The sequence below is a fragment of the Polypterus senegalus genome, chromosome 13 (assembly GCF_016835505.1).
Source record: "Polypterus senegalus isolate Bchr_013 chromosome 13, ASM1683550v1, whole genome shotgun sequence".
Classification (NCBI taxonomy): Eukaryota; Metazoa; Chordata; class Cladistia; order Polypteriformes; family Polypteridae; genus Polypterus; species Polypterus senegalus.
This window is the reverse complement of record NC_053166.1, coordinates 42,498,923-42,787,280: the sequence shown is the minus strand read 5'-3', so window position 1 is coordinate 42,787,280 and position 288,358 is coordinate 42,498,923. Positions and strand designations below refer to the sequence as shown.

General features: G+C 38.7%; 2 protein-coding genes, 1 long non-coding RNA gene and 1 other non-coding gene across 6 annotated transcripts; 2 read left to right on the top strand and 2 right to left on the bottom strand.

Annotated features, from left to right (window-relative positions):
* The first annotated feature begins 21,426 nt into the window (after positions 1–21,426).
* On the top strand, positions 21,427–102,554 carry acsl6 (acyl-CoA synthetase long chain family member 6). The gene is made up of 19 exons (XM_039775359.1): positions 21,427–21,541; positions 27,022–27,086; positions 31,848–31,949; positions 35,593–35,692; positions 37,968–38,146; positions 41,885–41,917; positions 42,190–42,241; positions 47,695–47,768; positions 49,945–50,022; positions 58,437–58,571; positions 58,742–58,876; positions 63,023–63,118; positions 66,868–66,940; positions 82,402–82,490; positions 83,055–83,171; positions 85,227–85,370; positions 86,517–86,618; positions 91,580–91,651; positions 102,325–102,554. The coding sequence occupies exons 1-19, from the start codon at positions 21,505–21,507 to the stop codon at positions 102,463–102,465; spliced, it is 1,824 nt and encodes a 607-aa protein (XP_039631293.1). The 5' UTR covers positions 21,427–21,504; the 3' UTR covers positions 102,466–102,554.
* Positions 102,555–129,479: 26,925 nt separating this feature from the next.
* LOC120543433 lies at positions 129,480–129,670 on the bottom strand. The gene has a single exon (XR_005636334.1). It is a non-coding gene; the product is annotated as a U2 spliceosomal RNA (small nuclear RNA).
* A 745-nt stretch (positions 129,671–130,415) lies between these two features.
* fnip1 (folliculin interacting protein 1) lies at positions 130,416–287,823 on the top strand. Of its 3 annotated transcripts, none has more exons than XM_039775618.1 (18): positions 130,416–130,586; positions 201,361–201,493; positions 210,269–210,406; positions 211,214–211,314; positions 213,559–213,633; positions 217,119–217,210; positions 222,289–222,372; positions 223,691–223,762; positions 224,931–225,066; positions 228,971–229,166; positions 241,658–241,743; positions 256,529–256,675; positions 257,684–257,853; positions 261,467–262,736; positions 269,550–269,718; positions 275,166–275,363; positions 276,965–277,080; positions 285,505–287,823. In XM_039775618.1, the coding sequence occupies exons 1-18, from the start codon at positions 130,498–130,500 to the stop codon at positions 285,581–285,583; spliced, it is 3,351 nt and encodes a 1,116-aa protein (XP_039631552.1). In that variant the 5' UTR covers positions 130,416–130,497; the 3' UTR covers positions 285,584–287,823. The 3 variants fall into 3 exon arrangements, with proteins under 3 accessions (XP_039631552.1, XP_039631554.1, XP_039631553.1); XM_039775619.1 differs by lacking the exon at positions 130,416–130,586 and adding an exon at positions 190,384–191,071; XM_039775620.1 differs by lacking the exon at positions 222,289–222,372.
* Positions 245,084–253,323, bottom strand: LOC120542901. Its single transcript, XR_005636251.1, has 3 exons — positions 252,311–253,323; positions 245,498–245,604; positions 245,084–245,179 (listed from the first exon to the last, which is right to left on the bottom strand). It is a non-coding gene; the product is annotated as an uncharacterized LOC120542901 (long non-coding RNA).
* Positions 287,824–288,358: the final 535 nt, after the last annotated feature.

Genomic DNA, 288,358 nt, shown 5'->3' with positions numbered 1-288,358 from the left:
AGCCTTCTGTGAAAAGACAATGGGAAAAGCACGGGGGGAAATATAAGAATTTCAGCGAATACCAAGTGGAGGCAAAGGAAAAACATACTATTTGTTCAAATAAACCGTGGTATAATCAACAAAAGGAAGTTGATCGAGTGACATAGCGTGTTGGAGAAACTCGAAAGCTCACGTTCACAAAGTGCCGGAAATCAAAAAGAAGTCACATATCAAAGTCGCCGTGAAAAGCCGAGTTGTAGCCCACTGTCTGAGTGTCATATGAAAGTTTATTAGGGTACAGAGAAAAAAAGGCACACAGTGGGGAAAAAGCACAAAATGTCAGCTTCAATCTCGACATTTAATCACGTAGTTTATTTTGTCATTAAAGTAGAACATCATAAACTTCATCTTAAAATCGTTTAATTAACCAGTTTCTCAAATCACATCGTAATTAAAGTATAGCACGTTAAATGCTTTGTTTTGTATTTGATCTTCTCTGTGCTCTATGTGTGTGAATCACTACTTGCTTCTTAAACCGGCTCTCTTCCTCCAACTGGACACAGAGTCCATTACATTCGTGATATTACAGCTCTCTGAATAACTAAAATACTGAGATGTATACGTGATGTCATTTTCATGATGATAGGAGTTAAAGCATGTTATTAAACATGTGTTTCACTTCGATGAAATAATTTATTGCAGCAGTACAATCGGGGCGGCTCTAGGCTTGTGGTGGCACTGGGCAGAGGAAGAATCGGTGGCTCCTTCGCCCGCCAATGTCAGTGAGGTAGCTTATGCACGGTGTATGGCCACATCCGTTGCAGACACTGCATAGCCACCTCGTGCTCATGACACAAGCATTTGACTTTTGCCGAAATTTGTCGCTGCGTTTTTAGCTGTGTTGTTCTTTTCTCTTTCTGTTTTATATTCAATATATATTGGCGTAGCTGTCACTGCAGTCAGTGCTTTTCTTTCCCCAAGTAACCGATCACCACACAATCAGCTCTGTAACAGACGTTAAGCCATCTGTAAGCTTAGCGCCGATTCTTCAACACGTTTAAGGAACACTGAAATATCTTCGTAGTATATGTTTAATTATTCTATCCTTAACGACACTCCCAGTGAAGAATATAGATTATTTAAATGAAGTTAAAGTTTTATCTGTATAGTTTAATAAACATATTTTGCTGCATTTCACCTTTAAAATGATATCGTCATCATATGTAAATACGCACTTTATAAAGTGGCTCAGGTTGTACGATATTATAACTGTAGCGCAAGTTTACAGTGGGGTGATTGTACTTATAAGTATTTAAAGCATTTAAAGTTCTTGGGATGAAACTGTTTCTGAACAGCGAGGTCCGTACAGGAAAGGCTTTGAAACGTTTTGCAGTGGCTGAGACAGCGTGTCCATGAAACTGTATACCAATAATTCTCTTTCCAAACAGCCGCTGCTGTGATTCACACTCAGATACAGTGATATAAATACTCCGAGTGGTGCAGTGAGAGTAATATGGAAGAAGATGATCCGCTGTGGCAACTCCTAACGGGAGCAGCTGAAAGAAGAAGAAGAAGAAGGAGAAGTGAGAGTAACAACACTAAAGCAGTTATGGTATTTGGAATACTATGGCTGTTCCCTGGACCATTACTGTATATTGTTACAAGTTAATTACAATCAGATGCGTTACACTAATAAACAATATGCGGTTAGTTTCAGTGTATTTATAAAGCCGCATCAGGAAAATAATGAGTAACCATACAGGAACAGTACCATTGCTTTGACGCTGGGTGCCGCCAGTCTGCAAAACCGAGCGGAGAACTTGCGTACGACGAGGCATGAGGTACCGTGGAAAAGTGCGTGGCTTTACGCCAAGTGTAGGTTTTATACATCGCGATTTGAATGTGGAAAAGTTCTTACGCAACATTTCTGTGCGTACGCACCGTTTATACATGAAGCCCCAGGACTTAATGAAGACCTTGACCATAACTTTGTATGCCATCTACTGTGTATTAAAGATAACTGGAGTGAATTATTTCTTGGCCTGACTTTTCCTAAATGCTTCACCAGTTTTAGACCTTTTTGTGTACATATCCTCATCTTAGTTGTTTGTGTGAATTCTTTAAGTCTTCATCTGGGAATGAATAAGAGAATCCAAAATGCCACTAGTGTTAACTAGAAAAAGCGCAGTTATGGCTGCCCTAATACAGGAGGAATTCCATTGTAATGAAATTCATAGCGATTCGCCATCTCTAATGCCAGTGGCACTAGGACAGCTCCATAGCTGCTCTGCTGTATCTGGTAAACGTAAAACTAAGGGCAAAGCAATCGGCAGGATCAGACTTACCACGTAACGTGATTGTTGCACAAGGTTTACAACATTTAATTCTGGGCTTTGACCTGCTCTCCTCACACTCTCCTGATCTGCCCTAGCAGTGATTCCAAGCTGCTGGTGTTCTCCTATCCTGAAGATGGAAGCTAAGGTCGGACAATTTCCTCCATGTCATGAATCGTACCTCGTGTGCTTGAGTACTGAAGTAACAGCTGCTATTTTTAATGAAGTCTTGGAACTGTACCTGCCTTCTCGCTACAGTAATACAGTACCTGTATTTTCCTTGGAAACCTGGACTTGCCTTCCTGTCTGTCTTGCAACTAACTCTGTTACTCAAGCTTGACAATACCTGTATAAAAAAACAGTGCTTCTAAAACTGAAAAAAATATTTTATTTGGAAATGAGACAATAGGTACGAATACAAAATTGTTGACAGCGTTGAAGACAAACAAATGCATTCACATGTATACCACCACAGCTACTGGATGCCACACATTTGAAAAGTGCCTCTGTCAGCTATGATATATCTTCTGTTATTTTAACTATTGCATCACTATATGACATAAAAACAAATGTCAGAGTTTAGATAAGCATTGCAGTCTATGGATATACAACGTGGTAAAACGACGTGGCTATTTTATTATGCCGTGTTTGCATTTTCAGTTAAACAGTAATATTAAATTTCATTAGTTACTCATTTAGACGTGCAGTCAGAAGTTGAATGTTATGAAGCCTTGTTGTGATTTTACTGGTGCTCTGAAGCAGATTTGTTGATTTGGTGTTTTGAGTCCTGAAATCTGCATCTCCTTTGGATCTTTGTTATCAGCTCTCTTACCAACAGTCCTTTTGACAAAGTGTGACACACTGTTTACTTTAAATGCATACTTTGCAGTTCATATTTTCATAAAAATAGCCTCTATGTCTTTTCAAACTCACTTTGACTCCTACGCTATCGTTGTAACACTGAATAATAGAGAGCACACGCAGCACGTGCAGTAACATATTGTTCGTGTTTACCATTCGTCTATAGATGGCATCAAATGCCAATGTGTAATCTGATGCTACAGAAAGGTTCTTCCCTTGCATCAGGTTAAGTTTTATTTTTAAAACGTGCAATATGCTCTCTGCACACAACATATATTTATATGTTTAATAGAGTTTTTTTAGGGGACTTTTCGACTGTAGACAGTTCATCGTAAACAGAAACTTACTCTCTGTTTGACCAGAGTAATGAGAGCACCTCTGATTTTTGCATTTCAAAGTCACCGGCCCCACCTTGACCATGTCCTTCATGAGGTGCTGGTTTAGTTTATAAAAATGACATTCAGTGAGCCGTCTAGTTGTTCCCACCCAGTTTTAAGCAAACTTTTTTTGTGGTTGTCTCCAGACATATATATTATATGCCTGACTACAGTGAGATTATAGCAATGCAGCCCTCCTTAAATTTTGAATTTATTAGCTTGAGATTTGTCATGGAACATCAGATTTCATGATACTATCATTTCAGGAATCAACAGTCTGAGACATTGCTCATGCCAAATTATTCATGATAAATGGATTCAAACGACATTTAACTGACTCCTATTAGGTCTTCAATCTAATTTAGTGTCACTTTTGGGCTTTTCATTACATTTTGCTTCACTATGGTGAAACTTTCTTCTGTTGTCAGTGGTTGGCCAGACCTTTTGTCATATTCAAGACATATCCTACCACAACAGATTTCTGCTGCCAATCTCTTGAGTTTAGAATAAGAAGGAGATTGGTCCTGGTACACATTGACTAGGCAAGAATGAATCTCTGAAGGTGTGATGTCCTTTAGCATGAGAAATTCATTGATGTAATGTTACTTGATTTTGTTAAGTTGGTTCTGAAACAAGAAAAAATACAGTTTACCATAAACCACAAATTCTAGAAACGTGTTAGACTAGCACACACACTTTCTTTGTTGTCATGTTGGCTTGCTTGACTCAGACCTTCAAATATGTCAAATATGTGGCCAAGACATATCTTATATAACACAAAACATTTCTCAGCAAATTATTTGTTCCTGAAACTAAGAATAGGAGACTTGGTTCTTCTGTATCTTTTCCTTAACTAGCATGCAATGAATTTTGTTTGATTCCTATTAGCATGAGAATATTCTCTATGTAAAGTTACTTGATTTCCTGAAGCTTGGCGAAACTCAGGACTTGGACCAGGTTTACATTAGTGCCCAACACTTGCTGGATTCGTCCTGCTCTATACTGGCTGCATGCCTAATGAGCTGTATGCACTGCACCTCACATGAGATAAGAAAAGAGGTAATCATGTGAAAAAATGGCGGATAAGACAGTTCCGAGTAACATTGTTGATCTGACAAAGAATCAGACCTTTTGGCCAGGTACATAGCCTCCAGCAGCTACTATGCTATTGGATGCACAATGTAGGTTCTTATTGCTCACAACTGTTCTTACACTCGTATTATGAAGCATGATGAGTTTCAAACCATGATCCCATAGCATTAATGAAATACTGTCAATATGTTTAAATCGTTTCAAGAACTGCAAATGAAAGTGACTGGAACATACAAGCTTATCAGAATTAAGGATATGAAGTGTAAATATGGTGCCTTGTAGTATTCTACAATCGTTATAAGCATTGTCAGCACATGTTTACTTTCTAAAAGTAGGCTATTGACATCTGCAGGCTTTACACCAGGTTCTCTGTAAAAATGAAAAACTGCAATGTATGTTTAAACCTGCCTTTCTCGTGAACGGATGAAACTTATTCTCAGTCTATCCTATTTAATCCAGAAGGACTATGAGTGTTTGAAGTAGGTACATGTAGTTTGTACCTTTCATTCATATGCAGTGTATAAATCAGTGTAAGATTCGAGCTCCATTTTCTAGACCTCAGGAGAGCAAGTGTCCAATTGATATTATTATATAAGTGCACAAAGGCCTTCTCCCAAACAAACAAAAAACAAACTAATCCTACCCCGAGTAGCTACTTCTGACCGCTCGTCTCTGACCTGGACGGCTTTAAGTCCAGCTGCCCCCCGACACTTTCAATCCAGAAGCAATTGGTGTTCTGGCAGGTATCATTGCCTTGTTGCTACACTCAAAAGAAGCTGTTAGACAGTACTTCCATCAAGCACACCTTGTCTCCTGCAGCCTACACTGCCAGATCACAGGATAAAACTCATGTCCATATCTGTTATTTTGATATTTAAAAGGCTCAGGCTCTGTATTGCAAAAAGGCATCCTCCACAATCAAATCATAACGATATGATCTGGAAAATAAATAATTCCTCTTCTTAGAGTTTTGGTATTGCCGTTCCATAGCTATGCTACTAGATCTCTTATATGATCGAATTGCTAACAACTGTTTGAAGACTACTTGCTCATGGCCAACTGTTTATTCTCACTGGAACTTTTATGAGCTAATGGTTTAGAAGATCAGAGTCCTCTGATTCCTGAAAGCTCTAGTGGGTAATGGCTCAGAGGCATTTGTCAGTAATAACTCCTTAAAGATCCTGCTGCTTCATTCAAAGGAAGGGCTCAACTAGTCAACATTTGGGATATAGACCTGAAAACACTCCTTCCCACTTAAATCATCTCATATAATAAGGATATGCAAGATGTTAAAGAATTGAAGAAGAGTTATACTTCTCAATGCTGTAAATGAGGTAAGTAGCCATTGTCTAGAGCATGCAGGAAAAGAACATGCATCATGCACACATTGACAAAAAATACCTGGCAGCAGTGTTTCAGCTTGCCACAAGAGCCTTGCTCGTAAACACTGAGAGACTTTACTTGCAAGATGGTCATGAATTAAGTGTGACCATCCTTGTTTCTGAAAGTACTTACCGAATTGTCAGTAACCTTTAACATTTGACAACTCCTGTACTCAACCTAAAGACTTTGTTCCAATTGAACTTTGAAGCTGTTTAGAATGCTCGTCTAAAATTAATGGACATTCATTCAATCTAGAAAATCATAACTACACTCAGATCGCTCTTCAGATTATCAATTGCTCGTGCCACTTGCTATTTATCTGAGAACCAACGTTACTCAACACAAATTTTGTAGAAAAGTTGTATTATTTATATCTAAAATGGGCATACATAAGCACTTCTAGTCAGCCATCGAGTAAAAAACAATGCAAAAACCAAAACCTCCAATCTGAAGCTAGATTTTCACTTGCCTCAAGACATTTCAGCTCTTTAAGACTCTATCATCTCTTTCTTGCAAGACACTCTGAATGTGTTCTCCAAACACACAGTCCATACAGCTTATTTCCTGATAACAATGCTTATGTTAACCAGAATCATGTCCGTCCTTTAAGTTAAAGCTCTACTAATGAAGAAAAATCTTTATTGTCAGCACAAGAACTTATCTAGTCCTGGCCGCAAAGGTACCCTAACTTGTGACCAAATATCAAACAGAGCATTAAATATAATCGCAGGCTTTAAGCAAGCAAGAGTGCCTTCTGTTCTTCTCGAGGCTCTGATCTGTGTCATGTTGTGCATGCGTATCTTTCCGGGAACAGTAATTACATATACCCAATCCTATAAAATTCCTATGATACAGTATATTCATGACTTATAAATGTTTTAATACCATATTCTAATAATGTGCTTTAAAGCAGATGCTAGTCTAACCTTTTGATTATAATAAAAGGAGCTAACTGAATTCTTGACATGGCATTGCTAAATCTGAACTTTTGCTAATTCATTGCCAATTGACCATGTTTACTCTGTTATGTTATTAACTGATGATTTAAGTAGACCAGCTATGTATTTTACTGAACAGAACCAATAATCAAGATTATGCATTAGAACTGAAGTCATTCTGAATGTTCATAAGGTAAGAGTTATTAATGATAATCTTTTAGTCAACAAAGCACTTATCCTGAAAATAGAAAAGAAGGTTTGAACCCTCAATAATTTTAAACTAACATGAATTTAAATAATCTCGCTCTTCTCAGAAAGTCAACTTGATAGCCTGACTTAAGGGATCAACCTTCTGGTTTCATCCTTAGTTTCACAAGTAGCGGTCAAGAGTTGTATGACACTGAAGGAGTGCAGTTGTGCACAGCAACATTCGAGAGGAGGAAGCAGCAATGCCATCTACGCACACCCACCTGGATGGACAAACCAATTCCACTCCTTTTAAGTTCCCCAGCAAGAGTGACAAATTTTCTGAATACCTCAAGACTTGTAATAAATGTGAGATTTAAGCTTCTTCTAATGTTCTTGCTTTTGTCTAAGAGGTGTCAACTTATCCTGAGTTGGTGGCTAGCAGGTTCATTTAACATGCTTGCTAAATGTCCAGTTTTTCCGTGTTTACTTCTTCTATTTTACGACTTCTAGTGAAGAATCAGGACTACTTTAATTACAAGTTTTCTAATGGCAAATAAATGAGATACAACACAATTGAAGTCTAGCTCAAACTGGTCCATCAGTCAATGTCTGAAAAAGTGAAGTCAGTAAGTGGATCTTTAGTCACTCAAAAATTCTCTAGAAAAAAAAAATAAGAGTATTAAAATAGTAGAATAGACAGCAAAGGTTTAACAACATCAGTCCTAAAAATGGTCTCTTCTAGTTTGATGTAAGCTGATGATACATAATCTTTTAAGCATGCTAAGGTCTTGCACAAGGCTATGCTGGAACATTTATACTCTGAATCATTCACAGTGTTTAGCACACAGAAATGAATGATCATTAAATGATGATTTTCCTGATCTCTAAACTTTGCTAACCATCATTCAGAATACAAGTCCTTAACATTTTCCAATTTCATGTCTTCAAACAAAACAAGAAAATATAAGGAAAAAGCTCAAACTGGAATAAGGTGAATGTGTTGGTTAAAATCGTAAGAGTCAATCTTTAGAAATGATCAGACTATCACTCAATATATAGTAATGCAGGTGATTATACAGGGCTAGCTCAGTAGTCTGTACATCTTGTTTTTACTACATATACATTGTTGCCCATTATACAGTAAGAAAAGAAGTAAATCGAGTACAAGATTTAAAAACAAGTTATTATAATAAAGAATAAAGATAATTAACAAAAATGAACACTTAAATTTCAGTAAGTAAAACCTTCAATATGGCCATCATGAATAAAGACTGACAACTCAAATACATACATGACTTTAAATATAATGTACTCATGTAAAAGTTTACATTCAGAATAAGTAAGTCATTTAAAATGAATTAATGACATGACAGACTTCAAGGTATCGTAACCAGTCAGTCCTATCTGGTGCTCAGTACATTGTGAACTAGTTGATGACATAAACATTGTGAAAAGCACTCCAGGCCTCAGAAGACACCCAAACAGCTTGCGTCACCTGCCTATATACCCTAGTGCCATGACAAATTTCAACGAGTTATGTGCAATCCCCATGCATTCTTTAAATTACAATTATATACACTTATATACCTACAGATTCTTTCAAGGAATAAATTAAATATCTTTAAATACTTCCAATAGTTTATCTTAGTAAAAAAAGGATAAAACTCACGATGGGCAAGGCAGTTCACAACCAATAAATCCACTTAGTTATCTACAAAATACAAAACGACAAACATTCCAAGCAGCAAACAACACGCAATGCAGACACACTGTGTCCACATAATCTGAAAATAAAAATAAGCTAAATATTTCAGTCCCAAATTTATTTAACAAAAAATAATATTAGTCTTCAGTAGAAAAATAACTACAAATATTTTAAACTTAGACTGGAGTATTGGAGTGAGCCCTGTTGCTATAACTTCTAACCTATAATTTGAAGTAACTTCGAACATTTATATATTGCAGGTTTACAGTAAGCCATTAATATATTTGATCTTACTTGTACATTAAATCCATACTCTGGCACGGACAGCACTGTCGTACTTGTTTGTGAGCCATTTTCAACCACTTTACCATCTGCTATCTGATTATCCCAGATGAATACCCATCACACTTACCACCTTTTGCACAGATCTTCTTCTCATTTCCTTTTTACAACCCACAGATTTCAGTCCAGGTTTCCTGCTATCTCTCTGCCATCTCATCCCAGATGAATACCCATCACCTTAAACTTAACCTGTCAAAGTCAGATATCTTGTACTTGCCTTCTGATTCTGCTTCCTCAGATTTCTTGCTAATCATTCATCTTGAAGATGTTATCCTACCTCCATTAGTCATGGTATGGAGTGTGAACGCTGGCCCGGACACACACAGACGGACAACATGTTTTCAACCCACACACTGTTTATTTACAATATATACAATATAAAAGTCCAGTGCACACTCACACGACCCCAGTGCCTCTGCACCGATTTCCCCAAAGTCCAGGGCCCACAGTCCTTGTGCCTTCCTGGCCGCCTCCCGTCCTCTCTCTCCAGCTCAGTCCTGCTGCCTCCCGACATCCACCGCTGACTGGAGGGAGGCGGCCCCTTTTATGGGGAGCCGGATGGGCTCCAGCTGCTTCCCGGCACTTAACGGTGGCACACCCCTGTGTGGCGGAAGTGCTCGTGCGCACCGGAAGCCGCCCGTGTCTCCCCGGTCGTCTCCCGCACTTCCTGGTGTGGCGGAAGTGCCGATCCCAGAATAAACAGGCACTGGGCGCCGCTGGCGGTGGCCACGGTCCCTACAGGGCTGGGCTTCCAAGCCCTGTACCCGAGGCCCCTGTCAACCAGGACGGACGCCCACTGCTCTGGAGGAGGCACACGCCTCCTCTGGTCCTCTAAGGCGTCCCGGCCGGGCTCCATCCCCGGCCGATTGCCACACGGGATGAACCGGCATCGGGCCGCCTGGCGGTGGCCACGGCCCCTACAGGGTAGGGCTTCATGCCCTCGATCCCTGGCTCCCAACAGAACCAGGACGGACGCCCCCTCGGTCTGGAGGTGCCCTAGCGAGGACACGTGGGTCCGAACGGCACAACCCGAAAGGGCAGCACGCCCCGTGAGGGTCCTCATTGCCCCCAGGGTCCAACACAGCACCCTGGGACATCCGCTCGCACCCTCCGCGCAAACGTGCCCCCATAGCCTGCGCCACTCTCGCCCCCGCTGTTCCCCGCAGTTGGGACACTATTGGCCTCCCGGCGTGGAGCCCCAGCGAGCGCTCGCTTTCAGGAGGGCAGGTCCCTGACGACGCGCCTCAGCACTGCCGGGCTTCGGGCCTGTGGAAAAGGGAAAAGAGGGCCAGAAGCACGCCAGGACACTCACCCGAGTGCCCTGCCGGTCTCCGACCGCAGTGCTCCTGCCCCTCCGACAGCCCCTGACTTGCCTGCCGAAGTCCTCCGTCGCAGGTTCCATGCCCGCCGCTGTTGTCCGCTGCACCGCCTCGCAGGCAGCTCGCCCAGCCGCCAGGGATCTCCTCTGCCCACACAGAGGACGGCCTTCTCCAGACGCGCGCACCCAGCGCCGCCCTCTCCATCGGAGGAACCGGCATTCACCCTCGGTTCCTCCTTCTTCTTGGACGCCCGGACGGTCTGGGTCTGAGCACAGCAAAGCTCAAATCCAGCCCCTGTCTGCGCCCAGGCAGAGCGACAGGAGACAGCTGCGGGCTTGAAGCGCAGGGCGCTAGGACCCAGGGCACTCAGCAGCCCCGATCCTACCAGCTCCTGCGTGTTCGATCTCCCAGCCTCGCTAGCCGCCTGCACCGCGCCCGCTGTTGGGAAGTCGCCACTGGAGCCGGTCGTCCTGTAAACAGTCACAGCCATGTTCGCGAACCCCCACTTGCTTTACGGAACGGCAACACTCACCACTCCCGCTGTGTTCTGCCGGCTCCGGTTCCAGCGCCGCCGTCCTCCGCCCACGCGGCGCTCTCCGACGCCGACCGCCTTCCCATCAGCTGCTCACACTGAGCGCTAGAACACATAGCAAATCTGAGCGGCGATCCGGGCGGCGAGGGATTCCCGACTCACGCCGAGCGCTGGTGGAAAAGAGAGACAGACGCCAGTGGGCTTACCTGTCATCAGCTCCACTCGACGCCTGCCTCCTGTGGGCCACCCTCTGACCCAATCGGGTCTCGTTTGGCACAGATTGAGCTCCTAGGTCCCGCTCCATCCAATCCTCGGCGGGCACACCAGAACACCAGCCACCCTGCACCTGAGGCGGGAAAATGAAGAGTATTAGAAATGTCTGCTGTGGCAGAATGAGAGCAGCGAAATAACGGGTTTAACAACAATCATCTTCAAATTAAGAAACTGGAGTGAAACTTTCTGGAGTTTGAGCCCCTGACTTAAGGCTGATGTATACTATACTTCTTTCTCAAGCCTATCCTATAGGTTTGCACATAGGCTATGCTGTCGAAAGCAGTTTATACATCTGAATCTAGTTGCCAGTGTTTGTAGCACACAAGAAATGAGAGTGATCCATTAAAATGCATGCAGTTTTTGCCCTCCAGGATCTCTACTCCTCTTGCTACACCTTTTCTTCTGCAGGAGAACATATTTGTCCTTACATTTTTCCACTTTTTCTTTCATTTGTCAAGTTCCAAACCAGAAGACGAATGGAAACATCATGTATCAGGAAATAATTAGCTATCAAACTGGCCAATAAGAGTTGTAGGGATGTGTGTTGGGTTTGTGTTAATGTGACATGTAGTCATATTTTTGCGAAGGTACGTGTCAGACTATCACATAAGTATGCGATAGGCTATGCAGGTGATGGTATACCTATGGCGCTGGCTCAGTGCAGGTTGCTGGTCATCTGTTGGTTTACTTCATATATCATTTTGGTTGGCTGCCATTTAAGTAGAAAAGAAGTAAATCAGAGGACTAAGATTTAAAAAACAAGTTTATTAAAAAAGAATGTAAAGGAAGTCAATTAACAGGAGAAACTGAACACTAAATTAGAAAGTGGCAGTAAGGAAAACCTGCAGCCACTATGGCCCATCAGAATCAAAGACTGACAACTCCGAAATACATACTATACTTTTAATGTTATATAATGTACTCATAATAAAAGTATATAACAATACAGTAATAAAAAGTGAAGTTACATTACAAAATAGGTTTTAAATTAATGAACATGACGACTCAAGGACTAAACGGAAACCAGTCAGTCCTACTACTGGTGCTCAGTCACAAGTGTTGTGAGTTGATGACATAAACATGGTGAAAAGCAGCACAGGCCTCAGAAGACACCCACAAACCAGGCCTTGACTGTCACTCGCCTGCCTAGTGATATACCTCATAACCTGTAGCCTGACCCCAAATACAACAGGCAGGCTATGTGCTACACATGCCCCAAAAATGGGGCAATATCATTTAAATTTTAAAATTATATACACCTTGAATATACCAAATACAGATAAATCCCTTTCAAGGGAGATGATAAAAATTAAATTATCTGGCTTAAGAATACAAGGCCAAAAAATAGTTTATACGAATGAAGAATTTATTTAAAAAAAAAAAAAAAAAAAGAAGAATAAAACTGGCAAAGCAAAGGAAATGCAAGGCAAAAGGTTGGCTAAAAAGAACCCAAGATAGGCTGCAGCGATTCCTTGAGCCGCAGCAGCTCCGTTCCGCAGCCTTCTTCGCTGCCGCCGTCGCGCTGCCGACAGCCCGTGGCCCGGCGTGCTCCTGCCACGGACGCGGATCCGGTTCGTCCCTCCCTGTAGGAATAGAGGTAAGGCCGACCCCGAAGGGCCGATGATTGCAGGGCAGGGCACTTACCTCCCGGATCCCGTCTTGCCGAGGCCCCCGCCTCGGTGTGGCCTTCTGTGCTGCCACGCCGGCCTGGCTGTCCGTCTCGACAGCGCGACTGGAGCCCGCTGCGCTCCGGCGATGTCGGGTTCTCCTCCGCACCCGGGGAAAGCCATTCTGCTGTCCGGCGGCGGTTTCTGGGCCGAAATGCTCCCGCGGGGTCGTGCAGGGGCCGTCCCGCGGCCAGTGTGTGGGGTCCGCTGCTGCGCCGGGCCGTTCACAGAAATATTTTGTTTAACTGCAGGTCCCCGCCTTGCACCAGGCGGAGCATCCTGCCGACTACGCCACTGTAGCTGCGTCGGGAGCGCGCTCTCCGACGCCGCTGAGCCGAGAACCGTGCCCCGCGCTGTTGCGCTTTGCTATGCCGGGTCAGCAAGAGTAAAAAAAACGCAGGTTCCGACCCAAATGGACGGGCCGGGATCCGCACGACTACGCCACTGTGAACGCTGGCCCAGACACACACAGACGGACAACATGTTTTCAACCCACACACTGTTTATTTACAATATATACAATATAAAAGTCCAGTGCACACTCACACGACCCCAGTGCCTCTGCACCGATTTCCCCAAAGTCCAGGGCCCACAGTCCTTGTGCCTTCCTGGCCGCCTCCCGTCCTCTCTCCAGCTCAGTCCTGCTGCCTCCGACATCCACCGCTGACTGGAGGGAGGCGGCCCCTTTTATGGGGAGCCGGATGGGCTCCAGCTGCTTCCCGGCACTTAACGGTGGCCACACCCCTGTGTGGCGGAAGTGCCGGTTGCGCACCGGAAGCCGCCCGTGTCTCCCGGTCGTCCCCCGGCACTTCCTGGTGTGGCGGAAGTGCCGGGATCCCAGAATAAACAGGCACTGGGGCGCCGCCTGGCGGTGGCCACGGGTCCCTACAGGGCTGGGCTTCCAAGCCCTGTACCCGAGGCCCCTGTCTAACCAGGACGGACGCCCCACTGCGTTCTGGAGGAGGCACACGCCTCCTCCGTCCTCTAAGCCCCGCCGGGCTCCATCCCGGCCGAGGGCCACACGGGATGAACCGGCATCGGGGCGCCGCCTGGCGGTGGCCACGGGCCCCTACAGGGTAGGGCTTCCATGCCCTCGACCCGTGGCTCCCAACAGAACCAGGACGGACGCCCCCTCGCGGTCTGGAGGAGGCACAAGGGACCACAGGAGTCTTGGTGTGACTCTGGACTCCTCAGTTTCATTCATTGAATATATTTCTCCAGTCACCCAATCATGTCATTTCTTTGTTCATTATATTCAGTGATTCCGACCCTTCCTTACTAATTAGGCCAAGCAACTCCTTGTTCAATTGCTGGTTCTCTCTCACCAGGACTATTGCTACTTTCTCCAGGTGAGGCTTTCTTCAGCTGCTATCTAACCTCTCCAGCAGCTTGACTGAGGTTCTGTATTTCTCGTTTCACTCCTTCTCCTCTGTTTTGGTCTCTCCATGGGCTTCCTTTTGCCTGCAAGGATGCCCTTCAGAGCTCTTGTCTTGATCTATGTTCCTCTCAATGTTCCTCCTCCTCAGTGTCTCCAGTCTTTGATCTCTCCATACATCCATTCAAGAAGTGCCCTTTCTCATCCTGTCTGCCAGACATGTCAAGACTGAACAATGCTTCTTGATGTTTGATCCAAAGCAGTGGAATGATCTCTCTTTGGCTATTTGAACTGCTCCCAATTTACACTTTTTTAGGCGTCTTTTGACAACCCACCTTTTCATTACATATTTTGGGACTGCTTAGTGTCTCTTCCTCAGGATGGTTGCTTTTGTACTGAAAAAGGGTGTAGGATGCTGATTTTTGTCTTATTCTAGTTGCAGGTTTAATTATGTAGTAGTGTTACTCCCACTTGCTTAAGATTTTTATCCTATTAACTGCTGCTTTTGATTCTTGCACCTTCTAATCAGTCTTGAATGTACTACAACTTGCTTTGTAAATCTCCTTGTTAAATAAATAATAAAGATAATAAGCATGTGTGAGGCCAGACAGGACCAAGCTGATTCCTAAGCTATCCGAAAACACCAAAGGAGTTTCTTGTTTTCTGTCTGCATTAGAAGAGTTCAAGTCATTTACAGTTATACAGACAATATTACATTTAGTGACTTGGGCTTCAGAACATCATTAGAAATGAATGAGAATACCTTTAAGATGAAAGGTAGGGAAGTGTTTCGTCACTCAAAGCATCATGAAAATCTGAAACAAATGATCTGGTCTTGTAATTAAAGAAAAAGAGGTGTTAACATTTGAGAAGTATTTGGATGAGGTACTGGGAAAGGCCAGCTTATAAGCTAACAAAATGAGTCTGATAGACTGCATGGTATCTTTTAATTTGTTAAACATCGTAGATTCTGATATTCAAGAATAAGGGTAATGGTTGCAATTCATTTAAAATGCATTCTTCATCTAGGCTGTGAGAGCACAATTGAAAGATTTAACCAAATGTCAGAAAATATTGCTTCTCACAAATACCTAGAGACAAATGGTGCTATTTACCTAAGAATGTGATTGAAATGACTACCCCGGGGATCTTCAAATGTCCACACAATGTCGTTTTGAACACACGCCGTGAATAGAAATTGATGGGCCATATCGGGCTGAATAGTCTGTTCGCCTTAAGACCTTGTCTTCTGCACAAGATCATTAGGAATCCTTCGTCTAAGCACAACAAATGACACAACTTAGCCTTTTATGAAGAGATGCCTGCAATAAAACCCTTCAGCCATTGCAGTCCTTATCTGGCAAACAGCTAAAAATGTTTACTTAAACATTGAATAGGCAAAAATTACAAGTGCAGAGCAGAGCAAACAGCTCACGTAAAGGTTAACAACGTATTAAATGTAGAAGGAAATGGATTTTATGGTCAAAGTCTCAGTTACTGATAACCTGTTAAAACGCAAATAACATGGCTCACAAAACAGAGCAGACTGTAAAAATCATTACTGCAAATTGCTTTTTATCAACTATATATGGCACAGTATTGATCCATAGCTTTTTAAAGCTAATGGATTGTTTTCAGTTTTCATCTAAGTCATCTTGTGACTATCGTAAGGGATAATTACATATTATACAGAAATAATATGTATTTGTTATTATATTTTGCAAAGTGACTAACTACAGTGTGCTTGTAATAAGGTGTCATATTTGCTGATGCTAAGTGCTTCTTAGTTGTCCAGTGCATGTGTGGAATTTGAACCTTCTGTCTTTATCCTTGCGTGTTTGTCCCGGGTGTTCTACTTTATAGGGTCATTAATGTCACGTCACAAGTACTAAGTACAGTGAAATTCTTACTTGAATCTGCTAATGTAACATGTCACACATCCCCACCCTCCACACCATGATCACTGAGTAGAACTACCTTACCTCAAAGCTTATGTTGTCCTTAGCCACTGTGAAGCTATCCAGGCTAGATTCACTGGGGGCTCTGAACGCTGATATAAATGAGTGTGCTCTTGCCATGGGCTGACGTCCTGTCCAGAGTTAATACTCGACTGGCGCCACAGTATCATGGCAAAACTGGGTTCACAAAATGGATGAATGGATCTGTGGATAGTGTCTGTATGGTCCCTTGTTGTATCATAGAGTCAGAAACATGGTGAGAAGGGCGTGCAAGATCTCCAAAGTGTTCCTTATAGCAGGAAATGGTCTTCACTATCCAGCTCAGATAAGGCTCACCTCAAGTCAGTCAGCCCCCAACTGTTACCTACAGGCTGTGGCCTGTGCAGGCTTACAAGTGGATGTTATGTGATGCTTCATGGATTTTTTTTTCTCATTTTCTCCTAGCTTTTCCATTACTTTGTTAAACCCTATTTTATGGAGAATACGATTAGACATTTTATTCTTTTGTTCTAAGTGTACTTTTGATTTTGTGTTTTTATTTTTGCCTTTTCTATTAACATTTAGTTTTTTACAGGCACTGGTATTATTAATGAACTATTTAATAGTTTCCATAGCAAAATTCTGGTAATAAGTGACCCGTTACTTCCTTATAAGAAGGGATAGAAGTTCACCATTTCTGTCTGACCTCTAAGTGAGATTGTGGATATTAAACTTAAAAACAATCTACTTTATTTAGTGAGTGGCTTCTGATCTTCTGGGGTGTGTTTTCGGCTACAGTTTTTGGTTTCAAGTTGAGCTTCAAACTCCGACTTAGTCTCATCTTCTTATCTCTAAAAACTTTAGCTGCTGTTACCATCATAGCAGTACAGTTGGAATTTGGATTCAAAAGTCGTGTCTATTATTAATCAGAAAAACGGAGCAAATTCACAAACATGTCTACAGGAGAGAGGGTAACTGGACTCCCCTCAAAATGAGAATCTTTGTAAATTTGTCTTTTCGGAGGCCTGTCCTTTACAATTTTGTATGCAATTGTTAAAACATTTGTGTCCAATATGACAATGATTTTAGCCTGTATTAACTTCTGTGTGTGAATATTATTTTGAAGGCAAATTTTCTATACTTTAGGCTTCATTAAAAAGAGAAAGTTGGCAATTAACAATGAGAATATAGTTAGATAGTTGCAGATGGCCAGTGACGAACTGTGTTGAGGCTGCTCTGCCTGTGAGCTCAGCCCACCTAAAAACCCCTCTAACATTGTCACAACAAATGCATCATTAAATGATGGTATAGAAGAAGATCATATGCATTAAGACAGGGGTGGAAAATGGGAGACAAAGCAGTTGAATGGAGAGATGAGAGGATGAATACTTTTTTGTGGAGACTGAATCCATTCTAGAGGTTCCTGTACATAAGTTAAAGCTTCAGATAGGAGCAGTGTAAGTTTTAGAGCCAAAGGGATAATCATATAACTGTCAGTGGGTTGCTCATTAAATGCACATCATCAGTGCCAGGCCAATCCAATGAAATTTAATCAATTTACTCAGCAATGTTGTTCTAGAATTTAAACAGTCAAAAGTAATGAAGCTGATTGCTAGTGGCAGCAAGCCAGAGTCTCTGTGTAGGACCAAAAATAACACTGAGCAATGGAGTTCAGAGGTGGATGATACACAGAAGTACGCCAGCAGAACATCTGAAAACTGGAAGACATTTCTCTGCGAGTGTGACACAGTTGTGCTTCCTTTCATGAAAAAGCAGCATAACACAGGAGCATCGTAAAGTTTTAGGCGTATTGTCATTGAACACTGATAAACGCATCAATATTACACCCAGAGGACTGAATCTTAACTCAGTTAAATTAAAGTTCTTGAATGTTCTTATGTGCATTTGTTTGCGTAAAGACTTCCCATTGACACACTTGTGTCATATGAATTTGTAGGCCTACAAACATCTCATTGTCTCTTTATTGGCATTCCTAACATCATAGAAGATTCAAGCTGGTAGCAGAATAAATATGTTTGCAATGTTAATTTCTTAAAAATTAATGTTGCAATAAAGAAAAAAACACTCATCCATTCATTTATTTCGTGGACCTGGTTTTCTGGGTCAGAATCATGGGAAGCCAGAGCGTGTTAGCAGCCTAAGGTATCATATGAAAATAGGATCTTAAGGGAGTCCGATAGATTACAAACTTACATACACATTCATACTGGCTATACTGGACCAATATATAATATTCTATGGGCCACAGAGGGAAGCTTGGATCTAGTAATGTACTGTGTCTGTAAGAAATAGCCAAGGTTTAGTTGAGAAAATGACAAAAAGATGGAGATGAAAACAATGTCTGAAAAAGTTACTAAGTGAAAAACCAAAAGATCAACCCAAACAAAGTGTCAAAGCCTAAACATTAATAACAGATCATAGTAGAGAGGTATGCTGTAGGTAGTGTTTAACTGGGAAGACAGCACACCAAATAACCTTTCACATGATTCTCCACAAACTGACAACAACAATAACCCTGTGCCATTACGATATATAGCGCTTGGAGATGACATCTCTAATAGCATTTTGATGAGTGTTAGTTTAATTTCATTTAAGGGTGAATTTGAATTAATAGATAACAAAATAGAAGTAACCTTCAGAAAATGTCCTTCCCCAAAGTTTTAGGAATGTGTTCACTGGTAATGCTGCATTCCATTTGAATTAAGAAGTTGGAATTTCCAAGCTCCAGTTTTGAAGTTTCCACTGGAACGCCCCCACAAGTCAGAATTCCTACTTAGAAAGTCAGGATAGCCTCACCAACCCTGACCTCAAAAATCCAAGATGGCTGACTGCACATGAACAGAAGTGAAGGCTATTGTATTATACTGTTTATTAGCAATTCTGTCTATTTGTGTCTCACTAAATCAGTTGTACACACAGTATTGTCCAACATCTATCTGTGGACACGTTGCTATGGTGTTCTGTATGCACAAAATACAATGTAATGCATTGTTATCAACTGATCCAGTAGTTGTCTGTATTGCAAAAGAGCAAGCACAACGGGCTTTCCTTGAGGCATCTGTATTGGTTTTCTGAATGTTTTACCTGAATGCGTCGACTCAGGTGTGACATCATTCCCAGCTTCAACATCCGACTCCCAAAGTAAATGGAATGCAGCATAAGCACATTTGTTAAGTGCTTCCGGGGAGGGGGAGAGTGGGATAATGTAGTTGTGAAGGGGCATTTTAGATCTATGAGCCACGTCCATAAAGAAAACCTGGAGTGGGAGTGACAGGTAAAATTTATGAGCCTCTGTGATAGGGAGTAGAGCACATCTTCCCCCAGCAGGAAGCACAGAAGGGAAAACAGCATAAATCGAGGCTTAAAGAGGCATGCTGTCTCTATGTGTATCTGCTTTTCCATCTGTCCAGACACCATTTTCTGTAAGAAGCTATGCTGGTGAAAAGACCAAATCAGTATCCTAAGACAAAGAGCCTTCTGGTAGTAAGCATATTAGATGTGAAATGAACTGCTTATTATCAAGGTGGTGTTGATATTATTTTGTCACACTCATTTTACTTTACTTATATTTATTTAAAAAGTGTACACTTTTTCTCGTGCCTGTTCTGGTACATCTACTTAATGAATTTACAGATTGTAATAAATGGAGCAGGAGACAGCAAAGAGGTTTGGGGTTCTCCAGCCCTGTATATTGTCTGGATTCCACTGCAGACAAAATAACAAAAAACAGGTCAGGTTAACAAACATAAACCTTCATAAGCCAACCACCCATTTTATAAGGGAGGACGAAGTGGAGGAATGCTGGGAAGGACCGTGAGGGAGGACGGAAGGATACGTCAGGGCAAGATGGCGGAGGAAGGGCGGAAGTGCCGTACTGCGGTCAACCGTCAGCTATGGCGGAGGGAGGTCTTTTTTCCTATGAGGAAGCAGAGGGAGAATGTTAGTACCCCGGCATTCCCTGCCGGCAAACACGTTCCCAGAGCCTTCTACGTGCGTGACAAGATGTAGAAGAAAGGAGGGAGTATTGAACTACAATAGCAGTCAACCCTGACAGTGATCAGGCTGGTAAGAATAAACATTCTACATTTACATAGTAAAGAGTCTAAAAGGGAAGGTAGGGTTACCCTGGACCCCGCCATGACAAAACACATCACAACGAGACAAATGTGAAGTGACTCAGGCTGCTTGGGAAATACACAAAACAGCATCGAAATGCAGATGTAAAGAAAGCACAAAATGGCGCTGTGACTGTCACATAAAACTAAAGAACTTACTTTAAAACAAAGCAGGTTAAAAAAATGCAAAACATGCATGAATCCAATATTAAAAAAAAATAATATTGCTCTCCTGGATTTTGAGATTTTCTACCATTCTTCTCTGGAAGGAACCCCTTTACACAGGATCATGCTTTTGAATTGAAGGTCCACTTTTCCTCCTCATTCATTGGTCTAAAGTCCCGTCTTCAATTCAAAGGCATTATCCTTTGTGAAGTTGCTTCCAGTTTGTGGATTTCTTTCATGTTCCAGAGTTATTTATTTAACAATATTTTACAAAAAATGCATGTGCTTTGCATGTTGTGAGCATACGACTGTATGAGGTGATGTGTGAATTATACGACATGAGTAACGTTAGATGAGTTTGGTATTGCTTGCTGTTTCCCAGCATTGGTCACCACTGGGTTTCATTCTCTCAGAAACTTTATATATCCATTTGCCACAAAAACATGAAATTAAAATTTTTCTCAGCCATTACTACAAACTACATGGGGTAGGTAAACATATGAAAAATATCATCTTTGGCTGGAGTTTGCCTTTAAAATGCATCTGTCTTATGTGATGTTGGTATGATGTGCAAAGTGCCATGGTATTTTTAGTAGCTAATTGTATATGGTATAATGCAGTGCTAGAGTAAGATTTTAGTGTTCAGCCAGCCATGGAGTACAATGAGCCCCCTGATTAATATTTCTCACATCGACTCATAGTGCTTTACGAAATTACAATGTAGACTCTGTGGCTTAGTTAACAAATTTCTAAAGTATTTTACTGTAAACCAAAAGGTCAGAGTTCAGTTTTCACCATAAACATTTTTTCTTTCTGTGTGCAGAACTCGGGAGGTGCCCACAGGTCAGTGCTGGGGGACAACCCAGAGCTCCTTACCCATTACTATGATGATGCAAGAACCATGTATGAAGTTTTCAAAAGGGGGCTACTGATCACTGGTAAGTATTGTGAGCTTTTGGGAAGTGGGCACATAGAACCAATGGGGCACCTCAATTAACTAAATGTTAACACCCAAGTGTTAAAAAGGAAGGGTTATGTTTGTGAGTACATCAGGTTTAACTTGACACCTTTGCTCAATTAGGCTCTTAATAACAACACCCAGGTTTACTTGCTGCTCCAGATTTTCTTGTGTTTGTTTTATTAGTTAGTATAAATTAGAAATTGGAAAATGATTTTTCTTTAAGTATACACTAATGAATGAGGATTCATTTCAACATTCGAACACCATATACCTCATCTTGATAGAAGCTGCTATGCAGTAAACATTGTGCTGTGTTCATATTCTAACTGAAACCTAGCAGGTCTTCTTGTCTCCCTTTCCGTTTGTCACTTTCACTGATATTACATCGAGACACCATTCACATAAGAACAGTGTCCATTATGTGGGCTATACAATGCGTGTCTGCTGTTTGTGGTCATTTGGGCCTCGTATCCTATGGCGTAGCAGTAGATTGTGAAGATTGTGCAAATCACAAGGGCTTATGAGCTTGGGGCCCCCACTTAGAACCCTTCAAATTAAAAAAAAATGAATAGCTTAAATCACTTGCATAGTTCATTGCGTTAATAATTCACAGTTTCAGTGGCATGTTTGCACCATCACCAGGCAAGTATAATCCAATCCATGACGATATTACGTATTTGGCAGGCCTACAATTTACAAAAATTTAGACTTCAGGTGTTCGGAGGCTCAGAGTCTAATCGGAGACACAACACGCTTAGTCCACCTTACAGAGAAGTGCACATTCAGAAAATTTGGCAACCTTTGGGGTGCCATAGTGGACGTGAAAGGAACAAGTTTTGAAGGACATCATATGAATAATGTAAATATATGTTCTATTATATAAAAAAATCTTGGGTCAAGACATGATCATCTCGGAGAGACACTTTGAAGCCCCGTGAGACTACTTGCACGTCACGCCCTACTTACAATTTCTCGGAGACACTTTAACGTCTCGCGAGACAAGGAAGTGAAACAAATGGACAGCTGCTGTGCAGGCTTTTAAATGATCGGCCCACAGCACGACATGCAGATCACGCAGCTCGGTAGCAGCAGCTACTATACAGGCTTTTAAATGGTCGTCGTGCAAGCGAAGCGAGTAGGTGTCAAAGCCCCTTAGTTATTATCATAAATAATTATTACTTTTGTACTTTGACTTGATGTCAACAGTTTTTGTAGTTTGAACTTGTAAACCAGGGGTCCCCAACTCTGGTCCTGGAGGGCCCCAGTGGCTGCAGGTTTTCATTCTAACCCTTTTCTTAATTAGTGACCTGTTTTTGCTCCTAATTAGCTTCTACTGAATTCATTTTAATTGACTTGCTCTTGAAGACTCAGACCCTTGAATTGTTTCTTTTTCCTTAATTAGCAACCAAACAATAATGAGATATAAAATGAACCAAAACATGACCAGCAAACTGTGACCATCATACAATATCTGAAAATAAAGAAAAATGAAGGTCTCAGGAATGTTGATCTGCTCAGCTCCATAAATCATTTGAACAAGAAAAGGGTCAGAATGAAAACCTGCAGCCACTGGGGCCCCCCAGGATCAGAGTTGGGGACTCCAGTCTTAATTAGTGACATGTTTTTGCTGCCAATTAACTTCTTTTGAATTCATTTTAAGGGACTTGTTTTTTTTAAGATTTGTTCTCCTGAATTTCTTCAGCATTCCTCTGAATTTCTTAATTTCTTACCTTAAATGGCACCCAAACAGAAATGAAATGTGAATTGAGTCAACTAACAGAAGACCAGCTAAGTCAGGGCCTCAAAATCCAACCTATTTCACTCCAACCAGTTGCTTATTTAGGCTCAGAGTCTTGTTGTTAATTAAACTCGTTCTTTAATTCCATGGCTTGTTGTTGCTCTCATTGTGCAATAGCAGACATTTCTGAAATTGTTGATTTTCTTTTTTCTAAGAGCTCTGTTCAAATGCTTTGGGGATCTGAGCAAATCAGAATTCCTGAGACCTTCATCTTTTTTATATGTTAAGATATTGTTTGATGGTCTCAGTTTGCTGGTCATGTTTTGGCTCATTTTTGTATCTCATTATTGTTTGACTGCTAATTAAGGAAAAAGAAACAATTAAGGGGTCTGAGTCTTCAAGAACAAGTCAATTAAAATTAATTCAAAACAAGTTAATTAGAAGCAAAAACGGGTCACTAATTAAGAAAAGGGTTTAGAATGAAAACCTGCAGCCACTGGTGCCCTCCAGGACCGGAGTTGGAGACCCATGTCGTAAATGGTAAATCATAGCAATTCTGTTGTTAAGTTATGGTCCCTGTTAGTTTACATTCTCCGAATATTTGAACAATTTGACGCTTTTTATACTCTTGCCAAATGACGCCATGTTGGCCAGTAGCAGCGGATCCGGCAAACATTATAAGAGTTGTGCTGCTAAATGTCAGGCACACCTGCAACAGGAATTGAAAAACGCTAAGCTTACCAAGATTTCTATCCTTCTCAAAACTGAGCTAGGGCCAGCGGTGGTAACTGAGAATGCTGAGCTGGTGAATCGTCGCAACGGTCGCAGGCAGATTATGCAGACAGTGCAGTGAGTGAGATGGTTGCAACTACCGAGCTTGGAAGTAGAGATACAACGGCTGCAGATCAGGTTCTAGCTGCTGAAACCGTTAAAAATGGAGAAACTATTGAAGACAAACGAGCAATATACAGTATATGACCAAGAACTTTCCTACTGACAAAGCAAATTTTTTTGGAACCATTAACACCTCACTTTATGATGTCCATTTTCGCGGAACTTGTGTAAAACAGGTTGATGGTGTAGTAGTATCTTGTCAGCCGGGGTTACCGTTTTAATTTGTTACAAATCAAAATGGCTTCATTTTATAGCACATGACAGTTTCTACTGTCTAGCTTACCTTACCTTTTAATCATCTTCCTTCACAAAGTTGTCTTGGAAAATCAAGTGGGTCCACATCTTACATATATTTATGTACTACTACTACTACCCACACCTCCCATATTCCATTCCTACAACTTAATTTATTTTTGCTAACTTACAGCAGCTGTAATTTAAAAGGTTATTAGAAATTCCATTTAGAGGGCCGCTTTGTTTGTCACTAGTGTGATAGTGCTGTGGTCGGGGTCACCACTGCCCAGCCGGCCCCTGGAACCTAGAAATTAGTAACAGTTATGCTAGACAGGAGGAGCCCACCTCAGGGCACTGCACAGGGGCCTTCAGCAAGCTAGCTACGCCACTGCTCATATCATTCTGATATCTTCAAATCCAAGGCTTAAATTCTATCTCAAGAAAGGCTGAACACCCGTCATAAGTAGAGGAATTTAAGCAATTTGAGTTCTTGCTCACAGTTTACAGAAACAGAGATTATATGAATGAAAAATTAATTGTTGCATCTTTGGCTCTACTCTCAAGGTTTTCTAGATAATAGCATTAAAGTGAAAGCTCAGTGCCTTTAACTTACTGAGCCAACTCATTCTTAGGTATAAGGCACATGTTTTGGGGACAGCTGGAACATTTAGAAGAAAGTGGGCCAAAATGTGGTGTGGCCAACACTCCTCTGGGTGAGCAGCTCAACATTCTGAGAAGAACAGAGGAGCCATTTGAAATGACATAGCCCACTGAGCACCATGGAAAATGTCTTTCAGCGGGACAGGAAGTGCATATGAATTCCATAAGGGAAACTAAAGTACTTTCTGTACAAAAAGTAAACTCTTGTCTTCCTTATTCAGCCCAGTACCACCATAACTGGCCAGGGGAATAAAAGTACAGAAAGCAGATTACTTGTTCTACTTTACTCCTCTTTTCAAGTTAACATCAGTCAGAGTGTGAGGATAACCTGACCATGTCCATATTCTGAAACAGGTAAGACAACTGAAAGGTTTTTATTACAGTGCCTATAAAAACAATATTCATTCCCTAGAAACTTTTCTCATTTTATTATTATAAAATTTAACTTGGCTTTTTTGACATTGATCAACAGAAAAATGTCAAAGTGAAAAACAGATGTGTGTAAAGTGTTCTACATTAATTAGAAATATAAAAAAATAATTGCTCACATAAGTATTCAGCTTCTTTAAAATGACACCCCAGAATCATCACTGGTTCAATGGAGATCACTTCTCTCGGGGCTTTCAGTTGATTATACCATAAATGTGCCTTATCTTGAAGATCCACCTTACGGTGAGTCAGTAAGTGGTCCTAACCTACACAAGGAAGACAAAAGAACAGTCCAAGCAACTCAGTGAAAAGGTGATGAAAACAAGAAAATATTCAAGTGACTGAATATCCCATGTAGTCCACTTAAATAAATCATTAAGAAATGAAAGAGTGTGGCACAGCTGGCATTCTGCCTGGAGCAGGCTGTCCACAAAACCTGAGTGATGCTACAAGAAGATGACGAGTCAGGGAGGCCGCCAAGAGACGTAGCAGAACTCTGAAGGAGTTACAAGCTACACTGGAAGAGATCGACAAGGCTGTGAAGATAACACTCGAGTGCTTCACCAGTCACAGCTTTATGGGAGCATGGCAAAGAGAAAGCCCCTGCCTAAAAAACACAGAGAGAGTTTGCTAGGAAATACTTGGGAGACTCTGAAATGGCAGAAGGTTCTATTATCTGATTAGATTAGAGCTTTTTGGCTATCGTGTTAAACATCTGTTTGGCCTAAGACAACACAACCTCCCCACTGTGAAGCATGGTGGTGGCAGAATCAGGACGTAGGCATGCTTTTCTGCAGCAGGTATTGGAAGGCTTGTGAGGGTAAAATGAATGTAGCTAAATACAGTGAAATCATGGAGGAGGCAAGACAACAACACCAAGCACAAAGCCAAAGCTATCCCAAGAAAAAATATGAATTTATGGGAGTCAGAGTCCAGATCTCAATCCAACTGAGACTTTGTACCTGGACTTGAAGATAGCTGTTCACTTACAATCTCCGTGCGGCCTGAAAGGGCTTGACCAGTCTTACAAATCTGAATGCAGGAAAATGGCAGTGAGCAGATGTTCAAAGCTGACAGAGACTTGGGCTCATGGTCTCAAGGCTGTCATGGCTGCCAAAAGGTGCTTCGACTGAATACTTACTTGAAGGGGCTGAATACTTACATGATCAATTATGTGCTGTTTTATTATTTGCAATTCATTTAGAGCACTTTGAACTGTTCTGTTTTCACTCTGACATTAATGTGTCTTTTTTTTCTGTTGATCAGTTTCAAAAAAGCCAAATTAAATCCACTATTGACCAATAATAAAATGTGGAAACTTCCAAGACCGTGGACACTTTTTATAGGCACTTTGCCTATGTAGATACGTCCATGGGGACCATGCAAACTACACGCAGGTTTCACTTCAACTCCTAAATGAGCAGTAGATCTCAGCTTGAAGTAGCTTCAATGTTTTGTGCAATTCTGGAAATGCAACTCACTTTGTGTTATTTTTGGTGCAGGTGATGGTCCGTGTTTGGGGTGGAGAAAGCCAGCCCAGCCATATGAGTGGCTCTCATATAAAGAGGTGACTGTGTCTATGAATACGGTGTTCAGTATTTTACTATTATGCTTTCAGTTTTCTCTGGTTTCACTATTTCTGAGATTTACAGCATGTATAATATTGGCAGATACTGGCAGTGTGTTTTCATCACAGTTTTGGAAGGCCACACAGGTTGCAGGTTTTCTTACTATACAATTTCCTATCTGGAAGATCATTTAAAATGGAATATGTCATTTAATTTGAAGTGTGTCTTATTTTTGTACTCTTAATTATAATTTACCTTTGTGTCATTCTACCACATCAGAATTCCTATTCTAGAAACCCACTCTAATGTTCACACTTTTGTATCTTTCTGTATGTTTTAGTTCAGTGTGCTGTAGTGCCGTAATGGTTTGCACATCTGTGGCACAGCTCCAGAAGACTTGGCCTACACCCAGGACCAGTCACTCACCATCTGTGTGGAGTCTGCATGTCTTCCCATATCAGCATGGGTTTATTTTTTTGGTACTCCAATTAACTCCAAATCCCAGTGACACACAGATTAGGTAAATTTACAACTCTAAATTGGCCTGGAATAAGTGAATGGGATAGTCTCTATGAAAGTGCTCTGCAATAGACTGGCACTCTACCCACTGATGGTTCCTGCTGCAATAGACCCCATTCTGTTCTGAAAATTGTATTAGAAACGTCCAGTTTATGGATGAATAAAATTTTAAATTCAACATCTACCTTATTATAAACCCCTCAAGTGCATATAGTATCATATTAGTTCTATCGCCGCTCTTGGTTTTTTAATTGACATCTCTTTATTACATGGCAGTCACTTCAGGAAAAAGAGAACCAATTGACAGCTCACAGCTTTAACATACAAGTCTACTAAAGAAGGAATACAATAATCCTAAGTAAAGTCATTTTAAGCTATGATACTGTTGCAGACAATATTCAGCAAATAAAGAAGAGTCTGGAGTCATCATTTACAAATGAAATTCAAAATGGAGGTCATTTATTACACCTGGGCAGTCAAGCCTTGCCTTGTGAGCAGCAAGGCTTTCCACAACAAGACTGACTAAAACTAACAGAGCTGTGTTAGGTTAATTTACATCGGAGCTTGAAGTGAAGCCAAGTTACTGGTGCTGCTCTTTTTATAGCGAAAAAGGGGCAGTCGATCAAAAAGTTTGGGGAATATCCACCTATTAAATTTAGTGATTCAGTCGTATGCTAAGAAAAGGTGCCCGTACTCCATGTTGAAATTGGAAGAGGTGCCGGCACTGCGTACTGGTGAGTACTGGCCCACTTCAAGCACTGATTTACATAACATATGGAAATATATTCTAATTCATTCCAGTCAGCACACTGATAAATGGTACATTCTAGTAACATTCCTTATGCCATGAAGTAATGTTTAATGTCCCAAATTAGTTAAATACATTAAAAGTCTGAAGTAAATATCTGGTTCATAGAAATACGACTTGTAACCTGATGTTAGAGAAAAAATATAAAGTTACATGTTATATATGATCTCATTTTCTAATATAAATGTGCTGCTTCAAACCAAGTCAGGATGTCCTAGCCTAACTGGGAGGCAGTTTCAAGTTCACTTTCCCTAACAGAGACAATAAGATTTTTTTTCATGATTACACATTTACAAATCTTAAATTGTTTCTGCAATTTGGGATGGATTGTATTTTTATGGTTTATTTTTGTATAGCTCTCTTCACTGACTGTAGGCCAGAGCAATGCGACAAGTTCTCAGGGAAATAGACAGGTATAATTTTCACAAATTTCTAAATACAGAATTAGCGAAAAAGACAATTTATTAAAACACACAGAAAACAAAGTAGAGCGTGAATAACAAATGGAAACCAGCAACATCTGTCCAATAATTAATTGTTGAATTTTGGCCAATTGACAGAGAAGGGGAGAAAAACAAAAACTCTGGTCAACAGCACTCCTGGAGGTCCATGGTCATTTGTAAGACAAAGTCAGACACAGTCACAGTCCTAGAGACTTTGGCCAACAAGTCGCCCACCCACTCATGGCCTTGCTACAGTAGTCTGTGCTGGCTGACTCCAGAATGTTTCCATCCAATGATTCCAATGCTCCCAGCATCTGAGATGACTTTTCCATATGCAGTAGAGAAGCTTGGCAGTATAGCAGTGTGGCCAAGTGCCACATCAAGATACAGTAAGTGACACAGATTAGAATAGAGTTAGTGACAGTTTATATTGCTTATATTTTGTAGAAATGACTAACAAAGATGCAGAATGCACAGCTGATCAGCAGCTCTAGGCAGGGTATGCTGGATTAAAGCGGTAAGTCATCCTGGATTTAGAAGTTGAGACTGAAGGAGTGTCTCTTATATTAACAGGCAGACCATTCCACAGTTTCAGGGCCCTTAACTAAAAGCTTGACCTCCCAATATTATGACATTAATCCTTGAATGAAACTTATGTTTAATTGTCATATTATAAAACTTCTTCTGTAATGCATATATTAAGAACAAATAAAGGTAATAAAATGTAAAATACTGTTAGTGTTTTATAAAGCTGTTCTCATATAATTAGTCATCAGCGCTCTACATCTGTTGTTTAATTTGAGGAGGTATACATATGCAGAGATTGGTGCTTTGACTCGAGTCTTTTTTTTTTTTTGCAACCCCATTTTGCAGCATTTTAATTTTTTGCTGACCTTATTTTTGTATCTTGGGTGTTGGTTTTCTTTTTTCGTGCCAGACATTTCTTGATGATACTTTAATTTTTTTGTTTCTTATACATCTCTGGAATTTGATACCATTTTAGTAAGAGATGCTAGACCTGTTAAATATAGAAGATGGAGATCAAGTACAAGGAGTATTTTCCAAATGGAGAACTGAACTCAGAAGGAGGCTTATTCCTATTAGATGAGCAATTCCTTAGCCCAAAAGCAAACCTGACAAAATGGAGATAAGGCATTTAATTAAATAACATATTCCATAAAAGCAAATTGATAAAAATATCTGTGTTTATCTTTTTTTTTTGTTTTGTTTTGTTTAAGGAGTATGAATAAAAAAGTATAGCTTTTATGTTGGGACACCTGAAAATGCTAAGTATATCTATGGATGATAAACTCAAATCCTTTGCACTTCCCAAGGGTTCATTTAACAAAGGGTTAGGTAGAGCCCATAAAACATCAACCCCATGCCACAAGGGGTACTTAAATCTTGTCCCGGTGGGCTGCAGTGGCTGCAGATTTTTCTTCCAACCCAATTGATTCATTAAATCCCAATTACTGCTGCAGAAGCAATTATTACTCAGTCTTCTTGTGCTTCATTTCAGTTGATTTGCTTGTTAAAATTCACAATCCTTAATTGATTTCAACAGCTGCTTTCATCGTTTTTAATTGCTTATAGTTTTCTTAACCAAAGACAGATGTGTATCACAAAGGAACCAGCTGTCTAACCTCACTTGGTCCCACTTTTCACCCTTGCATGGTCTGTAATGAATTTAGATTTTGGCTTCCTGAGATTCTGTTTCTTTCTTTTCTGGCCAGTTTTGACTTCCAGTGCTCCAATATAGCCTGTAGGTTTATACTTGTTTTTATTCTGACGGTGATGTCACCACAGCATCATCTTGGACTATTATTTGTCAGGGGCTGTTGCTATTTTGCAATTCTGATAGCTGCAGCCATAATGTGTATGGTGCCGATGTGCATTACTGGTTGGGTGGAGTAATGGCGCCTGACATCAGCATGTAACCCGTATTTAAGATGGTGTTACACATATTAAAGTCACCTCTTTGAATCAAAATATAAAGTAAAAGTTGTTATTTTTTCACTCTTTCTAGTGTCAGAGGACTCAGGCTTTGCTTTATCATCTCTAAGTTTGCATTTTGGCTTAGTCACACTTTTGTTAATTGTCATGAGTGTTCTGTTTTTTTTTTTGCATGGCCCACATGGTCCCTTCATCTCCCAGTCCTTCCTTTTATAAACCCTCTGGCATGGCATGCTCTTACTTTATAGGGTGTCCATAACATGTTCATTATGACATATCTGTTTTCATGAAATATCTGGGAAAATATTAGAAAGATGGAGAATCACTAATCTGCTGTGGGTTTACAAAACATTTATGTGATATTCTCTGAAATAAAAAATCTACACTATAAAAATGAGTTGACGTGACAGAATAAAAATGCTAAGAAGCCAGAAAAATTAAATAAGTTCTGTCATCAGCAAGGATTGTCTTCTAAATAGGCAAATGGGTTGTAACAAAACCCTTCAGCGACTGTGGTCCTTCAGGACTGAACTTGAGCATCATTATCATACAACACGTAGGTTAATGCACACTAGACCTTTCTGACCTTTTGAGCAACCTTTAGTTTGTTGAGCATAAATTGTACATTTTAGCCATGTTCATTTTGCAGCAGATAGTATGTTATATTTTTTTTTATACAATTTTTGCTTGCCTTGAAATGAAATATATTGATAAGTGTTTCTATTGGCTCTTAAGATGCAGCTCATAGCAACAAATAATAAGTTATGAAGAAAGGGATGGGCAGTTTAGAATTTGAATCATGCTCAATGAGTAAACCATCCTTATTGGAAAAATAATAGATGGCTTTGTTCTGATGGCTTCAATGATTCTCCTTTCTTAGTCACAATCTGATCTGTTGTGTTTCATACAGTTTGATTTCACAGGATTTTCAATTTTGTATATTGATTTGTAAAGAGTGTGAAAGGTGCTGTAAATATTCCAGTATGACAAAACATTCTTTTAAAGCTCTACTTATGTTTTGTATTCTGTGTTATCAGGTCATAGATAAGGCAGAGTGTCTAGGATCAGGGTTGATCTTCCAGGGATCCAAGCCATGTCCGAACCAGTTCATTGGGGTCTTTGCTCAAAACAGGCCTGAGGTAAGGTACAGCAGCTGCTTAAGAATATTGTGATGATGCTTTAATTTATTTATAATAGAAATGCAGGTGGTGTTCACCCAACAGTTGTTCTGAAACTTTTTGACAAATATTACCGATTCAGTAGCTGTGTGATGGCAATGAATGATTTTTACTAATTCCTTCTAAACTTTTGGAATTTTAACAGAGTAAAAATTACACTTAAGTACAACCCCAATTCCAAAAAAATTGGATGCTTTGTAAAATGTAAATAAAAAAAAAGAATGCAATGATTTGTAAATCTCGTAAACCCATATTTTATTCACAATAGAACATAAAAAACATATCAAATGTTTAAACTGGGGCGGCACGGTGGCACAGTGGTAGCGCTGCTACCTCGCAGTTAGGAGACCTGAGTTCACTTCCCGGTTCCTCCCTGCGTGGAGTTTGCATGTTCTCCCTGTGTCTGCATGGGTTTCCTCCGGGCGCTCCGGTTGCCTCCCACAGTCCAAAGACATGCCGGTTAGGTGGATTAGCGATTCTAAATTGGCCCTAGTGTGTGCTTGGTGTGTTTGTGTGTGCCCTGCAGTGGGTTGGCACCCTGCCCAGGATTGGTTCCTGCCTTGTGCCCTGTGTTGGCTGGGTTTGGCTCCAGCAGACCCCCGTGACCCTGTGTTTGGATTCAGCGGGTTGGATAATGGATGGATGGATGGATGGATGGATGTTTAAACTGAGAAAATCCCCTTTTCTTTTAACAACTGTCTGAAACGGAGAAGACCAGTTGCTGGACTTTTGGGATAGGAGTGTTTTCCCATTCTTGACTGATATAAGATTCTAGCTGCTCAACAGTCCTGGGTCGTCTTTGTCGTATTTTTCATTTCATGATGGGCCAAATGTTTTCAATGACTTAAATGTCTGGACTGCAGGCTGGCCATCTCAGCACAGGGACTTGTCTAATATGAAGCCATTCTGTTGTAATAGATGCAGTATACAGTTTAGCATTGTCTTGTTGAAATACGCAAGGCCTTCCCTGAAAAAGATGTTGTCTGGGTGGGAGCATATGTTGCTCTAAAACCTGAATATACCTTACAGCATTGATGATGCCTTTCCAGATGTGCAAGGTGCCAATTCCATGGGCACTAATGTACCCACATGTCATCAGAGATGCAGGCTTTTGAACTGAGTGGTGATAACAAGCTGAATGGTCCCTCTCCTCTTAGTCCGGAAGATGTGGTGTCCTTGTTTTTCAAAGAGAACTTCAAATTTTGATTTGTCTGACCACAGAATAGTTTTCCACTTTGCCTAAGTTAATTTTAAATGAGCTTGGCCTAGAGAAGATGGTGGCTTTTCTGGATCATGATAGAGCTCTAACCTGCATTTGTAAATGGCACGGCCAACTGTGTTCACACACAATGATTTCTGGAAGTGCTCCTGAGCCCATGCAATGATTTCCATGACAGAATCAGACCTGTTTTTAATGCAGTGCTGCCAGAGGGCCCGAAGATCACAGCCATCCAATGCTGATTTTTGGCCTTGTCCCTTGCACACACAGATTTCTCCAGATTCTCTGAATCTTTTGATGATATGATGTAGATGATGAAATATTCAAAGTCTTTGCAATTTTAAATTGAGGTGCATTATTCTAAAATTGTTCCACAGTTTGTAGATACAGTTTTTTTGCAGATTGGTGAACCTCTGCTTATCTTTACTTCTGAGAGACTCTGCCTCTCTAAGATGCTCTTTTTATACCCAGTCATGTTACTGTTACATGTTATTGCCAGTTAACCTAATTAACTGCAAAATGTTCCTCCAGTTGTTTCTTTTTTATTACCACTTACTTTTCCAGCCTTTTTATGCCCTGTCCCAACTTTTTTAGACGTGTTACTGCCATCAAATTCAAAATAAGCTAATATTTTTAATAAAAGGTCTCACTTTCAACATTTGATATGTTTTCTGTGTTCTATTGTGAATAAAATATTGGTTTATGAGATCGGGCAAATTATTATTATTTTATTTGCATTTTACATAGAGTCCCAACATTTTTGGAATTGGGGTTATAAATAAAATACAGTATCTAATCTTTTCAGAGGAACTTCACTTTCAGTAGAAGTTAACCATTTGCTGTCACTAACAGAAGACAAATACAGTCATTGATAAGTTTCTCCATTCTTTATCTTACTGCAGTAATAAAGGTGCTCATTTGCTGAAACTTCTATAAATTGATGACTGCATTGTGGGTGAAATCATAAAATGATCACAGGATACTTCATCAAGCCTGCAAAGTCCTAGAAGAGGCAGCTTTCTAGAGGACAACTCACAATGGTTGGGAACAAGTCAGAAGGAAAAGAGAGCTTAATACAAATATGGTGCATGTATCATATAGCCTAGTAAAGGCTAAATTGTTCAATAACATTAAACCAACAGAAGGTTGCCGATGAGATGAATATGCCAGTGCAAAAAGTATGAATTTCACTTGTGGCATAATACATTTGTTTCACCTTTTTTTTTTATTTTTTTTTTGAGAAGCAAAACTCATAGTTTCACTGAAAGTGCTTAACTTGTGCCAGATCTGACTGGAACTCCGCTCTGGTGCCTCTGATATTGAGCCCTCTGCCCTCTGGGATCTCCAAATGCATCTTAGAACCTACATAAAGGATGAAATCTACTGTACATTTAACAACAGAGGTAGTCGTCTGAGTTAGAGAAGATTGCTTTTGTTATCCAGTTGGATCACTTGAATGCTTATGCTAAGGAAAACATTTGAGGACCAAGCATCAGTCCCAAATGAGAGATTGGTGGTGGTGGTGGTGGTACCAAGGAGTAAAAGCGATCACATTTACAATATAGCGAACACTAAGCCAACAGACTGTTTCCCTGCCTAGAGCAGTTTCTGTATTACACCTACTGCTGTTGGGACAAGCTCCAGCCCCACCCGAAAAAAGTGTCTCTGACTAAGCAGGTTTGAGAATGATAGGATTTGAAAGCAAAATAGAAAATCTTGGATTGAATTCATGCATAACACTCATCAGAATGCAAGTGCTTCGATATCCACCTATAAACACTGAATGCTGAGTTTATGGAGCAAAATACTCAGAAAGTGGTTATTATATTATGGAGATATGACACTTGAGCTCCGTGTTTTTCTCCCTGGCAATATTTAGATAGATAGATAGATAGATAGATAGATTTATTCTGGTGCAGAGCATGGAAAATAGAGGCCTAGCTAAAAAGCAGATACCTGCAAGCACTTTGGAAGTGCTTCTCTACTGCTAAATCTCTTGGCCTGGATTATGTGGTTTACAGATTTGTGGAATTTGAGTACAAATGGTGTGAACTCTAACCCCAGATGAGCAATGCAAGGCAAGACTGGTCACGTGAATGTACAGGTTGGAAGAGCAAAAGGCAGATGAGAGCACATAGAGCTGTGGAAAATTGAGGGGGCATTGAAGGGTGGCTATAGAATAACCCTTAAGAAGCAATATTCCTTGTTTTCCACCCAAAACCTCATTGCAGTGAGTTTCACGTTTCACAAATATGAAATCTCACACAAAGCAAATTTCACAGGCAATTTTACAAAATTCTATATCAAAAAAGAATGATGTTTTCCTCATTACTAGTTAATAGTAATAACCACCATCTTACTTTTTTTTTTTTTTTTTTTTTGCAGTGGATAATTGCAGAGTTAGCTTGCTATACCTATTCCATGGTGGTTGTCCCACTTTATGACACTCTGGGACCAGGAGCCACTCGCCACATTATTAACACAGGTAAGAGACCCTCCACACAGTTCACTGGATTCCATCTCGAAAATTGTGAGAATTTAATGAAGTTCAGATGTCATAGAACTCATCTCATTCATTAAAGGCCTGAAAACACAGTATTAATATGTTTTAAAATTGTAAATGATGGACAAATGTCATTTGTAACTTAGTTTAAATAATAGATTTATAGCAGATCACATGTTTTTTATTTTTATTAGATAAAGGATATGGCTTTATGAAATAATCATGTGACCGTCATACATTAAAGGTGATTTATACAGTAATGGAAAAAAGGTTTCATGTCTTCCATCGTTCAATTTTCCAAAGCTGCTTTTCCTGAGCAGGGTTACGGGGAAGATGGAGCCTATCCCAGCAGGCACTGGGCACAAGGCAGGAAAAATCTCTGGACAGGGCGGCTGACCATCACTGGGTGGACCCACTCAACAGGGAGTGCTTCAGCTCACCAAACACCCAACACAAACAGGCTCGTACACATATAGCAAAGTAGAAAGTTTTTATTGTGGGAAAGTCTTCTTGGGCAAGTGTTTCCCACCACAGCCACAATACAAAGCACACAGACACTCAATATACAGCTTTCTTCAATATTTTGTCTTCCTTCTGTTTCTCTCTCAGCCTTCTCCGCTCCTCCTCACAAGCTTTGTCCACCTCCTCCCAACTCTGGCTCCTGGAACTGATGCAGAAAACTCCTTTTCTCTGCCACCCGGAAGTACTTCCAATGTTTTGTACATGTGGTCTGAAAGCACTTCCGTATGAGGAGGAAGCCCCATGAAATAGGGCTTCCCAGTCCCTGAAGCATCCCTGGCAGCACCCATGAAACCCAACAGAGCTGAGCCGACAAACTCCATGTCCCATGATTCCCTGTTGGACTTCGTGGTTGTTCTACAACCCAGGGGGGCTGACATCTAATGTTCTTAGGGAGATAATGTCCTGTGCATGCTGTCTCCCCTGTCCTTTCCGAATGAGTCCTCAGTGTTAGTGTGTCAGAGAAAGGCCGTGCAGCATTGTTTATAATGCCACTCTCTGTTTTGTTAATTCTCTCCGCTACAAACTTGAGGGAGTTCAGGGTACATCTCACTGCTGAGCTTGACCATTTAATTAGCTTGTTGAAGCGATGCCACTTCCCATCACTGCTTAGCAAAGAAAATCTCACTGGCCATTACAGAGTTATAGAAAGCATGAACGATGTCACTATGCAGATCAAAGGAATGCAGTCTCTGAAGTAAGATGAGCCTGCTTTCACTTTTCATATGTATTTCCTCCATGTTACAAGACCAGTGCAACTTGTCATTGATGTGGACCCCCAAGTACTTGTAGGAGTGGACCACCCTTACATCCACTTCTTGAATAGTGACTGGACATACAGGTTCTTTGGTGTGATGAAAGTCAATAACCAGTTCCTTGATTTTGCTGATGTTAAAATGCAAACAATTCTCTTTCCATAAGAAACACATTTTTCCACCCAATTCCTATATTCTGTCTCATCCCCCTTATCAATACACCCCATAAGTGCAGAATCTTGTGAAAATTTCTGCAAATGACATGACCTGCTGCTATGTTTAAAGTCTAAGGTGTACAGAGTGAAGAGAAAAGGAGACAGGACTGTTCTGTGTGGTGCTCCTGTGTTGCTCACATCTGTATCAGGAACACAGTCCTTGAGTCTCACAAACTGTGGTCTGCCTGACAGATAGTCCATTATCCAGGTCACCATAGGCTCATCCATTTACATATCTTGGAGATTAGCCCTTAACAGAGATGGCTGGATGGTACTGTAGGCACTGGAGAAATAAAAAAAAAACATAGTACTCAAATTGCTGCCAGCTTCATCCAGATGAGAATAAGCCTGCAGTAGGTCTAGTCAATCAACCACCTTCATGGTGTGAGATGTAAGTGCCACTGGTCTGTAGTCATTATGTGAAGAAGCACCTGACTAATTTAGAACAGGAACAATGCAGGATATTTTCCACAGCAGTGACACTTTCTGAAGCCTTAGGGACAGACTGATCAGGTGACAGAGGACACCACAAAGTAGGCCAGCACAGACCTTAAGACCTCGAGGACTGACTCCATCTGGTCCTGCGGTTTCTTCTGTGTGTAGCTTCCTCAGTTGTCTCCTTAATTGGTCTTCAGTTATGGACAGACCACACTGATGATCATGGTAGGAGTTGCTGATGTATAAAACATACTTAAAAAAACACTTTTGTAAAGTTATTACTGTGAGCTGAGCTCGTATCTTCATTACTTTCTCTGCTTCTTTTCTTAGCTGAGATTTCCACAGTTATATGTGACAGACCAGAAAAGGCAATGGCTCTCTTACAGAATGTGGAGAAACAAGAGACACCGGGGCTTAAAACAATCATTTTAATGGATCCATTTGATGTGTCACTGGTGGAGAGAGGCAACAAATGTGGGGTGCAAGTCCAAGCCCTTAGAGACATTGAGGTAGTATAAACTTTGTTTTTTGTTATTTTAACAAACTATGGTGTGTGACGAAGTCATGCTTTGATGTATAAAATGCTTCAAAAGTTAACAACTGGAGTATTGTGTGCAGTTTTGGCCTCTGTTTTGGAAAAAGACACAGTCATCCTTGAGAAATTCCAGTGAAGATCCACTGGACTGATTCCAGAACTGCAGGGAATGAGCTATGAGGAAAGTTTAAAAGAGTTCAACTTTTTGAGTTTAAGCAAAAAGAAATTAAGAGGTGACAGGTTAGAAGTGTTTAAAATTATGAAAGAAGTTAACAGGGTGGATAGCTGTATTCTGTATTCAGCTTTTCAACAACATCTGAAGACAAGTAGAAGCTAGTTCATGAGAAAGTTTGTGAAGTATTTTCTTACATGGAGGAAAACAAATAGAAAATGTACGTCTCAGCCTAATAAGGTTGAGTAAACGCTGTGCAGAATATTTGTCAAAGTATATGTTGTTCTTCTGCCATTACATTAGGTGTGTGGACTAACAGTTAAAACATGGGTTTACCATTCAGCCCTTATGCACTCTGTATTTTATTCATCTTTTTCATGAATTTGCCTTTTTTTTTATTTCATCATCAATAGGGCAATGGCGCAGAAATTAAGACCAGATGTCCTGTCTGATACCAACCTCGTTTAGTTCAATGTTACATAAAAGAATTGACAGCCTTATAGTAACTCTGGTTTAAAGGATGTACATTGACAAACTTGTACTGATGACAAAAAGTGAAACAAAGCTAAAAGAATAGATACTGTAAAGCTAGTTTGGAATGTAAAGATCTTGGGGTAAATACAAAAAAACAGAAAAGCGATGATTGAACATGAAGGTGTTATCTTGAGTATTGTGGGCATTTCTGGTCACCACTGTACAAGAAAGACATAGCAGCCCTTGAAACTCTACAAAGAGAGCAACCAAGTGCACAAGTGACTTAAAGGAAAGTCCTACTCTGAAAGGCTCAGAGAGTTAACACTAGAATTCCCAAAAGCTTGCAAAAATTTTCTTTCTCTGTGAAAAACCTACTATCCCCAAACACACGTGAGGAAAATTGTATTTCCTTATCAGTTCAACAATTGCCCACTGATAACCGCCTTTGTTTTGCAAGTGTGTCGATTAGCGGCGCTCAGCCGGCACTCGCCAATTCCCCATTCAGCCAGCCGTTTGCCCCTTCTGTCCCTTACACTATCTGCTCATCACCACCAGGTCAAGTCTCTGTTTATTACAACCAGCTCGAATCCTCTGAATAACAGCTCAAGTCTGCTTCAAAGATTTTATATAGCAAAGACTTGTAAGGAGTTATATAAGTAATGAAATATTGTTATTTGAAATACATACATTTCATGTCTGCTCTATGTTTACAACGATCTGTGTAAATGTACGACAAAACAAGAAATGTTAGGTCTTGTAGTCACAAAGCAAATGTATGTGTTTATTATATCAAGTATAACCGCTTGAATGTGAATTTTCATTTTTGACAATCGCGCTTCAGTGACGTCATTTAGCACACAGACCTAAATTGCCATTTAGCATTAATTTTTGCAACTAAGAAACCTACAGAGGCTGTTACTCAAAAAAATTATTTATTATATCCAACATGACTGCTTGAATGTGAAACACACACATACATGAAAACGTCTTTGGATTCATATGTCTCTTTTATGTCTCTTTTGTTCATTTTGTGATTCCTTTGTTTAAATTAATATTATCATTTAGTTTCTGTGTGTCTATGAATCTTTTACTATGTGCCATGTGTTTTGTGGTTGGTCCCGCAAGAAGCGGGCCACCTGCCCATCACCATCAGGGGACTTCCTTCAGCCTTATTAAGGCTTAGGAGAGCCCACAGTCCCATGTGGTTCATTGAATGAATTGTTGTTGAGTTTTGATTGCAATTATTCCGTGCTTTTGTGAACTTGTTAGATTTCCAAACTTATGTTCTGTTTTTGACTTTGTATTCTGGACATCCTATATTGTTTGCCTTGGAATGTCTCCCATTTCAGGCAGAACTTGCTGTGCTTTTGGTGCTCTTCAGAGCACCACTGTTTTCAGAGCAATAAATCTTTTACTTATAATTATCTGTCATTTTCTCTTTCATTGCTAGCCAGAGCTTGATGGTTCTCCCTTCTAGTGAATATTTTGAGTAATTTTTCATAATTATTGTGCTGTGGAATCCAGCACAATGGCTGTCTGTGAGTGGTTGTGTGCTATATGGAATGAAATGTGGCTGTTGAAAGTGGAATGCAAGGCAAAGGTGTCAAGAATGTAGATGAGAATAACCAGGTGGATGTGAAGGGAGATGAAGATAGGTGGGAAATTAAGAGGAGGATTTGGTATGGAGGTAATACAGTAGGTGTTATTCTGAGGAGATTCTGACCAAGGAGCGAAAAAGTAGAGAATAGTTGGGTGAAGAGATGCACCAGGATGAAGGGGAAGAGGATGAGGCCCAGAAGGAAGCTAAAGATGATGTAGTTAATGGTAGTATTGAATTTTATGAAAAGAGTGTCAAGTACCATAGAGAAGAGGGGGAATGGATTTGAGGGGTAACCAGCTAATCTAGCTAAACCTGGATAAATAGCCATTAGACCAGTAATGATGATTTCTGAATCCAGTTTTTACATTATGCAAAATATAATCTCTTTACAGACTTAGAGCTGGGGTATCCACTGTGCCGCTCTTTCGGAGCTAAAATATATGCAGGAAAATATACTACTGTAGTATTAAAGCCTCTTAAGATTAAAATATGAAGTTAAAGGATTTACGATCCAGCTGTTGTTATTTTTTATTTATAGTGAACACTTGATAGTTTTGGAAATATATTAAATAATGCAGTGATTAGACAAACAATGATTCTAAAATTATACTTTTCATCAAGAACAATGTCAATATTCATTCTAAAATGCCCACATTGCCATATTTATGCAATGTGTCAATTATTATTCAAAAAGCCTGTTTTGTAATCAAAATATAACATTCATTAGGAATAAAGAAAACCCTTTTATCCACTTTCCAACATTCTTAACTCAGGCTTGTGTTTGATGAAGTCTATAATGGCAGAGTCCAATGCAATGCAGGAGTGGATCAGTCTTGTTGAGAAAATGTAACTATAATATAGTTTGCAGCAGGGGTATGTGGTATGTTCAACAAGTTTAAAAGATTGTTTTCCAGACATATTACTACATTATCAAAAGTCAGTCCATTAATTACATAATTGAACATTCAGATAGATACAGTATGCCTCATTTCAGGCAGCCTGACCCCAAACTCCATAGTCAGGCTTCACCCTGCACAGAATTTTAACTTGGAACAGGGTCTAAAAGTTAAAAATACAGCAAATGTCCCAAAATATACGCAAGTGGCTTCTCAAGTTTGAAATCTGTTCCTGATCTTCTCAGCCACTTTGGAAAACAGTAAAGCTAACATTACATTAAATCGCTTCTGCTGGGACTATAATCTAGGAGGTTATTAAAAAAGAAAACGTTAGTGCCATTAGGACCTGAGTCCTGTTCATGCTGTAAAATCTCTGTCCACAACTGAAAAGTAAAAGTAAAACTAGTGTAACGTCCAATGTATGATTCTTATGGTTACTTTAATTGAATCCTGACCCAATGATTCCCCTCTGACTCCAATGTTCCCTCTTACGAGAACTCCTGTGCTTATTACTTCTGTTTGACCAGCAAAATTATGAGCTTAAGTTCTTTCTTTTCTTTCATCCTCCAGGCTTTGGGAAGAATACACCGCCGAATGCCTGTGGTATGTCATGTCTGATTTTAACTTATTAAGATTCATTACCAATCCATCTAATTGGGTAAACAACACTAAGCAGACCTGGTTTAGGATTCTGACGACAGTTGATAATTGATAATTTAATTTTTGATGACAGGCCACATTAACAGGCTACTCTACCTAATAAAATTCACGGTCTCAAACTTAAAGGGACTGGTAATTGTCAGGAAAAATACAGTTCAATTCAATTTCATATTTAAGAAAAAAATCTTAATAAGTGATTGTTTCTCTTACTGTAGCCTCCTCGACCAGATGACTTATCGATTGTGTGCTTTACCAGTGGAACGACAGGTAAGTGTCACAATTATCGATCATTTTCTAGAAGCTTATACACTATTATTAGTTATATTTCACAGCTTATGTCATTTGTTCTCTAAATGCTGAATCCTTGACAGCCTTGGAGCAATTTCAGCGATGGCAGAGCATTGTTTCAGTCACTGATTTATTATGTTAAGGTTTGGCTTGGGCTCTGCCCATTGCAACAATCTTCACCTGCATTTTATTTTGGGCCTATTCAATTGGCATTTGTTGACAGAGAATATTGGTACAGACAAGAGAAATCTGTGGTTTACTAATACACTCAAATTTCTATGAGGAAACAACCAAAGGACATGATCAGACAGGGTCATAAGATGATATTGATGTTGCTTTTTAAAGCGTTTTTGATAAGGTACCACATGAAAGGTTAGTGATAAAATTAAAAGAGGTGTGAATTCCAGGCATGATTTCTAGATGGGTACAAAACTGGCCCAAACATGGAGAGTAAAGTGTTATGATGAGAGGAACTTTTTAGAATTAGGTGATGTTAAAGATGTTGTCCCTCAGGGATCAGACCTGGTACACTAATACAGAATAAAAATATACAAAAATATCCCTGAAGGAAGAGTAACTGAATACAGTTCCATAAGTTTTTGGACATTGACACAATTTTCATAGTTTTGGCTCCATCAAAATGGATTTGAAATAAAGCAATGAAGATGTGATTGAACTGTAGACTTTTAGCTTTAATTTAAGGAGTTTAACAAAAATATTGTATGAACCATGTTGAAATGACAGACATTTTTATACATGGTCCCCTTATTTTCAGAGGCTCAAAAGTATTTGGACATTTGACTGACAAGCTTTTCCATAGCCAGGTGCAAGTAGTTCCCTCATTATTTCATTTACTATTAAGCTGGTAAAATATCAGTAACTCATTTCAAGTGTGGAATTTGCATTTGGAAGTTGTAACTGTGAACTCTCAATATGAGGTCCAAAGAGCTGTCCATGCAAATAAAAACAGTCCATCATTAGGCTGAAAATCAAACCCATCAGAGAGACAGCAGAAACATGAAGAGTGGTCAAATAAACCATTTGGTACATTCTCAAAAAGAAGGAACACACTGATGAGCTCAGCAGCTCCAGAAGGCCTGGACATTCATGGAAGACAACTGTGCTGGATGACTGCAGAATTCTTTCCATAGTGAAGAAAAACCTTCACAACATTTAGTCAAACCAAGAACACTCTCCAGGAGGTAGATCTATCATTGTCAAAGTCTACAATCAAGAGAAGACTTTATGAAAGTAAATATAGAGGGCTTATCTGAAGGTGCAAAACACTGGTAAACTTCAAGCATATGAAGAACAGAAAACATTTTTTAAAAGCCTGGCCAGATCTAGAACAATTTTCTTTGGACAAAGAAAACTAAAATCAATATATACCAGAATGCTGGAAAGAGAAGAGTATGGAGAAGAGAAGAAATGTCTCATGATCCGATGAATACCACATCATCTGTGAAACATGAAGGAGACAGTGTTATGGCATGGGCATTCCTGACTGCCAATGGAAGTTGGTCATTGGTGTTTATTGATGATATGACTGTTGGTAGAAGTAGTTGTATGAATTCAGAAGTGTACAGGGCTATACTATCTTCTGAGATTCCGCTAAATGCTGCAAAATTGATAGAACAACGCTTCACAGTACAGATGGACAATGAGCCAAAACATACTGCAAAGGCAAACTAAGTGCTTTTCTAGGCAAAGTAGTAGAAAAATTATTCAAAGGCCAAGTCAATCAACTGACCTCTATCCAATTGGATATGTATTTCACTTGCTGAAGTCAAAACTGATGGCAGAAAGTCCAACCAACAAGAAGCAACTGAAGACAGCTGCAGTAAAGACCTGGCAAAGTATCACTAGAGTGAAACCCAGCACTTGTAGATGGCCATGGGTTCTAGAGGCAGCCATTGACTGTGAAGGATTTTCAACCAAATATTGAAAATGATCATTTTATTTATGATTATGTTGGCTTGTTCAAATACTCTTGATCCCCTAAAAATAGAGGGATCTTGTAAAAAAATGGCTGTCATTCCTAAACAGCTCTTATAATATTTTTTGTAAACCCCTTAAATTAAGCTGAAAGTCTACACTTCAATAGCACAATGATCGCTTTATGTCAAATTTATTCTGGCGGTGTATAGAGCCAAAGTTATGAAAATTGTCACTGTCCAAATGTTTAGAAACCTGGCTTTATGAGTAAATGAATAAATACATAGATAGATAGACACTTTATTAATCCCAAGGGGAAATTACATACATACATAAATGTAAATTATCTGGATAGAGATGTAAATAATAAATTGGGTGAATTTGCAGTTGATGCTAAACTTGGTGGGATAGCAGATAATGTAGCGTCAAACTAAATTGGTAAAGGCACCTGGATAGAAAACAAGCTTAGGCAGATTTATGGCTGAAGAAATTCAATGTAAGTAAATGTAAAATATTACCTGTAGGAAGTAAAAATGTTAGATCTAGTTAGAGTGGGATGTCTTAAACTTGAAAGTACTCCTTATGAGAAGAACCTAGGAGTATGTAGCACAATGTGTAGAGCACAAGACAATGGAGGTTATGCTTAAGCTTGGTAACATGATGGCAAGCCCTCTCCTGAAGTACTGCACTCAGTTTTGGTGTCCTGACAAAGAAGAACAACTAGGCTGATTCTGGGACTGTAAGTACAGTATAAGTTATGGGAAAATATTGAAGAAGCTGAACCTTTTCAGTCTAAGTAAATACAGATTAAGAAGAAGCATGACTGGTGTTTAAAACTATGGAAGTGACTAATACAGCGAATTCCCATTTTTCAATAAGAATAGGGTAAATTTTGCACACATGTTAGAATTTCTTTTCACACAGAGGTACTGAAACACATGGAATAAGTTTCCAAATAGTGTGGTAGAGATAGTAGTGCTTTAAGGACATTCAAAATTGCACTTGATGTTATTTTGGAGACATTAGGAGCCTAGGATTGGTAAACTTTGTAGGGCTGAATTCTCAGCAGAATTGTTCTTGAGGTGGTAGTCACATGAAATGTGGGGTAAGTGAAATGAAAAAGGGAGTGTAATGTTGGCTTTTTTATTGACTTTACATCTAATTTCTCAGTAAGAATCTTGCATCAGTTTCCTTTTGTACTTCCTTAGTCCCTTCCGTCACGTGACTGCCACCTGATTCAATGCCGTACAGAGAGTTAGGCACCAGGAGAAGAGGCCAGAAGTGAATTGTTAGCAAATGGAACGACTAGGGCTGAAGTTCTAGCCAAACCTTAGAGGTTATGCTGCCAATTTTGAAACACTACTATCGTGAGCGTGATTTTTAAATACTTACTTTATTTGATTGGATTGGTTTATTTTGTTCAAGACTCACTTTTCAGTGCAAAGTGGAGTCACAAGTTCACCAACAAGATGCAAAGTGCCACATATACTGTATCTTTAGTTAATAACAAAATATAGCGTATTGGGAAATATTAAAAAAAAAAAGCTTGAAGAAACATGCATTCAGGATAGTATAAAATAGTTAAGAGGAAAAAAATATCACTCTTCATCCACTTTTAGTTGTAACAAGTGCATAAAATCATGCACATAGCCATGGAATCTCTATTGGGTCATACTAAAGAGCTCAGTGACATTAAACGTGGCACTGTTATAGAATGTCACCTTTAAAAGTCAAAGTCAGTATGTGAAATTTCTGCCATATGTGATCTGCCCTTTTCAACTGTAAGAGCTATTATTGCGAACTGGAATGTCTCTGAGCAAAAAAAAAAAACAAAAAAAAACTCAGCTATGAAATGTTAGATCACACAAACTCTCAGAGTGGTGCTGCTGAGCACTGAAGCACATAAAAATCACCTCTCCTTTATTGCATTACTCACAAAAGGGATCCTAACTGCCTCTAGAAGCCACATCAGCACAAGGACTGTGCACCAGAAGCATCCTGAAATGGATTTTCATGTTAATGCAGCTGCACACAAGCATAAGACCACTTTGTGAAATACCAAGCATCAGGGTGGAGAGGTGTAAAACAGACTGCCATTGGACACTGGAGCAGTAGAAACAGGTTCTCTGGAATGATGAATCATGTTTCTCTAATTGGCAGGTTGATGGATGAGTCTGGGTTTGGTGAATGCCAGGAGAATCCTACCTTCTAGACTGCTTTGTGTCTGTATAAATTGTGGTGGACCAGGGCTAATGGTCTGGGCTGTTTTTCAGGGTTTGATCTCAGGCTCGTGGTTCCAGTAAAGGGTACTGTTAATGCTGCAGCATACAAAGACATTTTAGACAACTGTGCACTTCCAACTTTGTTGCAACAGTCTGGGGAAAGGCCCTTTTCTTTTCTAGCATGACTGTGTCCCTGGGCGCAAAGTCACTTCCATAAAGACATGAAGGAATTTGAGTGGCCTGCACAGAGCCCTGACCTAAACCCTATTGAACACCTTTGGAATGAATTGGAATGCCAATCCTCTAACATCAGTACCTGAACTCACAAACACTCCTTTGGCTGAATGATCACACATCCCCACAAACACACTCTAAGATCTTGTGGTAAGCCTTCACAGGAGACTAGAGGGAGGCTCTTCTAGACTCAAAGCAGTGTTCAGCTCCACATCAGTGGTTTTGGAATGGGATGTCCAACAACACTAACATGGGTGTGATGGTCAGGTGTCCACAAACGTTTAGCTATACTATATACAATTCCACCTGGGGGGGGTAAACGTTAACACTATACAAGATTATAGACTGTTTTACCTGTCTTACACTCTCCACCGTGCATTTTTTAACTTGCACTGCTTTTTTTTTTATTGCTCTTTAATTATTGTTTTTTATCAGTATGCTGCTGCTGGAGTATGTGAATTCCCCTTGGGGATTAATAAAGTATCTATCTATCTATCTATCTATCTATCTATCTATCTATCTATCTATCTATCTATCTATCTATCTAGTATCCTCCATATTTTTCCATGTAGATAATTATGCAGTTATTAGTGATGTGTGCAGTGAATAGTTCGTATTATACTGTATATAAGTTTTGCTTGTGATGGATAGAAACCTTGAAACAGGTCATCGGCCTCATTCTGGCTCCTGTACTGAATCCTGGTATTTGTGGGAAAGCAAGATTAGCTTTCTTTTTTGTGCAGACTGTTGTCACTCTGTGAGTAATCCTTGGTTTATTTCAGTGTTGTTTTTTTTTGACAAATCGTGTCATTATTTGTATAATGTTCAATATGTATATAGTTAAATTGGACAAAATAAACATATCAGATCCAGAATATAGTAGTGAAATAACAAAATGATCTGAATTCCCAAGAAATAGTAAAATGTCTGCATGTCTCTGGTAGAACCAGTTATTATTAATTCTTAAAAGCAGTGTTATATTATATGAGTTCCCAGTAACTATGTGGAAAACACTAATGTGTGTATTGTCTGTTTTTCCAGGAAACCCCAAGGGTGTTATGCTTACTCATGGGAATGTTGTGGCAGATTTTTCTGGCTTCCTTAAAGTGACAGAGGTAGGTAGAGAGTACTGTCATTCTTTTATTCATTAACAATACGCATGTTGCTGCGTGTTTTAGTCATGTCTCGTCTTTCCTCGGGGGTAACCATTTAGCAGTTTCAGCTACACCATGAATCATAAATTAATCTTTTCATAGACTATCTCAGATTTGCCTTATTCTGTAAAAAGGTTTAAAATACTGGTTTCATAAAATGAGTGTCTAAAATTGACTACATACAAAAAGGTATAATCAGATCAATTTGAAAGGAATACTGCAATGTAAAGAAATGAAAATAAATCTATTAAACTTCATTGATAATGAGCATCACTTTTCTGTATTTATGGTTTTTTTTTATTAAATCCAAAGTTGAAAGCATAGTGAGGTTTGTGATATTATAGGTATGGAATGTTTTGACGAAACTCTGACTCATATGATGAAAAGCAAAAGTGACCTAGAAGGTCTTGATCTGCAATGGAAGTCACAAGGGCTGCTGGCTTGAATCCCAAACCTTGTTCATTGTGCTAACCTGTCTTTCCTTTCCTTTTTTTTTTCACAAATTAAAATTTTATTTCCATAGAATCCAAGAAGGGTGGAACCACAATATCCAATTTCCTGGCCAAAGTGCAATTGCAGTGTTCCACTTTCTACTGAGGCCCACCAAGTACCCCACCCATAGACTGGCTAGACCCCTTACTGTGGCCAGGTGGGACATGCTGTGGTGACCAGTCTCCAACAGTAGTATTACTTTACTGTTTCATACTTCACTCAGTGGTGAAAGAGGTTGACTGCTGACATTTTGTTCGGCCACCAAACCCACTTCATCATCTTTAAAACACCTAATACTGCCCTGCCATACCGCCGACTATAGTTTAGTGTTTACTTTGCAAAGTAGTTTGTAATGAGTGGGATCATTTCTTCATCAAGAAGGAGTTCTTTCAGTCTCTGGAAAAAGATATGCAAACACAAGACACTAAATTGGCCGTAGTGTGTTTGGTGTGTTGGTGTTTGTGTGTTCACCTTGCAATGGCCTGGCACCCTGTCCAGGGTTTCTTCTTGCCTAACAGTCTATGCTAGCTGGGAGAGGCTCCAAACACCCCCCATGATCCTGGTCTGGATTAAGCGAGTTAGAAAATGACACAACATGACACACAATCTCAGGCTCACAATCTAGGTAGGAAAAGCAATGAATTTAAATTTTAATAAATGCAATCCACACTTCTAATCTTTACAAATACCCATTCAACATCAAAAACATTCATTGATTCATTATGAACAGAAACCGCTACTTCCTGCAGCTATGGCAGTCCTCGTAAATTGAAAATATGTCTAATAAATAAATTATGTAGCTAGAAAATAATCTCATTACCTGTCATTTCATATTCAACTGTAGAAAGTTGGTAAATTTTAATATACAGCTAACAGTATGAGCTCATTAGCTGAATGTGACACGCCGATTGAGTTGCGTTGTAGCGATTTGCATTTTTGTTTTTCTGCTTTCAACATCAAAAACAAAAGCTGCTGTTTTCTCCCACCACTTGTGAGTATCAAAGAAAACAGTACAGATGATATGATACGTTTACGCAGTCTAAAATAGACGCTTCATTTTTTTCCATTAAAAAAACCTGACATTTAAAAAAACTTTTTTTTAGTGTAAAGTTAACATGCAATATACTTTAAAAAGCACAATTTTCACTACATTTTAGATCACTCTGAAAAAAAGCATTTCTGTAGAAAAATAAACATTCATGCAGAATGCATATTTGGAGGTACAGACACACAAAATGAGCCAAAAAGTGTGAGCTTGGTGCCTCTCAGAAGTGCTGATAAAGTGAGTTGCAAAAAGATGAGAGAAGCCACACAGGAAGATTTTGAGCTCAGTTCTGTACTTGGTCTGCATGCAATTTCTCATTGCATCTGACAGACAATAGGAAATGTTTAAAAGATTTTTTTTATTTAGAAGCCTAGAAAAATGAATAAGAGGTAAGCGCTGTAAATTACATTAGTGGTGGTTTGTGCATAGATCAGGCAGAAAAAATTATTCTGAGGAACGAGTACGTGGAGTCAATGAAATCAAACCAACCCTTTTACTTTGACTTACCTGTAAATTATTGCATGTACTCCTTTCTCTTGTTTTTTTTTTTCACACAGTTCTGTCTTTGTTTCTTTACTTTATTTCCATGGTCGGCTTCAGAAAGTCATCTTTCCCAGACAGGATGATGTGCTTCTCTCCTTCCTCCCTCTTGCCCATATGTTTGAAAGAGTTATCCAGGTAAGTCGAGAGCTGGGTCAAGTGTGACGTGCCTTGTTTCAATCGATATATATGATTTTACTACCTTAATATTGTATTAAGTACCTTAATCCAACACCTTTCATGCTGTAGAAAGTGAATAAGGACAAGACGTAATAGAGAGATCTTTATCCTAAATATGGCAGGAACAGAGCTACACATATAGACATCAAGAGACAGTTCTAAAGAGCAGTGCTTGAGGTGGGCAGAAACGGTCAGCAATGTTGTTCAAAAATGTGAAAATAAACATTCCCTCACCGTTCATATTACGACTTTACTTTCTAACCCCTAAAAGTATGTTGAGTGCTGGTCCTGCGCCTTGTAGTTTTAACATATGCAGTTCCTTTTATCTTGTGTTTGTCAAATTTTGTGGATGATCTGTAAGAAGAAAAATTGATGAGCTTTGATAACATGGAGCCCTGTGACATTTATTTTGGTCAATTGAATACAGTACATGGGAGGGGTTAATTGTTAACTTTGTAAAACAGTTCAGTGTGTCTGTAGAAGTGCACTGTGACCTTCTGCACACAGAAACAGGAATTCATGCTTTAAAAATAGAGGGAGTACAACAGAGGACTCAGAACGCAGCCCTGTGGAGTCCCTTTGTTGAGTAAGAGATGATGAATTGAGGCTACTTATTTGAACTAACTGGGGTGTGCTTGACAGAAAGTTAAAAATCTTGCTTTCCAATGAAGTGCTCAGATGCATGTCCTTGACTGTGTTGATGAGCTTACAGGGGTTTATTGTGTTAAATGCAGAACTATAGTCTATAAATAGCACTTGCACACAATTTCCTCTCTTGTTGTACAGGTGGTCTAGTACTTGTATGTAGGATTGATGAACAGCGTCTGGTGATGCCACCTCTGTGTGTAATCAAGTTTTTGTCCAAACTCTTCATGTTAAGTTCCTATGTAGTTGAATGAGCCACCCACATTCAATTTGGAATTTTAACTTCCTCCGCGTGTGTAAGAAGCATTTCAAGACTCCCTTGTTTGGTGTCTGATTCCCAGTTCTGTCTAACTAATGTTAGATATTAGGTTTTTGTGACCTAGGGATTGTAGTTTGTTCTGTGCTCTTCACTTGAGGTGATTAATTTGGTAACCTGCACAGTATCACTTGTCTCTAGACTGTCCCCCAGTGTTTACTTGATTATGTTGGCCTCTTTTGTAAGTCGCTTTGGATTAAAGCATCTGCTAAGCAAATAAATGTAAATGTCTATAGTGCACAGTACATGATTTCAGTGGCAGTATAGGACCTCCTTATTCCGTGGAGTTGTTGTATGTGCAAGCAGCTTTAACATGGGTGAAAGAATTACACAAGAATTGCACAACACTTTTTTAACAGAACTCCAGCCAAGCATCAATCCCCAGCAATTCATTGGTGCTAGATTATATTAGGAGTATTGCTGAACTTATAGATGAATTGAACAAAATCTACACTTTTTAAATAGACTTTAAGCTCTCATTGTTTGGAAATGTTTCAATCTGCAGTGTAATCTCATGACTGATTAGCAATACACTTACTGCATACAGACAACACAATATGCCTTGTGGGACTGAATGAATAACAAACCAATCATTTTAATTATACCTGAAAATGCATAATGTGATCTGAGTAGTTTCAGTAGCATTTCCCCAGTGGTGTTATGACTTTTTAACAAAAACCATGGTTACCAAAGTTCAAATTAAGATTCCCAAGCACATGATTAATTTATATGACCTGGGGTGCAACTGTTAGATATAATAAACATAGTTTTTAATTTTTATACTATAAAATGATATACCTTCTAGACTATAATACTCATTCTTGGATAACTTTGGCAAATTTTTGGTGCCAGTAGTTAGCCCTAATACATCACAGCTCCAAAGTTCCAGCTGCAGTCACTGTATGAAATTTATATTCTTATTCCCGAGTCCACATGGGTTCCCCCAGTATTGGTTTCCTCCCATTTTGCATAGTTGTGCTTGCTGGGTTAAGTGCAAACTCAAGGTGGCCCAGTGTGCCTTGAAACAGACTGCTGTTCAGTCCAGGGCTTGTGCACATAATACTGGTGGTATGGTAAAAGAGATCGATCACATCCTTGTGGGCAGACGCTGAAGGTTCTTGCAAAACTGCACGGTCTTCAGAAGTGCCCAGTTTGTGAATTCTGACCAAAGACTTGTTGTTGCTACTCTGAAGATGCAGCTTAGGTCCAGTAGGCAACCGCCTACTAGGAATATGAGGCTGGGCCTGGCCAGACTCCAAATAAGGCTGTTTCTAGCAAGTTTGCACGCAGTTTGTGTGAGGAACTTACAGACTTGGATGCTACTCCTGATCCTAATGTGATCTGGGAGACCTTCTGTGACAAGACCCTGAAGGTTGCTAAGGGTTGTGTTGGTGTTACCAATTTTCCTAGAAGGGGCTGTTTCATATCACAGGGTACAATGGATATCATCGAGAGGGTGCATGATGGAAACTCTGGTCCGTACCGAGAACTGAGAAGGATGGCTCAGAGTGCATTCACGGCAGATAAGGAGGCGTTTGTTAGAAGAATCTGTGAGCAAGTGACACATCATCTGTGGTCTAGTGACCCACGTCCTACTTACAGAGGAATTGAAGTTCTGAATCTGTTCCTCAGAGTCGCAGTCAGGGCGGCTGAAGGAACGGTCCTTACAGATGATACTACGGTTGTGACCCACTGGGCTGGCTCCTTTTTTTTTTATATTGTATTATAATTTTATTGATTTTATTGTAATCATTCCATACAGATAGATCAATTTTTACAAAAAATAGGATCAAAAACAAATCAACCCAACCCCCACCCCTGGGAAAGAGAGCATGGCCAATGGAGTAAAACTTAAAGCTGGTCAAAAAACATAAATTGATGAGTTTAATAGGCGGATAAAAAAAAAAGAAGATAATCTATTTCCTTAGTGCTTTAAGAGCTTATTCTAAAATATTATTGATTAGATCCTGGCAGGTTTTGAAAAAGTTCTGCACAGATTCTCTAATTGAGCATTTAATTTTTTCCAATTTCAAATAATACAAAACATCAGTTACCCACTGACTTAAAAGAGGAGAATTAGGATTCTTCCAGTTTAGCAAAATAAGTCTGCGTGCCAACAGTGTAGTGAATACAATCACAGTTTGTTTGTCCTTCTCCACTTTAAGCCCATCTGGGAGAACACCAAACACAGCTGTTAATGGGTGAGGAGGGATTGTGACACCAAGGCTGTCTGAAAGACACTTAAAAAGTTTTGTCCAGAATGGCGTTGGTGCAGGCCCAAAACATGTGATCAGTGAGGCTGGGACTTGATTGCAGCTTTCACAGGTTGGATCTTGACCTGGGAACATTTTGGACAGTTTTAAGTGAGACCGATGTGCTTGATATATAATTTTGAATTGAATAATTGTATGCTTTGCACATATGGAGCTTGCGTGAATTCTTTGCATTGCTACCTTCCACTCCTTTTCTGATATGTTGAGTGATAGATCTTTTTCATTGTCCTCTTGGATCTTTGAAAGGGAGGGACTGTAAAATAATTTTATATATTGCAGAAATACTGTCTGAGTCTCCAAACTCAGCAATATTTTTTCCGTAATGGAGGAAGATGCGAGATAAAGGAAATCAGGCAGGTTCTGTTTGACAAAATTTCTAATTTGATAGTTAAAGAAATGTGTTGCTGGAAAGTTAAATTTGGAATGTAATTGTTCAAATGATGCAAAGATGTTGTCTATGTACAGATCTCTAAGTAATTTATTAAAAATTGTATATGTTTGCGAGGTTTGAAAAAGATGGTTCTCATGCAGAGGTGCCACAGATTAAAGATTCTTCATCTTAAAATGCTTCCTACATTGGTTCAATATTCTGAGTGAGTTAAGCACAATTGGTCTGTTAGTATATTGTTGATAACTTGCATTTATTGGGGCACAAAGCAGGTCATATAAAGAAGTACTGCAGGATTTTATTTCTATTGCGGACCAGGCCTGTGTATGTTCATCTATTTGTGTCCAGGTTTTTATAGCTTGTATGTTTTCTGCCCAGTAATAAAACTGAAAGTTAGGTAGAGCCATGCCACCTTCTGCCTTTGGTCTTTGTAGGGTCGCTCTTTGAATACATGGATGTTTTGAGTTCCAAATAAATGAGGTTATGGTTGAATCTAATTGCTTAAAAAATTATTTATTGATGTATATTGAAACATTTTGAAATAAAAAGAGAAGCTTAGGAAGGACATTCATCTTAACAACGTTAATTCTTCCAGCAAAAATGAAATGAAGGGTTGACCATCTGTGTAAGTCTTGCTTAATTTTTTCCATACAGATGGTGAAATTTTGTTGATAAAGAGCTTTATATTTACTTTTGATATTTACCCCTAGGTATTTAAACTGATATGCAATGATAAATGGGAAGGTGTCCAATCTGATATTGTATGCTTGTGATTTCACTGGAAAGAGCACACTTTTATTCTAAGAGATCTTTTGAAATTCTGTAAGCTCTGTTAAGACTGCAGAAACAGTATTTTGTGGGTCTGATATATACAGTACCTTATCATCTGCATATAGAGAAATTTTCTATTCAAGTCCTTCTCTGATAATCCCCTTTATCTGATAAGCATTTCGACAGTGAACTGCCAGTGGTTCAACGGCGATTGCAAATAGCACTGGTGACAAGGGGCATCCTTGTCTGGTACCACGTTCTAATTTGAAGTAGTCTGAACAAATGCTGTTAATACAAACTGAAGCTTCTGGATTGGTATACAGTAGATTGATCCATGCACAGAGGTTCGGGTCAAACCCAAATTAGGTGAAGGTAGCTCCATTCAACCATGTTAAATGCTTTTTCTGCATCCAACGATAATAATATCTCTGGGGTGTTTGACTTTGCTGGTGAATATATTACATTAAACAGGCGTTGAAGATTGGAAGCTAATCCGGCCTTTATATAAATCCAGTTTGATCTTTTGGTATTACCGAAGGCAGCACTTTCTCCATCCTTCTAGCTAGGACTTTGGAGAGTATCTTATACCATCATTATTCAGAAGTGAAATTGGTCTTTATGATGCACATTGTAATAAGTCCTTATTTTTGGGCTGGCTACATTGAGCAGCTGTTTAAAGTTGATCTCCAGCAAGGATGCTGAATATCTCTGGGTCTACGGTTCTTGAGGCTAATCCTCCAATTAGCTGTAAACCACCCAATCACACTTAGATTGCACAGATGGTGGGTAGGGAAGACTGTGGGGATCAATGGCAGATGTGACTCTTCATTGGCAGATTTCTAAAAGTATTGCTTGCTCTGAATTCTGGTTACTGTTCATTTGTTCTGATGGGAGGGCCAGGATATTTTGACAACTCCTTGGGTCTCTGTGACCCTGACCTGCATAAGCAAATTAGAAAATGGATGGATGAAAGAAAAGAAAGAGTCTAACATAGCATTACTGGATTCAGGAGATGAAGGAGTCTTTTGACCAGTAGGCCAGGGTTACTACACAAAAGGAGTGACTAGTCCTTATTTTCTCATAAAATGACACCACTCAGCATCTGCTGTGTTTTGTGTAACAAAAAATGAAACCTGCACTTGTAACCACACACTCAGCAACCAAGTAAAAGGAAGTTACAAATACCATTCTCTCAGTTTGTGTCCTTATTAATTAAATAGATTGATTTTATGCACGCTGGCAGCACGGTGGCGCTGTTGCCTCGCAGTTAGGAGACCTGAGTTCGCTTCCCGGGTCCTCCCTTCGTGGAGCTTGCATGTTCTCCCCGTGTCTGCATGGGTTTCCTCCCACAGTCCAAAGACATGCAGGTTAGGTGAATTGGTGACCCTAAATTGTCCCTGCTGTGGGCTGGTGCCCTGCCTGGGGTTTGTTTCCTGCCTTGTGCCCTGTGTTGGCTGGGATAGGCTCCAGCAGACCCCCGTGACCCTGTAGTTGGGATATAGTGGGTTGGATAATGGATGGATGGATTTTATACACTTCCCCTGGATGTTCTAAAATGTATTAAGGTGCAGAATAGTTTTAGCAATTTTGAAAAGAATGTGGCACAGTAATTATTCTGGCTGGCTCACTGAAACATCTTTGTGCAGTGACACACATATGGATATTTGTCATCATTTTCAATGAGCTACCCAGCTTACGTGAATCTCGGAGCCTTGAATATAAATAAACGTGCACATTCTTGGCTCCAGGGCTTTTTCTGCCAAGGAGTTTTTAATTACGGAAACTCTACTACTCCTACTTAATTACCTTTTAGTTAGTGGGGGTGGAGGTGTGGGTGATGGTTTTATTTTGTTTTTGCTTCTTGTTTTTAATAGATGCCCTTGACAATAGGAATGATGGTATGGAGTTTAATGCTGCTGTCTTATAACATTTGGACCCCATTTAATTTCGACTGGTGGGCCTCATGTGTACAACTTGTTTAATTTCCCTGAGCTCACGCAGAGTTTTCTCCATGGTGTCTACTTACAGCTCTGTTCATTCTTGACTTTGACTTGTCACCATTTGAAAGCTTTTGCCCAGAAATGTGTTTATTGCTTGTGTTTGGTCATTGCTTTCCCAAAAGTCTTCAGTTCAGAATAATACTGCACTGGATGAATGATTTAAAAAGAAACAACACATGAATGTCTGTGGCAGGATTACAGAGTTCCATGGACCAGTGGTGTCTATCCATGTGCAGTTTGTACGTTTTCTATGTGTATTTTTTCATCATCCAAAGTTTTGAAGATATTATTGATTGACAATTCCAAACTTTTCCTTGTATGTGAATGATTATGCCCTGCAATAGACTGAATCCCTTGGTATATTTTGTTTCTGCCACCAGGTAATGCCGCCAGGCTGTGCCTGTCATGACCCTTATTTGGAATAAACAGGTTTAAGAATGGCAGCTCCATTTCTGTACAAATGTCACTCGACACTCTGATAGATGATATTATTTTTCCTTACTGATACCTGGAGTGGGATGATTAGTTGTACCCAGTGGAGCTTTAAGGAGGCATCGCATGACAAGATTTTAAGGGGCATCATTTTCTCATTTTAGTTGGCAATCCAAAGAAGCCAAATTGACCCCTACCCCTTGCTCTGGAAATGTGACTTTATAGAAATGTTTGACACAGACATATCACCAGTAAATGATGAATTTCAAAGCTGAGACATGTCATCTATCATAATTAACGATGATGTGCTCAGAATGAAATGTTGGGCGGAGTTCTAATTATAAAAGCAGCATTTTGTTGTTAGAAAATGTTCACTTATATCCAAAGGCGCACACAAAAAAAAAAAAAAACAGGTTTAGGACACTCCTGGTTCGTTAATGCTTCACTTCAAAATCTCATCTTCTAATCAAAAAATTAAAATTTACTGCAGATGTCTCAGATAGTTGTTACATAAGGCAAAACCAACTTATACAACGAACTTTATGGATATGCATTGGGCAGCACGGTGGTGCACTAGTGCCTTGCAGTAAGCTGACCAGGGTTCACATCCTGGGTCCTCCCTGTATGGAGTTTGCATGTTCTTCCTGTGTCTATGTGAGTTTCTTTCGGGTGCTCCGGTTTGCTCCCATAGTCCAAAGACATGCAGGTTAGGTGGACTGGACTTAACTGGCCCTGATGGTGTGCGCTTGAATTGTGTTCACATTATTTGTTGTCCTGGCGTCCTGGCGCCCTGTCCAACAATATTGTTCCTGTCTTGCTCCCTATGCTTGCTGAGATAGGCTCCAGCCCCCTGCAACCCTCTTCAGGATTAAGTAGGCTGATAAATTGGAATAGTATGAATATTCATTTGTGTTTCTGTTTCCAGTGTTAAGTAGTTGATTATGTCCTTGGACAGCTGTACTGTATGACAATATATTGCTAGACTGTTTTATTTGTTATGGCATTATTTGTCTGATATTTTATTACCACTGATTCTGATAGATTGATACATTGTATGAGGCAATGTGTTTCTCTTGCTGCCTCACATAAGACTTACTTGAGGCTATCAACTTTCATGGCTGCCCACAGCTGATCTTCCATGGCTCCTTCCTTATAGCTTCAATAATCATTATTTTGCTGCATCCCCTACCTGTACATTAATGCTACCAGCTTTACCTTACACCACTCACTTGGGGCCAGAAGTAACACTGTTTGCACTAGTTTTCTGCAACGTAGTCAGCCAATCTGAACCAGGATCTTTCCTGAGACTCACCAGCAGCCACATACCCTGGCCAAAGGATTTAAGCAGCAGAGTGAGGCTCGTAAGTTCTGCTCTTTAAGTGCTTGATTATTTTCCTGTCTTACTCACTCATGCATTAACAAACACACACACACACACCTTCTCCATAGATCCCTCAGGGTATCTCCAACCCTTCTGACAATGTTTCTCTTCCAGGTCTGCCTGGCCCTACCAGAAGTTTTATGCCTCTTCTCTGTCTTACTTCTAGTCTGTAGTTTACTTACATGGAGGAAGGGTTGGCTTCTTTCAAGGAGACATCAGGCTTCTACCGGATGACATGAAAACACTACGTCCTACAGTCTTTCCAGTGGTTCCCCGCTTGCTGAACAGAATGTATGACAAGGTGAGTCTGTGAAGCAAGTAGGAAAACAGTCCTCATAAACATCATTTTCTGTCAGAAAAATAAAATCTGTGATTCGCCTCCCCTAGTACCTGATTAAATGGTCAGTTTGCAGCAGGCTCATCAGTAAAAGGGACATTTCATAAATCTTCTGACTCCTTTTTGTCTCACAGGTCTTCAGTATGGCAAACACTCCATGGAAGCGATGGCTTTTGGAATTTGCAGCAAAAAGAAAAGAAGAAGAAGTCAAAAATGGCATTGTCAGATGCAACAGCCTGTGGGATAAACTCTTCTTTAATAAAATTCAGGTGAGTTTTGTAATTTTTGCAAGGTGAGGGGCCAATTAAATCAACACAGCAGCTACAGTACAGATTTCATTTTGATATTTTATTCCCTCAAATCCAGACTGAATTATTAAAATCACCCTTTAAAGCACAGCGTGAAAGAACAATCTTCCTGATGACTTTTTTTGTGATTCTGATATTATTTGGATCTATCTATCTATCTATCTATTTATTGTCACAAGAATGAGACGTACTCAGATAAAGGTTTGGGGCAGCCACCCGTATAATCTGGTTTCCTGGCTGCAAAATCATTTTGTTGAAATACAGAGCACTGAAGTGCATACAACCGAGTCCAGAACAAGACTGAGGGAAAAGGGCAGGCTTTTAAAGGGGAAGACAGGAAGTGAGGTCATAAGGATCGGGCATGTGTTCATTGCTCATTGGATCAGGCCCGGACGTGACATCAGGGGGGCCGGAGCTGGTAAGGTCTGTTTCCATTGGTTCGGTCCCGGAAGTGATATCAAGAGAGCCAGGTGGAGTCTCCCAGGAATGGTCTACAGGGAAGTGAGAAAAAGAGTCAGTGCGCTCTGCCACATCCCGGCATGCCTCCGAACTGCTTTCATTTAAGCCCTTTAGCTGCCTCCCATGCGCACGTGTGTGACACTCTCTTCATTTCATTGTTTCATGTGGTAACATACAGATTTAAAATAAAATTGCTATTCTGTATTATCATGGTATTCCCCTCTACTTATCCTTTACTTATTTTTTTCAGGGATAAGTGAACTCACCAGCTTTGTTTCCTGGTTAGTCTAGTCATGCACCTTAAGATTAACAATCACAGACGTAGATATACACATACACACAGACCCTTACCCACGAACATACCGTATGAATGATGTATACACAGCCCGTTATTCCTTAGCACTTTAACCCACACAAGTACCGTATGAATAACACATGCACAGTCCATCATTCCCTAGTACTTCAAGAGACTTGCTTATCAACAACATAACAACATACGATGTCTTAGATATATCTCAGACCTAAATATTACCTTTGGTCTCCATGAATATATTCAGACATACAATGGCTACAGGCCATTTATCAACCAATGATGTCTTATTTTAACACACTGTTCACTACTGGATGAGCTCTACTCCTCAGCTGATAAACCTTGCATTTCGGATCATATGGCACTTCCTTACTGCTCCAGGTGCTCTAAGTGTTTACCTTATTACTTCAGTTACTCTAAATATAAAGACGAAGTATAGAAAGTTAATAGCAACTTGTTTTTTTATTAAAGAACAACAATACCAGTAGGGGAAAGCATAAAAGAAAATGTAAATAGCAAAGTCTGGATATATATAGTCTTTAGAATTAGCTTACGAAAAGAAGTATCAAAGATGAATGTCCTTGGGCAGTTTGTGATCTAGCAATCAATATTGTTCATGAGAGGCTTTAGCTGATGATCAAATGAAAATGGTTGCACATATGTTGCCCTCTCATGACTTCACTCCTTCCCTCTCTTGACATCGCTCCCAGAAAAGGCATATTTAAAAATTCCATGTGGGATTCCAGAACATATGATGTTACATACATTTGATTGGTTGGCTGTCTATATGATAAATGACATCTCTTACAGTCTTTAATCTTTTAAGTATGTCCGAATTCCTTCCTTTCCCAAGCTGTAATCCAATTTGACAATTCCTTGTCCTCATAGTGCCCATCTGATCACAGGTTATAAAGTAATTGATACAGCCTGAGGCATCATCCTGGTATTCTACTTGTTTGCACAGATGTTTTAAAAGTGAGGTACACTTCAGAAAGAGATGATCTGATGATAATTACCGACTTGTAAAATTAAGTTAACCTTTGTTTATGTGGGCAAATAAATAAAATATAAAATTTAAATACCACATGGGGCGGCACGGTGGCGCAGTGGTAGCGCTGCTGCCTCTATGTAAGGACACTTGGGTTCGCTTCCCGGGTCCTCCCTGCGTGGAGTTTGCATGTTCTCCTCGTCTCTGCATGGGTTTCCTCCGGGTGCTCCGGTTTCTTCTCACAGTCCAAAAACATGTAGGTTAGCTGCATTGGCGATCCTAAACTGTCCCTAGTGTGTGCTTGGTGTGTGGGTGTGTGTGTGTCCTGGTTGGCGCCCTGCCCGGGATTTGTTCCTGCCTTGCGCCCTGTGTTGACTTGGATTGGCTCCAGCAGACCCCCGTGACCCTGTGTTAGGATATAGCGGGTTGAATAATGGATGGACGGATGGATGCCACTACATATTTTCTTCTCTGTATTAGGCAGGTATGAGTATCTGTAGAAGCCCAATGATGGTACAGTAGAGCCAGACCTGGTGAGCCCTAAAGCGGCAGCACATCTGCAAGGCATGGTCAGGTGTGCAGTGACTAAAGTTTCTTGATCTTTATGAGGGATGAGGGTGTGACTAAACTAATATCCATGGTCAAAAAAATAAATAGGTAAAACATAGTCATGCTGGAAATGACAGGTAAGGTGTTATGCTTGAGTAGGATTAACAATTAAGTTTTTTTGTAGAGCACTGCAGAGATTTCTGAAATGGATAAAGAATAGTCAGACTACTAGCACAAAAACATAGCAGGGCTAAACAATCTTTCAACAAAACCAAAACATTCGCCAGAAATCAAAGTTTTAATTCCAAAACAAACATTCAAAGCCAGTAGTTCTTCATTTGTAGTATTTGTACTTGATTTTTAATTTCCACCAAAAAGGTTTACTGTAGGTCTTAATGTTCATGAGTGAGCCACCATCTTTTATAGCGGGGTTGTGACCACATCACAATCTAAATGCTATCAGCAGACATGGCTAGCAATGGGACTCATTGTCTTAATCATCTTGGTGGGTCCAATGTGAATCCATGGGCAAAATGCCGGCTACAGTAGTACTGGTGTGGCAATAATGTAACAAAATTAAGAATAAGCTATTTAAAAAAAAAATGAAAAACAGAAGTAAATAACATCTAAAATTAAATTAAATAATTCTAAAAGAAATCTTTCATGTTATTCACATAAGTGGATTACAATACTGTCTTCAAAATGTTAGTATTTGCCAGAAATGCCAGGGGAAGGCCTGTGCTGAGTTGAGAAATGGGATCAAAGCAAACATAACCCTGAGTGCTCACCACACACTGCTGTGTCACACATTGTGGTGCTGTAGGTGTTCTGTTTCAGACAGGGTTGTTGTCCTGGCTTAAGTTTATTTTTTGTTTATTTATATTATTATTATTTTATTTATATTGTGATTTTCTTTGATATTACACTCACCAAGCAAATTATTAGGCCTGGTAAGATGCCTATCCATTTGAGTTTGGGACTAGGCTGCCAGAGCTGAGGTCTATTTAGGAACTTCAGACGTGTAAAGAAGGCATTTCTAATTTTTTGTGTGGATTTTTGTAGGCCTGTCCACAAATTTTGAGCTTAGTATTTGGTAGGAATCATAACAATATGTTTTCATTTAAAGTGCAGCCAGCACAAAAGCATCCTCCCAAAAATGTTTGGAATAACTGTAATTACTTTTTGAAGTACTTTGTTTTATTTCTTACTAGTGCTGCTGTCTCACAGGTTGTTTGAATGCTGATGGTGTTAATTTGTGTATGGAGTTTGCACTTTCTCTCTGTGTGCTCTCATAATCAAAGACATGCATGTTAGTTTAAACAGTAACTCTGCATGAGATGGCTTAGGGCAGTGTGGGTGTGTACGTGTCTGGGTCATGTGATGGGCTGTTTCTCTATTTGGATTGTTCTCTATCCTGTTTCCAGTATTGTATGGATATGTTTAGGATGTTATGACATTAATGTGGAATAAATGAGTTCAGAAAATAGATTGATGACTAAATTATTGCATCCTTTCACAGAAGGCTCAGTTACGCTTAGCTTCAGTTCCCCAAAAAACTCACCAAATCATCAGATATTGCTCAGATTACATTTTAAATTAATGTCTTTGTCCAAGGCTGTATGCTGCTATTTCCTTCTACAACTCAATTCTCGTAGAAAAATAAATTTTGATAATATAAATAAGCAGTCCCTTTAATGGTATTTTTTTCAACAAAGTGGGGACTACCAATCGAAGCCTCCGCCGTACACCTGTGTGGAGGTCATTTTAATGATGCAGACATTCACAAGTATTGTCTTTGCAGGCAAGTCTTGGTGGACGTGTCCGAATGATTGTTACAGGAGCAGCTCCAGCTTCACCTACTGTCTTGGGCTTCTTGAGAGCAGCATTGGGATGTCAGGTAAAATCACGCTTAAAATATTCGGCGGGAAATTTTTAATGTTATTTCAGCAGATATGATATCTTTTCTGGGCATTACCTTGTTTTATGGATTTTACAGTTACTTTCTCTTGATGTAAAAAATGGAACAGTGACTTTTCTGGAACAGATATCTACCATGTATGCTTAAACAGGTTAAGAAAATGGGAAGGCAGATGATTTTAATGAGTATACAGGAGACTGAGTGTACCCCAGTATATGTTATAATGACTTGATAAAAAAGAAAATGCCATCTAGGGGGAATTTTACAACACACATCTTTACTAAGGTTTCCTGGTTCAACAGTCATAAGCTTGTAAAGCTGACTTAGGTTGGAAATTTGTCTCTGGGTCTCTCATACATCCAGCATGGCCTCTCAGCTACAGTTCTCAGGAAAAGACTTTCTCACTAAGCAAATTTCTGGAAATTTCTAGCAGCTCCTTATCTTACTTTTATAACCCATGATTTTCTCTAAAGGATATATTACATCTGTCCTTGGGCAAAGTCCAGTGATGAATCCCTCCAGGTAGCAGACTGAAGTTTCTTTTGTGGTCCAGGAGCTTCCTGTTGTAAGAAATAATCAAACAGAAACAAAAAATAAGAGTTGGGGAAGCTTCTCCATATAATGTCCTGGCAGATGAGAAGTAAAAAAAAACTAATTCAGTTAGTGTTTATATCAAATACATCACACAAAAACAGTACAGTAGATTGTTCTTTATATATCATGGTGGCAGGAAGGAAGAATGGCTTTTAGATGGAAGAGAAAGTTACATCACTCGCGGGAGCTGGAAGTGATGTCATCAGTGCAGGACCAGATGTGACATCACTGGCGGGAGCTGGAAGTGATGTCATCAGTGCAGGAATGGATGTTACTGGGAATGGACTGGAGTGGAATACAAGGTGTATTCTTCTGCTGGTCTGTAGGAAGAGGAAGAAAGGGATTAGTACTCTGTTCCAACCCCCCGTCTCTTGATTCTTCACTTAAAATCGGACCCTTTGGCTGCTCCCTAAGTGCACGAGTGTGACACTGTCTTTATAGGTGATTTCTTCAAAAGCCATTGACCTTCAAAGATAGAGCCTCTCAAAGTTTCAGGTCTGAGTTTCTGAAAACAGAGAGGAGAGAGACATTTCTTTCGGCACAAGTGGCGTTTCAGTACCCTATCCTGTCACCCAAGGTTGTAAGCCTTACTCCTTGTGATTGTCACATACAATACAAAGTTTTTGGTTCCTTTCAACAGAAAAAAATGGACTTGGGCAGGATGCCATTTTCAAAATAGTTTTGTACATATTTGCATTTTTGGGGCTCTATTTAATGGAATCATTATAATCCACTGACACACACAAATACATGCACTCCCTTGTCCTTGAAGAAAAAGAGTTAGAGGTTTTAAATAGCCAATTAAAATCTGAATACACTTCTATGAGTGTTATAGACTTTTAGCAGGTTTTAAGAGGGTCCGATATTGTTAACTCCAACTGTATACCCTGCACATACAGGGTTTGGAGTGGTGAGGTCAGAATAGTCATGAAGATGATAAAGGATGGGGAATGGCATTGAGAAGGGGAAACCTTCAAAGGCAGCTGGAGTGCGGGCTTTTCTACCAACACTACTGGGTAGATGCTGGTCACTGGGAATTGCTGCACCAGTAATAGGGCAATCATTTTTGTTAGGAAGGAAAGCAACACATAGGGAGAAACTGGGTAAAAGCAATGGGAAGCTGGTGTGTCCAACTTAAGAGAAAAGATGTCAGACACGTTTAAAGATATTATGTGTGGAGATCAAAGAGGACTATCAAACCAGCACAAAAATGACAAAACATATTACACTATCAATACTCTAATTCCCTCTGTTTCTCTTTTGAATTTATTGGCTTGACATTATTTATCAATTTTGCACACTGAGGACTTCATTTCAACATTCAGATCATATTTCTTGCTGTATTTGTTTGCCAATCACCCATAAACAACTGAACCAATTTTCACAAAATTTTGTCTGTAGGTTTCCATTGGTCCTATTCAGAACATAGACTTTATTTCATTTCAAAAGTTTCATCAGGAATTCGAGTTGTAATGGGTGGGTAACCAAAAATTGTGCATTATACGAAAATGGCTGAGACAAAGAATGTTTTCTTATATAATAAAGCTGAACCAACTTAAAAAACAAGCTACATGGTGTTTAAAAAAATTAATCAGGAAGGGTGGTTGGAATGAGGGGGGAAGCAAAAAGTGGATCATTTTGAAAATGGCTACGTCAGACTTTTTATACAAAATAAAATCTTGACATTCAGGCCTTTCAAACGTTCCATCAAGAAATGAGGCTGTAATAGGGAGACGCCATGGTAATGAATCTGGCATATTGTTTGGATTTTTCCCTGCTTACAAAGAAGTCTAAATTCCACACCAGTTCATTATACTTAGCATACCCACTGTGCCTGGCAAGAGGTTCCTTGCAGCATATTTTGAGCTGCTGTCTGAAAGCCTTGGGACAGGGGAACTAGAGATGGCACCATGACCAGGTGGTGAAGGCAGTAGCTGACACCATCTGCACCAGAATTCAACAAAGCAAACATCAGCACTCAATAAAGGCATAACATTGCCTTTGTTAAGGCAGGAGAAAAACCTCAGGTGGAGATCAGGATCTCAAGTGGGCTGCTAACCTCGGTGTGTGACTGGCAGATGAAGGCTGACCTAGAGAAGCATTGCAAGGATGACACTCAGGCCAGATTTGGTCTTCACATCTTACTGCTCTAAGAAAGCCATTATGAGTCCCTTGGGAGTCCCAAGAGCATAAGAAGGCCAAATGTCTCAAACTGGAAGAGGAATGCCTCTGCTGCGTTGTCCGAGTGAGGGTGTCTGATGATCTAAGACCCAAAACACCCTATGATCCTGTGTTCATCATTGATGAGGTATCCATGTTACACCATCTAATATTCGAGTGTTATGATGGGAGCGCAACATAAAAATCACATATCACTTTAAAATGGCTCAAAAAATTTGGCCTTTCTTACGATATTGCTCATGCAATTTAAAATATAGGCTTCTTGAAGTTTAAAGAATATAATTAGGAGTTGTAATAGGACAGCCAACACCACAGAAACCACATATTACTCCATAAGGGGATGTTCATGAGCTTTTGGAAGTATGTTACAGTTAACCCAACTAAACATACACAGTTTATGGAGTTTAAAAACTTCCGACAATAATATGGCTTCAATAGCAGTAACAACACAAAAATGATAGCTTTGCACGTCTTACATGCCATTTCAAGGATCTGATTATTCAGCCAGCCATCTGGTTTATTAATGTGGAATTAACATCTTTTCATGAAACCGCAGTGAACCAGGAAATACAAAGAATTAGTGTTCATGTTTCCAGCCCAGCAAGGAGTTACCACTACCATTTTGCACTAAAAGAACAAATAAAGTAACTCCTAAGAGCAGTGTTGATAGAGAGGTGGTGTAGATAATGAATGGGCACTGGCATTTCTGCCAGCCATGACAAAATGGTCAAAATTTAAAAAACATGAATATTTCCTTTCTGACTTTAACTCATTGTCTAACTATACCAGAGCAATGTTAATTTCTGGGTACTTCTACTAATCGGTTATAAATCTATTATTATTAATATAAAACCATGATTAACTCTGTTAACCCTTTATGAATACATTTTGGTTTGCATTTGAAAATGTCATGTTTTAAACAAAAAACAGACACAAACTTTCTTTCTTTTCAGATATATGAGGGCTATGGGCAGACAGAGTGTACCGCTGGAAGCACCTTCACCACACCTGGTGACTGGACCGCAAGTAAGAATTCCTTTCACTTTAAGATAAAGCCCAGTTTGACTTCTGCACAGTCCTGCACAGCTCTTTAACAGCTTCAATGATCTGAGTTTCATTTTTGGTTCTTGCTCTGTCTTTGTGGAGTTTGCACATTCTCCCTGTGTCTATGTGAGTTTTCTCCCAAAGGCATCCTTATTCCATCCTTATTACAATGCATTGTAAATCCATTAAGGGAAAAAATTTGAAAGAATTTGACTCCCATATTACAAGTATAATGTAGATGACAGAGAGAGCTTTCAAGTTGTCTCCATATCCAAAAAGAACTAAAGGAGGCCAGATCCTATGAAGACATTTTATTAAAGGAATGTTACTTACAATGGAAGACTCAAAGAGATAAAACAATAAACAATACTTACCCCTTAGGATCTACTTGTATAATTATAAGCCTTAAGTACCATGTGGGGAGACTGATTTAGTTACCCATCTTATCAACGCAGCTCTGAGTTCTCACCTTCTTCAACGCTGCTGGGTTAGCCCATATCAACAATCCTCCAAGCTCAACCATACTGGTAGGACGATGCTCCCCAAATTACATCCAGAATGATCCTGTGAACTACTTCTGGAGTTCTAGACAAATCAAAAATGCTGAAGTGAGCCTGCACTTCAGGGCTAAGAGCACCATAGACATGACATGAGTTATCCCCAGTAGCCCAGGCACAGTTTGATGGAGCTGCATGAAGACCTCCATCATCATGGGGGGCTATTACCATTTTAAATGGAGCTTCCAATTGTCAAACAATATTTATTTTAAGCCTCAATATGTACTCATGTTCTCACAGTAGCACCCCTTGCTGGCAGAGTTGCTACTTTTTATCTTTTCAAAATTAATTTCTAGGTGTTAACTATAAACTGTGTTTATAAATTTTATAGAATTATTATAAATGAAATACTGTTGCCCTATTCAAGACTGGTTGTTTCTTGTGTTCAGTGCTGTTTGAATAGGATGTGCAACCCCCATAACCCTTAATTACTTTAAGTAGTGTTGAGAATGTTATCCATCCATTAATTTTCTAACCCGCTGAATCCGAACACAGGGTCACGGGGGTCTGCTGGAGCCAATCCCAGCCAACACAGGGCACAAGGCAGGAACCAATCCTGGGTAGGGTGCCAACCCACCACAGGACACACACACAAACACACCCACACACCAAGCACACACTTGGGCCAATTTAGAATTGCCAATCCACCTAACCAGCATGTCTTTGGACTGTAGGAGGAAACCGGAGCGCCCGGAGGAAACTGAGAATGTTATGTTATATAAATACTTTATACAATTATATAGTTTTTTTTTTTTTTTTGCCCTCTGGCAAACAAGCATAGTTTAGTGATCCCCGTGACTTATTGTAAAGAGGCAATCCTATTATGAATGGATTCAGACATCTGTTAAGACAGTCCCTGCAAGCATACATGATGTGGTTGTTGACACCATCTACAGAAGTGTGAGGAACACTTGTGCCCTGGATGATTTGAAGGATCACTGCTTCTAGTAAATAAGTATGACTAGGAAATCTGCAACATCTGTTTTACAGAAGTGGACGTGAAGAATCCTAAAATCTGGTAAATCATCTTATTACTACAGTCAGTGCCATTTATTCTATAAATGATGTGCTTATTTCATGTGGAGTCTTTCCCAAAGAAGTACTGTATGGCCAAAATGTACTGAACACTTGACAATCACACCTATATGAGCTTTTTGGATGTCCAATTCCAAAACCATGGGCATTCGTATTAAAATCCCCTTTGCAGCTACAAAAGTCTCCACTCTTCAAGCAAGGTTTCCCACAAGATTCTGGTGTGTGTTTGTGAAAATGTGTGCACATTCAACCAAAAGAACATTGGAGAGTTCAGAAACTGATGATGGATGAGAAGATCTGGATCACAATCGGCATTCCAGTTCAGCAGAAAAGTTTCTATAGGATTGAGGTCAGGGCTCTGTGCAGGCCACTGGAGTTTCTCCATGTCCTTATGGACCATGCTTTGTGCACAGGGGCACAGACATGCTGGAACAGAACAGGGCCTTCTCCCAAACCGCTGCCACAAAGCTGTAAGTGTACAATTGTCTAAAATGTCTTTGTATTCTGTAGCATTAACAATACCCTTTACTGGAACCAAAGGGCCAAGCGCAAACGCTGAAAAACAGTCCAGACCATTATCCCTCCTCCACCACACTGTGCAGTTCAGAAGGTAGTGTTCTCCTGGTATCTATCAGATTCTTCCATCATACTGCCAGCTAGTGAAGTGGGACTTATCAACTCGGAGGACACATTTTCACTGCTCCAGGGTCCAGTGGCGGCGTGCTTTACAACACTCCAGCTGATGCTTATTTTGTGCATAGTGATCTTGTGTGCAGCTGCTCAGCCATGGAATCCCATTTTATGAAGCTCCCAGCCCACAGTTCTTGTGCAGATGTTACTTCCAGCATCAGTGTGGAACTCTGTTTTGAGAGGTGATTTTTCACACGCTATGTGCTCCTGCACTTGGCAATCACGCTGAGTTTGCGTGGTCTACTACTTCGTGGCTGAGCTGTTGTTGCTCCAGACACTTTCACTTCACAATAACAGCTCTTACTGCTGACTGAAGCATACCGACTTGTGGCAAAGGTGGCATCCTATGACAGTGCCACATTTAAAGTCACTGAGCTCTTCAGTACCAGTGCTAATGTCTGTCAATGGAGATAGCTTGGCTATGTGTTTGATTTTATGCGCCAGTTAACAATGGGTGCAGCTGAAACACTTGAACTCAGTAATTTGGAGGGGTGTCCACAGTTCATGTATTTAAAGTATGAAATACTCAACTATTCTAGTCTAGAATGACAATTATACACATTGATTTATATTGTCACTTATTTCAGAATGTAAAATAGATGTGACATGGAGTATAGAGTATAATGGCTGCTGGTCTCAGTTGGGCTCTTTTGTTGCTCGCTAAGCATTCATGTGTGACGATGTAATTCACAAAGCCAAAACATTTACTTAAAATCAAAGTCAAAATGGCCAGGATGAGAAAATCAAAAGAATAAAATTAGGTATGAGCCTTTGAACTCTTTTTAAAATGTTTCAATACTAGGAGCAGGCTGTATTGCAGGGCCATTTTTATACTTGGGGAATGATAAGTTATGTGACCAGCAAAGGGCAGAGCAACCGTAAATGAAATGCGATGGGCTTACAAAACTTCACAATATTGCGATGCGGTGTTCAAGAACGCACAAAATGGTAATGCAGGTAATAACTGAAAATGGTGTTGTACAAAAATTCAAAATGAAAATAACAACTAAATGGTTAGAGGATCAAGACAATCTATAATCCAGGATATCATGAGTTCATTTACTTATGTCAACTGTCAATTCCCCCAAACAAAACTAGTTGCATGGTGCTTAACACACTTAGGGAATGAAATAATATGATTGTCACAGTGCTGTCTGCTTTGTCAAAGTTGGAGTTCAACAGATGACAATGTCTTCTACTGTAATGTGATCCTGGTGGGCAAATTACAGGGGACAAGCCAAGACTCTATACACTAGATAGATAGATACATAGATAGATACTTTATTAATCCTAAGGGGAAATTCACAAAGGCTATTTATTATTTGTCATATCAAAACCATTGGCTGATAGTATTTAATGCTTCCAAATACCCTTTCTTGACAATTGGAACCAGGCAGTGGAACCCTTTCCAGGCTTAAGCTCAGGTTGAAGAACCGCTCAAACTGTAACACTTTTGGCTGATACCGTCAAACCCTACAGCTTTGCTCAGGCAGACACTCTTTGCTAATCGCCCAGAGTGGCAAAGTGAAAGTCAGATTGGTGCGGGTGGCTCCTTGAAGCAGTAGAAGTGGTCTGATGTTGTATCGTGGAGAGAAATAAAATATAGAGAGCTGTAGAAGAACTGTTGCATCACAGAATGTCTGAAGGTATGGACAGGTGATTTCTGTCAAACCTGTCAACAAAAAATAAAATAAAAAGATTAAATATAGAGGCTCACAGTACCAATTTATAGCACACACGGTATAAATAACCTAAATGAAGACAAGCGCTTATAAATTAGGCACTAGAATGAAAATGAAACGGTAGAGTGCAATGCCAGTTTGCATTGACCATAGTAGTAGAGAATATTACTAATGTGCCAAGTTTAAATACCATGGCTTGGGCACATTACCTGCTTTGCGAGGGAGCATCAGTTATGGCACTATTGCTATGTGGTGTGATTTCCCCAAGAGTGATCCATTTTGCGGAATCCTCATTGTTGAGGACCTGAGTGGCTGGACCAGGCCAAGGGGATGCCCACATAACACCTGGATGCAGCAGATGGACGGTCATTTCAGTGGGTGGGACTGGAATGCGTGTCTGCCTGGGGGTTTGCCAACCAAAATCTTGAGCTGTTTCATTGTGTGGTGGGTGCGGCAACGTGCTGTACCAGTGCATGCTCCCAACGTGATCTGACGTCATACGCTTGGTGTCCCAAAGAACACAAATCCTAATAAGTTCCTAAAAATACCTGCTAGAAGGAGGTATGCCACCAAACCCTGATTAGATATAAGGGCAATACAGAATCTTTATAAGAATAAACAGTTTATTTTTACAAAAAGGCACTGAAACAAAAGCAAGCTCCATAGAGCAGAAAAGGTAAATTGGAGTTGCCTAAAACAAAAGGCAATCTGTGTTAACACGATCCCAGTACAAGAATCTAGAAACAAAGTCAAAAACACAAAGCACAAAGTCAAGAAGCCAGAAATTCATAAAAGCAAAGAAAAACAAAGAAATAAACGTACCTCAGTAAACTCAGTAAACCACGAACTGTGAAAGACCCTCCTAGGTGGAGGACAGTTTCTGGCGGTGATTGGCAGGTGACCCCGCCTCTTCGAGGCCCACCTACAAAACACATGGAGCATAACACAGGCACCTTGAAGACAAGATCAAAACCAAAGAAAAATGGACATAATCAACATAAGCAACTTGAACACTATAAGCATATTGAACAAAAATAGACATGAAATTCGACTTTGAACTCTAGCCGGGGGGGAACCCGGGCTGAAACTTAATGCAGAGATGTTATTAATCAAGAGGTGGGAGATGGTGGGAGACAAAACACTAGTATACCAAATGATTGCTTACTCTTGCAGTGCATGTCTCTTTAATAACCACAGAATAAAATTATCACATAAACAAGATGTACTCAGAGCCACAACCAAACGTATTGGCAAACGAGTCTTTGTGTGCAGCCCACTGTATCGATGACACTCTGCGCGCTATGCACCTTGCTGTTTACCAATACCACATCCTGCCTTCAGATAGCAGTAGTTAGTCTCACTGCACATAAACACAGCTTTTCAGATTACCCAGGTGTACTGTATGAGAGAAGGCATGAAAACACCATGACTCATATTTCTTGACCTTTTTGTAATATTGTATTTATTTACATTTTTAAGTTAATTGTTGTTTTTTCTGCATGTACCTGGAGGAATTCTTTCATTGTTAGTATTAGTTTCATTATTGCAGCTGGCATGGCTCATAGAGTGGGACTTTCTACTGATGAGAAGGAGGCAATTCATGGAACTTTGTCAATATTATCTTCTTGCCAAGACTCACATGTTTCATTTCCATAGCAGACCACCCTGTCATAGGAAGCCTTATTGACAGAAAAGGCTGGGAGGCCAGTCAAAACTAAAGCTAAGGCCACTCAAAAGCAAAAGGAGAACCTGGTATCCTAAGGACAGAGTCAGAGAATCAGTGGGCAGAGATGGAGAAGACTGGTGGTCTGAAAGCTAGCCTTGCTTTTTGGCTTATCAGATCATCGTTCTCCAAGTAAGAACATGGTTTATGGGTCAATTTTAAGGTAAACATTAAGGAAAGTAAGATCACCATTGTCTCCAGTTCTCTCACCTCTGTGTCTGGAAATGGGAGATGTCCCTCCATTTGTAATTATTTTCTTAGTAGACGCTTCGATCCCAAGTGACTTACAAAAGAGGTCAACATCATCGAGTAAACATCAGTGTAGGAAACTGTTATAGGACAAGGTTACAAAATTGACCGCGACAAGTGAAGAACTCTAAACCAAATGGAGCAACACAAGGTACTAAGAACCTGGCATCAGAGCCAGTATCAATTCAAAAGATATTCACAGAATAAGAGAGTCTTCAGGCACTTTTTAAACACAGTGATAAAGTCAGCAATTCAGATGGAGGTAGACACCAAATTCCACCAGCTAGGAGCTACACATGAAAAGCCACTTAGAGGAGGTATCACTAGACGCCACTCACTAACAGACCTAAATTGGCAAGAAGGCACACGAGATCTCATGAGTGCCTCCATTTATATACAGTAGGTGCTTACCCACTGACTAATCTCTGTAAGAAAGCATCAAGGATTTGACTATAATGTGTGTTGCAACAGGGAACCAGTAGAGTGACCAGAAAAGAGAAGCAACATACACCTCAGCCAGGCCAACAATAAATAATTAAAAAAAAAAATTAACCCAAAGTAAGTTAAAAAAGAGTGCCTTGCTAACTTTTAATAGTTTCAGCACAGGTCATAAAGTGCTGTGGCCTTGCTTATATTTAAACATGGATTCTGACAGAGCAACTGACTGTCAAACAATGACATTTGTGTAGTAAATGGAACTGTTGATTCAAGCCCATGAATTTGTGAAGATAATTTTTTAAAGTTCCTTTATGCTTTTATATTTTTCCCTGAGGAATCCACGTTGGGCATCGCTACAGGTTAAAGCTGAATCCCTTCCCAGTCAGCTACTTGCTAATTCATCTATGAATGTTTATCACAGTTTTAATGATTTCTTCATTATTAGAGGAATTCTTACTTACAGGAATAGCTCAGAAAAGGACAAGAAAGATTTTGTAAGAGTCTCGTTCATCTTAATGCCATAGTCAGATGGTAATGGAAAACCCTTTTTTTAACATAAACCAGCAGCACCCTCTACTGCCAGTTTCTGGTACTAAGCAATGGCAGGCTGGGACAGTTCAGTATCCATACAAGCAGTTTCTCCAAGTGTGTAGCTGTCTTCTTCATAAACTTGCAGCCAGTAATGTGTGAGATCCAAGTCCTGGTCCTATCTGTGGTTTTGTAAACATTTTTTCGTTAATAATTTTAAAGATGAATGGGAAACAAACAAATGACAAAAGTCACAAACAAGAGAAAAAAGGAAAGTCACCAAAATGCCGGAGCCCCTCCACCACTACACTTCACTCAGAGATGGCTGAGAAAGGAAACAGAGAAACAAAGGTGGTGCTGTGCTAAAAAGACCACTCCGCACACCCCAATTCAAGCAAAATGAACAGATCTCAAAGAGAGGAATAACTTCTTCAAAAGATATCATTGTTGAAGACAACAGATTAAATAAAGCAAGCAGCTAAAACAATCTACCAGAATCTGTATATTGTAGGAAGAACATGGAGACATGGATGCAAGCGTTGGGTCCCCTCCATAGTGCACCTGGCTGTTTATAACTTTGAGGGAAAAAAAGGGTTCACGTAAAAGCAAACAAAATTCATTGAGATGCTGAGTTATTTAGCCATTTCCTTCTCTTTTCTACCTCTGGCCATTCAAGTGATGGCCGCTATCATCATGGAGCTGTCACAGCATGGTGACATATGTAGGTGTCCTCTGGACTGTGGGGAAAAATCAGAGGAAGTTAGCAGCAGCGCCCTCTCTTTCCCTGGGGTGAAATCGCACAGCTTCACAGACACTTCAGGGTGTGTGTGATAATATTTATGTATAACTGATCTTCTGTCTGCCTGGCTTGTCTGTTTTAGAGAATCATGAAACGCCGGCCAATCCCTATTTCCACTACACTTTGCACTTATTTCTGGAGTAGTGTAACTCTGAATACAGGCTAATAAAATTTTATATTTTCTATGTATAAATATCTATCTGGAAAAAAGTGAAAACTGAGAGAACCTGACTTAAAGTTGCCATTTTCACTGGTTCATGCTTTTTAACCTTGATATCTCCAGAATACATGATATCAACATGATTTTACTTCAGAAGGATTAGAAATGATTGTGTAACAAAATGGTGCTTTTGTTGATCCCAATAATTATTGAGAATTTTAAAATATTTAAGCGTGTTTTACATTTTCTGCTCAACGGGCGTGTTTACATACGCATCAATAAGCCATTCTTTTCACAGAGGCCTGGTTTCTAAAATGCCATGTAAACACTTATAGCGAATAAAGAAATTGAGTTATTGGCCTCCGAGGAACTTTACTAACAAAGGTAGATTTCTCCACGAATAAGCTGATTAGGTGGTGATATAAACCCTTAACTGAGTTACTGTAACCCCAGGATTTTGTAGTCTGTGCGTGTCCATTACATTCTGTCACCCTGCACAAATATAGTATTTGCTTCACATACGGTTTCAGTGGCCACGGGTAGAAGTGTCCACATAATAAATTTCCAGAGGCAAATTCCTTCTCCTGGCTGAAGTAATCAGTCTCAGTATTTCAGAAACTGATAAATTTAAGTCGATGAACTTGTAGCAGTGCTACTTGAATTGAAACTGCAACTCCCAGCAGTCCCTGCAAGGCTCTGATTGGTCCATTGCTGAAGGTGCAGGGGCTTTTGGGGTCAAAGGAGGTCAGCGCGGCTTTTAAAAAGGGGCCGGTGACAAAAAGAAAGGGGAAAAAAATTTGTGTGTTACAAGTTCCTGTCTGTCTGCCTTCTGTTGGGTTACCTGTACTTATTCGTTTTGTCCTGGATTTTTTCGTGTGTCTGGATTGTCTGCCGGCTGCCTGTGTACACGAGGACTGTAAGTGGATTCATGGCCATCCTATGTAGAAAGGAGCGCTGCTGAACAGTCCACCCGTCTTCACCATTTCAGAAACTACCAGTAGGACTATCTTTACATTCCCATTCAACATGCAGATCTCTGGTCTACATATTCCCATCATTACATTTCATCTGTTGCCATTTTCATGGATTTTACTGTGTGTGTTTGGTTTCTGCTTTGTGTATTTAATGTATCATTATTTTTATTCATTGCATTTGTGTTCATTGCATTCTTTATTTGCTATTTTTTTCCTTTTTTTTGGTCTGTTTGTGAGTGCATGAAGGTTGGGCCAAGGCTGGCTGTGTCCCTGGAATCTCCACCATAAAAATAAATAAATCACCGTTTTCTCAACGGTGTGAATCTTAGCGGCACTGGACCACTACAAACTGAACATACAGTGCTAAACTCAGCAACACGATCTCAAGAGCAGTAAGGTAACATGTTCAAAGTAATGTGCATTATGTAGTCTGATTTGTAAAGTAACATAACGCAATACATATCTTATTGAATTAAAATTACCAGCATTATTATTATTGCAGCAGTACTGGCTGTAAAGTAAGAAGCCCACACATGGGTCCTTTGCAGAGCTCAGTCGCACAGCCAAGCAGAAAGGAACCTATAAATAAAGCAATAAATTGACTTAACACATTTATAAAACACAATAAAATTACCACAGGCATCACTCTTTTTTTCAAATTCATGTTGGCCGATGATAATGTTTAACTGTTTTGGGTTTTTTTTGCACAGTTTAAACAACATAGCATTTTGGTAAAAGAGAACTCCAGGAGATTACTTGTGCGTGTGAATGTGGATATTTAAGGTGCCATCTGTTGGAATGACAAATGCAATGCATTTTATTACAACATGCATTACAGAATACATTCTAATAGATGGTGCACGGCAAAAGTTACCACTGAGGTCTACGTTGATTGCTTACATTTCAACCTATCTTAGATGACTAGCACAACTAGTTAATAGATAAAAAGGAGCAAAGTGAAAAATTCAGAATTAGAAAGGACTGTGAAGAGCGGGGAATAGTAACGTCCAAATGAACAGAAGAGAGAAGGAAATGGAGGACCACAAAGAGGGCAGGATCAGAATATATGAAATAGGAATCCGGGGACCATTAATTACACATTGAACTGGGGCAAAACTCTTTAAACACTGTTTTGTGAGAGTTATGCAAATTGTATAAACAATTTTTGTTATTAGAAAAATGCTTGACTGCATTTCAGTTTGAATCCCCGTTCAAGGGTAAGGAAGGTACCAAATCTAAATCCCATTTTAATGAGACAGAAAGAGGTTTCTTGCCTGTATCACAAAGGCCAGCGTACAGCAAAGAAACATGTTTAGACTGAAAACTGAATTGAAAAAACGAAAAGAATGAGATCAAATTGGGTAGGATAAAGAGATGCCACATATTCTGAATGCAGACCTGAGCTGTAAGTAAAAGAACAAAGAAGAGAATGACACTACAAATGAAGAACAAAGGTTACCTGCCTTTTTAGATTGGAAAACCTCCATAATGGTTGTCTTGTCCTGCACAGTGTATTAATTATGTCTCCTGCAAATACTCATTTAAAGCCAGTAAACATGCTGCCATTGTATTATGTAGTGAATATGAGTAAAATCATTAGCCTGGATTTTGCTACTCCTCTTTCTATTAGTGGGCAGCATGGTGTCTCAGGATGTGGTGCCGCCACTACATGAATCCAAAACGCTAGATTAGGATCTCACATCTGGTCATTGGCAGTGTAATATTTGCACATTCCCCCATAACCGTTTTTTCTCCAGGTATCCTGGAACCTCCTATGTCCCTAAAACATGTTGTTTAGGTTAAATGGCAGCTATAAATTGCCCCTAACTGAGATTGGGTGTGTCACTCACTGGGCCTTGTGATGTCCAGGAACATTTCTGCTTTGTGCCCACTGCTACCACAAGTGGATGTGATCCCCCTATGATCATGAATAAGCAAGTTCAAAAAGTTGTGCTTGATTGCGTCATTTTCATTAGTTGGTAATAACAGCATAAGCAGTCGGCCAAATCATGATCATCTCAAAAGCCACAATATTAGATAATTTCATATTTGTGGTTTTAATTTCACAATTGTGGTTTTTATTAACACTTGGTTCATCTTTTCCTGCACTCTTTGTTGTTTTAACAGTGTTTTTGCTGACATATGCCATGCACTAATTGACGATTTTACTAGAACCTCTCTTTAAATATAAAACAGATCTGTTTCATTTTCTTTGTCCATTTCACAATATGTCTGCCTCGGGAACTGAAACCTATGCAAGCAGCAGCATTAAGTGGAAGGCACACAAGTGTGGGAATTCTCTTTTTAGCTCATGGCGTAAAAGGGGCTGCTTCTGAGGGCCTTTGTAATCCAGATGTCTCAGGTTTGTGACTGACCGGCAGTAATTACTATGGTGGAAATGATCAGACTGGGACAGACTGTGGTGTGATTCCATGATAACATGATTTGCGTTATGGAGCATGGACACTTGAACATTGACAGTTTGGAGTCGTCACAGAGCCTAACCTGTATCTTCACTGTGTAGCTTTAATTTAGCTATGTGGGAGTGTCAAGGTATGCTTAATTAAGAGTTCTATAAGCCCCCATATTGGAATAAGAGGATCAGAAACTGAACGAAGATAACTGTCAAGCACAAGTTCAAATATCTGTGAATGAGTTCCTCTCTTGTTCAACAGATTAATATTTGCCCAAATACTCGTATATGCTGTATTCACTATCTGGCTACTTTATTAGGTACACCTTGCTAGTACCAGGCTGGACCCCCTTTTTGCCTTAAGAAATGCTGTAATTCTTCGTTTGCTTAGATTCAACAAGGTGCTGGAAACATTCCTCAGGAACTTTGGTCCATATTGACAGGATAGCTTCAGGCAGTTGCTGCAGATTTGTCAGCTGCACATCCATGATGCGAATCTCCCAGTACACCACATCCCAAAGGTGCTCTATTGGATTGAGATCTGGTGACTGTGGAGGCCATTTGAGTACAGTGAACTCGTCGTCATGTTCAGGAAACCAGTTTGAGATGATTTCAGCTTTGTGACAAAGGGTGTTATCCTGCTTGGAAGTAGCCATCAGAAGATGGGTACATTTCATTCATAAAGGGATCGACATGGTCAGCAAAAATACTCGGGTAGGCTGTGGCATTTAAACAATGCTCAAATGGTGCTAACAGGCCCAAAGTGTGCCAAGAAAATATCCCCCACACCATTATATCACCACCAGCAGACTAAATCGTTGATACAAGGCAGGATGGATCCGGATCCATGCTTTCATGTTTTTTATGCCAAATTCTGATCCTACCATCCAAATGTTGCAGCAGAGATTGAAACTCATCAGACTAGGCAACATTTTTCTAATCTTCTATTGTCCAATTTTGGTGAGCCCGTGCAAACTGTAGCGTCAGTTGCCTGTTTGACTTGTTGTGTGTTCAGAGATGCTCTTCTGCATACCTCTGTTGTAACAAGTTGTTATTTGTTTGTCCTTCTATCAGCTCAAACCAGTCTGGCCATTCTCCTCTGATCTCTGGCATCAACAAGACATTTTTGCTCAGAGAACTGCTGCTCACTGGATATTTTCCCTTTTTTAGACTACTCTCTGTAAACCCTAGAGATGAGTGTGCGTGAAAATATCAATAGATCAGCAGTTTCTGAAATACTCAGACCAGCAAGTCTGGTACCAACAACCATGCCACATTCAAAGTCACTATCATATTTCTTCCCCTCTCTGATGCTCGGTTTGAACTTCAGCAGGTCAGGTGACAATGTCTACATGTTTAAATGCATTGAGTTGCTGCCATGTTATTGACTGATTAAATTTTTAAGTTAGCAAGCAGTTGAATAGGTGTACCAAATAAAGTGGCCAGTGAGTGTTTATATATATATATATATATATATATATATAAAACACTCAAAAAATATCTAAAATTAAGACACAGAATTTCATTTGAAGGTATGACTCTTTTAAAAAGCAGCCATCACAGTGTTGCCCTGGTGTAGAGGAACACTCCACTCACTGCCACCCTGTGTGTCCAAGCTGATGTCACATTACGTGACTTCTAGTTGCTGGGTTTTTGTCACACTTGCCAACAGCAGTTGCTGATATCTTTGATGGATTATATCAGTTTCCACACTGGGCACGTTAAGAGGCAGTGTGTTGACCTTCCACCACAGTCGTGCTCAGCTATTTTTGTGACAGGCAATAGAGTGCTGACAGACATAGCCAGTGCTAAACAAACAGTTAACAAGTGTGATGAGTTCTGCCGCAGTCCCCACCTTTTTGTTTCTTCTTTCAAATCTGCGAAGGTACTTATAACATGAGACATCAGACAGACAAGCTTCTGTTCTGTTTCTGGGATCAAAAACACCCAAGTTCCTTACTGTTTGTCACCACATTCTATGCATTGTACTTCCAGATGAGCATTCATTGGTTGTCAGTTCTCATGCACATACAGCCCACCCCAACAACTAAAGACAATATCAAAATTGTTTGTTTTTATCGGGGGGACTTGTGGTCTAGTTGGAGTGAGTTGCTGAGTATGCAACTTGATTCATGGGAACATTTTGCTGACTGTCTGTGATTCGTTAAGATTATGTACATGAAGACTACAAATGAAAATTACTGACATGACCTTAAGTAGTAAATTTCTTATTTACCGCCAGAGGGTATATATATATATGGATTCCTATGCCACTTGAGCACACTAAAGCACAACAACATAACTTTGATGGCTGCTCACATTTAAAACATCATTATCTACTATATAAGCATAATAATGGAGCTCAATAATTTTTTGTCTTTGCAAAGCTTAATACGATACTTAACATATTTATTCAGTTTAAGCAGTGATAGACTCCTCGGTTCAACCTCCCATATGATGCAGGAATGAAGAGAACACTTCAGTGCTGTTTTATGAGACTCAAATCCCACGATCTTGTTCCAGGGCTCTCCCTCCTAACTTATTTCAAGCTAAGAAACTGCATAGTAGTATCGCTGAAGAAATGGATGATGTTGTGTTCACAATGTGTCAAGTTCTTGGAATGAAGATTTAGCTAAATTCATACTTTGTTATCAGAGTGGACAAGGTGGTAAAGACTACGAAACTGAAACATCATGTATGTCCTAAACATCATGGGTGCTATGAAATGGGAGGAAAATGTATAAAAAAAAAGTGTTGTCATCTCTACATGGTGTAACCGAATTATATGCACACATCCTTTGTAAATGTAAACTGAAGTGGATAAAAAAGTAAAAATGTGCCTTTGTCCACAATATTATGAAGGGCACTGAGTATGTTGACATACAAGACAGGATGCCAACAGACAAATATATAATATGGAGAGGCAAGCTGTTTACTTGCCATTTAGAGTCCTGATTTATCTCGGCACAGATAAACAGTTTTACGATATCCAGTCTTTAAAAGTGATGTCCAATGTTGTGTGGAGTTGTTGTTTTGTTGCTGGTGCGGGTTCAAGTAGAGGAGACTTCCTATGGAGTGCACTATTTCTATTTGCTTCATTACCCTATATTTATGACGTGCAGTGCTTCAGTTAAGCCCCTTTCTGTGTCATCTGTAAGTCTTTCTGGCATAAGAGTTTAGATACTGGAGTTCCCTTCTTGAAGTGATGGATGCTTCTTAGCCCATTGCCCATGGCTTGGGTTGACAGAAAGATGATCAATTTCTGATCCATAAAGAGAAAGAGGTTGTCAGTTCTCTGCTTCTCAAATAATGGATGGCTCATCGACTTTCAGTTTCAGAGGTTTTCAGTCATTTTGGAGAGTCCCCCCTCCCAGAGGGAATCCCCCCGTGAGTTTGATGAGAGTGTGCAGAGAATATCCCAAAGAATAATTTTAATTAGTTTTAAGAGAATGTATAATTTCTCCTGACTGGATTAAAGTCACTTCAATTTACAAAATCAGTGTGACCTCATAGGCGAGTTCTTCTGTCCATCAGAGGTGTCATCAAAGTCATTCCTTGAATTACAGCTCTTTGTTTTTGTTTGAGTCCATTTTGTGCCTTCGGACTCAAGAGGTCTCCAGAGGGGCCTCTGGAGAGATGTCATTGCAACTCTGATATACAACTCCGATGAAGTCCATGCAGATCCTTGTACAAGTTGGAGTTTAGTCACTTAGTTTTGAATGTAAGTAGTAAGGCCCAGCTGAATGCCTACATTACTGCTAGACCTGCTTTCTTAACAGGCCTGGCAGAATGGGCAATGCTCACCTTGTCCCCTAACTCCTACCACTCAGGTCAACACCATACAAGACACTGAGGTCATCTTGTAGCACCCTCAGGGCCAAACAATTGTACACTGGAAGTGGGTTTGGAAAACGAATGTGAATGATATTAGTTAGTACACACTAGCTATCAAAAGTTAACCTTTTTTAAAACACAATATCTAATCACAACACCTATGTCTTTAGATGAAAATGAATGACTATTTTCAAATACAAGAGGCTTTATGGTTCAATGTGATCTGCAATGAAAATAAAGGTCATTGTTAATATTCTTTAAATCAGAAAACATCACACTGTGATCTCTTGTAAAAAATTTGGAAATTAATGCTTGCTGCTTTGTCATGGTCTGACAGGAGTATTATTTTGTCTGACCGTAGGTCATGTTGGAGCTCCACTGCCATGCAATTACATCAAGTTGGTGGATGTGGAAGACATGAATTACTTTGCTTCCAAAGGAGAGGGTGAGGTAAGAATCAAAGAGAATCTTCTGAGTGGAGAAAAGGCTGTCAATGGATGGCGTAGAGCTGCAGAGGCTCATGGGAGGCTTAAATAAAAATGACTTTGAGTCAGGCCAGGTGAGAGTCAAATTCACTTTGCCTGTGTGAGTCATTTATGAGAGTAAAGATACTCTTAAATACCGCAGGAACTGCCAGGCCTTGTCTTTGCAGTGGTCATAGTGGAGCTCAGTGGATGGTTGACCCAGAAAAATAGAATTCCAAAGCTAGATGTTTATTTTTCTTTCCTGTATAATTTGGGTGTTTCAGGAATCTAACTAGTGTTACAAAATCAATAAATATAGATAGGATAGGTAAATATTAAATTGTTGATGCTTAAAGTTGAAAAGAATGAGATTAAGGAGCATTGATACTTTTTTTTTGCTATCGATTAGCCAAAATACCACTGAGATGCAAAGTTTATCAATGTATAAAATTTAACATTTTATGTGCCTTGCATTGGCTATTGCCTTCTGGGTAAGCAATATGAGTGCTCTAAAGCCTCAGATTTTGTTTTTCTCCTTTCCAACTTTTAGATTTGCATCAAAGGGCCAAATGTATTCAAGGGCTACCTCAAAGACGCAGCGAGAACAGCCGAAGCGTTAGATGAAGATGGATGGCTGCATACTGGAGATGTGGGAATGTGGTTGTCCGTAAGTGATTAAGTATTATGTGTAGTTCTGATCGACCCCTTTTTGAAAAAAAAAAAAAGATTCCACTACATGAATGCTAACCAACGACTTCCCTAGACTCTTGGGATTGCTTTATTTTTGCTTTGAATGTACAAGGAAACTGTGGTGGGCTGGTGCCCTGCCCGGAGTTTGTTTCCTGCCTTGCACCCTGTGTTGGCTGGGATTAGCTGCAGCAGACCCCCGTGACCCTGTAGTTAGGATATAGTGGGTTGGATAATGGATGGATGTACAAGGAAAGCCAAATCTTCACAAATGTATTAAGTACTTTTATCCTGGAGACATTTTCAACATTTTTTTTTTATTTTTTTGTTAAGCCACCATGCTGTTCTGTTTTTGCGGCGGGGGCAAGTGTGTGAGGCTTTCATTGCTATAGTGCATTGCATGAATGCCAGAGAAAGAGTCCTGGAAGTTACGCTGCACCACCACGACAGTTTATATGTCTGCAACAGGTGTTTACTCTTACATCTTAGTCTGTGAATTGTTAGTGTTGTGTACTTATTTTGTGTGGTTCTGGCTTCAGACTTTAGCATTTCCTTTTTGACTTCGATTTCCCTTCTCCATTCCAGTTTAGACAATTGGTTATTTTGAACTAGTGGTACTAATTTTCTTTCGTATGTTGGATTACAATCCATCTCCTTATCCTTCTTTGTTAATACTTTTGTGTCAGGGAAGTATTGGCTTAAAAATATAGGTGAGCTCAGGGCCGTTCAAAGCCCATATAGGAACCCTTGGTGGGGCTGTGTCCCCCACAGTGTTTTGGAGCACAAGCCATTTGAGTTACCGAAATGGCACCCTTGGTGTCCGTAGAGCGTTTTCAGCATTATCAGACTTCGAGGACTGGGCTGGGAGACTCCCGTGGTGTCTAAAGTATACATGACATGACTCGCCAAAACTCCATCCCTCCATGTCCATAGCACTGCCAGGGATGTTGGATGGGTATTTTGGAGCACACAGCACTTGAGTTACATAAATGATACTCCTCGGTGTTCAGAGTGCACACACCTTAACTTTTATAAACGCTGTCACTTGAGTGATGGTGCTCTAGGCGGTTGTCTATGGCACCTAATGGATTGATCCGCTTTGGTTGGGGTTTCCACCTGAACTAGTAGCTCTTTGATTTGGCAATTTAATTTTTTTTTTCTTCTCTGCCTTTTATTCTGGGGCAGAACAATAAACAGTAAATCACACACCCAGGGACTCTGATTGAACTTATGAGAAATGGCATTCAGTCCAGAATCAGCACTTCATAGAGCACTAACCCACCACATGGTGCCCATGCACACATGGCCACAATCACTAAAGTGACTCAGTGGACTAAACTGAGTTGTCTGAACCCAGAGTACTCCGAGAAAAACCTACATGGACACATGTGCAAGTTTTACACAAACCGTGACCAGGCCAGGATTAAAACTCAGTCTCCAGGAGCTGTGAGGTAACTGTGCTCACTTCACCATTCGTTTTATTGCAAATTAAATGGAGGGTAAAGAGTAGACCATTATGAAATACTCCTAGGTGGTGGATGGATAAACCAGGATGCTGAGGAAACAGAGTGTTGTGTGTTCTTATTGAATGACTGGCATCAGGGCTTCAGTTTTACATTTTGTCCAGAAAGAAATTGATCTCAGTAGCATTGCATTCTCTAACATAGCACTGGACGATGTTATTCAGTATGAGGGAAGACAGAAAGGTGACCGTGTGACAATAATGCTGTAGGCCTCTCTCACTCAAGTACTGACCACAACCTGCCTGCTTAGCCTTTGAGATGTGACAAAATCAGTCAGTCAATGTTTATTTTACATAATGCATTTTACTTAGTGCACCAGTACAAAGTGTTTTGTAAGGCATACCAGAATTTAGTTGAAAAATAACACAAAATTTGCAACTTCAGTTAGTGATGAACGAAGAAAGATAATATCCAGAAGGAAGTTATGAGATTTATGAAGGAATGTCATGACTCTATTTAATTTAACATTTATGCTTTTATAATAATGTGTTCTTTCTTCCCTTTACCATCAGAATGGGACTTTAAAAATAATTGATCGGAAGAAGCACATCTTTAAACTTGCTCAAGGAGAATATATTTCCCCAGAGAAGATCGAAAACATCTATATTCGAAGTGAGCCAGTGGCCCAGCTCTATGTCCATGGGGACAGTTTGCAGGTATGTCTCTGTCAGAATGTTGTTCATAAGTTAAAATATATCTAGTGACGAAAGCATCACATGAGGTATAAATGCATGAAAGTCACAAATAATTCTTATTGAATTTGAAGTGCAGTTTTATATGATCCTGTGTTATATACACCATTTTTACAGATATTATAGAAATCTTAGTTTATAGCAGGGCTCCTCAGTTTCATCTTGGTGGGCCACAATGGTTGAAGGTTTTCACTTTAAACCAGTTTCTTAATTAGAACCCTTTTTTCATTTAGTTTTAGTTAAGTTGCTTGTTACTATTCAGAACCCTTAATTGCCTATTTTAGTTTTAAACAGCTGTATTGAAGTTTTAACAGTTGCCCGTTTTCTTAACCAGCCGTCAGTCAATAATGAGGCGCAAGCAGCAAAGGGACCACCAGCTCTCCAGCTAACATGATACCATTTAAACCTGTGTACATGCATTATGAAGTGTCTGTGTTAATACAATGTTTTAAAGTAAATTAGAGGGAAGGGAAAGACCAAAAGGTACAAATCTGTTCTGCGCCACAAAAAATCTAGAACATGATAAAGATTTGTCTTGGAAGAATGAAAGCACTAACAAGCTATATGATTAAATATCAAGTTTCATTGTCTGCTAGGGCTGACTTCTAATTACAAAAAACTGGTTGGAACAAAAACCTGCAGCCACTGTAACCCTCTAGGACTGTGACTGAGGACCCCTGCTTTAGAGTCTTTTTTTGGCCTGTCCGGATTGTCGAGTATAAGCACTGCTACTACTGGACTAGCCCATTCTGATTTTTTTTTTAACAGATTCAATCATTTTCTAACTCAAAGTCAAGCCAGTTCAGATTTGACTTTTAATCTGTTCTGCCTGTTTGTAAACCTTAGGTAAGAACATTAAATAGAAGTGGCATTGAAGATTAAGTAGCATGTTAAAGATGATGGCTCAAATCGTCTTGATTGAATGTGAAGGGAATAACATGAGCCTTTTTTCAGAGTTAAGATGACAAAAGAAAAAAACTTACTGTATGTGCATATAAATTAAAAATTGTAGTTGTGCTGTTTCTATAACTTTTTGTTTGCAATACAACATTTTTTTAATAGAGGTACTGTTTTTATGTGATGATCTGGAGCTTTCCATTTTCTTTGCAGTCCTGTTTAGTTGGCATTGTAGTACCTGATCCTGAGATGATGCCATCATGGGCCAGCAAAAGGGGTTTTGAAGGGCATTTTGGAGACCTTTGCCAAGACAAGGTATCTCTTGAATTCGTACTTTCTTGTACATATAATAATAATCATAATCATAATACACTTTATTTATATATAACGCATTTCCCATTCTCAGAAATATGGGGTGTTTTTATTAAGACTTGGCTGCATACATGGCGACTTAATGTTTGAGCTAATGAAGTTGCTATTCAGAATCAATAGAGATTAATTGTTGCCAATCAAGTACACTCTGCAGGAAGGTATTTTTAAATATTATTAAGTTTAATGACAACTTAAACTTAAATACATTTAACATGGAGCATTTGTAAAGAGAGGGATTCAATGTGAGATGCAGGGAGAGATGTAATATACAAGGAACTAACTGGGAGCCCCGTAATGTAGGAGGTTTTGCTGTTGTTTAGTTTTTCATAGTTACAGTGCATCCGGAAAGTATTCACAGCGCATCACTTTTTCCACATTTTGTTATTTTGTTGTTTTTTTTTGTATCAGTATACTGCTGCTGGATTATGTGAATTTCCCCTTGGGATTAATAAAGTATCTATCTATCTATCTTTCTATCTATCTATGTTACAGCCTTATTCCAAAATGGATTAAATTCATTTTTTTCCTCAGAATTCTACACACAATACCCCATAATGACAACGTGAAAAAAGTTTACTTGAGGTTTTTGCAAATTTATTAAAAATAAAAAACTGAGAAATCACATGTCCATAAGTATTCACAGACTTTGCTCAATACTTTGTCGATGCACCATTGGCAGCAATTACAGCCTCAAGTCTTTTTGAATATGATGCCACAAGCTTGGCACACCTTATCCTTGGCCAGTTTCGCCCATTCCTCTTTGCAGCACCTCTCAAGCTCCATCAGGTTGGATGGGAAGCGTCGGTGCACAGCCATTTTAAGATCTGTCCAGAGATGTTCGATCGGATTCAAGTCTGGGTTCTGGCTGGGCCACTCAAGGACATTCACAGAGTTGTCCTGAAGCCTCTCCTTTGATATCTTGGCTGTGTGCTTAGGGTCGTTGTCCTGCTGAAAGATGAACCGTCGCCCCAGTTTGAGGTCAAGAGCGCTCTGGCGCAGGTTTTCACCCAGGATGTCTCTGTAAATTGCTGCAGTCATCTTTCCCTTTATCCTGACTAGTCTCCCAGTTCCTGTCGCTGAAAGACATCCCCACAGCATGATGCTGCCACCACCATGCTTCACTGTAGGGATGGTATTGGCCTGGTGATGAGCGGTGCCTGGTTTCCTCCAAACATGACGCCTGGCATTCACACCAAAGAGTTCAATCTTTTTCTCATCAGACCAGAGAATTTTGTTTCTCATGGTCTGAGAGTCCTTCAGGTACCTTTTGGCAAACTCCAGGCTGGCTGCCATTTGTCCTTTTACTAAGGAGTGGCTTCTGTCTGGCCGCTCTACCACACAGGCTTGATTGGTGGATTGTTGCAGAACCTTCTGGAAGGTTCTCGTCTCTCCACGGTGGACCTCTGGAGCTCTGACAGAGTGACCATCGGGTTCTTGGTCACCTCCCTGACTATAAGGCCCTTCTCCCACAATTGCTCAGTTTAGATGGCCGGCCAGCTCTAGGAAGAGTCCTGGTGGTTTCAAATTTCTTCCACTTACGGATGATGGAGGCCACTGTGCTCATTGGGACCTTCAAAGCAGCAGAAATTTTTCTGTAACCTTCCCTAGATTTGTGCCTCGAGACAATCCTGTCTTGGAGGTCTACAGACAATTCCTTTGACTTCATGCTTGGTTTGTGCTCTGACATGAACTGTCAACTGTGGGACCTTATATAGGCAAGTGTGTGCCTTTCCAAATCATGTCCAATCAACTGAATTTACCGCAAGTGGACTCCAATTAAGCTGCAGAGACATCTCAAGGATGATCAGGGGAAACAGGATGCACCTGAGCTCAATTTTGAGCTTCATGGCAAAGGCTGTGAATACTTATGTACATGTGATTTCTCAGTTTTTTTATTTTTAATAAATTTGCAAAAATCTCAAGTAAACTTTTTTCACGTTGTCATTATGGGGTGTTGTTTGTAGAATTCTGAGGAAAAAAAATAATTTAATCCCTTTTGGAATAAGGCTATAACATAACAAAATGTGGAAAAAGTGATGCGCTGTGAATACTTTCCAGATGCACTGTGATTATGCCACTAAACAGCAAACAGGAAATGTTCATTACACTTACCATATAACAATAAACGTCTCCAGGAGACTTCATCTGAACCCAAGACCGCTCACTGTCTGTGTTGGGTTGGCACCTTCTCTCAGCATCTGCTCAGATTTTTGTTTAGCTGCTTCATTTTCCTCTCAATGGCATGCAAGTTAGGTTGACTGGCCCAGTATATTCGCCTGACACAAGTCAAGTGATTGTGCACGGCACTGTAATGTCCCATCCAATGTTGTTCCTGCCTTGTGCACAATGCCACCCACAAACCAAGACTTGACTCAAGCAGATGAAGTTAACTGATGGATGCCTGAATGGATGTATCATACACTGACCACTGAAAATGGATTAAAAATAATACACATAAAGATAATAACCATTGCACGGTCTGAAGAAAGAAAGTGCACTTTCATCAAGGATATAGAGCCTTAGATGGAAGCAGGGCAATAGTAAACTAGAAAAGAAGTTAGTAAATATTTCATCACCAAGAGAACTGTAAATACTTCTAATGTGATTTCTGGCCTGAATATTAAAAGTAGTACCTTGAGAACCTTCAAACACTGATTTAAAATTATTTAAAACATGTATGACTTAATTTCAAACTCTTGCATGAATGAAATTGAATGATTATTGTATAACATTTATTTTTTAATGCATACTCAGGAAAACACTATTTACAATTTATGCTGAACATACAGTACTTAACTCATACCTAAACAAGTAAAAATCAGAATAGAGTTGTGACCACTAGGGGGTGCCTCAGGGCTCCAAACACCAGACAGGTTAAAATAAAGTCAGTTTTTTTATGTAATGATACCGCAACAGGCTTCTTAGTTAGTCCAACACAGTACAATATATGATAAGTACTCCACTTCTGTCCCCTTCGACTCCTTAGTGAGCGTCTTCCACTTTGTCATGACTCTGACTCCCACAGTGAGATGAGACGTGTCTTTTTATGTTGGACCCAGGAATATTTCAGGTAGCAAGGCACAGAAGCTGCACACATTAGGGAGGTTTTCTCCTAACATTGCCCTCTGGCAGCACCCAAGGACCCCAAGACGGGCTGCCCTTTTGAACCACAAGTCCCAGCTGGTGTCCAAACTGGGACTAAGCCTGAAGAACACAGCCACCTATTATACTGGGGGCTGAACTGTTGTTGATACAGTGCCTTCCACAGTCCATCCATTATCCTTTCATGCCGAAATCCATCCTGGCTGGGTTGCGCTTCCATCCAAGTTGCCCTTCTATTATGGCTCCCTGGCCAAGCAAGAAATCACCCCTCCATGCCACTCATCATTTAGCTGGTTTGGCTGCATTTCCTTGCTTGATCAAGGGTGTTGTCATTTCCCAGTTTCTCTGAAATGTTGCATACACATGGTTTCAAATTTGCAATAAATATATGCATGTTCCTCCATCAAGTTTTCTTTTATAAATCCTGACATTTGCGTGGGACATTGCATACACAAATTCTGAACTTCTTTGTGTACATAAGCAAGCTTTATAAATGATGCTCAGGACAAAAAAATCACAGTGAAAAACTGGAACGAAAAGATTGAAAGCCAGAATATTACACATAACTGAGCCAAAAAGAGAGATGTAAATCATAGTCAAGGTCAGAAAAGGCTTTGAAATCAAATAGCCTTTCAATGTGCCAGCAAACGGAACTCAGAGTCTTTTTAGCTGAATCCAAACTTGGACCTGGTTATGTCAGGTGCCAAGTGCTTCCAGTTGACCCCACCTGACCATGGCATAGCAAAAGTCAACAAGAAAATCCCAAAATGGCAGCACCCAAAAAAAAAAAACTAGATGGAGAACAGCGAGAACTGATTGAAACAAAATATAAATGTGTTCATTGGTTTCCTGGGCCTCAGAACTGTCCAAATCAAGGTGTATATCATTTTCAGAGCCCCAGGAACCATTTAGAAAAATTAAGAAATCTGTCAGCATGCACAACTCCATACAGTAGGCAGCATAATGAAAAAATGTCTAGGGAAATGCCAAGAAACCTGGAGTTCTTGTTATGAGAAAAAAGAAAAATGTGCCAGGCAACTCTGGGTCCCCGTTTCAGAGAATTCAGTGATGATCTCTGGGTACTTGTTTAAAGGAGTGAATGGAGTAATGGTTAAGGCTTTGGGCCCCAAATCCTGAGGCTGTTTGTTCAAGTTCTGCTACTGATGCTGTGTGACCCTGAGTCAAGTCACTTCACCTGTCTGAGCTCCAATTGGAAAAGCAAAAGAAATGTAACCAATCATATCTCAAATGTTGAACCTCACTTTGGATAAAGGCTAAAGGCAGGGTGCAAAGGAGAGACAAATGTGTACTTGATATGTTAAATGTAGCCAGTAGGGGGTGGTCTAAGCTAAGCAGTCTTAATGTTTTAAATCAGCAAGGGAGAAACTGTTCTGGTCCTTTAATCATATTTGGGGATCTGCACTGCTACTCAGCCTGCTGAAAGGCCGCCATGGATATTGTTAAGATAACTCTGACCCTAGGAGTAAACCCGTGAACCCAGGTGAGAGAAGTTGCTTCCTGGCAGATAGAAATATGACTTGTGGACGTTAAAAACGGTTTAAGGAGGATGTGAGTGTAAAGGAAGGAAGGGAAGGGGGTCTACGCCAGGTTAATTGTGGGTACTGTTGGGTTCATCCATGCTTTCTTTGTCTTTTGTTTGCTTATACTCCCTCTATAACCTTTCTTTTCTTTTTCTTTTTTTTTTACAAACACTTCATGATCTGTAATGTCAGGTTTGTTTTTGTTTTTAAAGTTTTTAACATTACTATCTTTAAGTTTTGTTGGTTTATCTTTTGTTACAGGGTGTTAAAAAAGCAATAATGGAAGATTTGGTGCGCTTAGGGAAACAGAATGGACTTCATTCGTTTGAACAGGTAAGAGAGAATTGTCCCGTGACTTTTGCATGCATTCATCAGTCCAGCGCAGGCTCTGAACCAACAAAGAATGGTTGTACATAGATAAAATGGTTGTGCATCCAATGAACAATTAAACTCCAAATGTAACTTCTCATCAACACAATTTTTCCACTACTTTCAACCTAGAGACTTTGTTAAATGGAACCTGATCAATATTCCTCACCTGCCACCTATTTCTATTCCCGAAGAAATATTGATCAGTCCTGAAGACTCAGATAGCATCTCTAGAATTTATAAACACATTTTAAAGTCCCTTCCTTTCAAAAAATTCCAGGGTAAAATGGGGAAAGAATCTTTCATTTAATATTTCAGAAAAGGACTGGACAGAATACACTCGAGCTCTATATTTCCAAAGCACTATATTATTCAACTTAAAATCTTCTTTCGAGCACATTTATCTCAATTAAAATGATCCAAAATGTATCCAGGCCAAGATTCAATCCGTGAGTGTTGCAATCAAGTTCCAGCCTCACCGGGCCACATGTTTTGTGCATGCACCAAATTAACATCATTCTGGACCAAAATCTTGAAATGCCGATCAGAGAGCTTCGGGGTCCCAATCCCTCCTAACCCATCAACAACTGTGTTTCATGGACTCTCCAATGGGCTTAAAGTGCAGAAGGACAAACAAACTGTAATTGCTTATACCTCACTACTAGCACAAAGACTTATCTTGCTCAGCTGGAAGAATTCTAGCCCACCTCTTTTAAGTCAGTCGGTAACTGATGTTATATACTATTTGAAATTGGAAAAAATCAAATTCTCACTCAGAGGAGAATTTTAAAATATGACAGGATGTAATCAATAACAGTTTAGAATAAGCTTCTGTATCAGGGAAAAGGATATTCTTCCTTCCTCTCTGCTTCAAAGGTTTGCTTTGTCGGCGGGCTCTCCTCTTTTCCTTTCTTTTAGGTGGGGGTTCAATTTAATTTTATAGATTGCTATTTGCTATTAATTAAAATCAATAAAAAAAAATAATGGAAGGTTTGGTGTGCTTAGGGAATCCGAAAGGGCTTCATTCATTTGAACAGGTAACTGTCTAGTGACTTTTGCATTCATTCATCAGTCCAGCTCAGGCTCTGAAACAACAAAGAATGGGATACCAGCCTGGTTTAGGGACCATTTGCGCATTCTGGGTTTATTTAAAATCACCAGTCCTCGTACACTCTTAAATATAACAGATCTTAACTGGCTTTTTATGGTTCTTTATTGGTCTGTGTGGTACCTCGTAGAACTATCGCTTGATAAAGCACCATTCCGTTCTGGGAAGGGTTCACTACATATAAAGTTAGCACTCTGTGCTTTATAAAACCTTTCAGAATGAAGAAAGACAAATTGAAATCTTTTATGGATCGTAGACTACCTGGCAGGACACTAGCAAATTAAGAAAAGCTGGATTAGCTTGTGTTATTGTAGGCAGCAAGAGTCACATTAAAATCATGACTTATTGTCATTTCACAAATCTTCTACCATCTATTCATTGTTATTTACTTTATGGAGTCAGATCTAAATAACCAAAGGTTCTCTCTGGGCCCTTCATGTGGATGGGTCTTTCAGGAATTAAATTTGGTTCCCCTATGACATCACTCTGAAGCAATGCTATGACATCTTTATTTTTAAGAGTGTAGTTTGCATTTTTTTGGCACGTGGGTAGAGTCTGAACTTCTTAAAGAAAGTCCACACAGACAATGCCTGTGCCAGGGACATGAAATTAGAAAATTAGATTAACTGTCCAAGCTCACCTACTCTGTTAATAAGTAGATAAAGATCTGGATTGGAAACTAGCACCAGTGTCTTTCATGTTTAATTTAGTGGAGCCTCTGAGCTCTCAATGCTTCACTTAAAAAACAATAATCTGAATGCATGGCATTTTGACGCAGCGGACAGAGTTGTCATTTCACAGAATATGAAGTACGTTTAGATTCTCAGCTGGAATACCTGATGTGTATGACATGTTCTCACAATGCTGATGTGGTGTTCTGCATGGACTTGGTATTTCCTATATGCTGTTAGTTTCATTCTCAGTTGATCCATTGTGGCAGGATGTTAGTGTGTCCATGAGGGTGAACTACGACAGACTAGCCTCCTGATTAGTGTTGTTTTCTCACTTGAATCCACTGATGCTGAAACAGGCTCCATTTCTATGTAACCAGATATTGTAGAAAATGGGATAGAAAATGAGAAGGCTGGGTAATTTTAATGTAATTTATAGTATCTATTAGTCTGCTGATATTTAATGCCTTACACACTATCATCAATAATATTAAGTGTTGTGTAGTATTTAAAGAAATAACCGTAAATGTACAGTAGGTAGGATAGCTAAACCCGGTCTTTACACTATTGTATTAATGATTTATTAGTGGCAACTAATGAAATATTTACAGTATTTGGATATAAAGATATTGACGTGAGCATCAGTAGGCTTTGTGCTCCAAGAACCAAGTTACCTGAACTATTCTATAACATTTCAGTAATTATTTACTGCTCTGATGCTGATCTTTCTGATAATAAAATAGGTCATTACGATAGCAACTGACAAGAAGAATTTGTAATCAATTGCAGATTTAAACTATTTGAGGGTTCCTCTAGAGTGCCTCTTTCTCTTGCATGATTTGGCTCAAAAATTAATCGGCACATCATCATCTCTTAATAGGCTTAAGTTTTGTTTAAGCTGTTTTAGCTCTAGACCGTCCTCTAGAAACTGTGACACACAGGTGCACACACACACACACACACACACACACACACACACACAGACTCATACCCATCATCGAGATATCAATGTTTTTGGTATCAGGGGACCCGTCGAAAACAGATATTGAAATTTTTTACGCATCTAAAGCTTTCACTTCTTCTCCATAGACAACAGGTTATATTGGGGGAGTGCGTAAAGCAAAAATCATACAAAAGCGCCAACACCAACACCATAATTCGTTCCGTTATGGTTTGGAGTTATCAGGAAGAAAGATAAATCTGAAGGTGACTTGAAGACCTGGCCCATCAGCATATAAAGCATCTCAAAAAATGTGTAAGAAATCATAATAATAGTTGGGTTGAAAAATATATGGACAAATGCAGAAAGATGCTTGAAATAACTTTAATTTGAAACTTGAAGACAAAACCCTTTAACATCTTTTACATATGATTTAAATTATAAAACATGCCACAAAAAAGAGTCCTAGCAGGATGACATATGCCTGCAAGCTGCTCTCCTTCCTATGTCTCTTCTTTAAAATCTGTATTTTTAGGACCTTCCTACTTTTCCTCTCTGGAAATGTTCTCTAATCAATCTCACTTTTCCCAAATTGTTAATGGAATAAATTAATGGGTCTTCTGGCCCTAACATTGCCAATGCTGGTTTATGGTGCAGTTAATCTCCTATGACCCTCATCACTGCTCTTCTCTTCCATGGAGTTCACTGTTTGGGTTGCAGACATCTTCTGAGTATGATAGATAGATAGATAGATGCTTTATTAATCCTAAGAGGAAATTCACATAATCCAGCAGCAGTATACTGATATATAAAAAAAAAAAAAACAATATTAAATTAAAGAGTAATAAAAATGCATGTAAAAACAGACAATAACTTTGAAAAATTTTAGCATTTACTCCCCCGGGTGGAATTGAAGAGTCAAATAGTGTGGGGGAGGAACGATCTCCTCAGTCTGTCAGTGGAGCAAGACAGTGACACAAGTCTGTCGCTGAAGTTGCTCCTCTGCCTGGAGATGATCCTGTTCAGTGGATGCAGTGGATTCTTCATGATTGACAGAAGTTTGCTTAGTGCCCATCGCTCTGCCACAGATGTTAAATTGTCCAGCTTTATTCCTACAATAGAGCCTGCCTTCTTAACAAGTTTGTCCAGGCGTGAGACGTCCTTCATCTTTATGCTGCCTCCCCAGCACACCACCACGTAGAAGAGGGCACTCGCCACAACTGTCTGGTAGAACATCTGCAGCATCTTATTGCAGATGTTGAAGGACGCCAACCTTCTAAGGAAGTATAGTCGGCTCTGACCTTTCTTACACAGAGCATCAGTATTGACAGTCCAGTCCAGTTTGTCATCCAGCTGCACTCCCAGGTATTTATAGGTCTGTACCCTCTGCACACAGTCACCTCTGATGATCACGGGGTCCATGAGGGGCCTGGGCCTCCTAAAATCCACCACCAGTTCCTTGGTCTTGATGGCGTTCAGGTGTAAGTGGTTTGAGTCAAACCATTTAACAAAGTCTTTAATTAGCTTCCTGTACTCCTCCTCCTGTCCAGTCATTATCAGCTTATGTATTTTCCACTGCAGTTTTTCAGGGCTGTCATAAATAAAGGAGGTGGACACTGAAGTGGGGGACCTGTTCCAATTTTCACTGCTTCTTTTTACGTTCTATTTGTTGACAGTTTGGAATTTATTGTTGAGTGTGTATTTCTGTGAACCCTGCATCTTTTCTTAACAAACATCAAATAAAACTTTTTTGTCAATAAAAAATATAGATATATGTCTTTAAGAAAATATATAGGCCCAGGAAACAAAATGGAAAAACCACAGGTCTAGATGGCTGTCCCGAGTTATTTTTATGAAAGTTATTAAATTAGGAATGTGTTAATGCAGCTTCAGGAAGCCAAAAAAGGCAATATTAAACTAAAAATTCTTCTACAGACCTGTTTAAGTACCTTAATAATTACTTTAGGATTCTGGTGTAGGTCAATGCTAAAGGAATGTAGAGAGTGGTCCCTTTCATAATATAACAAGGTCAGACTAGGTTTAAAGGTGAATACACGTTGTCCAGTCTTCGATGGCAACTCAATGTGGTATATTGGTACTGAGTCCTCCATAATGTTTCAGACAAAGACACATTTTTTCATGATTTACCCTTTGTTCTACTGTTTAAAATTACAAATCAAATAATTCACACGTGATTAAAGTGCACATTGCAGACTTTTATTTAAGGTTTTTTGCACACTATTTATCACACTGTGTAGAAATGACAACAGTTTTTCTACCTTGTCCACCCATTTCAGGGCGCCATAATGTTTGGGACAATTGGTATCACAGGTTTCTGTGATTCTTTCGGTGTGTATCATTACTTCATTAGTGCAAGCATAAGATACCCAAGCTTGCTACTACATTTTGAAGTCAATGGTTGCCATTGTTCAACATGAGGACAAGAGCTGTGCAAAGAAAGTCGAAGAAGCCATTATGAGGTGGAAAAACAAGAATAAAAACCAATAGAGACATCAATAAAACCTTAAGATGACCAAAATCAACCGTAATAGCATTAAGAAGAAAGAACACACTGGTGGGGCTCAGTAAAAGGACAGGTAGGCTAAGGAAGACCTCCACAGCTGATGACAGAAGAATCCTCACTAAGGTAAAGGAAAAGCCCCCGACACCTGTCTGACAGATCAGAAACAGTCTTCAGAAGGCAGATGTGTGTGTGTTAGAGATGACTATCCACAGAAGACGTCATGAACAGAAATGCAGAAGCCACATTGCAATATACAAACCACTAGTTAGTCACAAAAACAAGATGGCCAGATTACAATTTATGAAAAAGGACTTTAAATAGCCTGCAGAATTCTGGAAAAAGCTTTTGTGGATAGACGAGACAAAGAAGAACCCGCATCAGAGTGATAGCAAGAGCAAAGTGTGGAGATGAAAAGGAACTGCCCAAAATCCAATGCATACTGCGTCATCTGTTAAACGTGGTACTGGGGGTGTTATGGCTCGGGATGTATGGCTGCCACAGGTCCTGGCTCACTTCTCTTCATTGATGATGGAACTGCTGATGGCAGTGGCACAATGAATTCTAAGGTGTATAGAAACATCCAATCTGCTCAAATTCCAGTAAATGCATCAAGTCATTGGTTGGCACTTCATCCTACAACAAGATAATGAGCCGAAACATACTGCTAAGGCAACAAATGGCGCTTTTCCACTGCATAGTACGGCACAGCACAGTTCAGTACAGCTCACCTTGGTTCGGCTCAGTTCGGCTCGGTTTGCGTTTCGACTGCAGTTTAGTACCGCTTTAGAGTGGGAGGGATTATTCACGTGTCGTTATAGTTACGCCGCCTCTACTGCCGTGACATCATCGTAAACGCGCCACAAGCGACCTCCTGAAAAACTTTTCATTCGCGCCGCCCATCCAGCTCTCGCTGGATCCACTCGGCTACCAACGAGGAACGCCTGTACTTCCTCAATAGACCACGAAACAGCCATTTTGGTTAAAACAAAATGGTGCGTCCAACCTTCGCTGGCTGTGCTAAAATCTAGCGGTCTGTTGTGTCTCGTGTCGCAAGTTCAGTGACGCAGTAATGACGATTTTCCCCGGCCAATCAGTGACCAGCAGAGTTTACACGTCACGTTTTGGTAACGGTTCGGCACGCTTGGAACCTCGGCTGAGGTGGTACTAAAAAAAGGACCAGGTACCAGGTACTGTTCCCAGTGGAAAACCCCCCAAAAGTGAGCTGAACTGAACCGTGTCATGCCGTACTATGCAGTGGAAAAGCGCCAAAAGGAGTCTGTGAAAGCTAAAACATGGAACATCCTTGAATGGCCAAGCAACTCACATGATTTAAATCTACCTAAGCAGGCCTTCTGTATGCTGAAGAAAAAAGGTAAGGGATCAAGCCCCCAAAACAAGCAGGAGCTGAAGATGGTGGCATTAGAGGTTTGGTAGTGCGTCACCAGAGAAGATCCTCTGCACCTGGAGATGTCCATGAATCACAGACTTAGCAGTCATTGAATTTAAAGGATATGCAACAAAGTACTAAGTGTGACTCCCTTAATATACCAGCCATTGTGATGTCCCAAAACATTACAGTGCTCTGAAATGGGGGGGATCATGCAGAAAAAGTGTCATTTCTAATGAAAACACCCTTGTATTAAAGTCTTCAGTGTGCACTTTAATCACAAGTGAATTGCTCAATTTATAATTTTAAACTGTGGAGTAAAAGTGTAAATCAAGGAAAAATGTGTCTTTGTCCCAAATATTATGGGGGGCACTGTATATATACCAACAGCAATGGTTCTGAAGTACAGCTCTGGAGACTCTCTGTGGCTGCAGGTATTTCTTCCAACCAACGTCTGCCTTTAGTTGAAATCCTAGCCTAACTAACTAAGCTGCTTTTCACAATTTATTTGTTTTGGGGTCAATGTAGAAATAATAAAAACTTGGGTACATTTTTGTTAGAATATATCAAGCATTTAAGCGTGTTACAATGTACTACTTTAGTATTTTGTGTTAGTTTTTAACCTTTGCTTTAAGATGTTGATCATCTTCATGGTTTTGATTCTTCTTTTCCAGGTGTTCTGTTTTTTAATCCATTCTTTACTAATGATAATGCTGAAGCAGTTGCATTGTCATTTAGCCAGGTTTCTTCTCTGCTCACTGTTAATTGTTATTATTAGGATACCATTAAGGGTGTAAACTACACAGGAAAAAGATACATTAATAGCAAAACAAGAAAAGAGGGTTAATTATTTAAAGCCAGAGCATAATCCAAATATTTCTTAAATGTCTTTTCAATATAAAAACTGCTGTGCTTTTATGAATGCAGAGTAAGAGTAGAGAGAAAACAAAAGACCAGCTAATTAGATAAGACCAATTAGAAATGACAGGACTCACTAATTGTGACAATGGTCAGAACAAAAACCAGGGCTGTACTTGAGAACCACTGGCCCAGGCCTGAATTAACTATTTATCTATCCATCCATTTTTGAAACCCACCTTTCCAGAGCAGGTTCACAGGAGAGTTGGAGTCCATCCCAGTAAGCATCAGACACAAGGCAGAGACAATCCCTAGAGGGAGCCAGGCCAGCGCATAGTAAACCCACTCACACACAATCACACACCAGGGCCAATTTGGCAAAACCAACACACCTGACCTGCATGTCTTTCAAATGGAGCACATGAAGAAAACCCATGCAGACACAGGGAGAACATGCAAACATCACGCAGGGTGCATCCGGGACTTGGATTAACCATTAAACAAAATAAGAACATGCTTAGGGCACCAAGGGAAGGTGGGCACAACAAACATGCCCTTAATGTTTTCACTGACACACCTTGGTCTAACTTTTTGTAATTCCTTATTTTTGTAAGTCCTTATCTGCCATGTTTGACTTTAATCTGCATTGTTAAAAAAAAAATTCTTTGGCATGGCGAGAGACTAAAGTTTAAAATTTCGGACTGAAGTTGTCATTAGATATCACATTTGCTTCCATCTCACAACGTAAGAGTTTCAGCTCATTGAGTGCAATCTGGGCCTGGCTGACATCTAATTCATCCGCAGATTAATTGCTTTATTTTGTTATTTCTTTTACTAGTTTGTCATGTAAACATGGTACATTTGAATCTCATAATTTACCTTCAGTACTAATTGAGTGCTAAAGTCTCTTCGTTTAAGCAATGGAAGTGTTGATGGGCACCACTGTTGGGCTGTGCCTGACACATCAGTTGGCCTTAATGTGGCCCTGCATTGGCCCCGAGCTGCCAGACATCTGCTTATGTTGGGATGGCGGAAAAACTTTTGCTAGGAGGAAATGGGGAGATGTTTTTATTTTTGTATTATGCAAATCTTATTTTGGACCTAATACATGTGTGTAGATCTAATGACAATATTCTAGCCCAGAAGCTTCTACTGATGCAAAAAATGCAAACTCTGTTTATTTCACATGAGAGTGTGAGCAAAGACAAGAATTCTATGCACTTATACCTGATATCTTTTTTTGTTGCTTCAGTTTTATTTTATCTGTGTAATTTAGAGATCATTTTTAGTATGAAATGCAGAAGCTGGGGCGGCATGGTGGCGCAGTGGTAGCGCTGCTGCCTCGCAGTTAGGAGACCCGGGTTCACTTCCCGGGTCCTCCCTGCGTGGAGTTTGCATGTTCTCCCCGTGTCTGCGTGGGTTTCCTCCGGGCGCTCCGGTTTCCTCCCACAATCCAAAGACATGCAGGTTAGGTGGATTGGCGATTCTAAATTGGCCCTAGTGTGTGTTTGTGTGTGCCCTGCGGTGGGTTGGCACCCTGCCCAGGATTGGTTCCTGCCTTGTGCCCTGTGTTGGCTGGGATTGGCTCCAGCAGACCCCCGTGACCCTGTATTCGGATTCAGCGGGTTAGAAAATGGATGGATGGAATGCAGAAGCCTTATGTTGAAATAAACTGTACTAAGACTATGGGTTATATTTAGATAGATAGATTTGAAAGGCACTATATGATTGATAGATTTAAAATCAATACCAAATGATGTGTTTCTTTTCATTTTTTCTCTGTAGATTATTACTTTATTTAAAGGTTACATGTGTGTCACTGCACATAGCAGCAATCTGGTGACAACCTCATCCTTTCAGATTTTGACGTTTTACAGTCCAGCATAGTTTCTACAGGATGTGGCATTTTAATTTTGCCACTGCATGGCAAAGCATATTTTAGTGCTGTGCTCACCATTGCGCTTGTCGTCATGTGGTAATGCCCTATCACATGCTCATCAACTGACTTTATCAAAGTGACCGTAAAAGGATGAACATCACATGCCCGAGGGCAGTGACGGGGACACTGTGCTGTACAAATTGTCTCTGTCGTTCAGATGAGACGTAAAACTGAAGTCCTGACTCTTTGTAGTCAAAATAGATTTCTGGGCCTCTTTGTAAAGAAGTCGGGTGTTTCACAATGTCCTAACTAAATTACCCTCCTTGACCATGACCTTGTCCTTTGTGGGCCAGAATGGCTGCTGTTGTATCATCCAGGCGGATGTTACACATGGGTGTTGGCTGAAGAGGTTCCCCACTGTCGATGTAAAGTGCTTTGAGTAAGTTAGAAAGGCACAATACAAATGTAATTAATGAAATTAATTCATAGCAGAGCTGCTTCATCTTGGGCCAGAGAATCTTAACCAGAGCAGTCGGAGAATATAGGAGTTTGGAAAAGCCATTAGTGCTTTATAGCAATAGCAGCCTTGGTCTAGAAGGTATTTAAACTCTAGGAGAATGTGATTTTATAATGTTTTTTTTAAAATACTGGGTTATTGGTTAGGTAGAGATTAAATAAGGTATATCTAGTAAGGCAAGCCTTTATAAAAATGCTTATATTAATAGCTTACCTTGAATATATTTAAAATAATGTCTCTAATTATTATTAATGCACCTAATGCCAAATAATAAAGTCTTATTGCCTAATGAGATGACATTAAAATGTCTAAAGATTACTGTTACATGCAATATAATAATAAAGCAATGTTTTTTGGGTGTGTAAAATGTATTTAATCTCTTGTAGCATATTTTATATTTTTAATGTATATATTGTACAGTCTATTAAAGCCGTGAGACTGTGGTCACCACTTCTTGTTCAGTCCTAGTCATTCTTATTAAGCACACATCCACTTATAAGTCTAGCACATTATTTATGAGTTACAAGTGCAATATCATTAAAATAAAGCACAAATGATATTGCACTTGTAACTCCCTTTATGAGATATAAATACCAGTAGGGATACAAGAACAACACCTTGCGTTGCCTTCCAGCCTTGACGGTTCCATTAGCCAAAGCACATAGCATTTCTGATTTTTATTGTTTTTATCTTTCTTCACGCTGTTCTTTATTATTATTATTATATTAACAAAATGCTTCTTTCTCCATCCAGGTCAAGGACATCTACATCCACAGTGAAATGTTTTCAGTTCAGAATGGCCTTCTTACTCCAACACTGAAGGCAAAAAGGCCTGAACTTAGGGAATACTTTAAGGAAAAACTCGAGGAGCTGTATTCCAATATTTCAATGTAAATTCCCTACTCTAATAACGTTTTTTTTTAGAAAGACTGCTGTAAATAATCCACTTGTTCTTAACTCTGGATTAAAATATCATACCAATAGTTACAATATAGAAAGTGATTTTTTTTTAATAAGGACAAAAAAATGATGTTGGACGTCACTTGGACCCAAGCAGTGTGTTATAAAGTAAAGCTTCTGTACGGCCCTCACACTTGTTCTGCATCACTTGTTATTTTCTGTTGCTAGCAGTTGCTACACGAGACTCTTCACCAAAAACGAGTGCGTAAGAGTTACAAAAAGAGAGAAGCGGCTCATTTTCTGAAGATGATGTGTGTGTTTGTGTGTGTCTAATTAAGCATTAGAGTGCTTTTGTGTGGAGTGTAAAGGTAAGCAATAGATAACACTGTACACTTGTATTGGCCCCACTTTTTCAACTATCAGCATTCACATTTTTTTCAGATCAATTGCAGGGGATGGCCACTGGGAGGGGATCAAGAGCTCTTTGTGCCTTTCATTTTTGCCTGACTCACAACGTGTAAATCAAAGAACTCAAGGTAGGGCTGGTGACCTGCAAGGGATTCTGGGTTTCATTTCATGTAAACTTATAAGCAGAGATTTATCCCTGGATTGAATTTTTGTCACTTCATGAAGTAAAGACACAGATTTAAAGAGCAACTGTGCCTACCAAAAGAGATCATTATTAATGCGGCACTGTTTGATTAAAGGTGTGTACAGTTTGCACTGTTTAAGAACATTAAAGGTGTTATGGAGGAATCTGGTAAGCATTAAAAATCATGACACTAGACTGTGAAGAAATCAGTAAAATCAGAAATGTATTGAAGGCAGGTGTAATAGAGTTAATTGCAGAAAACAGAGCTGTGTTGTGGAAACCCTACTCCACCCTGGAGCTGGACGGCTTCCACGCTCTCATTCAGTCACAAACAGTGTGCCATGTAAGTGCAGTGGCTGTGTGTGCTGTACATGCCATCTCTGGATATTCTGTGCTGGGCACCCAAGTACCCTCCATGCAGTATGCAGGGCAGCACATGACCAGGGCAGATCATTACAGTTATCAAGTGTATAACAAATGTAATTACAGTTTTTTGGACATTTTTGGTGTTTAAATGTAATGTTATACTTGCCGTCTTCTAATAAGTGATCATTTCTTTATTTTAATGATTTTAAATGAATGTTGGAAATATTTTCCATAAGAAAAATCTGACATTATAAATCTTGAACCAACATTTTTTCCCCACTTAATCCATATCTAAAATATTGCAGGATGTACATAAATTAACAAGAAACTGTTTATAGATTTCACTGCGTCAGTTTATGTCAAGTACCTAATTAGAATGTTAATTCACTGGATTCTCTACGATTGGTTTGCTGTGGTTGCTCACAATAGACAACAGACAGTGGAAGTGTGATCATCTTCATCTTGGGAAACAGCATGCAGTCTTCCCATGAAGGAGGACCGTTCCTTGATTCCTGGGCATTTGATACTCAATAAGTGGAGTCATGAGAGGAGGGATTTTACAAGGCTCTTGTGGTAAATGGCTTCAAGGTTGCTAACAATAATATTTATGGCCTATGGTTATGTTGCTTCTCTTTTAACTCTGGCAATTGTGTAAATGTTAAGTCTTTTTTTGTTGCCATTTTTGGCAACATCTTTAGTAATACGAATGGTTTAATGGGATTAAATGTGGTGTTATTTGAAGTACTTATGCAGTTGAAACTTCTTGTAGTCTTGCCTGATAGCAACCAAATATAGAATTCTAATTTTCTAGTTTCTTAGAAAGTAGTTTATATAACAGTGTGTCCTATGGAGTACTTTCATGTGCACACTCGTTCTTGCTTTAAAATTGACTTGAGGTTGGCGAAGAATATTGGGCACAAAAAACTATCATATGTACTTGTGTGGATATACTGTACTGCATATCTGACAGCCGTGAAAAAATGTCTGACTTATTATAAAGAGATATATGCATTTGAAGAAGGGCTGACACTCTGCTCTATTTAAGGACTTACATGGTTATATGATTTTATAACTGCAGAGGCTGTTTTTTTTTTTCTTTCTTAAATGAATCGATTTACTTGTTCAGTTAGATAAATGTACACATTTTTACTGGTTAGTTTTTCCAGATACTGCTTTAACAATATAGACTTGATTCTAATCATACAAACTGTGAAACTACTTACGCACATGAATGTCAAGATGATATACAATGCCAGTCAAAAGTCTGGACACAGGCAGAAACCTTCAGGTTTTTGATAGAATTTGACACTTTTTTATCAAGTGCCATCAAAATGATTTAAAATACAGCCAAGATGTTATTAATGTTGCTAATAACTATTACTGCATGAAATGACTTGATTTTGAATTTTTTATTCACAAATAACCGCAAGGCCCGGTTTTCAGCAGCCATTCTTTGTGTGTCCTAATGTTTAATTCCCTTAGCATATCCCTAATTGGTCATTTTGAATGCAAGATCAAAAATGGCCAAAATGAAGAGCATGTCAGTCTATTGGTTTTATGCAGAATGAAGGTTATTCCATGTAACAGAAGACATTAAAGATTTTAGACTAAGGTGTTTGAGAAGAGCACAACGTCAGTCTGACCAGAACACAAAAAGAATAGGAAGGCCTAGATAGACATCTGCATTTGAGGAGGAGGACATCAGAGTATGTAGTGTGAAAAACAAGTGCTTTACAAGTCCTCAGCTGACTTCTTCATCAATACACAAAAAACACCAGTGTCACCTGCAACAGAGAAAAGACAATTCCACAATACTGGCCTTAGAGGCAAAGCTTGAAAGAAAAAGTCATATCTGAAATTGGCAAATAAAAAGAAAAAGGATAAATGGCCAAACAACAGGGATAAAACCCAGAAGATGACTAGAAAAGGGTATTGGGCTCAGCATCCTGGAGTCATCTTTGCAGTCTTTGCACTCATATGTGAATAACAAATCAAAAATCAGTCATTTCAAGCTGTTAGGAACTTTGGTAATGGCTTGGCTATTTTTTTATAAGAATTTAATGGTTGGTCATTCATTTTATAACACACAGTTGTGAGGGGTGCTGGTGCCTATCCCAGCTAGCAAAGGGTGCAAGGCAGGAGCAAACCCTGGTCAGGATGCCAGTCCATCGCAGAGCAAACACACACACACACACACATGCGCGCGCACACACACACACACATCAATGACCCTCTAGGGCCAATTTAGCATCACCAATCCAAATAACTTGCATATCTCTGGACTGTGGGAAGAAACTGGAGCAAACCCACGCAGACACGAGGAGAACATGTAAACTCCACACAGAGAGGACCCGTAGCACAAACCCTGGTCTACTTTGTGTGAGGAGGTGCTGCTGCCACGGCTTCACCCTTAATTTAATTCTATCTTTATAAAAAAAGTATCAATTTCTATCAAAAAGGTAACCATTTGTGAGTGTCATGTCCAGTCATTTGACTATTAGTGTATTTATACAATTTAATGGAAACATAAACCAAATTTGACATAGACTTAACAAAACAGGGTGTCATGAAGGGCAAAAAATGCAGTACATTGACCATAGAGAAGGCCAGCATAATTTCCTTCAACCATAAGGAACATTCCAGGTTTAAAAAGGAAGATCCGTGTACTGTCTTTTGCAGCTCCCCAGTCATGTACAGCATGTGTCAAGAATTGAACCTCAAACTCTATATACTGCATGGTTCTGAAGTTTAAATTCATTTTAATATGCACTTTGTGTTCAATATTGTTTATCACTGAAGTGAGTGAGGTGCAGTATGGCTAATGATGGTGATTATCTCTGAGCGATCCTAGTGATTCACAATCCAAAGATTAATTCATTACGTTAATCTCCTGTTCTTGGCCCTGTAAAATGTTTCTACACCAAATGGTAATGTAGCGTGTGTTCCATGACAGTGTACCCCTTTAAAAGTTACCATGTGTGAAATTCAGCAGTGGAGGGTTTCTTGTGTAGCCAGCATCTTTGCAGAGGTCAATCCAAGCACAGCACTGCGACATTCAGGTTTTATGTCAGAGCGCTCATTTCTAAGGAAAGTTGTTGATCTCTTTTTCAGTTTGCTTTATAAAAAACTAGGGGGCTTCTCCCCCTGCTTGCTTTCCTCGCCAAAACACATCAGCGATATGTGCCATTGTGAAGAAGGGGGCTGAACGCACCCAAAGGAGACGCGGTCACTCCTCAGAAACCCCTCTTTAACAGTGATACAATGGGAAACAAATACAGTTTTTATTTTACCTCCTCTTTGCTCGATCAGCTGCTGGCTTGCTGCTGCTGCCGTGCCATGCGATTTGCATTTCGTGCGGCACTTCAAACGTTTAAAAGCCTGTACAGCAGCTTTTGTCTCACTGCCTTGTCTTTCTTCTCCCTCGGACATCCTCAAACACTAAGCGATCTATTTTCGCTGTTCCATTATTTCACCGAGTAATATTTTCCGTTTGTTTATACTAATGCAATGTTTACTCTCATTTTTGTGAGACTTTCGAAGTTTCCTACTTCCATTCTCTCTAACCTGCTCTGCACGTGTATCACAGGACTTGCTTCCAAAGGTTGTTAGTATGACGTGACTTGTCCATCTCGCAGGACGTCAGTGTCTCTCTGTCTCTCTTCCAAAGATCACGTCTCGTTGCAAGGTTTTTTTTATAATAGAGAGAAATGTCTACCTACTTAAGATTTTGTTCAGAAGTCTCCCAAGAATTAATTAGACTTTATTCAGATAAATCTGAGCCATCATTCTGAAAGAACAAAAATGCCCCACCTGTTAAAATATTTATTTGCCTATGAAGGTCATTAAAAATAAAATAATAACTGCATGCCTATCTGAAACTTGCTGAACGTTTAGTTTCACAATGACTCTATTTTTTTTTATGTTGAGTATATTATAAAAATGACTGAGTTAATTCATTCACTGGGGCGTTGTCCTGTTATGAACTTAGAGTTGGTTATCTTTCCATTCACAGGGGCTTGGCCTTCTACAATGCTAGATGAAACTTTTCTCTCTACCTTTGGACTTGAAATGTTAAACAAGACAGATATCCATTTGCACTGCACTATACTAAGTCAAAATAAATTGTAATTAGGATATACAATTTAAAACATAATGATTATATATCTAATGCACTGTATAAAATAAGGGTGTCATGGTGGCCCAGTAGTTAGCACTGCGCAGATACAGTAGCTCCAGAGATCTGTGGTCACTATCTACACGGAGTTTATTTTTGTGGGCTCAGAACAGGCACTCTGGTTTTATCCCTCATCCTTGTGATGGACTGATGTCCCATCCAGCATTGTTTCTTTCTTTCTGTCCAGTGCTGGCAAGTTAAGATCCATCTCACCACAACCTGCTGTTGGAGAAAAACATGGATGAGTGGATGGAGTGCTGTAAAAAATCAAGAACAATGTTTTATTAATTAAAAAAATAAAACCAAGCGAGAAGGTGAAAGGTAGAAAGAGAAACACACAAAAATCCCACAACACCACTAAGCCCACCTAACACACGCTATATGCTCGTGACCTGATAACAAAGTGCCTTCCATAGTTTACCTCCTCTGAACCGCAAAGCCAAATTCTCTTCAGCTCAAACTTATCACTTGATTTCAACCTGACACCCTCCTCGTCCCCTCCACAGGGTTCTCATTTGCATTCAGGCATATTTTTTAAAACTTGAGAGCCATTAGTCAGTAGTGGCCTATAGATTAACGGCCCCAGTGCTACATGAGTGAATGCCCACTGTGACCACTAGGCTGCCTACACTCATTATTCGGCCGATAGTAGGGACTGTTGCATTATAGATCCCTGTGGAATTGCACACACAAACACGCGCGTGTGCATGTGCAAATAGTATAGAAATCCCAGTGAAAGAGGAGGTGGTTGCCAGGACCATTTAGGCTTGGAAGTGCAAATTTGTATATTTAAGAAAGGGATTTTTTTGGGGTGCGAGGTGGGGCCGAAAGCCATTTGAGCTGAGTCTGTGATTCCCCTAAACAAATGGGGTGTATTTAAGTCTTTAACTGAGCACCGGAGTGCTTCAATTTTATAATTATCAATTTAGCTATCGTTCCACCAGCTTCTTCAAGGGAAACAAAGAATTATAATAATGTAAAGAGGGCAGGAAAATGCTAATTATTTTCCAGTAGATATAGATACCAAAAATGTTCTCTCAGGATGGAATATCGGAATTAACTAGAATCCCAGTGCTTATAATCATGTTATAGTGCATACACCACATTTTTGTTTAAATGGGGACCATTTTTGGCTTGAAGCCTTTGCATTGCTTTGTCCTTTACCTCAAAGTGGTAATCAACCAGTGAAAAACAGTTTCAGAAATTTCTTTGTACAGCTTATTTGTATTATCGTGTCCACTATTGCATTGATAAACAAACAGGGGTATGCCTTGGAGTGATCCAAAAAGAATCGGACTTTGCAGCCATGTAAAGCCAAGCACATGCATGCTTGAGTTGAATATGTACAGTACAATTGTAATATGAATGTAAAGAGATTGAAGACCTTTATTTTTTTGCATGGTGAGCAAAGCGATCAATGTGAATGGCTCAGGGCTGGGGTGGGAACAGTGCTGGGAAGGGCTTAGGGACTGGGTCCTAAAAAGCTTAATCCATCACCGGGGAAAAAAACAAAGAAATGCACTTTGAACATTAACTTTTGAATGTATGATGTAAAAGCATGAAATTGAAAGGTGGCAATATTTTGTGTATAATTATGTAAAAAATAAAGACTATATAATTCTATAATGTCAAGTGGTTTCTTTTAATGCTTTTTTCCTACTCTCATGGTGTATTGATGTTAGATGTGCTTAGCTTTAAAATGTCAAGTGATTCTGCTGACACAATACTAAATGGGATCAGAGTCTGGTGTGTATTTTACATGTTCTTGTCTGGTTCCCTCTCACAGTCAATTGACATCTTGTCAAGTTTATTTTTGACACTAAATTCTATGTGTGTGTCGATATGTTCTGGAGCCATGTGTTTGTCCTGCACCTGCTGCTGTAACTCTTGAGTAGGATAGGCAGCTCCAAAAAAGGTTTAATTTTGCATAAGACACAGCAGAGATGACAACACCAAGGCACATACATACAACATTGAATCACAGTGGATTTCATTTGGCTCTTTTAACACTAATCATCCAAAAATGGCTCTTTAATGTTCAAGTGAAAACAGATCTCTGTGAAGAGGTCTAATTTGATTACAAATATAAAACACAAAATAGTTGGTCACATAAGTATTCACCCTCTTTCATGCCTGTTTTTAGTAGATGTACCTTTGGCATGACAGCTTTAAGTCTGTCTCTGTCAGCTTCGTACATCTGCACGCTGCTAGTTCTTCTTTGTAAAATTTCTTAAGTTCTGTCAGGTGGCGTGAAGATTGTGAATGAACCACCTTTTTCGAGTCCAGCCACAAATTCTCAATTAGATCGAGATCTAGTCTCTGACTCGAGCCACATCAAAGCATTATCATTGATGTTTTGAAGCCATTCCTGTGTATTATTGGCTTATGCTTGTGGTCATTGCCTTGCTGGAAAATGCATCTTCTCCAAAAGTGTAGGGTTCTTGCGGACTACATCGTGTTTTCCTCCAGGATTTCACTGTATTTTGCTGCATTCATTTTAGCCGTACAAGCCTCCCAGGGCCTTCTGCAGAAAAGCAGCCCCAGAGCCTGATGCTCCCACTACCAGGCTTCACGGTGCTTTGATAATGTGTTGCGTTCAAACATACTGTAGTATTTAGACTGATGGTCCAAAAACTTAAAACTGATTTCAGACTCTCCTGTGTACCATCAACTAAACTTTAGCTGAGATTTCATGTGTGTTTTGTTAGCAGTAGCTTTCTTTTTGTTACTCTCCCATAATTCTGTAACTGGTGAAGGACCTGGGTAACAGTTGTTGTCTGGCCAGTCTTTCCAATCTCATTCACTGTAGCTTGTGACTCCTTCGGAGTTCTCAGACGTCTCTTGGCATCTCCCTCACTCGTCGTCTTCTTGCGTGATCAGTCAGTTTTTCTGAAGATCCTGCTCTAGTTAGATTTACACTTGTGCCATACTCTTTTCCATTTCCTGATTTAAGTGGACTCCAAGAGATATTCAGTGACTTGGAAATGTTCTTATCTCCATCTTCTGACTTGTACTTTTCAATTCTCTGTGCACAGAGTTCCTTAGAGTGTTCTTTTGTCTTCATTGTGTAGGTTAGCTCTCTATACTGACTCACCGTAAGTTGGGCCTTCCAGATAAGGTGCATTTAGACTGCAGTCAATTGAAGCCCCCCAAAACAGTTGAGCTCCATTGAAATAATTCCGGGACTTCTAAAACTAACTGGCTGCACCAGTGAATTAGGAGTGTCATATTGAAGGGGATGAATAGTTGCTAGTTATTTAAGTTATATGAATGTTTTACTAAATATTAGTGCATAATCTATGGGAGATTCCTATAACCCTCATAAGTTGAATTGAATTGGTATATTCTAACTATTTCTAGCCTCTCTGACTAAACATTATTCTCAGTTAGTGATCAGCCTTGCCATGTGTACATGGTTTTAAATCGTGCCTTGCGTGTTTTGTGTGCCAAGTAACATGAAAGACAAAGCACTTAATTGAATATGCTGCGGCGTACGTTTAAAGCATACAGAAGAAGTAAAGAATCTTTAAGTATAAAAACAACTAAAGTTTTACCTTAAAGTTTAGAGAAGATTTTTTCTAATTCTTTGCCTTTTATTCTACGTGTGTAATAACCTTTTTTCATTATTCTTGTGTGGATTATTTGCTTTGAATTTTCACTAAATATTTTAAAACAAAATTTTGGACTGAGAGATTTTTTTCGGCATGCGTTTTACCCGTGTTTGAACTCACCTTACAGTCCTGCGGCTACAATAGTTACAGTATGTGATCAACTATGTTGTGTTTTATATTTTAAATGAATCTAGACCTGTTTTTTTTTTCATTTATTTATTTCTAGAGCACTTTCAAGCGATATGCACAAAGTACTTTACAATGACAAAACAAAAAGGCATAAAAAAGAATAATAAAAGTAAAATAAAAAGCCATTACAATATTTCATATAAAATTGGATCAACAAAAAAAATAAAAAGAATAAAATTAGCAAGGCATCTTAGTTAAACACAAATTAATAGATAAAATAAATAACAGAAATATTTAAAAACAACCTAACACGAAAGAAATGCCTGTCTAAAATAATATGTTCTGATCAAGTTTTTAAATGTAGTTACAGAATTAGATGTTCTGATATCAAGGGGGTTTGAGGGCCATAAAAGAGACGGCTTTATCTCCTTTTGTTTTTAGTCTAATGCATGGAATAACAAATAAACACTGGACAGATGATCAAAGAGTATGATAAAAGTTCAGCACGTCTTTAACATTTACTGGAGCCAACCCATTCAGAGCTTCATAGGTTAGAAGTAGGTTCTTAAACGGCAGCCAATGTAAGGAAGCTGAAACAGAGGTGATATGAGCAGGGGACTCAGACTGGGTGAGGAGTCTTGCAGCAGCATTTTGCACCAGTTGCAGCCCAGACAGACTGGTTTTCCTAAGAGCTGAGAGCAAGGAGTTACAATAATCCAGCCGTGAAGAAACAAAAGCATGAATTAATTTTTCATTGTCTTCAAAGACCAGTAAAGGTCTGACTTTAGCAATAATCGTTAACTCATAAAAACAAGACTGACCCAGTTTTTTGACATGAAACCCAAAGTTTAACCTAGAGTCAAAAATGCACCTAAGTTTCTGGCCACTGTTTTAATGTTAAAAGCTAGGTGTACCCTGGAAGCTTTAACCAGATTAGCATTTTGTCGATCACCCTTAGTTAGCACTTCCATTTTATCTGAATTTAGTTGCGGGAAACGAAAAGACATCCACTTCTTTATGTTGGTAATACGGTCGTGAAGCATGGCAAAATTACTTGAATTATTGTGATGCAACGCCTAAGTAAAGCTGCAGATCATCGGCATAGCAATGGAACTTAATATCATGCTTTCTAATAATAAAGCTTACGGGAAGACAGAAATTAATAAGGGACCCAGGATAGAACCTTGTGGTACACCATAATTTAAGATGGAAGTGGAAGATACTGTGTTGCCACTACTGCCTTTAAATTTTCTATTTGTCAAATAAGAAGAAAACCATTTTAATGCTGTTTCAGATCAAACAACCCAATGATTCAGACTATATGGCAATACAGAGTGATCAATGGGGTCAAAGGCTGCACTTAGATCAAAGAGAACAAGAACTGAGGTCTTGCTCATGTCTTCATTTCTAAGGTCATTAATAACCCTATGGAGTGTAGTTTCAGGGCTGTGGTTTTCTCTGAATCCTGTCAGAAAGTTTCCATAATATTGCGTTTAGTTATGAACACTAAAAGTTGATCAGCTACGACCTTTTCAAGGCCTATAATTATGTAAACTAGACCGGTTTTGATCAAGCTTTTCAAGTAGAGGTCAAATAGCTCTGGTTCTAAAATGGGCTTAAATGAAGCTAAAAGATTTAAACTGGGACCTGGTATTTCAACAAAGGTGGCAGGATGAGTACTAGAGATCTATTTTCACTTTCACACTAAAGAGTCTTTTTCTGCTAAATAATGTTCAATGTGATTCATTGTCGTATAACAATAAAATGTGAAAACCCTTGGACTTTTTTTTATTCAAATCACTGTATAGTCCATTCTCAGCCTTTTGAATTCTGGTGCTACACAGAAGGCCCTATGGAAGCAGACACCTTCTACCAACGAAACATCAACAGACAAATGGACATCACAATGCCTCCAATTAGCTGCTTCAAGACACTGATTAATGTAACTAGAGTACTGTATGTGCATACAGGAAGAGCAATGTAGAATATCCCTCCTACCTTTCAGAAATACAAACCCCATGCCTTAAATCCTTGTAATATTTGGCTAGACTACTTTCACAGTCACACAACAAGCTCCATCACTCTGAGCTGGCTGAAGTCGTGCTGAAATTTGGATAATGCAATGAGAATAGCATGTCTGCTCAGCAGCTTGAAAAGGTCAAAGTTAAACTATCCAGCGTCCTCTTACAGCACTACAAGCTTCAAATGCAGAGAAACACACTCTGGTTACCTTAAGTGACTCAAGGTCTGCCTTTTTATATGTATACGTTTAGAAATGGATTAAACGTTTTCAAAAACATTTTTAAATTTTTAAATGAAATTATATAATGCAGGTAGGTGAACCCTTACTTCATATAAATCCAGCACAGTTAGTATACAATTAAAACTTGTCGGTGTGAAATATTGGAATGGATTTAAGACATATTACACCTCACATAGACCTGCAGTCTCACAATAATTTGTTGATTTGATCCTCAAATGGGTTGCCTTCCCTGCAGGTTATGTGTGTCCATTTCCGAGGTTGCTTCCTGTATGAAAGTGTCTCCCATCTTGTATTTATAACTGATGTTCATTTTGCCCACATGTAGCTCTTTACACATTTTCACATTATACTGCATTTTAAAAGTGTTCACCCAGTTCTAAAGCTTCTCCAGATGTTTTTTTTTTAATTCCTTTTGCTGGCTCATCAGTATCTACCATTACTCTAATTTTGGTGTCAGCCATGAATTTCACAAATTTGCTACCTATATCACAATCTTTGTCATTAATATAAATCAGAAAAAGAAATAGTTCAAGGATAGATGCCTGAAGGGACTGCACAGAAGACCTCACTCCACATGGAGCATTCTCCTCTTATCTATACTGTTGGTCTCCTGCTGGTTAAACAAGCTGAGATCCAGAAAATGGATGAATGTTAACTGTGGTCCATATTTGTACCAGTTTGCTTACTCTTTTACAGCAGTTACATGGGGAAGCAAGGATTAGCACTTAGTATTTAGTTGGGTAAGCTGTGTCGATCTAGTGTACACTGCCGTGATTTTTGTAACCTCACAATTTGCAGCAAAATGGCAAAAAGAATGATATGCCTCAAAAATGAATCAAAACCAAGACCAGCACTTCACCAATATGTTTCAAAAACAGGCCTCACCCCAGGCTGCCATGTCCCAAACACAAAAAATACTTTAAATACATAAAAATGCCCTTCAAGGGAGAGGAAAACTATAAAATTCCTTATGGTTTAAATGATAAAAAAAGAATGAATTTTTAAATAAAAAAAACAATATATTTTAAATTCAAAGAAAAACAATATGATAAAATAAAGCAAAACAGGTTTGCACAAAAGGCAACCCAAGGCTGACAAAATGAATCCAGTAATCAGAAACCAAAAAAATTAAGAAAAATTAACAATAAATTAGTACTGACTAAGAATGTTCTGAACCCCACCAACACTAATGACATTCTGCAGCACTTAGCCCTTCAGCAGATTATAAAGGGTTTGCACAAACTCAAATCAAGGGATATGCACACGACACATACAGTACATATAAAATACAGAAACACCAAATAACATTTCAATAAAACAGTATTAGCATACTGACTGCTATTTGTGAGTTAACTCATTTCGGATGATCTGCAGACGGGCGTTACTTACGAGATTTCTCGTAAACCATTGTCGAGGCTTTAGTGTCAATTACAAGCATACGTGTATGTAACACATGTAAAAAGAGGATGATGGGTTTCTAATATAACACTGAAAAGTCAGTGTGGCATCACCAAAAAGAATATTTCACTTTTATATATTACCCATTGTTTGAATAATATCTACTTTTCACAAAAATGATTTAAAAATGTAAAACTTCAACCATGTGCATATCTCTCAGTGAATGGCGTTTCACCATTACAAAACTCAAGTGGAAACTGCGACATCTGATTGCACGAGTTGTGCAAGATGTAGCTTATCAGACTCCACTGAGTTATCACGCAGCTGGCGTGCCCAAAGGATTTTCAGTTCCATGTGCCAACTATGAGTTAACTCAAATAGATATTCTTTGGAAAAATTATTTTAATTGTGGGTTTTGTAAAACAACAAAATGCATTTAACTAGTATATTAAAAGTTAAATCCTGCTTTTATATTGGTGTCAGGAATAAATGTACCTATTTTTACATTGTCAATGTAAAACGACACGTTGACAAAAATTGGAAAAGGACAAAAATACATGAAAAGTAATAATTTTAAAACAGAAATGATAAAAAAAGAAAAATATATTTAAGCCAGGGAACAAGCCCCAGCTGACACCTAACAGACAGGTCTTTTACCATCAACACAGTTCTCTTCTTCAGTCAGCTATAATTGCCTTCAGTATTTGCTCCAGTTTATTCAGTTCTGGGTCTTTTAAAACACAATCAGCATTGTAGTCATAGAACCACTTACTTTACCAGGCACTTTTTCAAAATTCAGAGCAAGTTTTTATTGCTAAATTGCATTAAAACAATATGTTGTACACTCTGGAGCAAAAGCAGATTTTTGTGAATGAACTCCTTTAATTGACTCATTATTTATACATAACACTACAACACTAAGCATTATGTAAAACATGGAAATCTGGAAGGACTATGATTGTTAGCATGAAAGCTGTTAACACCGAATTTGTAAATGTGTTAAATGAATTATAATTAACAAAGTGGCAATTAGGAAAGTGTGGCAGTCAATGCAAGGATTTGCAGTCTTCTTCTGTTTTAGCAAATCTATATCACAATAAGTAACTGCAAACTATCTGTGCTGAGGTGTTACCCTCTTCTGCTGCATAAATGGTTCATTTCACACTTGGAATTCTCACTGATACTTAGAACTGTTAAGCCAATTGATTCAGTCTTCTTCGATGGTATCCTCTTCAGGTCTGACTTCTGATCTAATGAGGTGAACACAGGGATAAAGTCACAAACTGGCTCTCATGAATATATTGTAGGATTTTTTTTATTTTGCTTTGAAATGATTCAACATGTTTCCATGTTAATTTCTTTTTTGGGGGGCTTTGAAATACATGGAATTCATTTCATAAATAAATTCATTTTTAAGTGCATTAAAAATATGTTGTGTCTTAATGCGCCACCGTTTTATTTTCCTTATTTGCGCTGCCATTTTGAGCTGCATTGTTTGTGCTTGCTATGTCTGTTGCTACCATGTGACAATGGGACACTTGATGCCACTTTTACAATGGAAATTGTCCAAGTTTCCGGATAGCAAGAAAGAATTTTCTTGTGTTTAGTCCTGATTTAGTGTCGCTTGCCTGAATTCTGTTATGTCAGTGAACCACTCAGATTTGAGAAATGACCGAGAGAAAAGAAGAGAATCAGAAAATAGTCAAAACCAAGCATCAAAACCAAAGCAAGAAACAAAAACCGAGGTCAAAAATAGAGAGCAAAAAGACAGAACCAGGAAGTGATACTGAAAACTATTAGAAAAACTGCTTTGAAAAAGAATAAGGATAAGTAAATTCCTAGATGACCTTTAATCCCAACATGTCATTACCCGAAGGTCAGAGGACATGCCTCCTGTGGAATAATGATGGAAACCAAACATACAATCATGAGAAATACAAAATGGTGGGTGAAAAAGTCTTAGAAATTATTTTATTTTCCAAAAGTGAAAGTCATATTGAAGTGAATTGAAAATCACTAAAACAGAACGATAAAAGATTGAAAAGTAAAAACAGAAATCAAAACCCAAATAAATTCTTTCTGATAACATTTTCATATTATGTTTTGAGTTCTGTGTTTGGATGTTTTCACTTTCCACCTTGGCCTGTTCTTTTACAAGAAATTTCTGGTGAGTCCATCTTCTAGTCCTGCTTAAAGTCTTTTCTAGTCTGCCTTTTCCTTCCAAGCAGTACACTGGCAGACGTGTGCAGAGTATCTGAAGAGAATGCAATCCACTCATTGTCCACCACACTTACCCATATCAGGGTTATCTGAGGCTGGTGTCTACCCTGACAAAATTATGTGCAAGGCAGGAACTAACCCAGTCCTTCACATGGCACCCTTACACTGCCCACATTGGCACACATTGGGCCACTTCACATTCACCAGTTAGCCTGACGCACACATCATTGGGTAAAATATGCTGAGGAGAATATATAAATTAGGCCAGGGTTCAAGCCGGTGTGATGGGAAGGTGCTCTTGTGCCATTTTCACTTTGGAATTAGTTGTGTAAAACCAAAGTAGATCTGTTATGGGATATTTCAATTTTCTTTTCTGGTATGTGGGTCATTTTATACCTATTTTGTTTCTTCTACTCTTATTATTTTTTGTGAGGAATTCAAGTTAAACATTTGTTTGATGTTTTGAATAATTTAAAAAAAAATTGTACTATAAATTTTTTAAGTGAAAGTACTTGGGATCACATGATTCCGCAATGCAATAAATACTGTGCCTTTTTACTTGAAACTATGACTCTGTGGATAAAAATCAAAACACTCCTTGAATTCTCAGTAGTTCATTCAAAAGAACATGTAATGTGGTCTGTTCTGGTCTTCTTCAACTTTAGCTTCAGTTTTCCTATTTTTTCTGATAACCTGCTTTAACTTGGTGCTTGGATTCCTTGTCTTTTTGGTAATGATTACAGCCCGTCTGACTATGTGTTTTCATCTCCTGGTTCTCCTCTCACAATAATTTACAATAATGCACAGTCTCTCCAATCTCATCCACTGCAGCTTTTAACTTCTTTACAGTTCTCATAGATCTCCTGGTGGCCTTCCTCACTAGTTTTCTTCCCACATGATCACTCAGTTGTTGTGGATTCACAGCAGTGCCATTCCATTTCTTAAAGATTTGATTTAACTGGACTCCAAGGTGTATTCAGTGACTTTGATATTTCCTTGTCTCCATCCTTTGATTTATGTTTTTCAATCACCTTTTCACAGAGTTCCCTGGAGTGTTCTTTTGCCTTCATTCTGTAAGTTAGGACCCCTTACTGACTCACCACAATTTGGACCTTCCAGATAAGGTGTATTCATGCTATAATCAATTGAAACCCCAGACTAGTGATCTCCATTGATCCAATGATATGATATCTAACATCAATGGGCAGCACCAGTGAAGGTTTAAGTTTTCCTCCAAGATTTTTATTTTTTTGCTGTTCCCCTCTACCCTCACCTGCTGCAAAGAAGCATCCCCAAAATGTGATGCTACCACCAAGATGCTTCATAGTAGGGATGATATTTGTGTGTTTGATAATTCGCTTACACCAAACACTTTTTGAACTGAAGACAGGACTCTTGCCCAGTGAATGAAGAGAAAAGGTGGATCTCCAATTTAAAAACTCAGTCCCATGAGGCTTTAGGTTTCCTTCTTATGTGTGTGCTGATTATTCAGGATGTAATTATATAACAAAATTTTAGCAAACGTTTTGAGCATAATGGACTGGATTACAAACATGTAAATTATGAAACGCAAGTAACATGAGATTTTTATTTTTTTCCATGGACATGTTTCACATTGTTTGACATTGTGTAGCATTGGTCACTATTGACTTCTATTATTTTGTAAAATTCTTTCTCTCCATTCTGTAAAAAAAAGTTTTTTCTCAGCAACCGCTACTAAGTACATTGGGCAAGTAACATATAAAAAAATAACATTTTTTGGGTGAAGTCAGTGGCGTAGCGTATTGGGGGCGGCAGGGGTGACCCGCCCCGGGCAGCACTTTTAGGGGGCGGCAAAGAATTACTGTATATTTTAGTCTTGTAAATTGAAATACCTAAATAAGGGGATGGCGAAATTTTCCTCCGCCCCGGGCAGCTGACACCCACGCTACGCCACTGGGTGAAGTATTTCATTAAGGATCTTCTAGCAAAGTTTCTAACTTGAATGTAGTAAAAGTAATGAGGTGTCAGAAATAATTTGAGAAGTAGATGTTTAATGGATGTAAACATATTATCACCATAGAAATCTTCTAAATGACAAAAAACTTTCATGCAATGAAAGCTTTATGCTTTATAAGTTAAGGACAAGTGGAAACGTTGATTATCATTCATATCGATTTCAAATTGCCATGTGCTAATGTGGGTGTGGGATCCAGCCTTCTCTGTCGATCAGTGCTACAGTTTAGCTGCATAAAGCATCATGTGATGGTATATGCTGTTAAAGGTATTATAAAAAATAAGTACTGATTTATTTGTTTTACCAGAGTACCCTTAAAAAGCTCACATGAACATAACAAAAATGTGTAAAGTCTGTACAAGTAGTGACCAAGCCAGATATATAATGTAACACTATGGCTGTAAGACAGCATTGCTAACCACTGGTAGATGTTTAAAACATGAGATAAAAGTCTGCTCAAACACTGTGCTATCACATCAGTTGGAATAAATCCCAGAAACTACGACATTGGCAAAGCATGCGTCACATCATAAAATCATAAAATATGCTTCATAAACAGAGATCCTTTGACAGAGCTCAGGGCAATGGACTGCATAGTCACTCACCTACTGGTAAATTTAAAACTGACACTGAAGCAGATGCACAAGTCATATGCGAAGAGACATTCGACATGGTGCTACATGACAGTGAACTGTTCAGAAGTCTGTGAGAGACCCAGTGACGGCCTTTAATGCGTAGGACAATGGCAAACCAGGTCAAGGGCCCTAAATAATGTGATGGGTCATCTGATATTTGCTTAAAAAGAAAAGGACAATTTCCTTGTAAAATGAAGTGGCTTCCTGAGATCATTCAGGGTAATGAACTGTGCTCACGTCTGTATATGTTTCTGCCGTTCTACCACCCTGCTGAAACCCTTATTCTGTTAAACTTATAATATGTATAAGCTTTAAAATACATTCCTAAAATGTATATGCTTTTATGATATAAAAATGCAGTAATATGAATTTTGCAAATTAAGCTAACATCAATTGACAAGAGAGGTCAGGAAGAAAATGCAGCCTGCAACAGATTCCAAGGATAATCAACTCCATCAACAAGGAGTAACAGTGCTGTGTCCCTTGAGCAAAGTTTGAGATGCTGGCTGGGTTGATGCTATATTGCTTATAAGCTACTCTAGAGAGACATGGTGACCAAAAAAGCCTTTACTATATACAGTATATTGTGTGTGTATGTGTAGAAACCAAACCAGCATCAGGTGCCAATCCATCAAAAGGCACACATACTGCCCTTACAAAAATAAAATATATTAAAAATATGTTCTTATATATACACTTCATGGATAAATATATTACATTACTGTGCATTATACAGTACATATCTAGTATATGTAAGTGTGCATTATTTATTTTTGTATACTAATTATGGATTATTTTTCTTCTCTTATTTTTGTTTTTCTTTATATGTAACTACTTCTTTGACATCTTGTAAAGCACTTTGAACTACATCGTTTGTATGAAAATGAGCTATAGAAATAAATGTTGTATACTGAAATAATATTGTAAAATATCTGAATTATTGCTGTTTTTGTATATTGCAATATATTTTTCAAATTAATAAATACATAGATATAGTATATAGTATTCAATATATTTTATATATGTTTGTCATTGTTGTATATTGATGTATATGTTTAAAATATATTACCTTGGCATTGAAAATATTATCTAACAGGTATCAATAAGGCCTTTCTTGCATTGGAAACTACCTTTTATTGGCCCAAAGTGCAGTGACACCACAAACTGTAATCCCCAGCATTCACCAAACCCAAATAAGTAATAAGGCTGCAGCCTGCAATGTTCTGTCCTCAGTACAGGACTTGGTTTGGAAATGATCCTTACAAGTAGGCAGTTTCAAATAAGTTATCTCTAAAGAGACTTTTCATTGTTTAATATTCTTGTTTTTCATTTTGATTGAGGTTTGTTGTTTTGTATTTTGATATGCTTCATGAAAATGTATAACTTTACACAAATAGAAAATGTATTATTAGGTGCTCTAATAATCCAGACCCATTTATAATTAAAATAGTTAGCCTAACAGCAGACTGATTCATCTCCAGAAACTAAAATTAAAGAGATAAACAGTACATTTAACAAATTGGTAGCACTCTAGCATTCTTTTTACCATTTTTATTGAGATGTCAACAAATGTTAAACTTACAGCTTGGAAAACTTTGCAGCCCTCATATGCTGACACAGCTACCTACCTGAACAACTTATGGTGACTAACGGGTAGTTCAAAATAAATGGGATTCATTGGAAAGCCTGTGCTCAATTTTTTTTCTTGGATAAAAGACAAGCTATGAAGGATCTTACAAAAACAAGAGACAGTGCACGCAGTATGTTGCATGCCTTATACACAATGTATTTGGAAATGTTTGTTATAAAATATTAAGAAAAATATGTGTTCCATTGTATTTCAGACATAATCTTGAAAATACATCCTTAAACTATTATACTGAAAGATATTTACACATATTCTTCAAGTTTATTACAATATATTTCATTTTTTGTAAGGGTCACATGCAGCCACTTTAGCATGGGAATCCCAGGCTTGGGGTTCAAGCAAACAAATTCTGGAGCTGTGAAGCAGCAGTGCCACTATGTTCTTCTCTTCCTCTCCCTCTCCCTCTCCCCCTCTCTCTCTCTCTCTGTATATATATATATATATCCTGCGGTGGGTTGGCACCCTGCCCAGGATTGGTTCCTGCCTTGTGCCCTGTGTTGGCTGGGATTGGCTCCAGCAGACCCCCGTGACCCTGTATTCGGATTCAGCGGGTTAGCAAATGGATGGATATATATATAACAACAACAACAACAACAACATTTATTTATATAGCACATTTTCATACAAACAGTAGCTCAAAGTGCTTTACATATTAAAGAATAGAAAAATGAAAGACATAATTATAAAAAATAAATCAACATTAACATCGAATAAGAGTAAGGTTCAATGGCCAGGGGGGACAGAAAAAACAAAAAAACTCCAGACAGCTGGAGAAAAAATAAAATCTGTAGGGATTCCAGACCATGATACCGCCCAGTCTCTGGGCATTCTACCTAACATAAATGAAACAGTCCTCTTTGGATTTAGGATTCTCACGGAAGGGCTTGATGATGATGATGGTCACGTAGACTTCTTCCTTTTAATCCGTCCATCATTGTTGGAGCATCATGAAGCTTTGAGTAGGTGGAGGTGGCGCAGGCCACCACCACAAAGAAACCGGAAAAAGAAACAGAAAAGAGAGTAGGGGTCAGTACCGATTTTAGAGCCACCATGAATAGTTGTTATGATGAAACAATATATATATATATATACTGCTCAAAAAAATAAAGGAACACTTGGAAAACACATCAGATCTCAATGGGAAAAAATCCTGCTGGATATCTATACTGATATGGACTGGGAAATGTGTTAGGAATGAAAGGATACCACATTGCTTGATGGAAATGAAAACTGTCAACCTACAGAGGACTGATCTCAAAGACACCCCACGAAAAGCAAAGTGAAAAAATGATGTGGCAGGCAAGCTAGTCCATTTTGCCAAAATTTCATTGCAGCAACTCAAAATTGTACTCAGTAGTTTTTATGGCCCCCACGTGCTTGTATGCATGCCTGACAACGTTTTTGGGGGCTGCTCCTAATGAGACGACAGATGGTTTCCTGAGGGATCTTCTCCCAGATCTGGAGCAGGGCATCACTGAGCTCCTGGACAGTCTGAGGTACAACCTGGCGGTGTCGGATGGACTAAAACATAATGTCCCAGAGGACTTCTATTGGATTCAGGTCAGGTGAGTGTTGGGCCAGTCAACGGTATCAATTCCTTCATCCTCCAAGAACTGCTTGTATACTCTAGCCACATGAGGCTGGGCATTGTTGTGCACCAGGAGGAACCCAGGACACACTGCACCAGCACAGGGTCTGACAATGAGTGCAAGGATTTTATCCCGATACCTAATGGCAGTCAAGGTGCCGTTGTCTAGCCTCTAGAGGTCTGTGTGCCCCTCCATGGATATGCCTCCCCAGACCATCACTGACCCACCACCAAACCTGTCATGCTGAATGATGTTACAGGCAGCATAATGTTCTCCACGGCTTCTTCAGACTCTTTCATGTCTGTCACGTGTGCTCAGGGTGCTCCTGCTCTCATCTGTAAAAAGCACAGGGCACCAGTGGTGGACCTGTCAATTCTGGTATTTTATGGCAAATGCCAGTTGAGCTCCATGGTGCCGGGCAGTGAGCACAGGGCCCACTAGAGGACGTCAGGCCCTCAGGCCACCCTAATGAAGTCTGTTTCTGATTGTTTGGTCAGAGACATTCATACCAGTGCCTGCTGGAGGTAATTTTGTAGGGCTCTGGCAGTGCTCATCCTGTTCCTCCTTGCTCAAAGGAGCAGATACTAGTCCTGCTGATGGATTAAGGACCTTCTATGGCCCTGTCCACCTCTCTTAGAGTAACTGCCTGTCTCCTGACACAGCACACCTTCCGGCAATGGTACATATTGATGTGCCATCCTGGAGAAGTTGGACTACTTGTGCAACCTCTGTTGGGTCAAGATATCGCCTCATGCTACCAGTATTGACACTGACCATAGCCAAATGCAAAACTAGTGACAAAACAGTCAGAAAAGAGGAGGAGGAAAAAATGTCATTGGCCTCCACCTGTTAAACCGTTCCTGTTTTGGGGGTCGTCTCATTATTGCCCCTCTACTGCACCTGTTGTTAATTTCATTAACACCAAAGCAGCTAAATCTGATTAACAAGCCCCTCTGCTACTTAACTGACCAGATCAATATCCCAGAAGTTTCATTGACTTGATGCTATACTCGGATTAAAAAGTGTTCCTTTAATATTTTTGAGCATTATGTATTGTAGGTGCTAAGGTGGATGGCCTGGCTTCTCAGCCAGGAGGGAGGGTGGTTCCTCACCCTGACAGTACATCAAAAGGGAATGATCTGGATAGACAGCCACAACACAACCAGAAGACAAGTTTCTGGGAGTCAATAGCTTGTTTGATGGGCACCTCTCAAGACCACATTTTCAACCACAGTTGTTAAAGTAAGCAAGTGCCACTTTCAACTGAGAAGGGAAGAGTTTGAGGTGCAAGTTTTATCGGTCAAATAACAGTAAGAAAACAATTCATAAAATGGTCAAAAGTTTTAGAACAACCCCAGTTTTACTTAACTGGACTTAAACTGCTTAAATTTCAATAAAAACTGGAAAAACCAGGGTGTTCTAAAACTTTTGACTGGTAGTATTTATATGTAAAATGTTATATATTGTGGTAAACCAGCTTTGACATGAACAGGCAGAATGTTTCAAAAGTCACACATGTTTTATTTACAGTTCTGCACACCACACAGTGACAGTGCACCAAACACTCCTCCTCCACAATATATACAGTATACAGTATATATAATATACAGAGGGGAAAATTAGCCTGGACTTGGCCAGACTCCGAGACCAGGCTGTTTCTAATGAGTTTGCACACAGTTTGTGTGAGGAACTTGCAGATTTGGGTGCGACTGCTGATTCTAATGTGATGTGGGAGACCTTCCGTAACAAGACCCTGAAGGTTGCTGAAGGTTGTGTTGGTGTTACCGGTGTTCCCAGAAGAAGGTGTTTCATGTTTCATCTCGCAGGGCATCCTGGATATCATCGAGAAGAGTTGCAGCACATGGCTTGATGGCAACTCCGGTTTGTACTGGGAACTGAGAAGGATGGCTGCGAAGGCTCTGAGGGCAGATAAAGAGGAGTTTGTTAAGAGGAATCTCTGAGCAAGTGACACACCATCTGTGGTCTAGAGTCCCACGTCCTGCTTACAGAGAAATTGAAGCATTACACACATCCAAAACTGTTCCTCGAAGAGTCGCAGTCAGGGCGGCTAATGGAACGGTCCTTACGGATGACACTGCAGTTGTGACCCGCTGGCCTGGCTACTTTGAGCAGTTGTTCAAAGCTAATCCTCTATCCAAGCTAGAACGTTGGATATCTCTGGGTCCACGGTTCTTGAGGCTGATCCTCCAAATAGCTGTGAACCACCCAATCTCACTGAGATTGCACAGGTGGTGAACCAGCTGAAGGGAGGAATTGCTGCAGGGATCTGTGATATCTGGGGTGAACTTCTCCAGGCTGGTGGTAAGGCTGTCCTCCTGGCATTGCAAGCAATCTTTGCTTCCATTTGAGAGATTGGCATCATCCCAACTGACTGGAAAACGGAACTTGTCGTCCCTATCTGGAAAGGGAAGGGTGATTGCCTGGATTGTGGCAACTACAGGAGGATAACACTGCTGTCTGTGCGCGGTAAGTTCCTTGCTAGGGTCGTCCTCAATAGGATCCATTATCACTTGCTCACCTACCAGTGACCGGAACAGTCTGGTTTTACACCTAAGAAGTCTACCATCGACCGCATCCTGACACTGAGGATTCTCATGGAGCGCAAACGCTAATATCGGCAGAGTTTCTTTGCAGCCTTTGTCGATTTTCGCAAAGCGTTCGACTCACTTGATCAAGCTGCCCCATGGGACATCCTGAGGGTTCGCAGGATCCCCTCGAGGTTGCTGAAAATCATGCCTGGCCTGTACACTGGTACTGTGAGTGCTGTGCAGAGTGGAGGCAGAACTTCTGCGTTTTCCCAGTTGATTCTGGGGTTTGTCAGGGGTGTGTTCTTGCTCCTACTCTATTCAATGCTTGTATGGAAAGGGTGTTGGGCAAGGTCGTGGGGTCCAGTGGCTGTGGGGCATCTGTTGATGAAGAAAGATTCACGGATCTCGACTTTGCTGACGATACTGTGATCTTCGCAGAGTCAATGGAGGCTCTGATCGGGGTGCTCGAGAGACTGAGTGAGGAGTCTGAGTGTCTGGGCTTGCGAGTGTCCTGGATAAAAACCAAGATGACCTCTTGGGCACAGCCATCAGCAGTGTGTCTGTTTGCGGAGAGAGTGTCGACCTTGTCGAGAGGTTTACTTACCTTGGCAGTGACATTCATGTCTCTGATGACTCTTCCTATGAAGTCAGTAGATGGATTGGGAGAGCATGGGGGATCATGAGGTAACTGGAAAGGGGTGTATTGCACTCCAAATATCTATGCAAAAGGACAAAGGTCCAAGTCTTTAGAGTCCTGGTGCTTCCAGTCTTGCTATATGGTTGCGAGACATGGATGCTTTCCAGTGACCTGAGACGAAGACTGGACTCCTTTGGTACTGTGTCTCTCCGGAAAATCCTTGGGTACTGTTGGTTGGACTTTGTGTCGAATTAGCGGTTGCTCATGGTGTCCCGAATGAGGCACATTACCTGCATTGTGAGGGAGTGTCAGTTACAGCACTACGGCCATGTAGTGCATTTCCCTGAGGGTGATCCAGCTCGTAAGATCCTCATTGTAGGGGACCTGAGGCTGGACCAGACAAGGGGGCCGCCCACGTAACACCTGGCTGCGGCAGATAGAGTATCATTTCCGAAGGGTGGGACTGGACCGTGTGTCTGCCTGGGGGGTTGCCAACCAGGATCCCAAGCTGTTTTGTCGTGTAGTGGGTGTGGCAATGCACTGTACCAGTGCATGCTCCCCAACTTGACTTGATACGGGGGGGAGCTAGGAAACCAAAAGGATCCAGCCTGGCGTTAAAGCTCATTCACAATCTATTCACCTGACCTAAATTAAATCACTTAATCTTCTTTTGGCTCTGTTCTCTAAATGAGGGCAGCCACTGAGAAATCAGGGTCTTTGCTCTAGCAGCTCTTGTAGTTCCAACAGAGCCCATGTGAAGCTTACTATTGACCCAACAAGACAGACAGCTGGCCAAAATGATGGATATTACTTCTGACACAGCAGAGGGCGCTGTGTTATTTTACTGCAGGTAAACACAAGCAATGAATACTTACGGGACCCCTGATATGTTTCACTTGCCACCATAAACAGTACTACAAAAAAGAAACTGAATTGATGAACCTATAAAGCACTTACTTTGTCAAACAATCTTGCCAACAACTTCACTTCTCTCATTTATCCGAGGAAAACCTGGATGTCTCCATCTGTGGTCACCATCCTCTCTAGGTGCACAGTGGAGCCTATATTCACTGTCTGCACAACTTTCTGGTACATAACACATTTCAGCTCTGATCAAAAAGGCTCACCAAGTGCCTTAACTTTCTTAGACATCTGAGGACTGCTCACATTTCTTTGTCTTTTCTCACTGCCAGCGGATTCCATCTTAACCAGCTGTATCACATCCAAGGATGGCACCTTCTCAGCCCAAGATCATAAAGCACTGCAGAGGGTGATGAAGTCTAGACAGGATGTTACCGGAAGCCAGCTCCCTTCTCTTCAGGACTTTTACTGTATAACACTTAATACTTAAACCGTTTTATTAAACACCTCAGGTATCTTGCAGAGTCAAATTTGTTGCTCCTATGTTCTGAATCATTAATAGTCACACCAGCAGATTCATAGACAGTTTCTATTTACAGGTCATAAGGCCACTCAGCAGCCAATTGTACTGAAACTGCATGTAGTGCCCCGATGTGTGCCTGTATGTATATTATATGATATTGTATTCATTGTCTGTTACACTACTGTCACCAACTAAGGTAGGAATCTGATTATAAACACATGACAATAAACTTAAATGTGAATTAGAATACCAAGTGAAATCGACACAGAAAATTACATTAACATAAAATTGAAATCACCTTTAAGGCATGTTGTTATCCACAAGTAAAAAGTCAGTCTTTGAGTGGGATGTAACATTACACATACATGCATGCAGTATGCTTACTGTCACACAAAATGGGTTGTAGAGAATGCTTTGAAAAATTAATGTAACATAATTTACTACATGATGTGACTTACTTAATACAATCAGGGGTTTGGACTGTGGGCTAGGGCTCATCCAGTTAGCATGGAGTGTAAGGCAGAAAGCAGCTCCTAATTTATTTGGCTGATGCCTTTATTAAAGACAACTTAAACATCTGAGATTATTTTTCTAATTGGGGAATAAGCAGGTGAAGTGACTCGTACAGTTTCAGGATTTGAACCCACAACCTCAGGGCTTGAAGTCCAAAGCCTTAAACACTACTTCACAGTCACATTCATACATTGGTAGGGTCAAATTTAGACTCACCTGTTAACCTAACCCACATGTCTTTGAGGATGTACCTGACATGGGAAGAACATACAAACTGTATATGATAATATCCAGGCATGGGAATCAGGATCATGATCTTGGATTTAAAATTGCATTCACTGTGAAAGGTGTTGTATTGAAGTATTGAATAAAAATTAAAGACTATATATTTGAATAGGATCCTTAAAAAAAAAAAACCTTAGATTGTTCTTTAGATGGTGTAATATGCATGTTTAACTTTCTTTTTTTATTAAGAAAAAAGTACCAAAAAATTTTTGGTGTCAAGCTGTAGCTGTTTTGTAGCAGGCCCTTCCTTCAGAACCCAATTTCTACTATTGGCTCTGTGGTCTCACTATCATAGAAAACGTGAGAATTGTGTAAGCCCTGACTACTGACCCAGTGAAATACACAGAACTTTCAGGTCCCCACATTTGAGCTGACGGTGCTCTTTGAAGTTAATTCTCAAGAAAAGATTTCCATAGTTCTTTAAAAATATATTGAAAATATTAATTCAAATATGGGGCAGCAGTAGTGCAGTGGTAGTGATGCTGCCTCACAGCAAGGAGTGACCAGGATTCATGTCCTGGGTCATCTGCATGCTGTCTTCATGTTCTCCCTGTATCTGCATGGATGCTCCAGTTCCCTCCCACTGTCCAAACATATACAGGTTAAGTGAAGTGGCATTTCTAATTTGGCTCTAGTGTGTGTGTGTGTGTGTGTGTGTGTGTGTTTTGTGTGTGGCCCTGAAATGGGCTGGTGCCCTGTCCAGGGTGTTTCTTGCCTTGTGCCCTGTGCTTCAGCAGAACAATATAACCATGTTTATGACTAAATAGATTTGAAAATGACTGACTACATTTTTAAAAATGAGCATTAAAACAAATGATTGATATTGAAAGATTTACAAAAACTATAATAGACACCTGAAAAATGCATATTGTGAAAAAAATGTTAATTGATTGAGAAAAACTGTTTTCAATTTTTAATTCAATGCATAAAAATAAATAAAAACGACATAAAATAATCAAAGCAATTTATTTCAATGTATACTGTATATTCCCAATGGATGCCCCTGCTGGTCCAACAGTCTTTTTTTTTTTTTTTATGGAAGTACTGCAATACCAGGTCGATGCGTGGAGTGGACGGAGCAAGCCCCTATTCCATCTCGCTGTTCCAAAAATCAATTTAATATATGGTCCCCAGATAGGGGACGTATCAGATATTAAACTGATAAGAACAGATACTACACTTGATCTTAGCCAAAAGGCCGAGAAGCCAACATTGTAATTGTAAATTTTAACATGTAAAATAGAATGCCTGTTTCATTTCTTTCTTACTTAAACCAGCAGATCAGTCAATGTCTTTCTTGGAGAAGACATTGAACCTGGGGTACTTATTGTAAAAAAAATCCCTAGAAATTACATCTTTAAATTCCATTCTATATTGCGAAAGGCGCGTTGTGTTAAAATAATCTGGTAGTTCACACTCGTTTTCGTCACAATCGTTCAATTATGGCACAGAGGTAATCACAAAATTATCATTGTGGTAGTTTAACCTGTTGACAACAGCCAACACTATCCGAAACCTTTAGAGCACCTTGTCGGCCCCAACAGCGATCGCGTTGCATCTTGAACTAATTCTTCATTAGGACCTGACATTTGATCTGGTCCAAAATATTATTTTTAAATAAAATAAACTACAAAACCATCGATTTTGAAAGCACTTTTTTCTAGTTCACGGGTTCGTAAAACACAAACAGACGAAATTGGCTTTAAATAATTCAATTGGTTTCATTGTGGAGTGCAGAACGATCCTCCGATGTGGCATCCTCGCTTAATGACAGGGCAGGGTAGCCCAGCACACACACAAAAAAACATCAACACGGCAAATCATGTCCAGCACGTGGTGCAGGCCCCAGAAATAACAGCCAATCAGACCTCTCGGGAAAATGCTTTGTCCAATCAAAAAAATCTCTTGGTGTTTCCTGGCAGTTTGGGTGACTAATGACAGTCATATGACTCTGACACAAATGGAGTTAGTTTCAAGGAATTAGGTGCGTTTCTCGTTTGAGAGACTGAGCGACAGTCTTTTGAATACAAGACCGTGATGGCACCGACATTATTTCATAAACTTTTTCAAAAGAAAAATGGAGTTCTTCTGCCTTCTAAGTGCGTCAAAGATGAGCAGGCTCTAAGGTACGTGCTATGATGCTACTCAGAGTGTGTAACGATAAGATAACGTGTCTACGTGTGTAATTTTTCTTCGACTGTAATGTTATTTGTTTGTTTTTACACTGGCGTGCGTGCGTGCGTGCAGGTAAGCGTGTCTGGGCAGAAGGCAGCAGGAGTGTGACACGGCGGTGCCCCAGCTGGAGAAGACGTGCAGTTTGGACTGTTGCCCCGCGCGAGCTGCGGCGGAAAAGGCAGCACGTGCACATGCATGAGAATAAGAAAGAAAGAATAAAAAGACGTTAATAATTTTTGGAATTGCATGGTGGTGATTTATTTTTAATATCGCAGGTGGGCAATGATCGAGCTTGGTGGCGAATGCTTGACGTTTACGTGCAGATCAGCGCCCTGCGGCTCATTTAGCTTAGCTGCCAAGTACTGCGAGAAGCTGAGAGACTCCAGCAGTCTGTTGCGCGTCTGCATCGGAGAGGGGGGTGGGGGGGGGGTTGAGGAGTCGTGGCGGCCATGTGACTCCCGCGGGGAACGTCATCTCCCAGAATTAAGACGCGGCAGTTAGCTCAGGGTGCAGGGGTGGGGGAGCCCCCAGAATACAAAAACTTTAACGGTTACCGAGAGCCACGTTTTGAGAGACGCTCGTTTCATCAGGTGCTTCTGATAGTCAGATGCTTCGGCATGAGACGCGTGGTTTGTGAGGCAACCTTGTACATAAGACTGTTGACTTGAGAGACGCACGATCATAATTTTGCTCGTTTAAAATATTGCTTTAAACTAATATGATATTTTTTTCGCGTGTATTATTGCAATAAACCATTACTGCCAGAAGAACATCCATACATAACTTCGTTAGATGTGCACCTTCTGCGGAACGTTATCCCTGCAGGGTCTGCAAACCAAGACAGTAGCCGTGTACAAAAAAGTGGCACAGATCTGAACACGAGATCCACTAACACCATTATGAAACAATCTACTTATCTCATCTGGCACCACGTGATTCATTGTGGACGCAGTTTGAAAAAAATGATCTGCTGCCACTGTATGCTGCAACTCCAGGCTGATCATACAATGCCAGTACATAAAACAATTGAAAAACACAGTTTCCTGCTTTCACATGCCACCAAATGACATATTTCAAATCCGTAGTACCGTTTCAAATTGGCATTGCACCATTTCATTTGTATTGTCTGTCCTTACATACTCAATGGGAGGAATGTGTCCCTGTAGTCAATGTCACATTAGGGTGCCTCACACTTGGCAACTGCTGCTGCTGCTGATCTTGTCGCTCTACCATGTCATTTTACAAGACAGAAAATCGCTGGCCATGTCTAATTTAGCAAACTTTCTCCCTTTTGTGATAGTTAATAATGTGCTGCCTGATAAAGCTGGCAATGTATGAACAGTCAACTGGTACTGTGTATTCAGCTGTAATCTCTGCTTTTTTATTTTTTCAATTTTGTCGTGGTACTAAAACATGAGAAATAAGACAGACAAACTTCTCTTCTATTTCTGAGGTCTAAAAGTCCTGCATTCTTTATGCCTTTTCTCTGCATTATATGTGCTGTATTGTACTTCCTGTTGAACATTAATTGGTTGAACCCGCCCGTATGACGAAAGCAAGGAGTTAAATCTGTTCGATTTTATTGAAGTGAGTCGTGGACTAGTAAGTCGCTAGGTACGAAACATTACATGAATGCCTCCATGGGAGTGTACCACCAACTGCCTCCATCTCTCTAATATTGTGTAAATGAAGGCTATGGCTAAAACATTGCTGGAAAAGTTGCATAAATTGACATAGCCTTAGATGGATAGATAGATAGAACTTTCTTTTACCCCAGGGGGAAATTTGGCTTTTTACAGAAGCTCTTTAAATACTTATGTTGCTCATTTAAGATACTTGATCCACAGAAGTCACCTAGTGTTCCTTCTGCATTGATGGCTAGTGGGACATTTTTATTACAAAATAAATAATAAACATTCCTCAGTAATTCATTATTGAAAATGCGAATAGTAACCCTTTGCTTTGTCGACTTAACATTTTTTAAGAATTATCCATCGTGCTCAAACTACATATCTTAGAAAATATTTTTTCTTTGGCATATGAAAATTTTTTTTTGCTTAGTGCTACAAAGACAATTTCATATACCACAGTTGAGGGTCTGGAGCAATTGGCCCTGTGGTGTTTTTGCTTTATGCTGTGATTTGCGTGTGCATATGCAACCCACACTTTCCACTTTAGCTCTGGGCATAAACTCTCCCTTAAAGGTATCCACAGTAATTTGGAAAAATAGAAAAGATTAATTCAAGGAACACCTCAAATACAAGACATTAAAGTGATGCGGTTGAGCAGCTTCTTGATGTTCAACTGCAGATGAAGAGGATGGTTTTATTGCTCTAAATTTGAAAAAGCCACCAAGCATTTCACTTGTTCTTTCCGTTTTATAAAAAAAATAACAGTAGTATGCTGCGCCATTTCCAAAGAAACACAGAGAGTCCTTCTCCAGAAGGAACAGATATTTAGAAAATCTTTTTTTTTTCCTTCAGTTGTTTGTTGACCTCACGCAGTCCAGTTAATTCCTATCTGATGGGTGATTAGTGTTGCTGCAGGATAGCTCCAGAGTTTTATGTTCAAGTCATGTGGAGTGTGTAGTCTTCATATTCTTTTTTTATGTTATTGTGGCTTATCTTTTTCCACCTCAAAGCCGTTCAATTCTAAACTTGAAATGTTGCTGTCTTAATTTAGGCAGTTCATTGCCAATCAATTTTCCTGGAAAACAGTTGGTTACAAGGCTGTTGGTTTACTTAACATTTAAATCTCTGTGGCTGTATTTTGTCAGATGATAACAATGGCAGAGGGTGAGGGTATTACAGTAATCTGCTGCCAATTAAGAGACCAGGAATCAGCATCCCATTGTGTGACTTATTTTTTTTGTGATGCCAACAATAAATGAACTTGTATGAATTGCTGGTCATTATAGATATGTTAATATCAATTTTAGAGGAATCTGCATACCTCATATAAGAAAACTCTGAAATGCCCCACCAGAATTTTCATGGCAGAAATACCAGATATTTACATTTTGTATTTTACATGGGTAGTTTCAGTGCCTTCCTTAATGCTCACATGGTGAGTCAGCGGTGATAATTTGACTTGCATCCCTATGTCTTTGTTGTGGTCACTTTCTCAATTAGTAGGTAATTAATGCTGCCAGTGGAACATGGGCATTGTCTTGATTACAACAGACTTATTTTTGAAGATTTAGTGCATATTTAAGCTTACGGTTAACAATTATACACAAAAACCTAACTTGATCTCTTTTGCACTTGTGTGTGTGTTTATCTTGAAACAACTATTTAAATACAAAGTGACTAATTATGTACTAGTTTGTCACAAAGCAAACAGATTATGAGTGTGAAAATGCCATTAGGAAAATGATAATCAAAGGTGAAGAAAATCATCACCGTTAGAAATGTGTAATATGGCACCATGAGAGCATTAACAGTGTTGGTGTCTGGTTGAGAAGTTGGAGTGAAAACTTGCCACCTACTGGCTGCCTTAAGGGCCGAGTTTGAAACCTAGTGGCATACTGCATAGTATGCATTGAGCTTGTGCATTGAGTGCACATCATTTAACAGTGAAGTGTTGCACTTTTAGCAAATCATGTACTTAAAGAACATCATGCTTTGCATATGATAGATAAATGGCTGATTGGGAAGCATTGTAAGCATAATTGGAACATTTTTAAAATGTTTAATTGTAATTATTAAGTTATTAAGCTGGAAATTGATTTACATTGTGTTTGGATAGTGTAGTTTGAAAATCTTTGTTAGGAAGGTTGCTGTGCTGAATAAAAAAATATTTTCCAAAAGGATTGTAATCAGTAGTGGGTTTGTTGATAGTATAAAAGGTTTGCAAGAATTCATATTGAGCTTCTAATTTAAAGTCTTTTCATTTTGCCTCATACATAACCAGGCAATCAAAAAGTGAACAGAAGAATAAGAAGAAGAGTATTTTCAGCCTTTAGTGCTGCCCAGCCTTTCCTGACTGTTTGTTAAAGTTTTGATGTGACACTCCCAGTGGCACTTGGATGGCTTTCAAATCATTTTAGTGCATTTGAATAGCATAACACACCCATACATCTAATATTAACATCCGTCTGTGGTATTAAGTGAAATGCCAGATAAGAACTGAATTAACCAATCTGATTCCAGATTCTTGTCTTAGAGTCACATGGTTTTAATTTTTCTTCATTCATAGTAAAAATGACCATCCATCCATTATCAACGTCGTCTGATTCATTTCAGGCAGGGAGTAAGAGGCTATCGCGGTAACATTGGGCGGATGGCAGCAATCTGGAGGACAAGGTGCCAGCTGTGTGAACCTGCTTGTTTATACATTTCCAATGCAGTCCTATAAAAAATGACCCCTTCCATAAATTCTCAAGTTGAGTTGGATTTCTGTCCATTATGTTTGATAAACTTGTGAAAATCAAAATTGAAATTTTCCCTACATACACAAGACTGTTATTTGTGTGTTCATGGTCCTGTACTGTTTTCTACATGGAAGAAGTAAGAAAATAAGCTGTGGAGGATGGCTGAGGTTTTTAATTATACTATTTGCCCTTCTAGATTTATTGTATATGTTCTGAACAGAAGGCAACTGGGTGCTGGTCATATTGTTTGCCACCTTCAAAACACTGAACGATCTTGAGTTGAGCAGGTTCCATATCAAGATGTAATGCACTCAATGAGGACAGACTCCACTCTGGACCTATAGAAGTTCATGTATACAGGTGGCGAAATGACAGCTTTCCTCAGATGTTTGAGGTAATAGAGGTACTGGGGAAGCCTTTTTGATATGAGCTGAAATGTGTTTTGCCCTCTTCAGTTCATCAATAATGGTCACTTAAACAGATGTAAAACTGCTGATCCTTTCAGCTGCATCCCCCCAATATACAGTAGATGAGGTGTGTGGGTGTGTTTGTGTGTGTCCTGCGGTGGTTTGGCACCCTGCCCGGGATTGGTTCCTGCCTTGTGCCCTGTGTTGGCTGGGATTGGCTCCAGCTGACCCCCGTGACCCTGTGTTTGGATTCAGCACGTTGGAAAATGGATGGATGGATGGATGGATGGATGGAAGTATGGTCTGTCCTCCTTGGTTTTGCTGACACTAAGTGGGGATTATTGCTCTGGCACTACCAAGTCTGCTGGTAAACAATTTCTCCATAAGCTGTATCATCTTTGTTGGTAATCAGACCTATGTTGGTGGAGTCATTAGCAAATTAAATGATGGTGTTTCAGATATTTCTGGCCACGCAGTCTTAGGAGAACAAAGAGTACTTTGGGGGACTTTGCAACAAAACCTAGTGAAGTGCCTGTGTTTAGTGGTCATCATGGAGTATGTGATGTTGCCAATTCTCACATGCTGCGGTCTGTTGGCAAGGAAGACCAAAATCCAGTTGTATATAGATTAAAAATATATACAGACACCTGTCACATATGTAGGGAACATATAAACCTAAAGCTAACAGATTTTAATTAACGGCAGGTTGTATGGCCGCACATGATTTCACTAAATGTTTACGTGTTGTCTGTGTGATCATTAACAATAGCATTGGGGCTCTTTTTGAAAAACATGAACAGCACAGTTTTCTCATCATTAGTAAATCTAAAGCAAAAAGTCATTTATAAAGTGTAATGTGTAATGTCCATGATACAAAATTACATTGTTTAATACTGCAGGATCCCATCCCCAGAGTCCTGGGTCTAGATAGATAGATACTTTATTAATCCCAAGGGGAAATTCACATACTGTACTTAATTAGTCCTGTACAATGATTCATATGGCACTTTTAAGTACTCTTGGTGTCCAAATGTGTATTTTTTAGGGTACTCCAGTTTGCTTATGACTCAAAGATATGTTGGGTGAATTTTAATTGTCTCAGCGTAAATTCGAGTGTGTTTATTTATGTCACTGAGCATGGACTAGGACTCAGTCCAGAGTTGATAAGTACATGTTAATAGGCAGGTTTGGAAATGAATGAATGAAAAAAGCTGTCAAGAATATAACAAACTAAATACTATCTAGAGTTTGTTCACATGTGAAACCATAGTTAAATAATTCCAACTGTTAAATTCTATTTTGATATCAGTTGACAAATTTTTGTACACTGTTATTTATCCTCGAGGGGAAATTGTCTTTCCACATGATCTTTGGAGCCATTGTAGAGCGCCCCTGGAGCAATATTCGGGTTAAGGGCTTTGATTACTGATTGGAATTTGCTGATTTTGTTTTGGTCATTTGGCATTGGTCAGTGGGTACAATTTGCTTCTGTAACCCATATATTCTGTGGGTTACCCTCAATATTTCACTTTTATGGGCAATTAATATGGGGTTCATGCATCGGACAACACATAGTGCTTGTATATGTTTAGAGAAGAGCTCATTTTAGGCTAATTTAAAAGAAGATGTATTGTAATGTTAAACAGATTAAATTGAGATTAGATTTGTTTTTACCATATTGAATTTGGTAATTTTTCTAACATATGAAAATACATGGATATCATGAAATATCAGTATACCTCAGCAAAATGCTCAGCCATTTCTTCCTGTGTGTGGTCAAAGGCCTCAGGAAGTTTAGAAAGGTGCAGGAGTAGTACAAATGGCAGAATGCTCATAGCTCCACATTTGACAGTGGGCAATCCAGATTAGTGCTGGTAGTTTATCCAATATAACAGAATCTTTATTTAACCCAAGAGTATAGCCAAAACCATCCCAACATGTTTTTTTAACTGTTAAAGGGCTGCCAGGGAAGTAAATTTCTCAGCACCACACTGAGTCGGAACTGAGATTTAACTGGTAATGTTGTGGCTTGGAGACCAGTTGATTAGTACTATGCCACACTGCTCATTGGTTGGTGTATTTAAAGTAAATTGTACACTCATACTCTGTTCATGCAAGATACTGATTCTTTTATTAATATATTCTCATATCTTGCTTAATTCACTTCAGCATTGTAGAAGTGTTTCTTACATTTATTGTATACATTTTAATTTTAAAGTCTAATACTATTAAAGAAAGCAATTTATGTTAGTGGAATTTTTTAAAGCACTAACTTTGTTTACATGTCATCAAATATTATTACTGTACAAGTTGATATATTGTTGTATATGTACAGTCATGGCCGAAATTATCGGCACCCCTGAAATTTTCCCAGAAAATTGTTGCAATTACAAATGTTTTGGTATACGCATATTTATTTCCTTTATGTGCATTGGAACAACAGAAAAAAAGCCAAATCTGACATTATGTCACACAGAACTCCAAAAATGGGCTGGACAAAATTATTGGCACCTTTTCAAAATTGTGGGTAAATCATTTTATTTCAAGCATATGATGCTCGTTTGAACTCACCTGTGGCAAGAAACAGGTGCTGGCAATATAGCAATCACACCTGATGCCAGTTAAAATGGAGAAAAGTTGACTCAACCTTTGTGTTGTGTGTCTGAGTGTGCCACACTAAGCATGGTGAAAGAAAGAAGAGCAGAGAATTGTCTGAGGACTTCAGAACAAAAATTGTGGAAAAATATCAACAATCTCAAGGCTACAAGTCCATCTCCACAGATCTTTTATGTTCCTTCATCCACTGTGTGCAACATAATCAAGAAGTTTACAACACATGGCACTGTAGCTAATCTCCCTGGATGTGGACAGAAGAAAAAAATTGATAAAAGACTGCAACAAAGGATAGTCCAAATGGTGGATATTCAGCCTCAATCAACTTCAAAACATATTCAAGCTGTTCTGCAGACTAAGGGTGCAACAGTGTCCGCTTGAACTATCCGTCAACATCTGAACGAAATGAAACGCTATGGCAGGAGAGCCAGGAGGACCCCACTGCTGACACAGAAACATAAAAAAGCCAGACTGTAGTTTGCAAAAATGTACTTGAGGAAGCCAAAATCCTTCTGGGTGAACATCTTGTGGACAGATGAGACCAAGGTAGAGCTTTTTTGTAAAGCTCCTCATTCTACAGAAAACGGAATGAGGCCTACGAAGAAAAGAACACAGTACCTACAGTCAAAGATGGTAGAGGTTCTAAGATGTTTTGGGGATGTTTTGCTGCCTCTGGCACTGGATGCCTTGACTGTGTGCAAGGCATCATGAAATTTGAAGACTACCAAAAGATATTGGGGCGCAGTATAGGCCACAGTGTCAGAAAGCTGGGTCTGCATCAGAGGTCATGGGTGTTCCAGCAGGACAATGACCCCAAACATACCTCTAAAAGCACCCAGAAATGGTTAAAGACAAAGCGCTGGAGAGTTCTGAACTGGCCAACAATGAATCCGGATCTAAATCCAGTTGAACACTTATGGAGAGATCTCAAAATTGCTGTTGGGAGAAGGCGCCCTTCAAATCTGAGAGATCTTGAGCAGTTTGCAAAAGAAGAGTGTTATCGGAAATTCCTGTTGAGAGGTGTAACAAGCTTGTTGATGGTTATAGGAAGCGCTTGATTTCAGTTATTTTTTCCAAAGGGCATGCAACCAAATATTAAGTTGAGGGTGCCAATAATTTTGTCCAACCCGGTTTTTGAGTTTTGTGTGAAATGATGTCAGATTTGGCTTTTTTTCTCTGTTTTTTTGTGTTGTTTCAATGCACATAAAGGAAATAAACATGTGTATACCAAAACATTTGTAATTGCAACAATTTTCTGAGAGAAATAATGCATTTTCTGGGTAAATTCCAGGGGTGCCGATTAATTTCGGCCATGACTGTAGAAGTCTGACAGATGTCCACCCACCCTCCTGCTTATTCCACTTTAGGGTCACTGGAATCAGAGCCTATCCTGGCAACAAATGGCTCAAAGCAAATAGTAGCTATAAACAGGGAACACAAACACTACAGGGGATACTAGAACACATATCAGACTCCATTATAGAGGCATAATTTACCGTTTATCCAAATATACATGTTTTTAGAATGGGCATGGAAGAACCCACATGGAATTAGTAAACATTATTCATTTATCAACTGGGTTGGGGTTCAAGCCCTAGGCTCTGAGGCAGTGAGCCAAAACTGTTAAATACTGCACTACCATGCTGTCCACTTTGCCTGTTTCTCTCAGAGAGCCATATCTCCTTCCACTTTTACATGTGTCTTCCCAGTATGTGGCATGTGATCTGTGCTTCATTAATTGGGAATATTATTTACTCAAGCCATCAATGTTAAACTCCTGTCTGTTGTTTTATCTTCTCCTTATCTGTTTGCTTTGCTCAAGTTTTGTTTGATTTATGCTCTGACCTTTGCTTATCCTTGTGGCATAAGGCAGTAGTAAATAGTGCCATTGAAATTAATACATAAATATCTGAGAAAAACTAACAGAATCTTAGATCTTTAAAAAGTGTGCCATATGTTAATAAAAGTGCAGCATAGTAGAGTTATTTCTCTGAATAATATGTAAACATATCACCTTTGAGATGCCTATTAAGAATTGGAATTGAAGGGACAATAAATTAAGACAGGATTCTGATATTTTGGGTCAAGATAACTTATTATAGTTTTTCTGTGTTTTAACATATTAAGTCTTGTGGTTAAGCTCTGTAGTATTTTTAAATTTATTGATTCTTTTAAAGTGATTGAATTTAAAGTTAAAATACTCTAATGCCCATATAGCAAAATACATTTATTTTGGCATAATAACAAGCCTTAATTCTGGTCATTCCACTTAATTATATTTTTAATACTGGAGATTGATTTCAAATATCCCAACAGTCTCCAATACTTAGCTATGGCACATGACACATGCATCACTACATAATCTAAATTAAGCTTCTGGTGAGTCCTCACAAGGTGAGTCCTTGTTTTTAAGGTTGCCATCCAAACATCAAGATTAGAATGTTTCATATTTAAAAGTTTCATTATGTAAAAAAGTGTATATCAAATTCTTGGAGCTATGTAAATGTAGAGTGCCATGAGGTACAAGCAGACCTTTAATATTTAATTTTCTACATAACTTTTTAAACTTTCATATATAACTAACACATGTCGAACACTATTCAGTTCTCAAATACGGATATAAATTCAATGTTTAACATCAGCAGAATTTTTTTAAATATCTACTTTCTAATTTCAAGTATATTTGTCTTCTTTTGCTTGTAGAGAATCTTTGCAGCTCACATAGAGATGAGGTTTGACTGCTGAAAATGGTGTAAATAAAGCATCTGCAGACAATTGTGACACTTGGTTTCAGCAGGGTTTCTTGCTTTTCCATTTTCTTCTTTGATGGCATCAGTTTTGGAATTGTAAACTAATTTGCATAAATTAGCCTTATCAGCTGAATTTGTAGAGAAAATACTACTAATGTGTACTATGCTGGAGTACTTGGATTTGCATATTTCATATGAAACTGTTTCTAACATTATGAAAAACAAAATCAGACCAGATGCTTGACTTAAACATGGCCAGATCATTAAAGCATGTAAATATCACTGCATTAGTGCTAAAAGTGTGTGGTGCACAGTCTATTGGACTGCATTTTTCAATGCATGTACCAATAAAATGATTGATATACATTCTCACAGGTGGCATACCACAAATGACAACAGTGTCTCAGAAACTGTACATTGTCCAAGCAGAATCCTATGTTTTCCTTATTGGAAAAATCTATATAGCAGCATCCCACCTCCTAAGAACTATGTAAGATAACAATTTAATTGTGGACCCTGTTGTGCAAGCTAAGGAAGAACCAATTTGGTCTGATTTGTGTCTGTGTTATGAAGCCAGTCTATACTGTAGCTATTGCACAGTTAACAAAAGGCTGCAGTGGCAATGGCTCCCGATTATAGTCTAATTTACTTTATAACCATATTTGTTCTTCCCTTGTTCTTGCATAGTACTATAGTGTAACATTTTGATTTTTGCAGAATTAGGTGTACATCTTTGGATAAATCATGATATATATAACTTGATGATGTTTAGTTTTAATTGTTGCTGAGGTCCTACACACAATAAAGTCAAGGGATATTGAATTCAGTGTCTACCTTTCAGGTCTTGTGGGATAACCTACAGGATAACACTCAGCTTTTTCACAGCTCTGCAATTGCCGCTCTGGCTAAGAAGAAAAAAGCAGCAGAGAATGAGGCTGTTGCAGAGCAGTTTGCTTGCCTAATTATTTGAACATTTAATTGTGAAACGGGAAAGAAAGACACTGTGTTCATAGAAGAAGACATTGACCAGCCTCATATTTCATTTAACCAGCTGTGGTCTGACTGGATTTAAAGATTCTTTTCAAGACAATTGTTACTTATTTCTGAGTGAATAGGTTTAGTTGGTAGCTTACTTGCAGTAAAAATGATCTGACATTAGAATTGGGAAACTGAGGTTCAGATAAATGCTGCCTGCCTCCTGAGGGGGCACCATTGTAAGTAGTATTCAGTCCATTAAATTTATTATTCAGAGAGCAATTTCTACCTTCATTCACATTGTTTTTTCTTTCAAAGTGCTGACTAAATACTGCATAACCAAATGTGTTTCTTCAATACTGCATTAATGTCAGCAGCTTGTCTAAATGCTGCTGACCTCAAAGCACAGTCCTTTAACTATAAAACCAATTAAAGAGGCAAATAACCTTTGCTTCGTGTAGTGTCTTTGTGTAGTGAAACACATTGTAAAGATGTCATACAATTACTGGGATATAGTCAATTCTATAATTGTATTTTTAAAACTGGAGCAAAGGCAGCAAAAGTGACTTGCTCAGTGTTAGGCCTTGTTCACACGGGCGTTAAAATCAAGCGTTTTTTTTTTGCGTTTGTAGCGTCCGGTGAGCGCGGATCAAGCGCCGAGTGTTTTCTACACGTAGGAGTCAATGAGAGTGTTCACACAGGCTTTGGTGACGTGCGTTTGTCCGGCAGCGCGTTTATACGGCATCAAAAAAACGTTGCATGCAGCTTTTTCTTGGCGTTCAAAACCCAACGAACGCAAGGAAACCGTTTCTAGTTCGTTTTCTGTGCGTTTATTTTACGCTTCGGAGGAGCGTGGCGGGTGGGGTTTGGCATTTCGGTGCATAACACCGGTGTAAACGCACACTCGACTACTGTTTCCTTACCTCAAAGTGACAAGTAGTCTCTCTTCGGGGCTAACACCAAGTCGCATATTGGTTGATCGGCGTGCAATGTGGCATTGCACCAGCTGCAGCAGACAATCAAAAGTGGAAACCGACATCCGACAGTAATTAAAAAAACTTGCCTGGAAATTTTCGCATTTCTTCATAAAGCACAAAAAAACTTCCTTTAACCCGACGTTGTGCAGTCAGAGGATGAACCCAGTAGCGGCGGCGACTTTTTCTCTCCCTACGTCGCCGTATTACAAGTATTTTTAAAACAAGAAGATTAATATCTAACATAGCAAAATGGTCCATATTGAAAGGAGGCACCTCAAATAAAACGACAAGGGCTTTCATATCCAGTTCCCGACACTGCCTCCACAGGTTAACACACAAACTACAATTTGGGCTGCAGGCTGGCGTTAGGCAGAGACAAACGAACGCCGTTGTAGAAGTCAATCGATCACCACCACAAAATGCAACATAAACGTCTAGGACGTTCAGAGCAAGTTCGTTTATCCAAATACTTAACGCCCGTATGAACAAGGCCTAAAACAGTCAGTCATAGTCAAGGATTGAATTGGATTTATTTTTTTTTATTGTAATGAAATCTTTATTGAGACAGATTAGAACAATTCCAACTATAACCAGGTTTCTATCCAAGGAGTTTTTGCGAAAAAATATTTAGCGCTTCAAATTTTAGCTGATGGAAATGCTAATTATCGATAAAATGTTGTACATGTTGACATAATATTTTTCCGTTTAACTTTAGCGCATAAATTCCATATCAATACTTCAGATGTCGCAAAAACTACATTGGAAACACTTTTTGTCGGGGAAAAAAAGGGCTTTAACGCAAATAAATGTGTCACATGATACATTTTCATCACGTGCAATTAAAACGAGAAAAGCGGAGCAGTTCGCATTGTCTGATGAAGAGACTCGTTATTTCTCGGGATGAGCCATTGCAGTAGCGGATAGGCTGGGTCTCCTGCTACTAAAAGGGGTACCCGAACTCCCTCCACATCAACTGTAGCCTGGGGGTGTCTCTCAGGATGTCTAAATAATACAAAAACCGCAAAGGTAATTTACTGTGCCAGTCAAAATATTTAATAAACCGTGTGTTTCATTATCTAAACATTTTTTCTTATTATTAAATGGCAGATGTTTTAGCATATATGAGAAATTCTCTCATTAATATTAACTTTAGTTTTTTTGATTAAACGTCGTTATTTTGTATTAATTCAAATTTCAGTTTTAATTAAAAACCTTAAGGGAAGCAGGTTACAGTACTAATTCAGTTGTTATCGCACTGAGAAGGGATGTTGAAAGGTAGGCTCACCTGTACAAATCGATGCTGCAAACACAGCTGCATCATGGGCACTTCCAGGAGTGCCAAGCGCAAATGTCTCGTTCATGCACCTGTCATCAACAAGGGCCTGGAGAACAATAGATGGCCACCCTTTGCGATTAATGTAATCGCGGTAGCCTTCCGTCGGGGGAAGAATAGGCACATGCGTGCCATCCAGTGCACCGTAAATCTGTGGCACAAGATGGACCAAGGAATTGCGGTATGCAATTTCATTGGTCTCCGCTACAGTCGGAAGTCTGATATAACGCCGCATTAATTTTTCTTTAATAGCGGTGCACACAGCATATACACATCGATGGACGGTAGTTTTACTAACCCAAAGTTTCTCCAACTACTCTATACTCGGCGCAGGTTGCCAGCTTGTAAAGGGCGATGGCAATCCGCTTTGGGGTTGGAACCGGTGGTCGGTGACAATCTGTGATAGGCACAACATCAGGACTGATGAATCCACACAACATCTCAAACATCGGCCGTGTCATTCTAAAATGTTGCAGCCAGAGATTTTCTGTGAAGTGTCTCCCCACCACCTCCTTCCAGAAGGTCTTATTCCGATGTCTCTCCCATACCCGTGGGTTTCATCGCACTGGGTTACTTTCTTCGAGCTCTAGGGCTATCAGACAAGCAACTGCTTCATTCTGCTGTCGTCTTCGGATATTATGTACAATTCCAATTATTTGTGAAACTGAAATAACAGTAAGCTGGCAAATTTCAAAAACTGTCTGAATAATCTCACCATTTCTTTGTTTCTTTGTTTAGTGGAGGGTGTAACGTGGAAAACAAAAGGTAGATAATTTCGACATACACAAAATTATGTATGGAAACGGCTCAAGGGCAGATTTTTTTTGCGATACAACAAAACTTATGCGACAGTTCGTTTTGGAGGGGATGACGTCATCACGCACACCATTTTATCGATAAAAAGCCAGTTGGATGGAAACAGGCTGGAGACAGCAAATTTTGCACATTTTTTTTACGTATATTCTGCTTGTCGATAACAAAATGTTGCAAAAAACTGGATGGAAACTTGGCTAATGTTTAGTACAAACTTTTTTTTTTATTTTATTAATTTTATTACAATCAATACATAGCAATCACATTTTACAAAAAAAAAAAAAAAAAAGAATTATGCTAAGAACAGATCGATCCCCACCCTTGAGAGAGAGAGCAAGCCAAACGGTGTAAAATTTAAGGCTTTTAAAAAATACCTAAATCAACAAATTCTCTGTGCTTTATAAACTTATTTCAAAATATTACTGATTAGATCCTGCCATGTTTTGAAAAAAGTCTGCACAGATCCTCTAACTGAGTATTTGATTTTTTCCAATTTTAAATAATATAACACATCAGTTTCCCACTGACTTAAAAGAGGAGAGTTTGGGTTCTTCCAGTTTATCAGAATAAGTCTGCGTGCCAAAAGTGTAGTGAATGCAATCACAATTTGTTTGTCTTTCTCCACTTTAAGACCCTCTGGAAGAACCCCAAACACAGCTGTTAATGGGTTAGGAGGGATTGTGAGTCCAAGACTGTCTGAGAGGTAATTAAAAATTTTTGTCCAGAATAATGTTAATGTTTAGTACAAACTTAATGTATAAAGTCCATTGCCTTAGCCACTAGGCCATATTGTCTCCCTATTAGAAGTAGTAGACAGTAGCCTTGGATACTAAGAGGGAGTGTCAGGTCTTACTTACCCAGATGTTTCAAGGAGAGTTTACCACTGCAAGACTCAATGTTGATCTGGATGCAGCTATCAAAGACAAGAAAGGCAAAGTGCATTTAGAAATGGGAAGACATTAATGAATAATAAAGAAAACAACTAATTTGCTAGAATTAAGACTAGTTGTTGTTGGATAACATGGAGCACTGGAAACATGAGATGAAAAACATTAATAATGTGCACAGATAAATTATCCTTGCTCTTGTATTAAATCAGCTAAAGCATTCAGGGTATCAGATGGCAGATGTAAGCACACTGGAGAAAAAGCAGAAAATGGAAAATAAGCATTGTTGTAAAGTTTGAACTTCCATTGCATTGTATTTAAAATAGAACAGTAGAAAGTTTAAAGGTAAAATGAAGTAATTCAAAGATTTAGTAGCAGTATGCAGTGTCATGTCCTTTGGATGAGGCATAAAACCGATGTTCTGACACTGTGATCATTAAAGATTCCTGGGCATCCTTTGTGAAGAGCAGAGTTGTATCCTGATGTCCAGACTAAATTTCGCTTCATGTCCTAGTCTTTCTGTGCCCCACATGATCATCCCCTGTCTTTAATTGGCTATCTCTCTCTCACCCCTTAACCTGTCTCTCACCTCTTAATGACTTAATAACTAATATTTGTTGAGCGTACTGGCACAAAATGCCTGCTGTCACATCATCCAAGTGGATGCTGCACATTGGTGGTGGTTAGATGTTGTTGCTTTACTCTTTATTAAAGCACTTTGAGTAGTGATACAAGCACTATATAAATGTAAAGAATTATGGTATAGAAATCTTTAATTATGTGAAAACCTGATTGGATATATCTGAATTTCTAGTTACAAATTCTGCAGAAATGTAAACAGATATACCCAATAAAGTTGAGCATCTGCTTAAGAAATTGGTTAGATAGAAATTGGTGTTCTGTCAGCACCAGGGCTGGTCAGTGATGGTGCATATAACTCTAAAAGTATACTTTATAAAGTATTGTAAACAGATACAAAAGCAAATAACCAGTCCTGTAGAGATGACACTTAGTCATTGTTATTCACCCTTCCCTTTATTCCCCACTAGCTGGCTGCATTCAAAAACCCATAAAGGCGGAAAGTAATAATAAAATTAGAAATGACACATAAAGAGTGTCAGTTCTTTAATGGAGTTAATATCACAGCAGTTCAATCCAAATCTGCTAAAGTTCACAGTCTACAGCAAGTATATTTTGAAGCTCCAGACTATATGCAGATACTGTTAAACTACAAGTTCTGATACAGCACTGGGTTTTTCACTTATTAAGAGACTCCATGCATTGTAGATCTGTAGTCATTACAACTGCTCAGACACCATTACTAAATGTTCTGATATGGGCATTTATTTAGTAATTCGGCTTGGTATGCCAGAATTGATTACAAAGTATATCTTATACAAAGTATATCTTATTGTAAAATGCATTAAGTTAAGTTTATTTTAACCTAATTATTATTGTACTGGAGTTTTTATTCTCAGGAAGCTTTCTCACAAGGTTTAATGTAAGGTAAAGCTCATGCAATAAGAATTTCACTGTACTCTGCACACATGTCAATACTACTGCTAGGGCTAACCAAAATAGATGTGGCATTATATTTTGAGCAGTCATTGGTCATGTGATTAAGCTGAGGTATTGCTATGTACAGACATTTCTTGTGAAATACTTTATTTACAACAATGACTTCAGCCACTCCTCCCAGTACAAGACTCACAAGACACATTTCAAAATTAGAGCTCACCCATCCGGAAGTGTAGCCTATCATCTTTCTACAAATAATATTCTGAAGCCTGCCAGACAACTTACAGTATCCCTACCCTGTTTATTTGTTAGCCCCACCCTTTAAGCTTCCAAATTGTGGAGCCAAATAATGCACGAACATCACTCTTGACTTATTTTAATTTAAATTAATTTGGAATCACATTATCAGCAGAGTATGAGAGATATTATAAATTATATACTAAGGGTTTGACGTGTGACTTGGTAGTTCTGTTTAGTGGTAATAGTTTAAAATAGCTCCAATCATAGTGGTATTGTGCTGTGCTTTTGGGACTGTGCTAGACTTGTGGGGAAAAAGGTGAAAAGGAAAAACAAAAGCCTGTGCTTGTACTTGTGCCTCTGCATATGTCTGTGTCGGTTCTGGGCGGCAGTGTGCTCACCTGGTGGTCCACAATAGGAATATTGCAATGATGAAATCTGCTTTCTTGCTGTAGCTCTGCAACATAATGACTGTAGCAATTTGTGAATGGAATCGCTACTTTAATAACAGCTTAATTACTAAAACAGAGTAAGTTGTGTCTAATTTGATTCAGTTCATACTGAATAAGGACAGAAGGAATCAACATAGCTGCCACAACCAAACTATTCTGTTGTCAATGCAATTCGAGATGTTCTTCATATTAATGTAGAAGACCAGGAGCCTCATGTATAACGCCGTATAACACTATAACATGGCATAAGCACAAAAGCAGGAATGTTCATACGCACAGGAATCTGCAGGAATCTGTACGTACACAAACTTCCATGTTCTTCCACTAAATATACCCCGGTCAGCGTGAAAAGTAACGCATGTGCACGCGCCTGCTGTCCCGCCCCAACTCCTCCCAGAATTACGCCTCTTTGAATATGCAAATCACTATATAAATAGCCCTTAAGCTCCAGTTCTGTAAAAAGACAATGGCAAAACCACGAGGAAAAATAGAACAGTTTCAGCAAATACCAAGTGGAGGCAAGGAAAAGCGTACTATTTGTTGTTTTACAGTGGTATAAACAAGAAAAGGAAGCTGATCGAGTGACATAGAGAGTCGGAGAAACACGAAAGCTCAAATTCACAAAGTCGCACAGTCCCTGAAATAAAAAAAAGCCACATATCAAAGTCACCATGAAAAGGCAAGTCGTAGCCCACCATCTGAGTGTCATATGAAAGCTTATTAGGGTACAGAGAAAAAAAAAAGGCACACAGTGGGGAAAAAGCACGAAATGTCAACTTCTAATCTTGAAATTTCCATTTTAATCATGTAGTTTATTTTGTCATTAATGTAGAACATCATAAACTTAATCTTAAAATAGTTTAATGTACTAGTTTCTCAAATCCCATCGTAACTAAAGTAGTACGTCAGTAGTACTTTGTTTTGTATTTGATCTTCTATGTGCTCTAAGCGTGTGAATCACTACCTGCTTCTTAAACCGGCTTCCTCTTCCTCCGACAGGATACAGAATACATTACATTCATGATATTACAGCTGTCTGAATAACTAAAATACTGAAATGTATACGTGATATAATTTTCATGATGATAGGAGTTAAAGCATGTTATGGGAACACAGTGGCGCAGTGATTGTGCGCGACCTTCAATGAAATGATTAATTGCAGCAGTACTGTCTCTTTCAAATGTACTAACCTCCAATTCCTGTCCTTCCCTTTCTTTATCCAAATACCCAATCGCCACACAATCAGCTCTGTAATAGACGTTAAACCATCTGTAAGCTTATAACACTGATTCTTCAAAACTTTTAAGGAACATTGAAATATCTTCATAGTACATGTTTAATTATTCTATCCTTCACGCCAGTCCCAGTGAAGCATACAGTGCGAGGCAGGAACAATCCGTGAACGGAGCGCCAGATCCTTGCTAGCTTAGCGACACCGTGTCCTTTAATTATTAACAGTATAGATTATTTAAATAAAGTTAGTTTTATCTGTATAATATAATAAACATATTTTGCTGCATTTCACCTTAAAAATGATATTGTCATCATATAAATGGTAAATGGCCTGTATTTGATATAGCGCCTAACTAGAGTTCAAGAACCCTCCTAGGCGCTTTACAACACAACAGTCATTCACCCATTCACACACACATTCATACGCTGGTGATGATAAGCTACTATGTAGCCACAGCTGCCCTGGGGCACACTGACAGAAGTGAGGCTGCCGAACACTGGCGCCACCAATCCTTCCGACCACCACCAGCAGGCAAGGTAGGTTAAGTGTCTTGCCCAAGGACACAACAGCTGCATTCTCATGCATTCTCATCATATGTAAATATGCACTTTATAAAGTGGCTTAGGTTGTGCAATATTATAACTGTATCGCAAATTTACAGTGAGGTAATTGTACTTATAAGTACAAACAGTTCTACAAGGAGCAGTTGATGGACTGATAGAGTGCGTTTAGAGCTCTTGGGATGAAACTGTTTCTGAAACGCAAGGTCCGTTTAAAAGCAGTTTAAATAGGAATCATGGCTGAGGCAGCGTGTGCTTGATGCGATATACCGATAATTCTCTTTCCGATAAGCTGCTCCAAGTGGTGCAGTGAGAGTAATATGGAAAAAGATGATCCGCTGTGGCAACCCCTAACGGGAGCAGCTGAAAGAAGAAGAAAAAGGTGCAGTGAGAGTAACAACGCTAAAGCGGCTATGGTATTTAGAATAGTTTGACCATTCTGTGCACCATTATATTGTTACAGGTTAATTACAATCAGGTGCATTAAACTAATAAACAATATGCGGTTAATTTCAGTGTATTTATAAAGCCGCGTTAGGGATGTGGATATGAAAAAGAAAGATAAACCACACAGGAACAGTAGCATCGCTTTGACACTGGGTGCCGTCAGTCTGCAAAACCAAGCGGAGAAGATGAATACGACAGGGTATGAGATACCGTGGAAATGTGCGTGGCTTTATTCATTTCTGTGTGTATGCACCGTTTATACATTAGGCCGCAGATGTTAAGTATTAGGAAGATGTCGGGAGGAAAAAAAGGAACAAAAAATAAAGCGACTTGCTGGCTAAAACTATAAGAAAAATTATTACATACTTTATGAGGTTTCAGTATTCTCTCTCTCTCTCTCATTCAGTAGCAGGTTTTGCATGGGAAGAACACATCATAAGATAACAGTTCTCTGTAAAAAATATGGCACCAAGTCACACAGCTTGGCTACCTATTTTTTGTCTTTTTTGGTCACTTTACCAATGCATTTAAAAGTTTCAACCATTTTTGATCACATTGATACTGTATTTTTACTAATAGGAAACTGATTGATGTTTTACAGTATATTTTGTGGTCATGTTTAGTGTGGCCAAATTATTTTATGGCTTTTATTCTGTACCTATTTGCCAGAAAGCTGTGAACAGTTGACCGGTCTTACTGACTTAGTTAGACTGCAAGAATATTTTTTGTTAGGTTGTGAAGAAAAAGCAAATGCATAAAACCTCTCAGTGCCTTTTTTGTGATAAATATGTTCTTGCAGAAAGGAATATATTAATAAAACTTCAGCCATTTAATTCTTTCGTCTACATAGTGGATCAAAAACTGTTTTTCTTCATTTTCCTGTCACAACTATTTAAAATCATTATCATTATAAAACCCAAATGAAATAAAAAAAAACTTTTTCTTTTGTGTTTTTATTATGCATCTAAGTAAAAAGTTAAAGAAACAGTTATGAGCACAGCATAATCTAAATTGTGCTACAGTGTAGTGGAAGAAGGAACAAAATCTATAAAACCTCACCTGTAGTAAAGTGTTCGCAATAGCACAAGCTGTGGTAGAAATTTACAGCTATATTATTCAACTCTTTATTAATTAAGAGATAAATTGACCAATGCTGCTACCTGTCAGCCTCAAGATGCTGTTCAAATCCCAGTGTGGTCACACTGGGTGTATTTCATTCTCTGTGTTGCTCATTGTGTTATTGTGTTTTTTTTGTGGGTACTCCAGCTTTACCTCAGAACGTGAAAAGGTTTTCATTACATCAATCGGTAAATGCAGTTTTTTTCCACATATGTAAATGTGTTCTACAATGGACTTGTGTCTTCCTTGTGTCTGATGCTGCCCCAGCTCACTCTTGATTGTGAGTTTGATTCATCAGGTTAAAAAATTGATGGATAATGAAGTGCAGATTTCATTGTGCTGCATCAACTGGTTTGTAAGATTTGGTCACTGGATCAAACAAAATATTTGAAACATAGGATGCATTGTGTATATTATTTTTATTTTTTGCTGTTGATTTTCGCTAAAAATTTACCTAGTTAATGGAATAAAGCAAATGACTAACCTACACTGTTTTTTACATTAACATGATGGCTGGCTTAGATGTTGTAAAATATTTAGTATTTTGTTTTTTTCTATAGTTCAGAATTTTAAATGATCAAATAAGGAAGGTGGAATTGTTATTCTCTCACTTGAGAGCTTTAAGCTTTTGTAATTGCACATTTTTGTATGTAAAAGTTTTATTTATGTCCATTTTATAGAGGAATTTAAGTTGGACACTATTTAAGATATAGTCTGGCACACAGATTCATTCTTGGTACATTTAGTGTGGGAGACACAAAATAGTATGAAATAAGCTGATTGTTCTGTGTCAAATTATTCATTTTAGAATGTTGTATCTCTTAAAGGAAATCTATCGTAAGTCATATACAATGTTCATTGTTGAAATTTGTCTCATTAAGACAGCTGCAGCCCTGCCTATTGACACATGCATAGGCTAAGGAGATATGCGCATCGTGACTGTATTAATTCTTAGATAAGATATCAGGAAGGTGTAGGCATTGTGGGAAGGTTAAGCATTTTTTAGTGTTGACCAGCTTACAGACGTCAGAAAGTGATTCCATATAGTACAGGAGGGTATTTTTAAAGTAGGGCTTAATAAATGTGTTTGTGTTTGAATTTAATGCTTGACTGGTGTTTTATTTTCCATACTCTATGTTAAAGTGTCAGTTTCTCTCCATGTAAACTAGACTGCCACATCCTAAAGTTGTGTATGTTTAATTGATTTAAATTAAAACTGATTTAATATTTTATTACAATACCCTGTTATGACATTTCTAGTGTCCCTAGACAGACTCAGTGCTCTGTAATTCTGAAATGGATTAAACGGGTGAAAAGATGGGTGCATGTATAAACCTCTATCCAACAGCGCGAGCTGAAGTTTTTGCATATGAAAGACAAAGCACGTCTTTGCTTGGCCCAGGGTTCAGTCCTGGCATACTGGGCATTTAAAGAAAAAGTCCTAGCTGTAGTACTGTCCTCCCTCCAGACTTTCCATAAAAACATCAAAATAGCGAATGCATTTTCATAAATTTGTTTAAAAGTACGCAGGTTCACAGTCCTTTTGCCAAGTATTGGATATCAATATTTTAGCTGAACATGCCTGATATACAGGGTGGGCCATTTATATGGATACACCTTAATAAAATGGGAATGGTTGGTGATATTAACTTCCTGTTTGTGGCACATTAGTATATGTGAGGGGGTAAACTTTTCAAAATGGGTGGTGACCATGGTGGCCATTTGGAAGTCAGCCATTTTGGATCCAACTTTTGTTTTTTCAATAGGAAGAGGGTCATGTGACACATCAAACTTATTGGGAATTTCACAAGAAAAACAATGGTGTGCTTGGTTTTAATGTAACTTTATTCTTTCATGAGTTATTTACAAGTTTCTCTTTGTTTACAGCCATTGACATGTCGCAGAGGTTAACACGTGAGGAGCGGATAGAAATTGTGTTGATGTCTGGTGAACGCAGTAACCGGGTCATTGCAGCAGATTTCAATGCAAGACACCCTACGAGACCACCCATCTCCCATGCTACAGTTAGCAAACTGCTTGCTAAGTTTCGTGAAACTGGTTCAGTGTTGGATTTGCCAAAATGTGGACGCATGAAAACTGTCACTAATGAAGAAACATCAGTGGCTGTCCTAGCTTCATTCAGCAAGAGCCCACAGCGTAGCACTCGCCGCATGTCACTGGAGAGTGGCATTAGTCGAACATCCCTTCGGCGGATATTAGCTACTCACAAATGGCACCCTTACAAACTCCAGCTACTGCAGCATCTCAACGAGGATGACCCAGATGGCGCACTGAATTTGCAGAATGGGCAAAACAAAAATTGGAACAGGACCCTCAGTTTACGCAGAAGATTTTGTTCAGTGATGAGGCAAACTTTTATGTGAATGGTGAAGTTAACAAACAAAACCACCGCTATTGGTCTGACACTAACCCACATTGGATAGATCCCTCCAAGACTGTTGGAACAAAAAATTGATGGTATGGTGTGGTATATGGGGTACAAAGATAGTGGGGCCATTCTTCATCAATGGAAACCTCAAGGCCACTGGATATGCGAAATTGCTACATGATGATGTGTTTCCCTCTTTATGCACTGAAGCTGGCACGTTCCCTGAGTTTTTCCAGCAAGATGGTGCACCACCACATTATGGGTGTCAGGTCCGAGCATTCCTAGATGAACAGTTTCCTGGAAAGTGGATTGGTCGTCGTGGGCCAGTTGAATGGCCCCCAAGGTCTCCCGATCTGACCCCCTTAGACTTTTATCTTTGGGGTCATCTGAAGGCAATTGTCTATGCTGTGAAGATACGAGATGTGCAGCACCTGAAACTACGGATACTGGAAGCCTGTGCTAGCATTTCTCCTGCGGTGTTGCTATCAGTGTGTGAAGAGTGGGAGAAGAGGGTTGCATTGACAATCCAACACAATGGGCAGCACATTGAACACATTTTATAAGTGGTCAGAAACTTGTAAATAACTCATGAAAGAATAAAGTTACGTTAAAACCAAGCACACCATTGTTTTTCTTGTGAAATTCCCAATAAGTTTGATGTGTCACATGACCCTCTTCCTATTGAAAAAACAAAAGTTGGATCCAAAATGGCCGACTTCTAAATGGCCACCATGGTCACCACCCATCTTGAAAAGTTTCCCCCCTCACATATACTAATGTGCCACAAACAGGAAGTTAATATCACCAACCATTCCCATTTTATTAAGGTGTATCCATATAAATGGCCCACCCTGTATACCACATGGACTTTATTATCTTTTACATACAGCTTGCTTCTTCCCACAATGCTTAAAATTGCCTGCAGTATGCTACTAATTACGCTACTTGCATACACATTCAAATACATTAAACTCTAAAGGGGATTTCAGCTAAGCATATAAGTTAAGGTCAGGATAAATATGGTATCTGAGGCAGTTGTCGACATGTGATATGCAATGCAAATGTAGTAGGATATATCTTCCACTCAACATGTCAAAGTTTCCATTCATGAGTTGAAGCCATTAATGTAATTTTCAAATTGTGCATCATATTTTATTGTCATCTGAATTTTATCTTGTCACTGTGTTGCTTTACAAATCCCTGAGGACTATTTAACCTTCCTTTCACCCCATCACATGACTTGCATCATGCTGACTTCCTGCTTCTGCCTATCTGCAGTTAGACAACAATCACCCTAGGCTTTATTTTCTAGTTTAGTGTACCCTTTGCTCACGTTTTTGGACTTATGTCCTTGCTTTGTCCTTTAGTCTCTGTTTTACTGAAAACTTGTCTTGCTTTTTTTTTCTTTTACCTATTCAGCCTATATCACATCTTGATTTTTCCCTTACCAGATAATATCTCTCTTTTCCAAGTGTTTGTCATTAAAATCCACAGGTAAATAACATCACCAGAGGCTGCTTTGTACTTATACTAGTCATACTCCTCAAAAATTGTTTTTGTGAGAAAATCTAGTTTTACAATAAATAGTTTGTTGTTGTGTTACACTACCAGCTATATTGCTTTGTTAGTGCCTAAGCATCAGGTTGTTCCATTCAAAGTTGTTCACAGAGAGAGAGTGTTACAAAAGTAGAAGAGTTGGACTGTAGAATGAGATGACTCATTTAACCAGTATCTGACAACTTTTCAGCTTGGCTGTTAATAATGTCTCCAGAGTCTAATCATATTTAATTTAGGTCTCAGTGTTCTAGCAGAGTCACCCAGCTGTTCATGTGAGAGCTCAAGCTGTACTGTACCTGTATGTTTTTAAAGGAAACCTGTTCCTTTAGGTATGCCTCCAGCCAATTCATTAAATCTTGTCACATTTAGGAGGGCAGGGGTTGATTGGTGCTCCCTCTTTGACCTTAGTTGTGACGTGACATTCCTGGCTACTTGGTGTGATCCCATTGATTCTATCCTTTTACCTTTATAGCTCTAATTCCTTTATAGTACAAATATACACATTGTTGTGATGTTATGGTAGGTGATTCTGGAACGCTAGTTTACATACATGAAGGTTATGCCTTTTGTGCCCCCGTTTATTGTTTCCTAGTTTTCCTTTGATTAATTTGCATAGCTGTATACAAAAGCAATTACTGTTGTCACAGAGTAACATAACACATGAGAATATCTTTAGTTTAAATAGTTTAAAAGAGGTAACCATATGCCCACCTTTAGCAGTGGCACCAAAACACCTGCACAGTTAATAAGCTTGCTTTCTAACAAGCAGAAGTAACTCTCTGTTCATCTTTTATGACATTGCAAAGAATTTTTGGACATTTAATTTATCTAAACCCACACTTCAGACAGAAGTTCACATTGTTCCCTTCTTGTTAATATTCACCAAACTTCAGCGAAATGGTCCTGCTCTGCTAAAAGTTCTTTTTCACTGCATGATTTACTTTAATTCCCGTAAGTATTGTTGTGTTATTTCCATGGCCTTGCGTAGCAACTATTTAAAGGAAGTGCTTTGACTCACACGAGTGCTACCGTTTTTGTTAGTGAAATTCAAAAGTTGTCATATCAGCAGCCTTATTGAAGTAGTGTACAGTAATTTAATGTGTGCGCGTGTCTTGCAGAATAAAATAGGTGAATGCAGTCTTCACAATGTATAACTAATTAGATGTGAAGCCAATCTCAGAAATAGGCATACTTTTTTTCACAATTTGAAAAATGTTCACTTTGTGTGTATATCTTTTTTAGCATACAAAAATAAGATGGAATGAGGCTGAGCTTATCTTGAATATATATTTAATTATTAGTAGATTAGTAGTGAAGATGACCTGGCTAGTAGCCAAAAGAAGGATGGTGAGGAGCATGAACCACACACGTCCCTCCTCCTGCCGAGTATGTAAACAGTTTCCCGCCTATTACATTTTAGTTGCGGAAGAAACCATCAGGATTTGATGGAAAGTGGTAATACAGTGAATAGCACATACTTGATAAATTGTTAATATCATCACAGATTTTCACTTGCATCAGAAACCTCAACCGTTGCAAGAACTGAGCACAGGATTAACACATTAATGATCTAAGCTACTATTGTGGAGTGACACACAAGCCCAATAGTTAGAACTGGTGCCTCATAATTCTGGAATCCTGATTTTGAATCAGTCACTCATTTTTTGTTTTTGTGACTTTTCTTCTGAGTACTCCAGTGTTCCTACCACATCCCAAAGACTTGGATGTTAGAGTAATTGGCAGCTCTAAATTGGCCCTGTGTGTGTGTGCAAGTGGATCCTGTAAAGGACTTAATACCCTGTCTAGAGCTGGTTCCTAGCTCATGCCTGAAGCTAATGGGATAGGCTCCGACCTTCATATCCAGATTATGTGGATCTGATAATGTTAATATTAAATTAATATCCATCCATCTATTAATAATCCCACTTTGTTCAGACCAAGGAAACAGGGGCTATAGTCTATTATTTTTTCCATTGGATATGAGAGAATAAGTAGCCCTGGATGGGTTGCAAGTCCATTCCAAAACACACTTACTCGTTCATACAGAGCAAATTTAAATTTGACTCATTCATACAGAGCAAATTTAAATTTGAGAACCAACCTAGCTTTCCCTTCATAACATCCACCCATCCTACTATTTCTCATCAAGCTTATCCAATTCAGGGTCACAGGGAGCCAGATTCTATTCCCAGTATCATCAAGTTCAAGGCAGGAAGCAACCCTAGACACACGCCATCCCATTGCAGCACACACTCGCTGTCAATCACAGTGTCTCAAATGGGGCTAGCAGTCAGCCTAATGTACAAGTGAGTGGGGTGTGGAAGGAAAACCAGGGAAATTATCCTTGTGGATACAGGGAAAACATTCGCCCATCCATTTTCTAATCTGGTTTAAGTTCAAAGGGTACTGGTGCCTATCTGTATAGCATTGAGCACAAGGCAGGAACTGGAAAGGAATCCAGTCCATTGTTCCACAAACTCAACCCGCCAACCCTTCATCTAAATACAAAATTATTTGAAGTAACTTAATAATATTATTTCATACATTTTGATGTTTGTGCATGTTATTGTCTCTTTCCAGTGTTCTCTCTCTGTTCAGTTAAAAGTTTACTATATTTATTATTCTTCATAAATTTATCATTTCACATATTAAAACCAGGCAGTTTTCACTTTCTGATATATGTGTATATATTTTGATGTGTGACTCCCTGTCTTGCACCTCAAAATATGAGGCTGAGTCTCAGTACTTTAGCAAAACCACCTTTATTCAGCTTGAAACAGGAACAGCATGGTTATTTATTGTAGCGGGATCTACCACTCTCCTATACACAGACACTTCAATCAGGCAGGGTCGTGGCCAGGTTAATGGCCAAGTAATACTGTTCCCTGCATTTATAACGTTCCTTGCATCTCCCATCGACTACAGGCGCTTAGAGTGCGATCCAGGTTGGCTCGGATTTCCTATTGCAGTGAGCAATGGATAAGCTGTCTTCCACAGACGCGGTAATTGCTCATCGAGATGTTCTTCGGAGTGTTGTCCCATTGGGAGGAGTCCCAAAAGAGTTACATTGTATAAAGGGGGGCAGGATGATAATCTTTAACTTCTTAAAACACCATATGATGAGTTTCATAGTGATGTCTGTCTGTGAGGATGTGATTCTTGAATCATATCTCCCTATTATATAAAAAAATCATGGGACGAGACGTGACTTTTTAGAGAGATACTTTCAAGTCCTGTGAGACAAGACTTTGTGCTAAGATATTTAACCATGCCCGGGTCCAGAAATAAAAAACAAAGAATAAATGACAAAGTAAAACATTGTAAAGAAGTTCAAAAACGTTGGTGCGATACACATGTACAGAGCAGGTTAGACATAATGAAAGTACTTAAATTTGAAAGTCTCCAAAAAATGATAGTAAAGATCTCATTAGAGGTGAAATAACGAAACAGTGAAAAGAAATTGAATATATTGTTCAGATTTAAACTTTAAGTCAGAGGCTTGTAGATCGTCTAATTCGTGTTGCCATCAGGGAAAAGTAGTGTTTCTTCCCAATGAAGAGGTGTATCTGCGAGAATTAAAAGATTTGTTGTTTGGTGAAAGTGAAATCCACATACGTAGTGCAGTCTGGTAGGTTGGCGAAGCCCCCTAGTTAATTCAAAAATAAATTACTCATTCCAAATGGAACCTGACACAGTTATTAGTATTTCAAGTGATTTACTCTCTTTAGCAATTTTAATTATTTTATTTAGTCCAAATTGTGCTACAGTTGAGAAAGAAGAATATACTGTATATGCTATTGTCATAGAAGACACGAGTTGGCTGGTAAAGGATAGGATATGGATGGATGAGCATTCTGACTGTGAAAGGTAACACTAATCAACCATTATAAAGGAAGGACAGAGGGAAACTGCCTCCATGGGCTATGTGTTCCCCTAGTATACTGGGTGGCAGTATCCCTCTGGTATTGCTCCAATTTGGGCACCCACAGAGCTGCACAGGAGATGTATTTTTGGTGTGCTGCCCTGGGTTCTTGGTTGCCCCTAGGAGGATCTGCTGGGAACAGGGTACATATATTGTGCTGCTAAAATCAAAGGTTTATATAGAGAAATTAATGCACTTGACACATCAAATACAATTTTGAATAGTAGTGTACTTGCATCTTTATTTCCTAAAGTAAGAACAATAAGCATTATACTGTATCACTTAAATTTTCTGTGATACCGTGTGTGGTTTGTATGGCATTTGATGTGCTGCAGAATTTTTTTTTATTTGCCTTGTCCTGAATGGCCAGTGAGGTTTCTCTTCCACTTCCAAGTTTTCTCACTTCTCCTGTTGACTGTAATTGCACTTCTGTTTACACTGGAAATCTATGAGATCCTTTTTTAGGCATGCTTGGAGGAAATAACTATAATATATCCTAATGTATTGGATGTTGAAGTGAAAATATAGAATTGTTCTCCCATTTGGCAGGGCCAAAAATCTATAACTCATTCCCATTTCTTGGAAATTATTAAAGTAAAAAAATGAAATCACAAGTAAATGTAATATAAAAAATATAGGTATTCTAAAACCATCCAGAATAATGAAACCACTGTTGATATCACCTGCTTTATTTCAATACAGGTAGTCCCCAGGTTATGATCATCCAACCTACGACTTACGAACGAGGCCACAGCTGCGAAGCATGCGCCTCAGTAACTGTCGCTCCGTCATCTTCGACCTTGGGATGCTGCAAGCGGTGGCTGGATGGAGGCGATTTCGCTGCTTGCGGAGTGTAGTGTCCCTCGGGCGGTTCCTGGTGGCAAGCAGTGACCCGTGGTCCATAGTCACCAGGGCCACAGCTATCGCTTGTGTGCAGGATGATGGTTCGCTGCCCGCCCACTATGCCGCCGCAGCTACTGCTCCTGACTGGATGCAGGCTGGATGGAAAGGAGAGGGACATTTCATTGCCCGCCCAGCACACACAGCTGGTAATGCTGCAAGCAGTGACCTGGTAGTGGCTGAACGGAGACCATAGAGGGTGAACGGGGCGGCGGGGATGGCATTATAGTGTTCCTCGGATGGCTGCCTGTTGAATTGGGGTTGGGCGATTCACTTGTCGCCTTTGGCCGCACCATGTTTATTCTCGATGGGCGGACGCTGCAGGCAGCATACTGTAGTGGAGGTGACTGTATGGTGGGCGAGTGATGAACCCCTCGCCGCCCCAGTCATTCTCAATAGTATGCCTGCTTGTACTGTTACGCACATAGCAGGAAGTTGTCTCTTGTCAGTACATCAGACGTGTTGACGGGTGCCTTCCTGCTGTGATAGCGTGTACAGTGCTGTGCAGAAGAGCTCATCTTAACGTTTTGTCTTCACCCTTCAAGAATGTCTCTGAAACACAACTCTGATCCAAGTGCTGGTGATACAGTAAGGCCTTGTTCCCACGGGCGTTAAAATCAAGCATTTTTTTTGCGTTCGTAGCGTCCGGTGAGCGCGGATCAAGTGCCGAGTGTTTTCTACACGTAGGAGTCAATGAGAGTGTTCACATGGGCTTTGGTGACGTGCATTTGTCCGGCTGCGCGTTTATACGGCATCAAAAAAACGTTGCATGCAGCTTTTTCTTGGCGTTCAAAACCCAACGAACGAAGGAAACCGCTTCTAGTTCGTTTTCTGCGCGTTTATTTTACGCTTCGGAGGACCGGATATTTTTATGTTTTCATATACAACATATATATTTTCATATTTCTTATTTTATTTTATTGTCTCATGCAATTTGTAAACCATGAACCTATTAATTTATGTTCAAATATAATATTTGATAACGATTATGTAGGGGGGCAATCCATGGCGGGGGGGCATTTCAGTGCATAACACCGGTGTAAGCGCACACTCGACTACTGTTTCCTTATTACCTCAAAGTGACAAGTAGTCTCTCTTCGGGGCTAACACCAAGTCGCATATTGGTTGATTGGCGTGCAATGTGGCATTGCAACAGCTGCAGCAGACAATCAAAAGTGGAAACCGACATCCGACAGTAATTAAAAAACTTGCGGAAATTTTCGCATTTCTTCATAAAGCACAAAAACTTCCTTTAACCCGACGTTGTGCAGTCAGAGGATGAACTCAGTAGCGGCGATTTTTCTCTCCCTACGTCAGCGATTACGAGTATTTTTAAAACAAGAAGATTAATATCTAACATAGCAAAATGGTCCATATTGAAAGGAGGCACCTCAAATAAAACGAAAAGGGCTTTCATATCCAGTTCCCGACACTGCCTCCACAGGTTAACACACAAACTACAATTTGGGCTGCAGGCTGGCGTTAGACAGAGACAAAGGAACGCCGGTGTAGAAGTCAATCGATCGCCACCACAAAATGCAACATAAACGTCTAGGACGTTCAGAGCAAGTTCGTTTATCCAAAAACTTAACGCCCATGTGAACAAAGCCTTAAGAAAAGAAAAACCATTGAAAATAAAGTAGAAATAATTAAAAGTTCAAAGAGGTGAAACTCCATCATTCATTGGCAGAGCACTTGGCTACAGTTGGTCAACAATAGCATTTATTAAAATAATGTACCTGTTCCGACTTACATACAAATTCGACTTAAGTACAAACCTACAGTCCCTATCTCGTATGTAACCCGGGGACTGCCTGTAGTTATTATCTGTAAATAAGGATTAAAAGATACAGATATGTAAGGAAAATGCAAAAACAGATTTCTCCATTGTGAGACCAGCTATAAAATCCCATATTTGCACAAAATAAGCTTAATCCAATTAAACAAAATTTAAGTAAAATTATAAGTCTATTTCCGTTGCATATAAAGTCCTTGCCTACATAACTTATTTTCTTAGTCCACTGAGTTAACCTTTAGTTATGTATGCCTTGAGTTACCTCATTAGCCTCAACATGCTGTGTTTTAGCCTTTCAACACCACTCCTCCAACTTTTATATAAAGTCAGTTCCGCAGTATTCTTCTTAGGTCTGTTTAGAACTGTTGAGAACTCAATTTATGTATATGTTACCTGAATGTAGCTGGACATACTCAGGCTATGGCTCCTGCTTGATACAGACCTTCATAGGCTTTGGCCCTCTGACCCTGAACTATATTAACCAGGTTAAATAATGGACAGATATAAGATTTTTTCCTTGTAGCACATAAAGAATGGACATGCTGTATTGCTTATTCTCTAAAGCAGAAAATTAAAAAATGGGATGTCACTATTGGATGTGCTGTACACTTGGACAGTACTATAACCTGGTATAACATATTATACTGTATATTCAGTATAGAGCATTCTTAAAAACTGTGGTACTTATTTCAGTGTTTGCTACATCAGTAATTTCGACACAGCTACCCCAGTGTAGCAGTCATCTCAATTTTTTAACTATTCAGGAAGGGGTTCCCTCCAACCAGTCTTAGTATTACTGTATATGCCCATTGCACAATCCTACACCACATAAAAGCTGTGCTTTGAAAGAGGATGGACAACATCCCGTCCTTCACTGAGGAGACACATGAGTCCCTCATGTGAGTGAGCAAGAATTCTATTCAGCAAAATCTCTTAACTGGTAAAGAGCAGTGTGTTTTTCTTTATTTCTCAATGCTGAAAAAATTACTTTTTTTCTGGTTATTTATCTTGTCAGGTGATTAGAGTTTCCAGTCAATCAGGGGTTTTACTCCTTATTGTTTGCCAACAGTATCATATAAAGAATCAGTTGGTTTTAGATGCCTTTCCAAAGCTAAGCATATTAGCACTATCTATCTATCTATCTATCTATCTATCTATCTATCTATCTATCTATCTATCTACAGTGAAATCTTGCGTGTAACGTGGATTCATGTATAATGTGCATGCTGATTTAGGCCAAAATTTTCAGGTAGAAAAGGAAATTCATATATAATGCGCACCCTTAACTTTTCAAGATTTTATTAACTCTTTTATGGCGCATGTTGAGAGGAGGGTTTAGGACAATGATCAGCTGTAAACATTGAAAATACTTACTGTTACAGGAAAGGTAGGCTCTCTTTACATGGAGGAATGTTAGACTTACTGACTTCACGTCTAATCCCAGCACGTATATGAGTGGTGATGAGAAAACAATGGCAAAAATGGCATTGAGATCTGGCGAGAGATCAAAGCAGATACGCAAAGCAAAATACTCAGTGAATGACGTTTTGCATCCATTTTATTATTTTAAATTGTATTCTGGCTTGTCGGACTCCAATTTTGGTGCAAGTGATCTAGAGATCTAGATTGAAAGTGAGGTACCGGCATCAGCTGAATGGTCCCCAGCTGAGCGTGGTGTTGAACACATTCATGTAGCTGATACACCCAAGGCAACGTTAGTCTGGAAGGACCACCACTTAAATTGACAAGAAATAAAAGCCAGATTGCGTCACACTGCGATCTCCACCAATGCCACCCTCGCGCAGCTGCTGCATCCAGAGAACATGGTGGATGTGTAGTGAGAAAGACCACAGAACCAACGACAGACATTTTATGCTAATTTATTGCATCTGTTTCTGACAGTTTTCCTGTTCCTTCTCACACAAACAAGCAGATAGGGGTCCTGCTGCTGGGTTGATGCCCTTCTGTGGCCCTGGCCCATCTTTTGGTGTTTTCTCCATGCTCTTCATGGCAAACTGCAAACCTTGCGACGGCATGTATGGATATGCCATCCTGGAGGACTACCTGTTCAACCTGTACCCGCTGCAGGTATCGCCTCATACTTCCAGTGGTGACAAGGACACTAGCAAAATGCAAAACTAGAGAAGCATCAGTCAGGAAGAATAAGGAGAGAGCAATTGTCTGTGGCCACCACCTGGAAAATCATTTCCTTTTTTTTTTTGGTTATCTTGCTGTTGCCTCTCCAGTGCACCTGTTGTTACTTTCATTTGCACCAAAGCAGGTGAAGTTGATTTAAAATCACTTATGCTTCCTAACTGAATAGATTGATATCCCTGAAGCTTAATTGACTTTGTGTTAGACTGGGATGATTTAATTGTTCCCTTAATTTTCTGTTCTGTTAAGTTCTCTTTCACTTTCCTTGTCAGTAGCTGACTTGTACTATGACTATGAGAAACCATGCCTTCTGTGTTCGCTGTGAATGAGCCATTAGTCTAAAACTGCAAAGTTATTTTGCCTGAATTCTGATGTGATTCAGTATTATAAAAGGAAAATCTGGTAAACCTGAACATAAGTGTAATTTTCCTCCAAAGACAATGAACTTTTTTGAAGACTCTTGTCTCGGACACTTTATGCCGTGGGTTTCTGGAAAAGTGAGGGGATTTTTTGTAATGTTTTCTATTTCACATGTAGGCCCTTTTCTTTTAATTTACTCTCAAAATGAGACAATTGCCAATTTCTGTCTTGTCAAATATAGAATTTTGTCCTTCAGTGCACAGAGTATCTATCCCCTTTCCTTCCCCATTTCTGTAAATCTTTTTTAAAGGGGAATCCCCCACATTTAATCAAATATAACAGAATCTCTGTTTATCTGCATTTTTACATTCCTTCAAAGGGTAAGCTTCCACTACGTTTTTCAGACTTTTTTTAGGTTAAACACCCTCCCCACTGTTCTGTTTACATCAAGATTTACTTTTATATAAATACCTTGTCCTTTCCCTTTATAATGAGCAAGATCCTTTATTCTGAACTGAATACATGTAAATGAACACTTGAAAGGGTCTCTTGCATTTAAGCGTCCTCTGGTAATTGTTCTCTTATACCCGCCTGCTGTGCGTCATGTCCTTTAGTGTTTGATTGAGCGCCAGTGAGTCACTCCATGTGCTCACAGTGATGTTTTAATTTATGGGTTTATTTTTGCCATAACCCCAAAAGTGACCCTTTCTCAGTCTTTATCCAAGTACCCACATGCCTGCACACATCCCAGCTGAATTTGTTCTCGATGTTCTTTCCGTGAAGTATTTAACATTTACTGAGAATCCCACTTAAGCTCATCTCATTGTAATCCTTGTATGTACTGGAAAAGGATTTTTGCTTTGTAGAGAAATTATAATAGTTTGTGATTTGAATTTTTATAATAAGTGAAATCATGACTGTTCCTTTTCAAATAATAAGTCTTAGTAATTACAGGTATGTGGGCATCCACAGTATCAGTTTGTATTATTGTTATATAATAGTACAAGCCAAAATAATAATAAGTGTTGCATCTTAATCTTCTAAAAGTAAATAGCTGCTATTTTATGTCAAAGTAATTTAAATTTATTTAACAGTTACTCATGAAGTGATTTTCCAAGAGACCCTTATAGGTAGATAATGATGAATGAAATGGCCATCATGTTTTTGTATTTTAAGGTTGCCTTTCCTATCTCTGCTGAGCTGTTTTGTGTCATAATATACACTACAAGCTGAGCCTATTACTACTATTGAAGAGTTTAAGCTTTGTGAAGTATAATCCATTCTTTCACTTAGCTAGCTTAATCCAGTTTTACATTTGAAGGTATCCAAAACCTATGCCTGCAGTATTATGTGTATACAGTACCAGCCATGAACATGGTGCCAGTCCAACCTCTAGTTCATGCACCCATGCTAACTCACGCTGGGGCAACTTGGTGTTATGAAGCAGCAGTCCTATTCAATGTGTAACTGTGCCACCTCCTATAAATCTCAGACCTGCCTCTTCTGGAATAACCAACACAATACAAGTGATGAAAACAGATTGTTCAACTTTACTTCTTGCAACTCCACATTTTCATTTAATGAGTTTATATGGTGGTTCTTATTAGAGACTTTGTATAGCAGTCTTAGGGTACTGAAACACATTAAATCTTGGGGTTCTGTTCCTAGACACTCTTTCTACTGGCAGTATGTATTTAGCAACGTGCACAGATACAAGGAGCGATATTCTACTAATTACTTGCATAGATCTGGCAACTGTGCTTAAGCTCAGTGATCATTTATATACTTTCCTGAGGCATAATGAAGTTTCTTTAGTGTATTTGGGTATTTGCCTACCCGGTTGCTCTATATGAGCGTCTGCCTAATTTTTGTTTTGTTTAGTGCCTTTTTTGTTTACAGTGTTAGTGGGGTTGTGTACTTTTACCCGATGATAAAATGTCTTGTCTTCCATACACCTTGTTCTGATCAGCAACCTGTCAATGAAACACATTAAGGCTATGAGGTCAAATTTGTTTCTGTGAATATAGTTCAACTGCATAAAGAATATTATTTGAGGAGAAAATTCTGAAAATCAAATTAGTTGTTATTTGTTTTAATTTGTGTTAATTTTAATTGATCATACTATATACTGTAGCTGTATTTTTCTAATCTTATTTTTGCTCATTAATTCTAAGATCAGTGTTTTTGCTTTTTTGTTTAGTTATCTTTTAACAATAATTATTCAGATGGACAACCTTTTATTTCATGAAAACAAATTCCTTTCACAAAGAATTTAGTGTTAGATTTTTTACCTAATCTAATTGTTCTTATTTTGAATCCACAGGTATACTTGTTAGAGTGTTGCCAATACTTGTAATTAATCAAACAGGGACTTCTGTGACCATGATTATGTGGATGTATTCTGATTTAGTTTTAAAATAGATAAATCCATCTTTTTTCAGTCCCATTCCATCTAATTCAGGGCTGTGAGGGGCTGGAATTTTGGAATAATGAAGGCACCATCCCTGGAGTAGGTGACAACTTGATTATCCCTAAAGAGAGTGTTCTAGTGCATGACGCAGACCATATTCACTATTATTTATGAATGAGTGACCAAAGATTGTGTCGAACTGTGCCAACATTTAATTAAATCCCTCAGTCAGATTGATTTCTTGGTTTGCCAACTTTTATTGCAAATTTTGATAGCTTTTGGACCAAACCAATTTTTTTATCTGGAGATAAAAGAATACAATTTTTGGAAGGGTGACATCAATGGAAATTTATAGAAAGAAGGCAAGAACTGATCATGACAGTATTAGCTGCTGCTCATGGGGCCATTCTGATTGTGTGGACCTGCATTTGGCTCCACACTGGTTCAGCTTGACATGGTCCTGGATGTGTAGTTCCCAAAAACGCTGAAGTATCCTAAAGTTGATTTATAGAACATCTCCCTCACATTGCACTCTTCTCTAAAGGAGAGCAGTTATCTTAGAAATGTATGGGCTAGTTTTAATATTATTTTTCATTGAGTAAATTGTATGAATTTACTTTTGTAGACAGGTTTGTTCACTTTTCATATGTTTGAGTTACCATCATCATTTCCAGTTTTTTTGGTGTGTGTTTAAGTGTGCTTTTTTTAATTCATTAGCAGCAAACCAACTAATCAGTTTTCAGTTTCTTCCCTGACCAAGTTTGGGGATCACAGTAGATTTCAGATATCAATCCAGAGTTTTACGATGCACATATTTTATATATGCAAGGGAGCTAAATTTCACTTGGCTGTTACTAATAGACTATTAGAATATAGCATACAAAATTGAGGAGAGGATACAGGTCATGGTAGTAGTTCATTTAATTGATTTGATGATCTGGCTGCTTCCTTTTACCCGAGCAGAAACACTCCATCCTTCCATCCATTATTAGAGCCTCATAATCCAAATCAAGGGTCTCATGGGACTTGCCCTATTCCAGCAAAAATGTTTGCAAGAGAGCATAGGAGTCAACCTTGTTACACTTTCAGTTCATTGCAGTGCATATTCACTTGACAAACACACACACACACACCCTCAAATGGACAATTTACAGGTGCCTAATAGCAAATGAAATAGTTGTAAATTAACACCCCCATCTTCTACCAAAAATCCTCAGGGACATTCCAAACATAAAAGATAAGCACCGTTAGCGGTGTAAAGTAAAAAAGTAAATTTTTTGCAAAAATAGTCAGGAGGCATACATATACCAAGTACAGTAGCTATAATTAAAGTAATACCTTTGGTCTTTGGTGCTGAGGATGAGCCAGATTTTAATTACAGCCGTTTTCACTGTACAGTGGAACCTCTAGATACGAGTTTAATTCGTTCCAGCACTGAGCTTGTATAGCGAATTTCTTGTATCTAGAACAAAACTTCCCCATTGAAAATACACTTTGTCTGCTGAGCATCATGTGATCATAACTGAGTTGATGGTTCTTCTCTCTCGTGCGCGTCTCCCTCTCATTATCTCTCTTGCTCGCTCGCGCGCCCCCTCTCTCTCTCCTTATTTCTCTTGCTCGCTCGCTCGCACGCCTCTCTCTCTCCCTCTCCTTATCTCTCTTGCTCGCTCGCTCGCGCGCTCTCTCTCTCTCTCTCTCTCTCTCTCCCTCTCCTTATCTCCCTTGCTCGCTTGCTCATGCGCCTCTCTCTCTCTCCTCTTGAGGGTAGAGAAAAGCCAAGCAAAATGACACCTTTTATTGGCTAACTAAAAAGATTACAATATGCAAGCTTTCGAGGCAACTCAGGCCCCTTCTTCAGGCAAGATGTAATCAAAGCTTGCATATTGTAATCTTTTTAGTTAGCCAATAAAAGGTGTCATTTTGCTTGGCTTTTCTCTACATTCATAATGGCTAACACGGTACAACACCCTAGTACTCCTCTTGAGGGCAATCGTCTCCTATTCTCCGTCTGCATGTCCGCAATATATTTGGATACGCTTATACGGCGAACTGCTACAGCAAAACAATGAAATCACAAGCGCACAAACGCGTAGATCCTCACGCTACGGGAGAACAAGGACCACTGAGTGATCTGACGGGCTGGCAGCGTCAGCTTGGGTGAATCCCCGAGTTGAGGTAGATTGGGAAACGCGTCATGCATAACCACAGCCTGGCGCGTGGCTCGTTACGCAAGCCAATGCTCGTATTTAGATCGGAATTTTTTGCTCATACTTTCCTCTTATCTTGAGTTTCTCGTATACAGAGGTGATCGTATTTAGAGGTTCCACTGTATTGTAATTTATAAGTCTTTTTTTTTATTTTTCACTGCTAATAAAGAAGGCCACCAACTTTACCTTGAAAAACATTCTCAAACAAACTTAATCCAGTTCAACGTTGTGTAAGGCAGGAGCCCAACTTTGCAGCATTGGGTGACACAGAATGTCAAACATAGCTTGTCTTTGAGATGTGGGAGGGAAACTGGAGTACCTAGAGAAAAACCCATGCAGATGCAAGACTATGCAAATTCAAAAGTATCGCCAGCTACTGGATCCATGAGCCAACAGTGGTAAACAGAAAAATATATTTACATACAGTTTGTACGGTCCAGAACGGATTAATTGTATTTACATATAATCCTATGGGGGAAATTACTTCAGGTCATGACCAAATTGGGTTGCTACCAGAGTTTTGGAACGAATTACGGTGGTGACCTGAGGTTCCACTCTATATGATAGGGCCGGCCTTGCCTGGGATCAAATTCTACATCAAGTCTCTTTCTCTGTGCTCAGTCCAAGTTTAGTTCTGGTTTTGTTTTCAGTGATACCAGCAATCTCAACAGCCCTACAATCGGACAAAGCAAAATGGGTAAATAGATGAAATATTACAGGGGTTGCATGGCAACACAGCTAACAGCACTGCTTAATTTAGTTACTAAGCTCCATTTTATTTCACTCTAGGGGGCTCTGCCCCCTGCTCACTTTGCTCACCAACCCTGTGGATTGGTCCTGTGGAAATATACAATTTAAAGTGTTTTTTTTTTTTCATGGGAATTGTTACATATGTATTATGTTCACTTTTTTATTTTAAAACTTCAGTAAAAACAATATTTGGAATTAACTTTTCTTAAAGAGCGCATTGAATTTTAATTCCTTGTTTGGTCTTACAGCGTGATAATGCAACGTATAACTGGCCGTGAGTGAATATCGTTTCTTTGTCTCTTATAAATAAACCAACGTTTTCAAATGTTTGTCCTTGTTAAAGTGGGACTATCGAGAGCCGATGTAGCCGGTGGCATTGTTCTCAAGAAGCTGTAAATTTCTGGCCATTGTGGACTGCATGTCATTGTGATAAATAAATCTGGCTGACCGATATTTCTGGATATTGCCATTGCATCACGACATAACTGTTGCAATGTTCTTGGACTACCTTGATATTATGATGGTAATATTACTGCTTTACCTATTGATATTTGAATTTTGAACATGATCAATGAGACCTTACATATGTTCAATTCGAAGTTTAGCTTGATTCGATTTAATAAAGAAGAGACAATTAGCTGCGACTTTTACATATGCATTAGTAATGTAATGTTGCGATAGACGTTGAGGTGATAGAAATGGGTTAAATACATGGGACCGTATCACTAATTTTGACTTGAAATATTGTGTTGGTGTTATTTGTTTTTCTGAATGTGTTTGTTTCATATTGTATGATCATCCTCTTTCGCCATCTGGGAAAAGCTAAGGAAAGAGTAAAGGGTTGGCATGTGACGATGTATTTGACATAAATGAAGAATCATGCTTTGCCTTTGGATATACACGAATATCTACTCTGTCTTTGATATCTCCGTCTTTCGAAATTATTATCGCTGACAATTCATCACATGTGGGTTTATTATAAATGAGACTGTGATCTTTCAGATTCATATAGAAATCCAAGAAAATTTCTTTGTCCATGTTTTGCTGATAAATTTCCTGTAAAGTGCAATACTTTTGGACGTATGGATTTGTATCCATAATTGGCTGTATAATTTCTATGACATTGGATCGTTTAACTCTTTTGATTCTATGTTGCATCACTTTTCCATGGTCATAAATATACACCTGACCAAATTGTGTTTTTTTCAAAATTAAACTTGTCGTAGCTGTAATTGTTGCTGGAACGCAGATTCTCACAGTGTATGGTCCATTATTGTGTAAATCAACGTTTTGTGCAATGAATGATGCTAAAGCGAAAAGATTATTGTAGACGCGTATATTTTGCCTGTAGTGTTTGTGGATTTCACTTTCACCAAACAACAAATCTTTTAATTCTTGCGGAAACGACTCATTATTGGGAAGCAGCAGTACTTCTCCGTGATGGCAACATGATTTAGACGATCTTCGAGTCTCTGACTTAAACTTTAAAGTCTTACAATAGCTACATGCTTCCGACATATCACCTTTGTCCATACAGTGGGTACGGAAAGTATTCAGACCCCCTTCAATTTTTCACTCTGTTATATTGCAGCCATTTGCTAAAATAATTTAAATTTATTTTTTCCCTCATTAATGTACACACAGCACCCCATATTGACAGACAAAAAAAAGAATTTTTGAAATTGTTGCAGATTTATTAAAAAAGAAAAACTGAAATATCACATGGTCCTAAGTATTCAGACCCTTTGCTCAGTATTCAGTAGAAGCACCCTTTTGAGCTAATACAGCCATGAGTCTTCTTGGGAAAGATGCAACAAGTTTTTCACACCTGGATTTAGGGATCCTCTGGCATTCCTCCTTGAAGACCCTCTCCAGTTCTGTCAGGTTGGATGGTAAACGCTGGTGGACAGCCATTTTTAGGTCTCTCCAGAGATGCTCAATTGAGTTAAAATTAGGGCTCTGGCTGGGCCATTCAAGAACAGTCACAGAGTTGTTGTGAAGCCACTCCTTCATTATTTTAGCTGTGTGCTTAGGGTCATTGTCTTGTTGGAAGGTCCTTAGCACTCTGGAGAAGGTTTTTGTCCAGGATATCCCTGTACTTGGCCACATTCATCTTTCCCTCGATTGCAACCAGTCGTCCTGCCCCAGCAGCTGAAAAACACCCCCACAGCATGATGCTGCCACCGCCATGCTTCACTGTGGGTACTGTATTGGACAAGTGATGAGCAGTGCCTGGTTGTCTCCACACATACTGCTTAGAATTAAGGCCAAAAAGTTCTATCTTGGAGTTTGCTAAAAGACACCTGAAGGACTCCGAGATGGTGAGAAATAAGATTCTCTGCTAAAAGACACCTAAAGGACTCTGAAATGGTGAGAAATAAGATTCTCTGGTCTGATGAGACCAAGATAGAACTTTTTGGCCTTAATTCTAAGCGGTATGTGTGGAGACAACCAGGCACTGCTCATCACTTGTCCAATACAGTCCCCACAGTGAAGCATGGCGGTGGCAGCATCATGCTGTGGGGGTGTTTTTCAGCTGCAGGGGCAGGGCGACTGGTTGCAATCGAGGGAAAGATGAATGTGGCCAAGTACAGGGATATCCTGGACAAAAACCTTCTCCAGAGTGCTAAGGACCTCAGACTGGGCCAAAGGTTTATATTCCAACAAGACAATGACACACAGCTAAAATAACGAAGGAATGGCTTCACAACAACTCTGTGACTGTTCTTGAATGGCCCACCCAGAGCCCTGACTTAAACTCAATTGAGCATCTCTGGAGAGACCTAAAAATGGCTGTCCACCAACGTTTACCATCCAACCTGACAGAACTGGAGAGGATCTGCAAGGAGGAATGGCAGAGAATCCCCAAATCTAGGTGTGAAAAACATGTTGCATCTTTCCCAAGAATACTCATGGCTGTATTAGCTCAAAAGGGTGGGTGCTTTTACTAAATACTGAGCAAAGGATCTGAATACATAGGACCATGTGATATTTCAGTATATCTTTTTTAATAAATCTGCAACAATTTCAAAAATCCTTTTTTTCTTGTCTGTCAATATGGGGTGCTGTGTGTACATTAATGAGGGAAAAAATGAATTTAAATGATTTTAGCAAATGACTGCAATATAACAAAAGAGTGAAAAATTGAAGGGGGTCTGAATACTTTCCGTACCCACTGTATATTCAGTCTCTTTTTGCTGTTCCTTATTTCACCTAGTAATAATTTCTGTTTGTTTGTGCGACTGCGATCTGCACTTTTTTTTTTTTGCCACTTTCAAATTTTAGTATTGTCATATTTTTGAACTTGCTCTGCGTGTGTATTGTGCCAAGGTTTTTTTTGGAGCCTTTCGAATTCCACTGCTTTCATAATTTGTAACCTGCTCTGCATGTGTATGGCGCCAATGTTTTTGAACATCTTTATGAAGTTCTACTGTGTCTTTTACTCTTAGCCTTTTATTTCTGACCCCTGGACATGCAGGGTTTTCAGTTCCATTTGTTCTGGGCTGATTATTACTTTACTTGCCTAGGTCACTTTCTCACAGAAACATGCTTCCAGTGGATGTCAGTATGATGTGACTTGACCGTGTCGCGGGAAGTGAAAGTGTCTCTGCCTGTCTGAAATGTCTCTCTTCAGAAGATCACGTCTCGCTGGAAGATTTTTTTTTTTATAATAGAGAGATTTCAAGTTGCCCTGTGTGGAGCTGGTATTCTTCCTTCATTCACATATTATTCCTCCTGGGGTGAAATAATATGCCCTTATATAAAATGGCTACTGTAAATGACCCCATTGTTTAATGGTATCCAGAGATTCTGTTATGGCACTAGGTGATCATTCTTGCTTTGTGCTTATTGCTGCTAGGATGTCATCCTTGCTGTCATAGACCCATAACAGGAAAAAAAAACTTGGTGCCTATGAGTGAACTGAACAAAATTACGTATTTGTAAGTCAGGAAATCCTTATATTGTGTTTCAAGGAGAACTTGAGAAGCTGAAGAAAATTAAATTTTACAGGTAAAAAATATTTTCTTAATGTTTGTCATTCTTACTGACCGTGCTTTTTGGTGGCAATACAGACTGTTGCAGATTATCAGCACAATTGTCATATGAGTATGAAGCTACACCATTCTTTCCAGTAATTAATTATTATACACTAGGTAACACAATATTTTTGTTGGTATAATAGTAATAGGGCAATATCGGGTCACCCTTGAACTTATGCACAGATAGAAAACATGTCGTTCAAGAAAGGCTTACCAAACTAGAAAGCTGAATTTTGTCAGTAAAGAAGCAAAATGAGAACATGGACCCCATCAATCCAAATCACCAGAATGTGATTGAATTAGTAAAGTTTGGGTAGTCTAGTAATAGGAGTAGTGATGATTTTTTTTTAATAAAGATTATTAGATGCCACAACTAGATAAACAGATACTTAATTGAGCTAATGCAGAAATTGTTTTAAAACAGCACCTACAAATCATTATGGCTATTTGATTATAGCTGTTTAAAGGACCACATTGTTTTTAATGTTCAAAATAGTGCTTGAAACCAGTTTTTTTTTTTTTTTAATATAATAAATACATTATTAGCAGGTCAGGTCAGGATTTGGCTTGGGCAGTGCCGGTAAGTTTTTATGTGCGCTTCTGTCTCACTTCAGTTTGGTCCAATTGCATTTGTAAATATGACTATAAAAACAAATATCTTTTATTGTCTGGTTATTTTCCTATTAGTCAAGTGGCTGTGTGCTTTGTATGAATTTGTAGTCATTTACTCAGCAATGAGGTCTTATGACTTGATGAATCATTGTCATTCAAACTTCATTACTTATTGCTCAAAAATATAAAAGAAGCCTTATTTTGTCATTTGGAACAGTTATTTTTTTCACATAATGTCTCATACATTGTTGGATATGATTCCCAGAGCTATAAGAGAGAAAAGAAACAGCAGTATGGCTCATTTCCAAAGCAGGTAAATGCTAAATAGTTTTTAAAGGGTTTTGGGAATTTAATCTTAGACCGGTTTCAGTAGCTAAAAAAAGTAAGCTAGAGTGTCCACCTCAGGCTAGAATGTTAAGCAACTGTTGGATGATCCTTCATTTGTATTTTCACTGTTGTTGCTTATACTGTTTCTTTGAGCTTCTCTCACAACAACAAACAAAGGGCAAGAGCCACCTGACTGGAACAGAGCGTACTCAGATACATACTCATGTACATCTTTGAGAATATCAGAAAAATAGACCATTACTAATGTGATTAATGTGATTAGTGCTCATTTTTTGGTCAGTGAGTGTGGAGTCCAAAGTAAAGCTCCAAAATAATTTGTAAATATATTTATTCAGGTAATTATTATCTTTACCTTCCCCTCCTATCTCTAGTGCAATCAAATTTAAATGCTGAAATTTAGATAATGGTGGAATCAAGTTTGTTATGTGGTGTATGAATTAAAGATTACACAGCATAACTAACTAGAAATGTCTATACATAAATTGAAGATAGTTTGTGTACCTTTTGTTTCTTAAATTTTTATATTAGAGTAAAATGTTCACTTTAATCAAGAATAACTGTCAAGAGTTTACTATTTTTTATGTTTTTATAACTGTAGTTAAATTGGTTTCATTTTTTGTTGATGGAAAAAATATCTATATATTATAAATGTTAACCAATAAAACTTAACTACTAAGCTTTTCCATAAGCATCATGCTTTCAAATTTTTCCCTCATGTGAGTCTTTGGCTTACAATTCACATTAATTGTAGCTGAAAATCTGTTGCCATAGTAACACATAGCAGCCAAAAATTAGAACCTGCTGAGCAAACAACTATACAGCAAAATGTAGCCGTCTGTCTTCACTTCTGCTTCATACAGCACAGTGTGCTTTTGCCTTGCTTGATGTTTGGTGCCTTGAAGGGCCACAGTTGAGAGCCAGCATGGCAACAGGTGGAGATTTCAGTTAGAGTGTAAGATTGTACTACAATTGTTAGTATTGGTAAGAGAATGACTTTGATATAAAGTTTGAGAATGAATTAGATATCAAGTTTGGTAAAGGGGAGAAAAATGTGATAATCAAAAGGAAAATGTATACATGAAATAGCATAGGGCGCCACGGTGGCGCATTGGTAGCGCTGCTGCCTCGCAGTTAGGAGACCTGGGTTTGCTTCCCGGGTCCTCCCTGCGTGGGGTTTGCATGTTCTCCCCGTGTCTGCATGGGTTTCCTCCGGACCCTCTGGTTTCCTCCCACAGTCCAAAGACATGCAGGTTAGGTGGATTGGCGATTCTAAATTGGCCCTAGTGTGTGCTTGGTGTGTGGGTGTGTTTGTGTGTGTCCTGTGATGGGTTGGCACCCTGCCCAAGATTGGTTTTTGCCTTGTGCCCTGTGTTGGCTGGGATTGGCTCCAGCAGACCCCCATGACCCTGTGTTTGGATTCAGTGGGTTGGAAAATGGATGGATGGATGAAATAGCATAACAAAAGTGACAGTATAATATTGTTAACAACATTATGCATTAATGCACTCAGGGGTGGTCCTAGCCTGTTTGGTGCCCTGGGCGAACACCCCCTCTGGTGGTGCCCCCTGTAACCCCGGCCCCCTCTGCACCCCCCCAGTGTTCTAATAAACAATGAAAAAATACAGTGCAATAAAACAAACTAATGGAAATGTAATGTCTAACAGAGACAAAATCAAATTTTACATTTATACAGCACCAAAATATTTCGTTATAGTCTAAAGAATTTTCACTTTAGTACCTTCTCTAGTCATCAGTTCACCAGGTCACTAACAACTACATAAACCTTTTCTCTCAGAGCTGCAGTCAGTTTATTATTTTGGGTTAACTTTCCCCGCCTCCCACTCTCCACTACACGAGTCATTTGCATTAGTAAGTTAGCATGCAAACATATATATCCATACAAAAAAACTCTTACTAACTCAAATCATTTTATCAACATGTTCAAAATCTCATTGACGATATTTTACCGTTGTAAAGCCTGTAATGTGCACGCCAATTATGGCGAATTTACTAACCTGTGATAAAGAATAGAGAGAGCACACGCATTGATTGACCTGGCGTCAGCTTCACACAGGAGGATTTATTATTCCTGTTTGCTGTACTCTGCTCTATGCTGCTCGCGCAAGGAGTGCCCATCTAACGATTTCTACGATTTCGCACAACCCAGGAAAAATTAATTGTGACATAATGGGCTTCGATTGACAATGTTATAAATGAAATGTGCTTTATTTGGAAGTGCCCCACCATCCCCAAACCCCCCGACAGGTTTTGTGTGAGATTTCAGCACAGCATAAGCAAACAGGCGCGCCGAGGGCCCTCGCTCTCACTTCCCGCATATATGGGTATGATAGAATTTAGAAAACACATCGGTGCAAATTATAAGTCTATATCATAATATCTGGTGCTTTTGTGTTTGTTTGTTTTTATTTTGTTTTATTTTGCAAGCTGGTTATTAGATGCCGCACCAGCCAGCCAGAGAATCCCCCGCCGCCCTGCCCCTCTCCTCCCTTTTCTGCAAGCAGCAAGCGCACCTCGCAAATGGAGGGCTCCCTTACTCCCCGCAAATAGGTAATAGAAAACCGATCGGTGCCCATGCAATCCCAAAAATGCGCTGGCATGATGTTGGGGCAGCATGGGGGTGCGCAAAAATTAAAAAAAAAAAGTTTTGCCAATGCCCAAGATGCCACCCCCACCACGATGCCGCCCTGGGCAACGGCCCATGTCGACTCATATCAAAAACTACCCCTAAATGCACTTTATAACCCTAAACAGCCCACATTTTACAGTCCACAAAAGTAAAGTATACAGTATTGTAATCTGTTTCCAATGGTGGAAGAATGTATCTCAAGCTGGGAATGAATCTTTCAAGGCAACAAGTGGAACAGCTAAATTGACAGTGAGAGTTGATTTAAGGAGTAAAATGATAGTCTCATTTTTTGCATGAATCTCACAGGACCTGGGAGATTACATTATATAAGAAATATGTTTTGGGGTGTTTGTTTTAAATGTCTCCTTATTTAGAAAATGTCTGGATATTGAACAATTTCTGCTGTTGGGGAACCACTATCTAACCAACTCAAGGAGGAAATTAAGCATGGTTTTTGATGATTTTTTCACCAGTAGTTTGAGTACAGAGTTCAGGATTATTAGGATTGGGTTATCACATACATGTTTGGGCTTCAAATACACTTGATCATGTATTGCAGTTTGAATAATCAACATTAATTTGAAATGATTCAATCAGTATTGAATTACTCCAGACACTGCTTTGTTGAGTATTAGGATTTTTTTAAGATTGCCATTTCACATTTGCCCATCATTCCAGAAATATTCGATTTTTAGTTTTGGGTTGGTAGATTCTGTTGTAATGTAATTCATAGCTTTTTTCACTGTGCAAGAGTAGCATTTTCCTTTTCAGCAGCCCCATTATAGCTTGGCTCCATCATACCTTTCAGCAAGAAGAGCTTACGCGTACATATGTCTCTAAAATATAAACTCCTGCTGGTAGCTTTTGTAGATTTCTAGTAAGAAAAAAACAATGTATTTAGAGAGAAAGGAGAGTACAAGTACTTACTATATGTTATGCTATGGCTCCCATTCTGCCTATCCTGCACAGTGGAGCTAAGGGAATTTTAAACAGATGAAATTTGGGTATAATACCTCTTGATTGGTTACATTTATTATACACAGTTAATGTGTTTGCATTGCTTACAATAGTGTTTCTGTGAAGGTTGCCTGAAAACAGATCATGAAATGTCAGACTCTGATTAATCTAAACTGGGGCACTTTTAAGTCTTTCCATGTTTAACAAATAGAATAATCACGCCCTAAATTATCTAGTTCATCATTATGCCTTTATCAAAAAAACATCATAAAATACAAAATTCTTACAATTGCTCTTGAGTGATTTTTAAGAAAATGTAAAGTTAATGTTTAGTGAGCAAAGGTTTTCAAGTAGAGCAAAAGAACCTTATTACTACAGTTAGTCTCATGTTAAGCTGAAAAGAAGCAAAATGACAGCTAATAAACACTTTAATTTGATTAATAGAACAGCAGAAGGCTAAATAGCCTGAGCAGTCTCAAGATGCTTTGTGAGGTGGTGTTGACACGAGGCTCATTCCTTTTGTTAAAGAGCTGCAGTGTTCACAAATGTCCTTCAAGCAGCAGTATACGGCATATTATACGTGCAAGTGAAGTATAAAACTGCTATGAAGCTCCAAGAAGGATGGTTAATGATTAATTTTTATCTATTCTGAGCACTAGTTTCCAACTTGCTTTACATGAATTGCAAAAATGAAGAATATATGAAACTGTAAGTAATGATTTGTTGTGAAAGGTGTATGTGAAATATCACCTTACAAGAACCATGAAGCTCAGGTAGTGCCAGTGGTGTAGCCTTCTAAAATTTTAAGCCATTTTGAAATATGCTTGAATGATTGTTTGTTTTTATTATTTAATATTAAAAGTCATGTAACATTGTTTAAATATGTGAGTTTTTGCTATAATGCCTCAGATGCTACAGGATTAACATAATTGTGAGGATCACTAGCCAAGAGAAATAAAAATCTGCTGGAGAATCTGCAGAAAACTCATGTGGACAGTATAGGTCTTTACAGGAAATATTATGAGAGGATTTTTAAAATCCTAAGTTGTTTTGTGGCATGCATACAGTGCCCATTCATTAATAAGGCCTAGTCTAAATTTGATATCAAATAGCCATTTGTGAACTGCATATCAACCATTCAAGGCTCTGAGGTCTCTCTGACACATCAGTGATTGTGAAAATGCTCTGCAGAAATTAATGCAGTTTCTTTATTAAAGAATTGTGCCTTACAGGGCAAAGAAAGCTGAACATGTTTCAGCAAGAATGAAAGAATGTCTTTCTGCATCACTTGTATTACAACTTTCAAGTATCAAGTATCAGCAGTTAAAATGTTTAGGCCTTAATAACTTGGAAATTTAAAGAGAGGTGTTACAAACACTGACTAAGACAATCTCTAAAAATTGATAGAAATGCCATTTCAGGGTAAAGGTAACCTTTAAATTAAAGTTCAGGAATAAATTTAAGGACAGTTGTCAGCTGCACCTTCATATTCGCAACTGATGGTAGACCTATGGGAGATCAGATCTTTGCTACATCTTTGCTTTGTCAAAACAGGCATGTTTAAACGCCAATGGAGAGGAGACTCTGGCGGGTTTGACATGTGCCCAAGTGGCCAGACAGAGTGACGTGTGGAACGTTGGCTCAGGCTGATGCAGACTCTGATGTCACTAGCCACCACTGAATATTGTCTCTTGGCATGGGCAATGAGTTGGCTGCAAAAAGTTGCTAGGTGAAGGTGATGTGGAGGTTGGATGTAGTGTAGCAGGAAGTGACAGAAGCAGGTGTTTGGGCCATTTTACCTACGTCGTCTTCAGGTTATTTGTCCTCACATATAAAACCTGTCTGTTAGAGTACCTCTGTTCTTGCTGTACCAGACAATGGCAGTCTTCTAACTATACAGTATACATGTCACAATTTTGGTGTGGCTCATTCAGATTTAAAAAGCTCTTTTAGTGAAACTTCCTCTGTATATCTGTTTTTCAGGCTCCTTCAGTTGTACCATCTCTACAGTTTGCAAGCAAGCTTTTTTATGACAGTATCATGGAGATCCTAGATTATTTAACCCAGAGCATTAAAATCAATAACCCAAGTTGGATAGTCAATCCATAGCAGATATACAAACTCGGGCAAACATTAATCCTGGTCCAGTTTACAATGATAAATGAAATTCATACAATTAACTGTACTCTGTTCATGTCACAATACTACTACCACTACTACTAATATTACTAATTATATATAGTGGCAGACGGCTGGGGGATTCTGTCCAGGAAGGACACCTGGAAGGTGGAAGGACCGGGAGAGGGACAATACCTCCTCTGGGCCACAAGAGGGCAGCTGTCCTTGTCTGCATTGGGGCCACAGGATCAGAGCTTAGAAGCTCAACTCTGTTGGGGCCCATGGCGACTGCCAGGAGGTGCCCGGAGGATTACAGAGCCTTGGACTGCAGCACTTCCACCACACTGAGAAGAGCAACCGGAAGATTGTCACGGAGCACCTGGAGCACATGCAGGGTATTATAAAAGGGGTCGCCTCACTCCTTTTGAGGAGCCTGAGGCAGAGGCGGACGAGAGGAGTAGAGGCAGCAGAAGAATAGAGAGAGAGTTAAAGAAAGGAGGGTCTGTGAGCTACTTGTGGCTGTTTAATGCATTGTGTGGTGTTGTAAAAGCAGAAAAGAAATATTAAATGTGTGTGTATTTGGACATCTGTGGTCTGTCTGTGTGTTCAAGGGCTGAAACTCCACTATATATAAATATATATATATATGTATATATATATATATATATATATATATATATATATATATATGTATATATGTATATATATATGTATATATGTATATATATATATATATGTATATATATATATATGTATATATATATATATATGTATATATATATAAATAATATAAAAATATTTGTTTCCCATCTTTCTTGATATTGACTATTATGGGCAGAGACGAGTAGATAATAAAGCTGATAAATTGCTAAAAACAATTGTATTGACAGACTACTATTGTCTGGTGTTTTATTTATTTATTTTTTTTGCATAGCTCTGGAAATGCGTGTGCACATTTTTTGCATCATAGATTGGTGCAGTGATTATAGCTGTTGTCTCACTGCTTCATGACACTGGGGCTGAATTGTCAGACTAGTCACAGTCTGAGTTATGAATTTGCAAATTCTTTGTTTGTCTGGTACTATGGTTTCCTCCCTTTTCACTAAAATATATGTGTGATATTTTGATTGGTAATTGTGAGCTTGTTTAGTATGAATGTCTGAATGTGGCTCTTTATACAGTAGAATGGTATTGGATATTCTCTTCCAGCTGATGTTAGAATAGAGTCTGCCTCATCACAGCTCTAAACTTGATTTAAGCCTGTATGAAAGTGGATGAATAGGCTGATGTGCAGGTATATTCAGTATTTTGCTTTCTGTGTTATTTCATGCTTCCACTGGTGATTTTGTCTTTTATTGTAGCCCTACTTGTTTAAATGTTTTTGAGGAAGGACAAAAATAAATCACCTCCGTATGCTAGAGTAAATCTTGCACAGCTGGAGTGTTTTTTCTTAATACTGATTTTTATTACACTTTCAGAACCAAGTTTCTTAGAAAGGATACATTTTAAACTTCTTGTTAGGCTTATTGGTAATAGTTGTATTCTTGATTTTAGAACCTTCTGACCTTCCCATTGTTCAAAACATTTAAAAATATTCTAAAGCAATGATATTTAGTTTAATTGGCTACTCTAAACCTTCCCATTCTAAGTGAATGTGTATGATTGTGCCTTTTAGTTGACTGGTGTAGTGTTCAGTGTTGTTTCTCAACTTGAACACATCACTGACAGAATATTAACATGAGTTTTTATAAGCAGGCTAAAAAATAGTTTATTTTCAGTAAATGATGTAATCTTTTTTCTGGACTTGTCAAGCTGCCTAGCATTTATTTTTGTTCAGACCACACAATTTTTAAGAAGAAGTAAGAAACTGGTTGTTTTGAATAATATTTTCATATACTGTAAACTTACTAGAGATTCAAGGACTGGCAACCAACAAACATAATTATTTTGCCCTAGTTTATATTTTCTATACAGGTAAAGGTCTGTATTGGCAGAACTTTTATGGTAAACTGGCACTAATTTTTAGCCTATATTGAGAAATACAGTACGTAATTCAAAAAATATTACATTTTCACTCTTTAGAACAGCAGCCCTTTGTTCCAACTTTTGCTCCACATACCCCTACACTGCATAAGGAGGGCACAGAAAGTGGATAGTAGGATGGATAGGTTATACAATATGAAACTGTAATAACTTCTGTATCCCTACTTGTCAAGGGATGGGGGCCCTAGTCCATTACTTGTTAACTTGGTTTCCTTTGTTCATCTAATAAAATGGTTTATTATCTGCGCAGTTTTCATCTTTTGAATCTGGAATCCAGTTTGGAAAATTTACAGTATGTATGAGGAAAAACCAAAAAAACATGTCTACCCCTAAACAGTTTCTGTGAACATTTTCATTTGATTTCACTGTCCCATCATAGTAGCAGTTTGAACTCATTTGTTATCCCTGCAGGCAGTCACAGCAGCTGCTGATAAACGTGTGCAATTAAAAATAACTGGAACAAAGGGAGGGTAATGGAAGCAGCAGTTTATTTTAGGAGTATGTCAGTTTTGTGCCTGTTGAAAAGGTATCGGCCTTGTGCCCATCTTGAAACACTTCTATCAATGTTCTGAATATTTCTTGTAAATATGAATAGATTGGTTAATGGCCCCAACAGGATATCTTGTATTTTATCTTATTTTTGACTTCCCTTTATCATAACTGTGCATACTTTCTTTGAAGTGTATATATTACTTGTTAAATGAGTAGATTGTTGTAGAAAAGTTGTTGTTCTGTTTGCCTTATTTAATTGTTTAAAATGTTTTTTGTATTATTATTTTAGTAGCAAATCTTAGTATCCGTTTTTTATGTTTATATGCTGAATATATTGTAAGGTAATTGGTATTACATTTATTTGTAAAATACTTTGATCTGCATTTAACATATAAATGTTCTATATGAATCAATATATCGTTAATACATTTGTAAGGTTCTGAGTGCCAATATTGTGTGTTACTACATACTTTATAATAAATTGTTATGTGTTATTAGTTAAAAATTATTCTGGGGTATCCAGTAAAATGGCAGGACCAAAACTGCACAGTAAAATGAAAGAATACATAGCTGTAATTTGAACTTGATCATATTTGCTTAGTAAAATTCTTACTAGGATGGGCCCATCATGATACACCATTGCAGCACTCTCTGGCACAATGAATAGCAAGTATAATGACCTTACTTGAAAATTTGTGTGTTCATAAACCTACAAAAATAATAGAACAATGAAAGAGTAATAGGAGAGATATTTTAATCAAACTTACTTAACTTTTAACTGAGCACATCATACAGTTACTGGTGCTCTAATTGTTTTTTTAATTCAATTATAATAAAATTATAATATAATTTGTATAGATACAAATATCTATATGACAGCATTAAACATATCAATCTGCACTGACAAAAACTCACCTTAGTTTATGTGAGTAGGTACAGTTTGGGGAATCTTTTGCTCTAGTTGAGTGTTCTGAAAAAGAACATTTACTCATTATAAGGTCATTGAGCAACATCCATGAGTGAAGAATGCAAAGAATATAATCCCTTTTATTTGACTTGTCTTATTATGTACATTAGCATTTGTGTTTGGCATGATTGATTTAATAACAATAGGTAGTTACTTGACAGATACTTTATTAATGTAAGGACAAACGGCCATGTTATATCAGCTTATGTAAATGGCAGTCAGATGTACTGTACATAAAACACAAACATAATTCACTAAGTCGGAAGAGTAAGATAAATATGTTCACAATCTGCTTAAAATTATCGTATTAAAATGGAAGAAAAATGTAGTTTAGTTGAAGGGTATTCAGTAAAGTCTAAATAATGCTAAAAAGAAGAAAAGATACACAGATGAGAAGAGCTGAGTCACATTGGGATCAAATCAAATTGCATTACAGCAAAAAAAATGTTTGACTGTTGTATTTTATATTTAGCTTTTTGTAATTTTTGTAGCTGAAATTTAATTGTGGGACCTATTCTGAATAGTTTACAACTGTATAGCTAGTTGGTGTATTTCAGTTTTTAGTCTATAGAGAGTGAAATACGCAACAGTGTGTGATTTTAAAAAAATAAATAACATAAGATATGTTTCAGTTCCGGAGATGTCAATTAACAGAAAACATACCATTTACAATATTTTTCAAACAACAACTCAAATTTTTAAACCAATATTTACAGTGATAACTAATATAGTAAATAACTTAATGTCTATATGCTGTAAACAATGAGTAAACATCAATTAAAGATTTGGTAATAAGATTACTGACTGATACATCACTTGTTTAACGAAAAAAATGATGTGCAATTGTATTTCAGTTGGGTTTACAGAATGAAAGGGCAGTGCACACATCATATCCAGCATTTAGTTGATTATTTTTTATTAAAATAGGAAATCCACCCTCTTGTTGTGAAGAGCTACAGCAGTAAATAGTTTTTTTCTACTCAGCACTGGGTAGTTGTTGGACAGGCTGATCCAGAATGTGGACAAATTTTCAGTCTTGTGGCATGTCTTCCAGTAACAGTCAGAGGTCACCTTACCCAATCAGATAGTTAACTTGGAGTTGAGCTTAGGTCAGTAATGAACAGTACATTGTCAAGCTCTGGTGGATTTCCCAGCTGTACCTTTTGTCACATAAGATTTAATGTTTCCTCCATAGAATAATGTGTGAGATAGTCATGTCTAAATGAGCTGTGTCTTAGTAGCAGAAGTTTTTTTGTTCAGCAGGAGCAGATTCTTTAATATATTTCATCATAGTAGGGGGCATACTACATAATTCCTGGGATGTTTCTGTCGCATTTACCAAAGTTTCAGTGATGTATAGAAGGAAACTACTTGTGAATTTAATGAAGTATATTCTCTTCCTTGTAAACTCAAGTTGAGCATATTGAGATTGGACAATAGTGGTAGTAATATTTCAGAGTTGCCTTATGCAAATGGTAGCCCATGGGCCAAATGTGGCCCAGAAGCAACCTCTGAGTTGCCCAGCCCGTGGTCCCACCACAAATGCAGAGAAAAACTGCAACATTTAACTCCCAATGCGGCTCATTGTTTTGTGCCTAGAAGTGGTGGTAGTAACCTATGTCACCTTCATATTTTTTTTTGTGACTGTATGTGCTGGTCTGCACATCATATATACATATATATATCATATGTTCTGTAATCAGTGGTGTGTTGAGTCTTAGTTGTATTCAGTTTCAACAAGTGAATGCAAATGTGGATTTTCGCAAATAAATCAAATTATTACTCCAGTGAGTACTACATTACTATCAGGCACTCTCTCACACGCTTTGATCCTGCAGATTCATGGCTGTTACGAGGACAATGATTAGCCATTGACACTCAAAGCAAAGAATGAATGAGAACGACTGCATTTAATGGAAACATGCAAAAAGTTTTGAATTTTTTTAAAGCTCAGTCAAATCAAGCACTGATTGCTGTGCAGGACTACATAACAAATTTTTTTAACCTGTGGTTAATATTCTTCAAATTCATAAATTCTGTGTAATTTTAAACTATCAAGCACAATATTATGTGATACAGTACATCTGTGGAGGTGGCGTAATAATAGCGCCACTGCCTCGCAACAAGAAGATTATGGGTTCACGTTCCAAGTCCTCCCTACGTGGAGTTTTCAAGCACTTTGAGTAAAGAGTAAAGCACTATAAAAATGTAAAGAGATATAATAATAATAATGATATGTTTGTCAATTTCAAATTTTAAACATTATTTTTCATCAAATAAACAAAACGTGTAGTGCTAGGACTCTCAGCCTCTATATACCTTCACAGAACCTCAGACTTGATCCACATGCAACATATTCGTACCGCCACCTTTTTGTTTAGTATAAAGGCACTGCTAATCACACTTGTGGTGACTTAAAACGAACCTGTGTCCCATCAGTGTGGAGCAGACATTCTATTCATGTGTGTTAGTTACTGTTATCACTTGTGTTATGGGTTTGTGCACTGATAGCTTTGATAGTATTGATAGTTCTTTTTTATTCTGTTGAATGCACTTTGTGGTATGCCTGGGTCATATATCCATCCATCCATCCATCCATCCTCTTCCGCTTATCCGAGGTCGGGTCGCGGGGGTAGCAGCTTAAGCAGAGAGGCCCAGACTTCCCTCTGCCCGGCCACTTCTTCCAGCTCTTCCGGGAGAATCCCAAGGCGTTCCCAGGCCAGCCGGGAGACATATATGACCTAAATATTAATTTTATTTCAAAAGGGAAATAGGTATTACTGCTAATACTGTCCACTATTTTATTTTTATGCAGTTTTTTATTTCAAAAGTGAAAAAAGTATTGCTACTACCTCAGATTCTGTTCAGTTATAGCTCTTTTTAAATTTTTTAATCCCTTTTTGATGTGCCGGTGTCAGATGTGACCAAATTTAAAAGGGAAAAAATGAATTAACATTATTTCTTTTTCAGTACATTCATTTGTATTGGTTTAAAATTTGCCATTGTCTGCTGCCTACTGGCGCTGAAAATGTCTGGCCCAGGTAAAATGTCTTCGTTTGAAAATCTGGCCCAACTGGATTTGTAATTGAATAGCCCTGTTTTAGAGGCTTTGACATCATTTCACATCAGTGAATGCCTGAGTGCATTCTTTTTCTTGAAGGAATCTGTGTATTTTATTTCTCAGTCATAACAGTCTGAATGATGAGAAATTTATTCGACAGCCACATGTGTGTCTGTATTAAAGAGCAATCACATGTATTTTAAAGTACAACGTCTTAAACAGATGACTTTTGAGGGTGCTGTTTTTAATGTAGCTGGTACCCTTCATGTCATTCTTCAGCACTCCCTCAAGCTAAAGCACTGTAACATTCTTTCTGAGGTCTTTTTGAGGCTTGTTTTTTTCCCACCATGTTGGCAACCCTGGCAGTGGTCATGGCTTAGTAATTTGACCAGACCTGTCAGCATTCTACTGCAAGATTATTTAATTCTTCAAAAAATCTGTGCTCCCATCACTCTGGTAGGCAATGTCAAACAGCACAGAAGCTCCTCAACAGACTGTTCTTCCCAAATATACCAAAGGTACTGCAACAAAGTTGAGAACAATGAGGTATCTATGATTTCATTCACTTGTATTGTAAAATTCCCTGTGTATTTTAACTAAGATAAAAGATGTTTTTCCAAATTCTGGACATTATCAAATCTGACTTGTCTGAGGTTTCTGTGGATTTTTCTTTTTCATTTATGACTGCTTCAGTCATGTTTATTGTTGAAGGTATAATTTACCTCTCTGAAACAGTATGTGCAGCTTTCTCCTTAACTACACAGCAACACACTATGTAGGATGCTAACTTTGGTTCATCATTGAATGTTAGATTTCTGTTGAATACCTAAATTGACAATTTCATGTCTTCAGCTCTCCAGTGAAAAGAGTACAAAAGTTTATCTTTCAGACTGAAAGTTCTAAATATGCTTGACTTTGTCTTTCACACACAGAGATGATGAAGGGTTGTGTCACTTCACTTTTCACACCAAATCTGTTGATCTTTTGGCAAGTACACGTTCATAGTATCCAATACCCAGTAAAGCATCTGTTTGGCAGGTTTTAATTCATTTTTTTGCTTTTTGAGTTGTTCAGTTATTTTTGTCATTACTTTTGCATTCTTAAAAGTATTGTTAAATATTCTAGAAGTAGTACTAATTTGTTTCCTGCTGACACACCCTTAAAGCCCTTCTCTGCTTATGTAATGTAGGTCACGTGCAAATGCCGGTTGTCTCTGCCTTGCTTGCCAGCTCTCTCTTTCATTGTCTAGCCTGCTGGTTCTTGCCTGTTACTTAAAGGCCGGATTTTTCTCTCTGCTGAAGTACAGTCAAGGTGATCATTTTAAGCACTTCGTAAATAAAACCATACAGTATATACCATAGACCATGGTATATTTTCAAATCTGTGATTTTTTGCACCGTTTGTGAGTTAATGGCTAATGTAGTAGTTTTATATTTTGATATGTTTATGACTACACCGTGTTGGTTTGCATAATTAGAGACACTGTTTGCTGCTGCTGCCAGTATAGTTGCCTGTGCACCTCTGGCCATTTCCTTTTAGAATGCTGTATTTCACAATTGGCCCATTTTCTCAAATTTTTGATGCCTTTTTACACAGATTTCAAACATGCCCTAAAGGGCCTACAGCCCTTTAGTGAAGTTCTTTGCTTCTCCTGCTGATCTTGCATGACTGTCATCCTTCTTCAATGTGAAAGCTTCTGTTGACACCCAGGACACCTTCTAAGTCACAGCTTCTTGCATTACAAAGGTCTTGAACCAGGTCTAGTCAGATTACATATGATCTAAGATGAAGTCATATTGAGGTGAGATCAGATCTTATCCCAAACTAATAAGCACGCACATGACAACTTTAGAATTTCTTGGGTTCTAAAGCCATATTAGCCAATGATCACCTTTTAGTCACGTGATCAGACCATATGAGCTCTATGAAGTAAATCATTAACTTTTGACTTGAGGTGCTCTTGTACCAAGTAAATTTGTGTGCATCCTCATGTTTGAACTTGGTGTTTGTTATGGACAGTCAATAACTACCAACAAAATCCTCTAATGATTAGTCACTTGGACTCAGATAAAGTCATACTTATTTGGTATCACTGTCATTACTTAAGTCAATGCTGACATCTTTAATTTGGACTACACAGTCAGTAGGCAGCACCCTTTTGAGTACTGTCTCTGAGGCCAAATAGTTTGTCAGGCACATATAGTAGCTCCTCTTGTTTCTTGAAAGGGCCGTCTTCTTTAATTTGTTAATATTAATATTTTGTTTCAGTGCTGAATATAATTTTAGTGTAGAGCATGAGGGCTAACAAACTACACAGGTGAAGGCTTCATTTCTACTTGCACTCTGCAGGATTTGATATGGTACTGCTGCATAAAGTGCCCTGGGTTTGAATCTCATGCCTTGTCACTTTCTGTGTGGTGCTATCACATATTATCCTTGTTTTGTGTGCAAGTATATTCTGATTTGTTTAACTGTTGCTTCTAATTTGATATGTATGAGTGTGTGCATCTATTCAAAAATAAAATTATTGCACAGAATATAGAGAAGACATACATGGGTCTGAGGTGGTACAGGGAAGTAGAGAAGAGGCATGAAGTGTAAAGAACACTTAGTAATGACAATTGAGGTTTAAGTGTGCCTACATTTATCCATCCATTAGTCAGCGCTCTTAATCCAAGTAAGGGTCATGGAGGGGCTAACAGACTATGACCCTAAGCAGGGACCAACCCTGGAACCCTAGATGATAGTCCATTGCTGAACATATTCTCACAAATACCCATACTCACTCATTTGAGGCATATTGCATGTATCCAGATAGTTTTGAGATATTGAATGAAATTTGAAATTCATAGAGAAAACACCACACAGACACAGGGTAACCTTGTAACTCATCTTTAAATCCAGGAAACTATGAGACCATTCAGTTTTTTTTCTTTTAGATGCATTCAAAGGTTTTTATAGATGGGGAGCTGTTAATGTCTTTGGACTTGTTCATCTGACTGACTTATTTTTATATGCCATGGATGTGTTTTCTATCCTTTTGCTATTTTTGCTTCAAGGGATTCTAATTGTTCTTTTTCTATACCACTTAGTTCTTCCTAACTATTTTGTCATCTTTGTAGGTTTAAAAGACTTGCACCAGTATGCCAGTTCTGGGCTGGGCATGTTGTCTTTAAGACAGAACAGAAAGACTGAGAGGAGGGAGGTGTTGCCGCACTGAGATTAGCTGGCAGGTTTCTGGGCAGACCTCGATGGCTGTGGCTGTTGCTTGTCACATGACAGCAATTAGTGGCTACTTTTCTAGCCGGCCAGTCCTGTTAGAGTACAGCACACATTGAGAGCGGCTCAGTGCTTTAGACAATGCTTCTGATGGATTTTTTTGTCCTATTACTTCTGTTGTTGCTCACTCTAGCTTTATGCCTCTCGTCGCGACTGAAAAATTTAGTGCAAGGATTTGTTTTCACATTTCAGAGATGCAGTTGCTATGAGGCTTGACAAGTATCGACATTCTCTAAGAAGACAGCTTGATTGGGTTTTAGCATCAGGGACCTCAACAGCCTACTTTTCAAGTCTCAAATCCACGGAGACCTGATTCTTAGAGAAGGATTTAATAGAGAAGGTGACAAAATGAATACAACATGAACAAATGACATGCCTTAACTGATTTTTTTTCTTTCACTCTCCTTTCCCTTTCATGGTGAATTGCGTTATTGTTTGATAAGACTATATTTTTTTAATCACTGGGAGGGCTGTATGCAGCCTAATTCAAGCAAAGTGGATTATTTAACAGAGTGGGTAATAGATAATTCTCCTTAGTATCAGCAGCATGGACAGTCCTATGTGTGAGCTCTGCCCAGCACTCACAGGGGGCCACCTGACAGTCTTGTGTTTTTGGATGAATTTAGTGCCAAGCTATTATTAGCTGGCATTGGAACAAGAAAGAAGGGGAGAGAGAGAGAGCAAGCAAGAGCGGCTTAGGGGATCTGGACTGGCAGCTGGACAAAGATGCTCAGGTACCTTGTGGCCTTGTAGTCTCCCTGTTAAAAAAGCAGTTGCAACATTTTTATTTAACATACAAAGTAGAATATGTTGTCGTACTATAGACATAGTGTTGATATTTATGTTAGAATGAAATATAATGGCAAAATTTTACAAACAATCAATCACTCCATCTTGATTTTATATGATGACTCAGGCCTGACATTGACCCTGAATTTCATTTAGTAGGTTTGAGAATATATTATCATCAAGACCATGAACTATCACACAGCAGTTTACCAAGATTAGTGTGTAAAGTGCAACACATAGTGTATTATATACTGTACTGTTTTAATATATTGTATAATGGTGTAATTTTTATCTTAGTGACACCAAAAGTGAATAATTTCTCTGCTGTGGACTGGCGCCCTGTCCAGAGTTCATTCCTTCCTGTCCAGGTTTAATTCCTGCTTTTTACACAGTGCCGCTAGGATTAGAATAATTGGCTTAATAGATGGGTGAATGAACATTATCTTTAATTTATAAAAATACAAAATGCGTTGCAAGTATATCACTTGCACAATATATTGATTTTTTGATGTTTAGGGTAATTCATTTTAGTCAATTCCACCCCCCCACAACACAAAGATAATTGGACATTTTTAAAATATATAGAAAAAACAACCCTTAGAATGCGATTACAAATTCAAAAATGTAAAAAGTTTTTAAGAGGTCTTTTTTTGCCTTATCCCAGTTTTGATTGCCAGTGCAAACAAGCATCTGCAAAAGTTTTCTTTTATTTTGTAATTTTATTAGTTTATTTTTTTGTGGTGTTTTCACTTTGGCTCACAGTTTTTAAACCCACAGGATCATTGCACATTGAGACAAGTGGTGGAGGGTCTGAAAAGTTAGAAACATGTAATTTGTACACTCGGACTAACTAATAAAGTGAGTGGGACTTCTCTACGTTTAGCTTTTTTATTGTGTGATTGCTCCAGTTTTCTTTTCTGGTCCCACATATGTGTGTAACTGGCTCTGTGCAAGTGCTGAAATGTGTGTGAATATACAAGTGATGGACTAGTATCTCTTCCAGGGCTGAATCCTAATTTGTTTCCTATGACTATCTTGTTGTACTGTGTGAGTTTAAAAAGAGGTGGATTAGTGCCACTGATTTGTTTCTTTTGTTCATTTGTGAACTTATTTTCCTTTATTCTGAACATTTGGTTGCATGTTTCTAAATTCTGAAATCTTTAAAGTGCTTAAGTTCAGAAGTAAGAATCAGCTTTGGCTGAAGGGATGGACTAGGATAAACTATAAATACATTTATTACAGAAATAACTTGAAAGTGATATGTCATTTAGCAGTTTTGGCCAGAGCTCGCAGTCATGCTGCGAATACAATACACTTGTTTATTGCTCTCATTCTACTGGCAGTCAGCTATATAAAGAATGCACGGCTGATGATTGTTCCATCGGCTGTCTTGGAAACACTTCTCACCAGGGGATTTAGTTTCAACAACCACTTGCAGCTTGCACTAGACCTTACCCTTTGGTGTGGGCAGTGCTTTATACCATTCCTCAGAATGCTGCCAAGGGTCAGTACTCTGGCTGCAAATTAGTGCTTGTGTGCCTTTTTCTGCACGTCTCGGTCTGTGTGTTGCCCCTTTTTTTTTTTTTTTTTTTGCATGTGAGGTCACCTCTGTCGTCCTGCTTGGCACTTGCTCTGTAACTCTGAGCATGTCTTTGCTTATGACTGAACGTACTTCAGTGCTTCTGAGTCTGTACATGTGTCTGGTGTTATGTATCCCTTTATAGGCCTTTGGGAGTTTCCTGGTACTGCTTGTCTTCATTCTTCTGGGCATCTTTATGTGTAACTGAACACTGGCATTTGTTTTTGTCTCTGTCTTATGAAACATTAGTGATATACTGTACTACTATTATTATTATTTTATTATTATTGTTCTTTTTTGCCAGATGGCTTTATCCAATTTCTATCTATCTATCTATCTATCTATCTATCTATCTATCTATCTATCTATCTATCTATCTATCTATCTATCTATCTATCTTCAAATTATTTATGGGGAGCAAGGCTGACAGTGTCTGGGTTTTTTGGTATGATGAGGGAGTAAGACATGCTACTTTTTTAGTTTTAACTTTATGTTTTTGCTATTTTTGCCCTCCATTTACTTAACCCTACAAATGATGTCTCTACCTAGTTTTTTGGAGTTGAAGACTAGAGACCTTATCTAATAGTAGTTTCCAAAAACCCAGGATCTCAGATTATTAAGGCAGTGGCCTTGCTTCCTATTCATTGCTTAATTCATTTAAGAGTTTAGAGGTAACATGATTCAAGTGTGTACAAGTATGAAGGAAATGAGTTGGATGGGTGCCAGCTTTTACTTTAAAATGATTTTCATTTAATAAATGGAAGTGGATACATTTCAGAATAATGTTGGAAAAGAATCCTTCACACAGAGAAACAAATTATTAAGGGCTGTTCTACATGACAGTACTTGTGGGACATTCAGATCTCAGCTTGACAGAATTTTACAAAAGTTAGGTAAATTGAGAGTAACAGCATTAGTTGATTTGAATGGCCTTTTCGCATCAGATCTTTTATGGTTATTCTCACCTCACTAACTTTTTTATTACAAGTCAATTTTATAAATTAGTTTGATCTGTATGTTAAAATATCTTAAAGTGATTTTGCAAACCAACTAATGGAAAAATATGTTTTGTTTTGTACACTATAGTAATTTGTCCACTTTACTAGAGAACCTCAGTACAAGTTTTAAAATAAATCAGACTGACATCAAGCATTGTTGTAGGAAATGAGTAAGTGATCTGTTTCTTGGCCACCTAGGGACCATAATGTAATGCTAGAAACCTGTATCTAATGTGAGGACAATAATTGATTGATTGATGTTAATCAATCAGTTATTTAATTATCTGTTTTGTCTTTGGCAATGCCAGTAATTGATTAAATAATTTGGAAAGGCTGCCATCTTTATTTTTCTTACCTTTCTCTGTGGGAGGGGTGTCCAGCTGCTTGGCTTATATGAAGGTAACTGAAGCTCACTCATTTTATTAAACATACTAATACTATTTATTGATAAACACAAAGATTATTGAAATATTATAATTGCATACATAGTGACATAGAAGACCGGATGTAAGACAACCGAGATAGAGAAACATGTAACACAGAAGAGGTTGGCCATTTATTGGCTATTAGGAGTTCTAATTTATCTTGGCACAAGGAAACAGTTTTACGATACCAAGGCTTTAAAGATGGGGTCTGATGCTGTGTGAAGCTGACTGTTGTTTGCTGCAGCTTCAAGTGGAGGACTCCTCTTGCTTTGGAGTGTACTTTGTGTCTTTTTCTATATGGTCCTCAATGCATGGTGTGCTGTGATACTGCCTTCCTCAGCTTGCTTGTTAGGCTCTTTGCTGTGACCTGTGCAACTTCAACGTCATAGGGAAAACCATTACTTTACTGGGTACAAGAGTGTAGGTGCTGAAGTTCCCTTATTGAATAAAGCTACCTTTGAGTCATCTAGACATGTGGCTTGACAGAGTGGATCTAAGATCAAGTTCAGGGCATCTTGCTCCAAGGTCAAGCCAAAGGAAGTTTGTGAGCTTTTTAATCTGCAGACTTACGGTGGCTTCTCACCCCAAAGAGATCATCAACTTTCAGCTCCTCCAAAAAGAATGGCTTGTCAGCTTCCAACAAAGAGAATGGATTGTCAGGTTTTAGCTTCCCAGAAGAGACAGAATAGATAAAACACAGCAAGTTTTGAGGGAAGCTGTAACCTCTGGTTATAGGTTTAAGGCTCGTTCCAGTTACAGATTCAATGCCTGCTTATAGATGTGTTATTTATTCCAATACATCCAGAGTTCAATTAGCAGTTTACAAACCTAGAATGAATGTCCTTTTGAGTGCCGCCTTCTTCTGAAGAAATCACGGCAGTGGTGTCCGCTCAACTCTGATTTACACATTTGTTATCAAATGAAGTACAGAGCTAAGTGTTGGTAGACTGCGGTTCACCCATTCTATTTAATATTCACTCAGGAATGTAGGTGGGGATTGACTCCAGCAGACCCCCGTGACCCTGTAGTTAGGATGTAGCGGGTTGGATGATGGATGGATGTAGGTGGGGGGGTGCAGTTGGATTTCTGCATCCCTGTTAAATCTACTGTTTTAGCAGGCCTTGTGTGCTATCAAAATAGGTAATGTCGACTTTGTCCTACATTGTTGTATTAATAATTGTGTACAAATTTTTATACATCTGTTTTCTCAAGCTGTTTATTCCATTACAATATTGCAGTGTTACCCCCCCGTCCTTGAAATTATTGAGTAATTACCTGTAATCTTGATTGGTCACCCAGTAATCCATAGATGCCAATGGGATTGCTGCATCCAATCTTGAAGTAAATTGAATTTATTGAATTTTTCAAAGGCAGAACACTGCAACTGAATTTCTATAATATTTGTTTACTTTTGCATGGTACCTGTGTTCATATTGTGTTGTTCTTTGCATTGGTTGTCTGCCAAAATGTCCTTAACCTTACCATTTTGCTTGGTGCAACACAAGGTTTTGAGTCATTTTGAAAACCTAATTTGTCACACACTTAACATAACAGCTCCAGCAACTGACAGTCTGTGAGATTTCAGCAACTGCACTTCTTAAATGTGACATGCCTTTCATCTAACACTTGTTGCAGGTTGTTTTGAGCAATCTGATATTGCCTTCGGTCAGTCACAGGATCTACCCGCACTCCCAAAGTAAATGTATTTGTGTAACATTCATTTCTTTTCAGTAATTCATCTTATAATGCAAAACAGTTTTCTGACCTCCTACTTATAGCAAGGCAGAAAATGTATGTAGCTTTTAGGTGTAGTCAAATACTTACTTAGTTCACTGTTCTGAAAGTTGGAGCATTTGAAATTATTATTTATTTCATTAAAGAGGAAGAGAGGTAATAATTAAGCATATTAAATATTTTTGTAACAATGAGTTATATTTAAAAATATCAGTAATGACAAAATGCAGTTGCATGTATTAGTAACAGAAAATATGGGATTTTAAATAACCTATTAAATCTGTCCAACTTAATTTGATTCAGCTTATTCTATTTTAGAAAATTGTATGCCTATTTCCAACTTTGATTCAATTTAAAATTTTTATGCCTATTTTGTGAGCATGCATTTTGTGAATGAGATTCAGTTTCAAATGTGTTTGTTTGCTTTTTTGTGATTGTGCTTTTATTGTATTTAAATAAAAAAATTGTATATTTTCCTTTTTGTTTTAAAATGGCTATTCTTCACAATATTTGATTTCTTAATTCTACTGTATTTAATTATTTATCGGTTACACCTAAACCACATTCCCCTATCCTGGTCAGTTATTCCCAGTGTAGTGTGAAGTATAAGTTATTCTTTTGTCCTATACTTTGTAATAATCCATTCAATTGAGTAATTATGGATGTATGCTTCAATTTGCTTTGTGATGAAGTGGTGCTCTCCAGGGCTTGCAGTTGCCTTGTGACTAATTAATGCCGGGGTAGGCTCTGGATCTCTGCTAACCTGAGCTGGATAGTCAGTTCTATATACAGTCATGTGCTGACTTAAGCCTGCATTTGGTACTGGCCAGTTGTTTTGTTATTTTGAGCTGTGTGTGCAGTTTAGGGCCGTAAGCAACAAGTGCCTTTACTTGCATCATGAGCAAAGCAGGAACAAGCTTGGGGTGAAATGACTTTCCATCACAGAACAAAGATGTTCACACAGCAGTGCTTGTCACATTGGTTTATTGGGACCACCACTAAACCTGACCTGCACATCTCTGGGATTTGGGAATAAAGACTACACAGACATTGGGTGAAAAAAGTGGAGATACACGTGGAGAAGGCTTGGAATATGATTCAAGCACAGGGTGCTCATCTGTGAGGCATTAGTGTTAACCACTGGGTCACCCATAGACTTACTTCAGAAAAAAGGGAATGTTTAAAGTGGAAAATAGTTAATGTGTAAAAAAACAAGAGTTTTGAGAAGCTGCATGTGAATATAATGCAATTAAAAGTTATTTTTCACTATTCATCTGATAAATGAAAAATGTTTTTAAAAGGTGTATGTCCTAAGTCACACTTTCTCACAGTTTCTTATTTGGTGTGTACAGTATTTGGGGCTCCTTTATGCCGACAGCAATATACCTACATAATGCCTCACTGTAACTGGGACTACCAAGTTATAAGTTTCCTTTTTAAACGTTCTTCCTTTTTAGTTATTCTCATGTGTGTTCAAACCATATTGTGTGTGTGTGTATATACAGTATATTTATTTATGTATCTACTTTTGTATTTTTTTATTTGTTTAAAGAGATTCTGTAAAAAGCTAAATTTCCATCTGTGGACAAATAAAGAACTATCTGTCTGTCTATCTCTGTAATGGTAAGATGGAGAACTGAACATAGCATGGCAGTCATTGTTGGATGTCTTGGTGGCATAGTTCGAGAGGGCCTTTTACCTCCAGAATCCTGAGCTAGATACCTGACCTAGTCACAGCTTGTATGCATATTTCACATTCTCCCCATGGACTTTTCTCCATGTACTCTGGTTTTACTCGCACATCTCGGACACCTTCAGGTTAGGTTAAATTGCATTTTTAAATTGAATCTTTATGAATATGAATGAAAATGTGCCTGGCAATAAACTGGCTCCCCAGTCAGAATGAGCTCCTGCCTTGCCCTTCATCCTGTCAGGATAGGCTCTGCGTCTAACAGCCTTGAAGCAGAATAAATAGTTTAAGTAATGAAAGGACAAGAGTTGGTAAGTTGCTCAGCACAGACATCCCCAAGAGAAGCCCGCCTCTTTGTGTTTTTGCCTGATTTCTGCATTTATGTGAATGTTCCTGTATCTTTGTTTTTGTTGTTGGATGTGTGAATTTTCTTTCATAGTCTTTTTTTAAGACATTGAATTGGTGCTGTCTTGTTTCAAGGGATAGATTTGCTCTGAAATTCTCACTTTGAAGAGGTTGTGTTACTGACACTTGCTAGCACAGTGCAGAGTTGTTTACACGGCAGGCGCAAGGGTCCTGAATGTGCATCTGTCTGCTGCGTGGAATGAATTTCAAGAACACTGTACTTACATAACCATTTGAGTAGCTGTCAACCGCGTGCTAGCACTGATTGGAAGCTTTCAATCCCAAAGAACTTTGCTATTATTTGCAGTGTGAATAATTGTGATTTAACTAAACTTGGCAGGGGGTTGTCACAAGAGATTTGCTTTGTAGGCATTTAACCATTAAAAAAAATGCCACCCAGTCTGTGTATCATCACCAATTCATGCATTCAGTCACTCTGGTACCACACAGTATGGGTGTAATCATTTTCTAAAACAAAAATCAAAAGATGAATTTGCTTAACCTTGCAGAGCTGGCAGTGTGCATTTTCAGGGTGTTATGACTTATTAACTCTTGATCACTTATTAACGAGATCACGGCAAGGCAAGGTGCATGCAAGTGCCTTAACAGATTTTAATTCTGAAACAGGCACGTCTCTCATTTCCCAAAGCTCCTGACTGCAGCCTGGTTTTTCTCTGGCAGTAGTATGTTTCATCCAACAGTTAAACTAATTGATTTATTTACTTTTCTGTTTGAATGTTTTTGGCAGTGGTTACGAAAGCTTGAGAGTCACAGCTTCAGCACTGGGCATTCTGATGTGTAGACTTTACTGTACCTTGCTTGCTCTGCTGTCAGCACCACTCACTGTGTTCCAATAAACAGCTCTCACAAGTCAGGCGTCACACACTTTCTTGGAGCTGTAAAATGCATCCACAGAAGTTTTATAAATAGACTTTCACACGCTGTTGAACTCCAGCCCATGGTGATGCTTAAAATTTTTTCCTTCAGGATTCTCTGCTGAGTAATCATTAGATACTTTAGGGTTACAATCTTGTGACCTTTACAACCTAAGGAAAAAAGTAGAAAAAAATAAGATTGTGTAAGTGTTTTTCACCTGTTGTTGTGCTTCACAGTGCATCATAACACCTTAGAATAAACTTAAAAAGCATTTCCAGGTTGTGTTTTTTGCTTTTATTCTTGATATCATTACATACACATTAGACTTCCTTTAGACTGCTTATGTCTGCTTAGTGAACAATCAATTTAGTCACTGATCCTGCATAAATCCAGTGTTAAGGTTGCAGGACATTGATGCCTATCCTGGCATCATTTAAAACAAGGCAAAAGTCAACACTGGACAAGCTGCCAGTCCTTTATAGACCACAGTCTTGCATGAGTCCACATTAGTACATACCAAGAAAATTTAAATAGCAATTAATCAAAAATGAATGTCTTAGGAGTTTGGAAGGGAAACAAATGAGACACTTGACAAACATACTGTAATGCCATTCAAACAAAGTCTCCTGGAGCTGTGAAGTAGCAGTGTAATCCATTGTCCCTCAGTACCACCCCAGTGGTAGTGAGAGTGGCAACTTGTTACGTATTGAGTAGCACAAGCTATTAAAAAAGCCACTGTACTCTGTACATATGACAGTATTGACCCAATGACAGTGTTTCCCTACCTTCGTGGTGTCACAACCTAGTTTTTCACATGCCAACATGTTTGTGACTACTCTTTCCCCTTCTGTGAATTTAGCTCAGTTGTAGGGTTTGTGTCCCGGGTTCTCCTTGCATGGAGTTTGCATGTTCTCCTTATGTCTGTTTCGGCTTCCTCCCACAGTCCAGAGCCATGCAGGTTAGGTCAATTGGCAATCCTAAATTGGCCCTAGTGTGTGGTTGGTGTGTGTGTGTTTGGATATGTGTGTCTGTATTCACCTTGCAATGGACTGGTGCCCTGTCCAGTGTTTTTTTTCTTCCTTGTACCCAGTGCTAGTTGGGATAGGCTCCAGTAGACCCCAGTGACACTTTTCAGGGCTAAGCAGGATAGAAAATTACTGACTGACTGACTGACAGACTGATGGTAATGGGGGAGTGGTCCCATATGATCATCAGAACATCAGGTGAATCAAGTGTGCTAATTTTCTTCCTAGGTGAATCGGACATGAACGTCAAAGCATGGGTTGGGGAAGTCATCCAGGATTCTCTGTGTTCTACCTGTGATGCGGCTACTGTGAATTGAATGCAGTCATTGGACTGGTGGATGGGGTTTCTTCTGGGGTCGGCAGCAGCCCACCAACAGTCCCTGCAGTGCTGCTCCATGAACTTATTAGTTCTCAACAAAATGATAATTTACATCTTTATTACTTAGCTTCTCACAAAGCGAATGCCCGTTCTTTGTCATCTTCTAATGGACTTTATGCACAGCATGGTGTTTTTCAAAGTTCTTTATGCCAACATACGCGTGTTTGTAAGTGTTGTTGAAACGTTGTAACACTACATTGCACCAAGAGAAAGGATAGCAGATCCTGGAAGAATGAGACAAGATAACATTTTACGGACTAGTAAGCACAATTTTCGGTTTTGGACACTTGTCACTGGGTTTATTGGCTATTGTCACCACAGTATGTAAAGATAGGATGAGGCCTTCTTTTTGCCTTTTCTTAAGGAGTATGCACTTTGTATAAGAAGGCCAGCTAATGTTTGACTTTCATGTTATAACCAGTGATTGGAGTCAGAGGTTTGGCCATCTGGAGTCCAAGGTCACCAAGCCTAATGGGCAACTTCATTTAGTTTTTCATGCATTTAATTTATAGGTGCTGGTCTACCCAGCACAGCCTTGCTTCCACTATGCTTAGGTGAGGCAAAATCCAGCTGTGTTTGCAGACAACGTATTCAAGCTGTTCATTTAGGAAAAGTGTTGCTAATATGTCTGCGATTCCCGTTTTGTAGAAACCCCCTTCTGTGAAAGATTTAAATTTCAGTGGTCTTTTGTAATTGCGTAATTAGCATGTTTAATTTCAGAACATATCTCATAGCCCAGGCAACACTGTAGTAACTAGGGGCATTAGATAGATAGATAGATACTTTATTAATCCCAAGGGGAAATTCACATTATGGTTTTTGTGTTTGTTTGTTTTTTTTATATGGTTTGTTAGTTCATAACTAATGTGGCTCAGTTTCAGTTAGCCTTTTTTAAGGTATAGAGAAGATCTTATATTAGACTAGAAATGCAGTAAACATTCTTAAAGAATAATTTCAGTATTTTAAGTTATTTCTTGACAGTTATGGTATATATTAGTTTGCCACATAAAATTGTATGGTAAAGTGAAGCATATGTTATAAATTAAAAAAAAAACAAAAAAAAACTAGTCTGCTCTTGGTTCTTTATAATGGAGCTAACGGTTTTAACATGTTTGTCTTACAGCTGGACTTCTTCAGAATTTGACCAAAGCCACATCAGGCTAATAGTGTATCAGGACTGTGAGAGGCGTGGAAGAAACGTCTTGTTTGACTCAAATGCAAAGAAGAAATTAACCACTGAAGAAATATCTATTTCGGTAAGAAAAAAGGAAAACCAAAAATTTTTTTTTTTTAATCCCAATGATATCTTGTTTATCTTCCAATAAACATTTTAGGCATATAGTGAAATGTTTTAAGTTTTCTGTTACAGCAGTCTTATAATAAAATAACCCCAAAAGAAAAAGCAGCAAATTATAAAAAACGCATATACTGAAGCAGGAGAAAATGTCTCTCCTCACCTTAAGTAATACTTAAAGAGACTGGATTTACTAAATGGTGAATCTTTAGTTTTCCTTGCATACACAAGGGAGGGATGTGGAAAGGAAGAAAGTAACAAAGGAAAACTTAGACAAAGCAGTCATGCAGCCTGTCTGGGTCTTCCTCAGTAGGTTCATGCTTCTTTCTGTTACATGGAAAACCTCCCCACTTCTCCAGTATGAAAAGCACTCTCCTTCTCAACCACATCCTTTTTATGTCTAGGCCTTAGCCTCAGGCTCTCTTCCCCCAGCCAGTGCACTTTTCTCTCTAAACGCATCCTGTCTTCAAAGTAACCTGACAGTAAGTGACATATGAAGCCTGCTTAAGGGTTATTCTTTAGGGAAAGTCACAGCATTGTTTTTGATGTGAAGGGTTGCCCTCTGAGGATACAAGATGTGCAAGTCAAAGCTCTTTCTCATGGCCTCTAATACCCTTCTCTAATGAGCTCTGAGTGACAACTGAAGGGTAAAATCTTCAAGGGTGCTTCTGGGCTGTCTATCCCTTTAACAGGCAAGGTAGTTTGCTCTTGCTGTAGTCAAGAGATTGATTAATGTCTCTGGTAGGCTTGGAGGGCTGTGTGTAGTTGTCTTTGTCTTCTTGAACTTCAGTTACAGGGTGCCCTCAAAATGTCAGGGCTCACCCAACTTTGTGGCCTTGCCTGTGCATAGTGCCTTGCACAGTTATTTCTCTGACACTGGGTTTTTCTCTTATTAGAAGGTCTCTTGTTGCAACTTAACTTTGACTTGTGCCTCTCTTTAGACCACCTTTTGATTTTTGTCACCTAACCTTTGCCGGGTTTGCTACTTCTTTAAGAGATTCAAATTGTTTTCTGTTCAAAAATTAATCTCTGGAAACAGAAGTGAATTAATCTAATATATATCTCAGAATTTTTGAAGACCATTTTGGCTAAGTCTTTTACTTGACTTGATTTTAATGTATATGAAAATGTCAGGGCATGTTAATATCCTGTGTCTCAAAATGAGCTGTGTATCAGAAAAAGAATGGTTGAGGCCATACTGTAAATTCCTCTGACCTATCCAAAGTGATTCTGTAGTTTTTGAATCATTACTATTTGACCATGGTGAAAAGCATCCTTTGCAGTAGAATAGAAAAGTACTGAAAATCACATGGAATGAAGATAAATGTACTGTAGTTTAAACATTTTTCATCAAAACAAGACAGCAGTAATTAATAATTTCATTCAATTTCAGTTATAATGAATGGTTGTAGCTACTGTATGTAGTTTCACAGACACCTGTTTTTTAGGAAAACATCTCAGAGACAGTTACTTTGGAGATATGCATTATATCTATATCAGAACTGCATTTTTTAGATATTACCTTTAATTTTCTGGAGAATGTCTTTGAGAGCTTTCAGTTCTTTCTGTTGTGTCAGTGTTTTCTATTTAGTCAACTTTCCTGCCTTGTGCCCTGTGTTGGCTGGGATTGGCTCCAGCAGACCCCCGCGACCCTGTATTCGGATTCAGCGGGTTAGAAAATGGATGGATGGATGGATGTCAGTACAGTTAAAATTGTTTTTTTTTCTGCAATTTCTAGGCCATTTGTTGGATAACCCATCATAAAGCCTTAACACATATTTCGGTCCCCATCTTGAAACAAAATGACAGAATGAATATACAATGATGCAAAATGAAATATAAGCAAAACATCTGTGTCACTTCCACATGCATTGCAGAACCGAGTACATTTAAAAATAATTAAGATTATTTAGTAGGGGTTGGAAATAAGGTAATTGGATGATGTCTTGAAAATTGCAGTGTTAATTCTGTTTTTCAAAATTCAGGCCAATTACAAATATATAATGAAATACAATTCAATGATAAAACTCTACACCAAAATGCAATTTACATTCCAAGCACCATCAGTTCCCCCTTCATCTATTAAAAAGATGGAGAGCCAGACTTGGACAACAGCAGGCATCAGTGCAAACTTGGGCTGTCTGTCATGTGACCTCCTATATGTGAGAAGCAGCAGCAACAGAGGACAGTTTATTTAAGCCCCTAACATAAGTTAAAATGTAATGTACCAAGAAGTGCTGCGTTAACGTGCATTACTTGAAGTACTGCATATGTTCAATGATTTAACTGTGTTTCACCTGCTTTGAATATATAAATGATTCATCTGTGCTCACTGTAAGATTTTGACTCCGCTTACAGTTTAAACCTCATAGGGTTTATTTCTATCGTCCATTATTAAAATAAGGTGTCACTGAAAATTGTATACATATACATATTGGCACCATTAAATGTTGCCAATTATGCTGAAACACAGAACTTCTGGATATGAAAGGAAAACCCATGCAGATAATGAACAGTGTGTAACTAGTGCCCAGGACAGCACCACTATCTACTAGAACACCTCGTATTCACTTAATAATAATAAAAAGGACAAAGGCTACATTTACAGAAGACTTATAATACAGTTATTAGAAACTATTTATAACAATCTATAACTGATTTGAAAAAGGCACCTTAGCCAGTATTTCAAAAACTTAAAAAGTCTGATACAATTCACCATCCTTGTTACACCTGACCATATACAGTTTCTCTGGTATGATAATGGTACAAGGAATATAAACCCACATTAAAGTCCTGCACTCCATATTGGGTTCAGTATGGATAGCCAGTTTAAAAGCAGTGCCAGTACAAAATCTGTCACAAAACTTGGCTTAATTAGTGTAGTGATTGATTAGAAGATCAGTATATAGATTATATTTGATTCAGCGGTCACTGTCACAGGCACATGACACCTGGAGTGTTTGTCAAAAGGAGCAAACTACTCTAAGCCTCAGAATTGAACTCAGCTTTTCAGTCTTCTCAGCACAGTGGGCACCATGCCTACAAATTGCTGCCTTAGAGATCTTGGAGCAATGCTGTGTGGTCCAAATTTTGAGGGATCACTCCTACAAAAGAACAAACAAACCATTGGTTTATTAAAGTATGACATTGATCAGAAATTTAGCATATGAAGTTGTGAAAATGTAGTCAGCTTTTTGCAATTTGGAGAAACTGAATTTATTTTTCAAACCTTATGCATTCATTTTTGTTTTTATTTTCTGGTCATTCATTTTGTGCTTAGTGACAACAATAATAAGGCATTTTGTTTAGGTTTCTGGTGGGGGATGTAGCAATTCTTGTCTATCAAAGAAAGGACAGAGTCAATGCTTAGAAAAAAGCATAAAGGCTGTAGGCATGTGTCAGTTGTGAATTCAGCGCATGGTGGGTGAGGTCTGTGACAGATGATTTAGTAGCTCTCCTTCAGAAATGCAAGAACAGTGGATTCACTGTGGTTTCTATCATATGACACTGTGTGGCTGGAGATGTTGTTTATCTTGTGTGTTGAGAGAGAGTGTGCAAAAGAGAGAGAGAGAGAGAGCTCACGAGTTCCAGAGAAGTCATATGACTGTCATTCACATGTTTCAGCCATTGTGTACTTAGTGAGGGCAAGTAACACATTTGTTTGATGTGAACCATTAGGAAATCAAGGCATGTCACGCATTCCACGCAGACACATAAATGCTTAGCTTGTTCTGCCAAGCTGTAGTGTTAAATTCCACAGTGAGTCAGTTTTTAGATCCACTAAATCTTTCAGTTTTCTTTCTTTCTCTTGTTTTTTTTTTTTTTTTTAAGTAAAGGCTGATCTTTTCAAGAGAAGCTCTTATCTGCTCTTATGAACTACTGTTTTATAGAATTGTTGTTTTTCACAGCTAGAATATAACCCTTGCTATTTATATTTTTATGAAATATTTAAACATTAAAATCCTTGCCTAGTACTGTGAAATCTGCATATAGGCTCCTAATAAGAGAACAATGTTCCAATCCATCTTTAGAGTGTGGCCAGAGTGCATATGTTTTCCTGGAGGCTTATCCAGTTCAGAGTTTAAGAAAGCCAGTGACTGGGCACGAAGTAGAAATTAACTTTGGTAGAGTTAAATCATCTAACTTGTACATCTTTGGGATTTGGGAGAAAAATAGGAGCCCTAGAGGATTCAACACACTAACACAAGAACAAGCAAACTCTGCACTGGAAATTCCAGCTGCAGTTTCATCAAGTACAAATCGGAACAATCTTCAAGCTTTCTCTGAACCTCGGTCTAATTTACTATGGTGATGAGATAAGCTGTGCTGTGTGTTTATTTTAAAATAAAATGTATTTTGTCAAAACTTCCAAACTGGCCAGGCAGTTGTGCGGCTCAGCCCTTGATGCTGTTTTGAAGAACATGCTATTGATAAAATATATATTGGCATCATTGTAAAATCGTGGCGATGAACAGTTAGTGGAGTTACTAAAGCAGCCTGCTCCATTGCTTAAAATGATTTAGCATTTAGATTTAGGTGATTTCGATAATGGAAACATCAGAAGTTAATAACACTTTAGCCTTCAAATTAATTTGACAATTTCATTTAGTGCTTCTTTTCAGTAAGTAAGCAAGCTAATTTTTACTACATGTATTGATGCAGATGTACGTCTCAGAGCAGACACTGTCACAAAACAAGACAAAGTGACTTTCTGACAGTTTGAAAAGTGTGTTGTTGCAAAAACAGCTTTTAAACATTTTTGCAAATGAAGTGTTAAAAAAAACTATACTGAATAAAATGTGTTTGCTAATTCCTGTTGCCATAAGTTTTGAATTGTAATTTCTTTAGAATTTGATTTTATTTTTAGATAGTTAACACAATAGTGGATACAATTTGTGCATATGGTTAAGGCAATTTAGGTAGTCTATGATGAAGTCCTCCCAGGCTTTTAAAAGCTTTGCAGATTTAGCTGTTATACTGTATGTGGTATAACTCTCTTAAAAATGAAATTCAGGTCCTCTCTGTTTTGCTTGTCCATTAATGTTAACGTCTCACATTTTTAAAAATTGTGTTATACTGCAGTAGTGCATATATTGTCTATATTATATACTTACAATATGTAGGCGTAATAAATGCACAATTTAAATAACAGTACTGTTTATGACTTGGGTGTTTTTTAATTAATTAGGTGTATTTTTATGTTTTAAGTAGTCGAGTGGTTAGACAATCTTTAAGCCATTTTTATTCAAAAATATTTTTTCAGTTTTGCCAAGCCTTCCTGCTTTTAATTGCACAGTGAACCTTTTGTATTCCAAGTAACTAACAATTTATGGCGGCAAACTTACTCGATGCACAACAGTTATCAGGCCTGTTATGCCTTAGTACAGCATTTGATAATGTCAATCAAAGTTTATGACTGCCCAGAATGGAGAGCATCCTGGTTATCTCTGGTATAGATCTCTAGTGATTAAAGCACTACCTAACTGACAAGCAAGAAGTGTTTGTCAGTCTTGGCAACAGTAGGTCCAGCTTAGTGACAAAGAGCTGCTATTTTACCTCTGATTTATTGTGTGGTTGTGTTTATATATACAGTGTATATGCAGAATGTGTGCGTGTGTCTGTCTGTCTGTTCACCCTGCAGTGAGTCTGATGCCCTGTCTACTCTAATAGTTGTTCCTTCCTTCCAACGGATGCTTGCAAAAATGGGCTCAATTTTCCCTGCAACCCTGCTCAGGATTAACGGGTTTGAAAATGGATGGATGGATTTTACAATAATAAGAATTTTTTTCTAGAACGGTATCTTGGGAGATCACAGTTACAATGAGAGTTTGATCAATTCTAGTGTGCTTTGTTAATTTATATTTGGCATACGTGTTTAACGAAAGAGTCTTAAAAAAATTGTTTACCATACAAGTGTTTCTATGCATCTTTTTTTACAGTAGGCAAACAGATGTGCAGGTGTAAATGACATGCTTAGGGTCACACAATACGTTGTTAGTAAGGATTAAGTGGCATGCATTGTGGTTTAAAATTCAGTTATCAAGGTTCTACAGCACAATTCACAATACAGCATGTTAAGTGTTTTTTCATTGTGTCTTTAGATCTACAGTTCTCTTAGTGGTAGGACTAATGTGATTAATGTGGAGACAATAAAAAGATACTGATTTTCTTAATAGATGCTTGATGAATAATGTCTTCTGTATTGTAAGAAGCCAAAACAATTTGTACATGTTAAGACATTTTAAATGGCCTGCCACGACTTTAAATGTAAAGAAGACTTAATGTTTTAAACAGCTGCACACAGCTGGATTATTAGCTTTACGGATATAAGTAACAGTGAATTGTGAATGCTTACTCTCTCGGCAGTTTAAGCTACATTAACCAGCAGAGCCATCCTTTTCAATTTAAAATACTTTTCTATGTTTATTTGTGAATTATAAAAATCTCCTATTAGAGAATGTAGTATTAAAGAAGCAGTTCTCTCTTTAATGTCAGCAATGAAGATTCTCTGAAAAGATGTTTTACGGTTGCTTTTTTTTTTTTTTAATAAATATGCTCCATTTCTGGAAAGGAGTTTGATTTAGAACAAAGGAAGACAGGCCTGCTTGTGCAGGGTTGTGCCCAATTTCCCATACTAATTCATTTTTTGGAATTTTAATAATAATATATTTTTGATAAATTAAAAACATTAAGCAATGGACTAGTATCTCATCCAAGGCTGGTTTTAGCTTGTGTTCAATGCTTATAAACTCTGACTGTGGACTTCAGAAACACAGGCTGGAGAAGGTTAGCCAAATAAAAAATGGTTATGATTTGGAGGGTGTCTATGCCAATGGGTCAATTAATTAATCAAAAATTTAGTTTTACCTTTTTTTAATGTTCTAATAAATGGAGAGTTCCTGTGAAGCGAAACAAATAGTGGCTTTAGGATGAACTGCTAACAAGAGTATATTTAAGCTATCACTGCATTGGGAGCGTGCTGTGGAATCTTCCTTTACAGTGTTTCAATTCGCCTGCACATTCACCCACATTGCTGTAGATGTTTCTGTAGTTTGACCTTGGCACTTTCTAGCCCAGACAAACTGTAACCAGAAGAAGGAAAGAACTGCAGAGGAACACGAAGTTTGGGTGGTTCACATTACTGGATCCAGAAAATGTATTTTTGGTTTATTTAATTTTATATATATATTTTCTTTTTTATATTTTCTGTTTAGATTTTTTTTTAGCTATTATAGCATTAAATATTTGTGTCCGCCATACAGCTAACCTCTTTGTGTACTGGAAATGTAGCAAAGCAGGATAAAGCAACTTGGGAAATATCGGTAAACCAACCTCTGCATCTCCAGCACACAAGGACTGATAAGCCTCATGAAGCATTGAATACCTTGTGCATCTGCTTTTTCATGAGCTTGTACAGTACATGTTAAGATGTGTGCATTGTTTAGGGAATATCTCAGGTGCACAGGCTTTGAAATAGTATCTTTGACGCCACTCAGTTTTCAAACTGAAATAAATAACCTCATAGAGGACATAATCATGATCATGCATAAGTTTCTGAATAACTAAAAACTAACATGAACATGAAGTCTAACATGAACAGATACTTCCAGTCCACACCAAAAAAACACGGCAAGAAAAAAAGGCAAATTAATAATGAAAGTGGCATTCATCTTGATCCTACAATATGAATGAATTCCCAGTCCTCCTAAACACTGCTCATATAAACTTGATTCATAATTTTCCAAGTTAGTTAAGTCATCTGTAGAATCATGGTAGCTGGAACCCATCCTGGCAGAATCAGGAGAAAAACAATAACCAGCCCTAAATGTGGCACCAGTCTAATTTAGAGCACACACACACACACAGAGTCACTAACATCAACACAATTAGGTTGGAAAGGAGAACGAAAGCAACTGTAGAAGGCCTCAGACACACATGGGAGAGCAGGCAAACTTCACACACACATTGGTCTGGACTTGAATCCTTTTCTGGAAGTGTGAGGCAGCTGTGCTAACTACTGCATCACAGTGCTTTCCTAACTTCACTTTGTTCTTATATAGTTCCCTTCATGTAAAAAGTGTTCACACATTCAAAGCAGTTTACAAATATAAAACAGTAATAGGAAAGTACACATCTTTGCAATAATTAGGCAATATATTTGGATGGTAATAAAAAGAAAGATAAACATTAGCTAAAATGTTGAAAAGCTGTCAGTTTGAATACTGATTAAGCAATGATTTTCATTGACTAATGCCAAGTGAACAGTAAAACAAGAGTGCTGTTTACCTCCCTAATCTAATATAGAAAACTGAATATCTGTTTATCCAGTATTCAGATCTACACCGTTAAACCCGTATCGACCAGGTTTTTCACAGATTCCCTATTCTTATCGGGAGAACATCATAGGCCATGTTTGTTCAAATGTTTAGCCCCCACCCCAGGCAGCACAGGTACCCCTGCTGCTAATAACATATTAACAACTGAGGCAGGCATTGTTAAGAACAACAAGACCCACAAGCATTCTGTCAGATGGCGAACACCTGCGTTTTTTAACTGCTCTTTGAAATGTATTTTTATTTATTTCTCTCCCTAACTTTATGGAGTTCCTTAACAAAACTTCATTTTTTTTTTTTTGCTCCTGGTATTTTAGTATGGCTTAGCAACATTATGTAAACAGCGAAAAGAATTTCCTGGTTTCTGAACTAATACTGTGTGCTTTTGTCTTATTCTTCCAAAGAAATTGTGCAGTGATAGCCAGGTGAAAGTGCTTGGAAAGTGCTGCCAGCTACGACCAGCGGGTGGAAGCTCGAGCTCCCTGGACAGTTCCTCTTCATCATCAGCTTCAGAAACTAAAGAGCCAAGTCACAAGTATCAGGTGAGTAAAACAGAGTGGAAACAAGGCTCTGGGTGTAATGTAGTACCGGTGTTCCTATCAAGGAATATGAAGGGGGTTAGAATGTTCAGGTATGCATGCATGCACATTTAGCAAGTATCATCTGAAACATAAGAAATCACCTACTACTGTGTAATTCAGAGAAATTAGCAAATGAAAAAGTATGGCTTTAGATTGTAGGTGGAGTCCAGTGCACACAGAGAAATCACCAACACTCATCAGGAGAAAAATGTGCAAAATCTCAATTTGCTGTGATCCATTTCTTTTTCATTTTGTGACCCCATATTTTCTAGTATATGGTTGTTTGGAGTTACAACCTAGTTGTGCTGTAGTATAATTTGCCAAAAGGCATGAATAAACCCTTGATGGAGCAGGATGCATTATTTATTTATTTAGCTGACACCTTTATCCAAAAGCAAGTAATAATACATGCAAGAATAAAAGAGCAAGCATCAAAGCAACAGAGAACAAGATAAAAAATAAGTAAAACTACTGTATAATTATGTCTACAACTCAACTGAGACAAAAATACAAAGTATCCTAAACTGTTCATCAGTACAACAACATATATCTGACAGGAGAGAAGCTAAATCGATCTAAAATATTTAACAAAACATTGTGTTTTCAGAATACAAGTAAATTGGATGCAGTTCACATAGATAAAGGGAGATAATTCCACATATATTCACCTACGTGCACTCACAACATGCTCATGTAGCATCACCACTCAAAATGCCAGAATGTTTTTCCAGTGAATAATATTTGTTGAATCGTTTGTGTGATCATCAGGGTTCACGTTGTTCATCTGATGCCAACATGTTGGGAGAGATGATGTTTGGGTCAGTTGCAATGAGCTACACTGGATCAACTCTGAAGATTCATCAGATACGGTAAGATGTACAAGTAGACCTCAAAACACAGTCAACAAGATTTTAAAATATTAAACTTTTAATTAATAACAGCTATGACCAGGATGACGTTTAAAAAATAACACCAATCCTCTGGGCATGCAAAAAGATTTACCCCTCAGTTAATTCATAAGAAGTCTGAGAAATGTTATTCTCCAAAAGGTATGAAATGCGGATGACCTCAGGTGATGCACATTGCTTTAATTTAAAAATGAAAAAAAAATTAATCTGAAATTCTTTGGACAGTTTCATACTATTGCGTTTGTTTTGGGAGGTGGGTTTATGGATTCAAACTAAAGAGAAATTAATTACCAAGCAAGAAGTGGGTATCTCTAATATTGTCTTTTTTGCAGCACTCTTGGTAGCAGGTATAAACCATCTTTAAGGATACAGATCAATTACTGTTATTAAATTTCAAAGAATGAAAGAAATAAAACCAGACATTTTCTAGATAAAAATTGTTAGTTTAGACAGTTACAGGTGAATGCAAAGGTGTATATATAGGGAATTTAATGGATTTAAACAAATGAAAAGTAATTGTCTATGGATTAGAACAGGTGAGGAGAGTCAACCGAGAGTGAAACTGGGTACCTGCAAACACGGATGGACAAATTTAATTCATAAACAACATATAAAAAAACTTTGACAAACAATTGCTTTTCAGTTTGCTGTTCCAAAGAATGAGGCTATGAACTGTAACAGTATAATCAAAAACAAAAGCAGTATCTTCAAAACTGCTTCTTGTTTAGCTAATGCAAGAACATTTTTCTTTTTTTTATAAATACTAGAGGGCTTTGCCCCCTGCTTGCTTCGCGCAAGCCATTTCGTGTTTCTGTCGCTCATGTTGTGAAGAGGAGGGCTGAATGCATGCTATGGTGATGCGGTTGCTCCTCTGAAACCCTCTCTTAAACGGTTATGCAATGGGAAACAAATACATTCTCCTCTGTGCTCGATCTGCTATTGGCTGCTTGCTGCTGCTGCCACCGTGCAGCGTGATGTGCATGTTGTGCAGCGCTTTGAAGATCTAAAAGCCTGTACAGCAGCTCTCCTTTTGTCTCACTGCTTTGTCTCGCGGGACGTTAAAGTGTCTCCGAGAAGGTCACGTCTCGACACAAGATTTTTTTACATAATAGAAAGAGATAAATTGTTAGACCATTAAGACTAAAAACACCCTACCTTAGCTCTTGCATCAGTAGGATATATTTATTCTGTAATATTAACTTGAATATGGATAAATATAATTGCAAATTGATAAGATCTACTGAGAGACTGGTTTTAAGTGCATCCATAGTCACTCTATCTCTGGAATTTGCGTGTTCTCCCAATACTTGTATTTTTTTTGTGAAGATATGAATTTTACATCAGTGGGCGAGTCTAAATTGACCCTGAATGATAGAAAGTGTATGTTTGGGCATGTGTGTACCCTGCAGTGGGTTGGTGCCCAATCCAGGATTCTTTATTTCTTTGTGGCCATTGCTGCTCAAATAAGTTGTAGATCCCTTAAATTTAGTCAGAACAACTCAGAAGTACTGTGCATATAATGCAGCAACAAAGAAAAATTAATGTCAGTGTTTTGGACTGTGCAAACAAAAAAGTGGCTTATCTGACTCATGTCTCATGTTATAGTATGCACCATGACAGAATGGAAAAAAATAAAAATAATGGGCAGAGATTCCAGCTGAACTTGCCATAACTGAAAACCATTCATACAGCACATGGTCATTCGTGCAGCATGTTATTGTTATTGCAGGCATTTTGGCACAGTGGTTAAGGATTTGGACTTCAAATCCTGAGGTTGTGGGTTCAAATCCCACCTTTGACACTGTGTGACGATGAGCAAGTCACTTCACCTGCCTGCGCTCCAGCTGGAAAAAGACAAGAAATGTAACAAATTGTATCTCAAATATTGTAAATCGCTTTGAATAAAGTAATTGGCCAAATAAATAAATGTAAATGTATTGGCTATCAGAAAAAGGGGTGTAATTCTTTGAAAGTAAAACTGGACAAGAAAGTTGTCACACACTCTTGTAATTTGACATGTCCAGTAATTTCTACTTTTATAAATAAGATCAACAACTGCAGTCATAAAATTTGACATCCCCTTGGACCAGAAGTCGTGTCATCGGCTTTATTTATGCAGCCACAACAACTTTAAATAAGTTGCACTTGAATTAAAATATTTTTTTGAGTATAAATATGAAAAGATTTTTTTTCCCTCTTCTTCAGTTCTCCTCCTCAGCTAATGCTTAGCAAGGTGTTTACAGCACGGACAGGAAGCAGTGTTTATGGCAGCCTCAACACGTAAGTATTTCTTTTTGAATTATTTATCCTTTAAGCTTCAATAATTAATTAGTGTGCATCTGTATTTTTAAACATAAGCTCATACTGTGATGGATTGATGAAAGTGTCTTCTCTGGCGTGATGTCTTATATTCAAAGTTCTTGAGATAATCTTGAGCTTTTCATTTAGGACAAATAGAATAAAGCTTTAGAAAGTGAAAATTAGCTGGATGGATGACCGAATGAATACTATCTATAAAATATATATAAAATATATGTTTTATCTTGGTAGAGTAATATATTTCTGTACCTTCCCCTATTGTATTATTAATATGTAGCCTTGGAATGCCTAATCTCACAGACTTACCACTGTTTATAAGGTATTATTCTATATAACTTATCCTCACCTTCCCTTTCTATATCTATAACCTCAGGCAATTAGATGTAGTAAAAAGACAAGCAGCAGTTAAGTTACACATAAAATGTATTACTGATAATATTCATAAATAATAACAAAATGCAAAGTACAGTTAAATATTCCATACAGCCTGATTAAATGGTGATATGTAGTTCAGGCGGCACACAGTCTTGTTTGTTACTTAAAATGTCTATAGTTAAGGCATCATTGGTGCTCAGCTTTCAGTAACATGTCTGCTCAATATGGCTGCCAAGCTGTGCTTTCCATTGTGTTGTCTTCTTCATCCAATGTTTGTAACAGAGATGCTTCTTCATCATATGTTGGTTAGTAAGAGAGTGATGCTTCTTCATCATCACAGGTTAGCAAGAGATGCTTCTTTCAGATGTTAGTAAGAGAGAGAGTGAGATAAAGCAAACAAATTTATGGGTTTTCTGTCCAACCCCTACAGCCAATAGGACATCATGGTACTTAAAGGCCTCTGAGACAAGCCAATTCCAAACAGCCATACCTCAGACCAATGGGGGAAATAGAACATCTTAATACCTGCCCCCAAACCATATGTTAACGTAAACTGGCTTCCTTGCGGGTGCTGAAAGACTTTAGCAGAGAGATACTCATCAAAATGGTTTAAGACACATCCCCCAAACCCTGTCGTAAAATTACAAAAAGACTTAAAAAAGTCGTAAACGGGGGGCTGGGGGGGGGTGTCAGGGCACAAACACGAATGCCTATATGCAAAATCTCACATCACAACTATATATATATATATATATATATATATACTGTATATATATATGAACAAAGACAGACAGAGACTGGGAGCTTGCTCTGATAGCGTGTTGCCGCACCCACCACTTGATGAAATACCTGGATTGGGACCCGAGTAAGGCGGGTGACACCTCAGCACCACACTAAAACAGTGAGAGGTTTTTTATTTGGTGGCTGGAGTGCCAGTCCTGCCACTAACCCCAAAGTTTTCCCTGTAAATTGGAGGACCTGCTTGCGGTTCTGGATACAGAATAACATCATACCCAGGACAAAGCAAGTGCAGGTTAAGGGCCTTGCTCAAAGGCCTAATGGAGTACAGTCACTTCTGGCATTTACAGGATTCGAACCGACATCCTTCCTATTGCTGACACAGATCCCTAGCCTCAGAGCCAGCACTCCACCCTGTCGAAGAGGAATAAACAAAGAGGAAACAATCAAATTACATTTTAGAAAAAAAAGTTGTTTTAGTCAACAGAATTTCTGAATAAAGTTCATATTTACAGTTTCAGTCTTAATTGCACTGATGTCCCAGCACATTGTTTCACTGAGTCAGATCTGTACCTTTGCATCATTACTCCAGATTAGTGGCACAGTATGGCTCTAATTTGTATAATTCCCTGCTGAACTGGAATACAGCATTGCTTCTATTTTTGCCAGTCTCTGCATGTATCAAGATGGTGAGAAGAGGCTTATGACAGTGACATGCTCAATGGCAAATAAAGCAGTGCTTCCTTAATAATGATATGCATATTAACACTATATTTTGCCAAGCTAAGAAGCTGCACTCTTGACTTGATTTTACTTTACAAAAACTACTGTATGGTTGATAAAATATATATAAATTGAATGGCTGAAATCTCTCCCATTTTTTCAGTTTTATACTGATATTGACACTTTACAAGTAGGTGTAAACAAAAAATAGACAAAAAAGTTTAAACTTTTACCAAATTGCCGGTGGCTTCGAAGCACTATGTTTAATAAAATGGCCAGAACATTTTGTAAAACAAAAACATATATTTTAATATTACATTAATATGACTTTTTTGTATATAAATATACATCTGTTCCATCCATCCATTATTTACACTATTTTTATAATTCATGGTTTCATCACCTAGAAGCCATCCCTTAGCAGTTGATTAGTGTTACATTATATGTATCTGCGATTTATTATTTTCTTTTTTTTTCAGTTTTTGATAGGTTTCAACAGTTTCACCCACTCTCAAGATCACACCACTTAATATAGTGCATTTTCTGGGAAAGTACTTTAAATCTACAGTACATCTTGCTTTCTAAGTTTAAAGTGCAGGCTCAGGATCACTCAATAAAACTGGTAATAATAATAATGATAATAGTTTTTAATTATTTAGCACCTTTCCCTTGCTCATTTCCCATGATTGGTTTGAATCCAATAAGCATTCTGTTAATAACATGTAAACTTTTTCCACACATAATAGCATTTACTAGTAGACCAATTGTTTCATTATGGACACTGCAGCAATTCAAGGTCCATTCTTATCTGTTCATGTTTTAACAAAGTCCTGTTTTATTGGTGTGCAACTTCATTTGAGGGATGAGATTTTGATTCATGTTTCACTGCTCTGCATTTTGCTTTTTGTAGTATTTTAGAAAAACAGATTCACGAAACAGCTAATAAAACACATATTACTTAAGAATCAGTTTACGTTTTGTACAGATGCTGGGTATTTGGTATACAATCTTGTGAAACTTGTTTCCAACGTACATTTAAAAGTACCACCCAAATGTAATATAATATGTCCTTTAAAATTACATAAGCAGGATATTTATCTTTTGGCAATGCATGAATGTTGTATTTTTGCCAAAATATATTAAAAACACAGTCTATGAAATGAAATTGAAATTGAATCCTTTAACTCGGTTTGATAGCATGAATGGTTTGTGCATTGTCAAGTATGCTACAATGTGACACAGTCCTTCTATTTTTGTGTATACCTATATTCTTTGGAACAACATCTCTGTTTACACAAGTGTAAATTGACTGACTTGGGGGTTAGTGGTCTTGTTTAAAATTCAGTGAGAATTATATTTTTTTTGAAGAAGCAGCTGTGATAAATACTACATTACTTGCATTACTACTATTACTACATTAACAGTATGGTTGTAGTTGATGGGATGGTAGCACTGCTGGTGTTTTCAATGTTATTTCAGAAAAGAAAGATTCACAGCTGAATCCTTTTCAGTGACATGACAGGTACTTTAACTCACTATGCTTGTACATATGAGTGAAACTTTGAATTTGAATAGCTGTATAGGATTTGTAAATGCATTTTTCTTTGTAGGTTGCAGGATAGCCTCGAACTCATCAACCAAGAATCAAGCACATTAAAAGCAGATCAGAACACTGCTGGAAATGGACTTCTTGGGAACATAGGTACGTGTTTGTTTTGAATTCCTTTGTAATAAACATGGACTTTCTTTCAGTATGTGTGAAACTGCCACTATGCTTCCTAATGGAGACTGAGAGATGAGCCCATATTCGTACGATTGTGTTACTTGCATGGTACAAATGCTTCTGGGTGGCATGGTATCACTCATGTCATGGTATCAACTGCTGTCTTACAGGTTCTGCTTCCTGGGTTCAGATACTACATACAGTTGCAGTCTGTGTGGCGTTTTCACATTCTCTTCATGTTTTTTGTGTTTTTCTTCTGTGTATTTCAGTTTTCTTCCCACATACAAGAGATGTGCATGTTAGGTTCATTAAAGATTCAAAGGTTGCCTGTGGAGTGCGTGCTTGGGTGGGCCCCGGGGTGCAAGTGCGTGCTTGGGTGGGCCCCACGGTGGACTTGCACCCCACATTTCATTCACTATTTCCAGGCCCTTGACCCCAAATTCGATTAAGCAAATTTAACAGCCGCTTTCATTTGGCAGTAAACTCCAAGGTTATATTGACATGTTTCTTAGTTTTTGAACTATGCTTATTAAAAAATCATTTTTACATTTTAAGTTACAGTGTTAAAATGTATTTTAATTTTCAGTTCCTTAATGTTTTCCTTTTGCTCTAGTTAAGCAAAAAAGGGGTTATGTCAATGATGTAGTTTAACTGTGGGATATTTACATAACATTTTCTTAATTTTTTAATTCATGCTTCTTTCTTGCATGTTCTTTCCATATTGTCTTATTTGAAAGTTGAAGTGTTTTATAACAAGCTACCAAACAATTTTGAGATGCTGTGCCTTCAATATTAACATTGAGATGAAATTTTCATGGTATTTCTTTTTTTTTTTCCAGTCAGTCTATTGCTATAGTGTGTAACAAGTTTGATAGTGGCAGCCATAGTATCACTTTTATGTATCTAATTCCAAGCTATTTTATTTTATACACAGTATATTGTCCATTGCATAAAAACATACAGGAAAATAAATTCTATCTATTCTTTTTTATGATCCACATTACCAGGGCTACCCATCTTTGTTTAACATGTGTTGGTTCAAGTTTATTTTTTGTCTGTCTCTCATGAACTCCTGTCTTCTTTTTCCACCAAAGCAACCAAAAAGTGTATTATTTCCTGGCTAACTCTCGCCTTGGTGAGACAAATCCAAACTTTGTTCTGGTTGGTTTTCACTTGTATTGTTTAATACCCTAGCTTATTATCTTTTGGGTGCCTTGGTGGAGGCTTATACATGGGCAAAGATATAACATGGATTAAGCAAGAAAAAGGAAGATGTCCAGTTCTAACCAAAAGCATTCACCATGCTTATATACCTGCTTATGTGTGAATATTTGTGGCTGCATTCTGTGTCCACATGTACATACCTCATATGTGTGTACATTCTGTGTTCAGAAGATGCCTTCTGGGTGATTGTTCCAAAGACTGCAGTTACGCTTGTGCAAACAAGCCATATGCCGCTGTTCAAAAACCAAGTCACATTGCTTTTAAAATGAGTGCACACTTAGAGACAAACTGGTATGGTTTTCGCAATTTTTGTTTTGAAACCATATGGTAAAATGTTCTAGGCATTTTGTAGGTTGTACAGCAAAGACAATATTCAGTTTCAGCCAGAGCAAAAGGAAAAAGAGGAAGCTGCTGTATAATACTCTTGTCAGTTTGCTGAATTAAATTAGAATGAAGTAAGATTGTTGATCCATTTCTGCTTTTACTCATTCTGTACTTGTACATTGTTGGTATCCAATTAGGAGTTGAAATTGTTTGTCTTTCTTAAGGATTTCTCTTCTGCTTTTGAACTTGAACCATGCTAGGGTTTCTGGCCTTATTATTTTGCCCCACTGCCAGGTAACAAAATCTGCACTAAACCTGACTGTAAAAGTGCTTTATAGTGCAGTGTGCGTGTGCTGTAGTGTAAGGCACTGTTCACCTGATTTCAGTGCTTCTGATTACAGGGAATCTGACTGAATGCTAGTTTTCAGTCAGACTTCATCCTTGTATGATTTCTTTAATTATATTTTCAGCAATTAAGGAGTTCCTAGCAGTGTCTGTTGTACTTTTGAAAAAGTTAAGAAAAAAGTGCTTTTTATCCCCTCAGGTTTCTAATTAATAAACTTAAGATGCAGAACAAAATATGCTGTGAACTGTCACAAAATCTGTTACCAGTCACTATTGCCAGATATCACAAAATGCCCATCAAATGCAAACATTCTAGGCAATGCTGGTCAGCTGTGACTGAAGCATTGCCCTTGTGCAAGTTAAGAGTTGTGGCACTACTCATGTCTACTCCATGAAAAACTTGAAATCATGCCTACTCTAATAAATAGGAGCAAATGCCTCTCTGTGGCCATTTGTACATTCAGTTCCCATCACTCTACAGTTTCAGAAGTCAGAATTTATATTTTGTTTGCTTAAAATTCAGTCACAGATTACATAAAAAAATAAATTATATTTGACACTTGTAAACTTGAGGCCTTGGTGTGTCCAGACAAGTGTATCTGTTCAGTAAGTATAGTCCTCTTTACGAAACAAGACACTAGCAGGTGTCAGGAGTTCTAAAAGTGCTTTCTTCTGTTGTTTTATGTGCTATTCTTACAGCTGATTGATATTTATATGGCACATTGTCTGTATAACATTTTGTATCTCCTTGGACATAATATAATCAACAAAGAGATAAATGGTCTTGTATTTTTGAAATTAATTGTGTTGTACGTCAGACTAAAAAAAAAAAGTATGCCCCTCCCCACAGTAATGGCTGCTATGTTTTACCAGATATGCACAATAAGGCATCATAATATTAAGTAGGTTAGTTTATTTTTTATTCTACTTGCCATTTAAATAGTTTGAAGCTCTACATGCATGTAAACAACTTTTGAAAACAACACACAACATATTCAGTAAGAATACAAAATACTGCACACACTGTATGTAGAAATAAACTTATATAAATGTATGTATAGAGTTTTTATTATTATTAAAATCCTTAAGGCTATTGATGATAACATAAGTAAATTGTAATCTACAAATAAGTTGTGCTAAAGCCAGAACCAGCACATTAAGGCAAGACTTAATTTTACTGGCTAATGTCCCCTTGATCTGAAAGAAACTGGCTAATCAGTTTTTGGTGTTTTTGTTTTTTTGTTTACCAAACTGATTACTCAAATCATTAAAGAAGAGTTTTTCTTGCACCATGTTCATTTTAAAGTGAAATAAAGACCAAGAATGCAACAAATACAGTAGCAAGAAAAAGTATGTGACTCTATTGGAATTACCTGATTTTCTGCATTAATTGGCATAAAATATGATCTGATCTTTTACTAAGTCATAAATATAGACAATGACGACATGCTTAAACTAAGCAATCAAACACTTGTAATCTTTCATGTGTTTATTGAAAACACCCCTCAGACATTCACAGTGTGCTATGCTGTGGCAGCAAGTAAGTGAACCCTTGAATTTAATTAAGTAGTCGAAATTCCTTTGACAGCAATAGCCTCTCACAAATTGCTGATCATATATGCACATCTTTCAGGAGAAAGTCTGGACCACTCTTCCTTACAAAACTGCTTCAGCTCAGCCATGTTCTTAGTATGTCTGGCATGAACGGTTCTCTTGAGCTCATTTAACAGCATCTTTATTACATTAAGGTCTGGGCTCTGACTGGGCCACTCCACTTGGCAGACTTTCTTTTTTTGGAAGCCATTCTATAGTAGATTTACTTGGATATTTAGGGTCATTGTCCTTCTGCATCCCCCAACTTCTACTGAACGTCAGCTGGCAGACAGTCACTTGGACATTATCCTGTAGGATACCACAATAAACCTGTGAATTCATGAAGGCAAGTTGTTCAGGTTGCATATTCTTCCCAAGCAGTTTGTACTTAATTTTCATCAGTCTGTAAAACATTTTTCCAATAGCATTGTGAAGTGTCAAGGTGATTTTGGGCAGTGTTCTGATTTTTTTTTTTACTTTCTTTTGGAGAGCTGCAGCATCCTTCTTGAATTTCATGCCTGTTCAGTGTTTTATGTATGTTAGACTCAAGAACAGAGATGTTCTCATGTTTCAGTAATTCTTTCAGGCCTTCACGCTGTTACTCAAGGGTTTTTTTTACCTCACTGAGAATTCTGCATTGTGCCTTTTGAGTCATTGTGGCTTAGCGCCTACTTCTGAATTGTCTCCATTTATAAACGATTTCTCTAACTTGGACTGATGGCTCCTTGAAATTACCTTGTAACCCTTTTCTGTTTTATGCAAATCAATTTGTGATTGTAGATCTTCTGAAACCTACTTTTTGTAAGGCATATGTCATATTAGCAGATGTTTCTTATAAAGAGCAAACTCAAAATGTTTGAGTCATTTTTATAGGTCAGAATAACCCTTAACCACACCTCTAGTTTCGTTACATGGTTTAGACTCCAGATTTGCTAGCTCCTGACTCCAGTTAGCTTTTGTTGTAGTCATCAGCTTAGGGGTTCACAGACTTTCCAGCCTACACTGAAAATGTTCGGAGGATGCTTTCAGTATGTATAAGACAAATACAATAACGTGTGTGTTATTAGTTAAACCAGACTGTGCTTTTTGATTATTGTAACCTATTGGAAGATCAGACCATATTTTAAGACACATTTATACATAAAGGCAGTTATTTCTGAATATATTTTCTTTCCACTGTAAACAAAGTTCATATTCTTTAATATCTTGTTTTCAGGCTGACTTTTTTCTGGTATTGCTTAGTATGTCAGAATGTGCATAAGTGGAAATAAGAAAAAACCTCTATTGTGAGAACAAGTTTAGTGCTTTCAGGTACAGTACTTTGTAAGAACAGTAACTAACCAAGGTAGACATAAAAGGCATATGAAATGTGTTACCTATCCCTTTTAAATGAGAAAGGGTGAACCTCGCCACAGACTGCTTCTGTTTCTTTTGTATTATTTGCTTTGGTGTGTAAGTTTATTGTTGTGTGCCTCTGATCTGTCTTGCTTTACTAACCTGGTTTTATGTTTATATTATGTTGTTTTTTTTTTTCTTTTTTTTTTGTTTTGTTTCATTATTTTGCAATATAGGTTTCTCTCAGCTTTGCAGCCCAAGGCGGGCGTTTTCTGAGCAAGGCCCGCTCCGTTTGATCAAGAGTGCCTCTTTCTTTTCAGGTTTGCAATCCAGCTGTGTGACTCTTAGAGTGTTTTTGGTGTGCTGTGCTTGTGTAGTGCCTTGAGAGTCTGCCCTTTGAAAGCTTCTGTTGTAGTGCGTTATATTGCTTCTTTCTTGCTATGTTCTCATATCTGCATCTTTTCTTTTCCCTGCCTTTAAAACACCTAACTGTCTTTTACAGGGTGAAGGTTAACTTTTATTCTTTGGTTTATATTTTTAAAGCAAACATAGAAATGCATGTGGTTGCAAGCATCATTTCTGAGCATCCACTGGCTGCCTGTTGCAATATATTCCAAACCCTGTGGTGAACACTAGTCTAATAAAGCACCTGCCTTTAACCTCACTGGAAAGTGTTGTGAATATAAGAGTGTTGTTTTGTGATAATGTATAGTGAAGAGTTTTAAAAATTATTTTTATATACCATTGAATATGTCACCAACAAATTAAAGACATCAAATAGTTTAGAAATTCAATTAAATCAGAAACATACAATACAACATACATGGCAAGGGCATTAAGTCACGCAGGCAAATAATGCAAGGTGAATCTTGGGACCCATGGACCTGGGAAAGTCGGGCACCCGGTCATTCCCTTGCTTTTTCAACAATTCATAGGTAAGACTGCTGTGATAACATGTGCACAGCCTCTGAATGCGCTTCTCTAGTTTGTTGTTTAGCCATGTCCAATAATTAGGACATGTTAAAAAAAAAAAACAAACTCAAAACCAGAAGATATAATACTAGATTTATAAAAATGCAGGCTGCAAGATTTAATTATGCATCATTCCACCAGCTCTAGCAGCGACTGGCCATTTTAAAAGTAATGGTTCAGTGTTATTTTCAATTCTGCAATCACTCACATATGCTGGCAGATCATTACAAAGTGTATTAATTACTCATTACATGATAATTAAACCACATCATAGCATATTTGTATATAAAGGATACATTTATGTAGCCACTGTAAAGTTTCCTTGAAACCAGAAGCTTAACATCACTTGATATGTATTAATTTTTAAATGTTCAGCTATTTTAAATGGTTAAGCTATTAAGATGGTAAAAATCATTCATAATAGTCTAAGTCCATCCACCAAACATACACTTTTAGGAAATTTTGCTAAAATGATTATTGTAGGATAAAACCCAATTTAACCTAAAGCAGTTATTCAGTGTTTTAAATCTTCTCTAGCAATTGTATACTTTTTTTGGATTAAAGAGATTGGTGGTGGGTGATGCTGCTTTCTTTTTAAAAGAACCATTACTTTCACATTTCATTTTAACACTATATTTTAAAAGCTGTAATATGCATTTTTTTCAGGTCACAGCAATCCTATGGACATGCCTGGAAGGGGACAGCATGAAGACCGAGAAGGTGGAATAGCTCGATCGGGTAATGGAGCAGTTTGGAGCTGGAATTTAAAAAAAAAATTCTTGTAAAACTGAGTTGAGTTAACAGACTGTCTGCAATTTCAAAGTTTTAAGCTGCAATTATCATGATAATTAAACTTTACTCAACAGAGCCTTTTTATTTAAATATATGTAATTACCCTTTTGTAGTAGTTTTATCCAAAATAATTTACAAATCACCCATGAACCAGTTTTTCACAGTTTGACAGGTTAGCTTACTTGGCCAGTGCCACAAAGTGGGTAAGCAGTGGCACTTCAGCCTGCAGTATGGTGATTTGTTAATTTGAACTGACTTAAATGTGCTTTGGAAGGAGTGTTGAGATACTGTATATGCTACTGAAAATGCTTCAGGGGTCAAAAGTGATTGAATGACGTACCTCCCTTGCTCTAGACATGAATGGATTGATGTGAAAGGAACATAATTTGTGAAGGTCATGCTTTCTTTGAGTAATTGTGTTCACTCTGTTAGTTCATCAAACTGCACCAAATTGTTTAGTAGGCAAAATAAGTTCAGTGGAAATATCTGTGGATAGCTTATGTGGAAAGAGGATGTAAGATATTCTAAGCACTTGTGTTGTGAGTTCTGTTGCACAGCTTACCTTGCGTCAAAGGCATACCAGAGAAGGTAAAGTTGATTGGTATGCTTAAAACTCTTGTCAGGCTTGGAGATGATCTGAGAATGCAAGATGATCTGATGCCAGTTGCAGTGTACATATTAGATTCAGTTGTACGTGAGCAAATATATATAGTAAATGAAATCTGGTAGGCGTAATACTTGGACAACACTGGAGCATTGATGCAGCCTTATGTTTGTGCCAGCTACTTAGGAAAACAGCTCTCATTCCATTTAGTACATTGAATGCATGAAGATATTTTTTTGTATTTTCTAAAGCTCTCTAAAGGTGGAAGTGGAGAATGACTTTTCCATTTGAAGTCCTAAGTATATTTTTATTCATATTTTTAGATGTAGATTGTTTACCCATTTGCCAGTTATGTGTATAAATGTTACCCATGCATTTAACTTGGCTATGTATCAAGGCAGCAGTGGTCCACATCCTACCTTTGGCATTCTGTCCTCACTGAAGTTTAGCTGGTCTGTTCAGGTACTTGTTTTTCAATGATTAACTTAATTATATGTGACATTTTTTCAGCCTCTCTCAGTAGTTTGTTGGTTACTCCATTCCACTCTCCTGGCTCATCCCTAACAAGCAGCTGTGCAAGCAGTTACCAGCGGCGTTGGCTCCGTAGTCAGACGACCAGTCTTGAAAATGGTGTTTTTCCAAGATGGTAAGTATATTATTCTCACAAGAGTCTTATTTCCTAGGCAAAGTTGTTTTTAGTTGAGATTCTTATTGGTTGTACTTCTATATTCTGAGAATCCACTAAAAGCTCCAACCATTTTGTGATTTTTTTATTTTTAAATACCTCATGCTGTTTTGTTTGTATTAGTGCTGTCAGATTGTTGGGTTGAATTTCAGTAGTTAAATGCAAGTTGAATTTATAAAAAAAAAAAATAAAAGAAAAAGAAAAAGTGAAGGCAAAAACTGACAAATAAAGCTAGTAGAACACAATTGCCACACAGTATTTTTTTTACAAATCTCTTCCAAGACCAGCTTTTTATTTTTATTTTTTAAGTGGTTATGTGGTATTGTTATTAATGAAACAGTCAGTCTTCTGCTTCTTAAAAATGCACCCCTTCAAACACCACCCTACTGCTTTCCATTTGATTTGTAATTGTAGGTAAAAGGCGGCATGGGTCCATAATTATAAAATATCTCTTGCACACGCTAACATATTTTCCAGTTTCTGTGTTTTTGCACCTATGGCACCTACAGATGTTGACCTGTGGCCTTTTTTTTTTTTTTAAAGACCATGGTAAATGACCAATATACTGATATACATTACCAGTCCAATGTTTCCCAGAATCATAGTTGCAGATGACACTGGCATTTGGTGTGTATTTAATGAAGGAGCCAACTGAGGACCTGTATGACGTTTGTTTCTCACACTACAGAATCTGATGTCCGTATTCTCTTATCCAGTTGTGCATCCGGGTCTTCTTCTGTCCTGGTCAGATCCAGTTTGTCCTTTTCTCCAAAGACAGTATCAGGCACCTTTGCATGAAATCTGTAGTTACTTAGCAATCTGTCACACAGAATAAGTTTCATTCTGAAAAAAAAAACCAATAGACTGATATGTGCCTTGAGAAAGCTGTTTCATTTTGCCAATTTGTGAACCAGAACTGAACTTTAAGAATGCCAGAACCTTGCAACCCAAGTGAACAGAATGCCAGGTTTCAGCGGTGCTAATCAAACTAGAAAGGTTTCTCCAATAATAAATTAGCATTTAAAATGACTAATTAAATAAGAGGCCATTAGGACACTGAGGCAGTGGCTGCTAAAAATGGGGCCTTGCAGTCATATGTGAATAATAAATAAAAAAATCAGTTATTTCAAGCAGTAGTAGCCATTAGCAACACTAGGAATGTCTTGGCTTTTGTTTTAAATCAGTATAATGGTACCTTGGTAATCAATGAATCAGTTTATCTGTGAAACATGACCATGTTTTGACTGGTAGTGTATGTCTAGTTTGACTTTTATGATTTTAATGGCTTAAAATTGTAGTTTTTAAGACACATTTCAACATTAGCAGTGCTCATCTTAGCTACCACAGCGAATGCTCATTTTCACACTATTCTTGCTGTAGGTTTCTGTGTTAAAGGAGCATTTCCTACTGTTTATCATGTAATTACTGCTGGGGAGGCACATTTTGCATACATCAATGATTTTTGTCACCTCTGTTAGATCTATGCAACAGAAGAAAAGTATAAAAAGCACTTTTAAAGGTTCAAATTAGTTTATACCACATATTATTCCTTGACTGTCTGCATCTACGCGTGGCATTGAAGTGACACAATGCACTACAAAGTATTAAGACTCTCTGTATCAACTGATCAGTGATTACATTGTTTTTCTAACTGTTAATTCTCATCTACCCATAAAATTAACTTTAGCCTGAATTGCTGTACTTATAATACAATGCATTGTGGGCAGTTGGAGTCACTCTCGAGCTACTTGTAAACCTGAAATTTTGCTAGGAAGACTAAAGAAATACAAAGAATGTATGTTTGTAATAACAAATAAAACACACAAGGCAGGGATAAACATAAAAGAGTGACACAGTACAAAATAAAGGAAAACAGATAAATTGCTGCCACCTCAGATTTATCTAAACAGGACTTGCCCCCTACTATTGTTTAATTTATCCTGCTGGCCCACTGTGGCATGCAATGCTGGACCCTACCTAGAATCTATTTACAGCATTTAATGTATACTGAATAATTACATTATACTGGATAATGAGTAGGCGCTCACTAATCTTTCATATTTAGTACATTAAGTTCTTTTATTTGTGAAGCATGTAAAGATTGACAGTGCTTCATTTTATGTACAGTAAAAGACTGACAGATATATATTCTGGCCTCATGCAGCACAGAGAGGTATAGCTGGAAGCAAAATAAAATGAATTAATGACTGCATTTAGTGTGTTTAAGCCATCGTGAGTGGCTTTGCTTGTTTTTTGTTATGTGCATTACTTGTAAGTAGTGTGAAATTTGCCTGTCTCCTCTCTTACTTATTTGTGCCTGTGAAATTCACCATTGTGGAGGGGTGCATTTTGAAGTGGCAATCTGACAGGTCTGTTTTATTAAAATGAGCATACTAATAGTATCACTGCTAGTTAAATATCTTATGATATCTCATGTAACAATCAGAATAATTACTGTACATTTGAATATATTTAAACCTAAACTTATTTTTCAAATACACTTTCCAATCTGAATTAGTAGCTGATTTTTCAGGCCTATTAATGTAAATATTTGCAATATATATTAAAATACAGTATTAAAATAAAATTATATTTTTAAAGTTCAAGGTCATGATGACTGCATGCTTAAGTTACAGTACAGGTGTATACAAATATTATTACAATTGTGACAAAGTCACACTAACTTGGTATGTGGTGTGAGAAATCCTTATTGGCTGAAAGAAAATACCAAAGTGTACTATCATATATGAAAGTTATTCTGAAGAAAAAAATGAGCTTCAAATGCCCCACAGTATTACAGACAGTATGATGGTGCAGTAGTAGTGCTGCTGCTGCACAATAAGGAAACCAGGGTTCACTTCTCCAGGTGGTATGGCTTCATCCTACAGTCCAAAGACATGCAGGTTAAGCAATTTGGCTTTGTGAAATTGATGTGTGTGTTTGTGTGTGTGTACGTGTACATGTACGTACTCATCTGTTGTTATAATGGACTGGCACCTTGTCTGGGTGTTGTTCCTGCCTTATACTTGATGACTGCTGGTACTCAGCTGTAAATTAAACAGTTGCTTGATATTTTTCTATAAATGATTTAAATTAGAGGGTTAAAGGTCAAATTATGAACAAAAGCTGTTGCAACTCACCAGCTATTTAGTATTTAACTTACCAAGGCAGGGACACACACAAACTGATCAGCAATCTCAGAAAAGTTGCCTGCTGCATGTATTTCACTATATTCAGTCTGTTCAAGAATTCATATTTGCCCATAGTACTTGTCATTGAAAAGCAAATAAACAAACTAAGAAAAAGTATGTGACAGTGCCACTAAATATGTTATACTTAGCCATTGTCTTTGTAAGCCTGATAGAATAATCTTTAAACTCGGCCCATTGTGATATTCAGTATGTCTTTATTGGTCTGCTTTTAGTTTACAATGTTGGATACTTCAATTGTGTTTTTTTTTTTTGCCATATTTTAGTTGTACATTGGAAATTCTTCATATTAGAGAGATTGCAATTTTTCCCAACATAAACTATAGAAAAATACAAAGAAAAACAATACATACAACTTTATGTAAAAGTGGAGAATATAAGAGTGGTACTCAGTTACAGTAGTTTACAGCCCAGATATTAATTGACAGATATACAGTAAATATATATGTATATTTAAATTATTATTTCCTTTTCCATTTGAATTTACTTGTATTCACAGTATGTGATTATCAGTTTAACAGTCCTAACACTTATGATTATTGGGTATTCAAGTGTTGTAATATTTTTAATGTTTTAAGGCTGATTATACTTCTTTTGCAAAGTTTATGTTAGATAAACCCATCAGTAAATAAACAGTTGGAAAATGTGCTTCACAGTTCTGTAGAAGAAAGTTTTAACATGTCGGATGAGAGTAGCGGCGCCAGCCTTGGAGTGATGAGAAAAAAGAAGATTGCCATTGGCGTCATATTTCTTCTGTCGCAGGATGAGGAGGAGAAATTTCATGAATTCTTCTTCTCCCACTTTCCTCTGTTTGAAAGCCACATGAACAAACTTAAAAGTGCAATTGAACAGGTAGTTATCATTTTTATTACAGTATTCTGCTTCCTTACTAAAGTTTTGAATTTGCTTGAATGCAGTTTTTAAAGATAACCCTGTAATTGGGCCATCATTTTATGTCTTGTCTGTGTATCTCTGTCTCCTTTGCATTAAGATACAGAGAGATAATAACAGGATTACTTTGACTTTGTCAGAAGGAATTATGGTAGTTTGCTGTGTTTCATTACAGACTCAAGTTTGATTTCAGACAGACTTTGGGTAGTTTTTATAATGTGTGTAATTACATATACAGATTTCCTCTCATTTCTTTCAGTTAGGCTCATTGTAGACACTCATGTGGGTGATTCTGTTTGTGTCTACTTTGGGGATTAAACTCCATGGCCTGGGTGAGATTGTTCCTTGTTTCTTTGTACCGTACGATTACACTTACTCCACTCTACCCCAATTTACTTTAATGGTACATGGATTTTCTTGGTGGACCCTCTAAAAAATTGATTTGATTAGTTGCAGATGATTGACAAAAGTCTTTTTTTTCTACATGATTGTAAGACATGTCAGTTTGCTTTTTTTCTTGAATATTTGTCTCTTTCTAAAGCCTGTAGTACTACTTTCTATATACCTGTCTACACCCTACATTACACACAGGTCCTATGCAAGTGCTAGATCTGGGCTCAATTTTACATTGTTGACAACATGAAGGTCAATAGATGGCGGTCTACAGTGCATATTAGAGTTTCATTTTCCTTTTTATAAAAAATGTGTTTTCCAAAATAATTAGTTAATTACTACAAGTAATTCTAATTTTCTTTTAACTGGTGTATGAAAGTCAAGTGATACAATGTTCTACATTCAGTGTTTGTTTCATTTAATCAGAATTATCATAGCATGAACTGTTTTTGAAAATGCATTAACAAAAAGTGGTGAGTTGATGCAAGTTCTTTACAATTTCTCAATGCTTACATGTCTGTATAGTATGTTTTTCACCCAAAACCATTACCTTGCTGTTATGAAGTATAGTAAGCAACTGAGCCTTAACTTGGTATAATGCCTCAGTTTCAGCAAGTTTCATCCCTAAATCTTTTTCATTACAGTTAATTTTTCACCTCCGTTTGGAATGTGTTTTACTTTGCACGCATCTCAATGTTAAACTTGATATCTGGGTCAGTGATGGCTTCATTAAGCATTATTTAATGTGGTATTCAGGACCCAGCACATATGGATATTGAATAGAGGTAAAAGAGTAGTTGAGAACCCAAGACAAAGAAGCTACACTTGATTAAAGATGAAACAACCGTCAACTGTCAAGGAACAAGAAGTGACAAAGGTTTGATTTAAATATAATACATTGTATTGAATAAGCATCAAGTGAGACTGCCATATGTTTTATAGCTGAGCAGTGCAAAATGCTGCCAATGAGAAGGACCATGTTCAGCAGATGAGTTGGTCTGTTATGTTACGCCTAGTTTAGTAACTGGCTTGTAAAGCCTTTTGTTCCCTTTGTCTCACTCAGCACTACTTCCCTGCCTTCTACCTGTTTTCATTCTGATCAACACTTAACATTGTTAGAGAGCAGCAACTTATACCACATTTTGGAATTGTGTAGCCTTCTTATTGGTTCTGGTCCCATCTGTCTTTTATGTACAGCATCAGATACTGTATGATCTGCCCTAAAGAATTGCTAGGTGGCCAGGTTTCTGATGCTTGCAGCAGGACCACAGTATTTCCTTTATGAGTCTCCCAATGACTTGGCAACTCATGAATATTTGTGACATAGTCAATCTCCCTCCAGGCTGGCCATTTTGTACAGTTAGAGTAATGCCCCTGGAAGACCATTTTAATCCACATTGACTCTTGATAGGATCTCCTTTTACCATTGCAGGTTTATATTAGAAAAAACTAGCACAGAAAATAGCTTTTGTGTTGCTATTTTGTGTGTGTGTGTGTCAATCAATCAATCAATCAATCAACATTTACTTATATAGCACATATTCATACAAAAAAAATGTAGCTCAAAGTGCTTTACAAAATGAATAGAAAAATAGAAGACACAATAAACATAAGTCAACATTAATTAACATAGAACATAGTGTGTGTGTGTGTGTGTGTGTGTGTGTGTGTGTGTGTGTGTTTTTCTCCTTTGTTGTAATCTTCCTGTCCTGGGTCTTAATTTTTTTCTTTTCTAAAAGAATTTTGTGAAACTATTACACTGAAAGCGATAAAAACTTGAACACCTTGTGTAACCATTCATGTGGACTGGCATCATTATTGTGAAGAAATACTACGTTTCACAAGTCCTTGCACAACAAAGGCAATTAAAATAGATCATATGGGTTATGTCTATGTGTTTACGTTATTTACCTGTTTCAGTGGTTAGATGTGTTGCCTCACACCTCCAAAAACTCGATTCCTAGCACACACATTGTTGGTGTGAAATTTGTACATTCTCTCTGCAGCTACCTGCATTTTCGTTGAGCTCTGCAGTTTACTTCCACGTCTGAAATTGTACCACTATCTATGAGTGGGATTGTGTGTATAAGGGGGCCTAATTAAGAGGTTAATTCGTGCATCATGCCTAGTGCTGTGGGATAGGATTTGGCTCTAGGGTTCCCTTAATAAACAGATTTGAGTGATTAATTCTTGCATCAGAAGGCATTCTTGTGGTCTCTTTTTATTCCTATTCCAGGTGAGCTACAGATACAAGTAATAATGTGCTTTTATAAAAATAATGGCTAAGATAGGTATATACAGTCTGAGAAATATATTGTGTTAATTTTGGGTGGGGGGCTGACCAATGAAGTATAGAATAAATTAGATATCGAGAATGTTATCAGTAATAAAAAGAATATGTTAAATAGACAAACCACATTATCCACAGGGGTGTGGAAATCAAATTTGTTTCTACTTGTCCACGGACAAGTAAACTTAGAAAATCCATTTGTCCGCCAACTAAATTCACTTGCCCATAAACAAATAACAAAAGTGAAAAATAGTTTATTTTTTCTGATCTCTTTTATTGTTACCAAAACTGCCTTCCATTTTAAAACTGAAAAAAGTTCTTTCAGGGAGTAGTATTTTGCCACCTTGCTCTAGAACATTATATCAACGATTCCCTTATTTTAACTGGCTAATAAACAATGCCTTCATTATAGCTGCACTATTTCTTTTTTCATATATTACAGTTACATAACAGAACACTGTCCTGATTCATTTTCTGCCATGTTCTTCAGCTTTTGTCTTGCAACATCTTCCCCCCCAAGAATCTTTACCATCTCAGACAGCACGGGCTGAGTGCTGTTCATTTCTGCTTGAGCTGAACTGCATGGTTCCTGGACTGATGGTCCTGCAGAAGTGGATGCTGACGACTTTTTAGGTTTTTTATGAGTGATGTGCCTGTTACCAGGTGACAGCCAGAATTTCACAGCTGGTCATTGTCAAACTCTTCTAAAGAAGCGGTATTGAACAGCCTAGCATAACGTTCAACCTCCGAGCGTTCAGCTTTAGAAAACGCTTTTTCAATTGAACCAACTCTTTTTCTTCCTTTTAGATTCCTGTCTCTATCTGACGTACTAAACCCCCAGTTCCTATCCTTTTTCCTTCTGCACATATCCAATCACCACACGATAAACGTATTTGTGAAATTAAAACTAGGTATAAGCTTAGACCTCTGAATGGATGGCATAATTAAACATGTATAACGAAATTTTTTTTTAAAGTTCTGAAAACTCTGAGGTCTAGGTTTATAACTAGTTTTAATTTCACAAAGACGTTTATCGTGTGGTGATTGGTTATATTGAGAAAGACAAAGGATCGGAACTGGGGGTTTAGTACGTAAGATAGACACAGCAAACATGCAATAAAGAAAGCCTGCTCAGAAAAACATCCATTAAATTCTGCGTTTGCGTCTCAACCTCCAGAACACGAACCCAACATTTACACAATATTTCAGTTAAACCTGTGCGATATCCATTCAAATATCCAGTTTTTTGGAGCCTCGTCACACCTGCCAAACTTCTCTACACTGAACGTAGACCTGAGGACCCCTTAATGCAAGGAAGCAGCACTACAGCCACACCACCGTGCCCCCCGCCACCCATGTCTAATGCATGCTTTAATACATTTCATCGTGAAAAAGATATTAAGTATTTATCTTAGTATTCTGAACTAGCCAACCCGCGGCGTAGCATACGCTGCATAATCAGGCCGCTTTTTAAATGATTTTTAAGCACAGAGGAAAAATAAACATTTGAAAAATCCGTAATTTAATAAACCACCAAGAAAAGTAACATTGCAACAATGCACGCTACGAACCAACATACTATTGTCCGTGACTGAAAACCGGAGGAGCGCCGTCGCGCTTTCTCCTTCCAAAGCGAAGGACGGGTTGAACGGCGCCGCTCAGTACGCACTGCCCGCTTATGTGCCCGCCCCCAACTCCCTACCTGAGTCGCTTTCGTCTTTGTACAGTCCACACGCACCTGTGAGTCACGTTGACTGTTAATTTTTCCAAACGTTGATTTTTCATTGTTCTTTGCGGTTTCGGCTGCTTTTTTTTTATATATAATCCACCAAGTCACCCGACCATGGGGGGCTTTACAAAGGGCAGGGACGTAATCAGTGCGAGCGTATGACCCGCACGCATTGGGAATTCTCGCTCGGGGAACAATTGGAAGCCACGGTCTCCATCACGAATGGGGTTCAACGGCTTACCCACGCCGGTAGACACACGCTGATCCATTCAGTGTAGCGCGTGCAGTACCGACATACAAGTGCATCACAGACCTGTTAATGCTCAATCTCACGTGGCTGAAAGCCACTTGTCCCTCTAAGAATTTGACGCCGACCGCTGTTGGGTCGTGTAACTATTTAGCAGGCGGGAGTCTCGTTCGTTTTCGGAAATAACCAGCCAAATCGCTCTACCAAGTAAGAATTGCCATGCACCACCACCCACAGAATCGAGAAAGAGCTATCAATCTGTCAATCCTGTCCGTGTCCGGGCCAGGTGAGGTTTCCTGTGTTGAGTCAAATGAAGCGAAAGGTTCCACACCTGGTGGTGCCCTTCCGTCAATTCCTTTAAGTTTCAGCTTTGAAACCAGACTCTCCCCTGAACCCAAAGACTTTGGTTACCCGGTTGGCTGCCCGGCGGGTCATGGGAATGACGCCGCCGGATCGCCTGTTGCGGGCCTGCATTGGTGAAGCAGGTGAGACGGTAATGAAACAGAGGCACAGGGCTTATTGGTTTTTAAAGACTGCTTCCTTCATTGGGTTTTAACCAATGCACGGAACGAGCCAACACACAATCTTCCGTGCGCCGCTCAGGGTGGAACGGGAGGAGAGGAGAAGGACATCCACTCCGCTCACTCCGTTATGCTAGTCTGCTGATTTCTCGTTCAGTATACACTGCCTGCTCATGTGTCGTCTTTGTACAGTCCAGATGCACCTGTGACTCACGTAGACTTTTCATTGCTCTGTGCAGTTTTGGCTGCCTTTCTATATATAATCCACCAAGACACCCGACCACGGTGGGAGGGGGGTATGTACAAAGTGCAGGAGTATCTAAGAAGACACATGTTTGTCGCGGATGCAAATTGCTGTATGTAGCGTGTAAAACAGTTTGCTATAGTGCACGCAGTTGTGCGTCGTAACCGAAAACTCATTTTTTAAAGACTGCTCACTTCATTGTGTTTTAACCTCAGTTGTAAAGGAACGTTTTAAGGATCCCATGGGATACCCCTCGCAAACAGTTTTACACGCCGCATATGGCGATTCACCTCCGCGAGAAACATGTCTCTATTAACAGTCAATGTGGGTCGGAGCTACATGTGACCTCTACGACAGACGAATATAAATGGCGCTGGTTTTTTCTGTGTCGTCGCATCCGAGTTGGTGGGCGTGGCTCTGTGAGTTGTCGTCGTATCCAATGGTCTTGGAGTTGGTGGGCGTGGCTTCTTCCTGCGTGCTCCATAGGTGTCTCACTTGTCGGCGGCTTAGTGAATCCACGCCCCTTCCGGCGTGCTTTCCATGGTTGTCTTGCCTTTGTGAATTTATATATATATAGATGTTCATTGAGCAGGAATATCATGTGCGGCGATTGCTGCCGGCGCTTCCTCAGTCCAAGAGAAAGTCAGTTTAAGAAGCGCGCAGAGATTAACAACTGGGTCAGGAAATACTTAATGTAAAGCATTTAATGTGCTACATTAATTTATGACGGGGTTTGAGAAAATGTAGTAAATGAAACATTCATTTTAAGATGAAATTTAGTTTGCGACATTCTACTGACAAAATAAACCACGAGAATAAAGTGGAAATGTCGACTTTAATCTCGATGTAAATGTCGAGAATAAAGTGGAAATGTCGAGAATAAAGTCAACATGTCCACTTTAATCTCGACATTTACATTTTTTTTTTTGTCTTCACTGTGTCCGTATGTTTTTCACCGTGGCCTTAATACGCTGGCGTAGGTTTTTCAGGGCCTGTTGTGCCAGTTTTAATCAAGAAATTATCCATTTCTCATCCGCGATGCTACTTGTTTCAGTTTCAGCAGCACGCATATAGCGAGAACAACGTGCTTACCGCAGAGCATTATGGGTTACGCATGTAATTCATAATGACGTATTCGAAATTCCGCAAAATGGTATATTTCCACAGAAGTAAATATTACCGATGTTGTAGGGAAAAAATAATCGTGTCTAAGTGACGATTTTTATTGATATTTTATAACATTTGGAAACCGTTCGAATGTTTTCTTCTTTATTTTTAATAAACTTACAGCGTAAAACCAACTTGTTTTATATGAAAATTTCTCTAATCAAAAACGATCTATAGACAGCTCATCAAAATTGATGTCACGCAATAAATTTCTTAACTCCTCAATATATTACAACCTACACGAAATCGCAAATTTCAGGAAAGATTAACTGCCTAACAAGCTTTATGTGGCGAAAACAATTGCATTGTAGGTGAAATGGCCGCATTTTTATGTAGAAAAATTAATTTTATCAATAATATATAGAAGTTATCGATTATAATGAAAAATCATCAAATTAAATCATAATGTCGGCATGGATAAATGACCGCATCTCCAAGCATGTAAATAGTAGGGTAAAATACTTATGTAAGACCACAAGAGTGATTCCCTTTTGAAAAATCAGCCGTCATTTTGTAAACAATATTGAATACCAATTTGAGACATGAAGAGCAAGCCTAAGTAGACTGTTTCCGCACAAAGTAAGTAACTAAATGTTTAAAATTTGAAAGTAGTGGTAAAAAGGTGCCCTGCACAGGACATACAGTTCTTTTTTCTTCAGAAAATTGCACTTGTCCGCGGACAACTGAAACCAGAAAAACACGCTTGTCCGACGGTCAATTTACCCGTGTCGGACGAGTCGGGCGTTGAATTTCCGCACCCCTGATCCATGAATATACAGTCTTCAAAACAAAAAAATCACACTAACAACACATGGAATGCCTCTCTTTAGGACACATAAGCATTTAGATGGTGCCTGTGAAGGATTGCTGTAGCTCTGCTCCGATTATTTTCCCTCTAAATGCCAACTCCCTTTAAAGTGCATCTTGATCTTGCATATACCCCTGCGCAATCCTGATGACTGTTGGGAACTGAAGTCCTCTGTCTATTACTGCCACAGGTTCAACCTGATAACTGACTTGTTTATTTAACACTATACAGCAAGCCTAATGTGACTGATGATTTCAGTTACCCATTTTACAGGTCAAGGCCCCAAAACTGATATAAACTGGGAACAAGACACCACAGGCTTAAATTGTTCCCAAAATGAGCACTATTGGTATAATGGCATTGGCAATAACCATTGAACTCTTCATCATTGGATGATTTTTCTGTGTGGGGTTCTAATTTATTTGGTTCTTAAGAAAATTCTTCCCCCACTATTTTGTACCCTCTTATTTAGAAGGATGTGCTCTCCTTTCTTGCTAGTGGACTGCTGCTACTCAGACATCTAGCCTTGCCCAGTGTGATGCCTATTGAAGCACACATACTGTAGATAGCTGGTCTCCAGTCCTGCCTGTAAAGAGTTCTCTGCGCTCTGCCGCAATATTTTCTTGCAAACTCTGTTATGGGCACTGAGTACTTTATAGCATTGTGACATATTTTGAAATGTTTTTTCAAACTTCCTGGCAATTTTGACTTTCAGGGGATTCCCTAATATTTTTCACCACGCCCATAAGATGGAGTGGCAAATCAATTGCCCACCTCTCGTGCTCTACAGGGTATTCCTCTACTCTTGAATTGGCGCCCCCAGGTGAATGCCTGGCTTAGCTCTCTTTTCAACTTGACTCAATTTGTATTCTTTCATAAGGCATCTCTTACCCCTGGAGTTACTTTTAACCAGTCCTCAGAATCACGTTTTCAGGGGCAGTCCTTCCCTGGATATACCTGCATCCCTCACCACTATCTAGCCTTTGTAGGGCAGAGTCTTTTCAGGCAATTTCTTATCTCCTTGACATACAATAAATGGACAACTTAGCCAAACTCTTCTTGGTTGGGGGCTGACGTAGTAGTTCTGCCAGTAGAGATAAACCAAAGCATTTTTTCCATTCTCAGCTAAGGAGGAAAACAAGTATAAAATTTAAGTGTGCTTAATTCTATTAATATAAATGCTTCAAGAGTTCCTTTGCCCAAGGCAGGAGCCAAAATTCAGAATAAGCTCCATTCAGAAATTTGTCATGCATTTTGAAGTTTAAGTAGGAATATAAGCCATACCACTGTACATGTGTGTATTTTGCAGTAAGTTGCCCTTGTATAAGGTCATGACAATGATAACAGTAACAATTATAGAGCCTGAAGTCATTTTTAAGACTTGAAATTTTGTCTGCATAGACAGTTGCTTAGAGCTTGTATAATATGGATACAGTTTCACATTATCTTATGTCTTCTTTCAGAATAGGTTAGGGTACACACTTAAATACTTATGCTGTTACATAAGTGGTAAGAAAAAAAGAGGTGAAGTCTTCACATTTACGTATTAACGTGGCACAGATTGACAGCACTCTCTTAATTTAGAATACTTAACAAACCAGGTCAGGACAGACATGCATAACAGTTCCTTATTGGGCGAAGGCTCTAATTGATTCCTCCCTGGAGTTCTTCTAGATACTAAGGCAGCAGGATTTGTGACAGATTATTTAGAGAGGATTATTAGTGAATTACAAGCAGTGGCCGCTATAGTAAAGATGTCATTCTGACATGGCCTCATATATACAGTAAAAAGCCTACATGTTCCATGATTCTATTTTGTTTTTAGCTTTGTCATAGATACTGGATTGTGCTTTAAAGAGTGTTTTAAAGAAAATAAGCAAGTTAAGATAGTAGAAAAATTATATAGTGTTGTAGCTCACATTGTATTATTTACAACTTCTTACTCATTTATAGAGATCAGGTTTGGTTAAAGCACTAAGAAGCAGCAATTGAAAACTTTTGTGAAAATCTGTTTAGCTCTTAGCATGTGATGGACTGGCACTCTTTCCAGTGCTAATTCCTGTTTTGTGCCCATTGCTGTCAGGATAGGCACCATCCCTTGTCACTTTGAGTTAGATTAAGATGGTTTGGGAATGCGATGTTAATAGTTGACACTGATGGTGATGCCAAACCCTTATAATAAAGCATTTGATCCAAGCTGACTTCCTTCCAAGTATTTGTGTGCTTCAAGAATATACAGTCAGGTCCATAAGTATTTGGACAGTGACATAATTTTCATAATTTTGGCTCTCCATAGTGGATATGAAATAAAGAAATAATCACATGATTGAAGTGTAGGCTTTCAGTATTAATTCAAAGGGTTTAACAAATATAGTATGAATCATTTAGGAATGATAGACATTTTGATGCAATAGAATAGAATGGTCATGTTAAGTGCTTGTTTAAAAATCCTTTGCAGTCAATGATTGCTTGAAGTCTGGAACCCGTGGCCTTCTCCAAGTGTTGAGTTTCCATCCTAGTGATGCTTTGTCAGGCCTTTACTGTAGATGTCTTCAGTTGCTGCTTGTACGTTGGACTTTCTGCCTTCAGTTTTGTCTTCAGCAAGAGAAATGTCCAGTTGGGTTGAGGTCAGTTGATTGACTTGGCCTTTGAAGAATATTCCACATCTTTGTGTTGAAAAGCACATGGCTTGCTTTTGCAGTATGTTGTGGCTCATTGTCCATCTGAACTGTGAAACATTGTCCTATCAGTTTTTTACCATTTGGCTGAAACTCAGCAGATAGTATAGCCCTGTACATTTCAGAAATCATCTCACAGCTTTTGTCAGCAGTCATATCATCAATAAACACCAGTCACCCACTTTCATTGGCAGTCAAGCATGTCCATGCCATAATAGTGCCTTCATCTTGCTTCACAGATGATATGGTATGTTACAGATCATGAGCTGTTCCTTCCTTTCCTCATACTTTTCTCTGTCCGTCCTTCTGGTACATGTTGATCTTAATCTTTTGTTAAAGAAAACTGTTCCAAAACTGAATTTTTTTTTTTTTTTAAATATTTTCTGGCAAAGTCTAATCTGTCTTTTCCATGCTTGAGGATTACCAATGGTTTGCACCTTGTGGTAAACCCTCTGTATTTAGTTTTGGGAAGTCTTCTCTTAATTGTAGACTTTTTGGCAATGATACACCTATCTCCGAGAGAGTGTTCTTTGCTTGGCTAAATGTCATGAATTAGTTTTTCTTCACCAAGGAAAGAATTCTGCAATCATCTAGCACAGTTGTCTTCCATAGTTGTCCAGGCATTGTGGTGTTACTGAACTCACCAGTGGATTCCTTTGGTGTTGCTGAGCTCATTTTTCGTTCCTTTTCTTTAACCTCCTTAACGTTACATTTTTTCTCAAAAAAAAGTTACTTTTGGATTCCCAGAATCACATTTGGCTTCACTGACCATTTCAATTTACATTTCACTGCCTGAAGACAGATTCACTTCATCATCACTGCTGATGAGAGGCGTTTCTTATAAGACGCCATTATGAGGCTAGGAGAAAACGCGTCTACACCGTTGCCCGTTTAACGCTCAGGCCTGACACTTACGCAACATATACCTTGGGTTTTGCGCGAGATGTATTGTTGCCCAAGGTACACTTGGGACTAACACTTTTAGCACTGTTTTTACAGCCCGAATGATGCTCGGGTCTAATGTAAAGAAGATTAAGAATGTACCAGATGGTTTATTTGACCACTCCTCGTGCTTCTGCTATCTCTTGGATGGGTTTCTTTTGTTTTCTCTGCCTTAAAATAACCTGTTTTTACTTGCATGGACAGCCCTTAGAACATCATATTGGGTGTTCACAGTGACAGCTTCCAATTGCAAATTCCACACTTGGAATCAACTCCAGACCTTTTACCTGCTTAATAGTTAATTAAATAATGAGGGACCTGCTCACATAAGGGTATGGAACAGCTTGTCAGCCAATTGTCCAAATTCTTTTGAGCCCCTGCAAATAGGGGAGGGGGGCCATGCATAAAATTGGCTGTCATTCCAAAATGGCTCATATGATATTTCTGTTAAACCTTTTGAATTAATGCTGAAAGCCTACACTTCTACACTTTGCCGTATAGAGCCAAAATTATGAATGTTGTGTCATTGTACAAATACTTATGGACCTACCTGTATACACTCCCAGCCCTTTACTGCACATTTGTAATAAAATGAAAAACAACCACAAAAATTTCATAAGTGTTTAAGGTAAGTGTACTCATGTTAGGGGCCAATGTAACAAGTCATCGGAAGTAAAGAAAAAAATGACATGCCTTTGCTTTGATATATATATATATATTTTTTTACTATTTTTAAATCATATTTACATACAGAACTTAAATGACAGCACATGATTTATACTCAAGAAATGCAAAAATAGATATTTTTTATTATCTAAACATGGATACTTGTAAGCCTGTAAACTAATTTTTCTCTTAAAACGTTTAGAGCACATCACTGTAAAATGTATGACTATGCTAGCTTTGAAGCACCAGTGAGGAACTAAACACAATAATCCTCACCTAATCGATTATGATGCACTCTTGTTGTCTTGTAATACACTTTGGTAGCAGCCTTGATTTTTCATTTGATAGTCAGATCAGTCAGTGAACTTCAACCCCTTTTATTTCCATATAACTGCAAACCAGTTTTATCTATTTCAGCATAGCAAAATATCAGATTTTATTGAGATACTTGTTTAATTTGTGGATTTAGATATAAAAAGTGCATCTGGTTAGGGATATTCTAACCTAACTACAATTCATCTCTTTCTGTTTTATACTCACTCAATTTCGTAAGGTTTTTCAGTAATGAAATTTACAAAAAATCATTATTCTTCTGATCCTGCAATTGCTTTGTACCTGTCACTGGTGTAATCTAGGGTAGAAAGTGTGAACTTTATGCAAAGATCTGACATCATTGATAAAGGATAGTAGTGCCAAAAGAAAGAGACAGCCTTTTTTATGACTTCTTTGCTTAAAACTTGTCACATCATGTTATTCTTAACTTGTAGGCTATGAAAGCAAGCCGTCGATCTACAGATGCCAGCCAGAGAGCGCTTGCTTACAACAGGATTGTAGAAGCCCTAAGTGAATTTAGGTGAGTTTTTTGTTGTTAAATGTCTACTGTCAGATTATTTTGTTGTGCACTTTTCTAAAAAAATCTTTTTACTAAAATTTTTAAAAATGTTTTTTTTCAAGGCTGTGGCTAGCACACCATACATATCAAATAAAAGCAGCGACACTAGCACATTCTTGAAGACCTCTCTATATAATGCTTAAGGGTAAAGCTTAGTAGTATAATGTTTACACCTTTCCGCATTCTCAAAAAGGTAACACCAGATCACTCAGCCAGTTACAGAATATAACAAGTACAAAGTGTGCTTAAGGTGAAGATCAGTACATTCAATCAGTCAATAAGTAAGTAAGTTAAACTAGCAAGCACTTGGACACTCACAAAAACACAGCCTTATTCTGTCCACTAGAAATGCATAGAGGCATACACCTTTCTCATTATCGTAGTTTCTCCATATACAGCTTAGTTGACTTGCACTAAACCTGAGTTATAATCAGAAATATTAAATGATCATGAGATGATAACTTTTGCTGTGTACCCCAAGACCAAATAAAACAGCACTCTGTAAGTGAACTGCAGAGAGGATTAGCCTGCAAACCACACTGTGGATGCACCCAACATTTTCATAATAAATGTGTATATGGCGGCATGGGCAGATGTGTGTGAGCAAATATTGACATATTTAATGAGTCTACTGTAAGAAGTTCTATCTAGTAATTTCATGTATAAGATTTTTTTTTAAGTCTTGCTTCTACAAATTTCATTTAGACTATTCAACTCACAGTGTTCGTTCATGACTTGCATGCAGTGCTGTTAGGGTAGGTGGCATCATCTCCCTGTGATACTGAATAGGAGAGAGGGTTTCTAGGTAATAAAATGGCCAAATTATCCCAGTCCCAAAATGCATGTTAAGTTAATTGATGATTACAAATTAGCCTTGTGTGTGTGTGTGTCTTGTAATGGCCTGGCACGCCTTCAAAGTTGTTTTTCGCATTGCATCCAGTTCTGTCAGGTACTGCTTCATTGTGACCTTAAACTAGGCATGTGGGACAAAAAAGTGATGGAATTATGGAGTTTTTGTTAAGATGATTGTTAGATCTCTTGTACTCCTAATGAAAGAATGTTGAAGAAAGTTCAAATTGTGGAAAAGGCCCGGACACAGACAGGCAGACATGTTGGAAGTCACCACCACATGTTTATTTACAACTATTTACAATATTTACAAGTGCACAAACCCCACAAAGTCCTGGCCACACAACACCTTTCTTCACTCTTCCAGCCTCGAATGAAGGGAGGCGGCCCCTTTTATCCACACCCAGATGTGTTCCAGGTGCTCCCCGGCAATCACCCCGTAAAGCCTCTGTGTGGCAGAAGTGCCGGCTGTACTCCCGGAAGCTCTCCGGGTGTCCCTTCTTCTCTTCCCCCCAGCTCTTCCTGCTGTGGCGGAAGTGCTGAGGTCCAGGGCTCCAAAGGCATTGGGGTGCCCCCTGGCGGTGACCATGGGCCCCTACAGGGTTGGGCTTCCAAGGCCTCTACCTGTGGCCCCCAAAGCAACCAGGGTGGCGGCCCCCACGTGTTCCAGGGCGGGCGTAGACCCTCTTCCAGTCCTTCAGGGCGTCCCGGCCAAGTTGTCACCCCTGGCATCCCTGACAAAATTTACTTCTGTACTGTAGATTTAACATTTAAAATTGATTATTTGCAGAACTTTTGTTCACTATTTTATCAGTGTTAATTAAATTGAAATATTTAGCCCATTCAGAAAAACCGGGTAAGTATCTTCTGTTGTACATGGTCAGGATTATTTTTGTAGCTCTTTGCTAATGCCAGCATTCTGAGATTGCTTTTTTGAAGGTTGTGATAATGTATGGTGGAGGGTTAACCATAGGACCATGGTTGTGTTTCTGCTTTGCTTGTCACATGGTTTTTAGTGAAGGGTTCCCTTTGCTGCAGTCATATGCTGTCTGGAGAGCTGCCAGGGGAACTTGATCAGTCTCAGAGGAAATACTATCAGTCCTAAACAGTGCCAGGGCTACCAGAATAGTAAATAATCTGTCAGTGCCACCAGGTGGTATCCATTTCCATGATACAAACAAATAGCTTTGATATCTCACCTTCAAAGTTAAATATAAATGCTTTTCTGTACTTATCATTAATACCACGAGGTCATCATGGTTAGCTTAAAAAAAAAAGCCTGTGTATTTTCTGGACTAAAGTCGTTGGTGCTGATTATAAATAATCTCTGCATATTGTTCATGTGATGTTTACTACTGTGGTTTTTTTATTCATGGTTGTTCCTCTTTACAAAGTACTTTTTATAATGTGTTTTTTTATTTCACTGTGTTGAGAACGGTAATTCTTTTCAAATACTTTTTGCTGAAGTATCCATCTATCCATTATCCAACCTGCTATATCCTAACTACAGGGTCACGGGGGTCTGCTGGAGCCAATCCCAGCCAACACAGGGTGCAAGGCAGGAAACAAACCCTGGGCAGGGTGCCAGCCCACTGCAGGGCATTTTGCTGAAATATTTTATAGCAAAGTTTATATTCCATTATGTACTGATTTTTTAAAATCAATATTCCATGATTTAATTTATTCAACTATTATTATGTATTTACAATTTTGTAATTGACATGTCTAAGGCCCTTTGGCAATTACAATCTGACATCTAGCTTTTAGTGGGTTGTAATGACAAAAAGTTTGAGTTGAATTGACATTGAATTCAACTTACTGTAGTGATCCACTCACTGAAAATAGCCAAAGTGGTGTAAGGCCTCCAAAATGTTCAGGAAAGCAGGCTGCAATATTCACTTGTCTTCCAGAGTGGTGCACACAAAGGCAGCCTGAGATCCACAGAGACTAGCTGCCTTTGTCGTACAACGGAGCCAAAACGTGCTTCTAAATCCAACTTCAAAAATATATTCTTGAATGTTCCACTATATCAAAAATACCCAACTAGTGTAATATGAAAGAATAGACTCCAAAAAAATCAAACAGAGTTGGGGAATTGCCACGTATAGTGTCCAGTGGACTTGATAAAAAATAATTGAGAAATGGATCAAAAAACCAAAGCACTTGAGAAAATACAGCACTGAAATGGAGATACTTATACAAAATGGAGACCGGATGTGATTATGGCAGAAAATGATGTTAAAACTGTAGGACGGAAATAACGTCATGGCGGAACCGAAAGTGATATCATCACGGAGGAGCTGGGAAGTGACGTCATCATGGAAGAGCCAGAAAGTGACGTCATCATGGAAGAGCCGGAAAGTGACGTCATCACAATGAGTCGGGAAGTGGTGTCATCACAATGAGCTGGAAAGTGATGTCATCAGTGTGGAGCTGGAAGTGACATCAGCTATTGGAGTCGGAAGTGGAAATGATGTAGGACAGCGATCTTCAGAACTCGGAAATGGTGGAGGTAAGTAAATGGGATCATTATTTCTATTCTTTGGGTCTGGTGAAAGAGAGAGAGAGGCATTAGTACTTAAAATTGCACCTTAGCGCCCATTGGGTCGAGCGGTCTGAACCGAGAAGTCATAGATATGGGAGAGGGCATCAGCGATGGCCTGTAGAGAACCTCTGCGATAAATGACTTTGAATCTATAAGGTTGAAGGTCTAAAACCACCTAATGACACGAGGATTAGATTCTCGATGCAGGGCCATCCACTCTAGAGCAGCATGATCAAGGTAAATTGTCGTCCTAAAAGGTAGTACCTCAATTGAGGCACAGCCCATTTAATCGCCAAGGCTTCATGTTCCACCGCTGCATACCTGGTCTCTCGATCTAGCAGTTTCCAGCTCAAATACATAATGGGGTGTTCGGCACCATCGATGCATTAGCTCAGCACGGCTCCAAGTCCTGTGTTGGATGCATCAGTCTGGAGGATAAAAGGAAAGGGAAAGTTAGGAGTTTTAACTCTTTTAGGACGGATGTCGACTTTTGTCGACAGGAGGGGCTGAGGGTGCATGTTGACAAAAGTCGACATCCAGGGGTAGAGGGCGACAATCGGCTGTTAATGGCCACAAAACTCACTGTTACGTCACAGTCATTCCCTCTCTGGTTGGAGGACTGTTAGACTCATTGACTCGCCATCTAATCCTTACATGTGTGTGATTTACGAAATGTAAACAAAGGCAAGATGGCATCGGCATCTCACGAGGGAACGAAGTGAGTGCAGAAAAGAAAATAGATGATGTTTTGCGCATTATCACTGAGTCGGACTCTGATATTTCAGAATCTGATTTTGTTGACAACGATCAGGAGATCGAGCAGGAGAGTGAGGAACTGGTATCAGCTGATCGGACACCAGCCGCTGCCACCCCAGCTGACCGCATTTGTCTAGCCGACGCACCTATGGCAAGGTTCGTATGGGAGGAATACCCAGACATTGATCCATAGGAGCCAAACTGGCGATCAGACTTCACAAGACGGCACGGCTTGCTGTTGGACATTACAGATTACCAGCTGCTGGACTACTTCAGGCTGCTCTTTCCTGATGCTGCTTTTCAGCTACTGTCAGACGAGACAAACAGGTATGCTGAGCAATTTTTTGAATCGCGGGCTGTGCTTGCACCACATTCTCGTTTTTCAAAGTGGCAACCAAAAGACGAGATGAAGGGCTTTGTGGCATTACAAATAGAGATGGGACTGGACTGGCGATATAACTTCAGGGAGCATTGGTCCAGATGTGCTTTGTCCCCCTGGTGGCTTTGGACAGGTTATGCCGCGTGATAGGTGTGTGCTGCTGCAAAGTTTTATTCACTTCTGTGATAACCAGAAGCAAATCCCAAGGGGTGAGCCAGGCTATAACCCCATGTATAAAGTTCAGCCCCTGATTGACATTGTGGAGCCAACATATAAACAATTTTTTCAGCCTGGCAGTGATTTGTCTGTGCATGAATCTATGATAAAATAAAAGGGATGCCTTTTTTTAATGCCAGTATATGTCAGACAAGCCCACAAAGTATGGCATAAAGGATTTTGTACTGGCAGAAGCAAACACTGGCTTCTGCCTGAAAGTAATTACATATACAGGAAAGTATTTCTTTCAAAGAGAGAACTTTCCCTTAACAAGTCAGGTTGTGGAGCGGCTTTAGGGCTATGAATATTTGGGTCATGTTGTGTACATGGACATCACCAGAATTGTTCATGGAGCTACAGAGCTGGGGAATTGGAGCTTGTGGCACAGTGAGGGTGAACAGGAGACACAGGCCTTCACAGGCTGAAGATGAAAAGAGGTGACAATATGATTTTCATGTGGGCGGAAAACTTGGTGGCAGGGGCATGGCATGATGTCAAACGGGTAATAATAATAATTCTTTGCATTTATATAGTGCTTTTCTCACTACTCAAAGTGCTCAGCAATTGCAGGTTAAGGGCCTTGCTCAAGGGTCCAACAGAGCAGAGTCCCTTTTGTCATTTACGGGATTCAAATGTCTCTCTACAGTACACACTAACAATATATGTGAGAAAGTACAGCAACAGACAACTGAAAAGGAAGCACCAGTGCAACATGTATTGTAAGGAGTGCAATGTGGCAATGCATGCAATTGGCTGCTTTGAGCGAGATCAGACTTTACAGGACGTTGCTGTGTAACATGTATGTGATATGTACAGTATCTCACACAAGTGAGTCCACCTCTCACATTTTTGTAAATATTTGATTCTATCTTTTCATGTTCTTTTCATGGGACAACACTAAAGATATGACACTTTGATCCAATGTAAAGTAGTCCGGGTACAGCTTGTATAACAGTGTAAATTTGCTGTTCCCTCAGAATAACTCAACACACAGCCATTAATGTCTAGACCCCTGGCAACAAAAGTGAGTACACCCCTAAGTGAAAAATGTCCAAATTGTGCCCAATTAGCTATTTTCCCTCAACGGTGTCATGTGACTTGTTAGTGTTACAAGGTTTCAGGTGTGTTAAATTTGGCGTTATTGCTCTCACACTCTCTCATACTGGTCCCTGGAAGTTCAACAATGCACCTCATGGCAAAGATCTCTCTGAGGATCTGAAAAAAAGAATTGTTGCTCTACATAAAGATAGCTGAGGCTATAAGAAGATTGCCAACACCCTGAAACTGAGCTGCAGCACGGTGTCCAAGACCATACAGGCATTTTTCACTTAGGGGTGTACTCACTTTTGTTGCCAGCAGTTTAGACATTAATGGCTGTGTGTTGTTATTTTGAGGGTACGACAGCAAATTTACATACATAGTTATACAAGCTGTACACTGACTACTTTACATTGTATCAAAGTATCATATCTTCAGTGTTGTCGCATGAAAAGTATAATAAAATATTTACAAAAATGTGAGGGGTCTATTCACTTTTCTGAGATACTGTATGTGAAATCTTATAGTATGCAGGCTCATACAACATGCAAGACGGTAACATTTGTCAAAAGTAAATATTTTTTGTTGATTTGATATGTTAAACCATTGCTTTGTGTTCTTTTATTAAAAAAGTTAGTTTTTGGAAAAATATTCAGCCCTGGGAAAAAAGAAACAAAAAAAAAAATTAGCCCTAAAAGAGTTAATATAGGTGCTGACGTCAGGGCCATTTTTAAGTCACAAAATGCAGTTTCAGTTTGTCACCCCAAACCATTTTCAGGGGTGCTCTTTTCTTTGTCAGATCAGTTAAAAGCGAAGCTATTTCTGAAAATTGAGGTACAAATCGGTGGTAGTAGCTCGCTAAACCCAGAAAAGCTTGTACTTGCCTCTTAGTCATCAGACAGGGCCAAATGAGAATGTCCTCCGCCCACCAGACAGCCCAAATATTTAGCCTCTTTTAACCTAAAAAAGCATTTTTTTGGATTAAGTCAAAGTCCAGCTTACGCAAGTGTTGAGAGAACAGTTTTAACCTGTAGTATATGATCCTCCCAGGTGTCGGAATAGATGACACTGTCATCCAGATAAACAGCACTATAGGCATTGTGGGGCCTTAACAGTGTATCTACCAGATGCTGGAAGGTCGCCGGTACCCCATGCAAGCCGAATGGAAGGACCTCATACTGCCTGTGACTACTAGGAGTACTAGACGCGGTTTTCTATTTGGCAGAGGCTGTTAAAGGAATTTGCCAGTACCCCTTAGTCATGTCAGTGGTAGTTAGATATTGAGCATCACCTAGTCTTTCGAGGAGATCATCTACTTGAGGCATCGGATAAACATCAAATTTGGAGATCTGATTGAGAAGGCAGAAGTTATAACAGAATCTCCACGTCCCATCCAGTTTTGGAACCAGGACAATGGGGCTGGACCAGATAGTGTGCCTTCAATCGCACCCAGTTCCAACATACGTCTGATTTCCAGCTCCACTTCCGTTTCTTTGCCTCGGGGAGCTGATATGGGCATTCCGTGATGATTACTCCTGGGTCAGTAATGATGTTGTGCTAAATTAGGGCAGTATGACTGGGTTGCAGGCTTACTACTTCCGGTATTGACAGGATGGCTGTTTCCAGCTCCTGTCTTTGTTTCCAGGTCAAATCAGGTTGGAAATTAAGGTGATGTTAGATGAAAGAGGGAACAGGGCTGTCCGGAGGAGAGATCGATTTCCCTGTCCTTCCACGGTTTCAGTAGATTTACATGATAAACACGCTCACTTGGTCAACGATTTGGTTGTTTCTCCAAATAATTAATGGGTACTTTTCGTTCCTTAATTTCGTAAGGGCCTTACCAATGCGCCTATATTTGGAATGTGAAGTAGGTATGAGCACCTTAACACGATCTCCCGGGAGAAACTTGTGGAGGGTGGTGTTTCTATTATAATATTACGCCTGCGCTGTTTGAGCTTTTTCTAAATGATCTTTTAACACTGGCTGAATGTTTTCCAATCTATCATGTAAGTAAGTGATGTATTCCAAAATATTAGAGGAGGGAAGTACCTCTTCTTCCCAGCCTTGTTTTAGCATATCCAATAGACCTCGGGATGTTGTCTGTATAATAATATTAAGGGAGAAAACCCTGTAGAAGTCCGAGGTACTTCCCGATAGGCAATAACGTGAGGGGAAGTAACTGATCCCAGTTTCTTCCATCCTCGCTAACTACCTTGCATAACATCTGTTTAAGTGTTTGATTGAATCGTTGGTAGAACTGTCTGCTTGAGGGTGATAGGCCGATGTTTTAAGATGTTTAATTTAACTTGGCTACCTCCTTGAACGTCTCTGAAGTGAAGGGAGTCCCTTTGTCTTTTAACACTTGTTAACATAAGCGGATATCCCTACAACTTTCTGTGCGATAATTCTGGAAGTAGCCGAGAGCCAAGGAACAACTTCTGGAAACCGAGTGGCATAGATTCCTATGACCAATATATTTTTATGGCCACGTAATGAGGGTTCTAACGGACCTACGAGGTCAATGCCGACCTGTTCAAAGGGAATATCAATCATGCGTAAAGGAATAAGAGGAGCGTGATCCTTTCTGGGAATCTGACGAAGCTGGCATTCAGAGCATGAAGCACAGAATCAACTGACCTCCTCATTTATCCCAGGCCAATAGAATAGAAACTTAATTCTTTCTAACGTTTTTTCGGTTCTCAAATTGGGCACCTAGGAGATGGGCATGAGCTAGTTTGCATACTTGCCTCCGATAAATACGTGGAACTAACAGCAGTGATCTCACCTCCCCCTCATGTTCTGCTATCCGATACAAGAGATTGTTTTCAATGACAAAGTAGGGCATTCGTGGTGTAGGATCTTGGGACACCTGTCCATTAACTGAGACTACTGTATTTGTAGCAAATTTCAAGCATTAGCTTAAACTGACAAGTTAATTCTTGAATAGGATCCCTTCCGACCTCAATGGGCGGAGCTTCAGACTCCGCTTTTCTGGTTGTCTGGGTGACTTCCGGATTGCCTGAGTGACCTCATGGGTTCTAGTGGCTGTCGTACGTGGTGTGGAGGCAGCTGGATTAGCATTATACCCATCCATTAACAAGCCTATCTTTTTTACAAGGAGTAGTAATGTTAATACCGGTTTTGTCAGACCAGTCAAACCTCCCCTTGTCTATTACTGGATAGGGTGCGTCGGGCAAAACTGCTGCTACCAAGTTCTTCATAGAATTATCAACAGAAATAATACATGAGGCGGATTTATAATAGTGAATTTCGCCATGTATGCATCTGAGACAGAAATGTTACTCCCCGAGTCGATCATAACCATCACCTTATAGCCATTTATTATCACTACTGCTGTATAAGGAAGAGACAAAGGGTTAATCAAAGCACAGTACCTCTCTCCCTTGCGGTGTGAACAATGCATCGGCTCGCCTGTAGTGGGGCATGCGGGGAAGATATGTCTAAACACACACACTTGAAACAGCAGGGAAGGCTGAACTGTGAGTTGTCGGGTGGGCTCAGGGACAATGACACAAACCAATCTGGGTTGGCGAGAAGACTGTTCTGACCTGTCTGATTTACAGACTGCACAGTAACATTTCATGACTCGATTACGGCATCCATGGTGGTATACACTTACTGGCGGACCTGCTGGGTGAACTAGTCAGGGAGGACATTGACAAAGGTGTCACATGCAAACTGATCGACCACTTGCTGGGCGTTGTTAATGTCTGACCTTAGCCAGCGCCCTATTTTTTCCCATACCTCGAAGGCTTAGTTTGAATCAGCCTTTCGGGGTTGAACTTCCACTCCCTCCAATCCCTTGCCTGCTGTGCTACTGATACACCGTAGTGTTTGTACACCTCCACCTTCAGGATGTCATAATCGGCGGCCTGCTCCTCAGTCAGATCATAGTAGGCCCTCTGCGCTTCCCCTTTCAGATAAGGCGCCAGAATGTAAGCCCATTCCGAACTTGGCCAGATGTTGTTGTGTTTTGCAGTACGCTCAAAAATAAGAAAGTATGATTTTTACATCATCTCCCTCAGTCAAGTAAGTCAACTGAAGGGGAAGAGACCAAGCAGTCTCCATCCTTATTGTTGCCGCAGCCCGAGCTTCCGATTCTGTCAACTGTGTCCTCGTCTCTCCCAGCTGTATCTTGACTGTTTGGAGCTTGGTCATTATGGTGGCCAAAATGGTACTCAGGTCCTGTTCTTCTGACATATCGAGCAGTTGAAAATATCCTACCAACTATGCCAATGTAATATGAAAGAATAGACTCCAGCAAATCTAAAAGAGTTGGGGAATTGCCCTGTATAATGTTCAGTGGACTTGATAAAAATTAATTGAGAAATGGATCAAGAAGCCAAAGCATTTGACAAAATACAGCACTGAAATGGAGATATTTATACAAAATTGCGAGCTGATGTGATATGGTAGGAAATGACGTCAAAACTGTAGGACGGAAGTTACGTCATCATGGCAGAACTAGAAGTGATGTCATCACCATGAGACGGAAAGTGGCATCATCGCAATGAGACGGAAATTGGCATCATTAGTGTGGGACTGGAAGTGACATCATCTATTGGAGTCAGAAGTGAAAATGATTTAGGAGGACGATCTTGAGAACCCGGAAATGGTGGAGGTAAGTAAATGAGATTGTTATTTCACTTCTTTGGATCTGGTGAAAGAGAGAGAGTGGTGTTAGTACCTAAAATCAACTCTTCATCTCGCGATAGATCACACACCTTAGGGCTTGCAGACTGCCTCCTAGGCGCACGTGTTATAGCACTGGAAAAAGGGGTGACTGCAAACTCTTCGCTAGAAGACAAACATGGGTGAAAAAGTCTCTCTATACTATACATGTAAGTAAAAGAATAATTTAAAAAAATACTCTAACAAAAGAAAACTCAAAAAGCAGAAAGGCACAAAATCAGTTAAAAAAAAAAAAAAACAATCCAGTAACAGTCTAAAACACAATCTGAAGGGAGTAGTCAAAAATCTAGTAAATCAGTAATAACAATAAGCAAAACACAAGAGAACTTGCCAACACCAAGCACATACAATGTACCACATTTAACTGCCTGTCTACTCAGCCTTTATAGGGCAGGTGGCATTACCTAGAGAGAGTTGGACGTATGGCCCTGCCACTTGGCAAACCACCCACAAATTACAAGGAACTTGCTAGAACAGACGATCATACTCGGAAGCTAAAAAAATATACACAAATAATAAACTAAACAATATTAACTTAAATGATAATTAAAGAATTACAAATTAATGAAAAAGACATAAAAATGAATTTAAACATTCGCCAGAGTTGGCGTTGGCATCCTGGCATAAACACAACATTCATTATTTACAGAAGATTACAGGATTTTCTGTGAACCACTAAGGGATTAGTTGATCTTACCCAATGATCTGACTATTCTCAGATACTGTAAGCAACAAATGTATACATGATCAGTACCATTTTGGAGAATCATAGTGGGCAGTTATTAAAGATCCTTTAAGTTGCCTGTAACATGACTTTAACACTCAACAATTTGTTAAACTATATGTATTGGTTAATCTCATTGTACACTATAATCTGCCTAGCTATCTATTTCACAGAATTAACAGTGGCAGTAGTTTGTACTTTTTATATATTCTTAAAAAATTATCCTTGTAATTTTTGCAGCACCAATGCCCAGTAATAGAACATATTCAGTCCCAGGGGTCCACAGTTCTGCCTGAGTCTCTGTTGTGTTTTCTCGCCTTATACCCATTTATCTCTCACATCTGAAATTCATGTGTGTTAATTCGTAACTCTAAATTGGTCACCTGTGAGTGTGAATATTGGTGTGTGTGTGTGTGTGTGAATAGGACTGGCCGCAGTCTGGCACCTCATCCAGGGCTGGATCCTGCCTTGCCCTGTTGTTGCGGGATGGGCTTTCTAGCATGAACTGAATTGGATTAAGCAAGCGTCTGTAGCTTACCTAAGGCCAGGCTTAGTAAAAGTTAAAAGGCATTAGTAAAAAAGTAAAAGCTATAAATGTTATTAGAAAACAAATAACATAGTACAACTTGGGGGGAAATGGATTATACTTTTAGCTGAGTTTGCCAGCCTTTCTTTGTGCTATTGTAATCACAATGAACAAGTTATTCTTCCATCTCTTTATAGGAAATCACCCCACAATAAATAACTTGGTTGCTGTACAGAGGTTCAAATATAGACAAACCTGGTTATATGAGGTCATGATTTTTAACTTGGATCACAGAAATAAAAGTTTTATTTTGTTTTTCAAAATTATACACCAGTAGAAATTCGGCCTCAAGATTGTAAACTGCATGTACTTTTCCAGTGCATGCACATCATTCCCAGACTAATTAAACACCCCTTTTATACTTCACGTTGATACCACAACAGCACAGAGCTCTTAAAACTCCCATGCTATTCCTACCCATACCTGCTGTGAATCTGTGTGATGCCTTGCGTTCAGATGAGTCCAAAACATTTTGTGGGTGTAGTTACACTCCTAGCTCGTGTTTGGCATGCTAACTTGTGAACAGACTGTTCTAACACTGCATTACAATGCAATTTTGAGAGTAATAAACAAACCTCGAATAAATAGTACAAATAGAAAGTGAAAATATTCAAAGCAGCACATCAGCTGAGCTATAGATGCATGGCACTAATGAAAGTTGTGCAGTTGTTCATTTTTAATTAGCTACTGCAAATCCAGTCAGTTTTAAAACACTGACTCTATAAAACTTAGAAACATTTACTTGGCAGTCATTTTGTTGTAACTGCCTCTGCTTTATAGCCTTCTGGCTTTTATAACACATACTGACAGGGCATATTAGGGTGCAGAATATGAATGGAATCAGACAATCCATTTGGGACAGCCATAAAGACAGAAGACATTAAAAAGAATTAAAAGCAGTGAGCCATAATAAGTCAAAGGCAGGATCAGGAACAGTTAAAAGATCAACATCACTGGAATGTAAAGAGATCCAAAGGTGTAGAATGTCGTAAAAAAAGTTAATTTGTTTTTGTCATTTATTTCAATAAAGCAAACCTTTATATATGCTATATTACTTACACGTAAAGTGAAATATTTCAGGCCTTTCTCGTTTTAGCATTAATGATTATGGTAGATAGCTCATGAAAATCAAAAATCCAGTATCTCAAATTATAATATTCCTTACGATTAATCAAAAAGGATACAGAAATGTTCATCTTCTGAAAAGTATGTTAATTTATACATTCAATACTTTGTTGTGGCTCCTTTACCATGAATTCCTGCATCAGAACAGTGAAGTATGGAGGCGATCAGCTTGTGGCACTGCTGAGGTGTTATTGAAGCCCAGATTACTTTGATAAGGGTATTCAGCCTGTGTTTATTTTTGGGTTGGGTGGGTATCATCTTCCTCTTGACAGTACCCCATAGATTCTCTATGGGTTTCAGGTCAGGTGAGTTGGTTGGCCAATCAAGCAAAGTAATACCATGGTCTGCAAACCATTTGGTAGTAGTTTTGGCACTGTGGTCATGTGCCAAGACCTGCTGGAAAAGGAAATCGGCATCTCCATAAAGCTTGTCAGCAGATGGAAGTATGAAGTGCTCTAAAAGCAGGTAGACGGCTGCATTGACTTTGCACTTGATAAAACAAAGTGGACAAACACCAGCAGATGGCATGGCACCCCAGATTATCTGTGGAAACATCATACTGGACTTCAAACACTTTGGATTCTGTGTCTCTGCACTCCACCTCCAGACTCTAGGTCCTTGATTTCCAAATGAAATGTAGAATTTACTTTCATCTGAAAAGAGGACTGTGGACCACTGAACAATAGTCCAGTTCTTTTTTTCCTTAGCCCAGGTGGGATGCTTCTGATTTGGTCTTTGGTTCAATAGTGGCTTGATATTAGGAATGCAACAGTTGTAGTCTGTGTGTGGTGACTCTTGATGTACTGACACAAGCGTGTCTAGAGCTGGTTGCTGCCCTTGCCCAGTACCAATACTTAGGACCTCAGAAAGTCAAACATTTATAGATGTGAAGCATCCTGCTTTTGCCACTCCTGCCTTCTAGCAAACAGTACAGGACCATCGGCACTCACAGCAGTAGATTTAGGGACCATCACTTTCCACAGATCACAAGGTTACTGAACAGCCAGTCATTTCAGTGATGATTGTAACATAAAAAAGCACTCTGTGGATTTTATGTGTGTATGTATGTGTGTACTATACATAGTAAACAAGTGTTTGTCTGAAATCTTTGCTCTTTTTTTATCATGTTCATCTCATACATCCTAGTTAAACTAAACGAACCAGTAAATAAATAGAATTTGCTGATTTATAACTGACATAAATAATGGAACCAATTATCAACAAAGTTTTTCCCTCACATCACATGCTTAACCTAAACTAATCTACCACTTACACGATCAGTCTACAGTAAATTAATTACAAAACAATGCAACATGTCAGGCAGCACTTAAAGCATACTTTCATACTGAGATTGCACTTAAGGAGTCTTACTTTCCATGGTCCACTTCTTTTGTACATTTCAATAAATCAGAAGGCAATCATACATTTTCAGCTACCTGCAAACTTACATTATTGTGTTAAAAGTAAAATCTCTTTCAGATTTTGATTGGTTTCTTGTATTATGTTGATTGTTAGACATGGTTTGCTCCTTACTGTTGCTGTTGCTTACTAAACCAAAAGATTCATGCTTTTTTATTGTACAATGCCTAAAGATAATCCTAATATAAACTGCCTCAGTAGTCACACATTATACCCTACAAGGAATCTGATTAAGTCATTCTGTTCTGCAGTACAACAAAAAGGGTGCTTTCCCCTTCCCTGCTCTGACTCACACATTCAGTTGATGAATAATTCCATTACAGATCACTCTCTTCACTTAAGTCAAGACAGCTGTCCATTTGTTTAACTTACAATTGCACTGTTGTTTTCCTGCAGGACGACCATCAGTAACCTTTATACCATGCCTCGGATTTTGGAACCCGTGTGGCTCACAATGATGTCAGGAACTCCAGAGAAAAACCAGCTATGCCAACAATTCATGAGAGAATTTGCCTTCCTGATGGAGCAAACGGCAAAGAACCAGTTGAGTTCTTCTTTTGTTACTTTTTATTCCTTGAACCTCAAAAAGGCTGAGGGTACTTATGCTTTGTGGCAACGTAATGACACAAACCCAACTGAACTTTTACACTATACCACAAAGTATATGCCCTCTTGAAATTCTATGTGGAGTAAAGGAAACTTCAGCCTATATTAAAGTAAATAAGCACATAATGTTGTATTTAGGAGGACACAGCAGGAATTGTGGAGTTTTCTAAGAAGACTGTTGCCACTATTGGCCAATAATATTTATGAAAGACAACGGCTTACTCACCCATCAGTAGTTTCTACAGTTGCACAATAGATGTCCTTTTTCCATGCATAATTTAACATTTAGGCATCTACCCTGCAATGGTAAGGGTAGAATATGTAAAATATATATATATATATATATATATATATTGAATCTTTGTTTTTGTGTTTAGCCTCACGCTGTTCCACTCCATCTGAACTAGTGTGGTGCTGAGGTGTCACATGTTACATGGCTGCACTATCACTGTCACTTTCTTTTAGCAGATGAGAAAAAAAACATTTGTACAAAATAAATGTAATTTTTGTTGTTATTCAGTTTTGTAGTAGAATGTTATTGTACTATTATTAATACATATTCTTCATTTGAATACTCTTAATATCCCTCTGATTCATATTCACAAGCAAGAGGTCACAATGCACAGTAATCAATGTTCACTTGTGTGATTTTTCTTTTTACACTTATTCAAGCTTAAAACCCAAAATGATAAAAATAACAACACTGCTGTAACTGTAACATGCTAACAAACCAAGAATATACGTGGCAGCCCTGAAACTGTTAAATAGCATCAACATTCTGAAGCTATCAACTTTACTAACAAGCTAATGAGACGATATTTAACATTCATTTTTAAAATGGCTTCACAAGTGAAAGAAATGTTTATTTTTCGTTCTGTGACTACTGATGGGTGAAAAAGTGAGTAATCCAGAAATAATTTCATGACGATCATCTCCTCTTTTTAGGTTCCTGCCAGCCTTGATAACAGCTGTTCTTACTAATCACCTGGCCTGGGTCCCTACTGTCATGCCTAATGGACAGCCACCTATTAAAATTTTTTTGGAAAAACATTCCTCTAAGAGTGTTGACATGCTGGCCAAGACACATCCATATAATCCTCTGTGGGCACAGCTAGGTAAGAGAAAGCCTGGTGTCCTGCTGAGTCAGTCATCGCTCAGCCAACATGTTTTGCATACAGTTTGGTTTGAGCATGTTTTTAATCTTTTTTCTTTTTTAAGAATTTTTGTGAATTGAAAAGCAAAATTAATTTTAGTACTGACATGCAATGTATCCTTTGGGTGTGAATTATTCAGTATAGAGAGGTGGCGGGTAAAACAGTTTAAGATTTTTCCCCCCATTGTGATTCCAAGCATATGTAAAACCACATTATCACATTAGACAAAGCCTTGTTTCACAGAAGTAGAAATAATCTATAGTATAGTTGTTTTTCTATTATGAAATACTCACATATTTTTGCCAGAGGTGTTGGAGGTAGCTGAATTTTGATATACAAGCCCGGAAGCTTAAGCACATATCTTGCCAGTAAAGTAACATGAAACTGCAATAACAACATTTTCCACATTCCTTTTAAAAGCACATGACTGGTTTCAGTTGTGTCTTTCCCCTAAATACGGTCAACCAGAAGCACTTGATGATGATCAGAATAGGAAAACTAAGTGAATAGTTAGGTTAGCAGTTAATAGATAGATAGATACTTAGATGATAGAAAAATGATTTGAGCAAAGAACAAAAACATCATTCAGCTTTGACAGCATAATATAATGGCAAAAGTGCCCATTGGTACCAAAAACAGATGAGACAGATTAGAATTTGGTAAACGACTTTTATAACAAACGTACACCTTCCCAAAAAGACAACAATTTGAAAGTAAGGAAGAAAGAATGCATTTCAGATGACTGCAGGTATTCCACCATATTTATGAAACATGGTGTAGACAGTATCTAGTGTCATGGCTGAGACCCACAGTGCTGCACCTGGAATAAGCTTACTTGTCTCAAAGCTTTGCAGCAGGGCAGTGAAGTTGAAATGGTATTGAATTATCGTTTCTAGTTCTGTATCAGAAAGTGTCTTCAGAATTGCTCTCAAGTGCTTTATCAGGTGCAGGAAACCAATGACACACTGCCAGTGTAAGCAATACATATCTACAGAAAGTAGCTTTTGGCAAAGCATGTTAGAAGAACAACTCTCCTGCTCCCAGAGCCTAGAATATGGTGATTTCAGTAAAGCTTGTATTAGTTATCATGTATAAAGGATTTGCAGCCAAACTTTAATTTACCTTAGGATCATTTGTAATTGAACAGACTGAAACAAAAAAGTTTAGTACTGTGAAATTTTAAATAAGAAACAACAAGAACTGTGTGATATTTCCCTTGTATCATCATTTCACTTCATTGCTCGCTTATACTACAAACTATCACTTTTGGCTTCATTGTCCCAGTACACCATATGTATGCTGCATGCAGCTCTGCAGTTTTCAGAACATTTTTAAAATGAACATTTAGGACATAATTATCTGTAGTTCAGATGCATAGCAAACCATACTCAGGTAATTGACTATTGCCACCTAGTGGCTGCCTGGTAAAGTACAGCTAAAGAGGAATTAAAAACCGTGAACCAGTTAAACAGGTCTAAGAAGTATCCTTTTGAAAAAATTATTTTGTTTACTAATAAAAATTAAAAACACCTACATTTTATACACAGAAATTGTATAGGAAAAATGTTCATTGTAATTTTTGTATTGTGACATTTATTAGTTTTTATTCTGTGATATGAAACATATATAAAGGACAAGAGAGCAAAAGTCTAGTGAGCTTTTTCTATAAGGCTGATGAAGACTGTTCATTCATTTAGAAATAGCTGATGATAGGCATTCTTTATATGTTACATTTTTTTCTTGAGAAACGTTATATCTTTTGTAATTAATGTTATGACAGAGTCAATTTTGGAAGACTGGCATACTATGTAATTATGGTACATTTTTCTTAGAGTATAGTATAAGTTGTCTGGAGCTCAAAAGGGTCTATTTATTCTTACTATGTAAAGGAGATGCTTTTTACTTTGAAGAAGAAAGCTCGAGGTATATCTTAATTCAGATCACACTTGTGAGGGTCGGAACTCGTTCCTGTGAGCATTCCTGGACAGGACAGCGATCCGTCACATGGAACACTCATACATGTGCCTGCAATCACAAATAAATTTGGGATATGAATGCAAAACCAGAGTAACCAGAGGGAAACACAAGCAGACATATGGCGGGCACATGTGTACTCCACCATAAAATATTAAACCAAGACTAAGACTATAAGGCACCTGGTTAAACTACTTTAATGGCCTTTGCACCAGCAAATAAATACATTTTTCCTAGCAACATTAGTACTCATGCCCTACCTAGTATTGGTATATTAACTCCTAGACTGATAAAGTTGTCTGTGTGATCAACCAAAGAAACTGTATTATCCAGTGCCTCATTCACTGGCTTTACATTTGTCACCTTTTAAAGCTTCTTCTGCCCTGTGATTTGTCTTGAGTCACTATCTGCATATTGTGTTCATTTGGATATTCTCTCCATCTTCTTTCTTAAATTCATAGTGAGATCATTAAAATGGAAACAAGACCAAACAACAGTGTAAAAAACATTACAGCAGAAAGTTTGTCTGACATTTAGCTGAAAATCACATTTAGTGAAATGTCCCCAGACAGGTCCTTATGTCACTACTAAAATACAGTGAACTTCATTTTGCAATTTTGCAGTGTACCTGGAATGTATATGTTCAGTACATCAAAAGTTTCTAATATAAATGCACATGAATATTTATAAGGTACAGTACATTTGTATGGTAGTGTTATTTTTTGAGTGTTTCAGGCTTTCTGCATTAGTGTACTGAAGATGTAAATATAGCACCTGGTAGTACGTCCAGTATGGCCACATTTATCCTGCAGCGTTAGCTGTTTCTTCCGTTCTGCTCCACAAGGTGTAGCAATAAGTAGACTTGCATTTGGAAGCCATGGTATGTGAAAATACTACAAGTTATTACTGTCCATAATAAACAAATATCACAATTAGCCAAGTGTGATCTACAAAGGAGAAGATACCATGTGGTGCATGTGACAGAGCAAGAGTATTGGAGCAGCATCCCTAATTTCTTCTTGTGCCATAGAATAGCATGCTGCCATGCCCTACAGTGATTTTAATTTCTGTATTCTTTTCCTTTTTTTATTTTGTGTTGCAGGTCTACATAAAGTTGAATTTACCAGAGCTTAACTTGTGTAACACATGGTTCTGTTGTATTTTAGCCTCACTGAACCCATTTCAAGGTTTAATGCAGTATTTTTTGTAGCACCTCTTTCATTTATTATTCCTGGGAAAAGCTGTTTAAAATGTGTAAGGTCTACCAATAATTATAAATTATAAATTATATTATAAATATTTATTGTGTTTATAGTAAAAAATTGATATGTTCTGTGTTCCATTGATACCTGTATGGGCATCAAGTGATTTGCACCTCCTCCTGTTACAGATTAAACTTTAGCATAAAACACTCAACTGAATTACAAATTGTAAACATAGTGTTTAGTATTAGTTGTGTATAACTGCTAATTGTTTTAGATATTTTGCAAAAACAAAAAAAATGAGCTAGCTAGTAGATAATGGTGATTAATTAGATTATAAATAAGTACCATTGTAGCTTAAATGTACTCTCTGTTTTAATTCTGGTTTCTCATTGCAGGTGACATGTATGGTGCTATCGGCTCACCTGTAAGATTATCAAAAACTGTGGTTATTGGCAAGAGGCAAGATCTTGTTCAGCGACTACTCCACTTGCTCACATATTTTATAAGGTGCTCTGAACTTCAAGAGACATGCCTGGTTGAAAATGGGGACGATGACGCCATAGTTATGCCTGGTACACTCATCACAATATCGCTCGAGAAGGGGGAGGTGGAGGAATCAGAATATGTGCTTGTTACAATGCATAAACACAAAAGTGGCCTTCTCTCCCAGGACTCTGAAGGTGAGGAAAATTACACCACCTCTAGCTGCCAGGTACTTACGTGCCCAGTGACATCCAGTGAACAGCACGAAGAAAGCAACCAAAATGATATTCAGGAGATGCAGTGCAATAATGACAGGCCTCCTGATATTCAGACAGAACATGACAGCGATATGAAGCCATACAAAGAGATAACAAGTTGTTACCTACAAACAAAGATGGAGACAGTTGTATGTGTGGGATCATCATCCAGGGACCAAGGTCTTTTGCTTGAAGCCAGACTTGAGCCAGATGCCCAAGCTAGCAGATGTGATGGTTCACAGGATACTGGAGGCATGCCCATCAAAATTCTCAGATCATTGGAAATACCAGTAGAAAAGAAGCCTCCAGATAAGCACTTGTCTCCCTCACATACACCTGATGGCAATCAGCCATCTACGAAAGTGACTTTCTTGATTGGCGATTCAATGTCACCTGACTCTGACACAGAAATCAGACGTCAAAAAGTAGAGGAACAAATAAAAAGACACAAAAAGCAAATGCAAGAAAAGCTCAACAGTAGTGACCTGTTTGATGAATATTTCACAGATGAAAATCCAGTAGAAACTAGGACTATTGATGATGTACTAAATTCAGGAGGACTGAGTCACACTAACCTCTTCAGGCACTTGCAAGTTGGTTTTAACACAAACCAAGAACTTAGCTCCAGTCAATGCAGCTGCAGTACCATTGACGTCATCAATGATAACTTGTGTAGACTTTGTTCCGCCGAGCAGAACAAAAGAGTTAGCACTTCTGCTACTGTCCCCCGAGGGGACAAAACTGATTTAAAAAAAAAAGTTACTACACTTTCCGACTGGGACATCCCAAGAAATGAGAGCTCGGACAGTGCGCTAGGGGACAGTGAGAGTGAAGACACAGGCCACGACCTTCAAAGGCATTATGGCATTTGTCCGGGTGAAGAACAAGATGATTGGCTGGAAGAAGTGGAGATACCTTTTCCAGGGTATGATATTTGTATTGCGTTTAAAAGTATATGATTATTTTCATATGGTTATATCAAGTGTGGAGGTGGTGCTTTAGTATATGAAAAGTATGTTTGAAGTGGCTCATGTGGAACTTGTCATAACACTGATACATCATGAAACTTCTCTCTGTGCTTTAATTGTTAAAACAAACTCTTGACATCATTAGTAAAAATTGAAAATATATAAATGAGCCATTTATTCTTATCTTGTTTCATTTTCAGAAACTGCTTTTCCTGGTTAGGGTTGTGATGGCAATAGACAAAGGAGGTCATCCCAGACTTCCCTGCTCCCAATTACAGATTACAGTTCTTCCTAGGGAATTCCCATGCATTGTTAAGCCGGCTGAGACATATAACCCTTCCGGCATATCCTGTGTCTGCCGTAGGGTATCCGCCCAATGCAACATGCTCTGACCAGCTCACGATATGCCCAAAAAACCTCAACTGTCCCCTTTTAATCTCGCAGCTCTACTCTGAGGCTTTCCCAAATTGCAGAGCTTATCCTATTGTGGAGTGTCGGCTCAGGCACACTGCAAGGAAAACTCATCTCTTCCACTTGTACTCACAATCTAATTCCTTCTGTCATTACCCACAGCCCTTGACAGTGGGTGAGGATAGTGGTGTAGATCGACCAGTAAACTGACGGGTACAGTGTCCACAGAATAGTTACCAGAGCTCCAATGCACTTATCGAGCTTACATTTCCTTTTTTCATTACTTGTGAGTAAGATCCCAAGATATTAGCACTCATTCATTAAGGGCAGTTGTGCCCTTCCTTACCTGGAAAAATCAAGGCACTCCATAACTTCAGACATAGAGGTGCTGATCCGTATCCCAGCCACTTCATACTTGGCAGTGAATTGCTGGAGTGCATTCTAAAGGTCAGTTAGGTGTGGCAATTAATGATAACATAATATTGTGCTGATCAAAATGTTAATGCTGTGGATAAAAGGCAAATGAATGACTGCTTTCTGGGTCTTTCTTACAGGTGGCTTGCCAATTTTGTGCAACTGGGAGGAGACCCAGGGCATGCACAGGGCATCCTGGAGAGAGTTTGTCTCTCGTTTGGTCTCAGAGTGTCTCAGTGTTTCCCAGGGGAGGTTTAAGACAGAGTTTTTTGGAAGAGCCAGCTCAGTGTGCTGTCGCATCTGGGAAAATGAATAGTAAAGTGTTGTTAAGCAGACATTTAGGAAGCAACTTAATTATTTTTTAAAAGAAGCTGACAGTTAAGAGAGGTCTTATTCTGTGAAGAGCACACTTCTGCTGTAGCTATGTCCACTCATCAAATAATGAAGCCATCGCTTTAAGAATAGAGCAGACATATGGGACAGTGCTCTGCTGATGGGGATATGCCAATCTCAGGACTGACTCACTCTTCCTTTTAAACAGGGAGACTGCCCTGCATTGAAGCAGCTAATAAAGTCAGGTTTCTTTATTTGTGACCTTATTAAACAAACAGTTGACCACATATCAGACAAAAATTACTTAGGAGCTGGGAAAAAAGCTACAAAATGATGTGTGGCATGTTAGCAGATTTCAGCAGGTTACTAAATATAATGTGATTGCTTACTTTAAAAATCTATAATTTTCTAGTAAATATATGTTAAGAAATGATTGTGCTAAAACAAAATGTTATAAAAGGTAAATGGTAAATATATGGTAATAGTACAGGGTTTAGATAAAATATTGCCATTGTGTTGGTGATGTGGACACGGATGGTTTTTCATGGTTTCTGTCTCTCATTAGATCTAGCTGTGTTTGTGTCACAGTGGCTTCTTTGGGAGTCTAACTGGTGAGCTGAGCATTTTGAAAATAAACAATGCTGTTGCTCATTTTCTTACTGTTTCGATTTGTTTTCCTTAACTAGTGCATTGGTCTCGTTATCTGAGCATTGGTTTCTAAGATAATGGGTCAGTACCTCTGTCTGTCCTTCATTTCATTGACTCAAATCCTGTGTGTGGTACAGTAAGGTATTCCTTTGTTGTCAGTATTACTGTATTGTTTCATTTGTTCGTCTTTATGGAAATCCATTTATTTTTCCTTTCAAAACCGTCTTCCATCTGAAATACAGTGATCCACAGACATAAGCCAAATATATATGTTGATAATAGTGTTACTGGTGGTGTCAGTGCAGACCAATCACAGTGTCAGAAGTAAACATTAATTGTATACGACGAAGCTGCACTGAAAGGGATTATTATGCACAGTAATAACACTAATATGCATTGAATTAACATGTAATTCTAAGTAAAAATTAGTTTTCTGATTATTTTGAAAGTGCTTAAAATTAAAAATGGAAGTAGTCCATAATTACATAAAGCATCTGTCCTTCAGTTTTTCATTTTTGATTATCAGTAGTGATGAGTGGAATTCAAAGCGTTCGTTTCGCCTCAAATTTGTAGAAATCACAGAAATGTTCATGAATATGGAGGTCCTTGGATTATGACACAGTTCCGTTCCTACAACAGTGATGTAACCTGAATTTTGGTGTAAGTCGAAAGACATCCTAGCCTAAGTCACTTACCTATCCTAACACATTTGCAAAATCATCATCTATTCTAGAACATAAAAACACAACTAAGCCACAGACAAAGGAAAAGGACATAAATATACTGTGCTGTACACTGTACTGTAGTAACAGAAAGAATGAGTGCAAAAAGAAATCCTTACCTTTATTCCTTCTCACGTCTCAATTTTTTAAAAGTTTTTATGGGAGTGAGCATTGTAAACTTGAAACATTGTATGTCGAGACGTTGTAACCCGAGGACCCCCTGTATTGACGAACTCTGCGAAATGCATTGAAGTCAATAGGGACAGACTAACTCAACAAGAATTGACTGGATTCTAATGGTGCAGTCATCTTTAACACTAGAATCCCTGAAGCATACAAAAAAACTCATAATCCTGGCCCACTTTAAATTCCTTCACACCTTTCCATCATCTTGCCTGTACTCCATGTTATGATGCATGGTACTGAAAATGCAGACAGACTTCTTACAGTATGGGCAAGATCGGAAAAAAAATATATATATCTTCAATTGACAACTCATGTTCAAATGGCTTAGCGTTTTCAAATAGTGATGTTTTCATGTATGAATGTGTGTGTGTGTGTGTGTGTGCGAGAGAGGCAGATTCGATCTCATTCAAGTGATTACTGTAATATAAAATAAACACTTTTGCAAAAGTATAACGAAACAAGTGTACTTTTATTCAAGAATAAAACTGAATAACAAAAAATTCAAGTGACAACAAGATATCAAGCAGACCTGATACACCAGCGTTTGTGTGTCTGATAACAGCCATTCAGCGAAACCTTAACTTTGCACCGACTGTTGCAGATTGAAATCAAAGGCTTCTTCTTTTTGGGCGTATACACCGTCTGCATGACACTACCAGATTTAAAAACTAGCTTGGCGAATTGCTCATGTATTGAAGTGATTTTAGCTGCAGGTGGAAGTCCTGTTTTACTTATGGTGCCAAGCAGAGTTGCGTTGCAGTGCAGCAGTCCATTAGCCAGTGAAAGCGCTGTGAAGAAGCTCTCTGTAGTTATGGTTCTGCCATTGTCCAGTCTGATAGCAGTCACGGGACATCGTATCTTTGATTGCTGGTACAACAAATAGTTCCGAGCAGGCATCAATCACAATACCAACTGTAGTCATCGCTGCTCTTATGAAAAGAATGGAGATAAACAGCATCAACTCAGGGAGGGAGAGGTTTATTGTACCGTGTGAACGTCACTGAGAGAATAAAACAATAATAAAAAAAATGCTAACTTTTACAAGTAGCTAAAATTTATACCAGGTGTTACAGACTCGAACCAAATGCATGTTTTTATTGTATTGTAGAAATAATAATAATAGCAGCTCACTACTCAAAACATGGAGATACGGGACTCAAACCTGCAACCTTTTGGTTACAAGGCAGCAGCTCAGACCTCAGCACCATCCAGGAATACGTATTAGCTTTCTGTCGATTGACATTTGAGCTTGAGTTTGTAACTCATTGACAGCAACATGTAAACTGAATTTTTTTTTTTTTACTTTGGTTATATTCTTGAAGAAAAGCGTACGTGTTTATTTGATATTTGGACTAAAGTCTTCACACATCATGTCATTATTAGTATAACATGGAAAATGTTTCTGCTTTAGGTATGTGTTCAGCATTTCTTGCCTCACATTTCCTTTCATCCTACACTTACCCAGATCTTTGTAGACACGGAACACAAATGAAATGCATGTGTTCCAAATGACGATGTATGGTATTATTTACCCTATACGACTCCGGGCACCTCACACGCAGATAAAGTGCCTTGGCTTGAGCTGGGAGAACTTTTTGCCTGAGTTGAGCTCCATCAGTACAGCAGGCTGCTTGCTGCTTGTGCTTATCGACACATTTACAAAACAAAAGATGCTGATGTAGAGGTGTGAAGGGATTTAAGGTGGGCTGGGATTATAAATTTTCTCGTAACCTTCAGGGATTCCAATGTTAAACTGTCCCTGAGGGCTAGGGAAACAACTCCCAACTATACTGGACCGATTATTGTGGCCAAAAAGATTACCTGAGCAGTGTGGCAGCAGTGCCAACCACTGCACCACCGTGCCTCCTTCAGATCAAATAAGAAAGAACATAGTCAGAGATGCGCAATCATATATTTCATCAAGACAAAGCAGAAATGCAAAAATTGTAGTCAACACTCAAAAAAAAAATGTAGTTTGTTGATACATGTGAGAAATTATTGCTTTGAAAGCTTTTCAGAAAACTTGAGTTTTTTTGGGAAAAATATTCAGCCCTGGGAGAAAGTTGTGCAAAAAGCTCTACAAACTGTGCTGATGTTTTGCATGTTTTCTTCTATCAGAAAAGTAAAAATGCCTTGTAAATAGTAATAAATCTTTCATTATTATTTCATAGAGTCTCCTGTGTTTCTATGGCGTCAGGCTCTTTCAAGGTTTGTTTTCATTCTCCACATGGCTAATTGCGCATTTATAGGGCACGCACCTCCTCTTAACTTGACGCAGAACTTGAAGATCGACCTGCACATTTGGCGACAAGCAGAGATAACTCATTATTTATGATGTATGTGTTTCATAAAAATAAAATTTGAGAGCCTGCATCATTCACTTATATGTTAAGCTCCTTAAATTGAGTTCACCTACTATACACAGTATTAATGAGCCTGTATGGCTTTACATTTTATAGTGTTTGTTTTTATGGAAAATGTAAAAAAACTGGTATGAATCCTGATGCTATTGTAGTTCACCAGCTGCCTTAGCCTTTTTGGTTTCCATGAAGTTTGCATGTTCTGTTTATATCTGCATGAATTTTCTCTGGTAATCCTGAATTTCTCCCAGTGTTCAAATCTGCAGTGTTACCCAGTAGACTAGCGATACTGTAAGTGCGATTGTGTGTTCTTCATAATGCCAACCACTGTGTGACCATGCCTCTGTGAGATCAAAGAAGAAAGAATGTAGCGAGATATGTGCTCGCTTCGTAACCAGTCTGGAATGCAAATGATCAGCATTATATATCCTGGGGGACGGTCCCATCCAGTGTTGGGTGTTACAGCTCTGGGGGATGTCATGCTGGCCTTGCAAAGCATAATGGAATGCTGAAAAAAAAAAGTTCTCCTATACTGGACAAATTATCACTCAATAATTTGATGAACAGTGGGTGGAGAAATTCGCTGATCAACACTAATTATTAGTCCTTATTTCAGCAGCAGTGACAGACAGGACATGACAGTCAGTGATGTACCTTATTGTACCAATTCTAGACACAGAATCAGACTATACACTTAAATTCAGTGCTGCAGATGGTGTTAATCGATAGCACAGTGGCAGGACAAGTAGAATGTTTGCATTTTACCCCAGTCCCCCTTTGTCATGTCTTATTTTCATGCTGTGTCAGCATTTAGACGAGACTGCTGGCTTAACACTAGACTGTCTGAGAATGTCCTACAACTTCCTGCTGTCATATTCATGGTTGATTCCCTCTCTGTGATCACTGCTGCCATGATTGGCTTTGATATTGGAAGACTGCATGGGTGTAGTCAGCTAATTATGAATGCAGATATAAAACTGATATTGACTTCTAAATGAGTAATCTGATGTCTAGAGCAGATTAATGGAACACTGATGTTAAGCTACAGAAGTCCTCTTACTAAACAATTAGCATTTTCTTGGGTATAATGTCAGCTGTGTGGTCATTTTTTACCTTACATGCCCGCAAGAACAAACTATCCATCCATCTATCCATTATGCAACCCGCTATATCCTAACTACAGGGTCACGGGGGTCTGCTGGAGCCAATCCCAGCCAACACAGGGCATAAGGCAGGAAACAAACCCCGGGCAGGGTGCCAACCCACTGCAAGAACAAACTAGCAGTATTAAATGATTTTTGGCAGGATTAACATAAAAAATACAGTTATCTAAAAGTGCACCATCTGCTGAATTGATAGTTAAAGGGGAAAAGCCAATGTGGTGTATGCTAAAATCTGATGCCCCCCTGCCAACTGACCTTGACGAAAGGCAAGACTTTTGTGAATGCTACACAGTTTGGTGCCACATCTCTTGATGGAAATTTGGAATTATGTTTGCATTTCTTTGGAATTGTTTTATAAAATGTACTTGGCTCCTTTATTGAGCAGTGGTTGCAGCTGGTCAGTGAGTTTTGATGCAGTCATAGAAGATGACTACTTTATTAGATAGTAAGAACTTTACCAATATTGATGAGAATGCAATTATTTTTTATTTAATAGCCTTTTATTTCCTTTCTTTTGTTCCCTTATGTTACAGGTCTAAATTAGTTGAAGCAAATATTTGCAAACCTAGCATTGCAAATTTTGGAAGATCCCTGTTTGGGGGCTACTGTTCCACATATGTGCCAGATTTTGTTCTACATGGAATTCCAAATGAAGAAAAATTGAGACAGAGTTTAATGGCCGACTTATCTCACGCTGTACAGGTAATCTGCTCTCCCGTCTTTTTTCACGTTTTTAAAACCCTTAGATTCCTAATTGTTAGAAATACATTCAGTAGCAGAAAGCTTTACTGAAAGAATTGTAAACCATCGATGTTGATGTGAATATATTACATTCACTTGACAACTGAGCGTATTGTGCGGTGTTCAGGTATTATTTGTACACAATGAGTAAAGGGACACCATCTCTCCTGCAGCAGCTAAGGGCTTAAAAGTGAGCAAGTCACATTCATTTTCATGCTGTAAGCACAAAAAACAACAGTGTGCCTGCTTGCCTGCCTTTTTTATTTGGATTCTTTTATCTTCTTGTCTAAACAATAATGTTTAAGTACTGTAACAGTACTGCCTAGGCACTCTTTCACTCATATTCTACTTTCTACAAGTTTTAGACACATTTATTTAACAATAAAATATTTATTGTTAAAGTAATATGAATATTAAAGGTTAGAAGACAAAGTGTAAAATGTAGGTGTAGCTCATGAAGGTTAGTGGCTCAGGTGAGTTCACATTATTTATGAGAATCTGGATTTTTTGTGCTTTCTAAAATAAACAGAAAGTTACAAACAACTTTGAGCATCCTTCTATATAAAAGCGGTCGGGATTGTCCTTCCGTCCCGTGAGTGCTACGCAGGCGCAGAGTTTCACACACGCCCGCCCGCCCATTTTGCAATGCACGATGGGATTTGTAGTTTCGTTTTCCAGGTAAAAGATGATTTGCTACTCCAGACTGTGCGATATCTTCTTCTTTTTCTTACTATATAAAAGCGGTCGGGATTGTCCTTCCGTCCCGTGAGTAGAAAGCGTAACGGTATTTCGCTTATCACAGACTTACTACTTGCAGCTTGCGGTACGAAGCGACATGATGTGAGCAGAGTTCTGGTGCTCCCATCGTTCCCTTGCTTTTGTGCGCGATGCACTGGAAAAATAGACAAAACTATGTCTCTGGAAATAATTAATGTTGATGGAGTACAAATGCCTCACCGCGTAGTAAATATCAGGGTGGTTCAAAAGGGCGACCTTTTTTTAGAAAAAAATTTTAATTTCATCACAAAAATAACAGAAACTATGAGTATTAAAGTAATACCGCTCAAATGCAATATAACCAAATGAATGAGTTTGTATAAAATATCAAATTGATCTACATATTGAATTGCCTTAAGAAGTGGTCAACTTAAAAGTCGGTCGCCTTAAAAGGCGGGTCAGCCTAGTGAGCAATAAAGCTTGGGATAACTTAATTTATTTTTCGTAAATGTAGTACAGTTCAAAAGACTGCAAGGTGCAATTCTTTTATTTATTATTTTTGAAGAATGTAAATGACTACTATATTAATCAGCTAACTGGGTTACAGTTTCCTAAAAGAATAGCCTTGGTTATAGTGGTGTCAGTGGAGCAGAAGTCCTGGGTAGCTGAACTAACTGGGTATATGGAGGCTTTGTCATTTTGTTTAAACTGGTGGCTATACCATCACATCACTGGAGCTTCTTACACTTGAATATGCCAGATAGACTTGCCCATGACTAAAATATTTATACTGTAGTTCTATTCCCACAGTTCCTACTTGCTGATGTTGACTGTTGGTGGTGGTGGTCATTAGAAAAGACAATTTTATAGAAAACTTATTTTTTTGTTATTATTAACAGGTATATAATAGGAATGATGGGAGCACATCCTGTATCAGATTTGAATGTAACAGTTCATCTGTTATCTTATACTGTTACAAAGTTTTGGAGGGTTTTATTTAGATCAAAAGCACGGTATACACTGATTCATGGTTTACTTTAACTTATTATTACATACAACATTGACGTTTACAGGCGGCACATTTATGTGGCCCATGGAAAGAACGGGTGAAAAGAAACAATATCTTGACCATGTACAATGTCCACTTCTATCCATGTTCTGTCCATGCTGTGCAAGCATTAAAACTGACCAAGGCATGCTGTCTCTCCAGGCTTGTGTCATACACGGGGCTTGAAGTGGGCTGATGTGCTGTACCAGCACTTCACTGGTTTTGCTTTACAAACCACAGCACAGTGGCACAATGCATTCTGACCTCCAAGTAGACACCCTTATTCTCCACAGTATTACATGTACTTCACTACCAAGGGCCCTGTCTTCCCCTACTTCATTGTTCAAAGTATACGTTTATAAGTGCAATCGACAGTCCGATTCGGCTTGAATTTGTATGTACTTTATGCCTCATCATAAGGATTAAAAAGAATTTGACAGGATAAGGGGCACTGCTTGTTCCCAATGATGTAATTTGCTACGCACGTCTTCTAAGAGCTTTGGTTGCCACATTCATAGGCATAACTCAGCGGCCCCATTTCTCAACGTGATTACGACCTCAGCCTTGTCAGTGCTGCTGTTGTGCCTCCGGCTGAACTGCAAACCCCATTTCTCTGTGCTGAGACGAAATAAAACGCTACATCATTATTACCAAATAACAAAAATTGACAACCAAAAAAAAACATGTCGGCCAATTTTCTTTTTTCTATAAGGTCAAAAAGTTTCAGTTAAATAAGTCAAAATGTTTTTGACATTTTGCCGTATTTAGCTTTTCTATTGTGTGGCGGTTTACAGCTAAAAACTGATCATCAATCGAAATGTCCTTTTCTTAACTGATACCAAAAGGCCTAGAGGTACCATCCTGCCACATTTCAGCTTTTTAACTAAGTGGGAAGTCGTCGTCTTTTTGCTGACAAGAGGGTGAGTGTGTCAGTTAATCAGCCAACTTGACACATTTGTGTCTCTCTCTATATATATAATGCAATGACTGTGAGCCTGTAAATGGAAAGAATGTTATAAAAAATACACAGGTTCAAATTCAAGTTTTGTTTTTTTTCCCATTTTAAACTTTAAATACATCAATGTGTTCTGCAATATAAGTTAGTGCACTCTCTTTTAATCTTACTAAAATTAAAAAGTTATGGATAAGGAGAGCCCAGTTAAAAACAGAATCCCATTATGTGGCCATGGAAAGAATGAAAAGCTAGGAACTCAAATGGGTTGAATGCTGCTCAACAAAAGCACACCTCTTGGCGTCTGTACAGTCAGCCCTTTGGGCAAATAACAACAAACGTATTCAGCTCTTCATTACAGAACTGAGGGTCATTGACTGGAGCGCCACTTGGCGAGTCACTCTGGTTGCAAAAGACACCTCCTTCTGGGTAGTGGGGCTTCTTGCATCACAAAGACCGGAAGGGCCGGGGCTAAGTGCCCTCACTGGGTAGTTTCTCGGTGCCGTGGAGGAGAGAATGAGAAGAGAATGTTGGCGACAGTGCCCCCCTCTTGCCCCGGCAGTTTAGTACATACCTCAATCAAGTCCGTGAGGAGATCTTCCAGGATGCATGGGTGACGCAGTTTTCTAACATTCATTGCACATTTTGAAAGGAGAAGTCGTTTAGTAAATGAGTGACAAAGAAAGGAATCCTGGCCTAACTTTAATCATTAGTCTTGCAAACACGAACCTCCGCTTTCTGCATTTACTCTACAGCCTTGCATTCTGTCTGACAGCTATAGTCTAGTAAACGTGTCTGAATGCAGTTTCCCTTTGTGTCCATTAAGTTGTGTTAAACTACATAGCCAGGTGTACACCAGACATTAGCAAGGCTTTGTTGCTGAATTCCTTACAAAATGCACATTTTCGTTTCATAGTCCACAAACAAGATATTCAAATTTCCTAGACGTACAAGTTGATACAGCATTGCTCAAGTCCTAATCATGTGGTATGGCTCATTCACTTGTCCACTATCAAACAGCACACAGGTAACACTACCAGCTCCCTCCTTTGTCTTTCTCAAAATCTCTGTCCACAGTACATGATCAGTCAGCGAGTCTTCCACAACTCGCTTCCTAACCACTTGGGACTGACAGGGAGATACCAGGTAAACGCAGGCTTGGAGAAGAAACTTTCAGGCCAAATCCTGGATCAGTTCTGGGGACAGGCATTGTCTTGTAGGTCACAGTGGTCTCTTGAGATATTTGAGCACTGTCTTTTATTAGAGTGGTGCCTATCCTTTAGCTTTTTGTGGCTCTCTGCCCTGTATGGACTGGATTGCCCCCATTGTGGTATATCACAGCCAGGGTTCCTCCAGAGTCCAAAGCCTTATTTTATGCCCTTTGATATCTTTGTTGTGCCGTGTTATTTATGTTAAAGTTTCTTTTGTTAATTATCTGCTGTACTTTCTTTCATGTATTATGTTCATTGTGTTTTGTGGGTGGTCCCCAAGAGGCGGGGGCATCTGCCAATCACCACCAGGAACTGCCCTGCAGCCTATAAATCCCGAGGGTCTTCCGCAGTGCCCGGCAGTTCATTTTGAATGCATTTAGGAACAGAGAGTTGTTATGCTTTTTGTAAAATCAGTGCGCCTTGTGATTTCTGGATTCGACCCACTGCTCTGTGTTTCCAGCTTGCGGGGGCTTCATGGTTATTGGAGAACATTATTTGTGAAAAATAAATCTTTTATCTTATAAAAAAAGATTCAGTTTTGTGTCTACTCTTGGCTTTTGATGGGATTTCCCCCACTAGTGGACATTTCTGGAAGTGTTTTTGGGACTTGCGTACTTTGGGACTCGTAGTCCATGACACATTGACCTTACTTTTCTCCTATAGTTCTTTGCTCAATGACTCCTTTACCTCTGCTCTTTTATTAGACAGAACATTAGCACAGCTGTGACTGGAAGAGGCCATTGAGCCCAATAAACTCTTCCATCCTATTCACTCAGATTTTTCAAAATAACATTAGGTCAAGATTTGAAGGTCCTTAACGTCCTTCTGCAAACACCCTACCTTGTCATTTTTTTCTATGAGTCTGCGATTCCTTACATGAAAATAACTTTCTAACATTTGTTCAAAACCTGCCCTTATCAAGTTTTCAACCATGTCCCCATGTTCTTGTTGTTTATGGAGTGGTTCTCCTTTCCTCGTTGTGGTTTCCTCTAACAAAAGATCTTGCCGCTCATTTTACCCCTCATTAGCCAACTGCTCAACCCATCACCATGTGTGTAAACATCCTCTTTCAAGTGGGTTCAGCCTTCCATTGCTTATGTAGCAAAAACAAACCGAGAGCAGCAGCCCTGCTTTTACCAAAACCATCTTGAAAGTTAATCCTGCACTCGGAGTTCAGGGCTTTCTTTTCATTCCATCTGGCACTCTTTTAACCACAATGACAGTTACTTTTGAAATGCAGGTGTCTTTTGCTCTGTGCCCATTTTGATTGCAAACAGTTTGAGGGCACAATGGTGCAGGCTACACCCCCCATTTCCTTCCTTGCACTCTCTGTGGAGGGCTATTATTTACATCTGCAAATGTTTTCATGATGTGGCTTTGAGGATTTTATTAAGCATAAAATGGATAGATAACATTGTTTTATTTTGTGAGCCAAGTGCTGACTTTAACAATAGTATTGTTTTGAATGTTTTGTTTTCAGCATCCAGTTCTGGATGAGCCCATTGCAGAGGCCGTGTGCGTTATTGCAGACATTGATAAATGGACTGTGCAGGTGGCCAGCAGTCAGCGGAGGGCCACAGACAACAAGCTGGGGAAGGAGGTTCTGGTTTCCAGCCTGGTGTCCAACATCCTGCAGTCGACTCTTCAACTCTACAAGCTCAATGTCTCCTCAAACTTTGTATGTTATGTGGTTTAAATTTGGTTTTCATTTTAGTGTTTTTTAATAGACACATGTGAACCATGATTGCGCTAAAAGCTTTTCTGTTTTGTTGGAAGGTACAGTTGGCTTCATCTCTTAAAGTACAGAAAGTGTATTAGGACCCAAAAATGCAGTCATTCATGGCACAGAGATTACAAATACAACCCTGCTGTGCTTTGTCCTGTATTAAATTCTCTGACATTCATCGTATTGCCAAGAGTGAGATGGATATTTTTTGTATGTGTGTAATTTCAGACCAGTTATGGTTTGTCCTCAAAACACGTGATTGAGATGAACAAATTTATGCTCCTTAGCCCTGCGTTTTTATTGTGAGCACACTTCCTTTCATTTTAGCACTTCCTAAGAGAATATAGCAGCAGGAAGGGCCATGAAAAGAAACACATTGCAGATGGAGTGATTAGATAGCAAGCCCTTTGCTTTGGTTCTGTGTGTATGGTGGGACACTTCCTCCACATGTGTCACTTTAAGTCTTCCCATGAGGCAACATGAATCTTTATTTGTTTTCATCAGTACTAAATAAGAGTGCAGACCTTGGCTTGGCAGCATCCTCTCGGGTCAGCTCCAGCATGCCGTTTGAGGTTGTGTGTTCCCGTTACTGCTGTGTCTGTCCCCATGTGTGACTGTGCAGTGACGTGACCTGCTAAATTCAGATCCCAGAACTCTTGTGGCTGAAGGCTTTTGCTGTATCAGTTTCTTAATCAGCAGCCAGTTCCTGCATTTAGTACTGTTACTTTAGATAACAGTATGAAGGACTTAAAAACTGAGTTTTTAATTTGATTTTAAAAAAAAAATGATTAAGTAGGCATTTATGTTATTTTATTCACTACTAATGCCCCTGGTGTGTGTTCATGTTTACTTGCAAATGCTCAGTTGGATAACAAGGTTAGAGGTGGATAGGTAGAATTATTTAAAAATGCAAACTTTATTTTCAGTGTTGCCATCCATAACGTTTGGGACAAAGACCCATTTTATTCTTGACTGATTCCTCTACTCCACAAATCAAACATTTCAAACGTGATGTCCACATGACAGACTTTCATCTTAAGGGTATTTTCATACTTTTCAGTCACGCCATGTAGAAATGGCAACACTTTTTCTTCATGGTACCCCCATTTCAGGGGGAATCAAGGAAAAAGGTGTCTTTGTCCCAGACATTATGGAGGGCACTGAAACCCTGCAACCAGAAAACAAAGAACGCAGTGTCAAAGATTAATTGCACTTTTTTACATCTGTACCAGTGCTCACTTTAAAGTAATAGCTGTAAAAAATGTCTGGAAGGAATTCCAATAGGAAAAACATTCAGGAGTAGTAATTAACTGATATGATGTAAAGACTTTGCAGACTTTCTTTTTTAAAAACTAAGAGTACAACTAATTGAATAAGATTGAACCTCTTTAATGAAGTAGGAATTAAAACCTACAGTCAGACCCTAGTTTGAAGCTCCTTGGTTGTATGCATTTTTGCCAACCTTATGCTTATTGGGTGAGTGTCATCTTTGGTGTGTGTTTTCATCCCAGTAGACTGAAATCCAATGCAAACACCTTCTGCTTCTTTCCCAGTGTATCATGCATCTTGAAGATCGCCTGCAGGAACTGTATTTCAAGAGCAAAATGTTGTCAGAGTATTTAAAGGGCCAGACCAGAGTTCATGTCAAAGAGTTGGGCATGGTCCTAGGGTAAGTACCACAATATGTAGTTCTCAAAGTGTGCTCCATAGGCTGACATTGTTACCTTTCTTAGATGAACTCTAAAATTACCACCAAGGACACTCCATCTGTCCTTATTACAGACAGTAACATCTTTTAGGTCTGCTCTGCTCTTGATTCCTGGCAGTGTTACTCCCTCTCTTTTGACTTTTTTATACTTGCTGACTCTCTTCCATCCAGCCAAATGCCATCACTACATAGGACTTTTATTTTTATTTTTTAATCCACCTTGACATCTTTTGAAGCTGTGGACCCGCAGCTAAGGTCACAGTCCTTCATCTGGTGACATCAGTAGTCGTAGCCAAGGACAGACCCAGGCAAGTGAGGAGGATGAATGAAACTTTATAGTTGGAATACAGGCAGAGTTTATTATAGGGAGAAACAGAGAATCAAAAGAGGAAAAATTGTGCAAAACGGTGCATTTCCAAAATAAATAGTTCAAAAAATAATTGAACCTATGAAATGTGTGCCATTAAACCAGTGTCTTTTGGGTGCAAATAGTCCAATATAGCTGAACCCCAAATACTGGAGAGGTAGTCCTTCCATGTTCTCTCACTCGGCCCTTGTCAGGACCATGGGAGACCTCAGGATTGCACCCTGTGGCATCTGTGATCCTAAAGCAAACTCGAATTATCACTGTGTGCCTTTCCCAACTCCTAAAACTGCTCTGACGCTGCAGGGCTCAGACGACGAGAACACTACCACAGTACTGAACTGTCGCGCAGCTCATGGTCCTGCTAGTCAACACGGCCGCTGCTTCCGAACTCCTCTTCCTTTTTAAACACGCCTCCCTCTAGAGATCACTCACTCTCCCAAACTCCAAAACAAAGCAGATACAAATACAGCCCCTCTAGTGGTAGCCTTTTCCATTTTATGTCAGTTGGCTCCTAGCAGAACGGGTACCTGTTGATTACCATGCCACTAAAAAGTTAATCACCTTGTTAAGCTGGCACAAGCATTCGTATACATGCAGCACGCTGGCACATGGTAAAAATGACAATTCCTTAGCTCCCTGTGGCCGCTGACACATGCCGCTTCTGCTGTATTAACTCTCGGTCTGCACCAAATCAAACGATGGCTGTTTTATTTTGGGTCACTGGCCGACATTCTGGACATTGAAAGGAAAATCCAGCAACATTAGGTTACGAGTAAGAGTATTGTAACATCCCAGAGACTTCGAACTGGTGGCAATGGGAATGGTGTACACCTGTTGGACCTGTGAGAAGACTATAGGCAAGAGGTGGAAACCAAAAGGTTAAACCAAATCAAAAAATGCCCATTTGGTAGTTCAGTGTTTTATTTACCAACTTGGAGTAGTAAAAGTAGGCATCACAGAAAGTAACTGAGGAGCAGTGCAGTATTTTCACCTATTACATGCATAATAATAATCAATACACACAATTTATACTAATAAATAATTTACTGTTGGCTCAAGAGTGGTCCGTGTTAAGTTTGACTTTAGAATAAAACCACTGTCGTGTAGTATTTCAAGTGGAATGTGGCATTTTGTGTCGGTAGTTTCCTAGTTTGACTCTGAGAGGTAATCATAGCGTGTCTGTTTGCAGTCTGCTGTAGGCACCTGCCCTTTTGGTGATGCCAACTAATGATGTGTGCGGGTCACATGTGTTAATACTGCTCATTCTATAATATGAGGACATGCCACCAGTTGTGCCACCTGCTTTCCCTGCCAAAAGGAAACTGAGCTCTGTGGTTGCTTACTGCAGTCCTTTAGGAGTGTAATTTTAAATGAAAAACACTCCTCCATCTGTCATTATACTGTTAATGACTCTTATACTCCACTATCACTTACTTAAAATGTTTAACCATCATTTGCCCATTAATCATAAACGTGAAACTGAGCACAAACAAGGCTGTACACAAATGTATCATTGATTTTTAAAATGGTGATACCTTACAGTACCACATGTATGTAACGGTGTCTTGGTCGTAGGATAACAAATCCCACTTGGAGCTGTGAAACTTTCCGAAGTGTGTTTGTTTTTGTTTTTTTCTTTTATACAGCTATAGTCTAACATTCTCTTAATATTAGATTGATGTAAAAGCAAAGGAGATACTCCTTGATAAGGTACTGAAGATCTGTGCAGGATTCAGTGTCAGGCAGGTGTTCTCTGATTTTCATTTTCATTGCCATGATGTTGCTGACAGTCCATGCGCAGTATTAGCCTGATCTGAAAATCCACCCTGTTTGTCAGTAAACCAGCTAACTGAGAAATCATCTGTAGCTGGGTGTTTTTGGGACTTTCTCTGATTTTAAGGAAGTGAGCATACAGGGGTAATAATGCAGTGACATTAGTCTTAGTACAATTACGTTGCTTTTCTGACTTGTAAGGTGGTCACGTTTGTGCAAGTGATATCAGTAGTGGCTGTCTTCATGGAGGGTGGCACTGACTCTCATTATCTTTACACAGCAGACTGGACTATTTGATGGTCTGTAGCAGGCCTACTTTTCCACTTTAAGCTCCTCAGGTAATCATTATGAAGCTTTGAAGTGCACCGTATCAGAAATGATGTTACTGTCTTTCAGAATAACCCTGTTGCTGTCTTCTACACAAGTGTACAGTATAAATTACATCTTCTAAATATGTCGGCAACTTTCTTTCAGTTTATTAACACTGAGCAGTGCTAAAAATAACGTGATAAGGGTTGCCTATAGATTTTTTGTGTCCTTATATTGATTTATGCAAATAAAATAGAACGCTTACTTTAACAAAGTTTTTTTTGGTCATTTTTGGCTGTGTAATGTGAACTGATCACAAACGTAATACCAAATAATTAAAAGAGCGATAGAACAAAAGAGGATACACTTTATCTGAATGGTTATCTGTTTTTAAATTAATTTGGAAAGCTGAAGATTGTGGTGTTATAACATTAAATCTCTGATTCGGACAATGTCACCTGAAAGGGTTGCACAGTCCAATTGAAAAGCCCCAAACGTGGACAGTACAATGACTTGTCTGGTGCAGAGAGCAGTAGTGTCTTTCAAAAAATAAGCAGAATGTTCACAGTTTTTGAAAAAAATGTCTAGCCAAAGATTACAATCCTGCTGAATTTGCAAAGAAGCCAAAACAGAATGATGGTGATAATAGCTAAAACCTCCAAAAACAAGTCCTAGAACTGTTATCCACTTTAGGCACTGAAGGCCAAAAGCATAGCTAGAAAAGGAAACGTTCAATATACATTTAAAGTTTGTTTGTATCACATTGCATCTTGGATGATAAGTACAATGTCAGTCTGAGATCGTGGGCGCAGGTGTATGCAGACACTTTGTAAAGCTGATATTCCAGGTTCACTGTACAGATCTACAAAGCTGGTGTATGCGGTATGAACCATCTATCGTAGTGTAGACTGGCAGCCTGCTAAGGCTCCATGAAACAGAAATTGCTGTATGAAGATCTTCACTGCATAAATTATGATATTTGAAATACAGACAATGAATTAGTATTGGATTGTCAAATCTCAGAGTGATGTTTCAGAAGCCTACATTGAAAGTGGCCTGTGAATCTGTTCCTGTAAATAATGCATTATTTTATCAATTGGGGGATGCCATGTAAACTTGCAGGCTAGAAAAAAGCCATTGGCACAGTGAAATATGTGATCATCTTAGCTTGAGGCAGACACTAGACTGACATTGTAGACAGACTGTTGTAAGACATGTATAGTGTCGGAGAGTTATTGTGAGGAAACAGAAAGACCCGGTGGTGATGTACATGGGCAGTACGGGTGGTCAGGGGAAGCCAGACGTCGTAACCAGCCAGATTAGAAATAACTAGATAAACAGAAACCAAAGGGCAAGATGTTAATCATAAGTAGAAGTCAAAGTGAAAATCAAAAGAACCAGAAACCCCCTAGCACTGGGGCCTACTTGGAAAAGAAGCGAACTACGTATGCTAATACTAAAGAGGCACAGCTTGATCCACAAAGGACTAGCAAATGTTTACATCGATTGCCTATTTAGAGCGTCACATCAGAAACACGACAGGCGCAGTCATTTGACGCTCAAAAAAAAAAAAAATGCTTGTGTTTAAAAAAAAACTATAGCATACACAAGAACTCAAGAATTAAATACAAACAGAATAAAGGTTACATAAGGTGTCCAAAATAGTCCCCCAATTACATAGACCAGCATTCATTTTAAACCATGACTTAACCAGTTATGATGTAGCAGAACGATTGCCTTTGAGAAGCGTACCTCAAAAGGCCTAGGAGTAGATGTAAGGTGAAAAATGAAATTTATGGATGTAACTAAAACCAGTACAGTACTAAACTAATAACACCATAGTTGTTCTAAATATTCTTGTCTTTATTTTTGTATGAATGTTATTTTTGGCATGAATTCTAGTGGGGCCATGCCAGATTGTTCTTTTATATGTGCAGACTTCTGCAAAATGTGCAAGTTCACACTCTGTTGACATTAAAAATGATCAGACAGTGGGATACTGGTGCCTGGATTGTCAAAACTGACATCAGATTATTGCGATACCCAATGTCATCTTCATCATGAGTCAAAAGAGGCCAATTAACATTTGAATGTTAAGTAAACTGATAGCCCACTTAACCACACACTGCCCAGGAAAATCAATTGGCCATGAATTGCTAAAAGTAAAACCGCAACATCTCGATTTTAGAATCAAAGTGCTTTGAAATAAAAAAGCACAAGCTACAATAATACAGAAGGAACATGCAGACTACACCCATTGCACAAGTGAAACACGACACTTTAGGGTTGTCTGTTAGCAGCGCTGACCACCATGTGGTCAGTTATAAGCAACTTTTTTCTACGCACTACATGCATGTTCTTTTCCACACCAAGCCTCCCCATTTTATTGAACCACTGGTATCCTTAAGTGAGAAGAGCTGCCATAAGGATTCATTACCGGCTTTTTCAAATTTAATGCCATCAGGTGGTTCTTTCAGTGGTGGGTGAAGATAAAGGTGCCTATCAGCCCCATTGTGACCAGCATTATTATGGTTTTGGGCAACATGTTTCGACACGGACAATAGTGCCTTCCTGCTTTTTAAGTTTTTTTTTTCCTGTTATCTTGACTAATATTCGTTTTCCATCCATCCATCCATTATCCAACCCGCTATATCCTAACTACAGGGTCATGGGGTTCTGCTGGAGCCAATCCCAGCCAACACAGGGCACAAGGCAGGAAACAAACCCCAGGCAGGGCGCCAGCCCACCGCAGATATTCATTTTCACAAGTGTGAATTCTCACTTTCTCATTCTTTGCAAATGTAATGTCTTCCACGATACATTCCAGATATAGTGATCTGCTTTCTTTTTTTAATTACTGTGGCTTCCTTTAAGGGAGCAAACAAGTACCCAACTTTCCTTAACCTCTTTGTTGCCTTACGCTGCACTGCCTTCACAGGGAAAAGCTCAAACTGGAAGTAAAATGTGTGATAAAAAAAAAGAAGTCTTAATTTAAATGTTAAGAATGAGGGGCCCCAACCTTCAAGTCCCATTGCTAAACTCACATGTTCAGGTCGTACATGTGCGCAAACAATGGGAAACAGGCTTGTGGCACCCCAAACAAGGGCACGTTCACATAATACAAAATGAAATGACACTGGGCATATGATGGAAAACTGGAAAACAAATTACTTAAAGGGGCAAAGTTGAGTGTTGGTCTAATCATTTTATTAGTGTGGCAATGCAGGAAGCTCATCACTAGTTTTGCACAACGTTTGGTGGGCCTGTGCCCACTGGACCTGAATACAAAAACACAAAACCTTCTGGTATAGCAACTTTCACCAATAATGTTTACTGCCTCCCCTGTAGTTTGGCAACTTTTATTGAATATTTAAATGGTGGTTACAAGGTTATTAAAATAAAAATTGATTACTTTTATTAAAAACAATATGTACCTTGTTTCCATTGTTCTTCTGTACAAAACGTTGAGTACAAGATGAACGTCAGTCAACAGGATGTTGTGTTATTTACACGGCACAGGTATTCAACAAATATGTTAATTTTGTACTTTATTGGGATTTCTTATTACTGAGCTTTTGTTTTGTTGTTTTTTTGTTCTGTCTGAGCCTTCTACACTGAATTTCTTTCACTTGCATTTCCATACACTAAAGGGAACTGGACCACGAAGATTTCACTGCTTCATTAGCTTCTCACCATACAAGGAGTATGGAAAAGTTCAGGAGACTTTCTGATTGATTAAACCTTTTGTAAAAAATCTTTTAAATAGGAATTAAAAGTGATGAATAGCTATGAATTGTTATTCTGTATGTTTGTAATGGTCCAGCAGTCACCAGATGGAGGTCTTCATTGGCTCTCTCCACACTTTAATGTGAGCGCACATCAGAAAGGTTTTAACAATTTTCACATATTACACAATAATGAACATCCTTGTACACATGAACAAATCGTTGTTTAAGAAATTAGACTGGATCATAACATCATTCATCTGGAATTTGAAATGGCAACGCTACAAAAAGGCATCTCTTGGAATGGCACTGCCTAACTTTCAGTTTCACTGCTGGGCAGCAAATATACACACATTAAAGTCCTGGAAACTGGCAGAAATTGATTCATTTACACTAGCCTGGCTTGCAATAAAAAACAAATGCCCTCCTCAGTGCTCAAATCGATACTATTGTGAATTTGCCAGAAATCCACCAGACACCAATTTACTTAAAATACAGAACCAATGTAACACACATTTCAAGGGAAAAACACCTCATCAGTTTCTCCTGTACACAATAATCATCTTTTTCAACCTTCTCAACCCTGTTCAGCATTTATCCTGTGGAAATCATAGGAATTAAGACACTTAAAGATCAATGTACAGTATTTGCACCTTATGAACAGTTATACTCCATATTTAATCTTCAGGTTACACACATTGTCCCTGATATGCAAATAAGACGTTTTGTTATAAGAAAGCTATCCATTTTTCCACACCTCACATCAACTTCCTTCCCTTCACTCAAGTAAGCTTTTTAACAATATATACAATTATTTCAAATAATCTACCTTTCATCGATTCCTGGGAATGATGGGAAATGGTCCTTTCAGAAGTGGCGTGAAACTTGGCCATGCATAGAATACACTCACGAGTTCTATATATGCCAAGCATTCCATAATTCAACCAAAAGTGGCACACGTAACTGTATATCTCATTTAAAATTGTCTAAAATGTACCCAAGGCGATATCCAACCTGTGAGTGTTGCTGCAGCATTACTAGGCCGTAGGTTTAGGGAATGCACTAAATTAACATCATTTTGAACAAACATCTTTCTATACTTGTCAGACAGTCTTGGTTGCACAATTCCTCCTAATCTATTAATTTGCGGTCTTTGGTCTACTCCTGGATGGCATTAAAATTAGTCATGTCTAATCTACTTAGTCCTAAACAGGGTTGCAGGTGTTGCTGGAGCCTATCCCAGCTAGCATAGAGCACAAAGCAGGAGCAGACCCTGGATGGGGCGTCGGCCCATAACAGAGTGAACAAACAACCCATACACACACTAGTCCGCCTAACCTTCATGTCTTTGGACTGTGGGAGGAAACCCACACAGAAATGGGGAGAACATACAACATCCATGCACTCCCTGGCCTCCTTACTGCAAAGGCAGTAGTTTCCCCACTGGGCCTCCATGCCACCTGGCATTAAAGTGCATAGTAATTATTCAATTGCAATAGCTGACGCCACACTACTAGAATGTGGACTTTCTGTAATTTGATTCACTGGAAGGATCCCGACCCACCGTAAATAATTCAGTGGGTAAGAGACATTCTGTATTATCTCAAATTAGACAAAAATCGAATTCTCTACAACAGGATATGTCCAAAACTTTTTAAAACAAGGCAAGGATTCATTAATACAATTTTCGAATAAGCATGCCAGGCCTGTGATTGGCTCTTTGAAGCTATTAACTGTTTAATTTCATTTAAAATGTTAGGTGGAGTTTTCCTGCGTGTGTCTTTCTTCTTTTTCTCTTTCTTTTGGGTGGGAGTTCAATCTTGCTGTGTGTTTTTTTGTATTTCTATACTCCTTTTGTTTTATCTGGGTTGATCTTGAAGTTAATTGTTGCATCTGCTATTTATTTCATTGAGCAGTATACCATTGGAATATTCTGATTTTTGAAAATAAAAAACAAAACATTGCACTGTAATTGGCTTAAAGGTTTGCATTACTAACATGTCTTTCATGGGGCAATCAAGCTGGCAATATGAATATTTTTATTTGTGCAAACAACCGAATAAAATGAAGACGACTTTGTTGAAACACTTGGCATAATGCAGCACAATAGAATCAAATGTGTTAAATGCTTTATTAAATGTTGCAGATTATTAGTCGGCCTCATTCAGCAGTGCTTGGAGGGCTAACATGGCATCCTTTGATATTTTTCAGGATCGAGTCCAGTGATCTCCCTCTGCTAGCAGCGATTGCCAGTACTCACTCTCCGTATGTGGCACAGATCCTGTTGTAGAAGACAAAACACTGACATGGAGGAGCTTCATCTAAATAGCAGAACTGCACCGAGGTGGAAGCACTATTACTATCTGGAGACGGATAATTGCACATCGTGCCGCAGTGGGAGAGAGCTCTCCGAGACGAGACCAGAACTGTTTTTACACAGCGAGAAAAGGAGAAGGAGCAGAGAAGAAGAAGAAGAAGAAGATTCCTGTTTAAAACGAATACAGAGCTAAACAAATGATTGTCGTCTACCAAAAACAAAGAAACTCCACCTGTTGAAATGATTTTATTTTTTTATTATGACTACAGATATATTTACAATTTTTTAAATTCTTTTAACAGCAACATAAAGTCTGTTTGACCTAGAAGCACGGTGACCTAAGAATGAAGATTTCAGACAGCAACTTCTTGTTTTGTTTTTTAACGTACTCTGGAAGGTCTGCCATCAGCCTCGTGATGATTTCCACTTTGCTTTTAAGGCACCTTAAGGGCTCCCAGGGTGTCCGCCCGCTAGTGTCGTGCACATGGAGGGATGTGAGAAATGAAATGAAATGCATTTTATATTTCTCTGAAGTTTTACATTTACATATGGAGCAGCCTTATCTTGGGCCAGCTAACTTACTATAAATATTAGAGAATTCTAACATAAATGAGGTTCTGGTTAGAAACAATGTGACTCTTAACAGCTTATTTCAGTTGCGATCTCCTCTTGCAGATTATGCGTCCGTATTTATGTTACTTTTCTAGTCGGGCAATTTAGCGACAGCAGAGGGAGGTTCAGAGTTCACTCCAGCGGGAGAAGAGCATGGCAGCACTGAACTGGAATGAATGAATGAATGAGTGAATGTTGCGTGTATTTCAGTTGCTCGTTTTCCATGCTGAACTTTGAAAGGTTGTCTTGATTCGACAGGAATATCAATCACTGAAGATAACAGCAGAGTTTGATTCAAGTCCTTTGAGTGAGTGAATGAAAACCAGTCCGCTCTGTCTAGACAGCGGCTCCTTCACTTTAGGGGGCTGCATACATATTGTACGCTGTGTTTGTCAGAGCTGCTGAGTCTTCCATGTATAATTTAAATTGTATTTCTGTTAGTTTGTCGTTTGGTATGTTTATTTGGAAGTATTTATTGTTGTCTTCCTTTTTCTTTTGTACGGTTTGGTTTAAAAATACCGTGATGGCATAGTGATGGGGACCTCGAGAACTTGGTTTGTTCAGCTGATCGAAGATGATTCAGGTGAAGTAGCCGAGTGACGATTCAGGATGGACAGCTGGAGGCACTGGGGTCCTTAATCTAAACAAACTCCATGCGTGTCAAAGCCCCTAAGTGTGCAGCGGCACAGAGTGAGCTGAGCGCTCACCTACCTCTGGCCCAGAGTGCTCGACGTGGCTCACTGATTTTCAACAGGCCACCCGCTTGGGTTGATTTTAGTTACGCGTCACGTGATGTTGACCTCATCACAGTCTTCTTCCATAGAGCATCATTTGGACTTCAGTCCAACACTTTCAACCAGAGCAAAGGTAGGATCTGCTCGATCTAAAATGTACCTTTTTGGTAAAATCTCTGACCTTTTAGAGCGTTGTTTAGAAGCCAATCTTGGCCTTTTCAAATTTCGGACGCAAATTTTACACACGTTTAGTGCGATTTCATGTGGAAAGAAACAAAAAAGTCAAAGGTGTTTGTTTTAGGAGCATCTTCAAGGATTGTGGGAGTCACACATTTAGTGTTTCAGTGATCTTCATTTAAGAAATTGAGGCCATCAGAATACAAAAATCACATTTTTTAGGCTGAAAAAAAAAGCATTTTTAAAAAGGGAAATTTTATTCCTACTCTTTTATACTACACTTGCTGCAAGAATACGTGGTTTGTACTTAATTATTAAATCTTTCTAAGATGTACATTTTGTTCTCATTTGGGCTATGTTGTCTACTAAAGTCTTAATGGAAGCGTGGCATGCCGAATACAAACTGTGTTCTCCAAATATTTGCGCTTTTGGTTTCTGTAAAAGTAGTTGTTTGTTTGTTTGTTTGTTTTTTAATTTCGTTTTGTAAAGACACACCTGGCACAGTATTTTTTTAAATGATAAATTATTTAGAATATATGGTGTGCACATTGCTTGTGTAAGTTGTATATAACTACATTATCACAATTTTTTGTACATAATATCTTTACATATGCACTGTATTTCTAATTTATCTCCCAATTCTATGGGAATGTTGTGCAATAAAGATGCCATGTTACCTTTAAAGCTTGATGTGTTGCTGATAAGGATGACATAATTCACAAAGTCCTCTGGAAAGTGAATACCAGCAGTCATCCAGGCTAAGGGCGAAAGTGAAGAAAATAATCGGGAGAGAGAGGGAGGCGTGTAGTCAGTCTTTGTAAAGCAAAGAAACTGACGACACTAACAGATTCGGACAAGAGGACATTTGATGTTCGCCATTTTGGACATCCATGAGGCTGCTTTACAAAGCTTTGTGCCAATGTGGCAATTTGGTGCAACTTGCAGGGATGTGCCATCAGCAGCTGAACAAGAAAACGGCGGCTTCCAGCAAAAACAAAATGACGTCATGGTAAAAATAAAAATGCTATCTTTAGAGTAAAGATTAGAACATTAAAAATAGGATTTACCTAGAGATTCCCTGGCATAATAAAAATGGATTTTACTTGCAGAAAATGTTTAGAAATATTTATTATGTCCAGGAAAAATTCTTAAAAGTACTCTAATCATGACAAGAAGTTATTGTGAAGCTCCTAGACCCAAAGGATATCCTCTGTCTTCCCCAAAT

Excerpts from the sequence above, each read along its gene's own strand:
- acsl6 (XM_039775359.1), top strand. The coding sequence starts at position 21,505 with ATGTATGAAGTTTTCAAAAGGGGGCTACTGATCACTG. Across the intron at positions 66,941-82,401 it reads ACCTGGTGACTGGACCGCAA|GTCATGTTGGAGCTCCACTG; the intron begins GTAAGAATTCCT and ends GTCTGACCGTAG. Across the intron at positions 83,172-85,226 it reads ATGTGGGAATGTGGTTGTCC|AATGGGACTTTAAAAATAAT; the intron begins GTAAGTGATTAA and ends CTTTACCATCAG.
- fnip1 (XM_039775618.1), top strand. The coding sequence starts at position 130,498 with ATGGCACCGACATTATTTCATAAACTTTTTCAAAAGAAAAATGGAGTT. Across the intron at positions 211,315-213,558 it reads CTGAAGATTCATCAGATACG|TTCTCCTCCTCAGCTAATGC; the intron begins GTAAGATGTACA and ends CCTCTTCTTCAG. Across the intron at positions 229,167-241,657 it reads TTAAAAGTGCAATTGAACAG|GCTATGAAAGCAAGCCGTCG; the intron begins GTAGTTATCATT and ends CTTAACTTGTAG.